The sequence below is a fragment of the Salmo salar genome, chromosome 11 (genome assembly GCF_965601325.2).
Source record: "Salmo salar chromosome 11, fSalSal1, whole genome shotgun sequence".
Taxonomy (NCBI): Eukaryota; Metazoa; Chordata; class Actinopteri; order Salmoniformes; family Salmonidae; genus Salmo; species Salmo salar.
Genome location: NC_138301.1, coordinates 10,242,030 through 10,502,453, shown reverse-complemented (window position 1 = coordinate 10,502,453; position 260,424 = coordinate 10,242,030). Strand labels below are relative to the sequence as shown.

Sequence of the window (260,424 nt, the reverse complement as noted above, 5' to 3'; positions counted from 1 at the left end):
AAAGAACAGGACTAAATCAAATCAAAGTTTCATTAAAGTGCATTTAAACTTTGATTTGATTTAGCCCTATTCTTTAACTTAGATTTTTGGTTGAGATGGAGACGTGAATCCAACATACTGTATGAATTATTCATTGGTAGACAAACTGGAAGAAAAAGCCATGACTAAGACTGGATTCAATCCGTATCGCAGAAGATCCTCGTTAAAATGTAAAGGTAATTTCCAATTAAGCCGACATACTGTATGCAGCCTTTACCGTGAATGCAGTCTCCACGAATGCAGGACCATTGCCTTTAAAATTCAAATGAGCTAAACTCAGCAAAAAAAGAAATGTCCCTTTTTCAGGACCCTGTCTTTCAAAGATAATAGGTAAAAATCAAAATAACTTCACAGATCTTCATTGTAAAGGGTTTAAACACTGTTTCCCATGCTTGTTCAACCATCCATAATCAATTAATGAACATGCACCTGTGGAACGGTCGTTAAGACACTAACAGCTTGCAGACGGTAGGCAATTAAGGTCACAGTTATAAAAACTTAGGACAGTAAAGAGGCCTTTATACTGACTCTGAAAAACACCAAAAGAAAGATGCCCAGGGTCCCTGCTCATCTGCGTGAACGTGCCTTAGGCATGCTGCAAGGAGGCATGAAGACTGCAGATGGGGCCAGGGCAATAAATTGCTAGGTCCGTACAGTGAGACGCCTAAGACAGCGCTACAGGGAGACAGGACAGACAGCGTCCTCGCAGTGGCAGACCACGTGTAACAACACCTGCACAGGATCGGTACATCTGAACATCACACCTGCGGGACAGGTACAGGATGGCAACAACAACTGCCCGAGTTACACCAGGAACGCACAATCCCTCCATCAGTGCTCAGACTGTCCGCAATAGGCTGAAAGAGGCTGGACTGAGGGCTTGTAGGCCTGTTGTAAGGCAGTTCCTCACCAGACATCACCGACAACAACGTTGCCTATGGGCACAAACCCCCCGTCGCTGGACCAGACAGGACTGTCAAAAAGTGCTCTTCACTGACGAGTTGTGGTTTTGTCTCACCAGGGGTCGCGTTTATCGTTGAAGGAATGAGCGTTACACCGAGGCCTGTACTCTGGAGCAGGATCGATTTGGAGGTGGAGGGTCCGTCATGGTCTGGGGCAGTGTGTCACAGCATCATCGGACTGAGCTTGATGTCATTGCAGGCAATCTCAACGCTGTGCGTTACAGGGAAGACATCCTCCTCCCTCATGTGGTACCCTTCCTGCAGGCTCATCCTGACATGACCCTCCAGCATGACAATGCCACCAGCCATACTGCTCGTTCTGTGTGTGATTTCCTGCAAGACAGGAATGCCATGGCCAGCGAAGAGCATGGATCTCAATCCCATTGAGCACGTCTGGGACCTGTTGGATCGGAGGGTGAGGGCTAGGGCCATTCCCCCCAGAAACATGCAGGTGCCTTGGTGGAAGAGTGGGGTAACATCTCACAGCAAGAACTGGCAAATATGGTGCAGTCCATGAGGAGGAGATGCACTGCAGTACTTAATGCAGCTGGTGGCCACACCAGATACTGACTGTTACTTTTGACCCCCATTTGTTCAGGGACACATTATTCCATTTCTGTTAGTCACATGTCTGTGGAACTTGTTCAGTTTATGTCTGTTGTTGAATCTTATTATGTTCCTATAAATATGTACACATGTTAAGTTTGCTGAAAATAAACGCAGTTGACAGTGAGACAACGTTTCTTTTTTTGCTGAGTTTATAATGCAGATCTTCCGCTACACTTCAGCGATACAAATTGAATCCAGCCCATGGCACAGATGGAACTATCCAAGCAGAAAATACATATCCTTCCAATGTTGATATTTGGTTGCCTTGAAAACCAAACACAATTCAATATTACTTTTGTAATAAAGTAAATCATGACGTTAAAGGGATAGTTCACCCAAATTACAAAATGACACATTGGTTTCCTTTCCCAGTAAGCAATCTATGGAAAATGTATGACAGCAATCCATGCTTTGGTTTAGTTTCCCTGGCACTGTTCCCACATGCTAACGTTTTAGCATTTGTGGCACAAATCCAATTCAAGTCATGGGACCGATCTTAGCATTCTTCGCGCATCAATTCCAAATCGTCTGAAACTCTCTCAACTGTATTGTGAAGCTCAACAAAGTCACTTATAGATGATTTGAACATGATGTGTAAAACATGCAAATATAGGTCCCATGACTTGAATTGGTGCCACAAATGTTGAAAGGTGGAAACAGTGCCCACAAAAATGAACCAAAACATGGATTGCTGTCATGCTGTGCCTTGTCCATAGACTGCTTACAGGGAAAGGAAACCAGTGTGTCATTTTGTCATTTGGGTGATCTGTCCCTTTAAGGCTATCTTACAAACTATTATACAACGGGTAGGTGTAATTCTGAATGCTGATTGGTTAAAACCGCATTACAGCCGGTAATGCCCTTGAAGCCAGTGTTTGGAGGATATATTGGCACGGTTTGCCAGCCCTACACTTCGTATCGGGCCTAACAACACCCGTACCAATATATCCTCCAAACACCGGCTTCTTGGGCATTATCACTTAAATGTAACACGCTGAGGCTACGGCTGAGGACACGAACACGTTCAAGAAGTCCACCTACAGCCTCTGCAGAGCCATCAAACATGCAAAAAGACAATATAGGAACAAGGTGGAATCCTAATACACTGGCGCCAATGCATGTGGCAGGGACTACAGTCCATTACGGATTTCAAAGGAAGACCTAAATGTGATCTGCCCAACGATGACTCTCTACCAGACAAACTCAATGCATTTTATGCACGCTTTGACAAATTCAACACAGAGCCGTGCATGAGGGCCCCCGCTGTCCCAGAGGAGTGTGTGATATTAGTCTCAGAGGCAGACGTGGGTATGGCTTTTAATCTGGTCAACACTCGCAAGGCCACGGGTCCGGACGGTATTCCAGGGAACTTTCTCAGAGCATGCTCAGACCAGCTGGCAGGCATCTTCACAGTCATTTTCTGTCAAAGCTCAAGGGAGGACCCAGATGCAGACAGTTTCGAAGTAACAAAAGTTTATAACAAAAACTGGGGGGCAGGCAAATGACAGGTCAAGGGCAGGCAGAGGTCAGTAATCCAGGGTGGTGTCACAAGGTACAGAACGACAGGCAGGCTCAGGGTCAGGGCAGGCAGAATGGTCAAAAACCAGGAAAGATAGAAAACAGGAACTAGAGACAGAAAGGACCACGGGAAAAAAACGCTGGTAGGCTTGATGAAACAACACTAACTGGTAACAGACAAACAGAGAACACAAGTATAAATACACTGGGGATAATGAAGAAGATGGGTGACACCTGGAGGGGGGTGGAGACAAGCACAAAGACAGGTGAAACAGACCAGGGTGTGACAATTTTCAAACTCTAGTTGTCCTAATCTGTAATCCCCACGTCTCAAACTGACCACCATCATTTCTGTTCCCAAGAACTCTAAGGCTACCTACCACAATGACTACGACCCTGTAGCACTCACATCTGTAATCATGAAGTGCTTTGAAAGGCTGGTCATGCCACATATCAACTTCATTATCCAAAACAACCTTGACCCACTCCAATTTTTTTATACCGCCCCAAAAGATCTACAGATGATGCAATCTTAATTGCACTCCACACTTCCATTCCCCCCTGGACTAGAGGAATACCTTCCTGACGGCCTGACCCCAGCTGGTGAGAGTAGGCAACAACACCTCCGCCACGCTGACCCTCAACATGGGGGCCCCCTGGGGTGTGTGCTTAGCCCCCTCCTGTACTCCCTGTTAACCCATGACTGTGTGGCCATGCATGACTCCAACTCCATCATCAAGTTTGCTGACGACACGACGGTGGTAGGCCTGATCACCAAAGGCGATGAGACAGCCTACAGGGAGGAGGTCAGAGATGTGGCAGTAAACGTCAGCAAGACCAAGGAGCTGATCGTGAACAACAGGAAACAGGGGGGGTGCCCACCCCCATCCACAGGACGCAGCGGAGCTTCAAGTTCCTCTGTGTCCACATCACTGAGGACTTAACATGATCCTCTCACACCAACATCGTCGTGAAGAAGGTCCGGCAAGGCCTCTTCTCCCTCAGGAGGCTGAAACATTTTGGCATGGCCTGTCAAATCCTCAGAAACTTTTACAGCTGCACCACCGAGAGCATCCTGACTGGTTGTATCACCGTCTGGTATGGAAACTGCACCGCCCTCGACCTGAAGGCCCTACAGACAGTTGTGGAAAAAGTACCCAATTTTCATACTTAAGTAAAAGTAAAGATACCATAAAATAAAATAAAATGACTCAAGTAAAAGTCACCCAGTAAAATACTACTTGAGTAAAAGTCTAAAAGTATTTGGTTGTAAATGTACTTAAGTATCAAAAGTATAAATCATTTAAAGTTTCTTATTTTTTATTTTATTTTATTTCACCTTTATTTAACCAGGTAGGCTAGTTGAGAAAAAGTTCTCATTTACAACTGCCACCTAGCCAAGATAAAGCAAAGCAGTACGACAGAAACAACAACAGTTACACATGGAATAAACAAGCGTACAGTCAATAACACAATAGAAAAAAGAAAGTCTATATACAGTGTGTGCAAATGGCATGAGGAGGTAAAGCAATAAATAGGCCATGGTAGCAAAGTAATTACAATTTAGCAGATTAACACTGGAGTGATAGATGAGCAGATGATGATGAGCAGATGATGGTGTGTAAGTAGTGATACTGGTGTGCAAAAGAGTAGCAAAGTAAATAAAAACAATATGGGGATGAGGTAGGTAGAATGGGTGGGCTATTTACAGATGGACTATGTACAGCTGCAGCGATCGATAAACTGCTCAGATAGCTGATGTTTAAAGTTAGTGAGGGAAATGTAAGTCTCCAGCTTCAGCGATTTTTGCAATTCGTTCCAGTCACTGGCAGCAGAGAACTGGAAGGAAAGGCGGCCAAAGCAGGTGTTGGCTTTGGGGATGACCAGTGAGATATACCTGCTGGAGCGCGTGCTACGGGTGGGTGTTGTTATGGTGACCAGTGAGCTGAGATAAGGCAGAGCTTTACCTAGCATAGACTTATAGATGACCTGGAGCCAGTGGGTCTGGCGACAAATATGTAGCAAGGGCCAGCCGACTATAGCATACAGGTCGCAGTGGTGGGTGGTATAAGGTGCTTTGGTAACAAAACGGATGGCACTGTGATAGACTGCTAGCTATTTTGTAGATGACATCGCCGAAGTCGATGATCGGTTGGATAGTCAGTTTTACTAGGGTAAGTTTGGCGGCGTGAGTGAAGGAGGCTTTGTTGCGAAATAGAAAGCCGATTCTAGATTTGATTTTGGATTGGAGATGTTTGATATGAGTCTGGAAGGAGAGTTTACAGTCTAGCCAGACACCTAGGTATTTGTAGTTATCCACGTATTCTAGGTCAGAACCGTCCAGAGTAGTGATGCTAGTCGGGCGGGCGGGTGGGTGCGGGCAGCGAACGGTTGAAAAGCATGCATTTGGTTTTGCTAGCGTTTAAGAGCAGTTGGAGGCCACAGAAGGAGTGTTGTATGGCATTGAAGCTTGTTTGGAGGTTAGTTAACACAGTGTCCAAAGAAGGGCCAGGTGTATACAGAATGGTGTTGTCTGCATAGAGGTGGATCAGGGAATCACCCACAGCAATAGCGACATCGTTGATATATACAGAGAAAAGAGTCGGCCCGAGAATTGAACCTTGTGGTACCCCCATAGAGACTGCCAGAGGTCCGGACAACAGGCCCTCCGATTTGACACACTGAACTCTGTCTGCGAAGTAGTTGGTGAACCAGGCGAGGCAGTCATTTGAGAAACCAAGGCTATTGAGTCTGCCGATAAGAATACGGTGATTGACAAAGTCGAAAGCCTTGGCCAGGTCGATGAAGACGGCTGCACAGTACTGTCTTTTATCGATGGAGGTTATGATATCGTTTAGTACCTTGAGCGTGGCTGAGGTGCACCCGTGACCAGCTCGGAAACCGGATTGCACAGCGGAGAAGATACGGGGGGATTCGAAATGGTCAGTGATCTGTTTATTAACTTGGCTTTCAAAGACTTTAGAAAGGCAGGGCAGGCTGGAAATAGGTCTGTAACAGTTTGGGTCTAGAGTGTCACCCCCTTTGAAGAGGGGGATGACCGCGGCAGCTTTCCAATCTTTAGGGATCTCGGACGAAACAAAAGAGAGGTTGAACAGACTGGTAATAGGGTTTGCAACAATTGCGGCAGATAATTTTGGAAAGAGAGGGTCCAGATTCTCTAGCCCAGCTGATTTGTATGGGTCCAGGTTTTGCAGCTCTTTCAGAACATCTGCGATCTGGATTTCGGTGAAGGAGAAGCTGAGGAGGCTCGGGCAAGTAGCTGCGAGGGGTGCGGAGCTGTTGGCCGGGGTTGGGGTAGCCAGGAGGAAAGCATGGCTAGCCGTAGAGAAATGCTTATTGAAATTTCCGATTATCATGGATTTATCGGTGGTGACCGTGTTGCCTAGCCTCAGTGCAGTGGGCAGCTGGGAGGAGGTGCTCTTGTTCTCCATGGACTTTACAGTGTCCCAAAACCTTTTGGAGCAAGAGCTACAGGATGCACATTTCTGTTTGAAAAAGCTAGCCTTTGCTTTCCTGACTGATTGTGTGTATTGGTTCCTGACTTCCCTGAACAATTGCATATCGCGGGGACTATTTGATGCTATTGCAGTCCGCCACAGGATGTTTTTGTGCTGGTCGAGGGCAGTCAGGTCTGGAGTGAACCAAGGGCTATATCTGTTCTTAGTTCTACATTTTTTGAACGGGGCATGCTTATTTAAGATGGAGAGGAAAGCACTTTTAGAGAACGACCAGGCATCCTCTACTGACGGGATGAGGTCAATATCCTTCCAGGATACCTGGGCCAGGTTGATTAGAAAGGCCTACTTGCAAAAGTGTTTTAGGGAGCGTTTGACAGTGATGAGGGGTGGTCGTTTGACCGCGGACCCATAGCGGATGCAGGCAATGAGGCAGTGATCGCTGAGATCCTGATTGAAAACAGCAGAGGTGTATTTGGAGGGCAAGTTGGTCAGGATAATATCTATGAGGGTGCCCATGTTTACAGATTTAGGGTTGTACCTGGTGGTTTCCTTGATAATTAGTGTGAGATTTAGGGCATCTAGCTTAGATTGTAGGACTGCTGGGGTGTTAAGCATATACCAGTTTAGGTCACCTAACAGAACGTACTCTGAAGATAGATGGGGGGAAATCAATTCACATATGGTGTCCAGGGCACAGCTGGGAGCTGAGGGGGGTCTATAACAGGTGGCAACAGTGAGAGACTTATTTCTGGAGAGATTCATTTTTAAAATTAGAAGCTCGAACTGTTTTGGCATAGACCTGGAAAGTATGACAGAACTTTGCAAGCTATCTCTGCAGTAGATTACAACTCCTCCCCCTTTGGCAGTTCTATCTTGACGGAAAATGTTGTAGTTGGGTATGGAAATCTCAACATTTTTGATGGCCTTCCTAAGCCAGGATTCAGACACGGCAAGGACATCAGGGTTGGCGGAGTGTGCTAAAGCAGTGAATAAAACAAACTTAGGGAGGAGGCTTCTAATGTTAACATGCATGAAACCAAGGCTTTTTCGATTACAGAAGTCAACAAATGAGAGTGCCTGGGGACACGCAGGGCCTGGGTTAGCCTCCACATCACCTGAGGAAGAGAGGAGTAGGACGAGGGTACGGCTAAAGGCTAGCAAAACTGGTCGTCTGGTGCGTTGGGGACAGAGAATAAAAGGAGCAGATTTATGGGCGTGGTAGAATAGATTCAGGGCATACTGTGCAGACAGGGGTATGGTGGGGTGCGGGCACAGTGGAGGTAAGCCCAGGCACTGAGTGATGATAAGAGATGTTGCATCTCTGGACATTCTGGTTATACTGGGTGAGGTCACCGCATGTGTGGGAGGTGGGACAAAGGAGGTATCTTTTTTTAAATGTATTTTATTACACCTTTATTTAACCAGGTAGGCAAGTTGAGAACAAGTTCTCATTTACAATTGCAACCTGGCCAAGATAAAGCAAAGCAGTTCGACACATACAACAGAGTTACACATGGAGTAAAACAAACATACAGTCAATAATACAGTAGAAAAATCTAAGGCATGTACAGTGGGGCTAGGGGCTCGGCAGTAAACTAAAACAATGATAATTATCCTAAACAACAGTATACAAGGCATATTGACACACAGATAAATAAAGGTAAACAAAGTGGAGTACTGTGATAAATGAACAGTCCAGGAGGCATCAGCTATGTAGCCAAGTGATCATAGGGTCCAGGGCACAGCAATAGTTGAAACAGGGAAGCAGCTAGGTAGTCGTTACTACGCTAGCACGCGGGAGACACAGCGTTTAAAGTTAGCAGTCCGGGGTAAGTAGAAGCGTCTGCTCTGTCGTCCGGCAAAGGCCGGTTGAAGGCACAGCTGAGAGAATTACGTCTGCGGACCAGTCGTGGTGGTACGGCGGGGCGCGGTGTCGACGAAGGGACCGGGCCTGATGACGAAAGAGGTATTGTAGTTGTGGTAATTTCGTTTGCTAGCCAGGAGATGCGCCTGGCTCAGGGCTAGCTTCGGGGCTGGGTCACTCAGTGGCAGCTAGCTAGCTGTGATGATCAATGGTCCAGGGTTTACGGCAGGAATCTGGCGTTGTCGTGGAGAAAAACAGTCCAAGGCTGGCAGGTATTATCCAGGCTAAAAAAACGGCTGGTACCTGAGCAGAGGGTAAAGGCCGCTAGCAGTGGCTAACAATGACTAAATAGCTAGTAATTTAGCTAATTAGCTGGCTACCTTCTGATGAAAGTTTTGGCTGTAGGGTCTAAAAAAATTGCGGATCCGTGTCACATTGAGTGAGGCGGGTTACCGGAAGGTATATTTAATTTAAAAATGGGAAAAGAGATAGACGAAAAATACAAAAAGTAAATGAGAGGACAACAAACCACATCTGCACTGCTACGCCATCGATTTTCTTTTTTTACAGATAGCCAGTGGCACAGTTCAACACCCAGACATAATTTACAAACAAAGCATTTGTGTTTAGTGAGTCCGCCAGATCAGAGGCAGTAGGGATGACCAGGGATGTTCTCTTGATAAGTGTGTGAATTAGATATTTTTTCCTGTCCTGCTAAGCATTCAGAATGTAACGAGTACTTTTGGGTGTCAGGGAAAATTTAAGGAGTAAAAAGTACATTCTTTTCTTCAGGAATATAGTGGAGAAAAAGTAAAAGTTGTCAAAAATATAAATAATAAAGTAAGGTACAGATACCCCAAAAAACGACTTAAGTAGTACTTAAAAGTATTTTTACTTAAGTACTTTACACCACTGCCTACAGAGGTTGGTGCGGGTTGGCCCAGCCATCCAGAACATAGATGTCAGGCGGTGTCTGAGAAAGGCCCGAAATATTGCCAAAGACTCCATCCACCCAAGACATGGATTGTTCTCCATGCTCCCATTCGGCAGGCGGTATCAGTGCATCAAGGCTCAGACCAACAGACTCCTAAACAGCTTCTATCCCCTGGCCATTAGACTGTTAAATGGCTAACAACTACTGCTCTCCCTCTCCCATAGACTATCCACACTGACTCCATGCTCATCCACAGGCCTCTACCCACTCAGACACACACACACTCACTGTCACTCTTACCCACATATACACACTCACATCCTCACTCACACACTCATTACTGATGCTTGCAAGTTAAGCCTTTCACTGTGCGTGTGACAAATAAAACTTGAAACGTAAAAATTGAATCATTCAAACCTTAAAATGAGTAACACATCCATGGCCACATTTTGAGTTTACTGATGCTAAAGGTCTTCTTATGTAATCATATAAAGCGTGCATGTTCAAGATAGCATGCCGAGATCATCGCAGGTCTGTAGAGATCTTCACAATTGCTGTAATAATCTGTGCAGAATCTCAAACGACATTGCTCACCTGCACCATGTAATCTCAACTGCAATCCAGGTAATTTGGTTCTGCTATTAGATAAAGCACAATGATAACACATTATTCTGTCGTATAAATAAACAAAATATCTGACATTGTATTCCCATTTAAATTTTGCTGTGCTTTTAAATGGTTGAAAATGCAGTGATTAAACATTTGGGTGACAACTTAACCAAAAATGTGACATTGTTTTTCCATTGGAGTTTGGTTATGCTTTTAGATAGTTGAAAGCATAGTGATAACAGATTGGAAATTCAACTAACTTTTGTCTGTCTTTTTGAGTGGGTAAATATAGGTTGTAATCTCATTGATCAATGTCTCAAACAAATATTACCCAATTATCCATGTTAAAATGATGGTGTGCCCAGTGGGACATGCTTTCAATATACCTTATATTCCTCAATTACTCTACTGTTTCCTTTATTTAGTCAGTTACCTCTACTGTTGTACTGTAGTAAACGTTTGGCTTTGATGTCGGATTAAACAGAGCATGCTTTAAACATGGAACTAGTGGGTAAACAAAATATTAATATGACATGCACAGTGGTGGAGTTGGGGGTAGGTCTACCAGAGGAGGCTGGTGGGAGGAGCAATAGGAGGACCGGCTCATTGTAATGACTAGAATGGAATAAATGGAACGGATACGGTTTCCATATGTTTGATGTTTTTGATACTGTTCCATCATTCCATTCCAGCCATTACAATGAGCCAATCCTCCTATAAATCCTCCCACCAGCCTCCACTGAGGTCTACTTTTTAGTCTTTTACTTCATACTGTAGGATTCAGAGGGGATCTTGATTGTATGCGCCACTTATTCATCCTCAATTTCTGAGCGGGTATGTTGAGACCTTTCAACGAATTTCACACACTAATCCAAATCCTCCCTGGTAGCGACTGATGAGGGGTTTCATTGCAACCGACCGAGCGAGAGAAACATTTAGTTTAAGCACCGAGCATAATTATTACACTGACAACTAGAAATATAAAAGCCCGGAAATATACATAGATTGTTGATTTAAACATTCACTCAATTACTAATTTCGGTCGATTTTTTTTTTCAGAATTTTTTTTTTTTACTGACACAATGGTGAACAAGTTGAAGAGAGGTTTCAAAACAAATGTGATGAGCCTTGGGTGTAGGTTCATATGCTTGCTGTGATGTAAATATTATAATGTATGGGATGATGTAAATATTTTCATAACGGTTGTCTACTGCACAAGACACTCAGAACAACAATAATGGATGGAAAGCATTACCTTACTCAACAAGCACTGCATAATCATTTGAACACTTCATAGATAAAAATGTGGAATTGTGCCACTTGGTTCCTGTGGCTCCCATCACTGAATTTAGCAGTATCCTAATCTAAGATGACAATGTTTTAGCAGCGGCCAACCCAATGTAACGCTCAACGTTGACGGGGGAATCTCTGGATGGTCTAACCGTTTTAGGCAGGATCTGTGGGGTTCTATCTGCCAGACAGAGGAAGGAGAGGGGATTGTTTAGGGGGTTAACACACAGCAGCTTGAATACCCTTTTGTTTCTTAGTGAACCAGTGTTCCATTTAGAGCGTCAATGTATGGTTTGACACAAAGGTATACTTTGACAACACAAGAGACACTGTTTGTGTGTTTGATCCATTGAGTGGGTCTGTTAACACATTTGAAACACTCAAGAGACCGGTCAGCATGTGTCCAGAAGGGATTGCTTCCACACCATTTACAGAGGTTACATGAGAGGAGGACAACGCTGCTTTAATTGGTGGGTGGGCTGTCTTCACACGCACACACATTATACTGGAAACTGCAACCAGATATGGAAAAGAAAAAATGAACCTAATTCATGTCTCTTCTTAAAGGACATCGTTTTGTGATTCATGAAATACACCAGGTGCACAATAAAGCTACACATCATTGACGTTGTTGCAGAACATTGTTCATGCACATATTCTCCAACATCAATGCGTTGTAACACACGGATGTACTGATCTAGATAGGAAACACCCCTGCAGTCAACACATCCAATAGATGCAAACGCTGCTGTTTTCACTCCCATTAACAGTTTGTAGCTCCAGTGACTCTAGGGTTACATTAACAGTTTGTAGCTCCAGTGACTCTAGGGTTACATTAACAGTTTGTAGCTCCGGTGACTCTAGGGTTACATTAACAGTCTGTAGTTCCAGTGACTCTAGGGTTACATTAACAGTTTGTAGCTCCAGTGACTCTAGGGTTACATTAACAGTTTGTAGCTCCAGTGACTCTAGGGTTACATTAACAGTTTGTAGCTCCAGTGACTCTAGGGTTACATTAACAGTTTGTAGCTCCAGTGACTCTAGGGTTACATTAACAGTCTGTAGCTCAGGTGACTCTAGGGTTACATTAACAGTTTGTAGCTCCAGTGACTCTAGGGTTACATTAACAGTTTGTAGCTCCAGTGACTCTAGGGTTACATTAACAGTCTGTAGCTCCGGTGACTCTAGGGTTACATTAACAGTCTGTAGCTCCAGTGACTCTAGGGTTACATTAACAGTCTGTAGCTCCAGTGACTCTAGGGTTACATTAACAGTTTGTAGCTCCAGTGACTCTAGGGTTACATTAACAGTTTGTAGCTCCAGTGACTCTAGGGTTACATTAACAGTCTGTAGCTCCAGTGACTCTAGGGTTACATTAACAGTCTGTAGCTCCGGTGACTCTAGGGTTACATTAACAGTTTGTAGCTCCGGTGACTCTAGGGTTACATTAACAGTCTGTAGCTCCGGTGACTCTAGGGTTACATTAACAGTTTGTAGCTCCGGTGACTCTAGGGTTACATTAACAGTTTGTAGCTCCAGTGACTCTAGGGTTACATTAACAGTTTGTAGCTCCAGTGATTCTAGGGTTACATTAACAGTTTGTAGCTCCAGTGACTCTAGGGTTACATTAACAGTCTGTAGCTCCAGTGACTCTAGGGTTACATTAACAGTTTGTAGCTCCAGTGACTCTAGGGTTACATTAACAGTCTTGGCCTCTTAGTATTCCAAGTATGACTATTAATAGATGCAATCATTTTAATATTCTAAGTCTAATTGCAGCATGTTTAGCGAGTAAAGATGACAGAGGTTATCATGATTATTTATTGACCCTTATTTTACCAGGTAAGATGACTGAGAACATATTCTGAGTTACCAGGGGAAGGAAAGGGGATGACTGAGCCAATGGGAGCCATACTTGTCTCAAAATGCTCATCAGCCAATTAAAATGGGTGATTTACTTGCATGTGATAGAACGCTACATTGTTGCTGGTCCCATCAGATAACCTAGCACACGTTAGTCCAATGCTATCCTCAACCAGTTGACAATGATTATTTCCAGAAAACAAAATTCTGCATCAGCCTATCAAAGATCTTAAACTTTATATCCACTAACCAATGGCATTTCTTAAAATAGGTCAACCCTGGCCACCAGAAAGATATTTTAAAGCTACAAATTCAAGGTTTACTTTTGTTCCTTGGTCTGTAACAAAATATTGTGGGCCAATATTGCATTGATGCATCCTTGACTAGGCTACTAGAACTAATGTTAGAAAACCTTTTCATGTTTTGGCATATATATATATTTTTTTTTTCCACCTTTATTTAACCAGGTAGGCTAGTTGAGAACAAGTTCTCATTTACAACTGCGACCTGGCCAAGATAAAGCAAAGCAGTGCGACACAAACAACAACACAGAGTTACACAAGGAAGAATCAAACATAAAGTCAATAATACAATAGAAAAAGTCTATATACAGTGTGTGCAAATGAGGTAGGATAAGGGAGGTAAGGCAATAAATAGGCCATAGTGGCAAAATAATTACAATATAGCAATTAAACACGAGTGATAGATGTGCAGAAGATGAATGTGCAAGAAGAGATACTGGGGTGCAAAGGAGCAAAATAAAAAGAGCAGTTGGAGACCACGGAAGGAGAGTTGTATGGCATTGAAGCTCGTCTGGAGGTTAGTTAACACAGTGTCCAAAGAAGGGCCAGAAGTATACAGAATGGTGTTGTCTGCATAGAGGTGGATCAGAGAATCACCAGCAGCAAGAGCGACATCATTGATGTATACAGAGAAAAGAGTCGGCCCGAGGATTGAACCCTGTGGCACCCCCATTGAGACTGCCAGAGGTCCGGACAACAGGCCCTCCGATTTGACACACTGAACTCTGTCTGAGAAGTAGTTGGTGAACCAGGTGAGGCAGTCATTTGAGAAACCAAGGCTGTTATGACAAAATACCAGGCGAGGCAGTTATTTGAGAAACCAAGGCTGTTATGACAAAATACCATGTGTTTGCCTGTCCGTTTACCACACATTCATATGCTTTGGCAGCAATAAAGATGTAGGAGGATTATACAATATGGAAGTTTACACTCACATGCCAGTTTATTAGGTACACCCATCTAGCATTGGGTCGGACCACCCTTTGCCTCTAGAACAGCCTGCATTCTTCGGGGCATTCTACAAGGTGTTGGAATCATTGGCCACTTTAATAAATGGATCACTAGTCACTTTAAATAATGCCACTTTAATAATGTTTACATATCTTACACTACTCATCTCATATGTTTATACTGTATTTTAAACCATGTATTGCATCTTGCCTATGCCGCTCGGTTATCACTCATCCATATATTTGTATGTCATATTCTTATTCCATCCCTTTAGATTTGTGTGTATTAGGTAGTTGTTGTGGAATTGTTAGATTACTTGTTAGATATTACTGCACTGTTGGAACTAGAAGCACAAGCATTTCGCTACACTCGCATTAACATCTGCTAACCATGTGTATGTGACCAATAACATTTTATTTTATTTTATTTGGAAACGTTTCGAAGGAATCTTGGTCCATGCTGATGCAATGGCATCACGCAGTTGCTGCAGATTGGACGGCGGTACATTCATGCTATGAACATCCCGTTCTATAACATTCCAAAGATGCTACATTATATTGGGTTGAGGTCTGGGGATTGCGCAGGCCACTCAAGTAAACTGAACTCTCTGTCATGTTCCAGGCAATGTTTTTCCACTCCTCCAGTGATAGTGATCGCCTGCCCATTGGAGCCACTTCTTCTTATTTTTAGCTGATAGGAGTGGACACCAGTGTGGTCATCTGCTACAATAGCCCATCCGTGACGAGGATTGACAAGTTGTGCGTTCTGAGATGCTGTTCTGCACACCACTGTTGTACTGTGCCATTATTTGTCTTTTTGTGACCCGCCTGTTAGCTTGCACGATTCTTGCCATCCTCCTTCGACCTCTCTCATCAACAAGCTGCCACTGAGTGGAAGTTATTTTATTTGTTGCACAATGCTCGGTAAACCCTAGACACTAACATGCGTGAAAAGCCCAGGAGGGCGACCGTTTCTGAGCTACTGGATCTGGCACTGACAACCATACCACGCTCAATGTCACTTAGGTCACTCGTTTTGCCGATTCTACTGTTCAATCGAACAGTAACTGAATGCCTGTCTGCCTGATTTATATAGCAAGCCATGACCACGTGTATCACTGTCTGTAGGAGCGATCAATTTTCGTGAACAGGGTGGTGTACCTAATAAACTGTCCGATGTGTGTATATTCGTACATCGTAAAAAAATGGTGGAAGACACTCCTGGTATTGTCAAATATCTGTAATTTACCCTTACTGCTATCACTAATTGGTGGCGCGATCCACTAATGCGGTAAGCCCAGAGATGGCAAGGTACGATGACTGAATTCCCTTTCGGGGAAGGTTTTTATTTGAGGAAAAAAAGCAACACTGTTGGTTCTTGAGTCACATAACAAAGTAGATGATTATAAAAATGCATATAAATAGTTGTACATGTAAGTGTAGCCTACACGTCTATTTAATATATCCTATAGGAGCAACGATTATTTATGTAGTAGTGCCAGGAACTTATGTGTCGTTCTGCAAGAGGGACTCCAACAAGAAGCTCCTCATAAAATGCATTCGTAATCTTCATTAACAAGTTTTTTTCCCCTGAACTTTTCTCTTTACAACACAGTACCACAATTAGTGTTGGCCTAATATGTAGGCCTAGATTTCAATGTTGGCCTTAGCCTACAGTGTGCCACCCTGCCAAGCCTTGTGAAGTGAGTGATCAAGGATATTTCTTTTTATATTTCTTTATACTAAGCCTAAATGCCTGTTTGAGGAAAGAAGCAGGCTTGCTCTTGCTAATTGCTGTATGTAAAACAGGCCTACAGCATAGGCCAAATTAACAGTTGGGGAAAGTTGAGGAGAGAAAGTGCGATGGTGTGATCACTTTGGCCTATTATGATAACATTGTTGCACTGATGCATTGCAAATATGGTAATGAGCGAAGCCCAGTGGTCGGCAGCGGGAGAAGATGGAAAAGAATGTCCGACATTCTGCAAATTTTCTCTTCGATGACACATTTGATCTCAATACAGTTTTCTGTTCCCAAAACTAGAATCTGTCACAGAGTGGGGTAAGTTTTGTAGACTTTACCCTTTGCCAAAGTTTTTAAACTGTGTTATTGCACATGCACAATCCACATAGTAGGCGTTCACTAACGGAAATATGCAAATACATGCTAGAATGCGCCAATAGGATCTCGGTAGCTCGTGCTTGACTCTGCCCACCTCCTTGCTTGTTCTGCCCACTATGATTAATTTGCTCCCATTGGAAACGACAGGCTGTGGTCTATTTGGGTTAGTTATAAAAATCTTTGCCTACAGCGTGCATTAGGATGTGTTGTTCAGTTGATTGACAAGTATACTGTAGAACAATAAACAATCAACTTCCCTCTAGTGTGGATACTCACCAACGAGGGTTCGAGTCCGGACTCGCAATAAACTTCTTAAATAACTAACACTGTTAGTTAATTGCAATACTGCCATCTGTAGGATGGGAACGAGAGTGCTTGACTTTGTTAAGGACACTGTTATGTAAAAGTGTTTGTTCCTGTCCATCTACATCAGGGATCATCAACTAGATTCAGCCATGGGCTGATTTGTTTTTCTTGAGAGGATGGTCGGGGTGCTGGAACATAATTACAAATAATTAGAAGACTGCAAATTGTCCGCAGAAGCCCGAACAGATATAATGTTTGACTAATACCTAATCATTTCAAACCTTGCTTACATTTGTATACGATCACATGTGTCTCTCTGTTATGTGTAGGAATACTTAGAAACAGATTTCTTCAATTAAAATCACTTGGAGCTGATTTCCTGGTGTTTTTACAGTTCCTGGTGTTTTTACATGGAAACTTGGGGGGCCAAATAAAACCAAATTTGGCCGCGGGCCGCCAGTTGTGGAACTTTGATCTATGTCAACATGTTTAATTGGCTGACACAAAACTTGTTCCAGGAAATAATCACTGTCATCTGGTGAGGTTAGCATAGGGTTAAGGTGTGCCAGGTTATCTAATGGGACCAGCTACAATGAAGCGTTCTATCCCGTGCAAGTAAATCATCGAATTTTAATTGGCTGATGCGCATTTTGAGACACTGTTTAATTTATACTGTTTATAATGTTCGTAAGTACAGCCCCAGTATGTTCAAGTGCCCACCTTGCTAATATAAGACACTACACAGTAAATTAAGGATAGTTGAAATCACAGTGTTACATTTTTGGGGGTTACATTTACAATACTTGGAGTTATCCTAAACCTCGAGAGTGATACGCTCCCTGGAGTTAGTGTTGATAACTGGAGTTCATTGGGACAGAGTACTTTTAACTCCATTAAAAGGAACCAGAGACGGGGAGTTAAATATATAGTTATCCACAGATGTGGGAGGGGCCTCATTGTCACATCCCAGCATGCTCTGTTGCAGGTTGATTTTTGAAATGACTGTGTACCTGCACATTCATCTGAGATGCAATGACACATCATATTTCAATTGTCTGCTCATCTAGCACTGACAGTATATAAATGAACAAAATTATACACAGTAGCATCTCATAAAAACCAGTCATAAAAAAATGTTTTTTAAAATGTATATGTTTATTAAGTAGTCTTGCTTGTCTCAGAGCTGTGCAAAATGGTGCTGAAATAGTTGACCACACACGGGTAGGCTATTGCTTGTTGGGGGGATTTTCACACCTACAGTAGCCGGGCTATTAAATTAACCGTTGGATAACAGATCGGCTCTCGGAACTCATTAACATGCGTTACTTTGTGTGTTTCGATTCTCTCGCTCTCTTGACCTCTGAATGCTCGGCTATGAACGCCAACTAACATTTACTCCTAAGGTGCTGACTGGTTGCACCCTCTATAACCACTGTTTATATTATTTGACCCTGCTGGTCATCTATGAATGTTTGAAAAATGATCTAGCCTTTATGGCCATGTACTCTTATAATCTCCAACCCCTGTGCACCTTCATCAGATGAACCGTAACATGTCGTGGACTCGGTAAGATGGACTCACTGATGGGTGAAGATGATGAGCGATCGGCAAAGGCAATCAACATCGCTCTAATCACAGTCAGAAGACAGTTGAAGAAACTTCAGTGGACCTATGGAAAGGCTCTGTAAAACATTTTATATACACTACCATTCAAAAGTTTGGGGTCACTTATAAATGTCCTTGTTTTTAAAAGAGAACTACATTTTTTTTATCCATTAAAATAACATCAAATTGATCAGAAATGTAGACATTGTTGATGTTGTAAATGACTATTGTAGCTGGAAACGGCTCATTTTTGTTATGAAATATCTACATAGGCGTACAGAGGCCGATTATCAGCAACCATCACTCTTGTGTTCCAATGGCATGTTGTGTTAGCTAATCCAAGTTTATAATTTATTATAAAAGGCTAATTGATCATTAGAAAACCCTTTTGCAATTATGTTAGTGTAACAGTGTAGGTTCCGTCCCTCTCTTCGCCCCAACCCGGGCTCGAACCAGGGACCCTTGCACACATCAACAACTGACACCCACGAAGCATCGTTACCCATCGCGCCACAAAAGCCGCGGCCCTTGCAACGCAAGGGGAAACCCTACTTCAAGTCTCAGAGCGAGTGACTTCACTGATTGAAACGCTATTAGTGTGCACCACCGCTAACTAACTAGCCATTTCACATCGGTTACACTCACCCCCCTTTTGACCTCCTCCTTTTTCCGCAGCAACCAATGATCCGGGTCAACAGCATCAATGTAACAGTGTAGGTTCCGTCCCTCTCTTCGCCCCAACCCGGGCTCGAACCAGGGACCCTTGCACACATCAACAACTGACACCCCACGAAGCATCGTTACCCATCACGCCACAAAAGCCACGGCCCTTGCAACGCAAGGGGAAACCCTACTTCAAGTCTCAGAGCGAGTGACGTCACTGATTGAAACGCTATTAGCGCGCACTACCGCTAACTAACTAGCCATTTCACATCGGTTACATTAGCACAGCTGAAAACTGTCGTCCTGATTAAAGAAGCAATAAAACTGGCCTTTAGATGAGTTTAGCATCTGGAGCGTCGGCATTTGTTGGTTCGATTACAGGCTCAAAATGGCCAGAAACAAAGAACTTTCTTCTGAAACTCGTCAGGCTATTCTTGTTCTGAGAAATGATGGCTATTCCATGCAAGAAATTGCCAAGAAACTGAAGATCTCATACACCGCTGTGTACTACTCTCTTCACAGAACAGCGCAAACTGGCTCTAACCAGAATAGAAAGAGGAGTGGGAGTCCCCGGTGCACAACTGAGTACATTAGAGTGTCTAGTTTGAAAAACAGGCACCTCACAAGTCCTCAATTGGCAGCTTCATTAAATAGTACCCGCAAAACACCAGTCTCAACGTCAACAGTGAAGAGGCGACCCCAGGATGCTGGTCTTCTAGGCAGAGTTGCAAAAAAAAAGTATTATCTCAGACTGGCCAATAAAAAGAAAAGATTAAGATGGGCAAAATAACACAGACATTGGACAGAGGAAGATTGGGAAAAAAGTGTTATGGACAAACAAATCTAAGTTTGAGGTGTTCGGATCACAAAGAAGAACATTCGTGAGACGCAGAAAAAATGAAAAGATGCTGGAGGAGTGCTTGACACCATCTGTCAAGCATGGTGGAGGCAATGTGATGTTATGGGGGTGCTTTGGTGGTGGTAAAGTGGGAGATTTGTACAGGGTAAAAGGGATCTTGAAGGAAGGCTATCACTCCATTTTGCAACGCCATGCCATACCCTGGGGACGGCACTTAATTGGATCCAATTTCCTCCTACAACAGGACAATGACCCAAAGCACAGCTCCAAACTATGCAAGAACTATTTAGGAGTGGCCAGCACAGTCACCGGATCTCAACCCTATGGAGCAGTTGTGGGAGTAGCTTGACTGTATGGTACATACTGTAAGAAGTGCCCATCAAGCCAATCCAAATTGTGGGAGGTGCTTCAGGAAGCATGGTGTGAAATCTCTACAGATTACCTCAACAAATTGACAACTAGAATGCCAAAGGTCTGCAAAGCTTTAATTGCTGCAAATGGAGGATTCTTTGACGAAAGCAAAGTTTGAAGGATACAATTATTATTTAAATTAAAAATCATTATTTATAACTTTGTCAATGTCTTGACTATATTTTCTATTCCATTTGCAACTCATTTCATGTATGTTTTCATGGAAAATAAGGACACTTCTAAGTGACCCCAAACTTTTGAACAGCATTGTATGTATGTGTGTGTGTGTATATATATATATATATATATATATATATATATATATATATATATATATATATATATATTTTTCAGAACATTAACCACGTGTGTTCTCTTGTTGTGTACTGTTCTGTAGTTTCGACTCAATGATTCGTCTGACAAACAAATAACTTTGCGTACTGCAGGCCCAGGCATGGATCAAAGCTGGTGAGACATTCAATGACATCAAGAGTTATGCTGGACCCTATGTCAGAGAGGTATTTTTGGGGCCACATCGTGTCTATTGTCCTGCTAATAGCCCTTGTGAAAAACAAGTGTTTGGAAACGTTTTCAAAAGGTGTCCATGCAGGGCCGACAGAGAAGTTCCTTACTTTTTCCCCCTTCCACTTGCCTCTTCCATTTATTCCCATAGTAATTTGTTATGGTTTGCATTGCAAATGAGGGCATAAACTGGGTCAAGACGCCAGCAGAGTAAGTAGACCTTTATGTAGCAAAATAAAGGTTAAATAAAAAGAAATAAAATACATCACTTTTAACAGCACATTACTCAACACTAGTGAGACTGATGTCGCCTACGGTAGGCCTACAGTATATCTACAAATATTTTTTTCATCTCAGTGATTATTTCCTGGAACAAGTTTTGTAGGTCTCCTGACTTAAACCCGATTGAACTTGTTGCAATTAAAATGTAGTTGAAATAAACATCTGTCTGTTAGCCTGGCATGGATTGTGACTCCATCTTGTTCCTCGCCCTCTTCAACTCCACCAATGCCACCTGACTCTCCGCCAATAATAACATTTAGAGGATTGGAGGATTCTAAATGAATATCTAAGGGGCATTTTCGTAAGGGCCAATCTGGTCTGTGAGAATACCGAAGGGGCTAAGGGGCTTTGATATAAGTATAATGCAGGGTTAATAATAATAATAATAATAATTGCTTTGTAAATAAGGATGCGTTATAAAAGGAAAATGACATGCGCAAGAGACGGTGGTATATATTTTTATTTATCACAATTTTCTTTAACCAATTTTGGTCTGCACAACTGACAGACAAGTTCCCTACTTTTTTTTTTTTTTTTTTACTGAAATTGCAACCAACTTTCTATGGCTTGTTTAAAAAATTACGATATTTTGGAGATGATTTTGTTTCAAATAACCGAAAGTGAGCGATTTGTAATCTGAATAAAGGGAAAAAGGCCATTCTTGAAAATGGGGTGAGATATTCTTACTAATTTGTAAATAATACCAGTTTGTTATTTAGAATGATTTATTTCTGTTTTTAGAGGGAGAGAAACCAAAAGCCCACCGTGCCTATTTTTGGGAAAATCGTCAGTCCACATGTCAAGTGAAATTCCCCCATTGTATTTACCTATGTTCTCGCTTAACTTCAAACCACCAACAGTTTTTGTTGTTGTTGCCTGGTGCAGGACTCTAGTACCAGAGGAGAGACTCAGACTGAAAACGCCTCCATTAATTGGCACAGTTTAGACTACCGATAGATCGGCGTTCTAACTCCCCCTTGTGATAGTTTGGTGCAATGACAGAATGCCACCATCTACCACAAACAGTCGCAGTATAAACTCGTAACTTTTAAAGGAAGAACCACTGTACAGTATTTATGCTGCAGTAGTTTGTGTCGGGGGGCTAGGGTCAGTCTGTTATATCTGGAGTATTTCTCCTGTCTTATCCGGTGTCCTGTGTGAATTTAAGTATGCTCTCTCTAATTCTCTTTCTTTCTTTCTCTCTCTCGGAGGACCTGAGCCCTAGGACCATGCCTCAGGACTACCTGGCATGATGACTCCTTGCTGTCCCCAGTCCAACTGGCCGTGCTGCTGCTCCAGTTTCAACTGTTCTGCCTGCGGCTATGGAACCCTGACCCGTTCACCGGACGTGCTACCTGTCCCAGACCTGCTGTTTTCAACTCTCGAGACAGCAGGAGTGGTAAAGATACTCTCAATACTCTCAAACTCTCAGCTATGAAAAGCCAACTGACACTTACTCTTGAGGTGCTGACTTGTTGCACCCTCGACAACTACTGTGATTATTATTATTTGACAATGCTGGTAATTTATGAACATTTGAACATCTCGGCCATGTGCTGTTATAATCTCCACCCGGCACAGCCAGAAGAGGACTGGCCACCCCTCATAGCCTGGTTCCTCTCTAGGTTTCTTCCTAGGTTTTGGCCTTTCTAGGGAGTTTATCCTAGCCACCGTGCTTCTACACCTGCATTGCTTGCTGTTTGGGGTTTTAGGCTGGGCTTCTGTACAGCACTTTGAGATATCAGCTAATGTAAGAAGGGCTATATAAATACATTTGATTTGATTTGGAAAGTAGTCAGACCGCTTGACTTTTTCCACATTTTGCTACGTTACAGCCTTATTCTAAAATGGATTTTAAATCATTTTTCCCCCCTTATCAATCTACACACAATAACCCGCAATGACAAAGCAAAAACAGGTTAAGAAATGTTTGCAAATTTATTAAAATAAAAAAAACAGAAATATCACACTTACATAAGTATTCAGACCATTTTCTCAGTACTTTGTCAGCGATTACAGCTTTGAGACTTATTGGGTATGATGCTACAAGCTTGGCACACCTGTATTTGTGGAGTTTCTCCCATTCTTCTCTGCAGATAATCTCAAACTCTGTCAGGTTGGATGGAGAGCGTCACTGCACAGCTATTTTCAGGTCTCTCCAGAGATGTTCGATCGGGTTCAAGTCTGGGCTCTGGCTGGGCCACTCAAAGAAATTTGGATGTGTGATTAGGGTCATTGTCCTGTTGGAAGGTGAACCTTTGCCCCAGCCTGAGATTCTGAGCGCTCTGGAGCAGGTTTTCATCAAGGATCTCTCTGTACATTGCTCCGTTTATCTTTCCCTCGATCCTGACTTGTCTCCCAGTCCCTGCCGCTGAAAAACATCCCCATAGCATGATGCTGCCACCACCATGCTTCGCGATAGGGATGGCGCCAGGTTTCCTCCAGATGTGACGCTTGGCATTCAGGCCAAAAACTTCCATCTTGGATTCATCAGACCAGACAATCTTGTATCTAATGGTCTGAGTGTCCTTTAGGTGCCTTTTGTCAAAACTCCAAGTGGGCTGTCATATGCCTTTTACTGAGGAGTGGATTCCGTTTGGCCACTCTACCATAAAGGCCTGATTGGTGGGGTGCTGCAGAGATGGTTGTCCTTCTGGTAGGTTTTCCCATCTCGACATAGGAACTCTGGAGCTTTGTCAGAGTGACCATTGGGTTCTTGGTCACCTCCCTGACCAGGGCTCTTCTCCCCTGATTGCTCTGTTTGGCAGGGTGGCCAGCTCTAGGAAGAGTCTTGGTGGTTCCAAACTTCTTAATTTAAAATTATGGAGGCCTTCAATGCTGCAGACACAGCAGGGCTTCAAACTGTAGAACCCAGTTCCTACATTTGAATATAAAAGTGGATTCTATCAAACAAAAATATGCTACATTTTATCTCTGGAACCCTCAGGATGACAAAGCAGAGCAAGATTACTGAATGTAAGTACATTATTTACCTTTAGAGGTGAATGTATCAAACCAGTTGTCGTGATAATCTTTTTTTTATGCACTCTCCTCAAACAATAGCATGGTCTTTTTTCACTGTGATAGCTACTGTAAATTGGACAGTGCAGTTAGATTATCAAGAATTTAAGCTTTCTGCCCATATAAGACATGTCTATGTCCTGGGAAATGTTCTTGTTACTTACGTCATCCTAATCACATTAGCGCATGCTAGCTCAACCGTCCCGCGGGGGGTCACCGATCCCGTAGAGTTTAATAAATGTACAACAAATTCTAAAAACCTGTTTTAGTTTTGTCATTATGGGGTATTGCATGTAGATTGATGAGGATTTAAAAAAAATACATTTTTAGAATAAGTCTGTTACGTAACAAAATGTGGAAAAATGGAAGTGGTCTGAATACTTTCTGAATACAAACTGGGTTTGGTTTGTTATGATGAGAAGACAAGATAATCAGGCTTTGTTACTGAAAATCAAGTATTTGATAAAACTTCTTGGGCACCTGACTTTCAGAGTCGGTGGTGACTAAAACATAATGACATTGATCAAACACAATTCATTCTGTTGAAAAACCAACCAACAGGGTGAATATCTCACCTTTTGTTCAATTAGCTTTTACTCATTATCAAGGGTCACAGCATGATTGAAATGTGCTATAAAAAACAGCAAATTTCCCTCTGTGTTTTAATGGCATCAGGGATCCATGGGGAGAGGAATTTAGAGTCAACAAACATCAGCCATGCATGACACATTAGAGGCTGAATATCAACACTCTTATGAAATATACCTCCATTGTGGATTCACAGTCATTTTGCAATTTGTTCTTAGTAATTAGCTATACCATTGCCGCACTCAGATGTTATTCATAATTATGTGAGTCAAAGGCCTACTATCAATGATGATGGACATGAAGGGGGAGGATGATTACTGTGGGCAAAGCATTATTACGCTCCAATTTTCACCATCCAGGTAAAATGAAGTCATTTCACACAGAAAATATGGCAAATATGCACACAACTTTGGTTTCAGCAGTGAAGTCCCTTTGGGTCTTGAAATTCACACTCTCACATAACCTTTATTATATCCGTGCCACTTCAATACATAATACTGTAATATAAATTCTTAATGTGTGCTCAGTAATACCATAGAGGCTAAATGTCTTTGTTGACCCCCTATTGAATTTTTCATAGGCGCCCATCGTATGGTATATTAAATAGAATTGAATAGACGCAGATGAAAAGCCATGACTTTTTTTTCTCACTCCGGCAAAAGGGCTGATACTTGCTTCAGCAAATCAAAGGATTCTGAGCACTTTCCCCACCCTTCACTCTCTCAATCTGAACACACACTCTTCTACTGATTAATAAAATATCAAAGAAACTCAACTCACAGAAAAAAATCCCACAGGCTTTCTACGGAAAAGGGAGGGAAAAAGGAAACTCCCACATGCAAACACGCTGTTTGATTGGATAATCCCAGGAAACGTACCTGCTCACTATTTCTACGCCTGCTCAAGCAATATGATCCTACTTCTATTTCATGGATCTAACTTCCACATTTTCCTGCATTTCATTTTGAACTGTTATCCAAATCAATCTTGGTATCTGTTTGTGTGTTCGACAAATCAAACAAACCAAAGTATCAATATCGCAGTGTCTTTGCGTCAACATAATGAACTCCAAAAATCTGGTGATCAGTCAACCCCATAAGTGTCATTGTTATGGACATCCACAAATTCTACGTCTCTCCTGGCTTTGATGCGCTCACAGGACAGTCTGCATCCTTTTAGACAGATACTGTAAAGGAATTGGTCTTACGGTCTTATGAGAGATTTGGAAAAACCCCAAGGTGTTTTGTCTGAATAAAAACCGCTGTTGTTCTAACCCCCGAAGGGCCCTCTTATCTACTCATATGACCAGGCAGACCCAATCAAGCGCATTAGCCGCCTATTACAGATGGCATATGCTTCCTAAAAGTCCACCCTGCCATAATTATACCCGTGCAGGACAGCCTCCCGAGAGGAGGATAATCGGCGCTGATGAGATTATACATTCACGTGGGGCATGTTGGGAAAGAGAGGGGATGACGGAGTCATGAAGCAGTTTACTTTTGGAGGAGAGTAGCTGGGTTTTGTGGAACGACTGTACCGCTCCACTGTCTAATGTGGAGTCCTCACAGTTGTTTTTACTAATGACACCTCATTTCATCATTGTTATTTGCACGGTGTATGACTGTTGATCAAAACACAAACTTCTGTACATCTGATAGGGGTTGGTTTGCTTGTTGACATTGATTTTGATACTGATGATAAAAGAGAATGAAGTTGGTTTTCTGCCCTCATACTTAGCGGCCGTCTCTTTGGCTGCATTTACACAGGCAGCCCAATACTGACATTGTGCCACTAACTGGACTTTTGACCAGTCATATCAGATCTTTTGCAGAATCAGATCAGATGTTAGCCCAATTCTGATATTTTGCCCAATTATGGGCAGTCTGTATAAACATAGCCTTTGAGTCAGAAGCTGAAAATAAGTAATGTTATTTTCATAAAACAGTGTGCTGGCAGTTGATTAAACGTAGCATTTTTTGCTGAAACAATATTTACAGTATTGTTTTGATTTGTTACCTCACTTCACCAAAGTGCATGTTTCAGAGAAACATAATTAAATCTCACATGCTGACACAGCTTCTCACATAAAATGGCAACAACAAATGAAAAGCTCTGTAGCTTTTTTCAACCATCTACAGCACATGATCTTAAAAACCAAGGAAAATAACAGGTCTCTGAGGTATTGTCCACTTTTAGACACACACCACCACCAGCATTCCTCTCAGAGGTAAACTATGTTTACCAATCAACTTTGAGTCAAGGTTGCATCAAGTGTTTTGACAGGAAATGTCAAAGTGAGACAAATGAAGCCTGGTCACGGACCGTTGGGCTGAGTGTCCGCTGCTTGAACAGGGTTCATATTATTCTAGAAATGAAACTTCTGAAGTGATATCATTGTAAATTAATGTTGACCGTTTAATGAACAGAGGGAAATGTCCTGACACAGAATGTGAAATATGTTGGTTTACATAGTCTGTACTGTCCATAAATGTGCTAAACAATCATATAATCTGAATTAGCAAACTGGAAGGAATAAAATCATACTCAACAAATTGGTCCCATAGCTACATTATGAGTCCCTTCAAAGGGACAGAATGTGCTGCAATAAATAAATAACAAGTCATTGAGCTCGACAGCAGTGCATCATTGTATCTTGTGTGTAAGAGGTTTAAAAAAGCACACCATCAAAGATATGCCAGACAGTCAGCTTTCCTGGGGCTTTTACTGAACACTCTCTCGCCCCCTCTCCCTCCTACCTACCCCACAACACCTCTCCCTCCCCCATCCGAGGGAAGGGCCACGGTGCTCACGGCAGGGTCAGCTAACCCTGTGTTTATGCTGCCAGGGAAACAGCTTCCTCCCACCTCTAAATTAAAACAGTGTTGGCACCTTCTGAGGGGCGCTTTACCCAGCTCTCTTCCCTCCACATGCTCTCCGTGACTCCCACCTGCCCCTGGGACAGACAGTCAGATGTGGCCTGGCGCTTAGCTAGCATACGAGACAAGCAGTGCCAGTGAAGGTCTTGCTAATTGATTCCTATACACATGGTAGCTTATTATTTTTCTTCACAGAACTTATGGAACAATGTAGTGGCCTTCAGGAATAAATCCACCATGGCATTTTTCTTCATTCAATCTACATTGTAAATGACGGAAGTTTAGAGTCAAGGTTCATTATGGGTGTAACAGCACTGTAATTATCACTGATGAAAAATATCTGTGTAATATTATTTGTCATTGAATTATCTTCACTTGACAAAAACGCTGGTGGGAACTTCATAACTGAAAACCCAAGGACGCACAACATTGTCACTGCAAGTTTGCACATTTTCCCTTGAGGTTAGCCTTTAACTACCTGTGGGTTTCATGAGCAATGGGAGCTGATCACATTGGATCAATGTCTCAACAGTGGAGCTTACTTGTACTCGAGTCTTTCCTGGCAGAGCTAGCCTGAGGGCTTCTAGGTAAATTGAAGGCCTTTCTCCCATACTGTACATCCAAATGAGAAGGCTGCACACAGAGTTGTGATGTTCAAGTTCAAAACTCATGAGCTCCAGACACAAAGTAAAGCTGTCGTAACTGTTATATAATCGCACATGGAGTCGGCCCTCTGTTCATCCATTAGGAGGGAATGGGAGGTTTGGTAGCTTGGCCTAAGGCTCTTAGCTAAGGTAATGAGGGAGTGAGGGACTGCCAGTGGACTACTCACAATGATAGCATTTATGTTTCCTTCATTTGGCTTGATCAATACGTAACAGGTTGTAATGTAATAAATCGCTTCAGATTACAGGGGGGAGAAGGGCATAAAAAAAATGTCATCCTTACTGGCAAAATTCCAAGTTGCAATAGAATTACATGAAGTATGAGGAGGGAGCTCACTGAGCCCAATATTCTTTCTTTACAGGAGTCCAAAGTCATTTTGTAAGAACTAAATTCCATGATGTCTTATCTACTTACTCTGTAATGTGTTTCCCAGGCCTAGCAGTGACCGTTGTGGGCTCATGAGACATCACTGTACATTGAATCCGCAAGTGGTTTCACCCAGAATTTATAGTAAATCTACCACAATCCCTACACGATCAATACGGAGTTAAACGGCCAGTACTGGCTGCGGTCTCGGTGATGACAGTGGGGGTGGGGTGGTTATTGAAGCAGGTTCAGAGATGGGGACAGACACAAACTAAAGACCTTGCTGAAATAATAGCCTCCTCCTACAACCACGCAGCCTATTCTCTGACTTGTACTGGAGGTTTTTGATTTGATACTTTGCACTGATATGTGTTACAAGGCAATCTTCACCCTGTTACATACAGTGCAATCGGAAAGTATTCAGACCACTTGACTTTTCCCACATTTTGTTACGTTACAGCCCTATTCTAAAATTGATTAAATTACATTTTTTCCTGGTCAATCTACACACAATATCCCATAACGACAAAGCGAAAACAGGTTTTACGAATTTTTTTTGCAAATGTATAAAAAATAAAAACAGAAATACCTTATTTACATAAGTATCCAGACCTTTTGCTATGAGACTCGAAATTGAGCTCAGGTGCATCCTGTTTCCATTAATCATCCTTGAGAGGTTTCTACAACTTGATTGGAGTCCACTTGTGGTAAATTCAATTGATTGGACATGATTTGGAAAGGCACACACCTGTCTATATCAGGTCCCACAGTTGACAGTGCATGTCAGAGCAGAAACCAAGCCATGAGGTGGAAGGAATTGTCCGTAGAGCTCCGAGACAGGATTGTGTCTAGGCACAGATCTGGGGAAGGGTACAAAAATTCTACATGATTGAAGGTCCCCAAGAACACAGTGGCCTCCATCATTCTTAAATGGAAGAAGTTTGGAACCATCAAAAGTCTTCCTAGAGCTGGCCGCCTGGCCAAACTGAGCAATCGGGGGAGAAGGCCCTTGGTCAGGGAAGTGACCAACAACCTGATGGCCACTATGGCAGAGCTCCACAGTTCCTCTGTGGAGATGGGAGAACTTTTCAGAAGGACAACCATCTCTGCAGCACTCCACTAATTAGGCCAGATGGAAGCCACTCCTCAGTAAAAGGCACACGACAGCTTCTTGGAGTTTGCCAAAAGGCACCTAAATGACTCTCAGACCATGAGAAACAACATTCTGCGGTCGGATGAAACCAAGATTGAATCTGGAGGAAATCTGGCACCATCTCTACGGTAAAGCATGGTGGTGGCAGCATCATGCTGTGGGGATGTTTTTCAGCAGCAGGGACTGGGAGTCTAGTCAGGATCGAGGGAAAGATGAACGGAGAAAAGTACAGCGAGATACTTGATGAAAACCTGCTCTAGAGCGCTCAGGACCTCAGACTGGGGCAAAGGTTCACCTTCCAACAGGTCAACGACTCTAATCCAAGACAACCCAGGAGTGGCTTCGGGACAAGTCTCTGAACGTCCTTGAGTGGTCCAGCCAGAGCCCGGACTTGAACCCGATCAAACATCTCTGGAGAGACCTGAAAATAGCTGTGCAGTGACGCTCCCCATCTAACCTGACAGAACTTGAGAGGATCTGCAGAGAAGAATGGGAGAAACTCCCCAATTACAGGTGTGCCAAGCTTGTAGCGTCATACCCAAGAAGACTCAAGGCTGTAATTGCCAAAGGTGCTTCAACAAAGCACTGAGGAAATGGTCTGAATACCTATGTAAATGTGATATTTCAGTTTATTTTTCTATATGTTTAAAAAAAACAGTTTTTGCATTGTCATCATGGAGTATTGTGTGTAGATTGATGAGAAAAAAATGAACAATTTAATCCATTTTAGAATAAGGCTATAATGTTACAAAATGTGGAAAAAGTCAAGGGGTCTGAATACCTTCTGAATGCACTGTACATAAATATTTTTTTTATGCAGATGCAGTGTTTATATATAAAATAAAGTATCATGATCGTATACACAACATTAACAAAACTGATACTAGTACCTGCCAACAATCTTCCCTGAATTGATGCTTTTGGGAACGTTTCATTTAAATCACTCTAACCCATGAAACAGTGTGTGTCTGATTTGACACTGACATCCATTTGAAGCTATATGAACATGTTTAACATGCTGAAACAGATTGCAGGTATGAGACTCTTCAACGTGACAGATGGGCATGGCAGCGGAAAAAGCTCTTCGTAAGAGCTACTCCTTGTGAGTGTCCTTCCATAGATATTTCCTCTCAAAAGAGTCCACTTCATCTGGAGATGATGTGTGGACAGTGAAACGAACATGAAATCCATCCTATTGGGCTACTACTGACATTAATCTAGCTAATCACTCCCAAATGTCTGAGAACTAAAAAAGAGGACCTATTTTTTTTGTATGTGTTTACATTTTAGAGTTGAGTGAATCATGTATTTTAACGGTTCCTTGGGTTTTCACCTAGAAAGAACTGTACAGTATGATTACAGTATGGTTGTATGGTGATAATGGTTGCGTGAGGCTAAGAGGTGAGACTTGAATCAATGGGTCATGAGGTGTGCAAATTACCCCCCTTACTGTTTGATGTAGCTCATTAGCCCACAATGCATCTGATAAAAATCACATGATGTAGTTAAAAGACCCCTTCCCTTTTCCAGATGTTTTTGTACTGTGTCCTGAGCTCTGCAACTGGATCCTGGACTTCAGGATCCAACAACACCTCCGCCATGCGGACCTGAATACGGGGGCCCATCAAGGGTGCGTGCTTAGGTCCCCTCTTGTCCTCCCTGTTCACCCACGATTGCGTGGCCACGCACGACTTCAACACCATCATTAAGTTTGCTGACGATACAATGGTGGCAGGCCTGATCATCGACGACAATGAGACAGCCTATAGGGAGGAGGTCATCGACCTGGCAGTGTGGTGCCAGGACAACAATCTCTCCCTCAACATCAGCACGCCCCCATCCACATCAACAGGGCTGTAGTGGAGCGGGTCGAGAGCTTCAAGTTCCTCGGAGTCCACGTCACTAAGGAATGAACATGGTCCACACACCAACACAGTCGTGAAGAAGGCACAACAATGCCTCTTTACCATCAGAAGGCTGAAAAGATTTGGCATGGGCCCTCAGATCCTCAACAAAGTTCTACAACTGCACCATTGAGGAAGGCCTTAAAAATTGTCAAAGACTCCAGCCCCCCAAGTCGTAGACTGTTCTCTCTGCTACCGCACGGTAAGCAGTAGCGATGCACCAAGTCTGTAACAGGACCCTGAACAGCTTCTAACCCAAGCCATAAGACTACTAAATAGTTAACCAAATAGCTACCCAGACTATCTACACTGACCCCCTTTTGCACTAACTCTTATGACTCAACACATACATTGCTGCTTCTGCTTATTATCTATCCTGTTGCCTAGTCACTTTACCCCTACCTATATGTACAGTACATATCTACCTCAATTACCTCATACCCCTGCACATCGACTCTGTATCCATTTCCCATGTACATAGCCAAAGTATCATTACTCATTGTGAATTTATTCTCTCTGCATTATTGGGAAGGGCCCCTAAGTGAGAATTTCACTGTTCGCCTACACCTGTTATTTACGAAGTATGTGACAGATACCGGTTGATTTGATTTGAGAGGACAACGCAGACGAAAACCGGTCTGAGGATGTAGCGATTAAGCTCATTTGGGAGGTGCTACATTTCTCAGACTTTCACTTCCGGTTACCAAAATCAACTACAAAGAAGTTTCGAGTGACACTTTAAAAGATGTATCTTATTCAACACATTATAAACAAATGATTACCGTTCTCATCTCTCCAGGACAAGCCTGTCAGCGGAAAAGGAAACTGAGAAAGATGCTATTTTGATCTAATTGCTCAGAAGTAGGGAGGTAGAGCAATCAGTGCAGGACACAGTTTGTATTTGCGCTGCTTTTTTTGCTGGCTTCCCACAAGGATCACTGGGCCATTAGCTTCCATCGTCCCCCGGTGGTCGACGTTATCTCAAATTGGCCTATTTGAACCGTGACACATCTGACAAACAGAAGAGAAGATGAGAAAACACAGACTCTACGTCAAAACAACTTGTGGTAGGAGAGGAAGGGCTAGCTTTTTGGGAGCAGATCTGATCTATGAACAGATCTTCTGTGAACTGTAATCTGCTTACCACCAAATCAAGTATCTATGACACAAAGAAACAGACCCCATACCACTGGCTACGTTATTAACCATTGGAAAATGCATTGGAGGTAGTTCTACATGCTGGTGATATTCAGAAACCTAAAGCAGTATTGACATCATAGACTAACATGTTACTGTAGAGAAGCTATGCAACAATTAACCTTATCCTCCTAAGCCACAGTATCTCATGATTTCTCTCTACAAACAATATGCCATAGATGTGACCTTTAGAAGGCCTGTTTGAATTTTTAGCTGTCAATCGATATTTGGGTTAATAATCGATATTCTCTATTTTTGCATCCATTTGTCCTCTCACTACATGCGGGGCACACTGGATGTCTTAGTGATAGAGCAAGACGCACAATGGTAATACCTGCACGTAATTGTGGCATTTAGTCTTTTCCGAGAGTTCATATTTTTTCTTGTGTGTGTGTGTTTATTGTGGGTTTGCTGCTGTAGTTCTGAAGGTTGTTTCAAACTAAAAGGTTTCCTCTGTGAATGAAGATGTTCTGCTGCTGTAAGGATGCTGGTTGTTTGACAACTGATAGTACATCCTGTTCATAATTTATTACTCAGGCCTAGTGTTTGTTCAAAAGACAAAATATGTGTTTCAAAAAAGGGAACTGCTGCTACCTCGCTGTCCAGCCAAGTTGCATGAACTGAGGAGCAAACTGAAGTGCAGAGGAAATTCAGCAACTCTTGGAAGACATTGGAAGTTGATAAAAGAGCTTCTTTATTATTAAAACTAAAACCAATGTGTTTCGGCCCTTGGCCTTCATCAGGGTTTTCATGTGCAAGAATTTCCTCTTGCACAAAGAAAAAGATCAAGGGTAGAGAGAGCTTTCACATGATTTAGCACTAGGAGAAGGGAGAGTGAAGAGTGGGGAAAATACAAGCTGCAGAATGAAGAGATGAATTAACTAGAGAGGAAAGCAGTAGAGCCTTGAGTCTGATGCTAGCAGCAAGCAACCAGGAACCAGAGAGATAAGCACTGTGATGACAGGAGAGAATTTAGAGATACCACAGACAGCAGCATTCTGAATGATTGGATAATTGACTCAGTGATTTCAAGAGAAATTATACCGTAAACATATGTGCTTTATCTAACAAACGATTCTTGATGTTGAAAGTGAAATGTTGATGCCGGTTCAGGATCTTTTTTTCCTATCCCAGAAATAACGGAGCAAATTTTACCAGTAGGTTGAAAGAAGGCACAAAATGAACCATTACGTCAACAACCTTAAAATAGCTTGCACTGACAGTGTGAGCCATTTCTTTTAGAAGAATTCGTTTTCTTGCCAATGGTTGTAGTAATGTACTGTAAAAGAACAGTACCAAAGGAGGGGGTATTATCTATAACTAAAATACTGAGATAAACTATCGTCAAACCAGTTCTATCCATGTCCATCGGGTTGGAATGAAAGGTGGTATAAAATAAAAAACCCTGTGAAAGTCCTTGATATGAAGACATGAGTGCCTTGACATTTCCTTCCAAAAAAAATTCAGCCGGGGTCAGTGTGAAAAGGTGAAAAACACTTATCTGAAAGGTCTATGAAGCCTTAACCGAACTTCATAAAGCACGATATTTACTGAACATTTTGATGGTGTTGCAGAAAAGGCCACCAGTATTTCAGTGCCCTTTATACCCTATAACTTTAAATATCTGCCCTTTAGGTCTTATATCTCTACCTTTTACCACTTTCTCCCTCTCCCTCCCTCACCTCCCATGTGTCCTGCACAGAAGAAGAGCCTTTATGGTTCTAGGGGTAGAACCTTTTTCCTAGTGTGTATGTAGCTGTACTGTATATGAAGTGCAAACTAATTATTATAATTATCAGCAATTATGTATATGGTGTCAAACGTTTCATTTAAATGAGAATGAAGTTATCAAGGACTTCTTGTTGCGTTGACCTTTACCTGTTGTATGTGGGACTTTGTAACAGTGGGTATCATAAGTATCCGCCCCCATAAGTATTCGCCCCCTTGCACAAGGTGCACCTGTGTAATGATTATGCTGTTTAATCCGCTTCTTGATATGGCACACCTGTCAGGTGGATGGATTATCTTTGCAAAGGAGAAATGCTCAGTAACAGGGATGTAAACAAATTTGTGCACAAAATAAGATTTTTGTGCATATGGAACATTTCTGGGATCTTTTTTTTTCAGCTCATGAAACATGGGACCAACACTTTGCATGTGTAACCATGCCAGCCCAGGATTTCCACATCGGGCTTAGTTACCGCGAGATCGTCTGAGACCAGTCACCTGGACAGCTGATGAAACTGAGGAGTATAAATAAAGCTCTTTTGTGGGGAAGAACTCATTCTGATTTGCTGGGCATCACTCCCCAGTAATGTTAAATCCATAGTTTAGAGGGGCCTAATTTATTCAATTGACTGAATTCCTTATATATTCCTTATGTATAACTCGTTGAAATTGTTGAAATAAGTAAAATCGGTGACATTTTTGTATGTTGCGTTGATATTTTTGTGTAGTATAGTTGAATCTGTGCTTGAAATTCAATACTTGAATGAGGGACCTTACAGATGTTGTATGTACGGGGGAAAGAGGAAGGGGGAGTCAATCCCTATTATTTCACACAGAGTGAGTCCATGTAATGTATTATGTGATTTGTTAAGCCAAATTCCTGAACTACAGTAATTTAGGTTTGCCTGAACATAGGGGGTGATCACTTTAAGGGAGAAATGATCTACTTGATGCATAAGGTTATTTGACACCCAAAGTTGTACGTTTTACTCAGTGACACGATGTTGTTTTGTGAAAGTTGCGTTGTGAAAAACATGGATATATTGACATGATGCAATTGCTTCAGTGACGCCCTGTCTTCGTTTGCCACTAAAATGGCTAAACTGCATCATTAAATTGTTATCCTTCAAAGTTACGAAACAAAAGGTTACATTCCCAGATGTCTTATTATTTTACAGGACAGAAGCTTATGTTCTCATCCTATAAATCATTCCTTGAATAAATCGTACTTGCATTTATTAGTGAGGAAAAACCCCAAAACGTATTTTATCTGAGAGACTTTGCACAGCCTTCTATACTTTATACATCTCCTAATAGCTGACCATGCCGATTGCCCTGATGCTCATCACCACCATAACATAACACAGGTTTGTAGAACTTGATTGGCTCTAAACACGGGCTGATAAAATAGGAGTTTAATTCCCAATGAATATCCATTAGACATGACTCACTAAAGCAGAATCTGACTGCATGTGTCATATACAATACGTAAATCTGTCATGTCCGAACGCATCGACGCTGGTGAAGATAGATAGATACTAGCTGCGGAAGACTTTTTGCAAGGTCCTTTGCAGACTGGTTTTCATTAGACTGTGCCTCTGATGCATTGCATCGTTATTTGGAGAGGGGAAAAAAAGCCACCCAGCTTAACTGGATCGAGACGGTCTTAAAGGGCCGTGTTCTGTGCCTTCGCAGCTTTAAATCCTCTCTTCTTTCCCTTAAGCACACACAGGTAATGTATTCTCTCCTCCATGTAAGCATATGGCTTATACATAATGGTTTCTGACTGACAATGATAAATATTTTGTAAACGTATAGTGAAAAAAACTAAAATACTAATCAACCCAAGAGGAATTTCTACATGTTGTGCCTCCGGAATGCAATGTTACAAAACCCTATGACAACAAAATAGAACATCTGCTCAAATCTGGTTTTCCGGGAAAATCCAAACGTGGTGTGGATTGGTCAATCAAGAGCCTTTGACACCAGGTTAAAGATAATGAATTATGTATTGATTAATCATAATTTGGTCAGAATTACACTGAAGGAGGTTGACCGCCATGGGGCGTTATGGATGGACACTAACACCCCGGTGTTAAGCCTGTAAGGAATTGGCGTTATGAAGTAATTCACCCAGAAAAGAGAACCATGGCTCAGTTATCTAGGATGGGGAGATTTCCTGCATCACGACACAGGTCAACAAACACATAAAGATACCACATGGATCATGGCGGAGACTATGTGAGATGAGCTAGCTCATGTAGCCTGGAGGACAGTGCCTTTAGTGCCTTTTGTCCATCCATTCTTCAACTACCACTCACCCCTCTATGTCTCAGTCCATTTGCTTTCTCTACCTCCCTCTCCTCCTCCGCTCCTCTCTCTGTGAACCTGCCCTAGAGCTGTCCTGTCATAGGCTATGTGGGTGAGTGGCAGTGTGGTAGATATGCTACATCTACCCAATAAAATCCATTTCCATGGTTATATCCTTGTGTAAATGTTGGAGTTGGCTGGAATCTGAATCCTATAACGTCTCTTTAATGTTCAGTTACTGACAAAGGATAGGTAGTCATATTTCAATACATATTACATTGGCTTACTCTTAATTCCAACCTCTATAATTGTATTTATTCACGTTCCTCCTTTCGCAGTCCCTTGCAACATAATGATGTGCCACAACACTGTCATTTTCCTTTTCTCTCGTGTTTCACACAATGAGATTATATCAAATACACCTTTCATGAGAGAAGGTCCCCTACTCCCCAGCCATTGTGAGACCTACCCACCTGCTATGCTTCACTTCAGTACATAGCAGTAGCGGCTCCTGCGAGGAGGAAGGGGAGGACCATTCCCCTAAGTGAAATTTCATAAAAATAAAAATGGTGAAACATATATACTAAATATATTCATAGGTCACCAAATAATTGATTAAAATACACTGTTTTGCAATGAAGGTCTACAGTAACTTAAACAGCACTGTCTGGGGTCGCACCATGGTGTAGCCAAAGGACAGCTAGCTTCCGTCCTCCTCTGGCTATATTGAGTTCAATACAAAACTTGAATGAACTGACACGTTGTCCATGCAATCATAGAATTAGGATCAGAGAACGAAGTCAGTGTGTTGTATTGGGATTGCGCTACAGAGCATTATTGGTGTTCTATGTGTTGAGACGCTTGGTGACATTGTTGGATAGTTGAGCATTTTGGGGATATTATTCAATTCAAATGACCTTTTTCAAATTACAGGAGACGGAGGAGGTATTTTATCAATTGTTTTCAGAACTTTATTTTTGTGTCCAGTTAGTGCATGTTATTTAAATGTGCCTTGCTAACTTCAGTAGCTAGCTAACTTAGCTACCAGGGAGTGTGCAGTTTTCTCTGCCAGAATGGCCAATGCTGAAGAACCTCTTTCATTCTCTGGGGTACACGGAAAAGGTGTGAATTAAAAGCGAGGGTCGACCTCTGCCTGAGATCAGTTTCATGGAGAAGGATGAAAAGGTGAGGGCCTTCAATACCACCTGGTATCGAAAGTATAGCTGGTTAACAGGGAGCCTTTCACCAAGCCGCCTGTATTGTTGGCTTTGCCTGCTTTTTGGAAAGTCTGAGCCTTGGTTTGAACTGTAGGTTACTAATAAGAGCAGCTGCATACAGCCTATGAACCCTGTCCATCTGGTCAGGGTAAACTAATTGGTAACGTTGTGTATTTATAGTCCATTTGTGTTTCAGGAGAAAATGTGAATGTGATCAAAGTTTGTTTATATTCAAAATTGGGCTGGCTAGGGTGCCTATACGTTTTTAATCAAATTATTAACTGGAATTCATCAATAAACATAGTAGTGATGACAGATGTGTTTAAATGTTTTATAAGGCCTACAGTTTCATAGGCCTGCATGATGCAAACATGCAAACATGCATAAAGCTCAGCTCTGTGAGTTCTACTGTCTATCTGTTGTTGTCTATGTGTCTGGGTAGAGGAAATCCCCCTCCTAATCTAGTCTAAATATCATTTATATGGACAAACGGTAGCTGCAGTCTGACAGGGTTTTCATCCCCCCTGGGCCAGGAGTTTTTTTCAGTAGTTTTTTTAAACCATGTGACTGGTGTATCATAGTCCGGTGGAAAACCTTTTTACAAATGATTAATCACTGTCAAACCTTATATTTTATTTTACCTTTATTTAACTAGGAAAGTCAGATAAGAACAAATTCTTATTTACAATGATGGCCTACCCTGGCCAAACCTGGATGACGCTGGGCTAATTGTGCGCCGCCCTATGGGACTCCCAATCACGTCCGGTTGTGATACAGCCTGGAATCGAACCAGGGTCTGTAGTGACGCCTCTAGCACTGAGATGCAGTGCCTTAGACTGCTGCGCCACTCGGGAGCCCAAAAGGGTATAGGGTTCAGAGTTTTCCTAGTTAGGTTAACAGATAATGAAAAACTCCAGGCCCCAGGAGATAAAAATTGCCCCACCGCTCTGGGACCTATGGTGCCACCAGTCTGCTTGCCGTTGTCAGTTATCATCAGGTATGTGGATGATCAGGGCTTTATTCAGGAACGTTTCTTGGGCTACTTTGATGTGTCAAGTGGGCGAGATGCGCAGTCTGTGTTTGATTTCATACATTTTGAGATGTCGGAGTTTAACATCATAGAGAAACTCATCCAAACCTATGATGGCGCAGCTGTAATGGAATGTATCTGCTATTTATATTTACAGCTAAGTCCCCTCCTGTTCCCTGATTAAGATGTGATGACGACTCCACTCCACTACCATTGTAAACTTTCTCCTGACATGAACTGAACCCACGTCTCATGTGCCCGCTCATCCACTGGCACATTGAATGTTTCCCCTCCACGCACTGTGAGAACCCCTATTCATTTTCTCTCATTACTGTTTGTAGAGTCAATCACTTACGCAATCACATTATAACATCAATGATTTTACGCCTTGCTTGGACAAATTCATTCTTATCTCTTTTGTCTATCTGTGTTGTGTTATTGTTCTGGGTCTTCCCAGTCAAATCTTGTACTGCACTGGTCAAGCCTCTGAACACCTCAACTCATGCCTCATACCCTCATTCAATCACGGCTGTGATCCTTTTCCAACTGTGTAAGTAGCCCTCTCATTCCCACTCCCCATAATATTGTACTATACATGTCTTTATTAAATGCTTTAGGTTAAAATAATTCGTCGTTGATGAAATTTTGAAACACACTTTGTCGTCTCCGTGCGTTCCGCTCCTATGCCGTGGGTCTCCCATCCTCTTAAATTTTAAGTCACCAGCCTCCACTGGTATATAGTATACTACTACCCCAGTTGTTGCACAATAACCTGTATTTCTTCAGCACAAAATTGTATGTAGTAAATGTAATACAGTATTATGATTTGTGCTTTGTGTCCTTTTTTATTATGTACTGTAATTCATACAACAATAAAGCACACTTATTACATCAAAATCACACTACTTGAAGCTAGAGGGAAGATTTACACTAATTTAACAAAGCGATAAAAAAATTAAGATAAGCTTGAATGCATGAGAGAGAGAGAGTGAGTAAGATAACGGCCCTTCCTCTCAATAGACCATTAACAATTAATCTCACCAAAACCTCAGTGTTCTGTGATAGTTCATACATTGGAAAGGTAATGATTCAGCGGGTCATTATGAGATGGCTTTACTCGATCATATTTTGCTGCTCCTAGTTGTGTGAGAACAATGAAAATGAATCCGGAACAATCCCTGACTAGTTCTGGTGCTCAACTTCCCCTGTAGTAGTAAGGGTAGACATTTAGTGGTGTAGCTTTTACAGCATGAATTATTCTACCAGGAACAACGTCGCTGCAGCAAAGCCAGCTGGTGTGCGTGTTTGTTTGTTTGTTTCTAGGACAAACTCCATACCCATTTAAAAGTCCTCATGCGGTTTTCTGTCTTCATGTTTACTCTGATTAAAAAAAATGTGCCCCAATTTAACCAAAAGGGGAGCATTTAGGAGTTGGGACGGGTTGATATTTTTTAGCATCAAGCTTTTTTTTTTGCAACAGTTAATTCATTATGAGGGGATCTGTGGCTAAAAGACAGTCAAGCACGTTGTGGTCTCCATAGTTTTCCTATGAAATTTGGACGTTGGCCTAATTTGTTATTTGCCCATTTGCAGGTTGCATGTGTTACTTGAGCATGTGGTGATGCACGCTTATAAGCTTGAACTCATTCCAGATAAGACACACATCGATAACTAAAGTAGTGCAAGTACCTGGTGTCTTTGCAGACACACCAAGTGAAGAGTTCACCCGAACATCCCCAGGCCCCACTTATGGAGTGGTGGAGTATGGGTAATGGCTTCTTTTTTTTCCCATACCACCTCTGAGGACACCCATCATCCACCCTGCTACCCTCTCTCCTGAACGGTAGGTGCCCTCCTAGAACTGCCTCACCAAATTGGATTAATTAAAAGCATTGCTTTGAAGTGCCAGCCTCTTATTCACAAGAGACATGGCAGGGGGGGCGCGGAGGGGCATGCAGAAATTATAATGGGAGTGGAGAGACTATGGGTGGGGTGATAAGAGGGAGGAAAGAGAGCATCTGTGGAACAGTGGGGGGAGGTGGGAAGGAAGAGGGCAGGGGAGGGAGAAGGAAAACATGAAGAGGGAGTGCAACAGAGAAAGGGGGCAAACAAAGAGCGAGGAAATAAGTGGGAGGAGGACTTTCTCTCTTCTAAAAACGTCTTACTTTTGTGGCAGTATTTCCCCAGAGCGCCTGGCATACAATTAAACACATCGATTCCCCCACTGAAGCCTCTCCTCGGCAAGAACATTGAGCAGCCATTGCAGATGGACCGCAACTCAGAGTTGGACTCCCGGGAGAAAGTTTTGGGGCTGGAAGATGGCTACTGCAACAAGACTGGTGTAACTTGAGCTTCAGCATCTAATTAGTTCCGCCACCTCTCTGACTCAATATCCTGATGATTGCGCTGGATCAGAGGCTAGTCTGTGTAGGTGCTTAAGAGGAAGTATCCATTCACAGAGGAGCATACTGTCGTTATGTAAGTTCTCTGTTCTCTGCCTCCTGCACCTCAGCAACATTCACAGCGGCAAAGGGAGGGATTGTATGGGGAATCAGACTGGTCCTATCCTCAGTCACTTCCAACAGCACTCTCCATGGTCATTTATAAAGTTAAGTGCAATGCTTTCATCAATTTCCCAGGTCTAGTTTCCATCCATTTACACCGTTGTGTAATCCTACCAGTTGATATAGAGGCACGGCTTTGTTTGTTTTCCCGCTACCTCTTTGCACCGGTCTGAATCTTCATCTCTAGCATAAACACATACACCCCTCAGTTGTTCAGGTGGGCCAACACTAGATAAAGCTCGACCTCTTCAAACCCCCAGGGTGTCCATGTGTCAGATCATTGTGGGACCTTTTGGGCAGATCTGATACAGCAGAGCAGCGACTGAGTAATCCAACGATTCGGTGGATTTTATATCTTCCCCTGAGTAGTTATCGAGAAAATATGAATAATTCAGCAGACTAGAAATAGTTATCCTTTTTGGTGAAATATCAAACAAATAAGGATGCAGTTTCATGATAATAAAAAAAAAAAGTCAATTCTCAAGGAGCAAATGATTCTGGAAGACATGAAAACCCCCAAGCAGGAAACAATCCTAATATTTTTTTATTTTGATTGCTCTCGTTATTTTTGCTCAATGCCTTGCTGGCCAAAAGTGAGTCTTTCTGTAGGAGGGGATGTGGGTTGTTTACCGGAAACATTTGCCATGAATAAACCCACATAGCTCCACAAAGATGATCAAAATAAATGGAGGAAGCAAAATATCTGTAGAGAGAATTAGTTCCATCCAATGTTAGCACTTGGTCCAAGCTCTCAAGAGAAGGTCAGTCTTGAAGATCCTGTGCACAGTATTCTGTACTGTGAACATGACCACCCCCAATGACATTGCCTTGTTCAAATTACTGAACACATAATGTTGAGCGATTATAAACAGCTGGCAGGATATATTGCCGTTATGCTATTAATTAATGCATTAATTATACAATAAATTCTCTTGAAATTCTCATACTGTAAAATAGCAAGGAGAGAGACGATGACAAAGTTTCAAACAGGTCATAACAGCTCACCATGTAAGAGAACCACTTCTTACTAGATGGAAGGAAAATGTATGATATTGTCTTTTACCCTTGAGAATAAAAAAAGAAAATGTATCATTTCTTAGCTTTACATTTTTATTTGTTTATGTTCAACATATATTTTCTAGGATCTTTGGTGTTCCAACAGCACTTAGTTGCACATTGACTACTGTAATATACTGCATTTTACCCTTTAAAGTAGATAGAAAACCCTTCAAATCACAATCTCCTACAAAAAACATGCACGCTGAAGACACTTCCTTGTTGAGTTCACGTACACTCAGGAGATCACATATTGATAAGTGTGAGAAAAAGACACTATGGTGAGTCAGCGACAACAGAACAAATACACTCATGACCTTTAGAATTTCCCTGAAAGTATTTGTATAGGAAGCTCATTATCCTCAATTTATAAACACATTTCAGACTTGAATATATTTAAAAAACTCCTAAACAGATTTGATCCAAATTTCAATCATATCCAGAAGGTCACAGACATTTTTATTCTGGTGCACAAACATGTGAATATCACCTGTGTGAACATATGACAGTGTAATGTCTTGACCACACTGATTTTGTGATGATCTGTGAACAGTGTAAAGCATTATAACTAAATACGCTGAGTATGTAATGTGATTACATATTGCCCTTAATTGCACAGAAACTAAAAACAGGGGTAGTCGCAAAACACCCTGGGCTGTGGAGAACTGTAAGTGGAGATTTCTACTCTATATACTGTAGTTCCACTATTTAACTATGGTCTGGATTGAATTTTGAATTGATACACACGCTGCTGATTATTGTATGTTGGTGAACTGAGCAGTGGCGGTTCTAGACCATTTCAACTGGGGGGGCAAGCTGGGGCCAGTTGTACTGTTAGAGGGGCCAGTTACATTAGACATTGTTGACATATTGTTTTCTTCACTGCATTGCAGGCATTAGCAGGCAAAAGACCATGTTCATAATCATCATCGTTGCCACCGTCTAATAACGGATGTAAAAAAAGAATGACAGCAAAAAATTTGTTAGGTACAAATTATTTCATACTCCACATTTAGGGGGGCCACAAGGGGGTCCAAAATTGTTATTTCCCCCTCCAGAACCGCTAGTGGAACTGAGTAATAAAGAGCACAGATAGGTGAAAGCTGAAACAGATGAGATCATCTAACGCAATGCTGTATGAGCATCAAGGTGACCAAATCCAACGCTGCTGTTTCGCTCACTGTTTTTCTCCCACTTCAAGCCCAGCAGGACTGGAGCCCACAGGGATCAGTTGTTCAGTTCTCCTGCTCCAATTCCATTTCTCTCTCCATCTCACCCACCAGTCACCACGAAGCCACTGTAAGCTCCTGCCTTCTGATTACAACACATCCTTTCCATGAACCCTCCTGACCAACAGGACACTAGAATGCAGTCAATCACATCCTCTTCAAATACAATAGAAAACAGGTGAAAGAAAACAGTCAATTCCACACGTTAAAAACCAAAAACAAGAAAAACACGAGATGAAGGTGCTCAAAAATAAATAAAAAAGGGGGGAAACAAAAGAAAACTGTGTCAGCTGTCTGCTCCACTTTCCAAAGGGGAGGGGGGTCTTTTCAGGAGCAGAGAGTCTGACAGATCTGGGTTAGCCTGAACCATTCTGATGCCTGATGGGTCTCTTGGTTTGTCTGTCGCAAACACTTTCCCATTACATCCCTTTCTACTCCTACCGAGATCACTCTGATATTCAGCCCAAGAACTGTAAACGAAACTCCGGTCTTCCTGCTCTTTCCAAGGGTCGATTGTAAACAGATGATTTTTGTATAAAATCAGAATGGTATTGTCCCTCATGGATCATACGCTAACATGAAACACATTAATGCTTGAATAACAAGCATATATTTGTCCAAATCTAATTTCACTCAGAGTCCGACGCTATGAGAGGTAATCTAGTATTTCCCATAACCTTACAGGAGTCATTACAAGCCATAATGGGACCCCTTAATTGAGGACATTAAAATGAAGATCGGCACAGTACAAGTAAGTGGTCAGTCATACAGTATAGGAAAACACTGGGGAGACAATTTCACAATCGGATAAACAATGAACATAATATATTTATCTTTTTGACAATCTTCCTGAAGTTGTTTGTAGTCAGATCAGCATATGAACCGACAAATGGTGCATTGCTCTCCTAGAAGTGATCTGAACAACAGAGATAGACAGTGCTGCTGCAGGGTCACATGACTAATGCAACTCTGGTAAATGTATATGAAAAAAGATTATGATCAACCTTACGTTATTGCTTAAGTTGGCATATCTTCTTCTATAACCAATATCTTTCTAAAACATGAACTCAACAGATACAATCACAATATACTTTTGAGAGAGAGACAGATATAAGCAGTGCAAGTTGGCTGGACCAACAGTGGCTGAGAGACAAAAACCTGCTCATAATGCGTAACTTTTCACATCCAAATATCAAAAAAGTAACCCATTCACCATGGAGCTGCAGTAAGCACTTCCAAATTCATTAATTCAACACAGTTTCCTTCACTGTCAAAACCCACCACCTTGATAGGAAAAACAATAAACAAAATGTATTATTTTTTGCAGATTACTGCTAATGGCCAAACCAGTTTTAAAAAGAATTAAGAACTGACAAATCTGTTTGAAGCACACAAAGTCCATTCAACCTAGAGAGCTTTGCCCCTGTGGTGACTCGGAATGCGATCATCACCCCTGTGCACCTCCAACTGCCTCTCTGTCACAACAACACAACCCTCAAGACACCGGGGCGGCTTGTGGGAGGCAAACTGGCCATTTTAAAGAGAGCCTTCTGGATGCATCTCCTTTTCAAATTCCATTTAGTCTTAGATGACGGGGCTCAACATACCACAGTGGATCTAGAGAAGGAATCCTACTGTATAAAAGACAACCATCACAAGACATGGGGTGACAGTTTGACAGCGTGGAAGAGATGCACTATTGTCAAAATGCTTCACTTCAAATACTTGGCACAGCATTTCGGTGTTTCAAAACAAGTTTGGAAGTTACGAGGCTGCGGATCTAGGGCTCATGATCTACATGCCACTAGTACATGTGTACTGTACCCTGTTATTATTAAATCAACCTTTGAAATACATAAGTCATGCGGTTTGTTTTCTTTTCTGGGTACAGATGAACCATTGTCACACACACATCCGACCGCATACTGTACACCAGATTCAGGCATTACACTGGGGAGGAAAGAGTAATGGTATTATCTGGTAGCAACGGCTTGTAATGCTACTAGGTTTGGCTTAACATATGACAAACTCGAGGATCGGCAATATTTGTCATCAACTATATGGTCGAGCTATTGTGACGCACTAGACAATACTCTATTTGAACTTTACAAGTCAAAACCGTGCAGTTTTATCAGTTAGACAGTATCAATATGTTGAAAAGAAGTCTAAATGAGAAGGAGGTTATGAGATCATAAATAGCAAAGAAAGGAGTCGCGTATTATTTTGTCATTAACAGCGCACAGCGATAATATCGAATATCGCCCATATTTGGAGTAGCATATGGTGGAATTGGTCTCCCGAAATATTGCCCAACCCTAAATTCTACTCTGTAATGTAACGCTGCTCTCCTATGTAGTACAAGAGATTCAAAAGTTATCTTGGGTTAGCTACATCTTTGCGAAACACTAATCAACCATGACGACTATAACGGAAGAATGAAAAGTTTTGTAACCACAAAGGGTCACATAGAACATCCTCTCTCTCTCACACAATAGAATATAATTCATAGACATAAAAAATAAAAATGATACAGAATCATCCAGTTTCACAATCAAACTGTACCAATGTGATTGGTTAATAAAATGTGCTTCTACTCAGCATATCAGCTTCATGCTAATAGTGATCAAGAGTCTTAACACGTTTTGAAGAAAGTTGCAATTTGATCATGGAATTTGGTCCTTGATGGCATTTGAAAACCACCGATCTGAAACCCTGATTGTAAAAGAGTCATTCAGGTCCACCTCCCTCCGATGGAATGGTCAAACCGTAGCTTTGGATTCTTGCACTCAATTGGGCAATGACACAAGTCTCAAATTGAAGTCAGGGCACGCAAAGGAACACCACATCCAAGAAAGAGACCAAGCCTCATCCTAGGTTGAAGATAGGTCTCATCCATCCTACTATTGGATAGAAAACAGTTCATGCAATGGAGGAGTAGGATGAAGTTTTAAGTGCCTCATTTCATTGTTGGGATTGGAAGCCTCCAGAATAAACAGTAGTCAATGTATTAAGGCTAGACGGAGGAGAGTCTTCTAGGTAGAGATCAGATGGGTATGGAAAGCACATGACCATCTATCGACTGTAGGGGTCTCCGTGGTAACTGGCACTGTAGCTGTTGTTGTTGAGAGGGGAGACAACAGGGGACAGGGTTGAAGAAGAGGAGGAGGAAGCAGAGGGCGAGTGTGGATCTAGATCATCGACAAGTCCCACACCCTCAAACGCATCGTCTGTGTCCACAGGGGTCCCATCGGCCCCCTCCTCCACCCCAATGGGCCCCTGAGGGCTGAGATGAGAAGAGACTGTGATGTACTGGGAAGGGAGAGGTGTTACTGTCCTGCTATGGGCCTCAGAGGGCTCTAACAGGAAGGCTGAGCTTTCACCCAGCTGCATGCTCTGGTGGGTCAGAATACGGGAGGTGGGCTCTGTGAACGACAGAGTGCCACGGTGGGGCGGAGAGAGGGACGTCCAACCATCACCACCACCCTGACCCCTGCCCTGGGTGCCTCTGCCCCCACCCTGAGCCTCTGTCCCAGTCTGGGATCCGCGGTGGCTAACGATGACGCTGTTACCGAAGCTGCCCATGGTGGTGCTCTGCTCCCTCTGGACCACGGCCGTCGTACCACCCTCAGGGATCAGCCCGCGGAGCCGAGAAACGGCGTCCTCCCCACTGCCCCGGTCTTGAGATTCCCCTGGGGAGAGGAGGAAAAGACACGGAGAGCTTTGTAACACATACAGTAGAAACCGTTACATTCATTTCCTCAATGTTGGATTCACTTCATTACTGAAGCAAAAACATGTTGATTCGCAATGTCCTACTTGCTCAACATCTTGTTTGCACCTAACTACAACACACACATGAAAAACAAACCATTTCCACTTTTTACACAGATGCATGTCCTCTGCTTGGCGGTTGAGAAACTGCCTCCATAACTGTAACCAGACAGTATAAACTATTTGAGGGAAGGTGGAAGTGGCAGGCATGACGTGATCGAGGTGGGCCTCTTCTCTGTGATTTGGCACGGCGCGGCGATATCTACGCTAGCCGTAGCGCTAGCCCTAATGAAGGCCGCGTTACCTGACAGGGGAAGAATATAGGTATTTACAAGGCTGGCTAATGTCGCAGTGTCCAACTAGCCTGGATAAATCCACTCCTAAAACAGCGTTACCAGTCTGCTCTAGCGTCTAGCCCCTACAGTAATACCACATACTGTAATCATATTAGTTGGGCAGCTGCTGTTGGTGCAGAGTTCAACTTATCCCAATCCCCTATTGAAAGGAAATCAAAGATTATTTTCCGAGCCTAAAAAAAAATATATTAAGCAACATCTCGGAGAAAGTGCAGCCAAATAAATCTTTGAAACTAGACAGCTGTGTACTGTAACATCAGCGGAGTATGAATAGAGTGAGTCATGGTGCAACTCAGTGTTACGCCTATCTGTCAAGCACACATGGTTATTTGGCTTTGCCACAACGTGATTGGCTGTTTACACCCATAAATGTAAAAAAATATATATTCCTCTACAGGCAAAATACTGTATATGAAGATTACTGAGCGAACGTTGACAGCCTAAATGTTTCGCAAGCACACTTAATGTGATGCGGAGAATGAAAATGAGAGAGTGAGTAGGCTGCCTCTAGCGATGCATGGAGAAGCCAGACTGACAGATCAGAGTACTGGGTGTTATCTGTCAGTCACGAACTCTCCCGGGACTCTGCAAAGAAATTCATAATGAAATTTGTGTCAAAAACAAAGCCACAGTCAGAAGCACACAAGTGCAGTACCATAAGGTGGAAACACGGCAACTTTAGCATCCAAAACTTCAGGCATTCAGGATATGAACAAAGTACTTTTTAAAAAGTATTATTGTACTTATGGCTGTCCCTTCTACTGAAAACAGGAGGCATCTGCATTGTTGTTTTTGTCAGGCGCTTAAATTGTTGGGAGTACGAAATGTGTCAATTTGGAAGAGTAAACACAGGCTGTATGTTTTTGTTCTTCATTTGAATTGGGCTCCAAGCAACCATAAAAGTTTATGAACAATGGTATTATACCGTTATCTGCAGAATTACACTGAGTGTGCCAGCAGGACAGTGGCCCTGGCAATGCCATTATTCGTATGGATGGGACTACTACTGTACATTGGAAAAACATTCAAAAGAGCTACTGCTTACAATGTACAATACTATTTTTCGCACTGTGTTTGCTGGCAACAGTTACATCCACTCCAGTTTATGGCTACTGTATTCACTACGCACATTACGATCATTTGTGGTCTATAGATCATATTCACTAGAGTGTAAGAAATGTGTGAGCGTCGACAACTGGGCTGTAATAATCCCAGCTGTAATAAAGCTCTGTTGCCCCTACAAGGGAGAGGCCATTAACGGGTTTAATGAAGGGGAGAATATGAGGGAGGGAGGAAGAGGGAGGCCTCCTCCCTCCGTGTCCTCAACCCCAGAGATAAGGAGACAGTGAGTACTGACAATCATCTCAAACAATGACCAAATGTATTTATCACAGCCAACCCCCCCTGTTGACTGACTGGTCTTGCTAATGATGTGGTGGTAGAACGGTGTTAAGATCATAGATAAAGAACTGAGATGACCTCGTAGATTAGGCACTGCGATGTTTTCTCTGACTCACCTGGAGCTACATTATGTCTCCTATTTGGCAGCTGTTTTGCTCGCAGGCAAAGATTGTCTCGACTTTTAACACTATTTTGTGGCGTATAATGACACCACAAATGCCACTCAAATATGAGATAAGATTCTATTTACACTGAGAATCAGGTGTGAGGAGGAGGACTGGATGGGGTTACCTGGGTTAGCCAAGGTGGTGCTGGCCTCTGTGGAGGCCTCGGCTGACAGAGACGGTGTCGTCTCTGCGCTGCTGCCTGGATGAAGGTCCCTTATGTGCCCAGCAACTTCGGGGAGGAAGGAAATAAAACGCAGCACATGTTGAGACCGTGTTCGCTGGGAGAGAATGTACATTTACCTTTCATTTTGTACGGTTTAGAAAACATGCGTGCCTTGGTGACGCCAACAGAATCTTGTGTTCATCGTGTAAGAGGAAAACTACATCCAGTCAGATTACAACCGTTTGCCCAGGTAAACATTCAAACTCATTCAAACCCCTCCAAAAACAAGCTCATTGTGAAGGGAATTCTTCAAGGTGATCTGCTCCAAAAAAAAGAAATACGCCAAGGAGATGGATATGTACCGTGTATAGTACCCCGTACAATGATATATTTGTCGGAATATAGATTTACTCTGACTGAGAAACCTGTGCTGTGTTTAAACCATATCCCTCAAACATGTTTCCTAAAGAAATGTTTAGTCTCAGTGAGGGGGAGAGGAATCGGATTAGCGCAGTATTTTGTGGCTCCATCTGCGAGGTGGAGAGATGAAAGCCCGCATTGAGCGGCTGCCGACGAGGTGAGCGAATGAGGGTAGTGAAGAAAGAAAAAAAAGCTCAAACGTCTCTCGTATGCAAAACTGGACTAGGGACAGTTCCTCTTATACATGTTCTCTCATACCTCCAAAATCGTGGATTTCTGATTGTGACATCAAAGGTGAATATTGGCGTGACTATTTTCACCTCTAGATCCAATCAAACCAGAGACTGACAAGGCTAGGGGATTCTACTGAAACTCGCATGGCATCAGGGAATTGGATATAAGACCTGCCAGTGGGTGGCATTCTATCTGACTGTTTGACACCACAAGGCCAGCGGCTGTGTGAGTAGCACTCTCAGTGTCAGTCACCTGTCCACCTGCTAACTGAACTGCAGAACATTTTTAGAGTGGAAGTTTTCCCACAGTGTATAGCATTGACGGGTACAAATCCATTTAGGTTTTCCGCCTTAGAAGGGATGACGGGACGTTTACAGTGATGGATCACACCCATTTACCTTAACGACGACGCATCTTGATAAGTAGGTGACAAGACAAGCCTTGGTTGGTTAACCACAAAGAAATAAACAATGTACAGTACAAAAACTGTATGGTTACGTTTCAGGTCTAAGATGATTCTCATTCAAACCATTCAACCATAGTTCAGTGAAAAAGTAAACTGAAGATTTTAAAGATGATTTCTCCCTCACCCCACCCATATACGGTATGACCTGTGTAATTACACGCTTTTCAATATACTGAAAGTTTTCCGGTCGTTAAACTGGAGGGGTTTCTTGACGACCCAGATAGTAAATGGTAAGTCCTGGGGGGCCTCTATTGCTACTGTTGATTAGTCAAATATCCTCAGTCTATTCTCCATTTCCCCATCGAACAGCGGGAGGCGCCATTTAAAATCCTCTTCGGTGGAGTAAGGGAGCGTCTGCTTTATTGCTCAGCCCTGTGTCATCTCCCAAGTGTGGCCCCAAAAATACAGAAGGTGTTGAGGGAACGTTTCCTCCGTACCCACACGGCCTCTTATTGGCACATCAGAGGACCAGCGCTGAGCATTTCCTATAGTCTCTCTGACTCTCCCGCTCTCTCTCTCTCTCTGTGGGATAAATGATCATTTGGCCTAATAATGCAACTCAGGCGCTTTAGCTTCATCACTGTCCTGACAAATTGATTGCGGCTGATTTACCTGCGCGGTGGGCTATTAGGGCTCTCCGAAGTGTGTCGCTGCCTTAATGAAAGCAGGTGGGAAGTGTCACCTTGTGTTTAATACCTCTCCTCTGCACAAAACACAGGGTGTCTGACTGGCTGGAGGGGACTCGACTCAAACGGAATCTTGGCTAAAGTCACTTTGCCGGGTGGGCGGGTGTAACAGAGGTGCTGGTTGACTTCTTTTGGGGATCATTCGGGAATAGGATAAATCGGAACTACTTAACTAAAATGACATATTAGGCCTTACACAAAAGAGAAAGTAAGACCCTGGGCAAGAGTCGTGCCGAGTGTCCTATGAGACAGATATTCTTTGAAGCACAATGGCTCGACTGCCAAGGCATAAATACGGTGTGTAATGACTCTATCATGATAAAATGTGATCATCCTCTCTCACAGTGCTGCTAATCCATTTCAAATGAACACGTCGAGCAATGTTTGAATACAACTTGGTGAACAAGAGTTGGGCCTGAGGAGTGCGCTGTTCAATGCGATGCGCGGAGGCGTGTTCCCAATGCCTGCTCTATCCAACGGCAAATGCTCCATCAGGCATGCACTGGAGAGAGCTGCTAAAGAGTCACTTGAGGCATCACAGCCGTGGAGATGCGGATTAGTCAAACCAGCCAGCCCGCAGTATGTGGATGGATGATTCAGATCCGAATGATACGTAAATGTAATTTCCCTTTGCACCAGGCCCAACGGGCAAACGCAATTGCAAAGTTGCTCATTCGTTGGGACTATTTTGACCTACAGTCAATTTGCACTCACGCCAATAATATTATGATGAATAAATTCAGGTTTAAATCATTAAAAATCTTTTCTTTGTGATGAGTAATATTAGGCATCCTGATAGTGGTGTTTCGTACCTCCATCATTTTGGGGGAAAATTGTCAAATACACAATTTGCATACAATACCTCCATCTACCACTGAAAACTCCTTGGATGATATAGTTCAGATAATATTAGATATTATGAAACCTAACTTCAGGTTTGGGTAAGGAAGTAGGCATCATGTAAGATTCTCTTACAGCGTTTCTTATATAAGAGGGACTCAAGTCTTTTTTTTATGGGAAGGAAAACACTCCACTTCAAGAAATAGGCACATTTCCACTCGAGAGTAGCAGCGTCTGAGCAGTCAACTTTTGAAGGGCGGCGGGTTGGAGTCAAAGCAATCAACCTTAATTACCCTCGAACTCCTGGACACCTGTCAGAGAATCTTCTCATAGCTCAACCTGTATGACGAGGACCATGACAGAATGAACAGACATGGTCAGAACTGGTTCCAAGTGAGGTACAGTTAGTACCCGCCTACATACAGTACAGTGGATCTCTATCCCCCAATAGGGGAGTAGAAACGGAGATAAATGTTAAGTGCCGGATACGATTGGATGAAAGGGGGCCCTTGTTTTATGATGTACAAAACATCGTTTTTTGCTTGAAATACTGTAACTTATTGAAGGCTTGGCGTGAGACCTTGTTTTCGAATTTCTCGCCGGGTGTTTGTTTCAATCATTCATTTGTAATGAGTATAACGGAGGTGTGCTAATGCTCTCGCGACGTAATGCCTCGTGCACAACATTCCAGCTGAGCCGAAATGGACTGTGGTGCTCCGTTTGTGGATATTGACTCTTATGGAATTGAGTCTAAAACCCCTTTAGACAGTACCTTAAGAAGGCCCAGACACACAAAAGTGGACCATGCAGGTCTCATTTTCTCTGCCAGCGCTCACGTTCCCAGATGTGCCACTGGGAAACATAAAGATACAGTAATGGAAATGATATTTCAGTGCCCCAAGAGAGACGTGTTTTGGATGAGACCCAATATCACGACATCTATTTATGTGATCTGTTACTAAGACAGTTAAATGCAGAGATATCGGGTAATTGGTATTGCTATATTACCACTGGGACAACAGACAACTAATGGTCCACTTCACCTGATTTAGGAACCAAGAGCAATTCAGAGGTTATTGTCTTAAAGGGAAATTTCACTTCTTTAAAACATTTTTTTTTACTTCACATTGATTATCTCCAGCACCACCTCAACATATGTGAAAATGGCACCTTTCTGTTTTATAGTAAAAAAAAGATAGGAAGTATAAGTATTTCCAATGACATCATTGATGCGCATCATGTGATTTTATCCAATTATGAGTAGGCATTGCCTACTAATTGGTTGATGATGTCATTGGAAAGACACGGTATCTTCCTCTATCTTTTTTTACCACAAAATATAGAAACACGGCATTTTCACATACAGTATGTTGATGTTGGGGTGGTGCTGAAGATGATGAATAGGAAGTTGAAAATTTGTGAAATGTACCTTTAATTAACTAAACAAGTATTTGCTTCCTGTTGCCAGGTACTGTATGAGCCATTGGTGCATGCCTTTGAGGTCTTTGTTCTGCTCTGTATGGAATGAGGTCAAGGAGGTTGTTAAGACTGATTGCAATTAGGTTAAGTCCTAAATGCCAAATTCGTCAAATGAAAAGGATTCCATAAAAAGTGAATTCAATTATGACGCTACTAATTTGCCAGGTTGTATTTCCTGACAGCAACGAGGAACAAATTCCCCATTAATGAAAAAACGCAGCCGTTGTAGAAATGCACTGAAACAGAACAGCAGAAAGTGTTGTGCAGTAAAATGGAACCTAGTTGTGAATTCAGTGATGGGGTGATCATTACCATCACCGACCATCCAAGAGGGTCGCTAGCTGATATGATTAAAACCAGAATGGTGATTTACACAGTTCACTCGCTCAATTAATGACAAATTGAAAGTTCTTACAATATGCTTGAGGGGAGCGTTGGGCTCTCTGCATATATATTGCATATTGTGACTTACCTGTTAAGACATTACATAGTTGAACAGCTCAGTATTATGAAAACGATATACAGTGCCTTCGGAAAGTATTCAGACCCCTTGACTTTATCCACATTTTGTTAGATTCCAGCCTTATTCTAAAATTGATTAAATTGTTTTTCCCCCTCATCAACCTACACACAATACCCCATATTGACAAAGCAAAAACAAGTTTAGATTTTTCTGCAAATTTATTTAAAATAAAAAACGGAAATATCACATTTACATAAGTATTCAGACCCTTTACTCAATACTTTTTTGAAGCACCTTTGGCAGCGATTACAGCCTCGAGTCTTCTTGGGTATGACGCTACAAGCTTGGCACACCTGTATTTGGGGAGTTTCTCCCATTCTTCTCTGCAGATCCTCTCAAGCTCTGTCAGGTTGGATGGGGAGCGTAACTGCAAAGCTATTTTCAGGTCTCTCCAGAGATGTCCGATCGGGTTCAAGTCCGGGCTCTGGCTGGGCCACTCAAGGACATTCAGAGACTTGTCCCGAAGCCACTCCTGCGTTGTCTTGGCTGTGTGCTTGGGGTAGTTGACCTGTTGGAAGGTGAACCTTCGCCCCAGTCTGAGGTCCTGAGCGCTCTGGAGCAGGCTTTCATCAAGGATCTCTCTCTGTACTTTGCTCCGTTCATCTTTGCCTCCATCCTGACTAGTCTCCCAGTCCCTGCCGCTGAAAAACATCCCCATAGCATGATGCTGCCATCACCATGCTTCACAGTAGGGATGGTGCCAGGTTTCCTCCAGATGTGACACTTGGCATTCATGCCAAAGGTCTTTCCTCAGACCAGAGAATTTTGTTTCTCAGAGTCTTTAGGTGTCTTTTGGCAAACTCCAAGCGGGCTGTCATGTGCCTTTTCCTGAGGAGTGGCTTCCGTCTGGCCACTCTACCATTAAGACCTGATTAGTGGAGTGCTGCAGAGATGGTTGTCCTTCTGGAAGGTTCTCCCATCGCCACAGAGGAACTCGGGAGCTCTGTCAGAGTGACCATCGGGTTCTTGGTCACCTCCCTGACCAAGGCCCTTCTCTCCCGATTGCTCAGTTTGGCCGGGCGAACAGCTCTAGGAAGAGTCTTGGTGGTTCCAAACTTCTTCCATTTAAGAATAATGGAGGCCACTGTGTTCTTGGGGACCTTCAATGCTGCAGAATTGTTTTGGTACCCTTCCCCAGATCTGTGCCTCGACACAACCCTGTCTCTGAGCTCTACGGACAATTCCTTCGACCTCATGGCTTGGTTTTTGCTCTGACATGCACTGTCAACCGTGGGACCTTATACAGACAGGTGTGTGCCTTTCCAAATCATGTCCAATCAATTGAATTTACCACAGGTGGACTCCAATCAAGATGTAGAAACATCTCATGGATAATCAATGGAAACAGGGAGCACTTGAACTACATTTCAAGTCTCATAGCAAAGGGTCTGAATTCTTTTGTAAATAAGGTGTTTCTGTTTCTTCTTTTTATAAAGTAGCAAAACATTTGAAAAACCTGTTTTCACTGTCACTATGGGGTATTGTGTGTAGATTGCTGAGGATTTGTATTTATTTAATCCATTTTAGAATAAGTCTAACGTAACAAAATGTGGAAAAAGTCACAGGGACCAAATACTTTCTAGATCTAATAGACAGGGTCAATGCTGGAGGGACTGGGGGAGAGAGACATGGGTATAGATATAGGTAGACCTTACTGTCTGTTGCTCCGGAGGCCTGGGATGTGCTGGGAACCTGTGGATCTCGGTCGGTCTGTGTTTCGGCATTCTGAAGCTGTAGGACGGGTGTCTGTGTGCCTTGTGATGTCACAACGGGGGTAGGGTGACGGGGCTGGAGACCGATGGCGTTCATAAGTCCCATGTCCCTTTCAGACCTCAAGGGGGCCCTGCTGCTCCTGCAAAACCCAGCCACATGGTCAACGCTGATCCATATGGATGTAAGTGTGTGTATGACACTTGAGTGTTGGCATTGCATTTTGTTGAAACACAACTTACTGTTGTGAGCAAAAGGGGAGAGTCCAATGTCAATACACAGAACTAGTGCTGCCTTTACTTTGACAGACATGTAAGCACAGTTCAGAGAATGCCTGCTAGACAGAAGACTTGCATATCTCCATTGAAGAAAAAAACTCTACTTGCACATCCCCCTTCTCTGAAAGCCACATATACCTTGCCATTGTTCTCACACACACCATCCTCAAAGGCCAACCCCTGCCAATTCTCACCCTGGTCGCTCTCCGTCGTGGCTCTCACCGGTACCACCGCCTCGATTGTTGTTGACAGCAAATACGAGCTCACTGTGCTCAGCGGGGCCGTCTCCGTCTGACTGGGCATCTCTGGAGGGGAGAGACGAAGGAGAGAGAAAGAGATAAAAAGAGAAAGAAACAAAGAAAAGGAAAGAGAGAGGGACATTGTACAATGAGTCAGTACTATCATATCATTAATGTTTCATAATTTGGTCATATTTGTATGTTAAATCAGAGAACTAAAAATGTTCAGTTCCAATGTTCCACTTGTCATGTCAGACCTATACAGCAGGATATGCTAAAGCTTTCAATAAGTTACAGTATTTCAAGCAGAAAAGGATGTTTTGTACGTCATAAAACAAAATGTTTTGCTAGACAGAATGAGCAGTCCATACATTACCAACAAGCAGATCCCTCACAATAGTCCCCAGCATTAAGATGAGAAATCTTTTGTGCTGCTTCATTGCGTCATAGCTCAAAATGACACAACGTTGATTGACGCAGGTTATCAGACCTGGGTGCATCCACAACTATGATTTCATCGGATAAAAATCAATTCAGGGCAAGCACTCCGGCTATCTTCCGCGTAGAATATAAATAAAACGTACATCATTTTACCTTGCAGTGAAACAGTTGATATCGTTTTCATAATACCGCACTGGTCTGAGAATCTGACCAATAAGTGTCTGTTCCACTGATGTTGAGCCATAAAATGACCTCAAGACCTTCAATTCACATTTAAAACATTCCTGTCCAGTAGGATTGGATTAAATCTTTAAACAGAGACAGAATGGTACTGGAGTTCACCTAGAGGCAGTTTTTGGTATTTTAATCCTGCAAAATGATCCAGAATTATTTCTTAAATGGGGGTGGCACTGTACGTTGGCCCAGTAACCAGAAGGTTGCTAGATCGAATCCCCGAACTGACAAGTTAAAAATCTGTCGTTCTGCCCCTGAACATGGCAGCTAACCCAGTCATTGTAAATAAGAATTTGTTCTTAACTGACTTGCCTAGTTAAATAAAGGTTCAATTAAAAAAAAAAAAAATCTATTGTTTTTTAAGTTCATTGTTTTTATCAACGTTTCGTTTTTTTGATAGTTTATCAAGTATAGAACATATGAATTCTTCGCTTTTTAATCATCAACGTTAAATTAGTTAGCTACTTCTCCAACCGCTCCAATCAAATAGCAAATTGTTTGGATTCAAATACCAGCCGAGCTAGATCTTTCTAGATCCTCCACACAGAAGGATTCCTCAGAAGTTTTAAACAGATTAAAACAACCCTGTGTAAGGACCTTAAGAACAGCCTCTCGATACGGGCTCCTACGGAAAACATGGTGATCACGGGCCTGGCCATTTCTGCAGGCTGACCCTCGGGCAAATTACGTCACCCACTCCAAGCCAATACAGTCCATACAGAGAGCAGTGGAACAACCAAAATGTAATGAACGTTTTTACACCAATGCCTTCACACGTCGTGCACTCTACAATCTTCAAGCCTTAACAAGTCTCCTCTTTTGTATGAGTTTATCTCAGAGAATGATTTTGACCTGATCTGCCTCACTGAAAAATGGCACAAAGAGGGGGACTTTGAGCATCTAGATGCGGCAGCTCGTCCTGGATATAAATTAATTGAAAAGGCGCGAGGGGCTGAAGCTCATTGGCTATAACTCTAATTGCTAGGGGGCTGGGCCGCGGTGGGGAAAATGTAGGGGAAAAGGGTGCAGCACAGCTTCCAGAAAAACAGTCCCTTTCAAAAATAAATGGCTAATTTAGTTAAAACAGTAATTCTGCTCATAGATTATGCATGTATGAACTAAACATTCAGCCCTAAATGGGAGGTTAAAATACTTATTAGTCGCCAAAGTTCCAGAGCATGTCTTTAAGTCACACCCAAATAGATTGTGGCATGAGTGTTGGGAGAATGCAAGCCCTCCATAAAGCCTGGTAACATTGAATAGCTAGAGATAGTCAAGCAGTTGGTTTCTGGGAAGACAGCACCATTCAAATGCATCTATCAGCTGTATCTTAGACGGATTAATAAACTGCATCTTATTAGAATAATTAATCAACTGCATCTTATTAGAAGGATTAATAAACTGCATCTTATTAGAAGGATTAATAAACTGCATCTTATTAGAAGGAAACTAGAAGGAAACGAGCAAAATAAGTTTCCATGTTCCATTAATCCTCAACTGCATCTTATTAGAAGGATTAATAAACTGCATCTTATTAGAAAGATTACTAAACTGCATCTTAATAGGATTAATAAACTGCATCTTATTAGAAGGAAATTAGTAAAATAAGTTTCCATGTTCCATTAATCCCCAGCTGCATCTTATTAGAAGGATTAATACGCTGCATCTTATTAGAAGGAAAAGAGTAAAATAAGTTTCCATGTTCCATTAATCCCCAGCTGCATCTTATTAGGGATTAATACGCTGCATCTTATTAGAAGGAAAAGAGTAAAATAAGTTTCCATGTTCCATTAATCCCCAGCTGCATCTTATTAGAAGGATTAATACGCTGCATCGTATTAGAAGGATAAATAAACTGCATCTTATTAGAAGGAAAATAGTAAAATAAGTTTCCATGTTCCATTAATCCCCAGCTGCATCTTATTAGAAGGAAACGAGCAAAATAGTTTTCCATGTTCCATTAATCCCCAGCTGCATCTTTTAGAAGGATAAATAAACTGCATCCATGTTCCATTAATCCCCAGCTGCATCGTATTAGAAGGATTAATAAACTGCATCCATGTTCCATTAATCCCCAGTATCAGTGGACAAGCAGCAGAGTCAGCGAATCAGCAGCCTGTGAGAGACACTGATAAATCATGTACACTTTACGACCCTTCTGCTACAACCGTTAATTAAAATAAGTATGATACAGGGAAATGAAATACTTGATAAGAAACTGAGCAGTGGCTCTTTTTGGGGTAGTTACCATGGATCTAGGAAAACTGCTGGCAGGCTTCAAATTGGGAAGATATAGCACAAAAGTGGATATCTTATATGGACTGTTCTTCTTTCTCATGCCGGGAGGTAGATAAACAGTATGTGTATATTTCCAAAGACCATATTCTGGTGTGTAAACAGTGCAGTTGATGGACTGGTGTGCTGAAAGAAAAAAATGGATGAGAGAAAGGAGAAAGAGGGGATATTCTATTCACTCACTCCCTCAGGCAAAAAATAATATATCTGAGAGACAAATTGAGTGCGTGACACTTAAAATCGCCGGAACGGCAGCCCCTGACATGCTACTGCTTTCAAACCTGTCAAATTGTCTGCTTTACAACAAGCACACCAGGCAGTCGAAGAGACCTGCCCAAATCCCCAGAGGAAGACAATCTATGTCTTCTCTCATTTGCATGAAACCAGGGGGCGGTTATCTTGAGATATAACATTGAGCTCTGCAAATATCACCAGAATGATTCAACATTAGACACATGCATACGTTATGCATGAGTTATTTTGACATAAGCTTGGACGGGCCCAACTCAAACCTGTGTCTCAGCCAGTAATTGGATATGGGCACTGTTTGCTTCTTCATCATTGTCTTGGATAATGTGTAGCACATGAGGTTCATTAGCAAGTACGGTACCACGTCCAGCTGTAGTGAGTGCAGTTTTGCTGGAATCTCCTTTAACACACTTAGAACAAGACTAAGAACTGGAATAGAGACCGTTTGGACAGAGGTGTTTGGGTTTACAACGAGCCAGAGCTGAAGCCTCAACTGTTTTTGCCAATGGTCTTAAAATGCCTCCATAAAAGGGATAATGAGAGCTCTTCCTCAGGGCTCCTTTACCCAGCATTCTCTGGGTGACTGGCCTGTTCTCCTCCAGCTGTTTCAAACTCCGGCAGGCCACTGCTCCACCTCATGACAGTTAGAGGCATTTATGGGATATCAGTGTGTGATGATGATGATGATACACATACAGTACTATTGAGAGAAGGTGCTGGATATCATGAGTGTGCATCTGGTTTACAAGTCCCTACATTTTCTGCTTCAAATGTAAGAAAGCCACTGTGTAAAGTGAGAAGGAGGAGTGGGATAATCAATTTGAGGATAGATTTCCTCAGGTACCTGTACACGTGAAACCCTGGTTCCAGTCGGATAACTAATCAAAGTCCGCATTTAACCTGACGTAGACCCTGTACTAACTAGCAAGGAATTCCTACCTGTACCATTAGAGAATTTGGCCCGTGAAAAGCTTGCATTTTAGACCTCCAGCACACTAGCTGTGAATCTGAAAGGAAGTACACAATCCAAGAAAAGCTGCCAAGAACAGAATACATGGTGGGAGTAGGATCAAACTCTCAGGAGATAAATAAAGAAATAATATCAACAGTATTAGGACCAATAGGGGGAAAGTTATTATTTTATGAGACTACTTCCCAAACAAGGCCACTCTCTCTCTCCTCTCTCTCTCTCTCTCTCTCGTGTCCTGATCTCATTTCAGTTTCATCAGCAACATCACGTACCTGCTCCCGAGCAAAGCTGATTACAGCACAGCATGCTTAATAAAAAAAAAGAAGAAGTCAAATTGCATTATTTTTCATGCTGTTATTCTATATAATAAATCAGAAAGGCTACACCAGGCATGGACAATTGAATTATGGGGCTGAAAAAAAAATCAATCGCACAACAACCACCTCCATCTGCCAGCGAAATTGGGCTGTAAAATACAAAGTGCTACCCAAATCCCCCAAAACCAGGACAATGGAAGACAACGGAATGTGAGATATTTTGGTGAGGGATGACCAATAAGCTGAGAAATCAGATAGACAGAGACGGTGAGGCGTCTGTGCAACAGCTGAGACTGACAGGCTGCTCTTAGAATACAGCTGTTTCGATTAGGCTTTCTAGGATGGTTGGCCTCTGCCCAACTCGTTCCAGTGCCCCTGGTCCCAGTGCCTTCTGTTGCTAAAGAGGTTACTTTGACTACACAATGACCAATTGGCATTTGGTCAAGGTGAAAAGGTGGCTAACAGTACAAACCTATGGACTGTAGTTGAAACAAATATTAATCAAGAGGATGGTCATCATCAAAGAAAGGGCTGATTGAATTACTAATCCCCTAAACAGTCGATCACCCAAAACGGCTGACAATCATTGTTTGCTCTGATTCATGTCAAACTGAACGCAGTGAGACATTGAGAGGCTGTTTTGGCTTGGAGAGAAATCACCAGTAAAACTGAAATGTGGATGAAAAAAAAGTACACTTCTTCGAGAAAACAAGCAGCCTTAAATAGTTTTTCATCCGAGCAGAAAATGAAATATTATGGGTTGTAGGAAAAGAAAAACAAATCATTGATTGAAGATGTCAGGGTTCTCGTGAATACGTACAGAGCGAGGAAACTGCCTCTTCATCTGAGAAGCCTGCCTGTGGGCAAATCAGAAAACATTTCTCTCACGCTGCTTCAGACTGCCAACACATATGAAGTGCCGGATATTAAAATGCAGCTTAAATTGCTGCTTTCTCAGTAGAGAAGATGACGTGTGCATCGTTGCTGATCCATCTCTACTAGGTATCCTAGAGAGAGGGTGTGTGTACAGTAACATGCTGCCTCGCTACTGAGGTAGTACTGCTATTCGAGGTCCGGCCATATACGAGCTCCTGCTGTAAACCCCCTTAGACATGTTTGATCATGTCATTTACACAACACAAAGAGAATACAAACAAATACAGTGGGGGGAAAAAGTATTTGATCCCCTGCTGATTTTGTACGTTTGCCCAGTTACAAAGAAATGATCAGTCTATAATTTTAATGGTAGGTTTATTTGAACAGTGAGAGACAGAATAACAACCAAAAAATCCAGAAAAACGCACATCAAAAATGTTATAAAATGATTTGCATTTTAATGAGGCAAATAAATATTTGACCCCTCTGCAAAACATGACTTAGTACTTGGTGCCAAAACCCTTGTTGGCAATCCCAGAGGTCAGACGTTTCTTGTAGTTGGCCACCAGGTTTGCACACATCTCAGGAGGGAGTTTGTCCCACTCCTCTTTGCAGATCTTCTCCAAGTCATTAAGGTTTCGAGGCTGACGTTTGGCAACTCGAACCTTCAGCTCCCTCCACAGATTTCATATGGGATTAAGTTCTGGAGACTGGCTAGGCCACTTCGGGACCTTAATGTGCTTCTTCTTGAGCCACTCCTTTGTTGCCTTGGCCGTGTGTTTTGGGTCATTGTCATGCTGGAATACCCATCCACGACCTATTTTCAATGCCCTGGCTGAGGGAAGGAGATTCTCACCCAAGATTTGACAGTACATGGCCCCATCAAATGATGCGGTGAAGTTGTCCTGTCCCCTTAGCAGAAAAACACCCCCAAAGCATAATGTTTCCACCTCCATGTTTGATGGTGGAGATGGTGTTCTTGGGGTCATAGGCAGCATTCCTCCTCCTCCAAACACGGCGAGTTGAGTTGATGCCAAAGAGCTCCATTTTGGTCTCATCTGACCACAACACTTTCACCCAGTTGTCCTCTGAATCATTCAGATGTTCATTGGCAAACTTCAGACGGGCATGTATATGCATTCTTGAGCAGGGGGACATTGCGGGCGCTGCAGGATTTCAGTCCTTCACAGCGTAGTGTGTTACCAATTGTTTTCTTGGTGACTATGGTCCCAGCTGCCTTGAGATCATTGACAAGATCCTCCTGTGTAGTTCTGGGCTGATTCCTCATCGTTCTCATGATCATTGCAACTCCACGAGGTGAGATCTTGCATGGAGCCCCAGGCCGATGGATATTGACAGTTCTTTTGTGTTTCTTCCATTTGCGAATAATCGCACCAAATGTTGTCACCTTCTCACCAAGCTGCTTGGCGATGGTCTTGTAGCCCATTCCAGCCTTGTGTAGGTCTACAATCTTGTCCCTGACATCCTTGGAGAGCTCTTTGGTCTTGGCCATGGTGGAGAGTTTGGAATCTGATTGATTGATTGCTTCTGTGGACAGGTGTCTTTTACACAGGTAACAAGCTGTGGTTAGGAGCACTCCCTTTAAGAGTGTGCTCCTAATCTCAGCTCGTTACCTGTATAAAAGACACCTGGGAGCCAGAAATCTTTCTGATTGAGAGGGGGTCAAATACTTATTTCTCTCATTAAAATGCTAATCAATTTATAACATTTTTGACATGCGTTTTTCTTGATATTTTTGTTGTTATTCTGTTTCTCACTGTTCAAATAAACCTAACATTAAAATTATAGACTGATCATTTCTTTGTCAGTGGGCAAACGTACAAAATCAGCAGGGGATCAAATACTTTTTTTCTCCCACTGTACACATCCTGGGATTCTGGTCTTTATTCCCCTCTTTAAATGATCCCTGCTCAACAGTGTAGTAGGAGATGAGCCACTGATTGCAGCACAACTGCTTCTACCATTAGTAAACACACAGGGATATAATAATTGGTCTCCCGAGTGGCGCAGCGGTCTAAGGCACTGCATCTCAGTGCTAGAGGCGTCACTGCAGACACCTTGGTTCGAATCCAGGCGATGTCACAACTGGTTCCATAGGGCGGCGCACAATCGGCCCTGCGTCGTCTGGGTTTGGCTGGTGTAGGCCGTCATTGTAAATAAGAATCTGTTATTAACTGACTTGCCTAGTTAAATAAAGGTTAAATAAATAAAAAAATATATAAAAAAAGAGGCTTTCCCCAATAGGGATGTGGAGTCAATGCTGCAGTGCTGTACAGTATGTGTGCCTGTGAGTGAGGCAGTATGTCCATTGGGAATACTGTTTGTGTTCTTCCTCTTGTGATGTTTGTTTGGTTATGATGCACCTGTGGTGCTCTGCGTGTGTAGGAATGCTGTTACTGAATTTTACAGATCACAATTAGGGCTTCAGGATATAGATGTGGTTGTAACTCTCTCTTGCATGTACAGTGATTCTCTGGGTAAGATTATTGTTGGATCATTAAAATGGCTGACATAAATTAGAGACAATTTTGCTGTTGATGAAATGCAATGTCTTTAGGGATGTTTTCGATATAATTCCCCAAATTTCCTCTTCAAAATCACATAACATTTGTCTAGACTTAACTATTGCTGTTAGTAAACTTTTGGTTTGTTAGTAAGGTTTGTCATTTCTATGTGTAGAAAATACTATTTGGTCATAATGCACATTTTACTGATGTTGGATGATATCTAAGCTATAGTTTTTGTCCCTTGAAGTAACAATGTAGGCCCGGGGGCTAGGGAGAACAAATCATTCTTCCACTAACACCAGGCAATTTATTTCAGACAGCCAGACAGAACGGAGAAAAACATAACTGAGAAACTTCATGAAGCGTGAGTGAGAACAAGCTCCTCCGACTTGACTTAGCTGATGACATCTGGCTGAATAAGACAGTGGGCGCTCCATCGATCCAACTCTCCCTGCCCTGCCTGCCCTGCCTGCCTGCCTGCCCTGCCTGCCGTGGGTGGGGGAGCTGCCGCCTGCCTTCCCGAATGCCAAATGCTTTAAAGCCATGAGCACTGGGACTCTCGGGCCATTACGTAACCACACAAATGAGGGGATTCTTGTCCTCACCAGCAGAAACATAGATTTATCTAAAGCAGGGATAGAAAACACACTAATTGGCTATTCGTTTTTTCACTGTTTCCATACAAATGTAAAACAAATACATGGCATGTAGAGAAACGTGCTATGGGAGAAATCTAGCCACAGGCCACTCCTGATTTAAACATACTGTGGTAGTGAGAGAAGAGGTAGTGAGGACAAACTTAGTTCTCTAAGCCAGGGGTAGATTGCACTGTGCGAGAGGGAAAGCAAGAAAGAGAGAAAGAGAGAAACAGAGGTACTGTACAAAGAGTGTGTAGTGCAGACTTACACAGGTCTGCAGATGACGAGGTCACCCTTGTTGGTACCGTAGGCAAGACCCAGGCCAGGTTCTGGGAGCCAGCGGGCCGAGTTGATGCTGACGTGTCTCCGCTGATCAGCGGCCATGGGGTACACCACATCAAACATTCTCTGAAGGGAATGGGGACATATGGAAAGAAATCAATTACAACCACAGCAAAGAGTACCACTATTGTCCCAATATGATACAACCCCAACATCTTTTCAACAACAACAAAAAAGACAGTCATTTTATTGCATTAGCGCCGTCTTCTAATGAGCTTTATCTTTCACATTAGATTAGCATGTTATCGCATATTCATTAATTTCATGTTAATATATCGGTTATCAATTAACCCGATGATTCAGAACCTAAGACATAATCCGTTACCAGTGTGGGAATAGCAGAACAATGCTGGAACTTTAGTCTGTCTGCTGAAGTGCTGATTTAGTGTTGTAGAGTCTGCCTTGTCAGAAAGTAGAGAGCCGCTCCTTAGCGGTTGGCTGTTCCCGCAATTGAATCAAGTTCAGGAGAGACATTGTTGGAGTGCTCATTTAAGAGCAGTCAACTTGGCTTGTCACGCTACTTCTCAATATGACTAGCCAAAACTGCTGCTATGACAACCATATCAGGTGACAGACACGGGTACTACTTCCTGCCTCTGCGTTGTCTGCCTCTTACCTTATGAAGCGAAGATGAATGACCACATATACCAGTCTGTCTACATCTGCATACAAATTTTACACCACAGACAAAATAGGGAGAAATAACAAAGGAGAGGGGGAAAAAGCGGTTTCATTCATCTCCAAACGTAGGAGCAAGACAGAATAATTGGGGATCTGCATAAGAGCTGTCAGCTCAGAGAGCCTCATTGGACTGTGTACGCTGCCATGACTTGGGCAGTGTGTCAGTTGTGCTCGCAGGGAATGCAAAATGTTCATCGTACAAATTCAGAACACATCTAACACGGTTCCCCTTTTGCAAGAGTCATGTAAGAACAAAAAACAACAAGTTACATACACTACCGTTCAAAAGTTTGGGGTCACTTAGAAATGTCCTTGTTTTTTGTCCATTAAAATCAGATCAAATTGATCAGACATACAGTGTAGACATTGTTAATGTTGTAAATGACAATTGGAGCTTGACCAGTCTCAACGTCAACAGTGAAGAGGCGACTCCGGGATGCTGGCCTTCTAGGCAGAGTTGCAAAGAAAAAGCCCTATCTCAGACTGGCCAATAAAAATAAAATATTAAGATGGGCAAAAGAACACAGACACTGGACGTTGAAGAGCATCCTGGAGTCGCCTCTTCACTGTTGACGTTGAGACTGGTGTTTTGCAGGTACTATTTAATGAAGCTGCCAGTTGAGGACTTGTGAGGTGTCTGTTTCTCAAACTAGACACTCTAATGTACTTGTTCTCTTGCTCAGTTATGCACTGGGGCCTCCCACTCCTCTTTCTATTCTGGTTAGAGCCAGTTTACGCTGTTCTGTGAAGGGAGTAGTACACAGCGTTGTACGAGATCTTCAGTTTCTTGGCAACTTCTCGCATAGCCTTCATTTCTCAGAACAAGAATAGACTGATGAGTTTCAGAAGAAAGGTCTTTGTTTCTGGCCATTTTGAGCCTGTAATCGAACCCACAAATGCCGACGCTCCAGATGCTCAACTTGTCTGAATGGCAGTTTTATTGCTTCTTTAATCAGAACAACAGTTTTCAGCTGTGCTAACATAATTGCAAAAGGGTTTTCTAATGATCAATTAGTCTTTTTAAATGATAAACTTGGATTAGCTAACACAACGTGTCATTGGAACACAGGAGTGATGGTTGCTGATAATGGGCCTCTGCACGCCTATGTAGATATTCCATTAAAAATCATCAATTTCCAGCTACAATAGTCATTTACAACATTAACAATGTCTACACTGTATTTCTGATCAATTTGATGCTATTTTAATGGACAGAAAATCTGTTTGAAAAAACGACCAAAAAACCCCAGCGTTGAACGAGAAACTGAAGATCTCGTACAACGCTGTGTACTACTCCCTTCACAGTTTGAGAAACAGACACCTCCCACCTCAACTGGCAGCTTCAATAAATAGTACCCGCAAAACACCAGTCTCAACGTCAACAAAAAGAAAAGATTAAGATGGGCAAAAGAACACGGGCACTGGACAGAGGAACTATATTAAAAAAAAACAGGTCGCTAGGTGTAGGCAAGACCATAAGCAAATAGGTCAACTGGGATATGACTAAAGAGATAATCAGGGTGATATTTCCACAAATAGACAGGTATTTTCCTTTCCATGGTAGCAAGATCTTATCTATTTTTGCAAACTCTCTATTAAAATTGATTGGAGTGAGATAATTTATTTCTTTCGGGATATGTATACCGAGTATGTCCACATCACCATCAGACCATTTTATTGGTAAACTACACGGTAATGTAAATGTTGTATTTGTTTGTGATCCAACACATAATATAGTACACTTGTTGGTTTTAATCAAGAGAGGATAGAAAAAGTATCTAGATCCTCTATGAGGCTGTAGAGGGATCCAAATTGTGGATTTAAAAAAAAAAACATGAATCAGCGTACAATGACACTTTTGTATTTAAGCCCTGGATTTCTAAACCCTTAATATTATTTTTGGATCTGATTTTAACAGCTAACATTTCAATGGCAATAACAAAATAGATATGCTGATAGTGGACAATGTTGTTTTACTCCTCTAGAAAGTTTAAAACTTTGAGAAGTAGCCATTATTTACTATTTTACACAAAGGGCTACTATACATGATTTTAACCCATTTTATAAAAGATTCTCCAAAATGTAAATATTCCAGGCATTTATAAACTCAGCAAAAAAATAAACGTCCTCTCACTGTCAAATGCTTTTATTTTCAGCAAACTTAACGTGTAAATATTTGTATGAACATAAGATTCAACAACTGAGACATAACCTGAACAAGTTCCACAGACATGTGACTAACAGAAATTGAATAATGTGTCCCTGAACAAAGGGGGGCGGGGTCAAAATCAAAAGTAACAGTCAGTATCTGGTGTGGCCACCAGCTGCATTAAGTACTGCAGTGCATCTCCTCCTCATGGACTGCACCAGATTTGCCAGTTCTTGCTGTGAGATGTTACCCCACTCTTCCACCAAGGCACCTGCAAGTTCCTGGACATTTCTGGGAGGAATGGCCCTAGCCCTCACCCTCCAATCCAACAGGTCCAAGACGTGCTCAATGGGATTGAGATCCGGGCTCTTCACTGGCCATGGCAGAACACTGACATTCCTGTCTTGCAGGAAATCACGCACAGAACGAGCAGTATGGCTGGTGGCATTGTCATGCTGGAGGGTCATGTCAGGATGAGCCTGCAGGAAGAGTACCACATGAGGGAGGAGGACGTCTTCCCTGTAACGCACAGCATTGAGATTGCCTGCAATGACAACAAGCTCAGTCTGATGATGCTGTGACACACCGCCCCAGACCATGACAGACCCTCCACCTCCCAATCGATCCTGCTCCAGAGTTCAGGCCTCGGTGTAACGCTCATTCCTTCGATGATAAACGCAAATCCGACCGTCACCCCTGGCGAGACAAAACCGCGACTCGTCAGTGAAGAGCACTTTTTGCCAGTCCTGTCTGGTCCAGCGACGGTGGGTTTGTGCCCATAGGAAACGTTGTTGCCGGTGATGTCGGGTGAGGACCTGCCTTACAACAGGCCTACAAGCCCTCAGTACAGCCTCTCTCAGCCTATTGCAGACAGTCTGAGCACTGATGGAGGGATTGTGCCTTCCTGGTGTAACTCGGGCAGTTGTTACAATCCTGTACCTGTCCCGCAGGTGTGATGTTCGGATGTACCGATCCTGTGCAGGTGTTGTTACATGTGGTCTGCCACTGTGAGGACGATCAGCTGTCCGTTCTGTCTCCCTGTAGCACTGTCTTAAGCGTCTCACAGTACGGACATTGCAATTTATTGCCCTGGCCACATCTGCAGTCCTCATGCTTCCTTTCAGCATGCCTAAGGCACGTTGACGCAGATGAGCAGGGACCCTGGGCATCTTTCTTTTGGTGTTTTTCAGAGTCAGTAGAAAGACCTCATTAGTGTCCTAAATTTTCATAACTGTGACCTTAATTCCCTACCATCTGTAAGCTTTTAGTGTCTTAACGACCATTCCACAGGTGCGTGTTCATAATTGTTTATGGTTCATTGAACAAGCATAGGAAACAGTGTTTAAACCCTTTACAATGAAGATCTGTGAAGTTATTTGGATTTTTACAAATTATCTTTGAAAGACAGGGTCCTGAAAAAGGGACGTTTCTGTTTTTGCTGAGTTTATATAAACTCCAGTTGTACTTTATCAAAGTCAGCTATGAACACCAGGCCTGGTTTCCCAGATTTTTCATCGCGTTCTATTATTTCAAGTATTTGTATTATATTACCTCCAATGTATTTTCCATGTAAAAAAATGAGGATGAATAATATCCAACAATACCTTTTAAATTCTATGCGCTAAGCATTTTGCAAGAATTGTAAAAGGCCTCCAGTTTTTTTTATGGACTGGATCTTTATATTTACCACTTGGATCCTGTTTCAGTAATAATGAAATCTGACCTTGTTGAGTGTCTGATAATCTACCATGTATATAGGTAGATATATACAGTACAAAAAAAAACAAAAAAACTGCATGAAATGAAATGTATGCATTAACTACTGTAAGTCGCTCTGGATAAGAGCGTCTGCTAAATGACTAAAATGTCAAATGTATAGGAGTGGTTAAAACATGCTAATAATGGTCCTCTGAGTATATCAAAAAAGGTTTGGTATACTTCCACTGGTATGCCATCCAGCCCTGGAGTTTTCCTGGACTTAAAGGCTTTAATTGCGTCAAGAAGTTACTCCTCTGTAATTTGGCCTTCACATGAGTCTTTCTGTACAGCTAGTTAATTTGACATTATTCATATAAAAAACATACATACAATTAGCTTTGGCTTTCAAAATATTGTTTGGTGAATCATGGGTGACTGTCATTTGTAACAAGCTTCAGTAAATTATTTTTGGTAGCATTTCTATGTTGAAGATAAAAAAATATAAAAAAATTGTGCATTTTCCCATATTCCATCCAGTTTGCTTTATTTTTATAATATATTACACTTGATCTTGAATAAGTTCCTCTATTTATTTTTGTTTTTCCTCTAACTTATTCTGACCCTCTAGGGTACAGTTTTTATTGCTATTTATCTGTACTGTTAGTCCTCGTATTTCCTTTGTTAATATGGACTCTTGACCTAAATTGCTTTTGTTTTATAGATGAGTACTGAATTGCATGGCCTCTAAAGGCACATTTAAAAAGTGTCCCATACAATAAGGGGATCTGCTGTACCTATGTTATGTCGGAAAAAGTCAGTTATAAATTCTTCTGTCCTAGTTAAAAACAAGTTATCATCCAATAGGCTTTGATTAAATTTCCAATATCCTCTCCCACATGTAAATTATGTAAGAGTAATATAAATGCCAAACACCTCTTAGTTCACTTCAAAATCAGAGATGGGCTTTCATGCGCCGTGTGGCAGCTTTAAAAACAAAAACAATATTCACAATTTGTTCAATTAGATTTCGCTAATTATGGCTCTCTTCAGACCATGTAACTGTTCAGTTACAAAACTTATGTCACAACAATTTCACCACTGGCAATGTGAGAAGTTGGGAGTTAGAAGAGTTACTGGTGCTGCACTCCCCCAACCCCAAAGTTAAAATGTCACCTCAATTATCATATAGCCTAGTTGCCAGGGCTACAAAAATTGGGAGGGACGGAGAACAGTCTCACAAACAGCAAGAGGCAGAGGGAGAAACAGAAAGTGGCACCCTGGTGTTGTTTACCCAGCCAAGTCATTAAAAGCTGCCCAGGCAGCGGGGTCCTGCTTCCTGCTTTCATCAAGGCCTCTGAGGGCTGGCTCTGGGGTGGCCATGGGACACTGGGCTGTGTTCTGGGTCACTGGGATGTCACAGATGGATCCCTGGTTCCAAGCCCTGCATCATACACACTTTACCCCTCATCCTTCATACACTACCTATCACAACCCCTGTTACATTCTGATACATGTACAGCCAAAACAGAGTCACATATGGAGCCTCCAAACACAGAAAACGTTCAAAGACTCTTCATTACTATTTAAGTGTGGCACATTGTGCGATTGTGTAAACGGTGTGGTACATTCTCTAAATGGTCATCTGGATTATTAAAAAAATGGTTGCCTCAACAACAACAACAAAAACATGTTTCACAGTGCTGTTGATCAACGATCATCAAGACTGTAACAGCAGACAAGTTCCTCTGAAAGAGGAAAGGGAACACACTGTAGTGTGGTCTGCCAAAGGGCCATGAGAGATCACGGGGTCGATTAAAGACTAAATGAGATGTGCATAACCATGATTCTACTTGGGGTCTAGCCACAGAAGTCTCTCAATTACACTAGCTCACTTTGTACTGCTGGAATATAAAATGCTAGAGCCAGCACCTGGAGGCGTGTGAAAATTCTCTGATTGTAAGCCCATTTTCTACCCCCATCTCGTTGGAAAATAAAGATATTTGGTACCTTCAGAATCCAGTTAAAGTAGAGTCAATGCAGGCTCTGCCAGCACTGGGTTGATTGTTTGGGGTTGCTAATCTGGCTGGCCATTGTGAGAGGGCTGGAGCTCCGAGGGTATTATTGAGCTACTGTGCTGCATTGAATTGTAATGTCTGTCTCACGTTCCGGCTCAGTTGGTTAGAGATAATGGGGGTGGGTGGGTGGGGGTGGGGATCTATTGTTCATCCCCCCCCCAAATGATGGAGTTAAAGTAGCTATTTATAAAGAGTCATACTCTTTGCCAGCCAGAAGAAGCTTATCATTTACAATGTTCTTTACCTCCAGATTTGGGAGGTTTCATTTGGTTACCGTCACCCTGAAGATGCTTACAGATGATTTGGTTCTAGGTTCTTGCTGGCATTTTCAAGTTCAATGCAAATCAACCAGAGTCAAGACGCATTGATGAAAGCACAAATAAATGGCATAATACCTTGTTGTTCCTGAAATTCCAAAGGCTTAACGTTGGCCAAACTCACCCTCATGGAAGTCTCTCCACCATGGGGCTGCTGCAGGCGTAACACTTGCGCTACCATGTGGTCTGTGTTGTGATGGAGCAGGATCCGGCGAGAGGCCAAGCCCACCATCACGTAGTGGCCCATTGGGGACAGGCTGACAGAAATGGCATTAGGACCTAGACAAAGAAGAGATGGTTAGGCTACTTTACGTCGAGCATGGACGGGTTTGGCATATAAACTTAAAGCAAATATTGAACACCTTTTGTCATGGTTTTACTTGAGGGCCTAAAAACAGTATTTACAGTCTGACTGAAACACTCAACAGGAACCATTAAATTAAACTGTCCTGCCTTCTCTGATGCCTTAGATGCCTGCTACTGTACAAGCAGGCTAATGCAAGTCATGTTTCATTTCCTAACAAACCAGTGAAGTATTTCTTAAATGAATGGTTTTAATGGTTTTTGACGACAGATGAATGTTTGTTCCCACTTGAGAAACATACGGTAAAACAACCTCTCTCATTAAAGACAACCATTTGGAAACCGATGCTATTATCCAGTTAGGAATCTGGATTATATCCAAAATGGAATGCAACTTGCACCTGCTAAAAATCTAAAAGGTATATTTGTGTACTTGAGTAAGCTATTGCCTAGTCTTAATGATTGGTAAGTGTTGTCCTGCTCGCAAGAGTAGATTAACTGTGAATTACTGTGTTCACAGCTACTTTGGGCCCAGACCTGCTCTAAATAACTTGCTTGGAATTTATGGCTAAGCTAATTAAGTAGGCCTCCCACATTCCCATTCTACTTACCACCAAAAAATGGTTGCTTAGACTAAAGCTTTAATTTGCCTTTTTCAATCTTCATGCTTAATACGGCTTCATTAATAGATTAAAACTTACACAATACTGCTGAAATATATATATATTTTTTTATTTGACCTTTATTTAACTAGGCAAGTCCATTAAGAACAAATTCTTATTTACAATGACGGCCTACCCCAGCCAAACCCCAATCACGGCCGGTTGTGATACAGCCTGGAAACGAACCAAGGTCTGTAGTGACGCCTCTAGCACGGAGACGCAGTGCCTTAGACCACAACGCCACTCGGGAGCTCAAAAGGGGACTTTAAAGATTCAATCTGTAAGATTGATATGACAGCACTAAATGACAGCACAGAATATATATTTCGAAGCACTCCTTAAAGTCCATGTGCCGGGGGGGGGGGGGGAAGAGATATTTTTGGCCTTACTACAATTATATTTCATACATGTATGGTCATGTGAAATTGTCCAATAAGACCCCATTGAGTTGTTTGGCTGCCATATTGGAAAAAAGGCTTCTATGGGGTTAATGCGGAAATTCTGTGATGGCCCAGTATCTACAAATCTTTTTTCTAGTTGTGTGCACAATTTGGTGCCTCTATCACCAAAGTTACAATCCAAAAACATAGCGGCCCCATTACTAGGGATGGGCACGGTTATTTGAATACTCGAAAATCCGAGCGGACGTTAGTCTTCGATTACCTGCGAGGGTGTATTCATTTATTATATATCTGATATTGCAACATACAAGGATATACCAGGGCATTCAACATTTTTATAAAACAAAAGTTTCACAGTTTTTATGAGTGAGCCCCATTAAAAAAAACTTCCGGTAGACTAGGCTACACACTTTTCAAGCATGTAACTTACTGTCGTCAATCAAAGCAGCACTACAGTCTGAGGCTCCATGCGTAGAAAGTAAAGTGGGAGATTTCTAATCAATGCAAAATGGAATTACAATTACAGAATTAAGGTGGCTAAATGAGAAGGGGTAGGCTACAATGATTAACCGTTGTTTAATATGGAGTTGTTGTAGACAAGGACGGAGATCGCGGCAAAATAGCATAAATGATCCTTGCTAGCTTATTCAAATAGATGTGATGCAGTCAAGACAGACACTACCAGATGAGGCGATAGATAACCTATCACAGCAACAAGTTTATCTAATTTGTGCGAGTCGGTTTGGCTACTTTCTTCCTCTCTCCCCCTCCGTGTCAGACACACCGGCCCCTGTTTTGGGCCCCTGGCTCATGGACTATTTATGGGCCACCGTGTTACTTTAGAACAGGGGTGTCAAACTCATTCCATGAAGGGCCTAGTGTCTACTGGTTGTTTTTTTCTTTCCTTTCCATTTCAATCAAGTACAAGGGAGGAGAAAAAACCCGCAGATACTCGGCCCTTCGTAGAATGAGTTTGACACATGTGCATAATAGAGACAATGACTCACCGAATCTCTTGGAGTAGAGCATCTCTCCCAGGTTGTGAGGCGCCAGAGAGTAGATAGCCAGGATGCCCTCGTCTGGGAAGCCCCGCTGGCTGCTGGGTATGAACACAGCCAGGAGCTGCCCGTCTGCAGAGATGTCACAGCTGGCGTCATTGTAGATCTTGCAGTTCTGCACCAGCACATTGACAGAGGCTGCAGTGGAGGAGACAGACAGATGTGAGCGTTCAGTTTCACACATCTCCCACTGTGTACATGTCTGGTGCACATCAACTATACAAAAGAGGGCATGCTGTAAAACAGGTGAATGTCTCAGAAGTTTGAAGGGAGAATGCAAGGAGAAGAAAGGTTGACATCAGCATTCAATCATATTTTGTTGCTCTCAGACAGCGGGGATAAATGTTGGTTAACAATACTGGTCATATTATTCACACTCAAGTAAGCCCTTAACTAGTCCATATTGCATTGACATAGTAAATTGCTTAAAAAAAAAGAAAGTATAGTTCCCATTTCCAATAAACTTCCAGACGGCATTGCTAAGAAAACAAATGCTAATTTCAGTCTGTTCAAAAATATTTCCCGAAAGTTAGACTTGAAATAGGCATTGAATATTTATTTTGGCATTGATCTTAATGTTACATTCCAACATCCGGCATCATCCCTTCCCGTCTCCCTAGAGGAGGCAACAATCCAAAACATGATTAAGTCATTTCTCAAAGAAGGCTGAGAGCGGCGGCTATATTAACACATAACTCCCCTCCAAGTGTTGAGATACTGTAAGGAGAAGGGAAGTGATACCGTTAATGACTATACTGGCAACCTGATGTATTGATGGAAATAGGCTAAATAAAATGCATTCCATTTTTAGAGGGGAAACTATCCGCAAGCACATTGGCAATGTCGTGCAATTTAGATTGTATCAGCCATTCAACATCAACAAGAAAAAACAGCTCTCCTAAAAGCTAAGGGTCCCAAATAAGAGTAGAAAACGGTTAGTGTTTCTTTTACAAAGAAAGGGTACCCTTACGGCAAGCTGTGTCAAAGCGTACAAATTGGTCACATACAGCAGGCAGTAGAGGGATATCATCAGTTAGCTGTTAGCAGACCACGCTCCAGTTCCTCTAGCTGGTTATTCCCTGCCTACACCTTGGTTGAGGGAGCAGAGCTCTCCTTCCAATAACCTAGCCCAAGAATGTCTGTCATGGAACCAATACCAGTGGTCTACTTGGGTCCAGTGAGGACCATGGTGATGGCTGGTGAGGGATGTGGTGAGGGAGGGGTGGACAGCATGCATAGTGTATGGCCAATACACGGGGTGATCACAGCTGCTTGTGGAGAAGATTGAAGCTGGGCCATGATAATTAAGTAAAGCAGTGAAGTAGTAGCAATGTAGGGCCGGGGCCTTGGGGGACAGACCCTGTGTTTTCCTCTGTGACAGCGTTATGAGCTCAATCCATCTAGCACAGCTAAATGGACAGAGTGGGCATGCCATGCCTGCCTAGTGAAGCAGCAACTTGAGTACGTCCATTTGTGCTTTCACAAACAAACACACGTAACTTGTATAGGGTACACTGTATGCAATGTATGAGTAACAGAGAGTTGAGCACAGTTGTCAATTAAAATGTTGAGAAATTCACTAGCCTCCAGATAACATTTGTCTACACGGTTCTAGATTTCAGTTATCTCCTGTGGCTCCGTATAAATTACAACATGTAGACTAGATTTATTAAAAACCACTTCAAAAACAACTGCCAAAAAGCAGTACAATTCCCATGACTTAGACTGCTCAAGCATGAAATTGTTTTAGCAACAACAATATCAACAACAGCTAAATACATTATTGTAAGTGGAGTAACCATATTACTGTAGCAAGACACCATTATTACATTTTCCCTTACTGTTAAGTAGCCTTTTTAAAATGAATGGCTGGCCTTTCTGAAAAACAACAATCTTAAGCAACAATAATCAAAATGATTTGTGTTGCGTAAGATGTATTTACTTGTCTCGTACACAGAATGTGGGATAAGTGGATGATTGTCGAAATGAAAAGGGATACTTTTCATTGTCACGCAATACGCCTTCACATTCAAATGCAAAACTAATACATTTTATTTACTGCGAAATTAAACCTCAAAGCCTCTCAGCAATAAAATTGGCCCAGCTTCCTGCCATGGCTGCCAACATACTGTGATTTGCATTTTAAGAGAACAGTCTCTACTATGCCACTGGGATGAGATGTGGCAAACATCCATAGGACGGATGGCTTTGTCTGGTGAGGGAACGTGGCATTGTTTCGTAAACTGTTCTAGGCTTAGTGAATATTATAGCTGCCCTGGGTTTTTAAAAAAGGCACTCTCTTGAGCCATATCCTGTCATCGATCAAATCGACATCGCTCGATACCATTTCAAACACTCTCCTTACTCAACTCCCAGACAGGTTTGATTAAAATCTCATTTTCGTTGAGGACAGAGGATGCCCCTCCTCTGCCAGCTTCCTCTTGCTCCCTCACCCTCTCTCCAAACATTATCTGGCAGTTTTTCGCACAACAAATTAGCTTTCCCCTTCAGCCACTCACAGGCGGGATATTCTGCCAGTAATGGTGCAAAGCTCTGACTAAGTCGGGATGAGAGGAGAGCAACTTTTGTGCCCCCACCCTTATGTTTCCTAATCTAGGACAGTTCTGGGAGGAGAAGATGGGAGCTTCCTGGCCATTCAGTATAGTTTTTTTGAGGATGCTGGCTTGTGATCTCTACTCCCCCAGCAGGCATACAGTTGAAGTCGGAAGTTTACATACACCTTAGCCAAATACATTTAAACTCAGTTTTTCACAATTCCTGACATGTCATCCAAGTAAAAATTCCCTGTTTTAGGTCAGTTAGGATCACCACTTTATTTTAAGAAAGTGAAATGTCAGAATAATAGTAGAGAGAATTATTTATTTCAGCTTTTATTTCTTTCATCACATTCCCAGTGGGTCAGAAGTTTAAATACACTCAATTAGTATTTGGCAGCAGTGCCTTTAAATTGTTTAACTTGGGTCAAACGGTTTGGGTAGCCTTCCACAAGTTTCCTACAATAAGTTGGGTGAATTCTGGCCCATTCATCCTGACAGAGCTGGTGTAACTGAGTCAGGTTTGTAGGCCTCCTTGTTCGCACACGCTTTTTCAGTTCTGCCCACAAATGTTCCACATGATTGAGGTCAGGGCTTTCTGATGGTCACTCCAATACCTTAACTTTTGTTGTCCTTAGGCCATTTTGCCACAACTTTGGAAGTATGCTTCGGGTCATTGTCCATTTGGAAGACCCATTTGCGACCAAGCTTTAACTTCCACATATTTTTCCCACATATTTTTCCTTCCTCATGTTGTCATCTATTTTGTGAAGTGCACCAGTCCCTCCTGCAGCAAAAGCACCCCCACAACATGATGCTGCCACCCCCGTGCTTCATCAGACCAGAGGACATTCCTCCAAAAAGTACGATCTTTGTCCCCATTGTGCAGTTGCAAACCGTTGTCTGGCTTTTTTTATGGCAGTTTTGGAGCAGTGGCTTCTTCCTTGCTGAGCGGCCTTTCATGTTGTCAATATAGGACTCATTTTACTGTGGATATAGATACTTTTGTACCCATTTCCTCCAGCATCTTCACAAGGTCCTTTGCTGTTGTTCTGGGATTGATTTGCACTTTCTCACCAAAGTACGTTCATCTCTAGGAGATGTCTCCTTGCTGAGTGGTATGACTGCTGCGTGGTCCTATGGTGTTTATACTTGCATACTATTGTTTGTACAGATGAACGTGGTACCTTCAGGCATTTGGAAATTGCTCCCAAGGATAAACCAGACTTGTGGAGGTCTACAATTTTATTTCTGAGGTCTTGGCTGATTTCTTTTGATTTTCCCATGATGTCAAGCAAAGAGGCACTGAGTTTGAAGGTAGGCCTTGTAATACATCCACAGGTACACCTCCAATTGACTCAAAATGATGTCAATTAGCCTATCAAAAGCTTCTAAAGCCATGACATCATTTTCTGGAATGTTCCAAGCTGTTTAAAGGCACAGTCAACTTAGTGTATGTAAACATCTGACCCACTGGAATTGTGATACAGTGAGTTATAAGTGAAATAATCTGTCTGTAAACAATTGTTGTAAAAATGACTTGTGTCATGCACAAAGTAGATGTCCTAACCGACTTGCCAAAACTATAGTTTGTTAACAAGAAATTTGTGGAGTGGTTGAAAAACGAGTTTTAATGACTCCAACTTAACGGTAACCTTCCAACTTCAACTGTATATACATGGGTTGGATTTGCAAAAGACAGCAGACAATGTGTGTCACAGAACAAATACGTCAAGCAAGGTCAAAAAGTAGCAGACAGATTTAAACTGAAAACAACAAAGTTATAACACTGCATGAAAAGCATGTCTGGTACCAACTTTGTTATAGAAATGGCAATGGAATAAAATATGGCACTTAAGCTGTAACAGTGAAGAGACGTGCCACCTCTTCCATCCCAAATGTCATTAATACGGGGAAAATAACTAAATCGAAGGATGGGCAATGTAATCCCTTCCTTGGGAGTTTACTATCCCACTTCCTCCATGCCCCCACCGCTCTACAAGACATCTGAGGACACATTGGTTTTACACTTTTTGTAAGAATATGTATGGCTAGCTTTCCACGAGTGCTATTGATGTGAATGGACTGTTCCAACAACCAATTAAATTTAGCAAGAGAAGAGAGAGTGGGGCCTTTGAAAATGTTTCACGATATCAGCATGGTTCCACACTTATGCAATCTGCTTGTAACCACCAATTACTCTCCAAGAATGAAAATACTTCTTAGCATGTGAACTAGGTCTGTGACGATAGCAGTATTGCAATATTTTTTCAAGGGCAAAAATGAAAACATGAAGCAGACCAAACTCTTTGGTCCTTTAAAAACCTGCTGTATGTAAAATATTGTGTCCTAATAGCTTGGGAAAATGACTCAATGACAACATTAGGGCTGTTTTCCTAAAGAAGTTAAATTCACTTAGTGTTTTTTTCCTTGCCAAGATACTAGAGTGTTGCGATACTGGTATTGCCCCGGCAGGGTTTCTGTTAGCCGGTAAATGCCGTCTTTTGGCCGATAAAATAAATTAAATAAATACATTTGTTGCTGGGCGGAAGAAAAAAAATACATTACAAAATGATGCTTTTTATTCATTGATGGAAATACTACTCGATGTGCTCCAACTTCAAAGGCAAATATACTTCATAGGCTAATAAAGCCACAGCCTGCTTGGAAATTTGTGTTGGGTGTGTGTGTGAGGTTCTGTGTGAGGTTCTCATAAGGGACTTCAGCTAAGTGTACTCAGACTGAGCTAAATTGGCAAAGATTTTGTTGATTATCCCCGTTTCCAGTGTGCCCGCCGAGATGGGATTCTTTCTCCAAAACAGAGTAAAGACGGCCTCAAGATCACGCCTTCTTGAGGACAAAGTAACGAGGCTGATATGCATCACAAGCTGCTGCAAGGAGTAGGACAGCGTTGACTTCCCAACGGCAGCGGCTCACTTTGAGCAGGCCAAGGTCCGCCGCAAACTCAGGTAAAGAGGCAAATGATTGTGTTCGTCAGGCCCTGTCCTAGCAGTTTTGCTGCCCAAGGCAAGATCAACATATGCCGCCCTGTGTCATGAATAGTATAAAGATTTGGAATGGATTGACAGACTAGAGTAATGATATGCACAATTGGTGCATTTCAGTGGAGCTTATTCAGTAGCACTTGGAAATAAAACATTGTTGCCAACTATTCACATTGGAGAGTTACAATGTTGCAATCCCCAGACAGCCAACTGCCTATAGTAGGAAACAGAGTTGTTGCCAATAAGCCACGTATATCACACATTACATCAGTCAAGACCCCACGATAGCTCAAATTACAATAAAACATAAAAACGTTATAACATCATTCAGTAGAACTGTAAAAACAGTGAGATATAATTTAAGCTTTGGAAACAAGCTCTTTCATAAATGCATAGAGCGGGACTCATTTCACTGGAGCGTTGTAAAATACGATATTTCTCAATTAATGAATCAGCCGTAACGAATATAGTTTATTTACGTATCGAATTTGATTGTCCAACATAAGTTTTATAATTTGCTCATTTTGCGTCCGCCTAGAGTGTCCTCAATCCACTGCTGTGGTGCCGAATCGCAGCGGGCAACAATTTAAAAGATTTTACTGAGTTACAGTTCATATGAAGAAATCAGTTAATTGAAATAAATTAAATTTGGACACACTTCCAAATTCTCTAAAACGATGTTGAGGTGGCTTATGGTAAAGAAATGAACATTCAATTCTATGGCAACAGCTCTGGTGGACGTTCCTGCAGTCAGCCTGCTAATTGCACGCTCCCTAAAACTTGAGACATCTGTGGCATTGTGTTGTGTGACAAAACTGCACATTTTAAGGTGGCCTTTTATTGTCCCCAGCACAAGGTGCACCTGTGTAATGATCATGCTGTTTAATCGGCTTCTTGATATGCGACACCTGTCAGGTGGATGGATTATCTTGGCAAAGGAGAAATGCTCACTAACAGGGATGTAAACAAATTTGAGCACAAAATTTGAGCGAAAATACGCTTTTTGTGCATATGGAACATTTCTGGGATATTTTATTTCAGCTCATGAAACATGGGACCAACACTTTACATGTTGCGTTTATATTTTTGTTCAGTGTAGTGAATCTTAACCCTAAACCGTTTCCTAACCTGCTACGACAAGTCAAATCTGACGTTAATTTGACTAAAGCTGGATCTCTTCTAGCCACGACCGGCTGGCCCTGGTGTTCGTAGACAGCCATTTTATTTCTGTTATTAGGCCTGGGTTGTATTTGAGAGGCCTAGATTGCAATTGAAAAAAGCTGTGTTTTGTTATTTATTAATTCAAATGTTCATACAAATAGCCTATAGGCCAGGTCATTCGCAAATTATATTAGACAAATATTATATTTTGAAGATGTATTTCATTACTGTGTAGGTGACTTGTTCTTCTAGGCCAAATGTTTTTTTCTTTTCTAAATAATATTCAATTATGATTTACAGCAGGGATGAAGATGCAAAGGGCAATGTTTTGCTTTTCAATAAAAACCTGTCATGTTGGTATAAGAACATTGTTCTACTTTATTTTATTACAACTTTACAGGCAAATTTCTATTCTGTTAAAATGAATTACAATAATCTACATGTGATTTGGAGCACAGTGGGTGGACGCCCTAATGCGTTACACACCCAACGCATATGGACATCCGGTAAATTAGAATCCTGCCGGTCACGTTGTCCAGCGCCAAATTCTCCTGACGCAAACCCTGATGCGCATGCCTATCCATCTAACACTAATGACCCCTGCTGCTGCAGATGTACTAGTGGACGGGTCAAAACAGCAGAGACCGCAAAGAAAGTGGGATTCATAATAAGACGTCAAAATAAATTAGGATGACCTAGGAGAGCCTATAAGTTGTTCCATCACTGCTAATATAGAGAACCAATAGCCTACCTAAGCGCTTTTCTAAACCAAATTATTGTCTGCCCTAGAAGATAAAGATTCAGGATAATGACTCAATTAAGCAGCAACACACACACACACACACACAGACGTTCAACTTAACTAACATCCCACACTGTTGTGTAATTGCACAACTCTTTCTTTGCAATATGTCTCGCTGAATATGTGCATCAGCCAGTCTGCATTTGGCAAGAGCTTTGAGATGAAGATGGGGAGAGCCATATGCATTGACTGTGATTGTATTTCAGACCCTCTGCTTTAATCATTGCTGAGAAGCTCCACACACACACAGCACACACACACACACACACACACACACACACGCACACACACACACACACACAAACACACCGGTTAACGCATCTCTTCCTCTTTCCCAAACAGCTGTTACAGTTCATTGTTAATGGCACCACCCACATCAATTATATATGAGCAGCATTCCGGAGAGTCTGTCTGTCGAGCTTAGTGGAGAGCCATACACACCACATTGAGTTCACAACTTACTCTCACAGAGAGGAGGAACAGGGAACATCTGCTGTACTAGCGTTCTGAAATGAAGTTCTTATCAGGAGGCAAAGTTATCATTATTGCTTTTAAATGATTTACATTCATTCCGGTGATTTACCTAGTCTTTTTTCCATAATATAAGTGTTGAGCTTTTGTTACAAATGCATAGGTCAGATTAATTCAATATTGTTTTAATTGTACACATTTTAACTCTTGACTTCAGTTCAGGGCATCCCTGTTTGAATTCTATAACACATCAGTATTAAAAATAACTTTTCAGATTAGATGTCAATACCATAGTGCCCTATAAGCTCGTTACAGGGCTCATGGCCCTGGGTCTGAACTCCTCCCTATGCAACTGGATCCTGGATTTCCCGACGGGCCTGATTTACAACAATGACGTGACAGCTTACAGGGAGGAGGTAGGTACTCTGACGACGTTGTGCCCATGCTTGACACGCCCTCAACCTCATCAATGGGGCCACTGTGGAGACGGTCAGTAACTTCCCATTTCTCGGCGTACACATCTCAGAGAAGCTGAAATGGTCTAACCAAACGGACACCGTGGTGAAGGAACGACAGCGACTCTTCAACCCATGCATGTGTAGAAATTCGGTCTGTCCCTGAGGGCCCTCACAGGGTTCTACAAGAGCACGATCGAGAGCATACCGTAGGGCTGCATCACAGTCTGGAATGGCAACTACACTGCCGCGGATCGCAAGGCTCTTCAGAGGGTGATATGTGCAGCCGAACACATCATTGGGTGCACACTGCTTGCCCTACAGGAAACCTACAACACCAGGTTTCACAGGAAGGTCAAGAAGATCATCAAGGATCCCAGCCACGCCCTGCTCTCCCTGCTTCAATCCCTCAGACAACGCAGAAGCGGCATGGCAAAAACTGGAAGATTGGCAAATAGTTTCTATCTCAGACCATCAGGCCGCAGAATAGCCACCACTAGTCAGCTACCTGCTCTCCCCTCACCCCTGCTAGTCCCCCTATGGATACCCCCCCACTTCCCCTACAGACATTTCTAAAATCACATTGCTGGGATTGGGTGAGTCACATCTCACCAACCTGAGGTATATTGTTGGGCAAAAAAACGAAAAATAAGGGCAGGGTTCCCCAACTGGCGGCTCGTGGGTGATTTTATATGGTCCCCCAAGTTTTTGAGCAAAAATAAATATACTTTATTTTCCCTTTTTTTTGGACATAAGACTGTAAAAACACCAGCAAATCAGCTCCAAGTGATTTTAATTTAGGAAATCTGTTCCAAAGTATTCCCACACATAATAAAGAGAGATACAGTGCCTTCAGAAAATGTTCACACCTTGATGTTTTCCACATTTTGTTGTGTTACAGGCCTTCACATCAAACCCCATAATAAAGTGGAATTACGTTTTTTTTAAATGTTACAAATTAAAAATGAAAAGCTGAATTGTCTTGAGTCAATAAGTATTCAACCCTTTTGTTATGGCAAGCCTAAATAAATTCAGCAGTAAACATTTGCAAGGACACTGTGACAATAATCATTTTTAACATGATTTTTGAATGATTACCTCATCTCTGTACCCCACACATACAATTATCTGTAAGGCCCCTCAGTCGAGCAGTGAAATACAAACACAGATTCAACCACAAAGGCAAGTGAGGTTTTCCAGTGCCTCGCAATCAATCTATTGGTAGATTACATTTTTTTTGGTTTTATTATGTATATCCCTTTGAGCATGGTGAAGTTAATAATTACACTTTGGATGGTGTATCAATACACCCAGTCACTATAAAGATACAGGTGTCCTTCCTAACTCAGTTGTCAGAGAGGAAAGAAAAAGCTCAGGGATTTCACCATTAGGCCAATAGTGACTTTAAAACAGTTACAGAGTTTAATGGCTGTGACAGGAGAAAAGTGAGGATGGATCAACAACATTGTAGTTACTCCACAATACTAACCTAATTGACAGAGTGAAAAGAAGGAAGCATGTAAATAACACAAATACTCCAAAACGTGCATCCTGTTTGCAACAAGGCACTAAAGTAATACTGTAAAAGATGTGGCAAAGAAATTCACTTTTTGTCCAGAATACTAAGTGTTATGTTTGGGGAAAATCCAATACAACACATTACTGAGTACCACTCTAGATATTTTCAAGCATAGTGTTGGCTGCATCATGTTATGAGTTAAGCACGGGCAAAATCCTAGTGGAAAACCTGGTTCAGTCTGCTTTCCACCAGACACTGGAAGATGAATTCACCTTTCAGCAGGTCAATAACCTAAAACACAAGGCCAAATTTACACTGGAGTTGCTTACCAAGAAGAACATGTTCCTGAGTGGCCTCGTTATAGTTTTGACTTAAATCTATTTGAAAATCTATGGCAAGAACTGAAAATGTTCTTGTCTACCAATGATCAACAACCAATCTGACAGAGCTTGAAGATTTTGGGCAAATTTCCACAATCCAGGTGTGGAAAGCTCTTAGAGATTTACCCAGAAAGACTCACAGCTGTAATCACTGCCAAAGGTGTTTCTATAAAGTACTGACTCAGTGGTGTGAATACTTATGTAAATTAGATATTTCTGTACTTCATTTTCAATACATTTGCAAGCATTTCTAAAAACATGTTTTCACTTTGTCATTATGGGGTATTATGTGTAGTTGGGTGATAATTAAAAATAATATTTAATCGATTTTGAATTCAAGTTGTAACAACGACATTTGGAATAAGTGAAGGGGTATGAATACTTTCTAAAGGCTCTGTATATGTGATCGTGTAAGCAAGGTTTGAAATGATTATTATTTAGTGAAATATCATATCTGTTTGGGCTTCTTGCGGTCAATTTGCAGTCAACAAATTATTTGCAGTCTACAAATTATGTTCTGATTATCTGCTCAAGAAAAATAATTTGTTGATAAACCCTGGTCGGTCTAGGGAATACCATAGGCTTCCGCTTCCTATATTCTGGGATAAGTTTCCTGTTTCTTCAATTCTTATTTGATTACCCCCAAATGAACAATCTTTGGACAATTAGCATGGGGACCAAACACTCAAAAGTTACAGACCTTCGGTACGTACAGAGGTGAATTAGAAGTGAAATCCTCTATAAAAGTCATGGCTTAGTTTGAGGATAATGTTCTTCCCCAATGTCTATTGTAGGTAATGGGTATAATGATGCGCTGAACCGCTAGGAGTACACTACAGTAACTGCCGCTGGCTTCGGCAACAAAAGAAAATACTTAAAATAGACACGGTTACATAACATATTACAACCTTTAAAATAATAGCTTGTCAACAAAACCCTCAAACACAGAATGTTAAAGAAAACGAAACCCAGAAAAGGTGCTTGATTGGGCACTGAATGCATTAGAGCAGAATAACTCAGTGAGTTTTATATTTAGAGGTGGTGTTCTGAGCAGCGGGCCTCTGCTCTCTGTCTTTGACCTGATGTCAGGAATAACCTGGCCTGAAGCAGAGTAATAACCAGACCATGACACTATGTGAGCCTGATGATAAACAGAGCCACTGAATCTCCCATACCCTTAAGTATGGGACAAAAGTAGAATGCACTCAGCATGGTCCTGCAGGGATAGTACTGTGAAATGAACCCAACCATTAAGACCAGTGACGGGCAAGATGGACAGAGAGAGAAAGCATTACAGAATAGCAGTCAGTGCTGGGCTTGGATCTGAAACAATCCCCACAGAGGAATGAAAGATGGAAAGAAAGGTTGGGCATATCTTTATGAGTAGGCCTAAGTTTCTTGTTCCACCCCAACAAATTGACCATCCCAACCAATCGACAACTTCAACAATGTCGGTCCACTCACAGTTGCTGATTTCAGGTAGGTCGTACTTGGTGAAGTCCCACCACTGGAGGCGGTAGGTAGTGTTGGCGATGTTACTAGCCACAGCTGACTGACCGTCACCAATAACCGCACCTAGGAGAAGAAAACAGAGAAACAAAAAAAATGCACAAATCACTTGTCATGACTGTCCTGTGAGGATCCAAATAGGTCAGCACAGCTTTTGCAATGGATGACTTCAACCAGACCCTCTCTCACCCACAGCGGGGGGGGGGGGGGGAGGAGGAGGGAACTGGTGGGGGGTTGACAGTTCACACCCTGTTGAAAATCAAGGAGAGAGAACATTCCTCTCCAAATTCACACAGGAATGTTCCTTTGTCTACACAGACAGTTTCCTTCCGAAACGAATACATTCTAAAGCGAATACTGGAACAATATTTCTAACATAGAATGTGGGGAATGGTCAGAGACGATCTAAAGAATAATAATGTCATATGGGTTGTTATTTTGTGATGTCATAAAAAAAAATGTTATAAAGGAACTACTGTAACTTGAAATCTCCATCCTCTACATTGTGTATGAAATATGGAATATGATGAAAGTATTTTTGTAAAGATATGGATTTGACTTTAGGAGGCAGCAGAGATCTGTTTTTTCTATAAACTTTGCACAGTAAGTAGCCACAGCCAGTGAGGTCAGAGAGCGTGTCAGCTTGACGGAACCGTCCCTTTCAACCAGAGTGTATAAAAGGATTGGTAAAGAAATTAACATTTAGACCAGAAAGGCGTCGAGCTGCAGCTCACGTCCAAAGTGGTTCGAACTCTGAAATCTCAAAACGAGGTAGAGACGATAACGTCACCTCCCGAACAATGATTAGCTGTCCTAAGTAAAGTATCTACAAAAGCGAATTTAAGTGGGACCATTCTACTACTTTTCAAAGCGTCGTATTCTACTACAATCATCAACCTTGAGAACCATCGACATGGCTGGCTAGACTATCTTCAAATAAGCAGCTTTAGGAGCGAATGGAAGGGGAATCAACTCTGTAGTTCTGTTCAGGACTACACGACGGACAAAGACATTTACACGTAAATACATTCATGATTTCTTACTCCAAACAGGTGGCGGTTCGTCTGCAAAGTTTGTGATTACTGTGAGAGTAGTTCTAAATGTACCAAAGTATTATGTCTCTGTCCCTCTCTCTCTCGCCCTCTCCATGTCAGTCTGCTAGGGACCTTTGTCTAATGTATTATGTGTGTATGTTTATCCTGTGTTATCATTTAGTTAGCTAGTAAATAAATAGTTTAACCAATTTGTGTAGTACTGAATCATAAGTAAGGCTGGGGTTTTTGCAGATGCAGGAGGCTATGACTATTCAGAATGATGATATGATACAAGGTTATGATTAATATGTTGACTGTTTTATGGATGTGATAGGTAAAGTCCTTTAGAGTTATATTCTGGAGATGGTAACTCTTTAAACAACCGCTCTCGTGGTGCCCCAAATTCCTAATGAGTTAATTGTTTAATGATTCATTTAAATCAGGTAACAATGAAACATAGTTAGTTGATTAGATAAATAACAATCATCAGATAAATGCAAGTAAAGCCACGACACATTTCTATAATACCTATATTAGGTTATGGGAAAAAAGTGTTTTCTATTTTACAGTTTTGGAATTCTGTCAAGCCTTTTTTGAGCTGTCATCCAACAATAGGGAAAACCGCAGTGGTCCAGTACCAGGGTTTTTCCTGTCTGCTCAGTCATCATTCTCAGTAAACAACATACTATCGACCAGAAGTGTAAATGCTTCTGGTCGAGTAAATGAAAAATAAAAAAATAAACGTTTCTTATGTTGACGCTCGCTCATGAACAAACCAGTGGTTTTGTTTTCCTGGAGTGTTATGTTAATAGGATGCCATTAACGTGGCTGATGAGAATGGAATCCTGACAAGGTGCACATATGTCAGTGTAGGACTAATGTCAAATCAAAAAGGTATTGGTGAAAAACTACAGTGCACAAAAACCATTTAATAACCATCAAAGGTAGATACTGGTGTCTGTATGCTGTTATAGCAAAAAGGGAAATCTAGAACATATATTATTCATAAGAATGTCTAAACCTACGAGGCAAAGAACTGCTCTAAAATTCTGTAAAATGTGTGAAAAGAAATGCATTAATACTGCAATATCGCCAATTGAAAGGTCCTAATGAATAATGAGGTATAGGCCTAAATCATAAATGAATTTACTGGTTCTGATTTGATGTCAGAACAAACTTCCACCAGTCAGTACATAGTAAATGTCTGTAGTAACTGCACCAGAGGCAGAAACATCAATAGTAACTGCCCATCAGCTACAGTAAATGCCTCAAGTAATTACATACACTTGACACATTTTCTGTCTGTGACAGTATGTGTGCATGTCACTCCGGGAGTCTAGGACACTTACAAACAGCAACCGCAATTATTTTTTCACAGTTAATTTGAAATGGAGATAAAGGCCTCAGGCTTGTGAGACAAAAACAAGTTGTTGTACTGACTTGACAGCAAAATAAACTATGATAAAGACAAGAGGCAATGGCTGTTTATACTGAGTGTTTCATCTACTTTCAAGGTGTTTAAAAAGCAAAGTAGATTAAAAACCGATCGAGTTTGCCATAATTAGCTATGCTTACATGACACAATTTTATCAAAAATTACAGAAACTGCAGTGTGACGATTAAGTGCTTAATGTTTTTATCTGCCGCACCATGGTAACGGGCTAAACCTCTTTCAAGGCTGCACTTTTCCTTCTTACAGGAATACATCAAGTTTGCTTATTTTTATTCAACTAGTCAGGTTAGAACAAATTCTTATTATCAATGATGGCCTAGGAACAGTGTGTTGACTGCCTTGTTGAGGGGCAAAACAACTGATTTTTTTACCTTGTCACCTCGTGGATTCGAACTTGCAACCTTTCGGTTACTAGTCCAACGCTCTAACCACTAGGCTACCTGCCGCGAATACATATGGTACGCTGTCTGCCCTCTGCTCTTAGTTAAGTCATTACGAGAACATTGTTTATAACTTAAGTTCCTTTTTTTTATCCAAGATCACTGAAGTGTTGGAGCAAATGACATGTAGAGGGGCACTTGACAAGTGTTGCATTCATTTCTGACAGACCCATCATGACTCATGTCAGAGGGGGGGTGAGAGGAGGCCTAGACTCATGTAGGCTTAGTACATAGTCAGCTGCATATGTGGGGAAACCATCAGCAATGAAAATGACTGGGAAGTTATCTGCCCTTATGCTCTATTCCCCCCATTTCGTTTTGTATTAAAAAAAAATTGAATTAGCCATCGTCTTACAGTATTTCCATGCATCATTGCCTGCAATGCCCAAAAACCTGATGGCAGAGGTTCAGGAAAATAGAGTGAATTACCTATTCTCTGAGGAAGAGGGGCGCTATAACTAAAGATACCATCTGTAGTGCACTGGCTCCTCTTGACTGATTGAAACAGAGTGGAAGGGCAGTAGATCTTTAAAGAGTGGATTTCACAAGTACTAGGCCTATACACCGGAAATACAAAGTACACGTTTTATGAGAAATGTAAAATTTGAAAGCAGACACCGGTCAATAAACTAAACATTTCTAATAATTTCATGGTTTAGAAATGTTTTATGATGATTCATCTTTGGAAAATCACGCTTGTCAGAATGATATGTGGCAAACAAACTACAGAATCTAGACTAGCACCATAGTTAGCCAGTCAATGACTAAGAGCAGTTGAAGCCCAGGCTGTTATTCGAAAAGCCTCAGCCATTTTCACACCCTCATCGGATCAAGTTACGGATTACTAGGGAATCAAACTGGAGAGTGAGAAGGATTGGAGAGTTGAACTGGATAGAAAGGAAGTGTTTGGGACAGTGTGAGAAGAAGAGTAGCAAGAATGCCTGGAGATGTTATAGGGTATGGGGACAATGGAAAAAAATAAGGGAGTTGGCGAACAAGGGACGGAGCGAGCGTAAGTGGTAGTATTTGATGCATATTACTCATAAGCTGCATTTTACTTCCCCCTGGTCTCTCAGTCCAGATTTAAAACCAGATACATTTTCACAGCTCCCCCTTAAAATTGGTCAAGGAGGGGGTCAGAGGAGTCACTGGTTCCAACCCCATGGCCACGCAGACTACACCACTGTCACATGGCACCAAGGATGCGAGAGAGAGGACCCTCATTCTCTCACATAGGAGATCTGCTCATAATTGTACCACATGGTGGGTTTGGAGATTGACCACAACTCACAGACTCACTGCGCTCATACATAAAAAGAGAGAGGACTGATAGCGCTCCAGTATATTTACACCAGCGGGAGAAGACCCATGTTATAGTCACACTATAATACACAGAGGAGCAGCCATATGAGGATCAAGCACCCGGTGTCATATTGCGTCATGCAAATGCAACCACTGGCCTTCTAGGAGTCTCTGTAAATTCGGAGAAAAACTACTACATGAGCGCATATTCAAAAACACACACATTTTATTCCGCTCTATTAGGAGACTAAGATCGAACTAGACAGAATAAGGACAGTCATTTTCCAACATCACTTAGACATTTCTCTGCTGGGGTTGTTTGCACTTTAAAAAGGAGAGGGAGTCACAAGTCTCAGAGAAAGACGCTTGTTGCTTTTTCCCACAGCCATTTTTATACCAGTTGAATGGCTGCTACTGCTGGTATTTGGTTCACATAGGGAGGTCTGAAACATCTGAATAATGGCCCCTTCCTGGCCACTCATATCCCCACATGGGTTGACCTCCCATAAACCAGATAACCTCTACTGCACATCTTGTTCTGTACATAAAATGGACATTTCTCCAGCAAGATTGCTTGCTAGGTGCTTATGGCTTTCTATGTCAGGATACAGCTAGTGGTGTTTGTTTATGGCTGAGCTACAAATGTTCAGTAGCTGCTTCAAGCTACCCAGTGTGAGCGCATCTGATCAACAGAAGGCAGAGAAATGGGATGCAGCTCTTACAATACATACGAAAAGAAAGTAAATCACAGCGGGTACACTAACATATGAAAAACATAATGCAGTGCTGCAGCAGCATGGAAGCATGTAAAGTGGAGCTATAGAATTTAAGGTGTGACAACTGCCCAATAGCAGAGTAGGGAGTAATCACCCATCTTATCAAAGTTACATGAAATCACAGCGGATTTGGTTGCTGTGGTTACATCAACAGTGCATTGAGGCATGACTGATGAAATTTAGAGAGGAGAAAAGATACAAGACAGTGGTAATGGCCAAGATGATTTGTTGAATATAAAATAATTCACATAATGTTTATCTGGATTAAAAAACTTGAAATAAAACTGGGGAATATTTATGACAGCCCTAATACAAGAGCAATGCTAATCTCATTTGCCACACTATGAAATAACGCAAGGAATGCAACAAGAGGGGGCATTATAGAAATGGAATCAGACTGACAATCAGTCTGTGTTCTGACAGTTTAAACAGTTTACATTTTGCCAGTAGAAAGTCAATCCCTTCTCACTTCAACCGCATACCTTTAGTCTGCCACAACTGACAGAATCCGAAAGAAAGTGATGTCAAAACTAGCCCAATGTGGTTTAGATCTGAAGAGTACTGCAAAGTGTGTGCATGATTGATTCAGTGTTTGAGAACATGTCTAAAAGAGTAGGTCTATACCCATTTCTTATGCTGAAAGTCCATAGAGGCTGTAACTGGCCTGCAAAGGGTTGTGCTTTCAGGCTCAACCAAGTACACATTTTGAAGGTACCATAAACAATGATTGAGTTGGAGGCGTGCATGGCCACGCAGTCGTGGGTGAACAGGGAGTACAGGAGGGGGTTGAGCACGCACCCTTGTGAGGGTCAGCGAAGTGGAGATGGTGTTTCCTACCTTCACCACCTGGGGGTGGCCCGTTAGAAAGAAAGATGCATGAATTATGCAGAGGCCATAATAACTGGACAGGGAAGAACTTTTGGGCAGATCAGGTGTAGCTTTTAGAGTCCAACTACTGCTTGAGCGTTCTTAAATTTAAAGTGTTGACTGAGCCAGCATTACTTGCGTTTTGCAAATCAACAAACCATTAATCTACTAGAAAAAACGGATCATCTGCCATTCACCACACTGCCAGTGTGTTTTACTCAAAAGCGGAAGTGAGCCTAAAGCACAGCAGAGTGATCACCAATGCCTTCCTTAAACCCATTTTGAATTTCCAAGAGCAGAGGAGATGGAGCCTCTGTAGAGTGAATTTTTCAAAAGGCTATTGTGTATGGTTATGTTATCTCTGAACAATAACCTAATATAATAGACACACTCTATTCTAACCACCGGGCCTCTGACGACGCTTAGCACTTACTTACTTCATAAAAAAACACTTAATGGAATAAGTAGGTAGGTTTTTATCGTTTGGTGATGAGAAAGCTGCTGTCAGCTGTCCGACACAGCTCTCAGGAAAGTATTACAAAACCCAAATGCATATCCTTTGGGAATTTCCAGGCAAGACTTTAAAGAGCCCATAACAGTATGAAGCACTGGTGTGTTCCTGCCATAGACTCCATAAACGTCCCTCCTCCATAAGACCTAGGAGGGAGGAGAAAGATCTTCAAGTAATGGCCACCATTACTGGCTCCACAGCCACAGGTCAACACTACCCCCTAGCTGGGCCTAGACAACATACACAATACACCATAGCCTCTAAAGCAAGGGTATTCAACCGGGGGTCCAGAGACCCACAGGTACTGCAGCGGGTTCGAGAAATATATACAGTCGGAAGTTTACATACACCTTAGCCAAATACATTTAAACTCAGTTTTTCACAATTCATCCTAGTACAAATTCCCTGTCTTATGTCAGTTAGGATCACCACTTTATTTCAAGAATGTGAAATGTCAGAATAATAGTAGAGAGAATGATTTATTTCAGCTTTTATTTCTTTCATCACATTCCCAGTGGGTCAGAAGTTTACATACACTGAATTAGTATTTGGTAGCATTGGCATTACAGTGTTAAACTTGGGTCAAACACTTCGGGTAGCCTTTCACAAGCTTCCCACAATAAGTTGAGTGAATTTTGGCCCATTCCTCCTGACAGAGCTGGTGTAACTGAGTCAGGTATGTAGTAGGCCTCCTTGCTCGCACACGCTTTTTCAGTTCTGCCCACAAATTTTCTACATGATTGAGGTCAGGGCTTTGTGACGGCCCACTCCAATACCTTAACTTTGTTGTCCTTAAGCCATTTTGCCACAACTTTGGAAGTATGCTTGGGGTCATTGTCCATTTGGAAGACCCATTTGCGACCAAGCTTTAACTTCCTGACTGATGTCTTCCTGACTGGCCTCCCGAGTGGTGCAGAGGTCTAAGGCACTGCATCACAGTGCTAGAGGCGTTACTACAGACCCGGGTTCATTCCAGGGCTGTGCCACAACCGGCTGTGGCACAGCCCAGGACGGTGCACAATTGGCCCAGCGTCGTCCAGGTTAGGGGAGGGTTTGACCGGGGGGGCTTTACTTGGCTCAATGCACCCTAGCGACACCTTGTGGCGAGCCGGGTGCCTGCAGGCTGACCCCGGTCGCCAGTTGAACGGTGTTTCCTCCCACACATTGGTGCGGCTGGCTTCCGGGTTAAGCTGGCAGGTGTTAAGGAGCACGGTTAGGCGGGTCATGTTTCAAGGGACGCATGACTCCACCTTCGCTTCTCCCAAGCCTGTTGGGGAGTTGCAGCGATGAGACAAGATCGAAATTGAGGAGAAAAAGGGGGGTAAAATACAAACAAACAAAAATAAATAATATGGTTGATTACTTCTCCTTGCTATTAACCTGATAAGACGATAACATTTGTTTTGTGCTAACATATTATGGGGGTCCCTTGGTCGCCGGTTTGCCTGGGCGGGTGTCCCTGGGCAAAAAAAGCTTAAGGACCCCTGCTCTAAAAACTCTTGCTTTATTGCATCATGATGAAACATTGAGAATAAATGATACAGTCTAATAATATTGCAGATTAATTAGGGCTATTTTTTAGAGGGTACAACTTCTTTACGTGTTTAGTGTAATAATGCAGGCCCTGTGCACATAGAATTCAGCTGGGTACACTTCCTGGGATATGACACACTGCACAACGGAAAATCTGTTGCCCGTCTGCCAATGGAGAAATGAGTCCAAAAGCAGGAAACTGCCTAAATCCCTAATGTATTGAGCTTAATGCTGACAGCTGGAAACTTCCCCTTTTCATTGGTGAGTGCACATAACAAGCATTCAGTGGTGACAACCGGGCAGCAGACAGCATGCCGTCAGTTACCAGTCAGCATTTAGGCTAGTAACAGCCCGATCTGCAGTCTGATCACAGAAAAGAACATTCAGATATTCTAACATTGTTATCACACAGTTACATAACCCTCCGATCGTAGTCGGAACATCATTATCAGACAACCACAGCACAACTTCAACGTACACAACCAACCGACAGACAAATTCAGCAAAACCAAAGAGCATTGACAGGAGTTGAATAAAAATGGTATTGTAATGGGAAACAAGACAACATAGAACAAGCAGAATGCCGCAGTAAGCATTTCATACTTTCTATATCCGCTGAAAGTTACCCAAACAGGAAACGTAAAGAAAGGAGGAAAATAGCAGGAGTGGGGAAGCAATCAGCCATACTGGAGATCTCTGCTCAACATCCTGACAATCCAGTCCACTCTTATAAGAGCGGGTTCAACAGTTGCACCTACAGTTGAAGTCGGAAGTTTACATACACCTTAGCCAAATACATTTAAACTCAGTTTTTTACAATTCCTGACATTTAATCCTAGTAAAAATTCCCTGTCTTAGGTCAGTTAGGATCACCACTTTATTTTAAGAATGTGAAATGTCAGAATAATAGCTGAGAGAATGATTTATTTCAGCTTTTATTTCTTTCACCACATTCCCAGTGGGTCAGAAGTTTACATACACTATTTGGCAGCATTGCCTTTAAATTGTTTAACGTTTCGGGTAGCCTATCACAAGCTTCCCACAATAAGTTGGGTGAATTTTGGCCCATTCCTCTTGACAGAGCTGGTGTAATTGAGTCAGGTTTGTAGGCCTCCTTGCTCGCACATGCCTTTTCAGTTCTGCCCACATATCTTCTATCGGATTGAGGTCAGGGCTTGGTGATGGCAATTCCAATACCTTGTCTTTGTTGACCTTAAGCCATTTTGACACCACTTTGGAAGTATGCTTTGGGGTCATTGTCCATTTGGAAGACCCATTTGCGACCAAGCTTTAACTTCCTGACTGATGTCATGAGATGTTGCTTCAATATATCCACAAACCTTTCCTGCCTCATGATGCCATCTATTTTGTGAAGTGCACCGGTCCCTCCTGCAGCAAAGCATCCCCACAACATGATGCTGTCACCCATGTCCTTCACGGTTGGGATGGTGTTCTTCGACTTACAAGCCTCCTGCTTTTCCTCCAAACATAACGATGATCATTATGGCCAAACAGTTCTATTTTTGTTTTATCAGACCAGAGGACATTTCTCCAAAAAGTACGATCTTTGTCCCCATGTGCAGTTGCAAAACGTAGAATGGCTTTTTTTATGGCGGTTTTGGAGCAGTGGCTTCTTCCTTGCTGAGCGGCCTCTCAGTTTATGTTGATATAGGACTCGTTTTACTGTGGATATAGATACTTTTGTACCTGTTTCCTCCAGCATCTTCACAAGGTCCTTTGCTGTTGTTCTGGGATCGATTTGCACTTTTCGCACCAAAGTACGTTCATCTCTAGGAGACAGAACGCGTCTCCTTCCTGAGCGGTATGACAAATGCATGGTCCCATGGTGTTAATACTTGCGTACTATTGTTTGTACAGATGAACGTGGTAACCTCAGGCGTTTGGAAATTTCTCCCAAGGATGAACCAGACATGTGGAGGTCTACAATTTGTTTTCTGAGGTCTTGGCTGAATTCTTTAGATTTGCCCAATATGTCAAGCAAAGAGGCACTGAGTTTGAAGGTAGGCCTTGAAATACATCCACAGGTACACCTCCAATAGACTCAAATGATGTCAATTAGCCTATCAGAAGCTTCTAAAGCCAAGACATCATTTTCTGGAATTTTCCTAGCTGTTTAAAGGCACAGTCAACTTAGTGTATGTAAACTTCTGACCCACTGGAATTGTGATAGTGAATTATAAGTGAAATAATCTGTCTGTAAACAATCGTTGGAAAAATTACTTGTGTCATGCACAAGGTAGATGTCCTAACCGACTTGCCTCAACTATAGTTTGTGGAGTGGTTGAAAAACGAGTTTTAATGACTCCAACCTAAGTGTATGTAAACTTCCGACTTCAACTGTATTAATGACAGGCATGATGTTGGCAGGCACTAAAACCACTCGACTTTTCTGTCTGAGTGTCCATCAACCACAGCATCAAACGCCTCCAAGAGAGCTCCCATACTGGAGATAAAAGGTTGTCGCCCTCCCATCTATAAAGAGAGACTACTGCATGACTGAGTCTGGTACCGCTAAGATATTCTAATACAGCCACTCATGCACTCAGTATCCCCAACCGGGACGCTTTGATTCAAACCATTTACAGTAACTAATCTTGTCTTTGTTATTTTGAAGAGCAAATACATTTGAAAAATGCAAATGGAAAAAACTCAATTTTACATGAAATTGTAAACAGTTTGGTTTACTCTTCACTAATGCATTTCAACAGGAAACTTCTAAGGCTTGGGTTTTCCATTGGGCTTTGGGGGATAGCCTATACACACAGATTTCTGGAGGGCTAACAAAATGCAGGCATTGCATATTCAACAGCTTTCCCAATACAAAATACATGGAGATGACTGTCAGACTTATCTTGGTTTGACAGCGCCTGAGCCAACTGGGTGATGGAGTACTTTGAACAGGGATGGGCAACTTAGGATGGGCAACTTAGGATGGGGATTGGGGGGGGGGGGGGGGCACAAAAAATCTTAACTCCCGATGAGGGGCCGCAGTGGTTCGTGGGTCTACATACCAACATCCATACAGCAAAACGTGCAATTCTACACATTTTGACATGGGGCGGAGATAAGATTTGGTTTTGTTTAGAATATGATATCTGAGTGAGAGTGACCAACAAAATCTATGGGGGCCCCCCCAGTCGGTAATTTGACCAATATTACTCGAAGTTTAGACAGCTGGCCGCTAGACTAACTTATCAATAAATATAAAAAGATGTAGCTGAACATGGGCTTATTGAGTGAATATCAGTGACTGACATGCGAAAACCTGCTGGAAATTGGAAATTGCACATTGTGTATTCTACTATTTTAACTCTCAACCGTGGCGGTGATGAATTCATCCGCGGGCCTACAAAAAGGGTGGGGGGGAGTTCGCCAGTTTCCCATCCCTGACTTGACATAGGGTATTCAATTGCACAGCTAAAGAAAATAACTTGAGCAGAAAAACAATTGAAGCAGTGATCAGGAAGAGATGTTGGAAATGAGGAAGCGGTACACTGTACACACATCAGTTTGGGACTTTCTCATGTACATCTTTAACATGTATAATGCTGTTCTCAACCCTCCCACTTGTAATCAGTGTGAGCGGCTCATGTGAGCGGCTGCTGCAAATTCCAAGGTACATGAGAATAAATTATATGACTTATTCAAAGGGTGAACCTTAAAAGGAGGGAATTGCTTTCTTCTATACATCAGCAAGGAAGTAGCTCCTTATACGAGTTAAGCTCAAGAGATTTACTTTGGAGGAGAGGTGGATTTAGGATGGAGTGACTGAAGAGAAAAAAAAGCATAGGGATAAGCTGGAAAGACAACAATGGAGGGTTGGAGGAGAGAGAAGAGGGGTGAAGTAGACACAGTGTGGGGGTGAAGAGAAGGCAAACCGAGTGAGAGAAAGTGACTGATCAGACCGAAGGTGAATGAGGTTATAGAGGACTGAAGCAGGGCAAAGTGACAAGAGAGTGACAAGCCCCTCTTTTCACAGTATGTCAGAGAGCTGGAGCGTCACATAATAAAATACACCTGGCATATCCTCTCTCCACTTGGCTGCACGTGTGATTTCCCTGAAGGTCATATTTTTATGTTTGGCGGCAGTCCCAAGACAAAGCCCAAGTGGGGGAAAAGGAACATCGGGCCCTTGCTGTTCAACTTCTGGGAAAGAGCTAACATGACCGACGGACTGTCTTAGAGCTAGCTGCCTTAATTAATTAAGACTTCCTGTCTCACTGATACAGCATGCCTCCAGGTACTCTCACTGCCACATCTGAACACGCACTTACAGACTGATACTAAATATTGAATTAAAACAGTATGGATTAAAGCACAAACCATTCTATATTGCATCATACACATGCCAACTGTTTTCTATTCTACTGCATTTTAGTCAATGCCACTCCAACATTGCTCGTCCTAATATTTATATATTTCGTAATTCCACGATTTTACGTGTGTATTGTTCTGAATTGTTAGATAATACTGCAGTGTTGGAGCTAGGAACACACGCATTTCGCTACACCCACAATAACATCTGCTAAATATGTGTACGTGACCAATAAAATTGGATTTGACTTAGATGCCATTGGCCCTGTCGCAAACTCATCCATAAAACAAAATCTCACATTATCGCAAAATGTAAGATTATACTGCAAAGTATCTGAGCAATGGGACCTGGCAAAGAAACAACAAATCCAGAATGTTTTTAGTCAACTTCACAAGTGGAATGACCCTTTACTGAAGAAAAAAAAGAAGCAGAGTGAAAAAAGGATAATGCACGACAAGATTAGCTTACGTGTGATTTAAAACACTAGGTCCTCGATGGTTTTGAACTGCTCCCTTTACGATACGTTCTGTTTTGACATGAAACCCTTACTTTGCCATGGATTTATCGAAAGGGAAGAAACCTTCACACAATAGGTGAAAGAGATCCTAAAAAAAACTAGAGGCACTGAAATAGCAGCCACTGAAATAGAAGAGTACAGATCTGAAGTACTGTGTGTTATGCATTAAAAGCTGTACGGTTGAGGGTCTTTATGTAAGGGTGTCATCAGTTCCAGCAATTTCCATGTTGCTGGCATATTTGTGAACTGATATACAGTTCACAGATGCCTCGACCAACATGTCAATGCACAGACGGGTGAAAAGCTGACATCTGCCACCAGCGCAGTCAAAAGTAGAAAACCCCAGAGGGGGACAAGGGAGATAGAGCAGAAATAAAAGTAGCTTCTCTATAGTCATGCAATACAGTACTTGCTACTTGGTGTGTTCTTGATTAATATCATATAAGTCTCTGGCATGGAACATATTTTATTTTTCATTTGTACATTTTTTTAGGGGTGGATCAGCTTAATATTGCAGAAAGAATATTGTTTCCATCAATGTAATTGTCTGCATCACTTCCAATCCCCCATATATTTTTTGGGTAAATATATATATATATAATATCTCCATACATGCATGCATACATATACACATATATACATACACATACCTATATAGACATACATACGTTTTTTAAAGAATATACCTTTATTATTCCATTCAAACCCTACCACCCAATTGGAGTAAACTAATAAACACTTCGGCTTTTACCTTCAATTTATTAATCTTATACACATTTTACAGACCCAGTCTATTTTACAATAGTTATTTTTTGTTTGTGTTTTAGTCCTTCCTCTATTTCCGATGTCCATCCAGTTTGATTTCGATTTGTAACTATGCTATTTCACAACATTTCTGAACCTATATACATTTTACAGACCCCGTATGTTTTACATTGGTTATCTTGTTATTGGTCCAACCCTTCAGCTCCATTCAACCCCTCCCATCTGTCTCTCAACACCATTCATTTCGGATTTCTATTTGCCATATATTTTTCAACTGTGCTGTGATGCTTCACAAAACAATTGAACCTTTCTATTCTCATAGCTTCTACAGATTGTAAATTAAAAATACACATTTTTGCTAAAATAATTACTATATTATTGATTGATTGACTATGGCTTTTCAAATCACCCAGTATTGCTATCTGCAGCGTTAGTTTTAGGCAAATGTTGCAATTCTTCAGCCATTCCTGGACCTGTGACCAAAAACGAGCTACATATGGACAATACCAAAATAAATGATCTAATGACTCTGCCTCCTTACAGCAGAATCTGCAGAGCTGGGAAGATTGTTTTTTTGAGCAGTATATACTGGGCGGATACAAAGGGAACACTTAAACAACACATCCTAGATCTGAATGAAATAAATAATCTTATTAAATACTTTTTTCTTTGCATAGTTGAATGTGCTGACAACAAAATCACACAAAAATAATCAATGGAAATCCAATTTATCAACCCATGGAGGTCTGGATTTGGAGTCACACTCAAAATTAAAGTGGAAAACCACACTACAGGCTGATCCAACTTTGATGTAATGTCCTTAAAACAAGTCAAAATGAGGCTCAGTAGTGTGTGTGGCCTCCACGTGCCTGTATGACCTCCCTACAACGCCTGGGCATGCTCCTGATGAGGTGGCAGATGGTCTCCTGAGGGATCTTCTCCCAGACCTGGACTAAAGCATCCGCCAACTCCTGGATAGTCTGTGGTGGATGGAGCGAGACATGATGTCCCAGATGTGCTCAATTGGATTCAGGTCTGGGGAACGGGCGGGCCAGTCCATAGCATCAATACCTTCCTCTTGCAGGAACTGCTGACACACTCCAGCCACATGAGGTTTAGCATTGTCTTGCATTAGGAGGAACCCAGGGCCAACCGCACCAGCATATGGTCTCACAAGGGGTCTGAGGATCTAATCTCGGTACCTAATGGCAGTCAGGCTACCTCTGGCGAGCACATGGAGGGCTGTGCGGCCCCCCAAAGAAATGCCACCCCACACCATGACTGACCCACCGCCAAACCGGTCATGCTGGAGGATGTTGCAGGCAGCAGAACGTTCTCCACGGCATCTCCAGACTCTGTCACGTCTGTCACTTGCTCAGTGTGAACCTGCTTTCATCTGTGAAGAGCACAGGGTGCCAGTGGCGAATTGGCCAATCTTGGTGTTCTCTGGCAAATGCCAAACGTCCTGCACGGTGTTGGGCTGTAAGCACAACCCCCACCTGTGGACGTCGGGCCCTCATACCACCCTCATGGAGTCTGTTTCTGACCATTTGAGCAGACACATGCACATTTGTGGCCTGCACGAGGTCATTTTGCAGGGCTCTGGCAGTGCTTCTCCTGCTCCTCCTTGCACAAAGGCGGAGGTCGCGGTCCTGCTGCTGGGTTGTTGCCCTCCTACGGCCTCCTCCACGTCTCCTGATGTACTGGCTTGTCTCCTGGTAGCGCCTCCATGCTCTGGACACTACGCTGACAGACACAGCAAACCTTCTTGTCACAGCTCGCATTGATGTGCCATCCTGGATGAGCTGCACTACCTGAGCCACTTGTGTGGGTTGTAGACTCCGTCTCATGCTACCACTAGAGTGAAAGCACCGCCAGCATTCAAAAGTGACCAAAACATCAGCCAGGAAGCATAGGAACTGAGAAGTGGTCTGTGGTCCCCACCTGCAGAACCACTCCTTTATTGGGGGTGTCTTGCTAATTGCCTATAATTTCCACCTGTTGTCTATTCCATTTGCACAACAGCATGTGAAATGTATTGTCAATCAGTGTTGCTTCCTAAGTGGACAGTTTGATTTCACAGAAGTGTGATTGACTTGGAGTTACATTGTGTTGTTTAAGTGTTCCCTTTATTTTTTTGAGCAGTGTATATAAAATTCTATTGGTTGCAAGAATTTTGTATAGTAATTTAAATTGAAAAATTCTAAGTTTTGAATCCGGCGTTGTTTTGCGTATCAATTCATAAACCATGTGCCATGGAATGGGTACATCGAAAATCTCTTCCCAACTATTTTGCAATTTATATGGCACAGCTGTCAGTTTTTTGGTCCTTAAATGAAATTGGTATATGTTTTTATTTATCACACTTTTCTTTAACCATTTATGTTCTTTAATACAGGGCCGACATACAAGTTCCTTACTTTTTTCCCCTTCTACTTGCCTCTTCCATTTTTGTGGTAATGCTGCAATTAATTGGTTGTAATTTTGGGTAGAGCAGACATTTCCATATGTCTGTGTTAGCTGCATGTGTGACATAACTCCACCAGTCCTATTTATAATATCATTCACAAAAATTATACCTGTTTTAATCATTTCTTCTAAAAATAGTTTTTTTTATCAATTACTAAATTTGAATTTAACCACAATATTTGTTGTATTATTTGTTCTGTCTTTTCAGGTGGATTAAACTGAAATTGCAACCAACTTTCTAAGGCTTGTTTAAAAAATAAAGATATTTTGGAGATTATTTCCTTTTCAAACAACCGAAAGTGGGCAGGTGTAATCTGAATAAAGGGGAAAAGGCCCTTCTTGAACATAGGATGAGACATTCGTACCAATTTACTAGAAAACCAGTTTGGATTTAAGTATAACTTTGGTATGACTGATGCCTTTAGTGAGAGGTCTAATGCTTTAATATTTAATCATTTCTGCCCTCCGAATTTATATTCGTTATATAAATAGGCCCTTTTAATTTTATCTGGCTTGCCGTTCCAAATAAAATGTAATATTTTTTGTTGATATAATTTAAAACATATGGTGTTAATAAAATAAAGAAAGTTGGACAAAGATAGGAGATGGTACTAAGTTCAGTTAATGTCTTTAGATAGAAATATGGATTAATAATGTATGATTTACTGGTACAATGAAAATAGTGGGGAACTGAGCCAAAATATTCTGAACAACCATTGTCTGTGTTCTATCAGATCATTTCCATGTTGTGTGCTGCCTGAACCAACAACCCTCTCTGTCCACTCCATTATTGTCCTTCTCCACAGTCATTCTGCACTTGGATTGGTAATTGCAGTGGGTTCACTCTGGGTTACAGAGTGAGCAGATAATATCACCCTGTCAGTTCCCTTCTCTCCTGACCTTTGGGGTGACAATGAGATGTCATCGCAGGTCACCTTCTCCATTAACAAATTCTCTTTCTGCTCAGACACTGATTGGCCGCCAAGATGAGAAGGGACATAGCCTCGACCCCGGTTTGGCTGCTCAACTGTGTCTTAAACGTTGAATGACGTGTGCACTGTACCTCATGCCTTTATGCAAGTTGAAATTAAAATGCACTTTTTGGATCACAAAAATTAACAGTGAACCCCTAAAAGACAAAACCCTTCCATTGAAAAAAAGATAACTGCCAGTTATATAAATGCGCAGCAGCATTATTTGTTTTTGGAATGATTAAAGATTTGCATTTCTGCCTCTTACATAAAGGCTCATATACATATACAAGCCTATGGTCATTACTGTCCTCTGCTGGTGAAAAAGCCAGTTCTCAATTTTCACTACATGTACACAGCAAAAACAAAAGAAGACGAGGCCATCTGTGAACGAGCTATGCTGAACGGCTGTGAAAGGCCATTTCAACTTAAACACTGTGTGCTGCTGTGGCATTTCAAGAGCAACATTACAAACCATCACCAACACAGGCGGCATAGCAATCAGCGTAGGAAGCAAATGGAGGGCTGGGCGGAGAACACATCTCTCCTGACTCAACAGGCATAAAACCTGATGTGATTTCTCTGTTTATTAACTAGACGTCTCTCACACACACACACACACACACACACACACACACACACACACACACACACACACACACACACACACACACACACACACACACACACACACACACACACACACACACACACACACGCACACACGCAGGAACTTTTCATTCAAGTTGAAAGGTAACACTAATTGTAAAACATTTGGTATGCGTAAGAGGTTTCAGCGGTGGGCAAGACACACACAATGACAGTGATACAGTACAATGAGAAACAACACCGTGCAGCCACAGCAGCACTCTCCTCTAATGTCTCACTGTGACTATCGGTCATTGTCAGCCAACGGAAGCAAAAGGTGAGTGGGACTATTTGGCTTGGTTTGACATGAGCTGTGAACGTGTTCTACCTTTGGGTATGAGGAGTCAGAAACCATTCACAATGCAGAAGCATGCTTGAGACGGGACTTCAGAGAAACTCACATTCTGACACACGAATCATGTCGGGGGGGGGGGGGGATAGTTTGATAAGTTTGCTCTTTGTGGGCGTTCCAGCATGTTTGCAAGAGTGTGGGCGGCAGGGGAAAAAAAAAGAGATGTTCTGAAGCGCTCTCGTCGACGAATTCCTTATCTGCAACGTCCACATCAATAACACTGGAGCATGTGGATTTTGCTCCAAAAGCGTGGGTGGAGAGCACAGGGCAGTCATCACGCAGAGGCCCTCTTCGCAAACACTTACCTGTGCTGCTGCACTAATACTCATGAGTGGCTGAACTGCTCATCCATCCGAAAATGGTACGTTGTGTGGGCAGCCAGGTCCTAAAGCACCAACGTGATCTGAAATATTACTGGAATGCCAGTAGCAGCCTAGTTTCCAAAACAGAAACACAAGATGAAAACACGAGGGATAACTCTGCCTACCTGCTAGGACCCTGTTGACAGAGGAATGGGTGGCCAGGCCAGGCTGGCCCCTCTCATGGTGGAAGATGCCAGGATATGGTAGATACTCAGGCAGTAGGAACCTCCTTGAAGAGAGAGAGAAGCGTCACATTATATAGAAATCACACAACAACTGACAGAGTTCACTCACCCCATAATTTAAGATATGAGAAAATTGGAGACCATCTCTGTCGCGTAATAGGGGACTACAAAGCACAGGCAAGTTTTTATAAAAGCCTTACCCGACTCTACATTGTTGCACAAACTGATGAGGGTAGCCTAGTGGTTAGAGAGTTGGACGAGTAACCGAAAGGTTGCAAGATCAAATCCCCCGAGCTGACAAGGTAAAAATCTGTCGTTCTGCCCCTGGCTGTGTGACTGGTACTAGTAACCCACTGTTACTAGGCCGTCATTGAAAATAAGAATTTGTTCTTAACTGACTCGCCTAGTTAAATAAAGGTAAAATAAAAAATAAATAGAATTGTGCTATATGATTGTGCTAATGCTCACCACTGGTTTTGGGTAGAATGATTCAAATCAAACTTTAGCAAAAGTTGGAGAATATGTAAAACATTTCCTGTATACTAATCCTCGGGACACAGAGTCCCGTTATGTCATTGGCTGCTCATATCATTGGCCAAAAAACAAACATTGGAATATAAAGAGCCAATAAGTATAATGTATTCAGAGTCCAGGAGTACACATGAGTTTGGATAGGTTGACTATTTTTTGTTTTTCTGTTTCTTTTCTTTTTTTAGTTATGTATTTACAGTATCTATTGTATGCTGTGTGATGCTGTTTTGTTATTGTATGGATGGCTGTTGTTTTTGGTTGTTTTCTCTGCATTGTGTGTATTCCATCAGGGAAACCAATGGAATCGCTTTAACGTGTTATCCCTTGGGGTTGTACTCCGTGCATCTTTTTCCCAATAAATCAATCAATCATATCAGGGCCACCCACCGGGGAACAAATCTGCCAAGTGAGGGGGCAGACATACGAGCGTGGCGCGGAGCCCTGTGTCTGGCGCGATCACCGTTATCCCTGTGAAGACAGACAGACGGACAGAGAGGGAGATAACAGACAAACACATACAAAGAAAAATGTAAATCCTCTTAACTGAGAGACCGTAGCTGGACTCACTATATAGTGCAGGCTCACTTAAAAGTTTGATGTTAGCCTAACTTATTATTGGCTTGAGCTTGAGACCCAGACCAAAGGGAGGACGTTGCAGTACTGCTTGTGATCATCCAGCAGCCTCAAAAAACCAAGCAGCCAAACAGAAACTCCAGAGAAGATTCGCAAAAGTTTGAAAACGCTGCATTGCATAAAGATGGTTATTTACGGTAAAGATGGTTATTTATGGCTCCAATGTTTCTCCATTTACAGGTTTGAAAAACTGCTAGTAAGTGGGCCCCTTTTCACAACACAGTATAATCTAGTCTGGACACATTCAAAGGAGAAAAAACAAAGGCAAAATATTTCCAGGCCAAGGGGACACAGTATAGAATCGAACGGTAGCTCGTTCAGGTCCCTGAGCAGACTAGGTGAAAAATCTGCCGACGTGCCCTTGAGCAAGGTACGTAACCCTAATTGCTCCTGTTAGTCGCTCTGGATAAGAGCATCTGCTAAAATGGCTCAAATGTAAATATCTGACCTCGCAAAGGAAGACTGTGCCATTACAGGAACATTGGTTCCTGTCATTTATTCGCTGACCCCTGGAGGAATTAAATATGCATCATCTTTCCATCAGAGCAGAGTATCAGCTGAGAGGACGCGGCTTCTTTGTGATCCACTGGACGTTTCACATTCAGAATTTGCTTTACACTTCTTGAAAACTGAGACAATGTGAAGGACGCGAGAGAGAGGAAATCCGACGAACGCGGGAGCCTCTGAAAGTATTCTAATCGGAAAGCAGGCGGAAATAGACATGCTTTCATAAATATACCCTCAGCAATGAATTTCTAAGTCGGGCAGTCAGGTCGGCGGAATAATTCATGAACCAAATCGGTGAGGTCATATTTTGGCTTTGAAGATGCCCCATCTCACATCAGTCACCCAGAACTGCATTTTAATACCGGCTAAATGTTGTTTGCTCCGACTGCAATGATATTCTGTGGCTGACTGGCCGTATAACTTCATTCTATGTATGACGCTCAAGTCTAAAGTAAACCTATTTTGCTGGTCATGTTATAAATGTCCAGTAATAATGCAATAGTTCTTGGTCTAGGAGGACTTCATAAACTTGCAAACAGACTAGGGATGAAACGGTTACCGGTTTCACGATAAACCACGGTAAAATTCCCGACGGTTGATATTACCGTTTCAAATGTTTATTATCATTAAAACCGTGTTTGATTACCGCGGTTTGAAAAACTCACGGTAAATACTGTCCAGCATCAACCAAAGTTAGCAACAGTCTGACGCAGGCGCAGCATGCAACGTGGGTTTTTCTGTGTTTGAAAACATGGCGGAAGGCAGTGACGGCGCTCGGGAGATTTTTCAGCCTTCTAAGCGGACCAAATCTGAAGTGTGGTTGTATTTTGGGTTTTGCAAGAGTGTTGGGGGTAACTTAATCGAAGATGGTCACCCTGTCTGCAGAACATGCATCAGAGCTGCTTCACCTTGCCAGGGTTGCCAGGAAGCTTTTGTGCATCCCAGCAACCAGAGTGCCATCAGTGAGTGTTCAGTGCCAGCGGGCACATCGTCTCCCCACGCAGATCACTACTTAAACCGGACAAAGTAAATATGCTGACATTTTTACATTTCATTCCAGTGAACAAAGATGCATCCATACAGGATGTTAGGCCAGCAGCACCTGATTTCTTTATGAAGGAGAGAACGGACATACAGGATGTTAGGCCAGCAGCACCTGATTTCTTTATGAAGGAGAGAACGGACATACAGGATGTTAGGCCAGCAGCACCTGATTTCTTTATGAAGGAGAGAACGGACATACAGGATGTTAGGCCAGCAGCACCTGATTTCTTTATGAAGGAGAGAACGGACATACAGGATGTTAGGCCAGCAGCACCTGATTTCTTTATGAAGGAGAGAACGGACATACAGGATGTTAGGCCAGCAGCACCTGATTTCTTTATGAAGGAGAGAACGGACATACAGGATGTTAGGCCAGCAGCACCTGATTTCTTTATGAAGGAGAGAACGGACATACAGGATGTTAGGCCAGCAGCACCTGATTTCTTTATGAAGGAGAGAACGGACATTATCAGTGTTGTTCATTTTATTTGTTTACATATTTTGTGTTATTTTAATGTCAACACCTGCACATTGGATTTGTTTCCATATGGTTGTATTGTTCTTACATGCAAATTGCTTTACTTGTTTTGCTTTTAAGTGCACATTTGATTTACTAACTTAAGGTTGTGTTCATTAAAACCTGCACTATGGGAAACTAACTCTCATGGCCACATGGTGCCATCTTTAATGTTAATGTTATTATTTTAATGTTGATGCACACAAATGCATAGTGCAGCTAATTTTATTAGTTGTTTGTTGGTTTTCAATATAAAACTTGGTGAAATGATTTCAGTGTTTGTATCAGTACTTTCTGAACATTTCCAGCACATTTTAACAATACCGCGATAATACTGATACCCGTGATAATTTTGGTCACTATAATCGTGATATGACATTTTTATACCGTTTCATCTCTAAAACAGACTACAAACAAAATGGGGACAAGGTGCACCCGTAAGTAAGTTGAAGAAATGTCCAGCCTCATTCTTCGCAAGCGTAGAAAACTAACTCATTTAGATGAATCCACAATTCCTTTAGGAAAGGAGATGAGAAGAAAGGAGAGCAAAGAAACGGCCTAGCGATAGCTGCGTTCTGTGGAAACAGGCCACAGTGTCATCGGAGGTGTCATTATTAAACCTCTCTCTCAGATCAGCATGTTACGAAATAGGTCGAGGGTTTGGAAGAGAATTAGGATACAGCTCTACAATGATTTCTTCAGTACACCCCTTTAAAATACCAAGCGTTGTCATTCTGTGCAGTTCTCAAGGGGAGCATCATCCTGATTCATCTATAGTCTGAGCCTGCTGCTGTGTATGTTTTCACAGCACTGTAATCTAGGTTTACTTTCACTGTTTGCTGGTTCCATTACAGTGAGTGAATTCTTAACATCATTCCAAAAGCGCCATAGGGTTTTTCTGTTTAAAGAAAAAGTGAAAATCTGTCCTCAGTTATTCTGCACGTTAAAATATTTGATTTTGTGAAAATCAAACAAAACACTTATCAATAGTGTGTATTGTGTTAAGAATCCTGCTCCAGAAAGACCCCGCTCAGACAGGGCTGGTCGCACCAGTGCAATAGAAAAAATTATCTTATAAAGCCAGCCGCGGTGCTTTATTGAGGAAAATAGACTGTTGCTATATACATAGCTCCAGACTTCTCCTAATTTTTTAGATCAATCAAGACCCATTTGCCTACGTGGCCTAATTCATTTGGGGCTAATTCACCACCTCAGGAAGTGGAAATCAAAACACATTAGCTATATAGCTAACTGTAAATATTGCTCACAGTTAGCCGTGGAATTGCTCAATCTAACTGTAGATTGAATGTCCTAAAAACTTTCCAGTGGTACTAGCACGGACAACAAAATGGCCAACGTGCACGAGGCTCCGCATCCCAAAGACTTACTGTACCGCAAACTTCGTTTTTTAAAAAGGTGCCAATCGCTCATTACTGAGAGTTGAGAAACGTCATACCCCCAGAAATCTAAGACCCCATACGATTAATTGCACTCACTATGGCTGCAAAGTTTTCTGATCCACACCAGTCATAAAACACTTGGCAAGCAGAAGCCTAAATCTAGAATGGGGGATAAGGGGATGTTGTCTTGTTATAATTCCCTGAATCCCACCAGGTTCAATAATGAACGAGAGGGTGGCAGCACATGTCTAATCTTGTCTGAAGAGAACAGACACTGTCTCGCACTGATGTGGAGGTGACGCCACGCCATGCAATGACCCAGTTCTAACTAGCAACACTGGACCGTTTACATGCTCCAGGAAAATGTCCCAGCTGGTTTCATGAAACTCTGAATCCATCCCAAAGGACAATAAAAGGCATTCTAAAATAGTTGATAGAGTGACGAATAACTTAGTTGTTCATTCTGACAAACAGTTGTTATCACTATAAATAATATGTCCTTAATTGCCGGAGAGGAATAGCACCAGGGGAATTCCTTTGACCTCATTCAGCCAATGATGCTACAGTAAAAAGTCTGCAGAGGCCTGAGAAGACTGATGACCTCAAATAAGTCCTGGGAGCATAGAGTGTTCCAAACCACTGACCCTGGAGTATCATGGTCCTGCAAGCAACACCATCACCCTGCACCTTTTTTTTTTATAGCCAGGCCAGAGGCAATTAACATTTACATATTGAAAGAATAAAACCTAATCAATTAGAAAAATACATCACAAATTCAACCTTTGAGAGCCATGCATCAGGCATTCGATATGCAAGTTATTTTGGTAGGAGTGTTTTTCTGCTGCTGCTTTGTTAGACAGTCATTATGCATTCCAGATCATACAGAGGGTGTGTGGAGGCATAATGGAGGGAATTCATTTCTCTCACCCATTGGCAATGGTGCCTCCCCTCTGGGGACAGAAAAGCTCAGCATTTTGTTATGGTATGGTTTCATGCAAATAATTCCATTAATGGTGCTTCTTGTGGAATAAATCCCAAAGCTCTTGACAATTATAGGATGCTTTATCATAATGTGTTCTGTAAATGTCTTCATAAACAAGTGTCAAGGGATACGAAAGGCATTGGATGCTGTAGGTTGAAGACGACTCACTCAAACTCCTCAAATTCCACCTCGTTGTTCTCAATGGAGGGGGAAGAGTTGCTTCCTGGGCTATCCGAGGTGGATGAGAGAGGCCGCAGTCGGCTCTGGTAGCGCAGTGATCGTTGGCGAATGCTGTCCCGCCGAGATAAGTACTGAATCATCCGCTGGGCGTAATATGCAGCAGGTGACAACCTGTGAACACAGCAAGGACACACAACTAAAATCAATGGTGATCAGATAACCCAGGAGGAATAGACCACAATAGAAATCTGTCTGACTTTATTGTGCTATCCCAGTCACGTTTTTTTGTTGTTGTATGTACTGTGTAGATGTGTATTCTTTTTTAAATGAGAAATAAAAACAAGCAAACCAGGCAGAAAGCAGTGCTAATACCAGAAAAACCTGAACAAACCCAAGACCATGTATTGTCAGAGCCCACAAATGGTAAAGATGGAGCAGGCTTCTTCTTCTTAAAAAAAGAAGAAGTAAATGTCCCTCTCTTTCATGCTTCAACTCTCAAGGCCATAGTTACAATGTGGTTCAATTACTGACTGATCCAAGTGGATAAGCCTTGAGCTGCACTCCGGTACCACAGCACTAAACCTACACAGGGAGGACAGGGAGGGCAGCTCAGAAGCTAACTGAACACAGAGTGCTCCCCATGTAAACAGAGCTGAATAAACAGTAAGCTGAGATCCAGTGAGTTACACCACATTGGAAGACTATAGACCAGGGATGGGAAACCGATGGCCTACTTACCCTCTGAATTGCACATATATAATCCATGTCTCAAGGCTTAAAAATAATAATATTTAACCCGTCTCCTCCCCTTCATCTATACTGATTAAAGTGGATTTAACAAGTGACATCAAGTGACTCACCTGGTCAGTCTATGACATGTTCGTAATGTTTTGTACACTCAGTGTATATGTCTGCAATTAAAGCATTCTGGACATTTTTTTTATACAATGAACAAAAATATATAAATGCAACATGTAAAGTGTTGGTCCCATGTTTCATGAGCTGAAATAAAAGATCCCATACATTTTCCATACACACAAAAAGCTTATTTCTCTCAAATTTTGTGCCCAATTTTTTTTACATCCCTGTTAGTGAGCATTTCTCCTTTGCCAAGACAATCCATCCACCTACTGGGGACAAAAGGCCACTCTAAAATGTGCAGTTTTGTCACACAACAATGCCACAGACATCTCATGTTTTGAGGGAGTGTGCAATTGGCATGTTGACTGCATGAATGTCCACCAGAGCTGTTGCTGGAGAATTTAATGTTAACATTCATTTCTCTACCATATGCTACCGCCAACATTGTTTTAGAGAATTTGGCAGTACATCGAACCGGCCTCACAACCGCAGACCACATGTAACCACGCCAGCCAGGGACCTTTCACCTGCAGAATCATCACCCGGACAGCTAATGAAACTGTGGGTTTTGCGCAACCAAACAATTTCTGCACAAACTGTCAGAAACCGTCTCAGGGAAGCTCATCTGCGTGCCCGTCGTCCTCACCAGGGCCTTGACCAGACTGCAGTTCGGCGTCATAAGCGACTTCAGTGGGCAAATGTTCACCTTCGATGGCCACTGCCATGCTGGAGTGTGCTCGATGGGTGAATCCCGGTTTCAACTGTATCAGGCAGATGGCAGAATGGCGTTGTGTTGGTGAGCGGTTTGCTGATGTCAACGTTGTGAACAGGAACAGAGTGCCCCATGTTGGTGGTGGGGTTATGGTATGGGCAGGCATAAGCTATGGACAATGAACATAATTGTATTTTATCCTTGGCAATTTAAAATGCACAGAGATACCATGATGATATTCTGAGGCCCATTGTTGTGCCATTCATCTGCCGCCATCACCTCATGTTTCAGCATAATGCCCGGTCACATGTCGCAAGGATCTGTACAGAATTCCTGGAAGCTGAAAATGACCTAGTTCTTCCATGGCATGTTTGGGATGCTCTGGATCGACGTGTACGACCATGGCTTCTGGTTGAGGTATGTCACTGTGTGGATGATGTCATCGATGCACTTATTGATGAAGCCACTGACTTTGTGCTGCTGTGCGTTTTGTTGCCAATATTACTTTGCTACCTGACAACTTCACGGTTTTTACTTTTTGATTACCGTTAATATTTTTAGTTTTTCCCTCACTCAACTTTTTTCATTCAACTTTTTCCCCGGGGTGCTGGACATGGTTCGTCAGGACTTCCAACAGCCGAAGCTCAGTAACATTAACATGATGCCTTCTAATTGCAGTCGTTGTACTCATAATATACAGGAGAACGATCGCCTTACGGTAGGGATAGCTGTGCTGCAAGCCCAGCTTCAGACGCAATCGTTAGGCAAGGGCAATTTCAGTGTAGGAAAGGATGAAACAGCATCTGTGCCACCAGTAAGTACAGATAGTAACGTTAGTATAAACCCCCTCGCACGGTCCCCGCAGCCGGACAACTTTCTCATGGCTTCCGGATGGAAATGCTGTAGGAATGCTCAATCGGTGTCGCTCATTCAGCCGACAGAAACTTTCAAATCGGTTCTCCCCATTAAGCGAGTCGGAGTCAGAGGCCGAGACTTCTCTGGTCTCTACTCCTCCCGTTATGGGGTCTGAGACGCCGAAGCCTCCCACCATTAGCTCTGACAAATTGAAAACCCTAGTCATTGGTGACTCCATTACCCACAATATTAGACTTAAAACGAATCATCCAGCGATCATACACTGTTTACCAGGGGGCAGGGCTACCGACGTTAAGGCTAATCTGAAGATGGTGCTGGCTAAAGCTAAAACTGGCGAGTGTAGAGTGTATAGAGATATTGTTATCCACGTCGGCACCAACGATGTTAGGATGAAACAGTCAGAGGTCACCAAGCGCAACATAGCTTCAGCGTGTAAATCAGCTAGAAAGATGTGTCGGCATCGATTAATTGTCTCTGGCCCCCTCCCAGTTAGGGGGAGTGATGAGCTCTACAGCAGAGTCTCACAACTCAATCGCTGGTTGAAAACTGTTTTCTGCCCCTCCCAAAAGATAGAATTTGTAGATAATTGGCCCTCTTTCTGGGACTCACCCACAACAGGACCAAGCCTGGCCTGCAGAGGAGTGACGGACTCCATCCTAGCTGGAGGGGTGCTCTCATCTTATCTACGAACATAGAGAGGGTTCTAACTCCTCTAGCTCCACAATGAAATAGGGTGCAGGCCAGGCAGCAGGCTGTTAGCCAGCCTGCCAGCTTAGTGGAGTCTGCCACTAGCACAGTCAGTGTAGTCAGCTCAACTATCCCCATTGAGACTGTGTCTGTGCCTCGATCTAGGTTGGGCAAAACTAAACATGGTGGTGTTCGCTTTAGCAATCTCACAAGAACAAAGACCTCCTCGTTTCCTGCCATTATTGACAGAGATTGTGATACCTCACATCTCAAAATAGGGCTACTTAATGTTAGATCCCTCACTTCAAAGGCAGTTATAGTCAATGAACTAATCACTGATCATAATCTTGATGTGATTGGCCTGACTGAAACATGGCTTAAGCCTGATGAATTTACTCTGTTAAATGAGGCCTCACCTCCTGGTTACACTAGTGACCATATCCCCCACGCATCCCGCAAAGGCGGAGGTGTTGCTAACATTTACGATAGCAAATTTCAATTTACAAAAAAAACAAAAAAACAACGTTTTCGTCTTTTGAGCTTCTAGTCATGAACTCTATGCAGACTACTCAATCACTTTTTATAGCTACTGTTTACAGGCCTCCTGGGCCATATACAGCGTTCCTCACTGAGTTCCCTGAATTCCTATCGGACCTTGTAGTCATCGCAGATAATATTCTAATTTTTGGTGACTTTAATATTCACATGGAAAAGTCCACAGACCCACTCCAAAAGGCTTTCGGAGCCATCATCGACTCAGTGGGTTTTGTCCAACATGTCTCTGGACCTACTCACTGCCACAGTCATACTCTGGATCTAGTTCTGTCCCATGGAATAAATGTTGTGGATCTTAATGTTTTTCCTCATAATCCTGGACTATCGGACCACCATTTTATTACGTTTGCAATCGCAACAAATAATCTGCTCAGACCCCAACCAAGGAGCATTAAAAGTCGTGCTATAAATTCTCAGACAACCCAAAGATTCCTTGATGCCCTTCCAGACGCCCTCTGCCTGCCCAAGGACGTCAGAGGACAAAAATCAGTTAACCACCTAACTGAGGAACTCAATTTAACCTTGCGCAATACCCTAGATGCAGTTGCACCCCTAAAAACATTTGTCATAAGAAACTAGCTCTCTGCATTGGCGAAAATCTGATATCAACTTTGGAGGGGACAATTACATGAAATTTTCTCAAGAGCAATTCCTGAGGGGGACACCAAAAGTAGTGCTGTAAAACATAGCCTACATTGTAATATGGTAAATGTATATTGAGGAACCAAAGAAATAAGGTGTTTGCCATACTCCTAACTACCGGTACCCAAAACTACACAACTAATCACAACAGCAATACCATTGCCTTTAACAAATCTTAGTTCAGTCACCAGTTTAAGTTGAGAGTGGGGGTATCCATGGCATTTTCCAATTATGTTCCTATTTTACAAGTAAAAAAAATTGAGAACCTTTCATAATGTTGCCAAACAAAGACTCAACAAACTTACCTGAGACTCCCTGTCTCTGCCAGTCTGTCCCTGCATATCTGTCCCAACTCTGCTGTCTGTGTGCCATCTGTTGCCTGCTCTGCCTAATGACATCATTGTGAAACATTTCCATTAGAATTTCATTTCTTTCTTATGAACATTTTATCAACTAGTCTTTCAGATATTAGGCTACTAGGGTTCTTACTTTGCGTTTTGGTGTATTGAAAAATACACTGATGTCCGTCTTTTATTTTTCTGCCATTTTCTACCTGGCTGGCTGGCTGGCTACACACACACACACACACACACAGTGTGTAGGTTATTTACAGTAGGAGATGGGCTTCTATCATCTTCAATCATTCTATTTGGGCTTCGATCTAAAAGGTAGCTAGCAAATGTGAAACGGATTAAAATGACAAGAGTTGACAGCTGTATGAGTTCACCATTTACACAACATATGCTGCAACCTTTTGTAATTTTAATAGTTTGTTTCATATTGGCTGGCTTCCAACAATAGCTGAATTTGCAAAGCTAGTGAGCACCAATTCAGTTTCAGTGGTGTTTGCTATAATCATTGCTACCCAGGTTAAATAAAGGTGAAATAAAATAAATAAATAAAAGTTCACTTGCGACAATTTAGCTTTTGCAACGAGACCATTAAATATATTTAAGACAATGGTAGAAGAGAGTGTAGTTCTGTTCAGTTTGGATTTCAGTTTATCGCTAACCTTATCACAGGGACTTTGAAGCACTAACTTACATCATCTGCATGCTGATTCCATCTTTGACGACGCCACATAAATGGAATAGGTACTAGCTAGCTTAATAGTTAATATTTGCGTGCTAGCTCTGCATATTCAGCTTTTGTGTGTGAGCGATTGACTGGATTAACCTCACGTCAGTTACGTGCATTAAGTGCCTTTCAGACAGTAGATATGACCTCTCTGTTAGCTAGCAAGCTAAGGAACTGGCAGTGGATCAAACCATTGTGAGGCAAAGGGTGGGGGGGTTGCAATCTTTTGAAACTTAAAAACGCGCTATTAAGTGTCTATAATCAGCACAATTGCTTTCATTGCGTATTATTAATATTATTTAAATTACATAGTTATGTTTCAGTGATATATTGGGGGGGACGAATCACATTTTTCCCAGGATGGGGGGGGGTCGTGTCCCCCCGTCCCCCCTGGTATTTCCGCCCCTGGCTCCCAGGTATACAGAAAATACACGAGCTCTGAAGCAAGCTTCCAGAAAATTGGAACGGAAATGGCGCCACACCAAACTGGAAGTCTTCCGACTAGCTTCGAAAGACAGTACCGTGCAGTATCGAAGAGCCCTCACTGCTGCTCGATCATCCTATTTTTACAACTTAATTAAGGAAAATAAAAACAATCCGAAAATTATTTTTGATACTGTTGCAAAGCTAACTAAAAAGCAGCATTCCCCAAGAGAGGATGGCTTTCACTTCAGCAGTAATGAATTCATTAACTTCTTTGAGGAAAAGATAATGATCATTACAAAGTAAATTACGGACTCCTCTTTAAATCGGCGTATTCCTCCAAAGCTCCGTTGTCCTGAGTCTGTACAACTCTGCCAGGACCTAGGATCAAGGGAGACACTAAAGTGTTTTAGTACTATATCTCTTGACACAATGATGAAAATAATCATGTCCTCTAAACCGTCAAGCTGCATACTGGACCCTATCCCAACTAAACTACTGAAAGAGCTGCTTCCTCTGCTTGGCCCTCCTATTTTGAACATAATAAACGGCTCTCTATCCACCGGATGTGTACCAAACTCACTAAAAGTGGCAGTAATAAAGCCTCTCTTGAAAAAGCCAAATCTTGACCCAGAAATTATAAAAACTATCGGCCTATATCGAATCTTCCATTCCTCTCAAAAAAAATTGAAAAAGCTGTTGCGCAGCAACTCACTGCCTTCCTGAAGACAAACAATGTATACAAAATGCTTCAGTCTGGTTTTAGACCCCATCATAGCACTGAGACTGCACTTGTGAAGGTGGTAAATGACCTTTTAATGACGTCAGACCGAGGCTCTGCATCTGTCCTCGTGCTCCTAGATCTTTGTGCTGCTTTTGATACCATCGATCACCACATACTTTTGGAGAGATTGGAAACCCAATTTGGTCTACATGGACAAGTTCTGGCCTGGTTTAGATCTTATCTGTCGGAAAGATATCAGTTTGTCTCTGTGAATGGTTTGTCCTCTGACAAATCAACTGTAAATTTCGGTGTTCCTCAAGGTTCCGTTTTAGGACCACTATTGTTTTCACTATATATTTTACCTCTTGGGGATGTCATTCGAAAACATAATGTTAAATTTCACTGCTATGCGGATGACACACAGCTGTACATTTCAATGAAACATGGTGAAGCCCCAAAATTGCCCTCGCTAGAAGCCTGTGTTTAAGACATAAGGAAGTGGATGGCTGCAAACTTTCTACTTTTAAACTCGGACAAAACAAAGATGCTTGTTCTAGGTCCCAAGAAACAAAGAGATCTTCTGTTGAATCTGACAATTAATCTGGATGGTTGTACAGTCGTCTCAAATAAAACTGTGAAGGACCTCGGCTTTACTCTGGACCCTGATCTCTCTTTTGAAGAACATATTAAGACTGTTTCAAGGACAGCTTTTTTCCATCTACGTAACATTGCAAAAATCAGAAACCATCTGTCCAAAAATTATGCAGAAAAATGAATCCATGCTTTTGTTACTTCTAGGTTGGACTTCTGCAATGCTCTACTTTCCGGCTACCCGGATAAAGCACTAAATAAACTTCAGTTAGTGCTAAACACGGCTGCTAGAATCCTGACTAGAACCAAAAAATTTGATCGTATTACTCCAGTGCTAGCCTCCCTACACTGGCTTCCTGTTAAGGCAAGAGCTGATTTCAAGGTTTTACTGCTAACCTACAAAGCATTACATGGGCTTTCTCCTACCTATCTTTACGATTTGGTCCTGCCATACATACCTACACGTACGCTACGGTCACAAGACGCAGGCCTCCTAATTGTCCCTAGAATTTCTAAGCAAACAGCTGGAGGCAGGGCTTTCTCCTATAGAGCTCCATTTTTATGGAATGGTCTACCTACCCATGTGAGAGACACAGACTCAGTCTCAACCTTTAAGTCTTTACTGAAGACTCATCTCTTCAGTAGGTCCTACGATTAAGTGTAGTCTGGCCCAGGGGTGTGAAGGTGAACGGAAAGGCTGGAGCAACGAACCGCCCTTCCTGTCTCCGCCTGGCCGGTTCCCCTTTCTCCACTGGGATTCTCTGCCTCTAACCCTATTACAGGGGCTGAGTCACTGGCTTACTGGTGTTCTTCCATGCCGTCCCTGGGAGGGGTGCGTCACTTGAGTGGGTTGAGTCACTGACGTGGTCTTCCTGTCTGGGTTGGCGCCACTCCCTTGGGTTGTGCCGTGGCGGAGATCTTTGTGGGCTATACTCGGCCTTGTCTCAGGATGGTAAGTTGGTGGTTGGAGATATCCCTCCAGTGGTGTGGGGGCTGTGCTTTGGCAAAGTGGGTGGGGTTATATCCTGCCTGTTTGGCCCTGTCTGGGGGTTTCATCGGATGGGGCCACAGTGTCTCCTGACCCCTCCTGTCTCAGCCTCCAGTATTTATGCTGCAGTAGTTTATGTGTCGGGGGGCTAGGGTCAGTCTGTTACATCTGGAGTATTTCTCTTGTCTTATCCGGTGTCCTGTGTGAATTTAAATATGCTCTCTCTAATTCTCTCTTTCTTTCTCTCTCTCGGAGGACCTGAGCCCTAGGACCATGCCTCAGGACAACCTGGCATGATGTCTCCTTGCTGTCCCCAGTCCACCTGGCCTTGCTGCTGCTCCAGTTTCAACTGTTCTGCCTGCGGCTATGGAACCCTGACCTGTTCACCGGACATGCTACCGGTCCCAGACCTGCTGTCCCAGACCTGCTGGAACCCTGACCTGTTCACCGGACGTGCTACCTGTCCCGGACCTGCTGTCCCAGACCTGCTGCAAGCCTGACCTGTTCACCGGACATGCTACCTGTTCCAGACCTGCTGTTTTCAACTCTCTAGAGACAGCAGGAGCGGTAGAGATACTCTCAAAGATCGGCTATGAAAAAGCCAACTGACACTTACTCTTGAGTTGCTGACTTGTTGCACCCTCGACAACTACTATGATTATTATTATTTGACCATGCTGGTCATTTATGAACATTTGAACATCTTGGCCATGTGCTGTTATAATCTCCACCCGGCACAGCCAGAAGAGGACTGGCCACCCCTCATAGCCTGGTTCCTCTCTAGGTTTCTTCCTAGGTTTTGGCCTTTCTAGGGAGTTTTTCCTAGCCACCGTGCTTCTACACCTGCATTGCTTGCTGTTTGGGGTTTTAGGCTGGGTTTCTGTACAGCACTTTGAGATATCAATATTTAATAAATTTGATTTGATTTGTTCCAGTTCCAGACAATATCCAGCAACTTTGCATAGCCATTGAAGAAGAGCGGGCCAACATTCCACAGGCCACAATCAGCAGCCTGATCAACTCTATGCGAAGGAGATGTGTCGCGCTGCATAAGGCAAATGGTGGTCACACCAGATACTGACTGGTTTTCTGACCCATGCCCGTACCTTTTTTTAATTAAGGTATACAGATGCATGTATGTATTCCCAGTCATGTGAAATCCATAGATTAGGGCCTACTGAATGTATTTAAATTGACTGATTTTCATATATGAACTGTAAAATCTCAAATCTGTAAATACTAAACTATAAGCTGAGAACATTGTGTAGAAATTGTTTTAGAATGAAAACTTGTATGGTATATCTACAGCCTAGTCACAGTACCCACTAAGAGGAAAATGGATGTTAGATACTGTAAATAGCCTAAACTGTGCTAGGGCCACAGACTAGAGTATTTAGATTGAAACCAATGTGTTGATTTGAGTAAACAAAGCTCAAGAGTCAGTAGAGGTGAAGGAAGACACATAGCTAAATCAGTAAAGTAAATATGTTAGTTTGTGCTGCTGACAGCAGACAAGGTGGTCTGGGACAGTCAATGTTGACACTCCACAAACATAAATAGATAAATCCATCCAAATGACATAACTAGGAGAAGATTAGGGTTTAGCGTTTTTCAAAACCAAGACCCATCCATGCAATTATCACAAGTCAAGTTGTGTGCATACCTCAGTCTAGCCTTCCCATTGATTGTTTTACAAGGGCTCAAGGAGCTTGCAATACTCTGATATTAAGATCATGTTCTTTGAAGTTATAGTGTAGCCTGCTATGCAATCCCTGCATAGCTGTTCGTGTCACAAATGAGTTTATCTGCCTGCACAATTACTTGAATAGCTGGAAAAACCTGAGTAACATTAATCAAAAAGTTATTGCATGGACATTCAATCATCTAACCAATATGCCCAGAACGTCAGCAATTGGAATACAGTGCAAAATACTGGATTGGAAACTAAAACAAGTACGGGGAAATAAATCAACACCTGGCAAGTATTAAATGTGATCCTAAATTGACTCTACTAATGAGTTTGCCACATCTGCCATCAATTCCACTGAAGCTTTATGAATCTGACGTGACAGGGGTCAACCCTTCTCACAATGGCCAAAATAAAAGGAGGCAGGTTCCATTACAGGACAACATCTTTTGATAACTGGATATCCTAGAAACAAAATCCAAAATCTCAACTCTGGAGTTTAGAATGCACTGGGAAGAGAAGGTAGGAGGGTGCATCGTGTTCTTTTCTATGGAGGGTCCAGCACACCAGAGGTGAGAAGGAACAGCAGTGGACATGAATACCTATGAGGCCTGCCCACGAGGGAACGCTATCAAAGACACCGTCAAGCTCTGACACAGGTTAACAGCAGAGATGATCAGATTATGGACACTATCTACTCTTAATGTAGTTCTTTCCTGGCTGCAAGCTATACAGGAAAATTACAAATGACAAGGCACCTACAAAGTTCCACTAGCTTTCTCACAATGTTCAATGGAAATTATTTTAGTAATTCCCTAGAAAAGGCTTTCTAGGAACTGGCCATATAAAGACCCATTTTCACCTCAGATACTCAAATCAAATCTAATTTTATTTGTCACATGCGCCGAATACAACAGGTATAGATCTTATTGTGAAATGCTTACTTAACTCTATTTTCTTAAAATTGCTTTGTTGGTTAAGAAAATATTTAATAAATAAACTACAGTTAAAAAACTACAAAAAATAAAATAACATTAATGGGGGGTACCGGTACCAAGTCAATGTGCGGGGGTACAGGTTAGTCAAGGTAATTTGTACATGTAGGTAGGGGTAAAGTGACTATGCATAGATAATAAACAGCGAGTAGCAGCATAGTAGCAGTGATCTGGGGACCCATACCAAATCTGTCTCCTGAGGAGGAAAAGGGGTTGTCGTGCCCTCTTCATGACTTTCTTGGTGTGTTTGGTGATGTGGACACCAAGGAACTTGAAACTCTCGACCTGCTCCACTACAGCCCCGTCGATGAGAATGGCCGCGTGTTCGGCCCTCCTTTTCCTGTAGTCCACGATCAGCTCCTTTGCCTTGCTCACGTTGAGGGAAAGGTTGTGGTCCTGGCACCACACTCTGACCACCTCCCTATAGGCTGTCTCATCATTGTCGGTGATCATGTCTACCACCGTTGCGTCGTCAGCAAACTTAATGTTGGAGTTGTGCTTGGCCATGCAGTCGTGGGTGAACAGGGAGTACAGGAGGGGACTAAGCACACACCCCTGATGGGCCCCCGTGTTGAGGATCAGCGTGGCAGATGTGTTCTTGCCTACCCTTACCACCTGGGGGCGGCCCTTCCAGGATCCAGTTGCACAGGGAGGGCTTTAGTCCCAGGGTCCTTAGCTTAGTTATGAGCATTGTGGGCACTATGGTGCTGAATGCTGAGCTGTAGTCAATGAACAGCATTCTCACATAGGTGTTCCTTTTGTCCAGGTGGGAAAGAGCAGTGTGGAGTGCGATTGAGATTACGTCATCTGTGGATCTGTTTCAACGGTATGCGAATTGGAGTTGGTCTAGTGTTTCCGGGATGATGGTGTTGATGTGAGCCATGACTAACCTTTCAAAGCATTTCATGGCTACCGACGTGAGTGCTACGGGGCCATAGCCATTTAGGCAGGTTTCCTACACTTTCTTGGGCACAGGGACTATGGTGGTCTGCTTGAAACATGTAGGTAATTACAGACCCGGTCAGGGAGAGGTTGAAAATGTCAGTGAAGACACTTGCCAGTTGGTCCGCGCATGCAAGAACATGTCTTGGTAATCAGTCTGGCCCTGTGGCCTTGTGAATGTTTTGACCTGATTAAAGATCTTGCTCATATTGGCTACAGAGAGCGTGATCACACAGTTGTCTGGAACAGCTAGCGCTCTCATGCATGCTTCAGTGTTGCTTGCCTCGAAGCAAGCATAAAAAAAGCATTTAGCCCATCTGGTAGGCTCGCGTCACTGGACAGTTCGCGGCTGGGTTTTCCTTTGTATTCCCTAATAGTTTGCAAGCCCTACCATATCCAACGAGTGTCAGAGCCGTTGTAGTTGATTCAATCTTAGTCCTGTATTGACGCTTTGCCTGTTTGATGGTTTGTCTGAGGGCATAGCGGGATTTCTTATAAGCGTCCGGATTATTGTCCCGCTCCTTGAAAGCAGCAGCTCTAGCCTTTAGCTTGGTGCGGATGTTGCCTGTAATCCATGGCTTGTGGTTGGGATATGTACGTACGGTCACTGTGGGGACGATGTCAGCGATGCACTTATTGATAAATCCCGGAACATATTCCAGTCTGTGCTAGCAAAACAGTCCTGTAGCATTGCACCTGCTTCATCTGACCACTTCCGTATTGAGCGAGTCACTGGTACTTCCTGCTTTAGTTTTAGCTTGTAAGCAGCAATCAGGAGGATAGAATTATGGTCAGATCTTCCAAATGGAGGGAGAGGGAGAACTTTATATGCTTCTCTTTGTGTAGAGTAAAGGTGTCTAGAGTTTTTTTCCCTCTGGTTGCACATTTAACTTCTTTGGGATAGGGGGCAGTATTTTCACGGCCGGATAAAAAACGTACCCATTTAATCTGGTTACTACTCCTGCCCAGAAACTAGAATATGCATATAATTAGTAGATTTGGATAGAAAACACTAAAGTTTCTAAAACTGTTTGAATGGTGCCTGTGAGTATAACAGAACTAATATGGCAGGCCAAAACCTGAGAAGATTCCATGCAGGAAGTGCCCTGTCTGAAAATTTGTTGTCCTTCTGTTGCATCTCTATCGAAAATACAGCATCTGTGCTGTAACGTGACATTTTCTAAGGCTTCCATTGGCTCTCTAAAGCCGCCAGAAAGTGGAATGGGGTGTCTGCTGTCTCTGGGCAAAGTATAGGAGCAGAGTTTGTAAGTGCTCAGCCTGGGGACAGTGAGACTGGAGATGCGCAGTCACGAGAACTCGCCATGTTTTTCTTTCTCTCTTTGAATGAATACAACGTTGCCCGGTTGGAATATTATCGCTATTTTACGAGAAAAACGCATAAAAATTGATTTTAAACAGCGTTTGACATGCGTCTAAGTACGGTAATGGAATATTTTGACATTCTTTGTCACGAAATGCGCTCGCGCGTTACCCTTCGGATAGTGACCTGAACGCACAAACAAAACGGAGGTATTTGGATATAACTATGGATTATTTGGAACCAAAACAACATTTGTTGTTGAAGTAGAAGTCCTGGGAGTGCATTCTGACAAAGAACAGCAAAGGTAATCCACTTTTTCTAATAGTAATTCTGAGTTTAGGTGACCTCGAAGTTGGCGGATGTCAAAATAGCTAGCCGTGATGGCCGAGCTATGTACTCAGAATATTGCAAAATGTGCTTTCGCCGAAAAGCTATTTTAAAATCGGACATAGCGATTGCATAAAGGAGTTCTGTATCTATAATTCTTAAAATAATTGTTATGTATTTTGTCAACGTTTATCATGAGTAATTTAGTAAATTCACCGGAAGTTTTCGGTGTGTATGCTAGTTCTGAACATCACATGCTAATGTAAAAAGCTGTTTTTTGATATAAATATCAACTTGATTGAACAAAACATGCATGTATTGTATAACATAATGTCCTAGGAGTGTCATCTGATGAAGATCAAAGGTTAGTGCTGCATTTAGCTGTGGTTTGGGTTTATGTGACATGTGCTTGCTTGGAAAATGGTTGTGTGATTATTTGTGTCTATGTACTCTTAACATAATCTAATGTTTTGCTTTCGCTGTAAAGCCTTTTTGAAATCGGACAATGTGGTTAGATTAACGAGAGTCTTATCTTTAAAATGGTGTAAAATAGTTGATTGTTTCAGAAAATTGAATTGTGGTATTTTAGTTGGTTTTGTATTTTGCGCCGTGCGATGCCATTGGCTGTTGGGTAGGGGTTCCGCAGGCGGAACGTCTGTCCTCAACAGGTTAACATGCTGGTAGAAATTAGGTAAAAGGATTTAAGTTTGCCTGCAATAGGAGTGCCGCTTATGGATGAGTATTTTCTTGTTTGCTTATGGCCTTATATAGTTCGTTGAGTGCGGTCTTAGTTCCAGCATCGGTTTGTGGTGGTAAATAGACGGCTACGAATAATATAGATGAGAACTCTCTTGGTAGATAGTGTGGTCTACAGCTTATCATGCGGTACTCAGTCTCGAGGTATTGCTCGCCTGAGGCAATCTTAATAATAATCACGCACCAGCTGTTATTGACAAATAGACACACACCCCTCGTCTTACCGGATGTAGCTGTTCTGTCCTGCCGATGCACGGAAAACCCAGCCAGCTGTATATTATCCGTGTCATCTTTCAGCCATGACTCGGTGAAACATAAGATTACAGTTTAATGTCCCGTTGGTAGGATAGTCTCGAACGGAACTCATGCAGTTTATTATCCAGTGATTGCACATTGGCCAATAGAAGGGATGGTAGAGGCGGGTTACCCACTCGTCGCCGAATTCTCACAAGGCACCCTGATCTCCACCCCCTGTATTTCCTTATTTTCTTAATGCGAATGAAGGGGATTTGGGACTTATCTGGGAGCAGCATTATATCCTTCGCATCACACTCATTAAATGAAAAATCTTCATTCAGTTCAAGGTGAGTAATCGCTGTTCTGATATACAGATGCTCTTTTCGGTCATAAGAGCCGGGAGCAGCAACATTATGTACAAAATAAGTTGCAAACAAAGCGAAAAAACACAATTGGTTAAGAGCCAGTAAAACGGCAGCAATCCCCTCCGGCACAATTCTGGTTTTTCAGCGGTATCGATGCATTGTATTGGATGCTTGCCAGCATGTAAGAAAATGTTCATGGTCAGAACATATAGGAAATGTTTTCAAGTGGGAACTATATGCAACTGTTACTCTTGCCGATAGGCCTAGGCTACTTCTTACTCTTGAATGTTTGATGATATTAAAAATGGAAGAGGAACTAGATTTGGATTTTAAAATTAGAAAACCTTTAACGGATCCTTACATTCAGTCTACATGCCTTTTAACTTTTGGGAAATTCTGATTGTTGGTTGAAGAACTCTACTGAGAAATGTGGTTGTTTTTTTATGATTGTATTTTCTATTTTCTATGCTCCTGTGATTGTGTAAGTGTTTGTCATGCACGTTGGTTTTAATGGGACTCCGCCCTTTCCTAAATAAAGTTCTAAATAAATAAACGTAAGGGAGAGAATAACGAGGTGGGAAGGAAGTGTCGGTGCTATCCTCACCACTAGAAAGGGTATTAAGCCTTCAATATCAAAGGTCAAAGAAAATGACAATTGAGAGTGAGGAGCCAATTGTCAAGTGTCCACTCTCTCCCAAAAGTTGGTTGTACTGATCATTATGTCCCTGCTCTGGGTCACACATTGATTTTCAATATTGCACCTTGGTTCCTAAGCAGAGCAGCTCTGTCCCTAGATGAATGTGTTTTTGTTGAGAGGACTTGGCCTTACTCTCAACCTCACAAGATTACCACCTCGGTGCTCTGCTGGCAGTCAATCCCAGAAACTAAAATGAGAATCTCCAGGCTCAGCGCAATTCATCACTCTTCAGCAAGACAGTGTTAGAAAGGTAGGAAACAGATAGATGGTGATAACGTCACCACTTCCCTCAGAGGTCCAGGAAACATGTTGTCTAGACCTGCAATGTATAAAAATATATTACCATGAAAAGACCGTGTTCTATTTCCATTTACAGTGCAATCATAAAGTATTCAGACCCTTTGACTTGTTCCACATTTTGTTTCGTTACAGCCTTATTCTAAAATGAATGAAAAAAAAAAAACATTTTAAATCCTCATAAATTCACACACAATACCCCATAATGACAAAGTGAAATTTATTCAAACTAAAAACAGAAATACCTTATTTACATAAGTACTCAGACCCTGTCCTATGAGACATGAAATTGAGCTCATGTGCATCCTGTTTCCATTCATCATCCTTGAGATGTTTCAACAACTTGATTGGAGTCCACCTGTGGTAAATTCAATTGATTGGACATGATTTGGAAAGGCACACAAATCAAATTTTATTGGTCACATACACATGGTTAGCAGATGTTATTGCGAGTGTAGTGAAATGCTTGTGCTTCTAGTTCCCGACAGTGCAGAAAAATAAAAATATCTAACAAGTACTATCTAACAATTCCACAACAGATACCTAATACACACAAATCTAAGTAAAGGAATAAGAATATATAAATAAAAGTATATGGATGAACAATGACAGAGCGGCATACGCTAAGATGCAATAGATATGTATATACTGCATTCTATACTATGAGATGAGTACTACAAGATATGTAAACATTATTAAAGTGGCATTATTAAAGTGACTAGTGATCCATTTATTAAAGTGGCCAATGATTTAAAGTCTGTATGTAGGCAGTAGCCTCTCTGTGTTAGTGATGGCTTTTTAACAGTCTGATGGCCTTGAGATAGCTGTTTTTCAGTCTCTCGGTCCCAGCTTTGATGCACCTGACTGACCTCGCCTTCTGGATGGTAGCGGAGTGAACAGGCAATGGCTCGAGTGGTTGCTGTCCTTGATGATCTTCCTGTGATATCGGGTGCTGCAGGTGTCCTGGAGGGTAGGTAGTTTGCCCCCAGTGATCCGTTGTGCAGAGCCCTGGAGAGCCCTGCAGTTGTGGGCTGTGCAATTGTCATACCAGGCAGTGATACAGCCCGACAGGATGCTCTCAATTGTGCATCTGTAAAAGTTTGTGAGGGTTTTAGGTGACAAGCCAAATTTCTTCAGCCTCCTGAGGATGAAGAGGCGGTGTTGCGCCTTCTTCACCACGCTGTCTGTGTGGGTGGACCATTTCAGTTTGTCAGTGATATGTACTCCGAGGAACTTAAAACTTCCCACCTTCTCTACTGCTGTCCCGTCGATGTGGATAGGGGGGTGCTCCCTCTGCTGTTTCTACGATCATCTCCTTTGTTTTGTTGACGTTGAGTGAGAGGTTATTTTTCTGACATCACACTCCGAGAGCCCTCACCTCCTCGTTGTTGTGTCGTCGGCAAACTTGATGATTGAGTTTGAGGTGTGCTTGGGTGAACAGGGAGTACAGCAGGTGGCCCCAGTGTTGAGGATCAGCGAAGTGTAGATGTTGTTTCCTACCTTCACCATCAGGAAGTTCTGGACCCAATTGCACAGGGCAGGGTTGAGACCCAGGGCCTCAAGCTTAATGATGAGCTTGGAGGGTACTATAGTGTTGAATGCTGAGCTGTACTCAATGAACAGCATTCTTTTTTTTAAACCCTTTTCCTCCCCAATATCGTGGTATCCAATTGTTAGTAGTTACTGTCTTGTCTCATCGCTGAAACTCCCGTACGGACTCGGGAGAGGCGAAGATCGAGAGCCATGCGTCCTCTGAAACACAACCCAACCAAGCCGCACTGCTTCTTAACCTGTCTGGGAACGTGGGACCCTTGCGTCAACAGCCAGTGGAATCGCGTCGCGCGAAATACAAAACCTCATAAATGCTATAACTTCAATTTCTCAAACATATGACTATTTTACACCATTTTATAGATACACCTCTCCTGAATCGAACCACGTTGTCCGATTCAAAAAGGCTTTACAGCAAAAGAAAAACATTAGATTATGTTAGGAGAGTACCCTGCCAAAAAAAAACGTCACTGCCATTTTCAAAGCAACTAGCATGCATCACAAATACCCAAAACACAGCTAAATGCAGCACTAACCTTTGACAATCTTCATCAGATGACACTCCTAGGACATCATGTTACACAATACATGCATTTTTTGTTCGATAAAGTTCATATTTATATATAAAAACAGCATTTTACATCGGCGTGTGACGTTCAGAAAATATTTTTCCTCAATTGCTTCCGGTGAATCAGCGCTACAATTTACAAAATTACTATTCGAAAACATTGTTCAAATTTAATATTGTCATTCAAAGAATTATAGATTAACATCTCGTGAATGCAACCGCATTGCCAGATTTAAAAATAACTTTACTGGGAAATCACACTTTGCAATAAACGACATGGTATGCTCAGAAAAATAGGCTAGGCGATACATGTTAGCGCCATCTTGGAACCATCTAAAATCAAATATACTATTGTAAATATTCCCTTACCTTTGATTATCTTCATCAGAAGGCACTTCCAGGCATCCCAGATCCACAACAAATGTAGTTTTGTTCGAAAAAGTTAATAATTTATGTCCCAATAGTTCCTTCTTGTTAGCGCATTCCGAAGGCTACTCATAATGTACTGAAGCGCGCGGGACTTGTCGTCATGAATGTGCAAAAAATATATATTTACGTTCGTTCAAACATGTCAAACGTTGTATAACATAAATCTTTAGGGCCTTTTTCAACCAGAGCTTCAATAATATTCAAGGCATTGTCTTACTAAACGTTTCGGAACAAAATGGTTCCCATGGGCGCCCGCGTCATAGTAGTAATGGCCCTCCCCCTGTGACCAACTTCCCAAGCCTCTCTTTGGGTCAGTTTCTACCATAGAAGACTCAAACCACTTTGTAAAGACTGTTGACATCTAGTGGAAGCCTTAGGAAGTGCTAAATGATTATTAAGTCCCTTTCAATGGCAAAGGTTTGAAGTGATTCCACACATCAGATTTCCATTTCCTGTTAGGATTTGTCTCAGGGTTTTGACTGCCATATGAGTTCTGTTATACTCACAGACACCATTCAAACAGTTTTAGAAACTTTAGGGTGTTTTCTATCCAAATATAATTATAATTATATGCATATGCATATTCTAGTTACTGGGCAGGAGTAGTAACCAGATTAAATCGGGTACATATTTTATCCGGCCGTGCAAATACTGCCCCCTATCCCCAACAGGTTAACAGCGCACATCCAACCCGGAAGCCAGCCACACCAATGTGTCAGAGGAAACACCGTACACCTAGTGACCTGGTCAGCCTGCACTGCGCCCGGCCCGCCACAGGAGTCGCTAGTGCGCGATGAGACAAGGATATCCCTGCCAGCCAAGGCCTCCCTAACCCGGACGACGCTAGGCCAGATGGGCCTCCCGGTCGCGGCCGGCTGCGACAGAGCCTGGGCTCGAACCCAGAGTCTCTGGTGGCACAGCTAGCTAGACCTTAGACCACTGCGCCACCGGGAGGCCCCCATGAACAGCATTCTTACATAGGTATTCCTCTTGTCCAGAAGGGATAGGGCAGTGTGCAGTGTGATGGCGATTGCTGGCCGCCCGACCAACCTGAGCAGTAGGGGTAGAAGGGCCTTGGTCAGGGAGGTGACCAAGAACCCGAAGGTCACTGACAGAGCTCCAGAGTTCCTCTGTGGAGATTGCAGAACCTTCCAGAAGGACAACCATCTCTGCAGCACTCCACCAATCAGGCCTTTATGGTAGAGTGGCCAGACGGAAGCCACTCCTCAGTAAAAGGCACACGACAGCTCGCTTGGAGTTTGTCAAATGGCCCCTAAAGGACTCTGACCATGAGAAACAAGATTCTCTGGTCTGATAAAACCAAGATTGAACGCTTTGGCCTGAATGCCAAGCGTCACGTCTGGAGGAAACCTGGCACCATCCCTACGGTGAAGCATGGTAGTGGCAGCATCATGCTGTGGGGATGTTTTTCAGTGGACAGGACTGGGAGACTAGTCAGGATTGAGGGAAAGATGAACGGAGCAAAGTACAGAGAGATCCTTGATGAAAACCTGCTCCAGAGCGCTCAGGACCTCAGACTGGGCGAAGGTTCACCTTCCAACAGGACAACAACCCTAAGCACACAGCCAAGTAACCCAGGAGTGGCTTCGGGCTAAGTCTCTGAATATCCTTGAACCCGATCGAACACCTTTGGAGAGACCTGAAAAAAGCTGTGCAAAAAGCTATGCAACGCTCCCAATCCAACCTGACAGAGCTTGAGAGGATCTGCAGAGAAGAATGGGAAAAACTCCCCAAATACAGGTGTGCCAAGCTTGTAGCTTCATACCCAAGAAGAGTCAAGGCTGTAATCGCTGCCAAAGATGCTTCAACAAAGTACCGAGTAAAGGGTTTGAATACTTATGCAAATGTCATATTTCAGATTTATAGTTTTAATACATTTGCAAAAATGTCTAAAAACCTATTTTTGCTTTGTCATTATAGGGTATTGTGTGTAGATTAATGAGTTAAAAAAAACAATTATCAATTTTAGAAGAAGGCTATATTGCAACGAAATGTAGAAAAACGACGACCATGTCCAATTCCATTTATAGCAGTGATAATGTATTTCAAAGTACTGCATGCATTAGAATAAGTCAATATATGCCACACAGCTGGACTACTGGCAGATGTTGAGGGCAGTGACCTTTGACAATACTTAATGTGAGCATCAGGTGCTTGAGGCGATACTGTCTAGTTCGTCTTACAGTATATAATGTTCAATGCTATCACATACTGTTGCCCAAGAACCACACAGAGACAAGTGTGTACCGGTTGGTGAAATGGTAGTCTTGCGTAGCCATTCCTCCAAAAACGTTGTCACACCTTCTTTGGAGGTCTGAAGAATCTTGTATTAGCCGAAACAGTTTGAATGGTCCGCTGGCTTCCAGCAGCTACATTTTTGTTTCATGTTACATTCCCAGAACCCTCCCCCACATGACTGTTGAAGGAGTGCTGCGTCTTAAGCTCCGCCCAAGCAAGGCATTTGATTGGTTTGACGTGTTGTGAGGCGTCAGATTTAGACCAGGTCTCCATCCCCTTTTAGCTAATTTAGGCCAGACTTCACCAGGCTTCCGGATTAGGGAAGCCTAGTTCTCTACGAGGCTAGTGAAATTATGTTTACAGTGGAAACACTTGCCATTTGTTTGCTGGCTTGTCTGCACCTGTTCGAGCACTACACCGAGGTCCGAAGGGCCGAACTGAAAATGTGTCATACTTCCTTGCCATCAAAATTTGCCATAAATTGTGATCTATCCATTGTTTTTGAAATTGTCGATACACACTGTCTCCCTTATGTGTTTGGTGATTGTTAGACAGAGTGAAGAGACTGTATAAATGTAGGTCCAATATAATTTCTGCACAGTTTCGATTTGGTTTTAGCCATCTTATTTTATTTACTTATTTTTACTCAAACCACCCGAGGGAAAATCAACTGTATGTTTGACACCCCTGTGTTTGAACAACCAATGTGTTTGATTTATTGAAGTGGCTATTTATTGTTGGTTCTTGTAATGAATGCTACATGCTAATCTAGTATGCTTGGTTGATTTTTATAAATTTTTTCTCACGAATTACATATTACAAGTAAATCATCAATAGCCCTGACTACTTGCCACAAAACTCACCTGGCAGGATCTGGATAAATGGGATGGTCCCGGGAGCCAGATATGTCATACCGAGACTGCGACATAAGAGATGACTCCAAAAGTCTCCTATGAAAGAGAAACAGAGCAAAAGGGATGGTTAGATGTGCATTTCCACTAAGGAAAACACCACCAACAAAGTTTTTGTACATGTTGTTGTTTAATGATCAGCCCAAATCATTTCCATATTCATTATCACCAACTAGTCTAAACCGCTTTCCAGTGAAAAAAAGGAGCCATTTTTGTGACTGACGCAACCAAACAATGTTTCTCTCCTATCTCGCTAATTTTCTGAGGTATAATTAAGAGAATGGATACCTCCACAATTAACACAAGCACACCATAGAGACCCTACATATCAGGTGCTTCCTTTTGGGTGACAACCAATGGATACGAATGTCTCCTAGCTCTTTTTAATTCTTAATAATAGTTAACCCACTGTTCCTAGGTCGTCATTGTAAATAATAATTTGTTCTTAACCGACTTGCCTGGATAAATAAAATTAAAAATGTAATTGAAAAAATAACCACCAGTGTCCAGGGACAAGTGATTTGGAGGTTAGATTTAGGATGGGAGTCAATGCACTACAGCCCAATCTATTATACTTGATAATGCCAATAAAACATGTGACAACGCTCTGAACCTTTATCAAGACCCAGTATTCCCACACTAGGAATGTTGCCAGATGATGCAAAGACCATGAAAAATGGCTACATTTCAATTCACGACATGCATTCAGCGGTCTAGCTCTTATTTTTTGGATGAAACTGGATGTTTCAGAGAAAGATTGGATTTAGGTTATGTTTTTCAGGCCATTCATCTGAAACGTTTGAAATAGAGTCAGATTCCTGACAAAACTAACATTTTGAAGTTAGCATGGTGTTAAAGGTGAATATAGAGAAGCTCAGGGACGTGTGTGTGGCAAAGGAGAGACACGACGTGACAATTTCAAATATTGAATTTGACATTTTTGGGACCCATAAGACAAAGACAAAAAGCAACTCCAAAATAGACAGTCTATTAATCCAAATATGGAAGGGCGGCAATAATTAATTGTTGGATTCAAAACTTGTTTTAAAACAGCACATATGCAGTGCAGACTATTTCAAGTGATTGGCCAGCCCGCTAGCCCAACATTGTCAACATTGAAATCATTTAGAATAATTTACAGTGTGGCTGACATGTTAATGAGACTGAACATGCAGTTCCCATCCTCCTGCTTTAATCCTTACCCCAAAGTCACAAAACAACGTGCTCATTACTGTGAGGACTACAATGGCCAAATTACTGGAATAACTCAAAGCATTCCCTTCCTTGAAATTCACATTTATCTACATCTTCGCCAGCCTGCTCATTGGAGCATAGTCCTTTTAACCACAATCTCAATCCTTAAAAAGTATCATTAAAGTTCTAAGGGACATTCATTTGCTCATTATCGACAGCACATCAAGTAAAAAAATTATAGTGATGTGAAATGTCACAGCCCTGTGTAACAACCCATTAAATTTGGTCCAGTCTTTTTCTGATCCAGGACTTGAATGCCATTTCTATAGATGATGGTGAGACAACTAATAAAACAATGGCCTTTATACTTCAGTTGCTTTAAGTTAAGCAAAAAAAATCCCTAAATATTTAATTGTTAGATTAGAACTTTTAGAAAATGGATACATCAACTGCTCTAGTCATTTAGGCTCAAAACAAGTCAGAAAATGTCTAAGAATACAGTAGCCAACACCTCTCCTTGAAAAAGCAATTACTGCAATAAATAATACAGCCTAGGCCTATTCATTTTGTTAAATCACTTTTAAATCTGCTATATCAGTGCTTTCCCAAATGAGGTGACTTCAGAATGTGGACACAAAAGAAAGAACCCATTAAACCCTTAGAGCAAGCCATTGTGCCCAGCTTGGCTAGACAACACAAAGTAGCCTGAAGCTCTAATATCATTATTATAGTCACATAATACCTTGAACATATTACATTTAGGGTGAACTGCAACTGTGAGTCTATGAGATAGACTGGAATCTAAAAGAGATGTGAACAAAACTTCAGTTTGGTAATTTGCTTTCCAGACACTTCTTGACAGCCTACAGATTAGACCCAATGCTTTGGCCTCGTGTCAGACAAAGTAGAGCAGCACCCTCGGGCTACTGGAGAGCTCTCCATGCAACAAGCCCCAGCATTAGGCTAGATAATGAGAGGTTGGGCAGGAAGGGTAACTTCACATTGTTAAAGTTCACAACCCTGCCCTTGAAACAGAGGCTAATTGCAGCCTTCCAGGGCACAGGGGATGGATTGGGATTGAAGCAAGACGGAAAATGAGAGAGGGAAAAAAAACTGTGACCGTGTGTGTTTTCAATGACTAACAAAATGTTATGCAAATATTCGGATATTTAACTTTTTCCATTTCAGTTTTTACGAGAATAGGCATTACTTTCTTGCCTGGCTAACCAAACTCTTTGCTCCAGCCAAACGCTATGCCTGGATCTGTCTGGATCTGAGTACCTCCCGATGATTTATAGAATGAAAATCCATTCTCGACCATCTGATTGGTCCCAGAAACTGATGGGTTGGGCCAGAGCCAGAGGCTTTAAGTGGGTAAAGTGGCATTTTGAAAATGTGTAATTGTCTTTGATACACGGATTGGTTTTAGATTATCCAATCGCTGATGACTTTGTTTTGTACAACACCACTCATTTTGACGTCAGCACAAACGACTTCATTGATGGCAGTCTCAGACTGAACTATGTAGCGAACAATAGGGCAGCGGAAGAATTCAGTTTGAGTCGTCAGGCAAATTACCTTCTAAGCCTATGTAAAATAGATGTCATACTTTTGTACTGAGCTGCCACTGCTCAATCAGACATGTTGTGCAGAGCGCATCATATCCTCCTACTTTGTGGGAATAAAATTCACAGCAAATACCTATGCTAATTCCCTAACTAATCCTAATAGGCTAGCCTATGTCTAAGTATGCCTATTCTAGAAACTAGTAAGTTGTCAATGGTAGTTGCCACAGGAGAGGCAGAGCTGTCATGGCAATCGTCTCTAAATATCTAGTCAGTACCATACTGCCACCAAGTGGAACACTGAGGAGCAACATGGAGACAGCCCATCTTCCACAGGTCCATCACAAATTAGCTTGTCTCCGCCCTTTGATTGGAAGGTTGGGAATTCGATCCCTGGCCAAGTCATACCAAAGACTCTAAACATGGGACCCGATGCGTCTCTGCTTGGAACTCAGCATTAATGAGATTGGGGGATAATTCTGCGTTCAATACAACTCTGAAATGTCTTACTTGGAAAGATGTAGAAAGATGAGGCCGAATTCCCCACTTGGAAAGTATTAGAATCAGCCAATAGAAAGCTCTTTTGTAGGCTTTTTGAATGCTATTCATAAAAGCCATCCAACAGAAGTAAATTCATCCACAAACATATAATTATATACACACTACCGTTCAAACGTTTGGGGTCACTTAGAAATGTCCTTGTTTTTGAAAGAAAATTACATTTTTTGTCCATTAAAATAACATCACATTGATCAGAAATACAGTGTAGACATTGTTAATGTTGTACATGACTATTGTAGCTGGAAACGGCTGATTTTTTATGGAATATCTACATAGGCGTACAGAGGCCCATTATCAGCAACCATCACTCCTGTGTTCCAATGGCACGTTGTGTTAGCTAATCCAAGTTTATCATTTTAAAAGGCTAATTGATCATTAGAAAACCCTTTTGCAATTATGTTAGCACAGCTGAAAACTGTTGTTCTGATTAAAGAAGCAATAAAACGGGCCTTCTTTAGACTAGTTGAGTATCTGGAGCATCAGCATTTGTGGGTTCGATTACAGGCTCAAAATGGCCAGAAACAAAGACCTTTCATCTGAAACTCGTCAGTCTATTCTTGTTCTGAGAAATGAAGGCTATTCCATGCGAGAAATTGCCAAGAAACTGAAGATCTCGTACAACGCTGTGTACTACTACCTTCACAGAACAGCGCAAACTGGCTCTAACCAGAGTAGAAAGAGGAGTGGGAGGCCCCAGTGCACAACTGAGCAAGAGAACAAGTATATTAGTGTCTAATTTGAGAAACAGACACCTCACAAGTCCTCAACTGGCAGCTTCATTAAATAGTACCCGCAAAACACCAGTCTTCAACGTCAACAGTGAAGAGGTGACTCCGGGATACTGGCCTTCTAGGCAGAGTTGCAAAGAAAAAGCCATATCTCAGACTGACCAATAAAAATAAAAGATTACGACGGGCAAAAGAACACAGACACTGGACAGAAAGATGGCTTTTTTCTTTGCAACCCCATACATCAATACCTGCATGTATTTTCTTTCGACTGGATTGGTCGTGAAGACAAGCTCAGGAAGTTCGAAGCCTAATCATTCCACTGACTGTAGCCATTGGGGCAGTTGACAGACAGTCAGGCCAAGTAAGGCCCACTACAGTCGAGGCAAAGCAAACTGCCAAGGAAGGCATTACAAAACCCTCCAGAAGACACATCTACCAAGCAGCTAATGAGCAAGAAGGGGAAGCCATGGAGGCCGAGCATCGTCTCAAAACTGAATGAAATGTATACTTTAATTGGGATAGGAAAGGGGGTCCAACTGAATGTATTCAACTGAAATGTGTCTTCCGCATTTAACCCCTCTGAATCAGAGAGGTGCAGGGGGCTGCCTTAATCGGCATTCACGTCTTCTGCGCCCGGGGAACAGTGGGTTAGCTGCCTTACTCAGGGGCAGAACGACACATTTTTACCTCGTCAGCTAGGGGATTTGATCCAGCAACCTTCCAGTTACTGGCCCAACGCTCTAACCACTAGGCTACCTGCCGCCCCTTTGTCAGAGATCCTTACCAAAAAATAGCCCTAATGACTGCACAAGTTTGTAAAATGCCTTTTATCAACTTCGAATGAAGCACAAAAAGCAAGATATGCAAAGTTTGACTGTATGATTACACTAATGTCACAAGCATGGGGTGACTTGGGGTTATGTGTAGGTGTTGTGGTAGGGCAGACTTATAAGACGTGTCGAATTTTGCATCTCACCTCCATCTATAACTGCCTCAAAGTCAGAGTTCAGCCATCATGCTACTTCCAGTATATTGGAAAAAGCTATGCATCGATTATGTTTTTCATTTAACCTCTATGGGCTAGGTGGGACGCTTGCAGGCCACTTCCTGCTTGAAATCTTCTCAGGTTTTGGCCTGCCATAGGAGTTCTGTTATACTCACAGACACCATTCAAACAGTTTTAGAAACTTTAGGGTGTTTTCTATCCAAAGCCAATAATTATATGCATATTCTAGTTACTGGGCAGGAGTAGTAACCAGATTAAATCGGGTACGTTTTTTATCCAGCCGTGCAAATACTGCCCCCTATCCCCAACAGGTTAACAAATTGCACAAAATATAGATAAACAAGACCTTAACACCCAATTCTCTCACCTTCTCAGGTAATCGTCATCAGGGCTTTCGTCAGGCATTTCTTGGTTTAAGGCCTCTTGTGGTACATTCACCGCTGGACTTGGACTGGCAGACTGTCTGTAAACCCTCTCCCACTGGCCTGTCTCCTGATTATACACCAACCCTACTGCCTGTTCTCTCTGCGGGCTGGGGGTTCCCCGGTGAGGGAAGGCTGTGTCCCCTCCAGGTTCATCAGCACTGGGCTGTATCTGTGCTAACTGTCTTCTGTCAGAGGACTGGGGATCCTGTAGCACAGTCTGCCTCATGTTGTGAAAGGCAGGGTTGGGGCTTGGATGCTGCCATGAGGTGCTCCCCTCTTGTGATGGGGTCTGGCCGGTGCGCTCCCAGCGCTGTGTACCTTGATTAAATGTGAACAGGTTGTGGCAGACTCTGCAGCGGTTCATATGGCCGCGGGAGGGACCAGAACCACCATCAATGCTGTGGGGGGGCTGATAATGAGGCATGACAGGCCGCTCAGAGTCTATGTTATTATTGAGCATCTCCCGTGTCTGTTGCTCTTGGCTGCTCTCTCTACCAGCGCCACCTGACTGCTCCATTTCCTGCATGCGATCATACTCCATGAAGTAGCGATTCAAGTTGCACTGCAGCACGTTACGGATAGAGGTGGGGCTGTTGCTCCCTCCCTCCCCAAGAGAGTGGTGTCCACTACTAGTGCTGGGTCCATCTACAGAGCTGTTTCCACTGGTGTGGGGGCTCATAACTGCTGGGGGAAAGCTTCCTCCCTCTGTGGCAGAGGTGTAGACAGGCGACTGATAAGAGCAATCCTGCTGTCTCAGCACAGACAGCAGGCTGACAGACGATGCACTAGTCCTGGGTGGAGATACCCCAATACTCCCACTACGCTCAGGCCGCATGTTGAGCATGCTACCCATCCAGTCTGCCCCCGCCAGTCGCCCAGAACACTCCCGGCCTGGCTGCTGGTGGCCTGAAGATGGAGTGCGTAAAGAGTGTCCTCTAGCACCGCTGTACACACTGCTGAAGGCAGAGGGACGGTGTGAGGAGCGAGGCTCAGAGGGCTGCCGGGGCTCAGTGCGAGCAGAGGAGAAGGTGGAGGCATAGGACTGGGTCTCCAGGCTCTCCGGGTCAGAGGGGTCCTCTCCAGATGGTGAAGGGGCTTGGATGGCAGAGCACCGACTGCAGAAGCAAACCATACCAAGGTGTTGCACACAACCCTGGTAGGGAGGTCGGGAGCGATTACGCAGGGCGGAATAACGTCCAGAGGAAAGACTAGGAGAGTCAGCAGCACTATTGACAGCGGGTGCAGGAGGATGCTGTTCCTCAGACTGTGAGCCTGAGTTCCTCGATGACAGGATGTGCAGGAAGTTGTGGAGAATGGGGGTACGGCGGACCGGTTGGGACTGTAGGAAGGATCGATGGCGAAAGTGGGGCATCTCCATGCTATCCATGGGGACCTCAGAGTCATCATCACTCTGCTGAAAAGCACACAACGGGAACAAAATGTTCTTGATATGACGTAACTGACCTAATGTAAAGTATATAACGTAAAGTATTAGACAGAGTCTCACCTGTTGGTTAGAGGGATTCACTATAGCGGTCAACAGGTAATGACCCAGTGGGTCAAACCTCACCAGTCTGCAACAGAGCATTCACATGTGTCATCTCCATTTTGCTTTAAATACAGTTTGAGAATATCTGACTCGGTTTTCAAATTCAGAAATTTCAGCAAAGTTTCAACAAGTCAACTAATCGAACACTGTGGAAATGACAGGGAGATGAGGAAAGTGGAGCTTTTCGTCAGACCTGACTCTCTCTGTCTCGCTGGCAGTCTTGACCAGGGCAAATGGCTCCCTCCTACTCCAGTCCCAGAAGTGAACCTCATTGTTTGTTGCTATGAGAAGGAGCTGGGCAGTAGGGTGAAACGCCAGGGAGGCAATGGCCACATTGCTCTCAGTGAACCAGCTCTCACTGCCACCCTGGGCATCAGATGGGCCACACAATGTTCAAAAGAAGATGATTAGTGTCAATATTATGCACAAAAACCCAGAATGTCATATCATCCAACTACTTTTAAGAGAGTTCAAGGAAATCGATTGGTAAAAAGTAAAACTTGTGATGATGCAAGAGAGGACATGGTCACTTACACCAGTGCCACACACAGAGATAGTTAGAGATCTCTAGTTGGATATGTTGGATTCGGGGTAAACTTTGAACATTGTTATACTCATAAGCATAAAGGAGTGGAAGAGACTGGTTTTTATGTCAGAGGTTAATGGTTCTCTGTAGAAAGACAGATGGCTTTGGAATGTGTTGGGTGGACGGGAGGTGGTCACATGATTGCTATAGGGGAAGCGGATGGACATCTGTGGATTAGTCGAAGGAGGGGTTGAGGTCAGGTCAGATCCCCTGAAGGGAGAAATTATGGCTTATTATCCTATTATCCTCTTCCTGTCAAACCATAAAAGGTCAGGATTGGAGAAGAGGCGTGCCTAAAGTGGAGTATACAGTCATGGGCAAAAGTTTTGAGAATGACACAAATATTAATTTCCACAAAGTTTGCTGCTTCAGTGTCTTTAGATATTTTTGTCAGATGTTACTATGGAATACTGAAGTATAATTACAAGCATTTCATAAGTGTCAAAGGCTTTTCTTGACAATTACATGAAGTTGATGCAAAGAGTCAATATTTGCAGTGTTGACCCTTCTTTTTCAAGACCTTTGCAATCCGCCCTGGCATGCTGTCAATTAACTTCTGGGCCACATCCTGACTGATGGCAGCCCATTCTTGCATAATCAATGCTTGGAGTTTGTCAGAATTTGTGGGTTTTTGTTTGTCCACCCGCCTCTTGAGGATTGACCACAAGTTCTCAATGGGTTCTCAATGGGATTAAGGTCTGGGGAGTTTCCTGGCCATGGACCCAAAATATCGATGTTTTGTTCCCCGAGCCACTTAGTTATCACTTTTGCCTTATGGCAAGGTGCTCCATCATGCTGGAAAAGGAATTGTTCCTCACCAAACTGTTCCTGGATGGTTGGGAGAAGTTGCTCTCAGAGGATGTGTTGGTACCATTCTTTATTCATGGCTGTGTTCTTAGGCAAAATTGTGAGTGAGCCCACTCCCTTGGCTGAGAAGCAACCCCACACATGAATGGTCTCAGGATGCTTTACTGTTGGCATGACACAGGACTGATGGTAGAGCTCACCTTGTCTTCTCCGGACAAGCTTTTCTCCGGATGCCCCAAACAATTGGAAAGGGGATTCATCAGAGAAAATGACTTTACCCCAGTCCTCAGCAGTCCAATCCCTATACCTTTTGCAGAATATCAGTCTGTCCCTGATGTTTTTTCTGGAGAGAAGTGGCTTCTTTGCTGCCCTTCTTGACACCAGGCCATCCTCCAAAAGTCTTCACCTCACTGTGCATGCAGATGCACTCACACCTGCCTGCTGCGATTCCTGAGCAAGCTCTGTACTGGTGGTGCCCCGATCCCGCAGCTGAATCAACTTTAGGAGACGGTCCTGGTGCTTGCTGGACTTTCTTGGGCGCCCTGAAGCCTTCTTCACAACAATTGAACCGCTCTCCTTGAAGTTCTTGATGATCCGATAAATGGTTGATTTAGGTGCAATCTTACTGGCAAAAATATCCTTGCCTGTGAAGCCCTTTTTGTGCAAAGCAATGATGACGGCACGTGTTTCCTTGCAGGTAACAATGTTTGACAGAGGAAGAACAATGATTCCAAGCACCACCCTCCTTTTGAAGCTTCCGGTCTGTTATTCGAACTCAATCAGCATGACAGAGTGATCTCCAGCCTTGTCCTCGTCAACACTCACACCTGTGTTAACGAGAGAATCACTGACATGATGTCAGCTGGTCCTTTTGTGGCAGGACTGAAATGCAGTGGAAATGTTTTTGGGGGGATTCAGTTCATTTGCATGGCAAAGAGGGACTTTGCAAATAATTGCAATGCATCTGATCACTGTTCATAACATTCTGGAGTATATGCAAATTGCTATCATACAAACTGGCTTTGTGAAAATTAATATTTGTGTCATTCTCAAAACTTTTGGCCACGACTGTATATACTGGTAGTGGTGGAAACATGTCTTTGTCTGAATACAGCTGTGTCGACCCTTTGGAAAGAATTAAACTTGGTTAAGCTTCTCTAGTGTCCATGAGTTATTTACTCTGAAAAATTAGGACCTCACAGATGGCGCTGCAATCAGAGTTCACCATGATTTGTAGTCAAACCAAAGAGTCCAGATCAGTGGAGCAGAGCTGTCAACAAACAAGGTAGGCAAATTCCTATAACTGATTCCACTCATTTTGACATCTTGGGGAGATGTGAATTGTAGGCTGAACATTATAGGACATGGACTGAGAGAGCCTGAGTTTAATTCGGTAGGCCCATTGTGTAACGACTGGTCGTAGCTTTATGGTAGTTTGTAAGTCCCGGAAGGTAAACTCGTACAGGCTGGTACCTGTAGGGTAAGTCCTAGGGGGTAAATTCCTGCTAGTACTAACCAATAGGTTGGTTCCTGCTAGTACTATAAAGTAAATGGTAAACTCCTAGTAGGTTGGTTCCTGCTAGTACTATAAAGTAAATGGTAAATTCCTAGTAGGTTGGTTCCTGCTAGTACTATAAAGTAAATGGTAAACTCCTAGTAGGTTGGTTCCTGCTAGTACTATAAAGTAAATGGTAAATCCCTAGTAGGTTGGTTCCTGCTAGTACTATAAAGTAAATGGTAAATCCCTAGTAGGTTGGTTCCTGCTAGTACTATAAAGTAAATGGTAAATTCCTAGTAGGTTGGTTCCTGCTAGTACTATAAAGTAAATGGTAAATTCCTAGTAGGTTGGTTCCTGCTAGTACTATAAAGTAAATGGTAAATTCCTAGTAGGTTGGTTCCTGCTAGTATTATAAAGTATAGGGTAAGTCCCAGAAGGTAAACTCCAGCACGCTAGTGCCTGTAGGGTAAGTCCTAGGGGGTAAATTCTGGTTGGGATAGTTAATGTGACTACTATAAGAATAGGGTGAGTCCCGGAAGGTAAGCCCGTGCAGGCTGGAACCTGCGAAGGGTAAGTCCTAGGGGGTAAATTCTTGGTGGGGTTGGTTCCCTGCTAAACCTGTAATGAGAGGATGGAAGCCCAGTCACAGTGGCTGTGAGAGCGCAGGGTGTGAGTGTGTGTGTGAAAAAGAGGTTCGTTTTGTGCCCTGTTGGGGTGGTGAGCCATGGCAGATTATGTGGAAATAGGAAGACAAGTGTGAATAATTTTGGCAATATCTGTTATCAATAATAGGGATATTGGAGGCAATACGGGAAAAAGCCATTAAATCATCCGTATTCTCCAGTAATACATTCGCAGACGCTATAGTATCGTTCTAATACAAGGTATTAAGTGCCGTGACCGATTAATTATTATCCGGGGAAGTGGGTAGTGCTACCTTGGAAAAGAGTTAATAGAAGGTGTGTATTATAGACGGGAGTGAAGAAATCCAAGACACACTGAACCCCGTCAGGAGAGGTTAGCGAATAATAACTATTGATATGGCGACAAATGGCCCTGATTCTCCCTGTAATGTGGAGCTAGAAGATTTTAATAAAGCCATGGAGGCGCTGAAAGAAGCGCACCAGCATTCTACCAATTCGGCTCGAATATGGGAAAAAGTTTGCAAACTGGATAAAATTGGGCAACATTTCCCTGCTGACGAAGAATTCAAATCAAATAAAGAATTCAGGGAGGCAATTATGACTTGGCACAATGACATAAAACCAGAATCAAAAGCTCAATATATCAGCGTGTTGATGTCAGCATTCTATCAACAATAAACCACGATAAATCCGGAATGAGTACCAGTACACTGCCACAGAAAGACTGGGAACGGGAGTGTATTGATGGAATTTGCACTTCTGCTTTGATGGCAAGTTTGAACCCTGTGGTCAAAACGGTAATTGTGGAGGTAGTGGATTTAATTCAAGAGGATGTTTTGAGAGTGGAATACAACTCCGCTCACTTCGCGGATGTGCGAGGGGTTAATAGGGCCATAGGGAAAATCACTAACTATAGTTTCAGTGGCCAAGGTAAGACAAAGAAATGTAGCGAAAAAACATCAAAGCTTAAGGAGAAAGCTCCCTGTTTTAGATGTGGGACTATCAGACATTGGAAGAATGAGTGTAAGGTGATACTGGTACCTGCTGCATTCGAAGGAAATGCCGTTATACAAGCGTTTGCATCTTTTTCAAAAGAGCAACAACAAATCGTCTTGAGATTAGCAGGAGAGGAAATGTCACATATCCGTGTATAGCCTAGGTCCGATCGGTAAGTGGTTCATAGAGATTACAGTTTCTACGTGAAGGAAGACGTATGAGATCACGTCTGACCTAACTTTTTAGTAAAGGCTAGGGATGAAATAACGCGGAGTCCTTACGATGAGAAATTGGCTAAATTTGCCACATAAAAAATATTTTGGGTTGAAGAATCTAGGCAAAATGCCAGGGGAATGGATTCTAAAGGTAACACATTTAAATTATATGGCCAAACACTCTCTGGAAAGTCAGAAATCCTTGGGGGTTTTTTTTATCTCATGAGACATTTTATGTGGTTTTAGTTTGAAATAGATGCACGTTTTATGTCGTCTTACTCTGAAATAGATTTCTAGAATATACAAAAGGGTGGAGGGGTAACAAGGAATTAGCAAAGGAGTTACTAAACCTAAAACTAAACACCAGTCTATTCACATTGTACCATTACGTTATGAGGTTATTATTATTTCCGTAGGGTGTTATAAAGAGTTGTAATTCTAAGTTGATTAGTTATTCGAATTAGTTTATTTTTTATTTAACATGTTGTTTTAGAATCATGTGTTCGACGGGGAAAATTACCAGTTCCCTGGGGTCCTGGTTTTTGGGTAAATATACAGAGGTGCTGTGTTCAGTCTGCATATAGAAGGGAAAATATATGTTAATAAGGGATGACAGTTACTTCAAATGGATTGTGATATATGTATTGCTGATTTCATTTTGTGTTTTTGTTTCGATACAAATTTCACCAGATTGGGATACTGGAGTGTGGGATTCTGCGAGGGGTTAGGGTGCTAACTTCATGATCTGGAAACTCTTCCGAGAGGTCGCCAGTAGAATAAGGGAGTATGGACTAATTTTGAAAATGGTTTTAGCACTAACAGTATGTTGGTATGCTCTTTGACATTTGTCATAGATATAATGTTATTAAGAAAAGGTTAGTGTAATAAGTTGTCATATAGTCAATGCTTGTCTGGACTTCCTGGAACAGTTTGTGCTTTTTATGAGGTCATCATGGAAGGTGACGTCAGATCATGTCTTAATACATGGTATGAATAATTTCACCACAAACAGTGTGTGTGAACCTCAAAACCCTCCCTAACTAACTGGCTGAAGAAAGAGCGACTAAGGCGTGCAATTCGACAGTGGCGTTTTATTAACACTTCTGAGTCCGAGCCATAAACCGGAGTGCTGAGAACGGCTCAAGTGAGAGATTTGTGTACGTGGGAGAAACTGACGTATCCATTTGGATATTGAAATCACGACATTATCAAGGGCCATCAAATGGGACAGGAAAGAGTTACATGTGCCATTGGGAAGTGCCGGGAGAAGGACAGGAAGGGGGGGGGTGTAATGATAGAGTATCATTCTCAGAGACTGTATATTGTTACAGAAGATAGCTCATAGGAGAGGGAGGACAGTTAACTGTACACAATATGGGGATTTAATTTAACATTACACATACCCAGATCATGGTGAGAGTAGAAGAGATAGTGGTGGCATTTCAGACACTATGGTAAACTTTCAAGAAACCTGTGACTCAAAGTTTTGTTAGGTTGGATATTCTTCCCAACTCATTAATCTTTTTCCCAATTTCTAACAGCCGGCGAACACTTGACAGATTAGTTGAAGGAGGTTATAAACATGGGCCATGTTAGTAGAAGCAGGGGTTAGCATTGTTGGGATATCAGTTAATGAGGACTCGTGCCACATGGATTGGTAACTGGGAGACCGATGGGAGTACAGGGGAGGCTGTTATTCAAATGTCACAAATTGGTGATCTTGCCATAAGAGGAGAGTTTATGTTGTCAGGAATTGTGTAGCATTATGTATATCCTCAGGTGAAAGCAGAGATTACCAAGGGCACGGGCTGAATTCTGGAGATTGAGTGTACATCAAGATACACCAGGCGGGGGTGTTGGGACAGCGTTGGTCTGGTTCACACACACACTACTCCTTACAGCACCTGCAGCGGTAAAGATCGTCATGTCTCTCCTTGGTGGGTGCATTGTTCTCACGTGAAGTGAGGTCAAGCTGCATAATGGGTGAGCTTGAAGACATCATGACAGAGGAAGCGGAGCGAAAGAGAGAGAAAGACTAGATTCCACTGTAGACATGCAGATGGGTTGGGTCTGGGAGCTACTTTAAACATCATAGTTGAGTAGGCGTTAGCTGCTTTATTGGTTAATGCATCATATGAAAGAGGTTAGATGTTCGGGTAATTGTTCTTTAAACAACATGTTGAAGTCAAAGATGTGAAAGCATATACAGTGCTGAGTTACCTTAAGAGGATGTAGGGGGGTGGCAATGGAGGAGATGGGGAACAAAGTGAAAATGACATGACTTGGGAACACCTCTCGGAACCTGGGGCCGAAAGGGGAAGACTGGGCGAAAGCATGGAGGCTTTTTAGGGCTTTTATTTTTGTGGAATCCAGCAGAAAAGTATCCTGGAGACATAGAGTTAGGTGAAGAGAGAGTGGGAATTTTAATGGTCTCAGACTTTGGTTTTCATGCATATATAATTATGCATAGTTTATCACATTGTTAATACTGTTATGTTTTGTGTCTTTTTGTTGCTTTCCAAGTCTTATGATGTCACTCTCTTAGGAACAAGAGGGAGAGAGTGGAGAAACAAAAAGCGCTCCCGCTGACATGGAACAAGACAGCAGATTCAGCTGGAATGTCATTTTGTTGTGTGATGAGAGATGGAAATAAAATTGTGTATGGTGTGATCATAGGACAGAGGCTATAAGTCTCTGAGTTTGTAAACCTCACGGTGAATGTTTTGCTATCATTGTTTGTTCATTTTATAATTTATTTTTTATTTTTAATTAATATCATTGTCCATTTAAAAGTAATTTCCAAGTTTATGTAAATTGAACATTAGGAAGCTATTGTTCAATAGGAGGGACTGTTGGATTCAGGGTAAACTTTGAACATTGTTATACTCATAAGCATAAAGGAGTGGAAGAGACTGGTTTTTATGTCAGAGGTTAATGGTTCTCTAGAAAAACAGATGGCTTTGGAATGTGTTGGGTGGATGGGAGGTGGTCACAGGATTGCTATAGGGGAAGCGGATGGACATCTGTGGATTAGGCGAAGGAGGGGTTGAGGTCAGGTCCCCTGAAGGGAGAAATCATGGTTTACTATCCTATTACCCTCTTCCTGTCGAACCATAAGATGTAAGGATTGGAGAGGAGGCGTGCCTAAAGTGGAGTGTATATACTTGTAGTGGTGGAAACATGCCTTTGTCTGAATACAGCTGTGTCGACCCTTTGGGAAGAATAAAGTTGGTTAAGCTTCTCTAGTGTCCGTGAGTTATTTACTCAGAAAAATTAGAACCTAACAGATATAACCCATTTTTGCATGGACACTGCCATAGAGCCCCACAGTGGAGCTGTCATTGTACCCATAAAACCTAGCAGTCATGCAGGGAAATGGTTCCTATAGTTTTCCACCATTCATTTTTCCCATAGGGGATTTTAGAAACACTTAAAAGGGCTAAGTTTCGTGTGTGACGTTTAGTGTGACGTTTTGATAACCATGTAAATTTCTCTCAGACAAGGTAATATTGTTACTACGGCTCCATTTACGTTCAGATTCGAAAATGTTAATTTGTATCAAAGAACAGTGGCTTGCGATAGTATTCACCCCCCTTGGCATTTTTCTTATTTTGATGCCTTACAAGCTGGAATTCAAATATATATTTTTTGGGGCGGGGGGGGGGTTGTATCATTTGATATACACAACATGCCTACCACTTTGAAGATGCAAAATATTTTTTCTTGTGAAACAAACAAGAAATAAGACCAAAAAAATGAAAACTTGAGTGTGCATAACTATTCACCCCCCCCGCAAAGTCAATACTTTGTAGAGCCACCTTTTGCAGAAATTACAGCTGCAAGTCTCTTGGGGTATGCCTCTATAAGCTTGGCACATCTAGCCACTGGGATTTTTGCCCATTCTTCAAGGCAAAACTGCTCCAGCTCCTTCAAGTTGGATGGGTTCCACTGGTGTACAGCAATCTTAAGTCACACCACAGATTCTCAATTGGATTGAGGTCTGGGCCATTCCAAGACATTGAAATATTTCCCCTTAAACCACTCGAGTGTTGCTTTAGCAGTATGCTTAGGGTCATTGTCCTGCTGGAAGGTGAACCCCAGTCCCAGTCTCAAATCTCCGGAAGACTGAAACAGGTTTCTCCTCAAGAACTTCCCTGTATTTAGCGCAATCCATCATTACTTCAATTCTGACCAGTTTCCCAGTCCCTGCCGATGGAAAAACATCCCCACAGCATGATGCTGCCACCACCATGCTTCACTGTGGGGATGGTGTTCTCGGAGTGATGAGAGGTGTTGGGTTTGCACCAGATATAGCGTTTTCCTTGATGGACAAAAAGCTACATTTTAGTCTCATCTAACCAAAGTACCTTCTATATGTTTGTGGAGTCTCCCACATGCCTTTTGGTGAATACCAAACGTGTTTGCTTATTTTTTTCTTTAAGCAATGGCTTTTTTCTGGCCACTCTTCCGTAAAACCCAGCTCTGTGGAGTGTACGGCTTAAAGTGGTCCTATGGACAGATACTCCAATCTCCGCTGTGGAGCTTTGCAGCTCCTTCACGGTTATCTTTGGTCTTTGTTGCCTCTCTGATTAATGCCCTCCTTGCCTGGTCCGTGAGTTTTGGTGGGCGGGCCTCTCTTGGCAGGTTTGTTGTGGTGCCATATTCTTTCCATTTTTTAACAATGGATTTAATGGTGCTCTGTGGGATGTTCAAAGTTTCTGATATTTTTTTATAACCCAACCCTGATCTGTACTTCTCCACAACTTTGTCCCTGACCTGTTTGGAGAGTTCCTTGGTCTTCATGGTGCCGCTTGCTTGGTGGTGCCCCTTGCTTTGTGGTGTTGCAGACTGGGGCCTTCCAGAACAGGTATATATATACTGAGATCATGTCACACTTAAATAAAGTCCACCGGTGTGCAATCAAACTAATTATGTGACTTCTGAAGGTAATTGGTTGCACCAGATCTTTAGGGCTTCATAGCAAAGGGGGTGAATATATTCATGCACCACTTTTCCATTTGATATTTTTTAGAACTTTTTGAGACAAGTAAAAACCCTTTTTATTTTTTATTTTTTTTGTTTAAATCGCTTCACCAATTTGGACTATTTTGTGTATGTCCATTACATGAAATCCAAATAAAAATCTATTTAAATTAAATTGTAATGCAACAAAATAGGAAAAACACCAAGGGGGATGAATACTTTTGCAAGGCACTGTAGACATCATGCAACACTACAAATCCCTGCAAGCTCCTGCACATTATCTCTAGCTGATACTTTTGCTAACAGGTATTATGACAACTTAAAACTTGCACAAGACAGTTCTCAGAATTGTAAATTTAAAGAAATGTTGCCAATTTATTCATTACTACATGTTTAATTTCACCTTTATGTATCTAGGCAAGTCAGTAAAGAACAAATTCTTATTTACAATGACGGCCTACCAAAAGGTCTCCTGCGGGACGGGGGCTGGGATAAAAAAATATATATATAGGATAAAACACACATCACGACAAGAGAAACAAGAGAACATTACACAAAGAGAGACCTAAGACAACATCATAGCAAGGCAGCAACACATGACAACACAGCATGGTAGCAACACAACACGACAACATGGTGGCAGCACAAAACATGGTACAAATATTATTGGGCACAGACAACAGCACAAAGGGCTGGAAGGTAGAGACAATAATACATCACGCAAAGCAGCCACAACTGTCAGTAAGAGTGTCCATCATTGAGTCTTCGAATTAAGAGATTGAGATAAAACTGTCCAGTTTGAATGTTTGTTGCAGTTCGTTCCAGTCGCTAGCTGCAGCGAACTGAAAAGAGGAGTGACCCATGGATGTGTGTGCTTTGGGGACCTTTAACAGAATGTGACTGGCAGAACGGGTGTTGTATGTGGAGGATGAGGGCTGCAGTAGATATCTCAGATATGGGGGAGTGAGGCCTAAGAGGGTTTTATAAATAAGCATCAACTAGAGAGAGACAACTCAAAGGCGAAATCCATTAATGCCAAGATAATGGAATTCATTGTGCTACTTGCTATAGGCGTCAAGACTGACATTTGGACCAGCAGTGTCAGCCCCATGAGCATGCTGAGTCTGATAGCACAGTAGGTCGATGAGGATTTCGTACTGAGGAAAGCTGTATTGCATGCTCAATAATGTGCTGGTTCTCATACCGCTGCTGCCATTTCAATGGTATTTGAGAACATGTTTGAAACTTGGAAACATGAACACACTCCTAGCACCATTCGAACAACTGACTCGAGAAATAAGCTCATCAACTGCGTCTGCAGCAGACGTTATACCCTCTGTCATGGCATTGAAATGCCTGCTCAACAAAACTGCCAATTAGAGTGTGGGGTTAAAACTTGCAAAAGTACACGAGACTGTGAACAAGCGACTCTGAGCCTCTTTACTGTGTCGCCACCATGCTCGATGCTAGGTACAAGGACCGCTACTTCGATGCAGACAAGAAACAGGGTTTACGTGAAATGTTACATACACAGCTGGACAAGATGGAAAAGGACACAGTGACAGTGCGCACCGAGGAAGAGAGGCCACGGACAGAGCTGCTTGACATGTATGATGAAATCCTTGTTGAGAATGAAACGAATAAACAAATGAACAACGAAACAGCACAGCATGTAAGTGAAAGAAATAGGTTTAGATTATGTTTTACTGGTAATGGGGACATACGTAAATGACAACAAAATAACTTTTTGGTCGGTGGTGTGTGTGTGTAACCTTTATTTAACTAGGCAAGTCAGTTAAGAACAAATTCTTATTTACAATGACGGCCTACCCTGGCCAAACCTGGACGACGCTGGGCCAATTGTGCGCTGCCCTATGGATCTTCCAATCACGGCCGGATGTGATACAGCCTGGATTCGAACCAGGACTGTAGTGACGCGTCTTGCACTGAGATGTAGTGCCTTAGACTGCTGTGTCCCTAACTATTTAACTGTACTAGAATGTTTAAAAGGCAGCTAAAATGTAAAATGTCGGTATCAATTTTTTTGGCAAGGAAAATACTGGACATCGGTATGGCCAAAAATGTCATATCGGTGCATCCCTAGCATCAACGGGTATACAGAGATGACCAGTTTACAGATGAGTATAGAGTGCAGTGACGTGTCCTATAAGGAGCATTGGTGGCAAATCTGATGGCCGACTGGCAAAGAACATCTAGCCGCTCGAGAGCACCCTTACCTGCCGATATATAAATTAATGTCTCCGTAATCTAGCATGGGTAGGATGGTCATCTGAATCAAGGTTAGTTTGGCAGCTGGGGTGAACGAGGAGTGATTACGATAGAAGAAACCAAGTCTAGATTTAACATTTAGCTAACATTATATAGCTAATCCAGAGATTCTTACCTTTGCCTCGATTCGGCAGTCTAGACCAGATCATCATGGCATTTGTGGTTCTGTATGATAGCCACATTAGCAGCTAATTAGCATTACATTTTGGGGGATAAACACAGGTGAATATATTGATAACTCACTTTGTCCTAGAGAGATTTACATGGTTATCAAAACATCACACCAGGGTAAGCCTACACGAAACACATCCCTTATTTTAAGTGTAGGAAAAATGAAATGGTGAAAAAGCTATTGGAACCATTTCCCTGTTTAACCTCTAGGTTTTATGGGTATTATGACTCATACTGTGGTACGCTATAAAGGGCTGTCACCATTTAAAAGTAGTCAACCGGGTGGGGATTCATATGGGTTGAGAGGGACCAGCCAATGATCAGAGCATTGGCTTCTTCTTCAAATTGGGTTACCTTGTAAATGGCTTTAAGCTGTATCACTGCCATCTTGTGGCCACAATAAATGAATGACAAGATTTGGTTCAGGACTCCGGCACTGCAGGTGGCGGTAAAACACCAATATAAGCTGTATGCATTTTTCTAACACAAAAAATAAGAAAATTGACTACTTCAAAATGGAGATGGCCTCAACTGCGCTGCCCGTGCTCTTACAGATGCCATAATGGGACAGATAAAAAGGGAGAATCTCAATTGGTTTTGCTCAACTCTCCTTTGTCCTGCTTTTGAAAAAGTTCAAAGGTAATCGAGGTCCAGAGGCGAGGAAACAAATTAGCTTGTATGAAATGAGACTCCACTCCATAAGGCAAATTACATTTACAGGGGTGGAATCCCAAAATAAATGTGTAAAGTGATAAAAACATATATAGCTAGTTGTGTAAGACATTTTATAGATGAAATAAGTGCTGTATTCTTATTAAATGTGTGCATGCTTTTCTCCAAGAAAACAGCTGATTTAAAGGGGGTGTGGCGGATTTTAAAACACTTCAGCGCTAGCCACTGAGTGGAATACTCTTGTGCATCAAGGAAGTGAGCATAAGTCCTCCGTTCACCTACTAATTAACTGACACCGTCCTCAACCACTTATCGGTTTCCAGGTCACGGAGGAGTCATCTAATTAAGTCTATGGTAGCACATGTAGTCCCTGGGGTTCCTTTGCATGAGAAGATGACAGCCACTCACATGCAGGTCCCAGATGCGAACCTCTCCATCCAGACATCCCGAAGCCACCAAACCAGGGATGGTAGGGTGAAAGGTCAGACACCAAGGAGTGCGGCGATGGCCAACCAGAGAGTGAACACACTTCCCTGTCTTAATCTCGGTGATATAAATGTTATGGTTGACATGAGTGGAGGCAATTAAGGTCCTATATGAAAGGAAAACATTAACAGTTACCATACAATCTTCCAGTCTTGGTGTCTTTCTACCTCCTCCAAACACATTTTTTTATAGGATGTCATTCTGACCTGTCCGGGCTAAAAGCCAACAGGAAGGTAGAACGAGGGCTGTCCGGCAACTCCACTTTCTGTGGAAAATAAAATAAAAAGAGCACATAAAAAAAGTCACCACTCATCTCAGTTAAACTTGATACATTGCACGATTTCCACGATTGCCATCCATGCCTCACCAAGGATGCTCCTTACCTGACTCTGCCATTTCATCCTCCGGGTCTTCTCTTCAACAAGCTGCTGCAGGAGGCGCTGGGAGCCAAGGCCACGGGCCCCACGCTCCCGGGCAGATAAGATCCGCACTGAATTCTTTGGGTAGACAGTCATCTCAAAGATCAGGCCTTCCTCCCTCTCCTTCACACTGGTGTTTGTTGGTCTCAGTCACCAAAGGGTCTAAGCAAAGGCCATATGAAAGTGTGTGTGGCCAGCTTGTAGTCTAAAGGGGAGTCTAGCTTGTAATCTACACCTTCACCTTGCCATAGCATGATGAAATCCAACTGTTGATGACAGAACCATGTTTGTAACTAACTAGCTAAAAACAATTATTAGTTACCTAATCACTGCAGTTCTCATTTGTTAACAGTCCTGAGGAGCTGATGACAATGTTGCCATTGGTGGCATGAATAATGAAAACCTGTTCGTTTTACAGAATTACAACATAACGTTAATGACCAAACAACTGGTGGTGTGGGTTCTGCCAGAAAAACTTTAACACAGAGAAACAACGAAAACAGGCTGTCATGAAACTTAAAAATCTAGTTAAACTACCGGTCTCCTAACTCCAGATTGTAAAACCAGATAATGCGATTTAACCCAACAAATGTGGTTCATTATACTGGTGGAGGACGAAGATAGCATCGCCAATAACAGGTTCAAGTTATTAGGCGTTTTGTACAGCCAGGCCTGTAACTACCAGTATAATATTTGGTTAAATCACATTGTGTTACAATCTGTAGCTACCCGTCTCCCAATAAACTAGCAAGCTAACATGCCTGCGTTTGTCCAACTCAAGAGCTAGCGTTGTGAACCGTTACAATCTGTAACTACCCATCTCCTAATAAACTAGCGAGCTAACATGCCAGCGTTTGTCCAACTCCAGTAAGAGCTAGCGTTGACAACCAACCCAAACAAGGCATTTGGCCAAACTAGATAACGTTAGCGATATATTCCACCACGTCCCTACCTTTTCCCACTGCTACGGTTGGATGTTCTTGACGACTTAACTAGTTACATATATTAGACTTTTACTAGCACCTGAAACTGTCTCGTATATTTATGTTTTATTTTCTCCGGTGTTTTTATATTGTGTTGACCGACTGTGGTTAGCAAACTAGCAGCGTAGCTAGGCTAGCTATTAGCCTGTGTTCTCCAAAACATTAGCCAGCTGGCCAGATCAGACCTGCCACAGCACATCAGGCATTACTAGTTGAACACAGGAACCTAGGTGGGCGTCAAACAGGGAGCTTTTTTTTCAGTGCAATAAATAGCTAGTTTACAAAGGGTCACTTTTGCTTTAAAGTAAGCAATGTATTGTTCATCTACATTTATCGCTATTTTCCTAAAACAATTATTATCTGCCTCACCATTCAGCTGTCACGAGATTTGAGCACTACATGTATCAGGGCATTGCATGCATAGGCCTATAGGCTTAGGTGTCTACTGAATGATATTAATGTTTTAATAAAAATAAATATTGCTTATATAAAGGAAGAGAAGCTTAGGCCTAACCCCAGACAGATAGAAATATGCCGGTGGCATCCTACAACACTGACATGCATTTCTTTCATGTCAGATGGCTACTGTGTCTGCTATACAGATGTACAGGAGGCTAATTAGTTCATTTTCTATCATAATATTTTGTATAAAGATAAGCAATGTATTGTACGATTATAGGAGTAACTCTGGTAGGCCTGAAAGTCTTACTCATCTCAAATCAAACTTTATTTGTCACATGCCCCCGAATACAACAAGTGTAGACCTTACTGTGAAATGCTTAATTACAAGCCCTTAATCAACAGAGCAGTTCAAGAAGAGTTAAGAAAATATTTACCAAATAAACTAAAGTAAAAAATTATGAAAAGTAACACAATAACATAACAATAATGAGGCTATATACAGGGGGTACCGGTACCGAGTCAGTGTGCTTGGGTACGGGTTAGAGGTCATTTGTACATGTAGGTAGGGGTGAAGTGACTATGCATAGATAATAAACAGCAAGTAGCAGTGTACAAAACAAATGTGGGGGGGGGGGTCAATGCAGGGACGCCACCAGGGATTTTGGGCCCCATGAAAATATATCACATTGGGCCCCACCACAACAGGCCACACCAAACCTGCGCAATTGCTGTAACCACACACCTCCAGAACCCAATCGACCCATTAAAAGCTTTAAATAACTCTACCTTTGCAGGCTTGCAACTCCCTTGTAGTCCAATATTTACTGTACGATATTTACTGACAGTGGGCTGTGAAAATATAACACTGTGCAGACATGCATGCAACGGAATTCACTATTTGATGCAAGACTGATGTAACAGTGTAGGTTCCGTCCCTCTCTTCGCCCCAACCTGGGCTCGAACCAGGGACCCTTGCACACATCAACAATTGACACCCACGAAGCATCGTTACCCATCGCGCCACAAAAGCCACGGCCCTTGCAACGCAAGGGGAAACCCTACTTTAAGTCTCAGAGCGAGTGACGTCACTGATTGAAACGCTATTAGCGCGCACTACCGCTAACTAACTAGCCATTTCACATCGGTTACACTGATACCCTCTATAAGAAATGTGCTAAAGGCCATCTTTTACAGTCTAAATGTAATTTTAATGGTCAAATTCTTGAATGGAACATTTTCTTAACAATAATGAATAACTTAAAATAAATATAACTTAAATATACATTAACCTCTTCAATTAAAATACATTAACAAGATGGCGTAGCAGTCGGACGTGTGTTTTGTCTTGTCCCGTGTAAATATCGTTTTTCCTCGTTTTTTTCGTATATATTTTGTATATATTTTAATATCACTTTCCATCTACGGAAACAATATACTCTCCTGCAACCCACCTCACCCAATGTGGTACAGATCTGCTATTTTTTTTATACTTAAGAACCGGAACCCCCATCAAAAGCTAGCCAGCCAACAGGCTACTAGCTAGTAGTCAGTTAGCCATTGCTAGGCCCATCTGCTAGGCCCATCTCCAGGCAAGCCGAAGAGGCCCATCAGCCACTCCTTGGGCTACAATACCTGGACCCCCGCCGACCCATCACGACTGGACTACCGACGTAATTCCGCCCAAGGATTTTTTTCAACTGACTCCTCCGTCGCGACGTCCCCTGAATGCCCACCCGCTAGCCTGCTATCCACGGCCCGCTAGCTTAAGAGGCCCATCGGACAAATTCTTTGGCCACTATACCTATTTTGCCAATTGGCCTGGTTTACCACACTAAGCCCTGCTGATCCATACTCTGAACCGGAACCCCCCAACAGAAGCTAGCCAGCTAATTAGCTACTAGCTAGTAGTCAGCTAGCCACTGCTAGCGGTCATCAGCTAACTTTAGCACGGACAACTCACACCAGCCTGCACAGTGCGACCCAAACTAGAGCAAATCGGACTTATTTTCCCCATATCTCGTGATTCCTACCGCAAGCTCTGAAACTTTTTTTTTCTCACCTGGATCATCGCAGCTAGCTAGCTGCTATCCAAGTGGCCACTCCTGACTAACGTCTCTGTCCCGAAACAAGATTGAGCTAGTCTTGCCAGGCCCATTAGCTCGCCTGCTAGCCGCGGCCCGCTAGCTGTCTAGAGCACATCGGACTGTTAGCTTAAGAGGCCCATCGGACAAATTCTTTGGCGACTATACCTATTTTGCCAATTGGCCTGATTTACCACACGGAGCCCTGCTGATCCGTCTGCTGACGTCACAGCACGAGGGGCCACAACAGACTTTCTTCCGTCCCTCAAAGGCCCTTCTGCTAGCTTGCTAGCCCTGGCCTGCTAGCTGCCTGAAGCCACTCACTGGACTCCTATGATCACTTGGCATGCCTCTCCCTAACGTCAATATGCCTTGTCCATTGCTGTTTTGGTTACTAATTATTGCTTTATTTCACTGTAGAGCCTCTGGCCCTGCTCAATACGCCTTAGTTAACACTTTAGTTCCAACTCCCACACATGCGGTGACATCACCTGGTTTAAATGATATTTTTAGAGACAATATCTCTTTCATTATCACTCTATGCACAGGTTTACCCCCACTGTATTCACATCCTACCATACCTTTGTCTGTACATTATGCCTTAAATCTATTCTACCGTGCCCAGAAATCTGCTCCTTTTACTCTCTGTTCTGAACGTACTAGACGGACAGTTCTTTTAGCCTTTAGCCGTACCCTTAGCCGACTCCTCATCTGTTCCTCTGGTGATGTGGAGGTTAATCCAGGCCCTGCAGTGCCTAGCTCCACTCCCATTCCCCAGGCGCTCTAATTTGTTGACTTCTGTAACCGTAAAAGCCTTGGTTTCATTCATGTTAACATTAGAAGCCTCCTCCCTAAGTTTGTTCTATTCACTGCCCTAGCATACTCTGCCAACTCAGATGTCCTAGCCGTGTCTGAATCCTGGCTTAGGAAAACCACCAAAAACCCTGAAATTTCCATCCCTAACTATAACATTTTCCGCCAAGATAGAACTGCCAAAGGGGGTGGAGTTGCAATCTACTGCAAGGATAGCCTGCAGAGTTCTGTCTTACTACCCAGGTCTGTGCCCAAACAATTCGAGCTTCTACTTTAAAAAAATCCACCTTTCCAGAAACACGTCTCTTACCATTGCCGCTTGCTATAGACCACCTTCTGCCCCCAGCTGTGCCCTGGACACCATATGCGAATTGATTGCCCCCAATCTATCTTCAGATGGTGACCTAAACTGGGACATGCTTAACACCCCGGCCATTCTACAATCTAAGCTTGATGCTCTCAATCTCACACAAATTATCAATGAACCCACCAGGTACAACCCCAAATCCGTAAACACGGGCACCCTCATAGATATCATCCTAACCAACCTGCCCTCCAAATACACCTCTGCTGTCTTCAACCAGGATCTCAGCGATCACTGCCTTATTGCTCATTGCATCAAGCGACCACCCCTCATCACTGTCAAACGCTCCCTAAAACACTTCAGCAAGCAGGCCTTTCTAATCAACCTGGCCCGGGTGTCCTGGAATGATATTGACCTCATTCCATCAGTAGAGGATGCCTGGTTATTCTATAAAAGTGCTTTTCTCACCATCTTAAATAAGCGTGCCCCATTCAAAAAGTGTAGAACCAGGAACAGATATAGCCCTTGGTTCACTCCAGACCTGACTGCCCTTGACCAGCACAATAATATCCTGTGGCATACTGCATTAGCATCGAATAGCCCCCGCGATATGCAACTTTTAAGGGAAGTTAGGAACTGATAAGGGAATTTATATGTTTAAAGGAATGACTAAAGGATTCCACCCTGAAATCATATAATTGTATGAAATGTGTTAGTAGTCATAATTCCATAATATGTGTTAGTAGCCTGAAATCATTGTGTTGCTGTGTAGTGGTGTGAGATTTGAGAGAACAAAGGACAACAGGAAAGAGGGTCCTTACAAGGTCCCTCTTATCTGGGGAGGAAAGGAACAGCGAAGAAACTGCCAAGGCTGGTAGAATAGTGATAAACGAGGAATGTGGACCGTGGGGAAAGATACAGCCCACCTACTGTGTGTGTGTGGGTGGGTGGGAGTGAGAGTGAGAGTTATAAATTGTCTGTGTTTACATTTTTGACTTTAGAGCTCTCATGAATAAACTACAACGAACCTTTTGCAGAATCTGAGTCTTTGCCTAATTCTTATTAACCCTAGCTTTACAACGTAGGGGGAATTGGTCAAAGCTATAGTGATTGTTATCATCATTGGGATTGAAAATTCTCGTGACAGGAACCAATATACACAGGCAGTTAGGAAAGCTAAGGCTAGCTTTTTCAAACAGAAATTTGTATCCTGTAGAACTAACTCCAAAAAGTTCTGGGACACTGTAAAGTCCATGGAGAATAAGAGCACCTCCTCCCAGCTGCCCACTGCACTGAGGCTAGGAAACACTGTCACCACCGATAAATCCGCGATAATTGAGGATTTCAATAAGCATTTTTCTACGGCTGGCCATGCTTTCCACCTGGCTACCCCTACCCCGGTCAACAGCCCTGCACCCCTCACTGCAAATTGCCCAAGCCTCCCCCATTTCTCCTTCACCCAAATCCAGATAGCTGATGTTCTGAAAGAGCTGGAAAATATGGACCCCTACAAATCAGCAGGGCTAGACAATCTGGACCCTCTCTTCCTAAAATGATCCGCCGAAATTGTTGCAACCCCTATTACTAGCTTGTTCAACCTCTCTTTCGTATCATCTGAGATTGGAAAGCTGCCGCGGTCATCCCCCTCTTCAAAGGGGGTGACACTCTAGACCCAAACTGCTACAGACCTACATCTATCCTACCCTGCCTTTCTAAGGTCTTCGAAAGCCAAGTTAACAAACAGATCACCGACCATTTCGAATCACACCGTACCTTCTCCGCTATGCAATCTGGTTTCCGAGCTGATCATGGGTGCACCTCAGCCAAGCTCAAGGTCCTAAACGACATCATAACCTCCATCGATAAGAGACAATACTGTGCAGCTGTATTCATCGACCTGGCCAAGACTTTCGACTCTGTCAATCACCACATTCTTATCGGTAGACTCAACAGCCTTGATTTCTCAAATGACTGCCTCGCCTGGTTCACCAACTACTTCTCTGACAGAGTTCAGTGTGTCAAATCGGAGGGCCTGTTAAAGTCCCTGGCCACTAGGAGCGCCGCTTCTGGGTGAACATTTTCTTGTTTGCTTATGGCCTTATATAGTTGGTTGATTGCGGTCTTAGTGCCAGCATCGGTCTACGGTGGTAAATAGATGGCTACGAGTAATATAGATGAGAACTCTCTTGGTAGATAGTGTGGTCTACAGCTTATCATAAGGTATTCTACCTTAGGCGAGCAATACTTCGAGACTTCTTTAATATTAGACATTGCGCACCAGCTGTTACTGACAAAAAGACACACACCAGCACCCCTTGTCTTACCAGACGTAGCTTCTCTGTTCTGCCAGTGCATTGAAAATCCCTCCAGCTCAATATTATCGGTGAAACATAAGATATTACAGTTCTTAATGTCCTGTTGGTAGGATAATCGTAATCGTAGGTCATAAATGTTTATTTTCCTGTGATTGCATGTTAGCAAGTAGAATTGATGGCAGTGGGAGTTTACTCGCTCGCCTACGGATTCTCAAAAGGCAGCCCGATTTGCATCCTCTTTTCCTCCGTCTTTTCTTCACGCAAAATAACGGGGATCTGGGCCTGTTCCTGGGAGAGCGGTATATCTTTCTCGTCAGACTCGTTAAAGGAAAAAGATTCTTCTAGTTTGTGGTGAGTAATCCCAGTTCCGATGTCCAGAAGTTATTTTCGGCCATAAGAGACGGTAGCAGAAATATTATGTACAAAATAAGTTACAAAATAAGTTACAAACAACAACAAAAAAATGAACAAAATAGCACAATTGGTTACGGGCATGTAAAACGTCAGCCATCCTCTTCGGCGCCATCTTAACATATAGTCAAGTTCAACTGTCAGAGTCAGTTGGACCGCTGGGGCTCTCTTTCAATTCAGTTTAATTCAAAGGGCTTTATTGGCATGGTAAACAATGTTTACATTGCCAAAGCAAATTAAATAAACAAGAAACAAAAGACAATTAAACAAGTGGAAAAAACAATAAAAATAACAGTAAACATCACAAAAAAGAATATAGACATTTCAAGTATTGTATTATTGGCTATGCACAGTGTTGTAACAATGTGCAAGTAGTTGAAGTATGAAAGGTAAAGTAAATAAACAGATAAATATCTCTATCTCTCTCCCAATCTCTATGTATTTCTCCCTCTAGTTCTCTCTCTCTCTCTCTCTCTCTCTCTCTCTCTCTCTCTCAATGTTCAATTTAATAGGCTTTATTGGCATGGGAAACATATGTTTACATTGCCAAAGCAAGTGCACTAGATAATAAACAAAAGTGAAATAAACAATAAAAAATTATCAGTAAACATTACACTTACAAAAGTTCCAAAAGAATAAAGACCTTTCAAATGTCATATTATGTCTACATACAGTGTTGTAATGATGTGCAAATTGTTAAAGTGCAAAATGGAAAATAAATAAACATAAATATAGGTTGTATTTACAATGGTGTTTGTTCTTCACTGGTTGCCCTTTTCTTGTGGCAACAGGTCACAAATCTTCCTGCTGTGATTGCACACTGTTGTATTTCACCCAATAGATATGGGAGTTCATCAAAAGTGTATTTGTTTTCGAATTCTTTGTGGGTCTGTGTAATCTGAGGGAAATATGTGTCTCTAATATGGTTATACATTTGGCAGGAGGTTGGGAAGTGCAGCTCAGTTTCCACCTCATTTTGTGGGCAGTGTGCACATAGCCTGTCTTCTCTTGAGAGCCAGGTCTGACAGGTCTGACTTTTCTGGATTTTGATAATTAGCGGGTATCGGCCTAATTCTGCTCTGCATGCATTATTTGGTGTTTTACGGTGTACACAGAGGATATTTTTGCTGAATTTTGCATGCAGAATCTCAATTTGATGTTTGTCCCATTTTGTGAATTCTTGGTTGGTGAGCGGGCCCCAGACCGCAATCGGTTCTATAACTGATTCAAGTACTTTTTTGCCAGATCCTAATTGGTATGTCAAATTTTATGTTCCTTTTGATGGCATAGAAGGCCCTTCTTGCCTTGTCTCTCAGATCGTTCACATCTTTGTGGAAGTTACCTGTGGCGCTGATGTTTAGGCCGAGGTATGTATAGTTTTTTGTGTGCTCTATTGCAACGGTGTCTAGATTGAATTTGTATTTGTGGTCCTGGTAACTGGACCTTTTTTGGAATACCATTATTTTTGTCTTACTGAGATTTACTGTCAGGGCCCAGGTCTGGCAGAATCTGTGCAGAAGATCTAGGTGCTGCTGTAGGCCCTCCTTGGTTGGGTAGAGAAGCACCAGATCATCAGCAATTTGTTGATATATATGTTGGAGAGGGTTTGGCTTAAACTGCATCCGTGTCTCACCCCCCGGCCCTGTGGAAAGAAATGTGTCTGTTTTTTGCCCATTTTAACTGCACACTTGTTGTTTGTGTACATGGCTTTTCTGTCATGTATTTTCCCCCCAACACCACTTTCCATCGATTTGTATAGTAGGCCCTCATGCCAAATTGAGTCGATGTCACGTCCTGACCAGTATAAGGGGTTATTTGTTATTGCAGTTTGGTCAGGATGTGGCAGGGGGTGTTTGTTTTATGTGGTTCGGGGTTTGTTGGGCTATGTACTTATGTAAGAGGGGTGTTTGTTTTATGTGTTCAGAGGTTTTTTGGTCTATGTTCTATGTTAGTGCATTTCTATGTTCAGTCTAGTCTATCTATTTCTATGTTTAGTTCATTGGATTGACCTTCAATTGGAGACAGCTGTTTCTCGTTCCCTCTGATTGAAGGTCCTATGTATAGGGGTGTTTTTGTAATGGGATTTGTGGGTAGTTGTCTCCTGTTTTGTGTCTGTGCACACGGCATGCCAGTTTCGTGGCGGTTGGTTTTCCTTCTTTTGATTTAATAAAGAAGATGAGTATACACGTTCCCGCTGCACCTTGGTCTAATCCTTACGATACCCGTTACAGTCGAAAGCTTTTTTTGAAATCAACAAAGCATGAGAAGACTTTGCCTTTGTTTGTTTGTCAATTATGGTGTGCAGGGTTAATAAGTGGTCTGTCGTATGGTAATTGGTAAAAAGCCCATTTGACATTTGCTCAGTGCCTTGTTTTTGCTGAGGAAATGTACGAGTCTGCTGTTAATGATAATGCAGAGGATTTTCCCAAGGTTTCTGGAGACGCATATCCCATGGTAGTTATTGGGGTCAAATTTTTCTCCGCTTTTGTGGATTGGGGTAACCAGTCCTTGGTTCCAAATATTGGGGAATATGCCAGAGCTGAGGATGTTAAAGAGTTTAAAGTATAGCCAATTGGAATTTGTGGTCTGTATATTTTACCATTTCATTGAGGATAACATCAACCCCACAGGCCTTTTTGGGTTGGAGGATTTGTATTTTGTCCTGTAGTTCATTCAATGTACTTGGAGAATCCAGTGGGTTCTGGTAGTCTTTAATAGTGGATTCTAAGATTTGTATTTGATCATGTATATGTTTTTGCTGTTTGTTCTTTGTTATAGAGCAAAAAAGATTGGAGAAGTGGTTTATTAATACATCTCCGCTTTGGATAGATAACTCTTCATGTTTGTTTAGTTTTTCAATTTTCCCAGAAGTGGTTAAATTCAATGGATTCTTCAGTTTCATTGAGCTGATTTCTGACGTGCTGTTTCTTCTTTTTCCATAATGTATATCTGTATTGTTTTAGTGATTCACCGTAGTGAAGGCATAGGCTCAGGTTTTCTGTGTCTCTATGTTATGGTTGGATAAGTTTCTCAATTTCTTTCTTAGGTTTTTGCATTTTTCATCAAACCATTTGTCATTGTTGTTAATTTTCTTAGGCTGTCTGCTTGATTTTTTTTTATTTGATAGGGAAGCTGAAAGGTCAAATATACTGTTTAGGTTTTCTACTGCCAAGTTTATACCTTCACTAATACAGTGAAACATTTTGTTCAGGAAATTGTCTAGAAGTGATTGAATGTTGTTTTTTGGTAGATTTCCACACTACCTTCCATCTATAGCATTTCTTAATATTATTCAATTCCTTTGGCTTTGATGCCTCTTGATTGAGCAAAGCTCTGTTCAAGGAGTGTGATTTTTCTGTGATCTGATAAGGGTGTCAGTGTGCTGACTGTGAACGCTCTAAGAGACTCTGGGTTGAGGTCAGTGATAAAGTAGTCGACAGTACTACTACCAAGAAATGAGCTATAGGTGTACCTACCATAGGAGTCCCCTCGACGCCTACCATTGACTATGTACATACCCAGCGTCCGACAGAGCTGCAGGAGTTGTGATCCGTTTTTGTTGGTTATGTTGTCATAGTTGTGTCTAGGGGGGCATATGGGGGAAGGAATGCTGTCACCTCCAGGCAGGTGTTTGTCCCTATGTGTGCTGAGGGTGTCAGGTTCTTGTCCAGTTCTGCCATTCAGGTCGCCACAGACTAGTACATGTCCCTGGGCCTGGAAATGGTTGATCTCCCCCTCTAGGATGGAGAAGCTGTCATCGTTAAAACATGGGGTTTCTACTGGGGGGATGAGGGCGTGTTTCTCTGTTGAGATTATTTCCTTACTAATTTCTAGCCAGATGTAAAATGTTCCTGTTTTCACTCATTTAATGGAGTGGGTTAGGTCTGCTCTATACCAAATTAGCATACCCCCTGAGTCTCTTCCCTGTTTCACACCTGGTAGTTTGGTGGATGGGACTACCAGCTCTCTGTAACCTAGATGGCAACCAGTGGGTCCGTCTCCTTTATACCATGTTTCTTGTAGGATGACAATGTCTGTATTTCCAATTTCTTTGATAAAGTCTGGGTTCCTGCTCTTTAGGCCAAAGGCAGATGACCTCAGACCTTGTTATATTCCAGGATGAGATAGTAAAAGCTTTGTTTTCCATAGTGTCTAGTGTTGTTTTTGTGTGGTTTAGGCCCGGACCATCACAGTAGCTGTGAACAGAGCATGTTGAGCATCTGATACATACCTCTTAAGTCGCAGGATGGGGATTGGGGGGGGGGGGGGGTGTAATAGTGGGTGTTAGGCCTGTTGCTCTGCTCACGGCCTGGGCATATGTCATGTTGAGGTCCTTGCCGCAGGGGTGGGAGCATGGGGTAGGCAGAAGGGGCATAGGTCTGATATGGGGGGACCTATATAGTGTGGCCAGGGTTTTCTTGGGGTGGTCTTAGCTGGTTGGGGTGTGGCTGGTTATTGCTGTGGTCTAGGTGTAGGGCCTCTTGGCGTGGGTTATCTCGGTACAGGTCCTTCACGAGGGGGTCTTGCAGGTCTGGGAGGGTGTCTCACTGGTCTGGGCAGGGTGTCCGTTGCTCTGTTGCTCCTGTGTGAGGTCCTGGGGCTACGGTTGAGGGTGAGGTCCGTCACGGTCCTGGCAAAAGTTGGGATTGCTGCCTTGTAGAGGTGGACCTGGTCATAAAGGCTGTTCAAGTCCAGGGTGGAGTGGTGGGCCAGGTAGAGTCTTTTTCTCTCTTTCTCTTTTTTTCTCTCTTTCTCTCCAAAGGGCTTTATTGGCATGGGAAACAGATGTTTACATTGCCAAAGAAAGTGAAACAAAAGAGAAATAAACAATTAAAAATGAACAGTAAACATTACACATCATTGAGTGGGGAAGGTGTTTACATTTTAATTTGTTTCTGTATTTTTCAGTAGAAAGCCCTTTTTCTGGTTTTGAACATTGAAAATAATAGTTCCACGACAGACATTATCATTGGGGTGGCAGGTAGCCTAGTGGTTAGAGCGTTGGGCCAGTAACCAAAAGGTTGCTGGATAGAATCCCCGAGCTGACAAGGTAAAAATCTCTTGTACTGCCCCTGAGCAAGGTAGTTAACCCACTGAATGCATTCCGGGCACCGAAGATGTGGATGCCGATTATGGCACCTGTCTGATTTAGAGGGGTTGGGTTAAATACGGAAGACACATTTCAGCAGAATTCATTCAGTTGTACAACTGACTAGGTATCCCCTTTTCCAATACTGTTGAGGTCAGGGCTCTGTGCAGGCCAATCAAGTTCTTCCACCGATCTCAACAAACTTTTGTAATTTCTGTATAGACCTCGCTTTGTGCACACACAGAATCATCTAGAATGTCATTGTATGCTGTAGCGTTAAGATTTCCCTTCACTGGAACTAAGGGGCCTAGCCCAAACCATGAAAAACAGCCCCAGACCATTATTCCTCCTCAACCATCTACCAGCCCATCTACCAATGCACAGATGTGTTTGAAGAGCCTATTTTGTTTTCAAAATCCTCAGACCCCTGATGGGGAGCAGCCTGGGGAACAGTGCCATCTATGGAATGAAAATTAAACTATTATTCCAGATATTAAAATGTCAATTATGAATTGCTTTTCAATGTATTTATATGTAACATTATTGTTGAATAAACATTTTGATGCCCCCTTATTAAAATATTTACATTTTTGAACTGATTGTATCTTTTATTTCTATTACCCACCTTGGCAGAGTACCTATTTACAAATAACCACTAGAACTCTACAATAAGCAGGTACTGGTACTGGTACCCCGTGTATATAGCCAAGTTATCGTTACTCATTGTGTATTTATTCCTCTTGTTATTTTACTTTATTTTAGTACATTTTTCTTTCAGCATTTTCGGGAAGGGTCGTAAGTAATCATTTCACTGTTAGTCCACACCTGTTGTTTAAAACAAATATTCAAAGCCTCAAAACCTAGTTAAATAGCATGAAAAGGGGAGAGTAGGATCAGAGAAACAGAACGCATCTTGAATCACTGGACAAGTCCATGAGGTAGGATCTTTGTCCATAGCAGAGAGGTATTTGGGTGTGTGACTTGACATCAGAAGAGTTACAGGGTGTGTTATGTGGTGATGTCCCATCCCTTCAGGTTGTTGGCATGAGGTAGGAATAAATACATTTAACCCTCCTGCTGGGTTCCGGTCTAACTGGACTGAAGTTTTCTCTCTGAAAAATGTAGTTCATTTAATCTGATTGTCCTGTGTCCACACAGGGCATCTGAACACACAAAATACATTTTGATGATTTTCATTACATTTTGTGTGTTTTATTTAACTTTTGTACACCTGTGGTGTTCCCGGTCAAAAATAACCGGTCATTAGAAATTAATGGGTGAGACTACAATTAGTGTATAAAATTGAGTTCAGGCACATGCCCATTCATCAGATGGACACACTTCCTCTCCCAGACCCCCACATGCATGTGTGTTTGATCTCTCTCTCACTCACACACACACACACACACACACACACACACACACACACACACACACACACACACACACACACACACACACACACACACACACACACACACACACACACACACACACACACACACACACACACACACACACACACACACACACACACACACACACACCTACCTACCTCACTCCCCTTCTTGGCTTCCATGGCAACCCCCACGGGAATCTTTCCCAAACGGGAACCACACCTGTTGGCATTCTCACATACAATCACAACATTGTTTCAATAACATATAGAACTTTTCTGGTAGCTCTGGTATATAAAGCTTTTTTGAGGCCTTGCTGACAATTCATTCTGTGGCAGCACAATGACCAAACAATATACTGTATGTGAGGCTCTTGATCATATCTTTGATCGTGACACTGGTGAGGAGGAGAGTGTCCTTGTCAAACTTTGACACAAAGTAGTCTGTGATAAATAGCACAATATGTTTCATCTGAGTATTTGTTATAGTCAAAATAATCCATACATTATGCTTTTTCTTACTCAAAAATGAGTTGTATGAGCTCAGGTCAATGAGGCCTACAAGCCATAAATAGAAAATAGAAGTTCAAAATGTGTAATGTTCACAAGAACTTAAGTTGATAAAAAAGATCTCACACAACATTAGGTGATAATATATGCATTATTATGGATTTATAATCAGCTATAAAGGGCGGTCATTTTGGACCGGGAACACAGAATTAGTTAACATGAAAAGAACACAACAGGAGGGTTAAATAGTGGAGTAGGGTGGTGTATATTCATTTTATAATAATAAAAACATGTTTTGTGAGTGTAGTGTTAAATGGTAGGGTATTTGTTTATTGATTTATTTCAAGCAAAGTATAAGAGAGTTGTACTCCAGTCTAGTAGATGGCGGTAATGCAACATATTGGATGCCAACCGCCGTTAAACCTCATCGAAGAAGAAGAAGTTTACAAATATACTTTGAAGGTTGTATTATATAGATACTGTGTTCAAGTAACCAGACGTTGATGATGGACTCCACGGTATTGCTTCTATTGACAATGTTCGCTGTTTTAGGTAAAGTTGTTGGAGACAGGAGACTGACATTTGTAACTGTGGTGAGTATGCTGTTAGCTAGAAAAAAATCGCTCTAGCTGGAGACTTATATTTCCCTCACTAACTTTTAACATCAGTTATCTGAGCAGCTTGCCGATCGCTGCAGCTGTACATAGTCCATCTGTAAATAGCCCATCCAACCTACCTACCACATCCCCATATTGTTTTTATTTACTTTTCTGCTCTTTTACACACCTGTATTTCTACTTGCACATCACCATCTGCTTATCTATCACTCCAGTGTTCATTTGCTAAATTGTAATTACTTCGCTACTACGGCATATGTATTGCCATACCTCCTCATGCCATTTGCACACACTGTATATAGACTTAATTATTTTTTGTATGTTATTTAACATACGCGTGTTTATTCCATGTGTAACTCTGTTGTTTGTGTCGCACTGATTTGCTTTATCTTGGCCAGGTCACAGTTGTAAATGAGAACTTGTTCTCAACTGGCTTACCTGGTTAAATAAAGGTAAAATGAAAACATGGCTGACTTGTTTAGCTTAAGTTCGCCAGCTGGCGTTAACTTGTGTGTGTGTGTGTGTGTGTGTGTGTGTGTGTGTTAACTAGCGGTGTGTCTTGTTCGTTTAACGTTAACTGGCTAGATACGCAGTCGTCTCTGACGGTCATTCTTCTCTTTGCCAGTTGCCTTATTGTGTAACATTAAAGTTAGCTACTTACTAACTCGTTAACTACCTAACATAACTAGCTGGAATATGTAATGTTACCAAAGGAGGAACTAACGTTAGCTAGCAACATTGTTTTGCTATAGGCTAGCCTTCGCACTGGTAAACAATATCGAGTCTGGACAGTTAGTGCTGTGTAACTTTTTACCTAGATAACAGTGAAACCGTATTAGCTTAAAGTTGCCTGTTTTAGGGCTGTACAAGCTAGTATGTGACCCCAATGACTATTTCACGTAACGTTAACTAGCTCACTAAGGTCACAAATAAGAAGAAACAAATTATTGGATGAACAGCAACGCTGGATTGTTGCTATGTTGACTTTGTTCTAGTAAGTGTGGCTATGTTAATGCAAGACAAAATACACATTGATTGAGTTTAGCCTAATTGTGGTGTAGGATCCTGCTTGTGCTGGAATTGGAAAAGCTAGTCCAACCAGTTTGTCACTTGCCTAGAATATCATGTTTGGGATTTATTTTACCTAGCTCTACCGCCATGGTGACCGATCCCCAGTCAAAGCCTACCCTACTGATCGCTACCAGGAGAGCTCTTGGCCACAGGGCTTTGGACAGCTCTCGCAGGTAAATTAAAAAAAATCATCAAAGACTGAATAACACTAGCCAGAAATCCAGAACCTGTTTTGCTAACATTCAACTCCTTGTACTCAGCGTCATGCGAAAGCAATGTTTAGCATGACACTGAGTGGAATGATACCTCAAACAAACTGGTACCCAAGCTAGAGTAAGTGTTGAGGAAGAATCCTGATACACTGACGGGTGTGGTTCTTGCTGTACTAATAGCACACCGTTTCTGGGATCTCTACAGGAAGGAATGAGGCAGCACTTTGAGCTGGGACAGATGCTGCGGAAACGCTATCGGGGTTTTCTAAATGACACTTATGACCGACATGAGGTAATTTATGGTTTAGTTCCTTGTTGAAACTATGATGGTACTATGTCTCACACACTCATTTCAATTAGAAATGCAAATTGGATCGTGTGTATCGCCCAGGTTAAAATCTCTCTGGGATATGTGGGACGCTAGCGTCCCACCTCAACAACAGCCAGTGAAATGGCAGGGCGCCAAATTCAAAACAACAGAAATCTCATAATTAAAATTCCTCAAACATAAAGTATTATCCACCATTTTAAAGCTTAACTTCTTGTTAATCCAGCCACAGTGTCTGATTTCAAAAAGGCTTTACGGCGAAAGCATACCATATGATTATGTTAGGTCAGCGACCTAGTCACAAAAAAACATACAGCCATTTTCCAGCCAAAGAGGAGTCACAAAAAGCAGAAAGAGATTAAATTAATCACTAACCTTTGATTATCTTCATCAGATGGCACTCATAGGACTTCATGTTACACAATGCATGTATGTTTTGTTCGATAAAGTTCATATTTATATCCAAAAATCTCAGTTTACATTGGCGCGTTAGGTTCAATAATGTTTTGTCTCCAAAACATCCAGTGATTTTGCAGGGAGCCACATCAATTTACAGAAATACTCATCATAAACGTTGATATAAGATACACTTCTCCTTAATGCAACCGCTGTGTCAGATTTCAAAAAAGCTTTACGGCAAAAGCACACCATGCGATAAGCTGAGTACAGCGCTCAGACACCAAAACAAGCCATACAGATACCTGCCATGTTGGAGTCAACAAAAGTCAGAAATAGCATTATAAATATTCACAAAAATGCACTAGGCTTCTGAGTGGCGCAGCGGTCTAAGGCACTGCATCTCATTGCAAGAGGTGTCACTAGAGTCCCTGGTTCGAATCCAGGCTGTATCACATCCGGCCGTGATTGGGAGGCCCATAGGGCGGCACACAATTGGCCCAGCGTCGCCCGGGTTTGGCCGAGGTAGGCCGTCATTGTAAATAACAATTTGTTCTGAACTTACTTGCCTAGTTAAATAAAGGTTAAAGAAGAAAAATCTACGGAAAACCAGCTCAAGGCTGTAGCCACTGAACTGCAAAAGGAAGTATCTTGTTTCAATGATAACCACTACCCCTCCTATTGTTCTTTGTCTAGATTTCTGTGAGGAGCACAGACTATGACCGGACCTTGATGAGTGCAGAGGCCAACCTGGCAGGATTGTACCCTCCCAATGGGTCACAGGTCTTCAACCCATCACTGGAGTGGCAGCCTATTCCTGTTCACACTGTGCCCCGGGATGAGGAGAGGGTGAGCAGGGTGATGAGGTCTTGGGTGATATCCAAAGATGGACAGCAGCCACAAAATAAAGAAATTCTGAATATGATTCTGTTTTAAATAATAAGTTATTGGCTACCTCCATACTAATGTACGCATCTAAAATGTTTTATCTATTTCAGCTTTTGTCGTTTCCCATTCCGGGTTGCCCTCGTTATAAAATCCTCATGAATGAGACTAAACGCACAGAAAAGTACCTCAACATGACATTTCTATACAAAGTAAGTGGCACTGCAGTCACTGGAATTAAGGTGATGACTGGCTAATGAGGCTAGAGACTTATTCTTATGAAATGTGATTACCTTATCGTTAACTGTCTGCTATGGTTTGAGTTTTCACAATTCATCTTTAGATTCATCATGCCCCTAACCACGCTTGACCTAAAGTCATGAAATTCTGAACATAGGTGCCTCTCCTCACAAGGATCAAGTTTGCCTCAGGGACCCATAAGGTCCGCCATGGTGGATTTTCCACCATTTAGAATATTTAGATAAACGCTAAAAACGCTACTCTTCTGGCACCGAATGACCGATCTACACAAGACTTGATATGTGGCATCTATGGACAAAGGTCTCTCAATGCAATGCTTTCCAGACTAGTACCTAAAACAACATGGCCACTATTGACCAGTAAATATTCACATGGACATGGTCTGGCTCATAAATGCATATACAGTGCATTCGGAAAGTGTTCAGACCCATTGACTTTGTCCACATTTTGTTACCTTATAGCCTTATTCTAAAACGGATGGGAAAAAAAAAAATAATCCTCAACAATCTCCACACAATACTCCATAATGAAAAGTGCATTATTTTATTTTTTTGCAAATGTTATTCAAAATAAACACCATATTTACATAACTATTCAGACCCTTTGCTATGAGACTCGAAATTGAGCTGAGATGTATCCTGTTTCCATTGATCATCATTGAGATGTTTCTACAACTTGATTGGAGTCCACCTGTGGTAAATTCAATTGATTGGACATGATTTTAAAAAGGCACACACCGGTCTATATAAGGTCCCACAGTTGACAGTGCAAAAACCAAGCCATGAGGTCAAAAGACTTGTCTGTAGCGCTCCGAGACAGGATTGGCACAGATCTGGGGAAGGGTACCAAAACATTTAAGGTCCCAAAGAACACAGTGGCTTCCATTATTCTAAAATGGAAATGGTTGGGAACCACCGCCATCATTCTTAAATGGAATTAGTTTGGAACCACCAAGACTCTTCCTAGAGCTGGCCGCCCGGCCAAACTGAGCAGTTGGAGGAGAAGGGCCTTGGTCAGGGTGGTGACCAAGAACCTGATGGTTACTGACAAGAGTTCCTCAGTGGAAATGGGAGAACCTTTTCAGAAGGGCAACCATCTCTGCAGTACTCCACCAATCAGGCCTTTATGTTAGAGTGGGGAGACGGAAGCAACTCCTCAGTAAAAGGCACATGACATCCCTCTTGGAGTTTGCCAAAAGGCACCTAAAGGACTCTGACTATGAGAGAAACAAGATTCTCTGGTCTGATTAAAGCAAGATTGAACTCTTGGCCTGAATGCCAAGCGTCACGTCTGGAGGAAACCTGGCACCATCCCTACGTTGAAGCATGGTGATGGCAGCATCATGCTGTGTGGACGTTTTTCAGCGGCAGGGACTGGAAGACTAGTCAGGATCGAGGCAAAGTACAGAGAGAGCCTTGACGAAAACCTTCTCCAGAGCGTTCAGGGCTTCAGACTGGGACGAAGGTTCACCTTCCAACAGTACAACGACCCCAAGCACACAGCCAAGACAACGCAGGAGTGGCTTCGGGACAAGTCTCTGTCCTTGAGTGGCCCAGCCAGAGCCCGGACTTTAACCCGATCGGACATCTCTGAAGAGACCTGAAAATAGCTGTGCAGCGATGCTCCCCATCCAACCTGACAGAGCTTGAGAGGATCTGCAGAGGAGAATGGGAGAATCTCTCCAAATACAGGTGTGCCACGCTTGTAGCGTCATAATCGCTGCCTAAGGTGCTTCAACAATGTTCTGAGTAAAGGGTCTGATTACTTATGTAAATGTGATATTTCAGTTTTAATAAAATTAGCTAACATTTAAAAAAAAAAAGTTTTGCTTTGGCATTATGGGTATTGAGTGTAGATTGATTAGGGGGAAAAACTACTTCAGAAATTTTAGAATAAGGCTGTAATGTAACAAAATGTGGAAAAAGTCAAGGGGTCTGAACTTTATGAATGCACTGTAAATCAGTGAAGGATATGTGTTCTAACAATTTATTACACGTTGCAAACACTGTCAAGACTCAAGATGTACAAGAACATATCGACCTCACGGTGGTGCTGATCTGTTTGACTCAGAGTGATCATTTGGCACACATGCTCAGGGATATGAATCTAGCTAACCCACGTGATATCTCAGATACCACTGGCCCGATATTGACGAAACTTGGATGAATGATGCGTCTTGCCTTAGAGATCATCATTTACAAAATGGCACTGATTGGCCTAGGGGGGCGCAGCATCATTTGTGGGGGACAACATGTTTGCTGTTGCATTGTTTCTACCTTGTTTTGAATTTCTTCTCCATCACTTGCCAACCACACATGTTGAGCTGTCAAAGCTGTTTGTCGACACAGCTTTTTGACAGCTAATCTTAACTTTGAATGCCCCTTGTCTAGATTATCATTCTTTGATCCTTTCCTTTTAAAGGATCTAATAGCGACGGTACGGGAGAAAACTGGTCTGAAGAACACCACCATTGAGACTGTTTGGAGTGTCCATGACACCCTGTTCTGTGAGGTAAGCAGCTTATTACCTATAATAAACTCAGCAAAAAAAGAAACGTCCTCTCACTGTCAACTGCGTTTATTTTCAGCGAACATGCATAAGATTCAACAACTGAGACAAACTGAACAAGTTCCACAGACATGTGACTAACAGACATGGAATAATGTGTCCCTGAACAAAGGGGGGGGTCAAATGTAACAGTCACAAGCTGTATTAAGTACTGCAGTGCATCTCCTCATGGACAGCACCAGATTTGCTAGTTCTTGCTGTGAGATGTTACTCCACTCTTCCACCAAGGCACCTGCAAGTTCCCGGACATTTCTGGGGGGGAATGGCCCTAGCCCTCACCCTCCGATCCAACAGGTCCCAGACGTGCTCAATTGGATTGAGATCCGGGCTCTTCGCTGGCCATGGCAGAACACTGAAATCACGCACAGAACGAGCAGTATGGCTGGTGGCATTGTCATGCTGGAGGGTCATGTCAGGATGAGCCTGCAGGAAGGGTACCACATGAGGGAGGAGGATGTCTTCCCTGTAACGCACAGCATTGATTGCCTGCAATGACGACAAGCTCAGTCCGATGATGCTGTGACACACCGCCCCCAGACCATGACGGACCCTCCACCTCCCATCGATCCCGCTCCAGAGTACAGGCCTCGGTGTAACGCTCATTCCTTCGATGTTAAACGCGAATCTGACCATCACCCCTGGTGAGACAAAACTGCAACTCGTCAGTGAAGAGCACTTTTTGCCAGTCCTGTCTGATCCAGCGACGGTGGGTTTGTGCCCATAGGCGACGTTGTTGCCGGTAATGTCTGGTGAGGACCTGCCTTACAACAGGCCTACAAGCCCTCAGTCCAGCCTCTCTCAGCCTATTGCAGACAGTCTGAGCACTGATGGAGGGATTGTGCGGCCCTGGTGTAACTCGGGCAGTTGTTGCCATCCTGTACCTGTCCCGCAGGTGTGATGTTCAGATGTGCATGTGTTGATACACATGGTCTGCCACTGCGAGGACGATCAGCTGTCCGTCCTGTCTCCTTGTAGCACTGTCTTAAGCGTCTCACAGTACGGACATTGCAATTTATTGCCCTGGCCACATCTGCAGTCCTCATGCCTCCTTGCAGCGTGCCTGAGGCACATTCACGCAGATGAGCAGGGACCCTGGGCATCTTTCTTTTGGTGTTTTTCAGAGTCAGTAGGCCTCTTTAAGTTTTCAGAACTGTGACCTTAATTGCCTACCGTCTGTAAGCTGTTAGTGTCTTAACTGTTTCACAGGTGCATGTTCATTAATTGTTTATGGTTCATTGAACAAGCATGGGAAACAGTGTTTTAAACCCTTTACAATGAAGATCTGTGAAGTTAATTGGATTTCTACAAATGTATCTTTGAAAGACAGGGTCCTGAGTTTAGCTATAATTCCTTATAGTTGTATCACTTTGCTTACTATCAATGTAGAATATATTGCGAAACATTACAGAATTTCCACCGTACAGTTTGCCATAAATCATGCAGACTGAGTTAAACTTTTAAGTTAGGATGTGAAATGTTCCTACAGCCAATGTTTTAGCTAGTGAGGAACCACAGTGGTTTATGGAAGTGAAAGCAGAACTGTGAGCCTGTGGCTACTCAGCCTTGTGACTGTGGCTACTCAGCCTTGTGACTGTTGCGACGTGAGGGAAGTCATGCTTCAGTCTCCTCTGGTCAGCTGAAATCAACCTGTCACGTATAAACATTTTGTGAAGGGCTGGGGAGACACAAAGGCAGCAGTGTGGTCATTGATTGTCTCCAGACAGATCAAAACGATTCATTTGTATATCACGAAACTTGTTAAATCACGAAATGTTGCCTATACCTACTTTCATTCCATTGGTGGTTATTGTTAACCTTGTTTTATTGGATGTTCTACACTGTAATTGTAGCAATATACTATTTTACTTTAGAGACAGATAAAAGCATGTAGATTGAATGGTATTATTATCTTACTAATATTGTTGTGTAGTTTCACCTTGATTCAGTGTCATGAGCATATTGAAGGTTTTCATTCACCACCCATGTCATTTCAGGCAAGGCACAACATGACCGCTCCTGACTGGGTGACCCCTGAGATCATGGATGATCTGAGGAAGCTCAAGGACTTTGGCTATGAAATCCTGTTTGAGGTCTACAAGCGTCAGGAGAAAAGCCGTCTCCAAGGAGGTAATGCCAACTGTCAGAATGGGAAGGGCAGAAACGTGTTTCAGCTTAGCTATCTACATTTCCTTTTGTATGTGCTATTTAGTGATGGCCAAGGCTGCGGAGCCGTAGGTAACTGTCCCGTCCCACCTCCCTGGTTTCCTTTTCCCCACACCTGGGCCCAGTTTAAATTATTATTATTATTATTTTTTTTAAGTTCCATCTGGATTTCACCTGTCGGATAGGTTTAAATGTATAGAAATAGAACAGATGAATCACTGACTTGAATGGAGACTCCTGTTCTATTTTAATGTGTTATTCCTATCCGATTAGCCGAAATCCGGATAACTTTAAAAAAATAAATGGGCCCTGAAGATTCCGAATCACGTCTGCGCATGTTTCGTCACCACTACTTTACCCGCAAATATTTGTGGTCACTCTCCCTTTATTTTTCTCACTGGCAATCGTGAAATTATAATTATTCAGGTTTTACTGGTGAAACGTCCAAGCAGCATCTGCATACCAACCATTTGATCTCAATCAGTTTCATGGGGATAAGCATTTAGATCTTCTTGTCTTGAAGTAGCCTACAGTGAGCACATTTTTGAGCATATTGTTTTAACAAATTAGCATGTTTCAGTCAAAGCACACATTTTGTCTTGTGGTGTGCGCTGTTGAGTTTTGGCCACATGAGAGAAATGTGACCGTTCGCACAATGAGGTGGTGTTTGTCTTACAGTAACATTACATTAAATTGTTATGTAGAATACTATCATTATGCGCTCTTGCAGAGTTTGATTCAGCTTTGATCTTACTTTAGTAGACAAGCACCATTCGCCAGAGAAGCCTGTGCTCTACAACTAGAGCCGCCACTCTGTTTAGTTATTGCATTTCTTCATATGGTCCTCAAATAAATGAAAGTGATTAGAGATTTGAATATGCATTCATCCATCTTTGGCTTATAGTACGCTCATCTCAAACGATTAAACTACTTTGCACATCATCGAGATGAAGACTAGGCCCACAACCACCATTGAAGTCAGCTGATGTTTTATGTAATGGCAATGGCACTGAAGGAATGAGAAGGGATGGTAAATCTTCTCAAATTGTCTACTTGACTGCTAACTATAGGCTTTTACTACACCATCAAATAGGTGTCCTCTTGGGTAGCATTGTAAATAACATCTCGGAGTCTGCACTTCCCGACTCTAATCGCCGTCTGAAGATGATGATGCTCTCTGCGGTAAGCGTTTTAAATCTTGTGTATGATCTCCTTTTTACGTAGATGCCTTGAGCTGTTTGCTGCAAATTGTTCATCTAATGCAGGGATGGGCAACTGGCGGCCCCCATTTTTGTAGGCCTGCGGACCAATTTCAATTTTTTTGGGGGGGGGGGCTCAGAAGGTCTCAACATACTAGAATAATAAAATGCACAAGGTAGAATTTTGAAATTTGGTTGTACATCAGTCACTCAATTAGCCCATGTCAGCACATTTTTGGGGGGATTGAAAGTTAGTCTAGCGGCCAGTTATCTAAACTTGTAGTAATCATGGACAAATTACTGTCCAGGTGGGGCCATTGCTCATCAGTTATCATATTAACAACTGCAAACGTTTTCTCTCTCCCTTGTGGCAAAATGTGTCGAAAACGTAAAACGGCCACATTTTCTCTACGCCCCGTGGCAGAATGTGCCGAATGTATGAGTCTTTTGTGTTATTTTTCAGCATGACACCACCATTGTGGCTTTGCAGTCGAGTTTGAGTATCTTCAATGGAAAGCAGCCGCCCTATGCCTCCTGCCACATATTTGAACTCTATCAGGAAGACAACGGGTAGGTTGTACTGTGATGGAATAAGACCCTTGTTAATAGCTATTCCAAACTTTGTGTAGTTTATATTATACTGTGTTGTCTTGTGAACTGGCTCAGATAAGCAACATTTGGTCAAATAATAAAATGTATACAGTACCAGTCAAGTTTGAACACCTACTCATTCAAGGGTTTTCCTTTATTTTTACTATTTTCTACATTGTAGAATAATAGTGACGACATCACAACTATGAAATAACACATATGGAGTCATATAGTAACCAAAAGTTGTACTACTACTACTGGTGGTTTCTTTGCAGCAATTCGACCATGAAGGCCTGATTTCAGTCTCCTCTGAACAGTTGATGTTGAGATGTGTCTGTTACTTGAACTCTGAAGTAGAGGTCGACCGATTAATCGTAATGGCCGATTGATTAGGGACGATTTCATAACAATCGGTATTTTTGGACGCCGATTTGGCTTCTTTATTTATAAAAAAAAAAAAAAAAAAATGTAGACCTTTATTTAACTAGGCAAGTCAGTTAAGAACACATTCTTATTTTCAATGACGGCCTAGGAACGGTGGGTTAATTGCCTTGTTCAGGGGCAGAACGACCTTACTTGACCTTGTCAGCTCGGGGATTCAATCTTGCAACCTTACGGTTAACTAGTCCAACGCTCTAACCACCTGCTTTACATTGCACTCCACGAGGAGCCTGCCTGTTACGCGAATGCAGTAAGAAGCCGAGGTAAGTTGCTAGCTAGCATGAAACTTCCCTTATAAAAAAAACAATCAATCAATCAATCATAATCACTAGTTAACTACACATGGTTGATGATATTACTAGTTTATCTAGCCTGTCCTGCGTTGCATATAAATCGCTTAGGTACACGTTGCTCCAACCATAAACATCAATGCCTTTCTTAAAATCAATGCACAAGTGTATATATTTTTAAACCTGCATAATTAGTTAATATTGCCTGCTAACATCAATTTCTTTTAACTAGGGAAAATGTGTCACTTCTCTTGCAAATAGAGTCAGGGTATATGCAGCAGTTTGGGCCGCCTGGCTCGTTGCGAACTGTGAAGACTATTTCTTCCTAACAAAGACAGCCGACTTCGCCAAACGGGGGATGATTTAACAAAAGCGCAATTGTTGCACGACGGTACCTAACCATAAACATCAATGCCTTTCTTAAAATCAATACACAGAAGTATATTTTTAAACCTGCATATTTAGCTAAAAGAAATCCAGGTTAGCAGGCAATATTAACCAGGTGAAATTGTCATTTTGCGTTCATTGCACGCAGAGTCAGGGTATATGCAACAGTTGGGCCGCCTGGGTCGTTGCGAACTAATTTGCCAGAATTTTACGTAATTATGAAATAACATTGAAGGTTGTGCAATGTAACAGGAATATTTAGACTTATGATGCCACCCGTTAGATAAAATACGGAACGGTTCTGTATTTCACTGACAGGAAAAACGTTTTGTTTTCGAGATGATAGTTTCCGGATTCGGCCATATTAATGACCTAAGGCTCGTATTTCTGTGTTATTATGTTATAATTAAGTCTATGATTTGATAGAGCAGTCTGAGCGATGGTAGGCAGCAGCAGGCTTGTAAGCGTTCATTCAAACAACACTTTCGTGCGTTTGCCAGCAGCCCTTCGCAATTCTTCAAGCCTTGCGCTGTTTGTGACTTCAAGATTAGGCTGGTGTAACCGATGTGAAATGGCTAGCTAGTTAGCCAGGTGCGCGCTAATAGCGTTTCAAACGTCACTCGCTCTGAGACTTGGAGTAGTTTTTCCCCTTGCTCTACATGGTTAACGCTGCTTCGAGGGTGGCTGTTGTCGATGTGTTCCTGGTTCGAGGCCAGGTAGGAGCGAGGAGAGGGACAGAAGCTATACTGTTATACTGGCAATACTAAAGTGCCTATAAGAACATCCAATAGTCAAAGGTATATGAAATACAAATCGTATAGAGAGAAAGTCCTATAATAACTACAACCTAAAACATCTTACCTGGGAATATTGAAGACTCATGTTAAAAGGAACCACCAGCTTTCATATGTTCTCATGTTCTGAGCAAGGAACTTAAACGTTAGCTTTTTGACATGGCACAGATTGCACTTTTACTTCTCCAACACTTTGTCTTTGCATTATTTAAACCAAATTGAACATGTTTCATTATTTATTTGAGGCTAAATTGATTTTATTGATGTATTAAGTTAAAATAAGTGTTCATTCAGTATTGTTGTAATTGTCATTATTACAAATGTATCAATAAAAACTATTGGCCGATTTTTTTTATTTTTTATTTATTATATATTTTTTTTAAATATTTTTTAAATTTTTTATTTGTTCTTATTTTTTATTTTTTTTTAAATCTTTTTATTTTGATTATTTTTTTTATTTTTTTTTTTAATCGGTATCGACTTTTTTGGTCCTCCAATAATCGGTATCGGTGTTGAAAAATCATAATCGGTCGACCTCTACTCTGAAGCATTTATTTGGGCTGCAGTTTCTGAAGCTGGAAACTCTAATGAACATATCCTCTGTAGCAGTGGTAACTCTGGGTCTTCTTGATGGTTTTTGTGACTGCACTTGAAGAACATTTCTTAGTGTCTTAAAGTAATGATGGACTGTTGTTTCTCTTTGCTTATTTGAGCTGTTCTTGCCATAATATGGACTTAGCCCTATTTGGTAAAATACCTTCTGTATACCACCCCTACCTTGGCACAACACAACTAATTGGCTCAAATGCATTAAGAAGGAAAGAAATGAACTTTTTAACAAGGTACACCTGTTCATTGAAATGCATTCCAGGTGACTAACTCGAAGCTGGTTGAGAAAATGCCAAGTGTGCAAAGCTGTCATCAAGGAAAAGGGTGGCTACTTTGAAGAATCTCATATTTTATTAAACTTTTTTGGGGGGGGTTACTACATGATTCCATATGGGTTATTTCATAGTTTTGATGTCTTCACCATTATTCTACAACGTAGAAAATAGTAAAAATAAATACCTTGAATGAGTAGGTGTGTCTGTACTTTTGACTGGTACTTTATATCTGATTTGAGATCTGCTCTCAGTCTAATATAGGAAGTCTATCCCATCTAGATCATTCACAGTGGCCATGTTTTATCGCAATGACACCACAAGAGCGCCTTACCAACTGGCTATACCTAGCTGTGACCTCTTCTGCCCCCTGGAGGACTTTGTGCGCCTCACCAAACCATCCATCCCAGAGGATTGGGAGAAGGAGTGCATGGTTGAGCCTCCTACAAAGGACACAAGTATGATGGGAGTAAAATGGGCTGTTTGATAATAAGAGCCTTGAAGCAATAGAATGTGTTGAATAAGGGTCATTCCACTTTAAAGGGATACGTCGGGATTTTGCCAGAGGCCGTTTATCTAGTCCTCCAGTGTCAGATGAACTCGTGGCTACCATTTTTATGTCTCTGTGTGTATTTTGAAGGAAGTTGCAAACTCGCATTACCCATAGACTTCGTCATTGCGCTAACGCTAGTTAGCATTGGCTTGCGAAACTACCTCGTACTTCCTTCATACTGGACACAGATGCATAAAAATGGTATCCATGAGTTCACCTGACTCCGGGGAAGTAGATAAAGGGCCTCATTGCCAAAATCCCAAGGTATCCCTTTAATTAAAATGGTGCAAAGAAAGAGGATTTTGAAACCTACCGTCTCATTGTTCTGAAACGGTTTCTGTAATTAGAAACGGATAAGATAAGCATTCATTCAACATTTTGTTGAAATGTAATTTGATCTCTGAGAAATTACCCTAATTAATTGCACTTAAATTGAATTTTATTTTTTTCTATTGATAGGGTTCATATGTTCTATATAGTACCTCGCATCCAATTTGGACCAAACTTCTTCCTACCAATGAGTAAGATATTCAAAACAATTGTCAAAAGCCACCTATAGACCCACTCCACACCAATACCACCCCAACAACAGAATACATTTTTCTTTGAGATGTATTAATGCAGGGGTTCCCAAACATTTTAGCTCAGGCCCCCTTCTAGCATTGGGGAACATCCCGCGAACCCCCCCCCCCCCCCCCGTGCATGTGAGCGCCACGTCTATTTCTATGGGCATAAGCACTGTTCATGACCCACTGTTTACACCCCTCTTGTTGGTGGAGAGAAAAAGCTTATTTCCTGAAATTCTACACATTTTGTCATGTCTGTGTATTCATGTGATATTTGAGTGACTCAAACATCACTACAAAATCTATGGGCTAAAACACCAAGCTAAAAAGCATTAGCGGACATGAGCTAGTTGATCTGGATATTTCTGACAAGTTAAAAATGGCACTCTAAGGTATGAAATGACTAACATGACAAGAGGAACTGATAATGCACTACCCTATTTCGAAATTGCACCATGTGCATTCTACTATTACAACTTTCAAGAGTAAGTTGAAAGCTGCACTGAGTTCCTGGTAATACCAGTATGTATGTATGATGGGACATAAAACAAAACTTCAATAACTAATTTACCTGTATGGGGAAGTACATCACCAAATTCACTGGGATTACATAGAATGATAAAACAATACTGAAGCTGCAGTTCAATACTATTTTGGGGGGGGGGGGGTTCTCATGTTTTACACATTGGTAGGAAGACTTTCGGACCAAATCGTGTGTTGGGTACGATATTTATTAAATATATATGAATCCTATAAATTAAAATGGCCAATTTTGGGTGCAATTAGCTGAATTTTTCAGAGATCAAATTATATTTCAACAAAATCAAGTTGCAGGAATGCTTATCTTATGTTTCTAACTGCAGAAACTACTTCAGAACAATCTGAGATGGTGGGTGTCATGGCTTGCTGAAATGACATGGAACGACTAATAATGTGTGTTTGACATATCTACTGTGTCTTTCTCTGGTCCCATCATCAGGGGTGGTCATCGGACTAGCAGTTTGTGGCTGTTTGCTCTTCCTCCTTATCGTCCTTCTGCTCGCTGTGCTTTGTCGGCAACGTGATCCCTCCAACGGCTACAGTCACGTTCACAATGAGATTGAATCTTGACAAAAGTACAAACTCCACCGTAGGCAGGATTCATGGGAGAGTGAAGATGTTGTTTGAATGCCTCCCAGCTCTGCCCTCTGGTGGGGGATGCAGGAAAAGGGAACACTAGACTCCTTTTAGTGCAACTTTTTACATTTTTTTAAATTATTTTTTTTCCTTCAAAGGACTGTGGCCTTTCACCAAAAATGCACAGAAACTTAGTGAGGAGGACAAAGGTTATCTAGTCTTCTAGTGAACTGTTGTCATGGTAAGTATTCCTAAGCTTGTGAATGAAGTTGGCTACTGCATTCGGACAAAATTGGCTTTTTTTAAAAAATGTTTTCAAATACTACTTGTACTCATGGGTCCAAGTCACCTGACCAGCGTTCTTACAAAATGTGGACCACTGGATGCTTCATGCTTGTTTGATTCTCCCCTTGGAGAATAATGATCATTGTGACACTGAACCCGAAGACTGCTTGTGCTTCATTCTCTCCAAGGAACAGATTTTGGCCGACTGTACTGAGCATTCTTCTAGCAAGTCATTTGATAAAGAATGCTATTTATTTCCTCTGGTGGTGATTGTCATGGTACTTGGAGAAGCCTTCACATCATGGTAGTCTTGGTAAAGAATGTCCAATGACTACCCTTGTATATGGCACACTCTTTAGTTTGTCCATTTTCATCTCACTCGATTTTACATGAAAAGAAATTCAAAGTTTATAATTTCAACTGCTCCTTGGTAATGTGACCGACTGACCTCAAACTACTTTCAGAATGTCCACGGACTGGCGGAGACAGGTGCCACGAGGCATACAGTGTGGTAATGCGGCCGATCCCGGAAAAGCTGGCAGGAGCCCTGGAATGGGTTCGCCACGAGCGAGGGGCCCAAGCCCTGGAAAGCGTTGCTGTTTCCGCGCCGTCCAGTGAGCTCTCCCTGGCTTTTGAAAGTCCGGGGGAGAGGGTGTAAATCTCACGCCGGGCCATATTACTTTACTATATCCGCAGCACGTCTCCAAGGTGAACAGCCTCTGGCATGTTATAACAATGTAGGTAAGAAAAGTTGTCAAAAAAGATCCGTAACTTTGGGATAAGGATTGGCTCTAAGGGCTGGGTCGGTCGAGCTGGGGTGCAAAGTGGGGCTGGACTCGAACCGCGGCTGGGGGAGCAGTCCCTCCGTCACCCTCCTCTCACCACCATTTCATTGTGTGGCCCATCTCGCGGTCTCTTGTGCGTGGTCTCGCAAGGGTCTGCGTGCGGGGATCCGTTGGGGTGGTGTCCGTCGGCGGACCGGTGGGGGGGGGTTGGGTCCGGCGATTGGTGGCGGCAACTCTGGACGCGCGCCGGGCCCTTCTCGCGGATCTCTCCAACTATGGCGCTCGCCTGCCCCACGCATTGTAGGTGGGGAGGTCTCCTCTACGCTCACTAGACTTGAGTCGGAGACTAGACCCAATGGCCCAGCAGTGATGGGGCATTGCATGGATCTGGCTCATGCCCTACAAAGTGGGGAGCGGTATCTCCAGCTTGTCTGGGGAGGGAGGCCTATGTCTGTAGGTAGTACAATCCACGCCCAGGGATTTGTACGTAGCAGAGCAGCTCACTCGCGGCAATCTATTGAAAGTCAGCCCTTGATCCAAGCTTTTGTCGGGGACGGAAGGCGTCTTCCTCCACCATCCTCCTTTACTTAAGGGTTAACAGGTGCATGCAGAAGGGCCAGACAGTGTGAGAGAGCCCAGGCAGGTGGGTAGAAAGCATCATTGGGCTCTGGATAGGTGGTGGTCGCCCATCCGCCCGGGCCCGTCCTCTGGTGGGACTGTGAGTCAGGGTGGGACTCGCTGTGGAAGGGGGGCTGGGGGCAGCACTCAGGCTGTGGCGGTTGGGTTGGGGACTGAGCAGGAAAAAGCAGGCGGGTCACCAGGTGCACAGAGCTTGTTTCAGGTTACCAGGTGCACAAGGAGAACGCCAAGGTGGGGAGCAGTCCGAGTCCAAGCAGGGGCGGCCGGACGGGGGGCTGGGGGCAGCACTCAGGCCATGTATGTTGGCGTGGGGACTGAGCAGGAAAAAGCGGGCGGGTCACCAGGAGCACAGAGCCTGTTTTGAATTACCACGTGCACAGAGCCTGTTTCGACAGTGGGACTGTAGACGTCTTAGTAATTCCAGGGAGTAAGCTATACTCTAAGGCCAAGGGAAATGGATGTTGACTGGGTAGGGAGAGTAGGTGTGGAGGCCTGGAGGTATGCAGTTCCAGGGAGTAAGCTATACACACTAAGGCCCAGGGAGAGGGCGGGCAGGGAGTATAGGCCTAGAGACCAGGAGTCAAGAGGTCACCAGGTCAATAGGGGGGCCTGCCTGGAGGTCAGGAAGGCCCAAGTGAATAGGTGTGTGAGTGACACTGTCCTTCAGGGGTGCAGAGCAGGCAACTTAATGTAAAATCGTGTGAGATGAAAATGGACAAACTGAAGGGTGTGCAATGTGTAGGCCCACTGAGTGTACATTCTGAACCTTGTTTGAAGTCAGGTCACATGACCAAGGAGCTACTGAAATTCAAATGTAAAAAAAGTTTGTACATTGTTTACGCTCCCTAACTAATTCAACTAGGAATACAAATGCTGCTTACACATGTTTATTAGCTTTGCAAAGTGAATTAATGTCCAAATCGTGAGAATAAGACCTGTGCTGAAACACAATAAAAACAATGAATAAAAGTCCAATGTTGGTAGTGACTGCCCATTACTACTTAACCATTATTTATTCATATTACTTTACTATAATTTGAATCGCTCCGCACTACCTGTAATTTAATTTGCATGTGTTCAACCCATTGTGTTTTCATGGGCAATGAGTAATTCTAGTGCCTATTGTTTAACCAGACATCTGGTTCAAGTTGTCCAACTGGTTTGTGCAGACATCATGGGCCCAATAGTCTCCATTTTATCACATCGCTACAGTCGAACTGTAAAGCATTTTTTATTTTTTTTTATGCGTGACGGACTGGAGAGTAATTCTTATCTGTAATATTTTGTGTTAAATCATGAGCAATTGGTTTCACCGTAGTGCTTGAATTATTGCAACAGTCCTTTGAGATTGTTTGCCTTGACGTTTGCAATGCTGTTTAACATAAAATCATTAATGTCCTGATATGCTGGAAATCAGTTGTAAGAATTTTTTGCACTGGGAATTCGCAATACTGGGAATTCGCAATACTTTATTTGATTTGAGTCACTGTTTGCATGTGGATTGCTTAAACTGCATTTTGAGTGTCTTATCAATAATGTTGTCTTATTGCACATTTTTAATAAGTTGTTCCGTTCTTAAAATGATTTGGGTTAATACTTGTTCCGAAAGCTAGGGGGATGTACAGGTAACTGCCTCAATGTGTCTTTGCATACTGACCCAAGTTGAGCCCAAGTAAATGGAACGTACAGTAATTCCCTTTTTATCCACTTCTCTCTATGCGTAATCTGACCTTGAATTTAAACATGAGAAGCTGGGGCCAGTTGTACTGTTAGAGGGGCCAGTTACGTTAGATGTTATTGTTATATCGTTTTCTTCACTGCATTGCAGGCAAAAGACCATGTTCATAATCATCATCGTTGCCACTGTCTAATAACAGATGTAAAAAAAGAACGATAGCAAAAAATGTGTTACGTAAAAATGATTTCATACTCCACATTTAGGGGGACCACAAGGGGGTCCAAAATTGTTGTCACAGGGGCACTGGCAACCCCCCCCAGAACTGTTATTGTCAAAGAAATGAAAGTGTGACAGATTTGACAACAGATACGCTGTATTCTGATCTTGACTTATTTCCCCCCATCATTCCACCACCTTTACGAGCAATTAATAAGGTCGAGCAACCTGCCGGTTCCAAGTGAAACATCTTTCTCTTTTCCAATGGAATTAACACAATTCTCCATGCACTGTAATTTACACATTGATAAGAGCTACGTAAATGAGTAAACTATTTGGGGAAGGGGATTGTAAATCTAAATGACAATTGTTTTAGATCTATTTTACCTGGAGATAAATGTGACACCAGTCATATGGCAGCAAAGTCAGGCATATTAACATAATGTATCACCTTTTCCACAGTGAAGTTTATGAAATGCTGGCTTTATAACCTTTTCAGGGATGAAATTTGGAGAGCCAAGCTGTAGACTTCGTAGCCATGCGCAAATTACCGTATAGCGCCAAACCTAGAGTTGATTTATGATTATTAGGGTAGATTTATAGGACTACTGTTCAACCCCTATTGTACACTTTTCTCACCTTCCAATATTTCATCGATGTATCAACTGAATATGGCAACTTTCAGGATGAATCAAACCACTGTATTGTTGATCCTCCCATATATTTTGTGCATAAAAGCTCTCCAAACCGTTTTTTTTAATTCCTAAATACTTTCCTAACCCTAAATAATATACAATATCAGATTTAAAGCTACCAATTGGTGGTAAAAATGTTCACTATATTTTAGTGAGTCTGTCAAGAACATTAAGGTAAGGTAAATTTACAATAAGTGAGACACTTTTTGCATTTCCAAATTCTTTTTCGACATCTATCCAACATATTAGCTCAACACGTGATACATTTCTAAAATCCTCAAGATGTTTCCTAATGTCACTGATTTACCATGTGCTTTGTGGGGTGGGCTTCCTGTTTGAAGCTTGCTCTACATCATGTCAATGAAGTGATGTAATTTTGATCATGTGGTTTCTCTGCAGGGGCTTAGTACCAATAGTAATGATTTTCTCTTGTCAGAACAATAAATAAATCCGCCAATATTAAGCTGTCCCAGTTTATGTCCCACTCTTTCTGAATCCACACTACACCAAATTTTAAATGTGCTGAAAACCCTATTGAATGAGCTTTTTGAGAATATCTGACCAGCAAGTGGGAGGGTTTTCACCAGTTGAATTTAACTTGCCTAGTTAAAGGTTACATAAAAAAAAAATGAAATGTAATCAACTCATGCAAGGGAACCACACTTGCAAACATTTTTGTCATGTTCTGAGTTTTCCGGACAAATTGGGCTTTTTGAAAACGATGTCGAGGGTGAAACTATTGGCCGTGGGTTGCAGGTTTTTGGCCTATTTCTAAATTGCACGTCGTCCGCCCTGGCATTTCTCTTAAAAATATAGATATATTTCATTGTGACCTGCTGCTGACTGTCTGGCAGTGACACAGGCTGTTGCTGAGTTAGTGAGAGGGCCAGAGGGTGGGGTGTGTGTGTTTTGTTGATGGAGAGGGCCAGAGGGTGGGGTGTGTGTTTTGTTGATGGGGAGGGCCAGAGGGTGGGGGGTGTGTGTGTGTTTGTTGATGGGGAGGGCCAGAGGGTGGGGGGTGTGTGTCTGAATTTTGTTGATGGGGAGGGCCAGAGGGTGGGGGGTGTGTGTCTGAATTTTGTTGATGGGGAGGGCCAGAGGGTGTGTGGTCTGAATTTTGTTGATGGGGAGGGCCAGAGGGTGGGGGGGTGTGTCTGAATTTTGTTGATGGGGAGGGCCAGAGGGTGGGGGGTGTGTGCTGAATTTTGTTGATGGGGAGGGCCAGAGGGTGGGGGGTGTGTCTGAATTTTGTTGATGGGGAGGGCCAGAGGGTGGGGGGTGTGTCTGAATTTTGTTGATGGGGAGGGCCAGAGGGTGGGGGGTGTGTCTGTATTTTGTTGATGGGGAGGGCCAGAGGGTGGGGGGTGTGTCTGTATTTTGTTGATGGGGAGGGCCAGAGGGTGGGGGGTGTGTCTGTATTTTGTTGATGGGGAGGGCCAGAGGGTGGGGTGTGTGTCTGTATTTTGTTGATGGGGAGGGCCAGAGGGTGGGGTGTGTGTGTTTTGTTGATGGGGAGGGCCAGAGGGTGGGGTGTGTGTCTGTATTTTGTTGATGGGGAGGGCCAGAGGGTGGGGTGTGTGTGTTTTGTTGATGGGGAGGGCCAGAGGGTGGGGTGTGTGTGTTTTGTTGATGGGGAGGGCCAGAGGGTGGGGTGTGTGTGTTTTGTTGATGGGGAGGGCGGGGTGTGTGTCTGTATTTTGTTGATGGGGAGGGCCAGAGGGTGGGGGGTGTGTCTGTATTTTGTTGATGGAGAGAGCCAGAGGGTGGGGTGTGTGTGTGTTTTGTTGATGGGGAGGGCCAGAGGGTGGGGTGTGTGTGTGTTTTGTTGATGGGGAGGGCCAGAGGGTGGGGTGTGTGTGTGTTTTGTTGATGGGGAGGGCCAGAGGGTGGGGTGTGTGTGTGTTTTTGTTGATGGGGAGGGCCAGAGGGTGGGGGGTGTGTGTCTGAATTTTGTTGATGGGGAGGGCCAGAGGGTGGGGGGTGTGTCTGAATTTTGTTGATGGGGAGGGCCAGAGGGTGGGGGGTGTGTGTGTTTTGTTGATGGGGAGGGCCAGAGGGTGGGGTGTGTGTGTGTTTTGTTGATGGGGAGGGCCAGAGGGTGGGGGGTGTGTGTTTTGTTGATGGGGAGGGCCAGAGGGTGGGGTGTGTGTGTTTTGTTGATGGGGAGGGCCAGAGGGTGGGGGGTGTGTGTTTTGTTGATGGGGAGGGCCAGAGGGTGGGGTGTGTGTGTGTTTTGTTGATGGGGAGGGCCAGAGGGTGGGGTGTGTGTTTTGTTGATGGGGAGGGCCAGAGGGTGGAGGGTGTGTCTGTATTTTGTTGATGGGGAGGGCCAGAGGGTGGGGGGTGTGTGTCTGAATTTTGTTGATGGGGAGGGCCAGAGGGTGGGGGTGTGTGTCTGAATTTTGTTGATGGGGAGGGCCAGAGGGTGTGTGTCTGAATTTTGTTGATGGGGAGGGCCAGAGGGTGGGGGGTGTGTCTGAATTTTGTTGATGGGGAGGGCCAGAGGGTGGGGGGTGTGTCTGAATTTTGTTGATGGGGAGGGCCAGAGGGTGGGGGGTGTGTCTGTATTTTGTTGATGGGGAGGGCCAGAGGGTGGGGGGTGTGTCTGTATTTTGTTGATGGGGAGGGCCAGAGGGTGGGGGGTGTGTGTTTTGTTGATGGGGAGGGCCAGAGGGTGGGGTGTGTGTGTTTTGTTGATGGGGAGGGCGGGGTGTGTGTCTGTATTTTGTTGATGGGGAGGGCCAGAGGGTGGGGGGTGTGTCTGTATTTTGTTGATGGGGAGGGCCAGAGGGTGGGGTGTGTGTCTGTATTTTGTTGATGGGGAGGGCCAGAGGGTGGGGTGTGTGTGTTTTGTTGATGGGGAGGGCGGGGTGTGTGTCTGTATTTTGTTGATGGGGAGGGCCAGAGGGTGGGGGGTGTGTCTGTATTTTGTTGATGGGGAGGGCCAGAGGGTGGGGTGTGTGTCTGTATTTTGTTGATGGAGAGAGCCAGAGGGTGGGGTGTGTGTGTGTTTTGTTGATGGGGAGGGCCAGAGGGTGTGTGTCTGAATTTTGTTGATGGGGAGGGCCAGAGGGTGTGTGTCTGAATTTTGTTGATGGGGAGGGCCAGAGGGTGGGGGGTGTGTCTGAATTTTGTTGATGGGGAGGGCCAGAGGGTGGGGGGTGTGTCTGAATTTTGTTGATGGGGAGGGCCAGAGGGTGGGGGGTGTGTCTGTATTTTGTTGATGGGGAGGGCCAGAGGGTGGGGGGGTGTGTCTGTATTTTGTTGATGGGGAGGGCCAGAGGGTGGGGGGTGTGTGTTTTGTTGATGGGGAGGGCCAGAGGGTGGGGTGTGTGTGTTTTGTTGATGGGGAGGGCGGGGTGTGTGTCTGTATTTTGTTGATGGGGAGGGCCAGAGGGTGGGGGGTGTGTCTGTATTTTGTTGATGGGGAGGGCCAGAGGGTGGGGTGTGTGTCTGTATTTTGTTGATGGAGAGAGCCAGAGGGTGGGGTGTCTGTGTTTTGTTGATGGAGAGAGCCAGAGGGTGGGGTGTGTGTGTCTGTGTTTTGTTGATGGGGAGGGCCAGAGGGTGGGGTGTGTGTCTGTATTTTGTTGATGGGGAGGGCCAGAGGGTGGGGTGTGTGTCTGTATTTTGTTGATGGGGAGGGCCAGAGGGTGGGGGGTGTGTGTCTGTATTTTGTTGATGGAGAGAGCCAGAGGGTGGGGTGTCTGTGTTTTGTTGATGGGAATGGCCAGAGGGTGGGGTGTGTGTTGAGGGAACATTAGTTATTGGCTGAGTCACGTAAGCCAGAGGGGAGAGAGAGCAGCACAACTTTTTACCAGTTGTAAGTAGGCTATTTAGATTGTCATTATGGAGACACTTATTTCCAACCCCTTTTCCATAAAACATAATAATACGCAAGAACTAATGCACATCAATAAATGATGGAGACAAAGCACTGGAAAACGACTTGGCGCACTAGAGCGCATTACGTAAATTCGCTCGGTGGTTTAAACTGCATTCTACTGTTGACTGCTTAGAGAATACGGTATCAAGCGAAGGGCTTTATGCATGCTCAGTTCTTTGGTGTTGGGGGCAGTCCGAGTTGAAATTTGAAATGGTAGTTATGGAACTCTCTCGTGTGGTTCTTTTGAATGGAGAAAAGTCCTCAATTAAACTGACATTAGGCTAAATGTGGAGAACTATACATTTGCCTCTGTTGGCCATCAAGTAGACTATTAATGTATATGCCATTGTAGGTTACCATTTGATAAAATACATATGTTGAAATGTTTATCACTGGAGTCATTGCAAATCAATTTGTGCCACTTGTGTAGCCTACCAGCAGTTGACAAACCAATTTCATTTTACATCTTGCATAAGCTACTGTAGACTATCTGAAATGACATGTAGGCCTATTGGCTACCTGCCTTTAGCTAAGCAAACTATGGCAAAATTGAATTTAGTCTGTAGCCTATTGAAATGACAAGTCAATCTCGCAAAAGGGCCATTTAAAACGGTATGTAGTCTTAACATCTGGCACATAACAGCACAGTTGCCATAAAATAGCCTAACATTAGTTTTTGTTCATCCTAGTGTTTCTTGCTCAGAGATTTCGAGATCCTCTGCCCAACTTTCATCACTCAAACTCTCCTGTCAGATTTATCAATAGTTATGCACATGCCAAAGGGGATTTATTTGCATTTATAAACCTGGTTCGAGCCCTGAATGCTGATTGGCTGAAAGCCGGGATATATCAGGCCATATACCACAGGTACGGCAAAATATTACTTTTTACTGTTCTAATTCCAGTGGTAACCAGTTTATGATAGCAATAAGGCACCCCAGGGATTTGTGGTATATGGACAATATACCACGGCTAACGGCTGTATCCAAGCACTATGTGTTGCATCTTGCTTAAGAACAGCCCTTAGCCGTGGTACTTAGCCCGGAACTCCAATTTGAGCAGCAGCAGCTGAAAAATGAGCTCCTACAAATATTGAAATTTACATGGTTTTTAGAGTGAAGTACATCGGAAAAAAGCTAAAGAAAACTGCAAGACTGAATAGGAGAAAAAACAAGCAACAAACAAAGAAGATAGGCTTTTGAAAAATAACTATTTTTCATAAAATTGTAGTTATCTTAGCTAGCTGCATTGTTTACCAGTTGCTAAGCAGTTGCTAGGGACTCTTTTGGAAGAAGCTAGCTAGCTAACGAAGAACAACAAAGAATATCTAGTTAACAGAAGAAAAGAAAGAGAAAATCAGGACAGAAGAAAAAGGATATCAAAGTGAAACAGTTCTCTAAAGACACGAGACAATAATACAAGAAACAACACTTCTGTAGCTTGTCAACTATGTGTCTGTCTATCCCTGTTCTCTCCTCTCTGCACGGGCCATACAAACGCTTCACACCGCGTGGCCGCTGCCACTCTAACCTGGTGGTCCCAGCGCGCATGACCCACGTGGAGTTCCAGGTCTCCGGCAGCCTCTGGAACTGCCGGTCTGCAGCCAACAAGGCGGAGTTCATCTCAGCCTATGCTACCCTCCAGTCCCTAGACTTCCTGGCGCTGACGGAAACATGGATTACCACAGATAACACTGCTACTCCTACTGCTCTCTCTTCGTCTGCCCACGTGTTCTCGCATACCCCTAGAGCATCGAGCCAGCGGGGTGGTGGCACTGGAATCCTCATCTCTCCCAAGTGGACATTCTCTCTTTCTCCCCTGACCCATCTGTCTATCTCCTCATTTGAATTCCATGCTGTCACAGTTACCAGCCCTTTCAAGCTTAACATCCTTATCATTTATCGCCCTCCAGGTTCTCTTGGAGAGTTCATCAATGAGCTTGACGCCTTGATAAGTTCCTTTCCTGAGGATGGCTCACCTCTCACAGTTCTGGGTGACTTTAACCTCCCCACGTCTACCTTTGACTCATTCCTCTCTGCCTCCCTCTTTCCACTCCTCTCCTCTTTTGACCTCACCCTCTCACCTTCCCCCCCTACTCACAAGGCAGGCAATACGCTTGACCTCATCTTTACTAGATGCTGTTCTTCCACTAATCTCATTGCAACTCCCCTCCAAATCTCCGACCACTACCTTGTATCCTTTTCCCTCTTGCTCTCATCCAACACTTCTCACTCTGCCCCTACTCGGATGGTATTGCGCCGTCCCAACCTTCGCTCTCTCTCTCCCGCTACTCTCTCCTCTTCCATCCTATCATCTCTTCCCTCTGCTCAAACCTTCTCCAACCTATCTCCTGATTCTGCCTCCTCAACCCTCCTCTCCTCCCTTTCTGCATCCTTTGATTTTCTCTGTCCCCTATCCTCCAGGCCGGCTCGGTCCTCCCCTCCTGCTCCGTGGCTCGACGACTCACTACGAGCTCACAGAACAAGGCTCCGGGCAGCCGAGCGGAAATGGAGGAAAACTCGCCTCCCTGCGGACCTGGCATCCTTTCACTCCCTCCTCTCTACATTCTCCTCTTCTGTCTCTGCTGCTAAAGCCACTTTCTACCACTCTAAATTCCAAGCATCTGCCTCTAACCCTAGGAAGCTCTTTGCTACCTTCTCCTCCCTCCTGAATCCTCCCCCCCCCCCCCCCCCCCTCCCTCTCTGCGGATGACTTCGTCAACCATTTTGAAAAGAAGGTTGACGATATCCGATCCTCGTTTGCTAAGTCAAACGACACCGCTGGTCCTGCTCACACTGCCCTACCCTGTGCTTTGACCTCTTTCTCCCCTCTCTCTCCAGATGAAATCTCGCGTCTTGTGACGGCCGGCCGCCCAACAACCTGCCCACTTGACCCTATCCCCTCCTCTCTTCTCCAGACCATTTCCGGAGACCTTCTCCCCTTCCTCACCTCGCTCATCAACTCATCCTTGACCGCTGGCTACGTCCCTTCCGTCTTCAAGAGAGCGAGAGTTGCACCCCTTCTGAAAAAACCAACACTCGATCCCTCCGATGTCAACAACTACAGACCAGTATCCCTTCTTTCTTTTCTCTCCAAAACTCTTGAACGTGCCGTCCTTGGCCAGCTCTCCTGCTATCTCTCTCAGAATGACCTTCTTGATCCTAATCAGTCAGGTTTCAAGACTGGGCATTCAACTGAGACTGCTCTTCTCTGTGTCACGGAGGCTCTCCGCACTGCTAAAGCTAACTCTCTCTCCTCTGCTCTCATCCTTCTAGACCTATCTGCTGCCTTTGATACTGTGAACCATCAGATCCTCCTCTCCACCCTCTCCGAGTTGGGCATCTCCGGCGCGGCCCACGCTTGGATTGCGTCCTACCTGACAGGTCGCTCCTACCAGGTGGCGTGGCGAGAATCTGTCTCCGCACCATGCGCTCTCACCACTGGTGTCCCCCAGGGCTCTGTTCTAGGCCCTCTCCTATTCTCGCTATACACCAAGTCACTTGGCTCTGTCATATCCTCACATGGTCTCTCCTATCATTGCTATGCAGACGACACACAATTAATCTTCTCCTTTCCCCCTTCTGATAACCAGGCGGCGAATCGCATCTCTGCATGTCTGTCAGACATATCAGTGTGGATGACGGATCACCAGCTCAAGCTGAACCTCGGCAAGACGGAGCTGCTCTTCTTCCCGGGGAAGGACTGCCCGTTCCATGATCTCGCCATCACGGTTGACAACTCCCTTGTGTCCTCCTCCCAGAGTGCTAAGAACCTTGGCGTGATCCTGGACAACACCCTGTCGTTCTCCACTAACATCAAGGCGGTGACCCGATCCTGTAGGTTCATGCTCTACAACATTCGCAGAGTACGACCCTGCCTCACACAGGAAGCGGCGCAGGTCCTAATCCAGGCACTTGTCATCTCCCGTCTGGATTACTGCAACTCGCTGTTGGCTGGGCTCCCTGCCTGTGCCATCAAACCCCTACAACTCATCCAGAACGCCGCAGCCCGTCTGGTGTTCAACCTTCCCAAGTTCTCTCATGTCACCCCGTTCCTCCGCTCTCTCCACTGGCTTCCAGTTGAAGCTCGCATCTGCTACAAGACCATGGTGATTGCCTACGGAGCTGTGAAGGGAACGGCACCTCCATACCTTCAGGCTCTGATCAGGCCCTACACCCAAACAAGGGCACTGCGTTCATCCACCTCTGGCCTGCTGGCCCCCCTACCTCTGAGGAAGCACAGTTCCCGCTCAGCCCAGTCAAAACTGTTCGCTGCTCTGGCACCCCAATGGTGGAACAAGCTCCCTCACGACGCCAGGACAGCGGAGTCAATCACCACCTTCCGGAGACACCTGAAACCCCACCTCTTTAAGGAATACCTAGGATAGGATAAAGTAATCCTTCTAACCCCCCCCCCCCCCCCTTAAAAGATTTAGATGCAGTATTGTAAAGTGGTTGTTCCACTGGATATCATAAGGTGAATGCACCAATTTGTAAGTCGCTCTGGATAAGAGCGTCTGCTAAATGACTTAAATGTAAATGTAATGTAATGTATTTTGGCCATATACCATAACCCTTGTGCCTTATGATGTAATAAAGGAGTTTGAATATGTGGTAAGAGAAAATATAATTTGCCCTTATTAAACCCATCAATGGATGTAGATTCAACTCATTTGACTGCTATGATTAACAATGTCATAGCTTGCAATAATTATTATTTTAAGGGATGCTCAAATTTAGCTTCTAATGTCCTTACAAGTTACTATGATATTCCTCTTAGTTGGCTTGATAATGTTATGGAAAAAGGGTTTGTGTGTGTATATACTTAAGTAGTTTTTTGTGGTATCTGTACTTTTATATTTTTGACAACTTTTATTCCACTACATTCCTAAAGAAAATGTACTTTTTACTCCTTACATTGTCCCTGACACCCAAAAATACATTCTGAATGCTTAGCAGGACAGGAAAATTGTCTAATTCACACACTTATCAAGAGAACATCCCTGGTCATCCCTACTGCCTCTTATCTGGCAGAATCACTAAACACAAATGCTTAGTTTGTGAATTTTGTCTGAGTGTTGAACTGTGCCACTGGCTATCCGTAAATTCAATAAAATGTTAAATAAAATCGTGTTGTCTGGTTTAAGACATTAAATGATTTATATTTTTACTTTTGATACTTAATTACATTTAAAACCAAATACTTTTTTTAGTATTTTACTGGGTGACTTCATCTCAGGCGCTGCTCCAGACAAGTATACTAAAATACTGGTTCGAGGAGTTAGCAAAGTAACTTTGGTCGGCTGTGAGTTCAACTGGTCATACGAAAGTAGGCTCACCTTTTTGACAGGTACATTTCTATGGCAATGAATCCTTCAGAACTAACCAGAGGGGTATCCTACGAAGCAATCTAGATCTACTCAGGGTTTTCTAAAGCTAACCAGCTTCAGTTAGCTTCACATTCCAACTCAGGCTTCATCCGGACTACGACTGGATATTGCTCATCCGCCTGCCGCTAACTAGCAGGCTTGTATGTCGCACATGGCTAGTTGAACACCGAACTCATCATTTTGACACAATGCTGAAACGTCAATCCATGGGCAAGTCTGTGCCGAAATCAAAATGAAAGAACAATTATCGTGCAAATTCAGCAGGCTATGGTGTGAAATAGGATTTCAGAAGTGACGTCTTTATTTTATTACTTATCGTTAATGCCGTCTTTGGTGTGCTTATCAATGCACAAGCAAATGTTTTTCCCCCACGCACAGAACGAGCGGTATGGCTGGTGGCATTGTCATGCTGGAGGGTCATGTCAGGATGAGTCTGCAGGAAAGGTACCACATGAGGGAAGAGGATGTCTTCCCTGCAACGTAAAGTGTTGAGATTGCCAGCAATGACAACAAGCTCAGTCCGATGATGCTGTGACACACCGTCCCAAACCATGACGGACCCTCCACCTCCAAATCGATCATGCTCCAGAGTAAAGGCCTTGGTGTAATGCTCATTCCTTCTACGATAAATGTGAATCCGACCATCACCCCTGGTGAGACAAAACCGCGACTCGTCAGTGAAGAGCACTTTTTGCCAGTCCTGTCTGGTCCAGTGACGGTGGGTTTGTGCCCATAGGCGATGTTGTTGCTGGTGATGTCTGCTGAGGACCTGCCTGGCCTACAACAGGCCTACAAGCCCTCAGTCCAGCCTTTTGTTACGTTACAGCCTTCTTCTAAAATGGATTTTAAATAATCCTCATCAATCTACACACAATACCACATAAGGACAAAGCGAAAACAGATTTGCAAATGTATTACAATTTTTAAAACCAATATTCAGACCCTTTGCTGTGAGACTTGAAATGGAGCTCATGTGCATCCTGTTTCCATTGATCATCCTTGATGTTTCTACAACTTGATTGGAGTCCACCTGTGGTAAATTCAATTGATTGGACATGATTTGGAAAGGCTCACACCTGTCTATATAAAGTCACACAGTTGACAGTGCCTGTCATGGCAAAAGCCAAGCCATGAGGTCAAAGGAATTGTGCGTAGAACTCCGGGACAGGATTATGTCGAGGCACAGGTCTGGGGAAGGGTACCAAAACATGTCTGAAAGCATTGAAGGTCCCCAAGAACACAGTGGCCTCCATCATTCTTAAATGGAAGAAGTTTGGAACCACCAAAACTCTTCCTAGAGCTGGCCGCCCAGCCAAACTGAGCAAACGGGGGCCTTGGTAAGGGAGGTGACCAAGAACCCGATGGTCACTCTGACAGAGCTCCAGAGTTTCTCTGTGGAGATGGGAGAACCTTCCAGCAGGACAACCATCTCTGCAGCACTCCACCAATCAGGCCTTTATGATAGAGTGGCCAGACGGAAGCCATTTCTCAGTAAAAGGCACATGACATCCCACATGGAGTTTGCCTAAAGGCACCTAAAGGACTCTGACCATGAGAAACAAGATTTTCTGGTCTGATTAAACCAAGATTGAGCTCTATGGCCTGAATGCCAAGCGTCACGTCTGGAGGAAACCTGGCACCATCTCTACGGTGAAGCATGGTGGTGGGAGCATCATGCCGTGGGGATGTTTTTCAGCGGCAGGGACTGGGAGACTAGTCAGGATCGATGGAAAGATGAATGGGTCAAAGTACAGCGAGATCCTTGATTAAAAACCTGCTCCAGAGCGCTCAGGACCTCAGACTGGGGTGATGGTTCACCTTCCAACAGGACAATGACCCTAAGCACACAGCCAAGTCCTTGAGTGGCCCAGCCACAGCCCAGACTTTAACCCGATGGAACACCTCTGGAGAGACCTGAAAACAGCTGTACAGTGATGCTCCCCATCCAATCTGACAGAGCTTGAGAAGAATTGCATAAATGAATGGGAGAAACTCCCCAAATACAGGTTTGCCAAGCTTGTAGCGCCATACCCACGAAGATTCAAGGCTGTAATCGCTGCCAAATGTGCTTCAACAAAGTACTGAGTAAAGGGTCTGAATAGTTATGTAATTGTGATATTTGTTTATTTTTTATATATTTGCAAAAAAAAATCTAAAAACCAGTTTTTGCTTTGTCATTATGGGGTATTGTGTGTAGATTGATAGGGGGGTGGGGGTCAACTTAATCCATTTTAGAATAAGGCTGTAACGTAACAAAATGTGGAAAAAGTAGGTAGAACATAATACCAGCAGGCTTCGGACCACGTAGTGTAAGAGTTGAGTACCCCTGATCTAAAGGATATATTCGAGGTCCAATAATGTGTTCCCTTTGTAAAGCACAGCGAATAATGCAGGCGCCAATGTCAAGTGGATTTTCCAAGAAGGGACAGGCCATAGTGACAAACATGAATCTGATTGGCGGAGAAGTCCAGTATTTATTCACCAGGACAGGCTGAGATCAAATTAACCTAGTAGGTATGTTTGCTTCAGAAAATGCGTTGCTATGGTTTCTGATCAGGCTCCCTTTCAAGCTCTCTTTCTGGAACCGGAAATTCTGAGTTTGCACAAATTCTGGTTTGACAGATCTCGCTAAATCACTAATCTGGCTTTCTGGAATACCCCTCTGGTGATTTAGATGGGCATGACATATGGTTTACATCGTTTTCATGCTCATTCAACCATTTAGTGACCACTCGTAGACTGGGGCATTGTCATTCTGGAAGAGACCACTCCCATCAGGATATAAATTATTCACCACAGGTTGAAGGTGACTGAGTTACAGTATTTGACCTGATGGTTTTGAGCGCTAAATGGTTGCCATTTAAATAGTTGTTAAAAGGAATTAACCACAATGGGTTTTGTCTTTCTTTATATACAGTACCAGTCAAACGTTTGGACACCTACTGTAATTTCCGGACTATTAAGCGCACCTGAATATAATTTTTTTATTTATTTTGAACATAAATAAGCCGCACATGTCTATAAGCCGCAGGTGCCCACCGGTACATTGAAACAAATGAACTTTACAAAGGCTTTAACGAAACACGGCTTGTAACAAAAATAAATAGGCTTTAACGAAACACGGCTTGTAACAAAAAATACAAAATTTGCAGTAAGCTTTAGTTGTCTTTTTGCACTGAGTCAATTCCTCACGCTGCTGTTTCCAACGTCTTATCATCGACTCATTAAGACCAAGCTCCCGTGCAGCAGCTCTATTTCCTTTTCCAACAGTCAGATCAATCGCCTTCAACTTGAAAGCTGCATCATATGCATTTCTCCGTGTCTTTGCCATGATGAGGGTGACAAAATAACTACCGTAATCAGAATGATGGGAAGTTTGAGAGCGCTCGATTTATTCTAAACAGTAAACAAAAAAGTTGTTTGACCGTAACCCGTTCGGCAATTTCATTGGTCTAATGAAAGCTTCATGCCGCCAAAAAACTGAGCACGTCACAGAATGTGTTTTTTTGGAGAAGAAAAAATTGAAAGCGGGAAAAATCCATATATTAGCCGCGTCATTGTTTAAGCCGCGAGGTTCAAAGCCTGGGAAAAAAGTTGCGGCTTATAGTCCGGAATTTACGGTACTCATTCAAGGGTTTTTCTCCATTTTTATTATTTTCAACATTGTAGAATAATAGTGAAGACATCAAAACATTGAAATAACACATATGGAATCAAGTAGTAACCAAAAAAGTTATATTTTATATTTGAGATTCTTCAAAGTAGCCACCCTTTGCCTTGATGACAGCTTTGCACACACTTGGCATTCTCTCAACCAGTTTCACCAGGAATGCTTTCCCAACAGTCTTGAAGGAGTTCCCACATATGCTGAGCACTTGTTGGCTGCTTTTCCTTCACTCTGCGGTCCAACTTATCCCAAACCATCTCTATTGGGATGAGGTTGGGTGATTGTGGAAGCCAGGTCATCTGATGCAGCACTCCATCACTCTCTTTCTTGGTCAAATAGCCCTTGCACAGCCTGGAGGTGTGTTGGGTCATTGTCCTGTTGAAAAACAAATGACAGTCTCACTAAGCGCAAACCAGATGGGATGGCGTATCGCTGCAGAATGCTGTGGTAGCCATGCTGGTTAAGCGTGCCTTGAATTCTCAATTCTAAATCACAGACAGTGTCACCAGCAAAGCACCATCACACCTCCTCCTCCATGCTTCACGGTGGGAACCACACATGCGGAGATCATCCGTTCACCTACTCTTCATCTCACAGACACAGCGGTTGGAAAAATCTCAAATTTGGACTCGTCAGACCAAAGGACAGATTTCCACTGGTCTAATATCCATTGCTCGTGTTTCTTGACCCAAGCAAGTTTCTTATTATTATTGGTGTACTTCAGTAGTGGTTTCTTTGCAGCAAAGTCGACCATGAAGGCCTGATTCACGCAGTCTCCTCTGAACAGTTGATGTTGAGATGTGTCTGTTACTTGAACTCTGTGAAGCATTTATTTGGGCTGCAATTTCTGAGACTGGTAACTGTAATGAACTAATCGTCTGCAGCAGAGCTACAGTTGAAGTCGGGAGTTTACATACACCTTAGCCAAATACATTTACCATCAGTTTTTCACAATTCCTGACGTTTAATCCTAGTAAAAATTCCCTGTCTTACGTCAGTTAGGATCACCACTTTATTTTAAGAATGTGAAATGTCAGAATAATAGTAGAGTGATTTCTTTCATCACATTCCCAGTGGGTCAGAAGTTTACATACACTCAATTGGAATTTGGTAGCATTGCCTTTATATTGAATAACTTGGTTCAAACGTTTTGGATAGCCTTCCACAAGCGTCCCACAGGAAGTTGGTTGAATTTTGGCTCATTCCTCCTGACAGAGCTGGTGTAACTGATGTAACCGAGTCAGGTTTGAAGGCCTCCTTGCTCGCACCCGCTTTTTCAGTTCTGCCTACACATTTTCTATAGGATTGAGGTCAGGGCTTTGTGATGGCCACTCCATTACCTTGACTTTGTTGTCCTTAAGCCATTTTGCCACATCTTTGGAACTATACTTGGGGTCATTGTCCATTTGGAAGAACCATTTGCGACCAAGCTTTAACTTCCTGAATGATGTCTTGAGATGTTGCTTCAATATATCCACATAATTGTCCTTCCTCATGATGCCATCTATTTTGTGAAGTGCACCAGTCCCTCCTGCAGCAAAGTGCCCCCACAAGATGATGCTGCCACCCCTGTGCTTCATGGTTGGGATGGTGTTCTTCAACTTGCAAGCTTCCCCCTTTTCCTTCAAACATAACAATGGTCATTATGGCCAAACAGTTCTATTTTTGTTTCATCAGACCAGAGGACATTTCTCCAAAAAGTACGATCTTTGTCCCCATGTGCAGTTGCAAACCGTAGTCTGGCTTTTTTATGGCGGTTATGGAGCAGTGGCTTCTTCCTTGCTGAGCGGCCTTTCAGGTTATGTCGATATAGGACTCGTTTTACTGTGGATATAGATACTTTTGTACCTGTTTCCTCCAGCATCTTCACAAGGTCCTTTGCTGTTGTTCTGGGATTGATTTGCACTTTTCGCACCAAAGTACATTCCTCTCTAGGAGACAGAACGCATCTCCTTCCTGAGAGGCTGCGTGGTCCCATGGTGTTTCTACTTGCGTACTATTGTTTGTACAGATGAACGTGGTACCTTCAGGCGTTTGTAAATTGCTCCCAAGGATGAACCAGACTTGTGGAGGTCTACAATTTTTGGCTGATTTCTTTTGATTTTCCCATGTCAAGCAAAGAGGCACTGAGTTTGAAGGTAGGCCTTGAAATACATCCACAGGTACACATCCAATTGACTCAAATGATGTCAATTAGCCTATCAGAAGCTTCTAAAGCCATGACATCATTTTTGGGGATTCTCCAAGCTGTTTAAAGGCACAGTCAACTTAGTGTATGTAAACTTCTGACCAACTGGAATTGTGATACAGTGAGTTATAAGTGACATAATCTGTCTGTAAATAATCGTTGGAAAAATTACTTGTGTCATGCACAAAGTAGATGTCCTAACCGACTTGCCAAAACTATAGTTTGTTAACAAGAAATTTGTGGAGTGGTTGAAAAACGAGTTTCAATGACTCCAACCTAAGTGTATGTAAACCTCCGACTTCAACTGTAACTCTGGGTCTTCCTTTCCTGTGGCAGTCCTCATTAGAGCCAGTTTCATCATAGCGCTTGATGGTTTTTGCGACTGCACATGAAGAAACTTTCAAAGTTCTTAATTTTCTGTATCAACTGACCTTCATGTCTTAAAGTAATAATGGACTGTAGTTTCTCTTTGCTTATTTGAGCTGTTCTTGCCATAGCCCTATTTGGTAAAAGACCAAGTCCATACTATCTTCTTAATACCACCCCTACCTTGTCACAACACAACTGATTGGCTCAAACACACTAAGAAGGAATGAAGCTGGTTGAGAGAATGCCAAGTGTGCAAAGCTGTCATCAAGGCAAAGGGTGGCTACTTAGAATCTCAAATATAAAATATGTTTAGATTGTTTTGGTAACTACATTAATCCATGTGTTACTTCATAGTTTTGATGTCTTCACTATTATTCTACAATGTAGAAAATAGTAAAAAATAAAGAAAACCCTTGAATGAGTAGGTGTGTCCAAACTTTTGACTGGTACCATATATACTGAACAAAAATATAAATGCAGCGATTTTTTTCGAGTTACAGATCATATAAGGAAATCAGTGAATTTAAATAAATTCATTACGCCTTAATCAACCCCACCCACTGGGGAGCCAGGCCCAGCCAATCAGAATTAGTTTTTCCCCACAAAAGGGCTTTATTACAGACAGAAATACTCCTCAGTTTCATCAGGTTTCCGGGTGGCTGGCCTCAGACGATCCCTCAGGTGAAGAAGCCGAATGTCGAGGCCCTGGGCTGGCGTGGTCACATGTGGTCTGCGGTTGTGAGGCTGGTTAGAGGTACTGACAAATTCTCTAAAACGACGTTGGAGGCAGCTTATGGTCGAGAAATAAACATTCAACAGCTCTGGTGAACATTCCTGCAGTCAGCATGTCAATTGCACGCTCCTTAAAAACTAGAGACATCTAACTGCACATTTTAAAGCGGCCTTTTATTGTCCCAGTACAAGGTGCACCTGTGTAATAATCATGCTGTTTTAATCAGCTTCTACATATGTGACACCTGTCAAGTGGATGGATTATCTTGGCAAAGGAGAAATGTTCACGAACAGGGATGTAAACACATTTGTGTTAAATCATTTGAGCGAAATAAGCATTTTGTGCGTATGGAACATTTCTGGGATCTTTTATTTCAGCTCATTAAACATGGGACCAACACTTTACATGTTGTGTTTATATTTTTGTTCAGTATTTTAAAAAAAAACGTAATAGGGCGGGGTGATGTGTTCCAGGGAACATCACAAAACAGTCCAGCTTTCTTCTCATAGAACAACCCCTGTTGTGGTTTCCTCTTTTTCTTCATTGGCCTTCAGTTGCTCGGGGTCCTTGAAGGTCCACTCAACCATGTATCTCTCCTATAACTTCTCAGATCCATTTGATAGAAGTTATTCTTTCTGAGAAGTTATATGAGAGACACATGGTTGATTGTGCCTTTAATGTCCTCCAGCAACTGTGAGCTATAGTAGGTAAACCAGTAAGCAGATCGGTCAGATTGAGAGGTGTGGGAGTGGTGTTTCTAGAATAGTCTCTCTGCTCTAACATTATCACTACAGCCAAAGATCTGCATGTAATACCTTAATGAGTCCTCAAAGTCCCTCAGGGTGAATTAAGCATGATGTCAGAAGAGAAGAACATACTGCAGCACACTCTTCAGCAGATTTCCAAAAGATTGAGGTCAAATAATAGGTATACTGTATGTAGCCTACAGTTTAGGTCAATATCATCCATTTGTTTTTCCTTACTCATTGATCACATCCAACCTCAAATCATCTCACACTATTTGCTGTGGTCTGTTGAAGATTATTGTATTGAAAAAAGTATTGTCATTTGGCTACAGTAGGCTACTTTCAACAGAAACCAGACAAAATAATAATATTGTGTGATTTACCTGATGGCCTAGAGATGGTGCTGTTCACAAGTAATTGAATAAGGTAGTTGACCGAGCAACAAGTGTTTGGCATAAATCAATAAAATATATGTATTCCACAGACACTTATGTTATGTCAAGTAGACTTGTAGCATATGTGTTGAGTGACAGTTAATGAAAAAGGTTTGATTCACATGGCCTGACCATAATTATCACTGTGAGCTACAGACTCGTCTCTAGTCAGTAAAGGGTTAACGCATGTAATTGGATGAATGGATATTGTGGTTCGCCACCGCGTCTAATTACACAGCGTTGGAGACCTCTCCAGAACAACCGGGAGGATTGCTTTTGGTACCTACGTGCCCGCCGGATAGCACAAGGTTTGGGGCTTCTGTTGTACTGTTTCTGACTAAAGTACATTTAACCAATTTACCGCTGATTATATTAGGCCTACCTCGTCAATTTGAAGGGGCAGGATATCGAATAATTATAACTTCGTTGCAATGGCAGAGTGGTATCTACGATGGCCTTCGCTTTCTTCGGGAAGGTTCTTGAGCGAAATTGTTGATGCACTCTCGGTTATGAAGAGAATAATACTGTTTGCATCTCTCGCCTATTTGGTTTGATCAAGGGATTGCTTTGGGAATTTTCGCTCCGGAGTTGGTAAACTTCTCGACCGCCGAGTGACGAAGGATTTGAAGCTGCAACAGGTAGGTCGCAAACTGGCTAGAAACAAAGTAGACATGTTCTATTCTATTATGGTCGCCAAATTGTTACAGTTTTGTTACAATTTCGACTCGTGTTTACGTTTGTTCCATTGTTGCCGTGAACAGAAGTTACATTGTGTCGATAATGACCTAGAGATATCACCCAGGCTAGGCTAAACCATAGGCGCAACTACGACTCCATGAATGTAAGATCAAACATACATCGTGAATTGTGTTGATGGGTGACTTTCTCATGGTACATTATTACATTGTTTTATTCACATGTGATTTTAAATAGTCTTCGATGTGTATTTGGGAGGGGGGGGACAAGGCCGTGGAACAATCCATTTATCCTTGGGCTAGTGTAGTCCACTCCTCTTCAATGGATAAACTATTATGCTACTGCTATTCGACAGTAAGCTATGTTGGCAAGCATTCACTATTTGACTGTTTGTAAAACTGTAAAGTGAAATTGGGATTAATAAACGTTGTAGGTCAACTGACAGACAAAGTATTTGCTCCATCTTTTTCAATAGATCAACAATATGGCAATTAGATGTATTGTTGAGCAGAACTGCCAATATCCATAGGGTAAGTTACACAGGATAAGTTGAGGAACCTCCTATTGAATATGCATTTTTCTGTTGCAATATGAGAACAACCCCACCCTTTTTATCCTGGGACCCCCAGCCATTCTTTGAGGACTGGTTTGGGTAACACTGGCCTGGGCATGGCACAGTATGTTAATGTATGACACATCACCTTGAGACAATGCCCTTGCCTAACTTTATGGCACACTGCATTAGACCCTGTGTGTCTAATGTAGCCCGTTGTGGTCTCACACTTGCTGCCAAGCTTTCTCATTACTTAAATAACCCTTCCTGCTGTTCTATCTTGAGCCAGGAAAGCTGGCATTGAGAATATCCTGCACCATGAGAACTGTGGTTTAGAAATGAGAGATTCAGGCCATCTGCAAGTAGCTAAAATAAGGCTGAAACGGCCTTTCCTTTGCCTTGTTTTGTGTAGGCCAGTATTAACTGTACTTTTATTTATTTATTTAACTGAGCAAGTCAGTTAAGAACAAATTCTTATTTACAATGGCGGCCTACCCCTGCCAAACCCGGGCAACGCTGGGCCAATTGTGCGCCACCCTATTGGACTTCCAATCACAGCCGGTTGTGATACAGCCTGGAATCAAACCAGGTTCTGTAGTGACGCCTCTAGCACTGAGCAATGCCTTACACGGAACCCAAACCGGCTGCACGCGCACGCCATCGTGCATACATTTATTTTGTCCCCCCCACACCGAACGTGATCATGACACGCAGGTTAAAATATAAAAACAAACTCTGAACCAATTATATTAATTTGGGGACAGGTCGAAAAGCATTAAACATATGGCAAGCTAGCTAGCTTGCACTTGCTAGCTAATTTGGCCTATTTAGCTAGCTTGCTGTTGCTAGCTAATTTGTCCTGGGATATAAACATTGAGTTATTTTACCTGAAATGCACAAGGTCCTCTACTCACCAATTAATCCACACATAAAATGGTCAACCGAATCATTTCTAGTCATCTCTCCTCCTTCCAGGATTTTTCTTCTCTTGACTTTATATTGCGATCAGCAACTTTCATAAATTAGGTGCATTTCCGCCACTGACCTCATTCGTCTTTCAGTCACCCACGTGGGTATAACCAATGAGGAGATGGCACGTGGGTACCTGCTTCTATAAACCAATGAGGAGATGGGAGAGGCAGGACTTGCAACACGATCTGCATCAGAAATAGAACTGACTTCTATTTTAGCCCTTGACAACGCAGACGATCGTTGCCGCAATAATTGAATAATATAGATTTTGGGAATTTATTTTGCAACGCTCGTGCACGTGACGCGAATATTGTAGTCAGCCTGTTAGACGCTGCGCCCCTCGGGAGCCGCTGTCCATTGATAGTTGACATTGCTTTTAACTCCTTCCTACACTTTTAGATTATTCCCGCTTACAGTCCTTGAAACTAAAGTACAGAGATATTCAAAGCCAGTCGTTGAGGGCCTCAGTACTGCTGCTTTTCTTTTTTTCATTGTTGTAGGCAACCTGTTTTGATTATGGACACCTCAGAGATTTTAGCACAGAGCAGACGACTGTATGCTTTTAAAAAAAAATTTATTCCTTTGTTCTAAGTAGTTATTGGACAATGGTTGTGGAACAAACACGTCTTTGTTTCACATTACCAACACTGGGATTTGAGGCTCACTTGGCCCTCTAGGGTAGGGTACATGGAGCTGTGCTGTGGCCAAACAGTGGATCCTTTTACTGGGGTAAGTGCTCCATGGAAGATTTGCAGCAGTGCAAACCATTGGGCTTGAATTCGGGATGTCGCACTAGAATTGAAGTGGCATTTTAGTTATATTCTTGCGTGTGCAACTGACCAGCCACTAAAATGTTCTTTAATCTTTCAAACAATTAATCTAATAAGAGTTTGAGATTCACCTCAGGAACTGTGTTAACAACATTAATTTGTAAACATTCCTGTATCAGTTGGTGACAGTGGAGAACACTTTGCACCACTGTCCTATCCAGAGTTTTACAAAAATCTGTCCTGGCCCCCCCCCCCCCGGGTGCATATTTGGTTTTTAGCCTTAGCACTACATAGCTGATTACAAATAATCAAAGCTTGGTAATGAGTTGGCTATTTGAATTGGCTGTATAGTGCTAGGACAAAAACCAAAACATTTGGGTAAACTGCTATCCAGATCCATTAGCCTGCCAGTTTATGTAATTAAGCTTTGTCACTCATTGAAATAATCCATGACTTCAGTTGTCAGTGACTGACATGCCTGATCACTGAAGTCGTGCTTCAGTGGAGGGCCCTCTGGGTCTGTTCATTCTAAGGGATGGGCTTGTTCAACTAATTTACTCCATTTCTGATGGGCTACCTAGAACCGTGGGTTTGGTTTAGTATTAGCATCCTTGAGTGCAAACCAGTTTGAGTGGTTGGATCCCAGTTTGCGTGCCCCAAACATGTCTATCAACTCAAAGTAACTTGCAATAAATGTATGGATATCTGGAATGCTTTAATTTAGGTAGAGGAAATGCAGTTTGTTGACAGGGAGGATGTCTCGGTTCTGTTAAGTGGCTGTATGCTACAGCAAGTGAGAGAAGCGTGATTAATGTTAGCCTGATGTAGCGAAGCAATATCTAATATGCCTTGGGGGGGAGATGTCACCCGCTTTCAGTTTCTTTGGTCGTGTCTACACTTGACACTTACATGCACCTTCTGCTATCAGAATTCAAAGATCACATTGAAAAGACTGGTCTAGATGCACAATTTGCTTTGTGGTCTGATTGTGTTCAGATCTGGCTGACCACTTCAGGAGTTGGTCTGGGATGCGTTGTTTGCGGATTTCTCCTCAGTCTGGACGGAATCAGGCTACCAAAAGCTAATACAGTGGGCGATGTCATCAGCACTCCTCCCACAAGTCTCCAGGAAACTCGAGTTTTGGGACCGAGAGGCACCTTTCGTTACGTATTTTGCGGAAATACGTTCCTAGCGTCTGAGGAACGCGTTTGCTGGCTTTATGCTATTCGGCTAGCTAATATTTAGAAAAACATATTTTTGGGGGGGCTAGAGTTATGCTAACCTGTTTGCAATCCCTTTTAGCGTTGCTTGCTGGCTAGCTACAGAGGTTAGGGAAAGGGGGATACTTAGTCAGTTGTCCAATTGAATGTATTCAACTGAAATGTGTCTTCCGCATATAACCCAACCCATCTGAATCAGAGAGGTTAGCTGGCTAGGTAGCTACAGTAGTTACTACTGCCATCAGTTATTCAAATAATTTGTTCCAACCCCTAGTTGAAATTCAGAATGTTTAGTGTTCACCTGTATTTGTTTGATTTACAACTGCAAAGGACAATATTTTTTTATTAAATGTAAGATTTTTCACTTGCGTACAAAAAGGCCTGGACTAAATTATTCAATAAATATATTTGAAAGCAAGTGATTCTCGTTCGTATAATTTCTCACCTAAGGTAAAAATAGCCATTCGACCAGTTAAAAAAAAAAGGGAACCGAACTTCTGCTCCATTTTATTTGACTTCATCTGTAAGTAACCTTGTCTAAGCCCCCCCCCCCGCCCAGGGTTGGTAACTTAACATTGGGGCTGAAGTTCCAACATTTTGAATGATGTTCAAATGGATTCCTTCTCTTTATTTGATTCTTAGCAGGTTATTTTAGATGTGTTCATGACCTTCCATAGTTTGAGGGTCTCTTCCCAAGACCACCACACTGAGTAGTTTTCCAGCACACCCATGACTGGTTATCCAATACTTCTGTGTGTGGCATTTCACTCTCTAATTCAGAATCTGCCACCTTTTTGGAGCCAGGACTTATTATAACCATCTGACTACCAGCCTCAGTCATATTCTGACCGTGAGTGGTTCTTCTCCACTGCTCATGCTGTGCTCCTCTATACTCCATTTCTCCCTGTCACACACTTCTTCTTTCTTCCAGTACCACAGAGAAAGCTGAGTTCCTCGACAGGGATCTCATCTTTGACCTCATCCCATCTCATTTAAGTTAATCTTGGGTAAGTCCTCTTTGGGTTCCATTCCTATGCAATTTGTGGATAATGCATTTTTTTGTTAACATTTTTTTTTGCTCTGACTGAATTTTTAGATTGGGTGGTTTGTCTGACCTTTGGGGATATTGCTATGAGGTTTCTGTCGTCATCTCCCTCAGTCTTCCTCTCTACCATACTAGAGGTTGACCTATTTTCTTGTCTTTTAAAAAAAAAAAAAGTTCTTTTTTTCATTTTTTTAATAAATATTTGTTTATTTTTGAATAAAAAATTCCGATACCGATAATTGGAGGACCAAAGAAAGCCAATATGTTGGTGCAACGATTGTGCTTTTTTTGCGAATGTTGTTGTTAAATCGTCACCCATTTGGGGAAGTAGGCTGTGATTCGATGATAAATGAACAGGCACCGCATTGATTATATGCAACGCAGGACAAGCTAGTTAAACTAGTAATATCATCAACCATGTGTAGTTAACTAGTGATTATGTGAGGATTTACTGTTTATTATAAGATAAGTTTAATGCTTGCTAGCAATCCTCGTGGATTGCAATATAATCGGCCATAATCGCCATCCAAAAATGCTGATTACCGATTGTTAAGAAAACTTGAAATCGGCCCAAATTAATCGTCCATGCCGATTAATCGGTCGACTTCTATACCATAATTCACATAAGAATGCCTGGCCTCTAATCTGATAATTAGAATGTGTGAAGTCTTTCTCTGCAAAAAAGGTGTTACTCAGTCACTATCGATAGCAATCAATCATTAATATTATCTGGTGAGTTCTTACATGCCATACATTTTAATTCTTCCGTACTATGCAGCACTAGTGTTTGCTTTGCTGTGTAGCAACGCAACTGTTTGCTTTGTGAAATTCTGTGGGAGTATCACCTTGTGTTCAGTGCACGACTGCTCTATATTTAGGAGTTGCACAGTGCATTCGGATAGTATTCAGACCCCTTTTCCACATTTTGTTACGTTACAGCTCTCGTGTCTTTGGCATCATTAAAGTGAAGACTGTTTATCAAATCGATATCAATTCTCTGTAATAATAATTACGTGATTACACTAATCATGGAAATGTAATTAACTAGGAAGTCGGGGCACCAAGGAAAATCTTCAGATTTCTAAGTTATAATTTTCCTAATAACTCTTGAGATATTTTAATATCTGATCAATTAGTCGTCTAATTAATTATTCTTTACCTCACGTTAGTGTCATTCCAAACGTCATAAATTGTTGGTTATCTGCACGAACCCAGCCTTTACTATGAATCATCCATACACCAATTGTCTTAGTAAATAAATGATTAACTAAATAATCACAGAAATGCGTTAACAAACACAGTAGATATGGTTACAAGGAAATGATAGGGGAGGTTCCCTAGTGGGCTAAGATGATATGACTGCTTGGTGGACAAAGGGAATTGGGTGTGGGCGGGAAAGACAAAAGGAGTCACTTCACAGTTCATAATTATATTAATTGATATGCTAATCCTTTGCACATGAACGCTCACTCATTTGGGAATAATTGCAATCAATATATATTTACGCCCAGTGTGTCGTTGTGATCTCTGTTGGAATCATCAGTCCTTCTGTTGGAGAGTCAGTTTATCGTCTCTCTCTGCTTCCCTGAAGATCAAAGTCTTTCATGGTTAGAATGGATACTTCAGTGTACCATTCAGATATGTTCTCATAGAATAGATGTTTCGGAGGTTGTCGGCATTTGCAATCCCAGGTTTACATAATTTCTAGCTGCGGACTAGTAATTAGCAGTGGCAGTTCTAGACCATTTCAACTGGGGGGGCCAAGCTGGGGCCAGTTGTACTTTTAGAGGGGCCAGTTACATTAGACGTTATTGTTGTCATATTGTTTTCTTCACTGCATTGCAGGCATTAGCAGGCAAAAGACCATGTTCATAATCATTAGTGTTCCGCGTTGCCACTGTCGAATAACGGATGTAAAAAAAAAAAGAACGATAGCAAAAATTTGTTGTGTAAATTATTTCATACTCCACATTTAGGGGGGCCACAAGGGGGTCCAAAATTGTTGTCACGGGGCACTGCCCCCTCCCCAGAACCACCCCTGGTAATTAGTATCTAAAACTTGCTCTTATTCTGTAGGGATCGATAGTCTCAGTTGAACCATTTCCAGCCGTGTAGCCAATGCTCCACGTGGTATGGTTAGGAATTCAATAACTATTCGCAATCACAGCTCACGCTTTGGGTTTGCTTAGTCTTGGTACTCAAACCTGTGCCACCTCAGCTTACACAGAGGTATGCGTGGTCTGAAGAGGATTTCCTCAGGAGGGGTTTTTATTCGTAGCAATAAAAAAAGTGGGTCAATGACGCCAGATCATGTCTGTGCTCACGGGGGTGGGCCAATGACTTTGTTCATGTGAAAGAATTGTATTCTTTCACATTAAAAGTTCAAGTTTAAAGGTTTAACATTACATCATTTCACACAGTTTCATCTTTACTCATTCATTTTATACAAGAATTGGATGCAAACCCCATAATTGATAAATGTAGATATTCAGAGAGACAGTTATATGTTTCCTGTCCTCTCTGAGGTCACCAAATGAAACACACTCGTCATACCCGTCCCTCAAGTGTCCACGGACCATTCCCACCTTCTCACAAGTGGGCATTTTGTATCAAATTCCCATTTTGGGGATATAGGAGTTCGCCTTGTGAAATCCTTTGTTCTCTGTGTGTCTCTTTCTGCATGACCAGGGGAGAGAGTCTCCTCCAGGAATGTACAACCTGAGAAAACAGAACCTGGGTGTAGGAGAGAGGTGGATGCCACGATCTATACCCAGAAAGGGCTGCCACATGACAGTCTTGTTCTAAAATGTATTAAATAACACATTTTCCTCATCAATCTACACACAATACCCCATAATGACAAAGCGAAGAAAAAAAAAAATTGGTGACATCTTTGCTAATTTATTTAAAATAATAAATTACCGTAATTTCCGGACTATTAAGCGCACCTGAATATAAGCCACACCCACTGAATTAAAAAAATATATATTATTTTGAACATAAATAAGCCGCACATGTCTAAGCTGCAGGTGCCTACCGGTACATTGAAACAAATGAACTTTACACAGGCTTTAACGAAACACGGCTTGTAACAAAAATAAATAGGCTTTAACGAAACACGGCTTGTAACAAAAAATGGCAGTAAGCTTTAGTTGTCTTTTTGCACTGAGTCAATTCCTCACGCTGCTGTTTCCAACGTCTTATCATCGACTCATTAAGACCAAGCTCCCGTGCAGAAGCTCTATTTCCTTTTCCTACAGCCAGATCAATCGCCTTCAACTTGAAAGCTGCATCATATGCATTTCTCCGTGTCTTTGCCATGATGAGGGTGACAAAATGACTATATTAGCCGCGTCATTGTTTAAGCCGCAAGGTTCAAAGCGTGGGAAAAAAGTAGCGGCTTATAGTCCGGAAATTACGGTACCTTATTTCCGTAAGTATTCAGACACTTTGCTATGAGACTTGAAATTGAGCTCAGGTGCCTCCGGTTTCCGTTGATCATCCTTGGGATGTTTCTACAACTTGATTGGAGTCCACCTGTGGTAAATTCAATTGATTGGACATGGAAAGGCACACACCTGTCTATATGAAGTCACACAGTTGACAGTGCCTGTCATAGCAAAAGCCATGAGGTCGAAGGTGTTGTCCGTAAAGCTCTGAGACAGGATTGTGTTGAGGCATTTAAGGCCCCCAAGAACACAGTGGCCTCCATCATTCTTAAATGGAAGAAGTTTGGAACCACCAAGACTCTTCCTAGAGCTGGCTGCCTGGCCAAACTGAGCAATTGGGGGAGAAGGGCCTTGTTCAGGGAGGTGACCAAGAACCCGATGGTCACTCTGACAGAGCTCATCTGTTGAATTGGTAGAACCTTCCAGAAGGACAACCATCTCTGCAACACTCCACCAATCAGGCCCTTATGGTAGACTCACTAGACAGAAGCCACTCCTCAGTCAAAGGCACCTAAAGAAACAAGATTCTCTGGTCTAATGAAACCAAGATTGAATGCTTTGGCCTGAATGCCAAGCGTCACGTCTGGAGGAAACCTGGCACCATACCTACGGTGAAGCATGGTGGTGGCAGCATGATGCTTTTGGGATGTTTTTCAGCGGCAGGGACTGGGAGACTAGTCAGGGTCGAGGCAAAGATGAACGGAGCAAAGTACAGAGAGAGATCCTTGATGAAAACCTGCTCCAGAGCGTTCAGGACCTCAGACTGGGGCGACGGTTCACCTTCCAACAGGACAATGACCTTAAGCACACAGCCAAGACAACCCAGAAGTGGCTTTGGGACAAGTCTCTGAATGTCCATGAGTGGCCCAGCCAGAGCCCGGATTTGAACCCGATCTAACATCTCTGGAGAGACCTGTAAATAGCTGTGCAGCAATGCTCCACGTCGCTGCCAAAGGTACGTTTTATAAAGTACTGAGTAAAGGGTCTGAATACTTTTTTTTTTTTTATAAACTTAAAAAATATTATTTATTTGCTTAGTCATTATGGGGTATTGTGTGTAGATTTGAGGGGGGAAACATGTATTTAATACATTTTAGAAATTGGCTATAACGTAACAATGTGGAAAAGTCAAGATGTCTGAATACTTTCTGACTGCACTGTTGCAGAAATCCGACAAGGAAATTATTTGCAGAACATTCTATGCTTGCTCAGACTTTGAACTGCGTTTTCAGTGAAAATAATAGCTACACATGCTGCTCGTATACATTTAATCAGATTGACTGCAAGTTTCCAGTGTGGCTTATGAGCTCTTGGCTTCTTGTTAATCTGACCCAATTTTGGAAGAAAACATGAGCCTGTGTTCATTCTCTTACTCTGTCAGCATGAGTAACATTTCGAGAAGAGCCATTTTCAGTACTCTACAAGTACAGTAGAACTTACACTCTCCAGGTAGTGTTTCTTTCTCTAGATTTGGTCATTTTCTTAATTAATCTAGCTGGAATGTTTGTCTAAGCGATGTAAGTAAACCAGTTCCATATGGTACGTGTTCTCAAATCAACATCTAAGGGTAGGGGGGAGGGGTGAAAGCACCCATAATGGGTTTTGAATGTGCTGCTATTTGGTATCCAGTTTACCTCCTATGCCCACAAATACTTGTTTCCAGCTCTGACTTGAGACGACTAGTGCCCTTTTCCATGACGGGTTCGACCCAAATCCCTCTGTTAAACAGGACCTGCTGTCTTCTGTCAGCCATGCCCCTGCTGAGGATTTAAACAGAGATTTAAACAGACAAATTCCAGTTCTGCTAAGTGATCTGGATGAACTGCCTAAACAAAGTTGGTGACCGGTGGAACGTAAACATCCTCTGACACAGGGATGTTGTCCAAACTAGGCAAGTCGGTTAAGAACAAATTCTTATTTACAATGACTCCCTACCCCGTGCCAAACCTGGACGATGCTCGGCCAACTGTGCGCCGCCCTATGGGACTCTCTATCGCGGCCGGATGTGTTACAGCCTGGATTCGAACCAGGGACTGTAGTGACGCCTCTCGCACTGAGATGCAGTGCCTTAGACCGCTGCACCACTCGGGAGCACATGGTCTGCTGCCTACAGGGCCTGTGTGGAAGTTTGTTGCTCACTTATGTTCTTTCAAGTGTCAGGGGTCCTCCTTAATGCTTGTCATATACTTTGTTTTCCACAGCATTTAGGAAAACTCTTTATGGTCCTCAATATAGAAAGGTTGCTTTCAAGATTTTTGTTACACAATATAAATTGAATAGAAAAGGAAGTCTGGCAAGGAATTTCATTTTATTCATTCCACCTGCTATTTTTGAGTATTGTTTTTCAACATTACTTTTTTAAATGTAATTTATAGGGTCAAGAAATGCTAAAGATTGAGCATGTTATCTCTGAGTAAAGGCTACATGCAAATAGACCCAGATACCAGTGTGTGATTCTGCAGCCTGTCATGTTTACAGACTTAATCTTTTGTAGTATGAATAATTTGTACTCTATAGGTGGCTGCTCTGCTTTCTGCTCTTACCCTTGTGATTTCAATATACACCCCCCGCTAAAGGACACTATAATATCCCTAGATTCCGTAAATGTATGGCATCTGCAGAAAAACATTTCATATTAGTATCTATTGAATCTGAGCCTTTGGCCCCTCCAGGCACTGAATTTGTATCAGTGTGTTGAATCCAATGTGACCTAGATTACTCAAGCTGCTGAAATGTCTTATTTATGCCATCAGCTGGTTATTGAATGGAGATTATTGGTGGTTGACTCACTTGACCCCTCCTTACGAGCTGCTTGTTTTCCATCATTGTTCAGGGGTTATATTACTTGACCCCGGGCCTCAATCACTGTTGTCGTGCTGCATCCCCACACCACCCAACTCTTCCACTCTGAGATGGGTCCGAGATATTGACTTTTCAATTAGCAGGCCTTGCTGAAGTGAGCCTCTCATTTTCCTGTTTTGGCGTATTGGTGGGAAATGCCTCTCCTGCTAGCATACATTCCACAGCACCACCCCTCTCCTTGCCAGCAGGAAGTTCAAGGATATTGAATGTCTAAACTGCAGAACTCACCAAGGGTATTCTAAGGAAATTGCGATTGTAACATTCTAACATTAGCTAGGTTTCCATCCAATTGGGACACATTTCCATGTGAATTATTCTAGAATCCACATAAAGAAAATGTTTTTTCCAGCCAGTGGTATATTTACACCAAATGGACTTGTTGAAGATTAAAGTCAGTGTGTGAAGTGCACACAATGTACTCTTAAGCTTATGTTTTCATGTACCGAATAAAAAATCTGAATAATATGTACCGAATAAAAAATCTTGGCACCTGCGTTCTAGCTTGCAGATACAGTGCAGGTTGGCTAGTCTACGGATTTGATTTTTATGGATAAGAATATTTTTACTTGTCAAGCATTGGTCATGTCACCAGAATAAGAGCCTCAATATTTATTGGAAAGCAGCTCATCAAGCTCATCACCGTGTGCTTTCACTGCCATGTATTTGTTAAGGATCTCCATTAGTTCCTGCCAAGGCAGCAGCTACTCCTTGCTGGGGTCCAGCAACATTAAGGCAGTTGTAACGTTTTTAAATGTTACAATACAGTCACAGCACATTAAGTATACCCTCAGGCTCCTACTCTACTACCACATATCTACAACACAAAATCCATGTTTACGTGTATGTTATTGTGTGTGCATGTGTCTGTTTGAAGCAACAGTCCCCGCTGTTCCATAAGGTGTATTTTTATCTGCCTTTTTAAATCTAATTTTACTGCTGGGGTTACTTGATTTACTGCATGAGTTACTTGATGTGGAATAGAGTTCCATGTAGTCATGGCTCTATGTAGTGCTGTGTGCCTCCCATAGTCTGTTCTGGACTTGGGGACTGTGAAGAGACCTCTTGTAGCATGTCTTGTGGGGTATGCATGGGTGGTTGAGCTGTGTGCCAGTAGTTCAAACAGACAGCTCGGCGCAATCAACATGTCAATACCTCACAAATACAAGTAGTGACGAAGTCAGTCTCCCCTCCACTTTGAGCCAGGAGAGATTGTCATGCATACTATTGTTAGCTCTGTGTACATCCAAGGGCTAGCCGTGCAGTCCAGTTCTGAGCCAATTGCATTTTTCCTTAGTCCCTCTTTGTGGCACCTGACCATGACAGAACAGTAGTCCAGGTGCAACAACTAGGACCTGCCCTGATTGTAGAGCAGCGCTTTATTATGGTGAGGTGCATTTATTTAATCTCTTAATAAACTTCATGGTTTCCTGAGTCATAGTGGGAGAACCAAACACCATATCAACGCTTGACTCAAAATGTATTTCGATATGATGGCTATTATATCAATATTTGCACATAAAGGTGTTTCCACTGCCATTTCTGGCATAATTAATATAACATTTGTTTTATTCCTGTTCCTTATTTTCTCATTTAACTGCAAGATGTAAATATTGTGCTTTTATTGTTCCTGGATGCTGTTGCCATAGTGATAACCAAAAGATACCTACATTTACATTTAAGTCATTTAGCAGACGCTCTTATCCAGAGCGACTTACAAAATGGTGCATTCACCTTATGATATCCAGTGGAACAACCACTTTACAATAGTGCATCTAAATCTTTTAAGGGGGGGGGGGGGGGGGTTAGAAGGATTACTTTATCCTATCCTAGGTATTCCTGAAAGAGGTGGGGTTTCAGGTGTCTCCAGAAGGTGGTGATTGACTCCGCTGTCCTGGCGTCGTGAGGAAGCTTGGTCCACCATTGGGGTGCCAGAGCAGCGAACAGTTTTGACTGGGCTGAGCGGGAACTGTGCTTCCTCAGAGGTAGGGGGGCCAGCAGGCCAGTGGTGGATGAACGCAGTGCCCTTGTTTGGGTGTAGGGCCTGATCAGAGCCTGAAGGTATGGAGGTGCCGTTCCCTTCACAGCTCCGTAGGCAATCACCATGGTCTTGTAGCGGATGCGAGCTTCAACTGGAAGCCAGTGGAGAGAGCGGAGGAGCGGGGTGACGTGATTCGGCCTTGATAAAATTACACCAAGACTTCCGGTTTCCTTCAGCTGTCGTGATTTTCTTCTACGTACGATATGACTTGAATAAAACTGGATGGAATTGTGGTTGTCTATCATATTTGTAGGTCCATTACCGATATAAATTCTCAGAATAATGGTGTAGCCCATGTACAGTACATGACCTGCTCGTCGAACATCTCATTCCAATATCATGGGCATTAATATGGAGTTGGTCCCCCCCCTTTTCTGCTACAACAGCCTCCACTCTGCTGGGAAGCCTTTCCGCTAGTTGCTGGAACATTGCTGTGGGGACTTGCTTCCATTCAGCCACGAGCATTAGTGAGATCGGGCACTGATGTTGGGCGACTAGGCCTGGCTCGCAGTCGGCGTTCCAGTTCCTCCCAAAGGTGTTCGATGGGATTGAGGTCAGGGCTTTGTGTGCAGGCCAGTCGAGTTCTTCCACACCAATCTCGACAAACCATTTCTGAATGGACCTCTCTTTGTTAATGTGGACATTGTCATGCAGAAACAAGAGTGGGCACAGAATCATCTAGAATGCCCTTGTATACTGCATCGGGCCTAACCCGAACCATGAAAAATGGCCCCAGACCAATATTCCTCCACCAAACTTCACAGTTGGCACTATGCATGTAGCTTTCTCCTGGCATCCGCCTAACACAGATCCGTCCGTCAGACTGCCAGATGGTGAAGCGTGAATCATTACTCCAGAGAACACGTTTCATGAAGCTTCCGACGAACAGCTATTGTGCTGATGTTGTTCCCAGAGGCAGATTGGAAATGAGTGTTGCAACTGAGGACGGACAGCGGGTCCCGTTCTGTGAGCTTGTGTGGCCTACCACTTCATGGCTGAGCCTTTTGCGCCTAGACGTTTCCACTTCACAATAACAGTACTTAGTTGACCGGGGCAGCTCTAGCAGAGCAGAAATTTGACCAACTGACAAAAATATAAACGCAACATGCAACAATTTTAAAATGTTTTACAGAGTTGCAGTTCATATAAGGGAATCAGTCAATTGAAATCAATTTAATTAGGCCCTAATCTATGGATTTCGCATGACTGGGAATACAGATATGCATCTGGTCACAGATGCCTTTCAAAAAAAGGTAGGGTCATGGATCAGAAAATCAGTTAGTATGTGGTGTAACCACCATTTTGCCCCATGCATTGCGACGTTAAGTGTTGGTTTCATGAGCTGAAATAAAAGATCCCAGAAATGTTCCATAAGCACAAGAAGCTTAATTCTCTCATGTTGTGCAGAAATTTGTTTACATCCCTGTTAGTGAGCATTTTCTCCTTTCCCAGATAATTCATTCACCTGACCAGGTGTGGCATATCAAGAAGCTGATTTTAAACCGCATTGCACAGGTGCTCCTTGTGCTGGGAACAATGAGGCCAGTCTAAAATGTGCAGTTGTCACACAACACAATGCCACAGATTGTTTAGTGTTGCGTTTTATATTTTTGTTCGGCGTTTGTGGCCAAATCCTTTTGCAAAGTTACTTTTTATTCATTTTTCATTTCAATTGTGGGTTTTCAGACTTGATAGGGAGGCGGCTGGTGTGTTTAGCGGTGCAAAGTCACACCGTATAGCTTTGGTAATGAATGTCCCCAGAATCCCCAGTCTTTCTTCCAAGTTGTTGTCTGCCAAAGGAAGCAGTTCGACCTTGGCACCACTAGCTAATACAATCAGGAACGGGACCAGGAAGTGGATGTATAGGGAAGTGTGAACTCTGTACACGGTTCATTTTTTTTGAGGTGGGAATTTTAAAAATGTATCTAGATTGACTTTTTTTTTTTTTTTTTAATTCAATATTAAATTATTTGGTCAATTGACCATGCAACAAGTGTTACTTTCAAGCATATGCGAGTACAAGAGCTCAAGGAATGTGGATGTGTCAGAGTTTTCGCTCTTGAAAAACACATCAGCAACTTTGGTTGGCATTAGATAAGACCTGCTATTAATATGGCTGACTAAGTGTGGTGGTAACCTCAATGACTGGGCATAATTTATCTATCTCATGCAACCCCGGCCTGGCTAAAACTAGTCTGCCTCGGCTCAATCCTCTGACAGAGACAGACACTCAGAGGTGAGACCTGCTCCTTTCTCTCCCCTCACCCTACGGGATTACTGGATTACACCTTTAGGGTAGACTCATTAGCTCTGTGAGGAGAAGCTATGGGGCCTTCTCTACAGACTAAGGATGTGGCTTAATGCCAGTGGACTGCTTCATCAGAAAATACATGAAGGTTAGCAGGGTTAGGGTGAAAAGAAGGGGGGAAACGAGAAATTCTGCCCAGCCACTGCTCTGGTATTAACCATATGGATGCTTGCCAAGTAGGGCAGCAATTTACTTTTCCCTTGTGATGACATAGTAGTTGCTGCTGTTGGCAATTTTCCTGCATTTCTCTAGAATTTGACTCCCAGAAGTTTGAGTGGTTTGCACATAACTATGTCCGTCGACAGTCTTTTACATGTTCTCTCCTCGGGTTGTAACAGATAGCCGCCATCATTCTGTGCTGTAAAGGCGACCCCGAGATGTCTTCCAATGGAGACCTGCGAGACGCCGGGAGCTGCGAAAGCTTCTGGGAGGTAAGCTCGACAACTTCAACCTACACCCTCAGGGCTGCCAACCCTGTGGAGCTGAACCAATCTAAGTGTGGAAGTAGGACTACCACGGGACTGCCCCCTCAGGCAGCCTTCCATCGTTTGCATGGGCAACACACATAATGAGTCCCTGCTGATTATACATTTCCATGCCCTGGCTAGAGGTTCCTCCCCCCATTTAGCTCCTCTTTTGCCCCACCTCATCAAGTTATTACTTGCTCTGAGGGAAACCTAGCAGCAGTAGTCACTCTATGCAGTGCTCTATGCATTAAAGGGTCCAGTGGTTGATTATGTGATGTAATATGTCTCTCAATTCAAGGGGCTTTATTGGCATGGGAAACATATGTTAACATTGCCAAAGCAAGTGAGGTAGATGATAAACAAAAATTAACAGTAAACATTTAACATACAGAAGTTTCAAAAGAATAAAGACATTACAAATGTCATATCTATATATACAGTGTTGTAACGATGTACAAATCTCTCTCTGGCCTGTGGCATTCCCATTTAACCAGCAAACTAATCCGTCTGATTTTTGTGTGCTATGTTGACAGGTACAAACTTGTTAAAATTTCATCTCATTTTAAATGGCTTCATAGATATGTACTACATATCCTCTGCAGCAGTCAACAAAATAAGCCGAGGCATTGACATCTGTTTAAGTCTGACATTTACTGCAACCCAAGGCCACTCTGGATGACTGTCCAGATGTTCATGTGCTCTCTGTATTCAGAGGTCAACTTTGGCTTGTCAAATTTTCCCAGTCTTCTCTCTAACTGGTACATTTTTCTAAACCACAAGTCAATGGCCATATTTCCACAACTTTCTCCCTATTTAGCAGATCTTTCTTACTCAAGTATATGTCCATTTTTATTTAGCCGGGGCACTACAAGAGGACGGTGAAGCGTATCGACGATGGACACAAGCTGTGCAACGAGCTAGTCAGCTGCTTCGCGGAGCGGGCCAAGATTGAGAAGGGCTATTCCCAGCAGCTGAGTGACTGGGCCAAGAAGTGGAGGGGCGTGGTGGAGAAAGGTGAGTTGGCCTGGTAGTGGGGGGACTTTTTAGTAAAAAAAATAAATGTTTTTACCCCATTTTCCTTGACACCCAAAAGTAGTTATATTGTGAATGCTTTGCAGGACAGGAAAAGTCCAATTCACTTATCAACAGAACATCCCTACAGCCTCTGGTCTGGCGGACTCACTAAACACACATGCTTCGTTTGTATATGATGTCTGAATGTTTGAGTGAGCCCCTGGTTTTCTGTAAATAAATAAAAAAACAAGATGGTTGTGCCATCTGGTTTGCTTAATATAAGGAATTTGATATTTTTACTTTTGATACTTAAGTATATTTTAAACCAAATACTTTTAGACTTTTACTAAAGTACAATTTTACTGGGTGACTTTTACTTGAGTCACCTTAATAGAAAATATCTTTACTTTGAATTTTTTTGGTTACTACGTGATTTGTGTTATTTAATAGTTTTGATGTCCTAACTATTATTTTACAATGTAGAAAATAGTAAAAAATAAAGAAAAAAACCTTGAATGAGTAGGTGTTCTAAAACTTTTGACCAGTAGTGTAGGTAATTTTACTGGTTGGATAATGACTTGATTCTCATTGAATGACTTGGAGCCATGTGTTATTGGAGTGAAACGTGTCCGTTAACCCTGTGGCTTCTCTCCACCTGAAGGGCCTCAGTATGGCACCCTGGAGAAGGCGTGGCATGCCTTCATGAATGCAGCTGATAGGCTGAGTGAGATCCACATGGAGCTGAAGGAGCACCTGGCTGTGGAGGATAGCGACAAGGTCCGTAACTGGCAGAAAGATGCCTTCCACAAGCAGATGATCGGAGGGTTCCGGGAGACAAAGGATGCAGAGGAAGGTTTCCGCAAGGCACAAAAACCCTGGGTTCGGAAACTGAAAGACGTGAGTGTTGCTCTACTCAATTTGCTTTTTTTAACCAGTTTAATCTTCATACATAATCAACCCTGAATGACCAATAATAGATTAGTTGTACCTATTGTGTTTTGATCTGGTATTTTATTAGGATCCCCATCAGCTGTTGCGAAAGCAGAAGCTACTCTTCCTGGGGTCCACACCAAATATGACATAATACAGAACATTAATGTTGCTTGTCCCGTGTGGCTCAGTTGATAGAACATGGATCTTGCAATGGCAGAGTTGTGGGTTCGATTCCCACAGGAGACCAGTATGAAAAATGTATGCACTCTGCATAAGAGCATCAGCTAAATGACTGAAAATGTAAAAAATAAAATTAAAAAATGAATTGACAAGAACATTCTCATCCATTTTAAAATGGCACACAGCCTACATACTTTTGTGTGTGTGTGTATATATAGTGTATGTGGACACCTGTTGAAATTAGTACATTTGGCTATTTCGTCCAAACCCAGGTGTATAAAATCGAGCACACAGCCATGCAATCTCCATAGACAAACATTGGCAGTAGAATGGCCTTACTGAAGAGCTCATTGACTTTCAACATGGTACTGTCATAGGATGCCACCTTTCCAACAAGTCAGTTTGTCAATTGTTTGCCCTGCCAGAGTTGCCCCGGTCAACTGTAAGTGCTGTTATTGTGAAGTGGAAATGGCTCAGCCGCGAAGAGGCAGGCCCCACAAGCTCACGGAACGGGACAGCCGAGTGCTGCAGCACGTAAAAATGGTCTGTCCTCGGTTGCAACACTCACTACCGAGTTCCAATCTACCTCTCGAAGCAACATCAGCACAATAACTGTTTATCGGGAGCTTCATGAAATGGGTTTCCATGGCCGAGCAGCTTGTGATCACCATGCGCAATGCCAGGTGTCGGCTGGAGTTGTGTAAAACTCACTGCCATTGGACTCTGGAGCAGTGGAAATGCGTTCTCTGGAGTGATGAATCACGCTTTACCATCTGGCAGTCCGACGGATGAATCTGAGTTTGACGGATGCCAGGAGAACGCTACCTGCCCCAATGCAGAGTGCCAACTGTATCGTTTAATGGAGGAGGAATAATGGTCTAGGGCTGTTTTTCATGGTTTGGGCTAGGCCCCTTAGTTCCAGTGAAGGGAAATCTTAACGCTACAGCATACAGTGACATTCTAGACGATTCTGTGCCCAAAGGCCCTTTCCTGTTTCAGCATGACAATGGCCCCATGTACAAAGCAAGGTCCATACAGAAATGGTTTGTCGAGATTGGTGTCAGGGCTCTGGCCTGCACAGAGCCCTGACATCAACTCCATTGAACACCTTTGGGATGAATCGGAACGCCGACTGCGAGTCAGGCCAATTCGCTCAACATCAGTGCCCGGCCTCACTAATGCTCTTGTGGCTAAATGGAAGCAAGTCCCCGCTGCAATGTTCCAACATCTAGTGGAAAACCTTCTCAGCAGAGTGGAGGCTGTTGTAGCAGCAAATGGGGGACCAACTCCATATTAAGACACATGATTTAGAATGAGATGTTTGACAAGCAGGTGTCCATATACTTTTGGTCATGTAAGTGTATCAATACATTCACATAAACTATCTAGGTCAAATAGGGGAGAGGCGTTGTGCCGTGAGGTGTTGCTTTATCTGTTTTCTGAAACCAGGATTGCCGTTCATTTACGCGATGGGAGTTCCATGCAATAATGGCCCTATATAATACTGTACGCTTAGAATTTGTGTGTCAGAGCTGTGTGTTAGTTGAATATGCAAACAATTAGGAATTTTCAACACTGACTGCGTGACTTCTTTCTATAAACAGGCTTGCCTCAACTCTTAGCCAAGAGACTATATTTATATTATCCCTCTGATTACAATGAAGAGCAAGACGTCTCACTCTGTTCTGGGCCAGCTGCAGCTTAACTAAGGCTTTCTTTGCAGCACTTGAACACGACTGGACAATAATCAGCGTAAGACAAAACTAGAGCCTGCAGGACTTGCTTTTTGGAGTGTGGTGTGAAAAGCATTTTTATTTATTATTTTTATTATTGACAGACCTTGCCCCATCTTTACAACCATAGAATCTATATGTTTTGACAATGACCGTTTGCCATCTGAGGTAACACCAAGTAATTTGGTCTCCTCGATTTTTGTTCAACAGCCACACCATTAATTAGCAGATTCAGCTGAGGTCTAGAGCCTAGGGAATGACTTGTACCAAATACAGTGGATGTGTGGTTGGTGGTGATAGTAAACAGAGGAATTCCTCTGTCCAAGGTGGAGTCGTCTAAGAAGAGTTACCAGCAGGCCCGTAAAGAGGAGAAGACTGCTTTGACTCGCGAGACCCATGCCAAGGCTGACCCCACCAAGTCACAGGAAGAGGTCCGCAAATTTACAGACCGTGTTGAGAAATGCAACCAGGAAGCAGAGAAGGTACTGAAACTCCACATATGTGAACAATAAGTGTTCAGCTTGGTAGTCTTATCAGGTTCCATAACATTTATTTTAGTCAAGAGACTTGAGGTCATTTTTTATTTTTTTTCTTACATGCGGTACTTTAGCTGGAATCCTGAACCTTTTTTTTAATTCTACTGTTAACCCATGAACACAAGTAACAAGCCAACCTCTTGAGCATTCAATATGTTATTTGTACCAGCCTTATAGGTCCAGCTAATGGGACCGTCCAGTCTATATAGCGGCTGTGTCAGTGGAATTGGTTCAGTGCCGTTACAAAGCTTTGTTTTAGTTGGTGTGCTGTCTAGAGGCAGACTGTCGTCTAGTGTGAAATTGTGGGTGGGGAAGCACATACCGACGTGCCTTTTTTTAAAAACATAACTGTTTGGCATGATGAGGCTTGTCAGGTGGCAGCCTTGCAGTGACAAGCAGAAAGACTGGGAGCTGTTTTTTTTTGACTGGCTGTCTCTGTAGAGGCTGTTGTTAGTCTTCCACCATGTCTAAACTATAATGAGATATAGGAAGTGCACCATAAGGTCCCATTGAAGTGGAGTTGGCAATCAAAGCTTTCCTACAAGCAGAGTTCCACCTAATTTAAAATGTAGGGATAGTTTGTAATATATACAGTATATCCTGAAACACTGGATTTGTCGGTTTACTTGCCCACAGCTAATCTCTTGAGTCTACACCCCATAACGGATCTCTGTTTGCTCAGGGACTCTTTCTCTGATTACCAACATGCCCGAACAACATTAGCTACACCAAAGCCAAGTGCTTCCTGGCATCTGAAAGGAATTCTTTCAAATGGTATAACAGGATAAAATATATAAATGTATATGGCTAATGCGTTTTTACCAATTTCTCCCATTTTTGGGGGGGGTTTTGCATGTTAAGATGGCGACGCTGTGATCTGTGTCTGAAGCCAGATGTATAGTTGGCTGTGTGTCTGGTTTTTAACTGCAGGCAAAGGAGCGCTACGAGAAGGCTTTGGAGGAGCTGAATCGCTGTAACCCACGCTACATGGAGGACATGGAGCAGGTGTTTGAGATCACCCAGGAGGCCGAGAAGAACAGGCTGTGCTTCTTCAAGGAGGTCCTGCTGGACATTCACAAACATTTGGACCTCTCCAGCAAGGATGGGTATGACAATCACACCTTCTGCTGACTAGTACCTCTACCCTTGTAGTCAACTGTGAAATATCTTGAGTGAGGTCATCATTTTATTTTTTATTTTTTTCTGGACACGTCTATTTATATTTAACAAACGTATCTTGGTTCACAAAAATATTTCTTCAAAATCAATCTTCCTCATCTTGAGTTTGGCGCTGGACATTCTTTGCCGCTTTCAGGTATGAGACATTAGTCATGTTTTACAGTTGCATAAATTGCACAAGATTGAACAGTAAACTTTGAACATGGGAATCTAATTGTGCAACTATTTCGTAGAATTAGCCTACGTTTCTGTTCAACAGTATGTGTACACAAGGAGGGAATGTTCTACTGCTGGTCTTGTCCATTAACTACCAGTCTTTCATAACAGGTCCTTACTCTATTTAGACAAGGGCCAGGTGACCATGGAACTGTTGATGGTTGGTCTGGCCTTCCGGCTGAGCAAATATTCACTGGAATTTAGCCACATTCTTATAGCTTGGTATTACCAGAGATTGAGGCGAACCTAGTAAATTTAGGGTTGATCTATGGGTTTGACTGGATAAAGTCCACCAATCCCACAACAAAAACACCCTCAGTCACACATTACAATAAAAATGTTACTGTGATTTCAGTTTCATTTGTGGAGCTCAGCATAATCCTCCCCCCTTTTTTTAATTTTTTTATATTTTTTAAATGGTACAAAGTGTTTTTTTTAAATGTTCCTATAATTAAATGTTTTTGGAAACGTGTGCCCTCATTTGTTCCACATACCCCTGTTATCCTGTATATTTATACCCAAGATGTTCACATTAGATAATTGCGCTTTGCATCCGCACACGTGTTGAACCATCTGAATGTGACAAATACATTTGATTTGATTTTTGATTTGCTCACTGACCACAGTATTGTGTTAAGTGTGGGTAATGTGACTCCAGTGATGAACAGAGGAATTTGTCCCTTAGATTCAAGGTCCTGTACCGTGACCTGGGCCAGACCATCACTGCAGCCAATGACAGCGAAGACCTGAGGTGGTGGAGAAACACCCATGGACCTGGCATGAGCATGAACTGGCCACAGTTTGAGGTAAAGAACATTGTCTGTCTAACCTTTTTTTGTAAACAAATTGTCTATTGACTTTGAGCGACCGTGAGTTACGATACAAATTGCGTACTGTAAGCTTATAATAAATATGTTGCCTGCGTTTACTGATTTATCTAATAGTATATATGAAACCCAAATTATCTGGTAAAGAGATGTTGTAAAAGGTGTTCACTGTTCATATAAATAAGAAATCTTCCCCATAGAGCCGTATTGAGCTCTTGCTTGAACTGTTGGTAAATTCCAAATTGGGGTGACGCTGAATGGGCCCTTGTGTGACGTGTGGACCTGAGTTGGTTCTGGAATGCTGTAGTGCGTTCTCAGAGCTAAAGCCTGCTCTGACCACCCCACACACTGCCCAAGGTTCCTAAAAACTGGCCATTTAAAACTGCTCCTCGGTCACCACCTTCATTCTACTGCACATGCAGGAGGCAATTCTTTTTCTTCTATTTTGTGGAAAATTCCAGCTACTGTGAACCAAAAAAATCCTCTACTTCATAATGATTAATTTAAAGCTGGCGATAGCTGGCTGGCACGCAGGATCATGTTGATCTGGAAACCGGCATTGGTTTACAGTCCCAGGCAAAGCCACTGTGACGCTTGTGGAGAGTGAGAATGAGGCAGCTCTCCTCTGTCGCCTTAGGAATCTTTTGGCATTCCCACTGGTTTCCCCAGACACAGGGGCCCCTTTGTCCTGGCTGGGGAGCAGCATAGCTCTCTGTAGTGGATCCAGAACTAGGCACAAGGCTTCAAAAGCACTCTGGTTATTTAGTATCATCCCAAAGATGATGCATCAACATGTGACTGGCGAAACTGTATCTTCAGTTGACTGTTTTATTTTTTATTTTTTTTCTCTCCACTTTTCATTTGTATGGCGATTTGGTTTAGATTACAGGTCTGTGAGGTGGCTGTTCTTTTGTGGTGTTTGGGTGTGGTTTTGACTGCGTTGATAAAATAAAAACACACTAGGCCAGATGAATACAATAGATATTTCACTCGGTGGTGTTCAATATAAACTATACTGTTTAGAAGAAGCCTCTGTATGTGTGAGAAAATGATATGTTACCAGCTGGTGATGGATAGAAAACATAAAATAGTTCCATCCTTTTTAAAGTCTCATATATATATATAAACATTTGTCCAGGAATGGTCCCCTGAGTCAAACCGCTCCATCTCCAACCAGAAGGCGAGGAACAGCCGGGCGGAGGACGTGGTCACCCTGACCAACATTGTCCCTTCAAGCGAGGAGGCACCCCAGACCCCTCAAGAGACCACCAGGTAACTCTGTGACCTGCACATGACCTATCCGCCCTGCTCTCCCTGCACCGTCACTGTAGCTTCTGTACCAAATGAGTTGTTCAAATGTAGAGCTAGAGATTACTCTTTGTCCGACCACACCACTATTGATGAATTGTCTTCTCAGCTTTCGGACAGGTACTAAACAATGTCAGTGTGTGTCTTTCCTCTTCTATAATACAATAGTTGCCTTGTGAATGGAGCAGGAAAGACTGGGAATAATAGTTGGGGAGTACAGTATCTTGTTATTCTGACTCACTGTTCCCACGGGACAATGGATGTTTGAGGAGTACTTTATTTTTCATTTGTAATAAAGAATTAACATTGGTACTTGAGGCCAAGTTTTTTTCTAATAACATAAACAAAAGGATGACATTGTTATTCTTATGTTAACTTCCTGTTGGTTAGCTCCAAAGACGTATACCTCTAAGGTGTTTAAACTCCAATTATTCCAGCTTTTTCCAAAAACTGTTTGGCTTCTGCTGCTGTATTTGTCTTGTGTTCTTAACTCCATGGGGGACCACGGTTACTAACTTCCTGTATCCTCAGAGAGCTGCGGCCTCTAATTAGTGTTTGTACTCGTGCTGAGTCAGAGGCATTGTGTCTGTGCCTGTTTTCATGCGTTTTGAATTTAACCTCTGTATTCAATTAAACATGCATACACCAGTCACAGTAGATGTTCATGCGGTTTCGCTCTAACTTGGCGTGTGAGCACGGAGATCAAATGAAGGCATATTGATTTAATGTGTCACCTTTCATAGAACTTGTTGGTGGGGAAAACCTGTGGTCGCTACCACCCTCTGTTGGTTAAAGTTATTGCTACAGTGATATGAGAATACATGGCCCTGCGTCACAAGACATTTTGTTTGATTTCTGGTTGCAGCCTCCATGTATAGTTTGGAAGATAAAATGACACGTTCGTTGTTCTCTTCATACCATCCTTGTAGGACTACACAAAGTAATAGATTTGTTTTGCTTTTTTTGCCATGGTATACTAACCTTCTGCCCTTTTTTTCCCCTTTCTTGTCAACAGAGGGGTTAAAGACTACTCATCAGACTGGTCTGACGAAGACCTCCCCAAAAAGGTCATCGCTGCTAATGGGTTAGAGAAGGAAGAGGAGAAGGTAGAAGGTGTACGAGTTAGAGCGTTGTATGATTACACTGGGCAGGAGGCGGATGAGCTGAGCTTTAAAGCAGGTATTAATCCCTACTAATGCTTATTAATGTTACTGGACATCAACACACACACACACACACACACACACACGAGGACTAATGTCTGCATGGCAGCCACAGCTCACTTTGTCCTGCTAAACTAATGGCGTGGATATTCATTCACCATTTGTGGGAAGAAAAAAATTATAATTTGGTCAGAACATGGTGAAAATGTAAGGACAAACAACAGTGGGAGAATTAATACAAGTGTGATTTACACAACATGAGCATCAGATCTGAAGACACTGCAGCAATATAATTTGTATCCTACCACTTACCAGATGTTTTTTCTGTTTTGTTTAATGTATTGTCTAGGATCAGCCTTGGTTCCCTTTGCTCTGATTTATTTCCTAATATGATTTCATTTTGATATCATTTTCATAGAATATCCTGTTTGAAACGTTATTGTATTTATAGCTTTGGTTGAAGATACTCATCCTAATTCTGGATGTTTAACATTCAAAATGGATGTGTACATAATAAGAATGCAATAAATGGTGTGTCAAGCAAAATGATTATCATTTTTAAACTCCTACAACTCCTCAACACTGCAAGTAACTGTTGCAATTGATAGTCATGACGATTATGGTTTTTGAAATGTGTATGAATTACCTTGAACTGAACCACGTCATTTGTCGAGACTTCACTAAATTCACTTCTTTACCCTAGATGATTCCTGCCAGCTAAAAGGCACAGGGTAACGTTGTCCGTTATTTTGATTAGCAGTTAATTCCCATGATCACGACGACCCCAGGGGGACCCCTTTGTTATGCTAGTGAAAATAAAGCTGTCGTTAAGGCAGTGCTTGGTCCCTCTGATTGGTGGGGTCACACTCAAGTCTTCTCCCCCCCCCAGTGGAGTTTAACCAGTCTGAGCCCCCATTAGAGCCCAGTCTAACTGCGAGCTAATGTCCTTATCTGGGGCGATCTCCTAGATTAGTAGATGTCTACACAGAGGGGGGGTCGTGTACCCTTGGATTTGGAGAGGATATTGGATAATAGGAGTTGAAGTGTCCATGTAGAGATCTTAGTAGACCTTACTTTAACTTTGATCTGCACTGTGGCCTTGCTTTTGGTCTACTTTGATTCCAGTCTTGAGGGATCACAAAAGGCCAAATGATTTGAGACAGGGCAGGGGTTAACAATCCTTTGGAGAAGGAATAAGCCCTCACACGATAAGCTTTTGCTTTCTAGAAGAGCACCTCAGACGAAACTAAGAGGTGATATAGTCAATAATTAAGTAATTTCATTTGGATATGGCGAGAACATGACGTACACAGGTAATTGTTGCGGCCTTGTGGTGGTCTCTAACAAACTGAGATTCAGAAGTCCAGTCCATTACATGAATATGGATGAATTATGGTGCATGTAATTGCACTGAGAAGATGTTTCACACTCCCAACAGGTGGTGTCAGTGGAATATTCCAGATATGCATGGGACTGGAAGAAACAGTGTGTTATTATTAAGCCTGTTCCCCTGTGCTTTCTGCTCTCTCATCACTCAGGTGAAGAGCTAATGAAGATGGGTGAGGAGGACGAACAGGGCTGGTGCAAAGGACAGCTGGCCAACGGAGATGTGGGCCTTTACCCTGCTAACTACGTCCAGGTCGTCACATCCTGATGACCCGCCCCCTTCCTGGGCAAAGAAATGCAGCCAATGGTACCACAGAGTACAGATATCATGAGAATTACTGACAGCAACACCAGCGCTGACAGTCCCCCAGAAGACTGGATGTGCTTGTTGTATTTGACGAGACAGCTGTTGCTCTTAATTTCAAGAATAATGAAACAGGAATACAGTCCAAATTTAAAACTGTTTCCTTAACTACTAGAGGATTAATAATGAGAATGGAGGTCATTATCCCATGGACTTTATCCTCTGTTTGTGAGAGACATAACCAGTACAGTGCCTTTTTGAAAAGGATGCCAGGGAAGGATGTTTGGAGAGCTCTCCTCTGCCATGTGACTGGCAGCACTCGGCAGTGGTTTAGGCTGGGTGACGATCTGAGCGACCCCTGGAGGACAGGATAGTACACAGCAAGTTAACTGATCACGAGAGGGTGCCTCTGCAAGGATGCAGAAACGATCTCACACTTCCGTTGTGCATCAACTTTTGACGTTTCACTAGCTTTCACTCAAAGCACAATTCACTTCAAGTATTTATTAAGATGAGATGGTATGCACAGTTTTTCACCTGTTACTTGCGGTTTCTTTACAATATGTTGTGTACTTCACATGTTCATTTTCCCTAATGTTTAGTATGTAAAAGTACGTAGATACACATAATATTGATAAGGGTATGTTTGGGACAGTTAGTAGATTAAGGTTACAATGCATTCAAACCCACATTGGTTTGATGTGCTTGCTTTTTTTCTTTTCTTCATTCAAATAGCCATACTTGAGATAAGGGATATGAGAGTAATTCCATATCGCAAATTTTTACCTGCAGTTAGACTTTTATTAGCATTTTAATTTATTTTTCTTGTTTAAATCATTTTAATTATAATTTTTTGCATATGAACTAAACCAACTAAACCAGGGAGAGTAAGACTTGTATAAGTTGATTTAAACCTGTGGGGAAAAAGTGAGATGCAGGTGTGTACAGCTATGAGACTGTTTTTGAGGGCAATGTAAACATGTCTGTCTGTCTCCACTGCTCTGCGCTCACTGTGAACATGGTTTTACATGAAACTACTAACAAGCAACAAGCTAATCTATGTACAATTCTGAAATAAAACATTTAAATCAGATCCCAATCCACCAGCTGAATTATTTTCACTTTTTAATCAAGTATTATTGTCGAATGGATTCTTATGCTTGGAAATGAGTTGTGAACCACACAACCATCTGTCTGGAGTTGAATATAAAAAGTGAAATGAAATAAATATCACATTTTTCTCATTACACATCTTACTGAAGGATACTTTTTAAGACTTATGTCTAGACATTCATTGGTGAACCATGCCCTGTGAGAAACCGAATGGTGATTTACTATAAACCAGTGAACAAACAAGCCATTAAAATTACTCCAGTGTTTGTCACATGGGCATAAAAATATTGGAACTTCCTGGATATTAGTCTGCACATTTGTAGTAGGTACTAAATCTACATTTGCACTGATAACATGACCTTGAAGCCCTGGCATTCCCAGGAGTAGTGTACAGAACCATTTATATAGAATACATTTCCTTCAATGTAGTGCCTGAGTTGCTTTGCAATAACATTGGACTTGTGTGTTCGTTTGAACCAAAACACAATGAAAACATAGACAGTGTTTACAGTAATGATGGTTGTTTGTAAACGAATTGTGAAATCATTTTATTTTTAAGGGATGTATGTAGTGAAGTTGATGTTTGAATGTTAGTTTAAAAACTTGAATATAAATGCAAAAATAGTGTGAAAAGCATTAACTGTAAACCATCGTTTTCATACATGCACTGAGTATACATAACGGCAACACCTGTTCTTTCCATGACATAGAGGGACTAGGTGAATCCAAGGGAAAGATATGATCCCTTATTGATGTCACTTACTGATGTTAAATCCACTCAGTGTTGATGAAGGGAAGGAGACTGGTTAAAGAAGGATTTTTAAGCCTTGAGACAATTGAGACCTGGATTGTGTATGTGTGCCATTGAGGGTGAATGGGCAAGACAATGTTTGATTTTGAATGAGGTATGGTATTAAGTGCCAGGTGCACCGGTTTGTGTCAAACCCAACAGCATTGCAGTTGTTTTCACGCTCAACAGTTTCTCATGTGTATCAAGAATGGTCCACCACGCAAAGGACATCCAGCCAACTTGATACAACTGTGGGAAGCATTGGAGTCCACATGGGCCAGCATCCCTGTGGACCGCTTTCCACCCCATGTAGAGTCCATATCCCGACGAATTGAGGCTCTTCTGAGGGCAAAGGAAGGTATTCCTAATGTTTGGTGTACATGGCAGTTTAGAGAAAGGATGTTTTGGGGGGGGTGCATGTCTGCAGACTATTTTGGATGCACGTGTTCAAGTCTGAGATGAGTGTTGTTGATTATAAAGTGTCAGGCAATTCAAAATGATTTATATCAAAATCATCAATCAGGATTTATTTCTGGTTTTTCTATGTTTATTCCACGACCAAAACATTCATTGATATTTTATTTGGTGAAATAACAATTTATATTAAATTAACTCTTGATTATGGCGTTGACAAATGTGTGATAACCCCAGAGACCTGGGTCAAATACATTTATTTGAGGTGCTCTTAATTTAGCTTGGAGTTTGCAATTTTGGTACTATTCCATTGGATCTATTCTTCAGGGCAAATATTTGTCAGACAAAGACAGATATTTTAAAGTATTTGACAATTGCATTTGACCCAGGTTTGGCTAAATAGTATGGGGGGCTGAGGCCTAAGAGGGTTTTAGTATCAACCAGTGGGTCTTGCGACGGGTACACAGAGATGACCAGTTTACAGTGGAGTATAGAATGCAGTGATGTGTCCTATAAGGAGCATTGGTGGCAAATCTACCCACTTGAGAGCACCCTTACCTGCCGATCTATAAATTATGTCTCCGTAATCTAGCATGGGTAGGATGGTCATCTGAATCAGGGTTAGTTTGGCAGCTGGGGTGAAAGAGGAGCGATTACGATAGAGGAAACCAAGTCTAGATTTAACTTTTGCCTGCAGCTTTGATATTTGCTGAGAGAAGGACAGTGTACCGTCTAGCCATACTCCCAAGTACTTGTATGAGGTAACTACCTCAAGCGCTAAACCCACAGAGGTAGTAATCACACCTGTGGGGAGAGGGGCATTCTTCTTATCAAACCACATGACCTTTGTTTTGGAGGTTTTCAGAACAAGGATAAGGGTAGAGAAAGCTTGTCGGACACTAAAGCTTTGTTGAGCATTTAACTCAAAATCCGGGGAGGAGCCAGCTGAGTATGACTGTATCATCTGCATATAAATGGATGAGAGAGCTTCCTACTGCCTGAGCTATGTTCTTGATGTAAATTAAGAAGAGTGTGGGGCCTAGGATCGAGCCTTGGGGTACTCCCTTGGTGACAGGCAGTGGCTGAGACAGCAGATGTTCTGACTTTATACACTGCACTCTTTGAGAGAGGTAGTTAGCAAACCAGGCCAAAGACCCCTCAGAGACACCAATACTCCTTAGCCAGCCCACAAGAATGGTCTACTGTATCAAAAACTTTGGCAAAGTCAATAAAAATAGCAGCACAATATTGTTTAGAATCAAGGGCAATGGTGACATCCTTGAGGACCTTTAAGGTTGCAGTCCACAACCTGAGTAGAAACCAGATCGCATACCAGAGACAATACTTTTTTATTCATTATTATTTTACCCCTTTTAGTTCCCAATTTCATGGTATCCTATTGTCCCATCGCTGTAACTCCCGTACAGACTCGAGAGATGTGAAGGTTGAGAGCCATGCGTCCTCCGAAACACAACCCAGCCAAGCTGCATTGCTTCTTGACACAACGCCCGCTTAACCCGGAAGCCAGCCGCACCAATGTGTCGGAGAAAACACCGTACACCTGGCAACCATGTCAGCGTGGATTGCGCCCAGCCCACCACAGGAGTCGCTAGTGCGCGATGGGACAAGAACATCTCTGCCGGTCAAACCCTCCCCTAACCCGGACGATGCTGGGCAAAATTGTGCACCGCCCCATTGGTCTCCTGGTTACGGCCGGTTGCGACAGAGCCTGGACTCGAACCAGGATCTCTAGTGACACAGCTAGCACTGCGATGCAGTGCCTTAGACCACTGCGACACGCAAGAGGCCCTGCCAGAGAGAATACTATAGACATCAAGAAAGCCAGTCAGTTGATTATAGACAAGTTTTTCCCAACACTTTTGATAAACAGGGCAAAATAGAAATGGACCTATAATATTTAGGATCAGCTTGATCTCCCCCTTTAAATAAAGGACGGCTGCCTTCCAAGCAATGGGACCCACCCCAGAAAGGAGAAAAAGGTTGAAAAGGTCAGCGATAGGCTTGGCGACGATAGGGGCACCATCCTTAAAGAAGAAACGGTCTAAACCATCTCACCCAGATGTTTTTTTGGGGGTCAAGTTTCAGGAGCTCCTTTAGCACCTTGGACTCAGTGGCTGCCTGTGTAACAGTATAGCTTCCGTCCCTCTCCTCGCCCCTACCTGGTCTCGAACCAGGGACCCTCTGCACACATCTACAACTGCCTCCCATGAAGCATCGTTACCCATCGCTCCACAAAAGCCGCGGCCTTTGCAGAGCAAGGGGAACAACTACTTCAAGGTCTCAGGCCGAGTGACGTCACCATTGAAATGCTATTAGCGCGCACCCTGCTAACTAGCTTGCCATTTCACATCGGTTACACTCACCCCCCTTTTGACCTCCTCCTTTTCCACAGCAACCAGTGATCCGGGTCAACAGCGTCAATGTAACAGTATAGCTTCCGTCCCTCTCCTCGCCCCTACCTGGGCTCGAATCAGGGACCCTCCTGCACACATCTACAACTGCCTCCCACGAAGCATCGTTACCCATCGCTCCACAAAAGCCGCGGCCCTTGCAGAGCAAGGGGAACAACTACTTCAAGGTCTCAGAGCGAGTGACGTCACCGATTGAAACGCTATTAGCGCCCAGCCCGCTAACTAGCTAGCCATTTCACATCGGTTACACCTGTAGGGAGAAATTTTGTAGCGGGGCAGGGGAAAAAGAGGGAAAAGCATCGGGGATAGTAGCATTAGAAGGGGTGGGAGATGAGTAAACGTTGGACGGGCAAGGACGCACGGCTGAGTCAAATAAGTATCCTAACTTAATGAAGTGGTGGTTAAAACCTGTTGGGGCTAGGGGGCAGTATTTGCACGGCCGGATAAAAAACGTACCCGATTTAAACTGGTTACTACTCTTGCCCAGAAATGAGAATATGCATGTAATTAGTAGATTTGGATATAAAACACTCTAAAGTTTCTAAAGCTGTTTGAATGGTGTCTGTGAGTATAACAGAACTCATATGGCAGACCAAAACCTGAGAAGATTCCAAACAGGAAGTGCCCTGTCTGACAATTTGTTATCCTTCTGTTGCATCTTTATCGAAAATACAGCATCTCTGCTGTAACGTGACATTTTCTAAGGCTTCCATTGGCTCTCAGAAGGCGCCAGAAAGTGGAATGACGTGTCTCTGGGCGAAGAACAGCAGGAGATTTTGTGAGTGGTCAGGCTGGGAATAGTGACACTGGAGATGCGTGTTCATGAGAATTCTCAATTTTTTTCTTTCAGCCTTTGAATGAATACAACGTCGCCCGGTTGGAATATTATCGCTATTTTACGAGAAAAATAGCATAAAAATTGATTTTAAACAGCGTTTGACATGCTTCGAAGTACGGTAATGGAATATTTGGATTTTTTTTGTCACGAAATGCGCTCGCGCGTCACCCTTCCGATAGTAACTTGAACGCACGAACAAAACCGAGGTATTTGGATATAACTATGGATTATTTGGAACCAAAACAACATTTGTTGTTGAAGTAGAAGTCCTGGGAGTGCATTCTGACGAAGAACAGCAAAGGTAATCCAATTTTTCTTATAGTAAATCTGAGTTTGGTGAGGGACAAACTTGGTGGGTGTCAAATTAGCTAGCCGTGATGGCCAGGCTATGTACTCAGAATATTGCAAAATGTGCTTTCACCGAAAACGTATTTTAAAATCTGACACCACGATTGCATAAAGGAGTTCTGTATCTATAATTCTTAAAATAATTGTTATGTATTTTGTGAACGTTAATCATGAGTAATTTAGTCAATTCACCGGAAGTTTGCAGTGGGTATGCTAGTTCTGAACATCACATGCTAATGTAAAAAGCTGGTTTTTGATATAAATATGAACTTGATTGAACAAAACATGCATGTATTGTATAACATAATGTCCTAGGAGTGTCATCTGATGAAGATCATCAAAGGTTAGTGCTGCATTTAGCTGTGGTTTTGGTTTTTGTGACATATATGCTTGCTTTGAAAATGGCTGTGTGATTATTTTTGGCAGGGTATTCTCCTGACATAATCTAATGTTTTGCTTTCGTTGTAAAGCCTTTTTGAAATCGGACAATGTGGTTAGATTAACGAGAGTCTTGTCTTTAAAATTGTGTAAAATAGTCATATGTTTGAGAAATTGAAGTTATAGCATTTTTGAGGTATTTGTATTTCGCGCCACGCGATTCCACTGGCTGTTGGCTAGGTGGGACGCAAGCGTCCCACCTAGCCCAGGGAGGTTAAAGAGCTCAGCCATGTGCTTCTTGTCAGTAACAACCATATCATCAACATTAAGGGACATGGGCAGCTGTGAGGAGCAGGATTTATTCTCCAGGTCTTTAACAGTTTTCCAGAACTTCTTGGGGTTAGACCCACAGAGAGAACTGTTCCTTAAAGTAACTAACTTTGGCCTTCTGGATAGCCTGAGTGCACTAATTTCTAATTTGCCTGAACGAGAGCCAGTCAGCCTGAGTATGCGTGTGCCAAGCCTTTCGCCAAATGCAATTCTTGAGGTGGAGTAACTTTGCAAGATCACGGTCGAACCAGGGGCTGAACCTGTTTTTAATTCTCAATTTCTTTATGGGGGGCGTGTTTGTTAACAATACCACTAAAAATATCAAAAAAGAAGGTCCAAGTGTCTTCGACAGAGGGGATCAAGCTGATTCTATACCATTTTACAGAGGCCAGTTCATGAAGGAAGGCTTGCTCATTAGATTTTTTAGCAAGTGTCTATGACAAATCAGGACAGTTTGTTTCACTGAGAAGCCATTACGAACACAGGCTGTAGTGAAACAAATATTATGACTGCTTCCATTGCCATAGTAAATAAATTGCATGTGTTATTTTATTGGTTGTAATGATGTATTATCTTGTTTTTGCAGGCTTTGGATGAGGTGACAACTGGAAATGAGGACATATACACCACAGGTAGGCCATAAATCATATTTTCTTGTTATGAGAAGATAAGCCAAGATAACATGTGAAATATTAATTCAACCTGCCACATGATCCAGTTATTCTAAGATGATTAATCTAGATTGCCTTTAATGTTTTGTCTTCGTTAAAGATACATTTGACAGTGATCTTGACGTCTCCGACGTAATTGAGGCAGCGGACGAAAACTTAGGTAAGATCTTACTTTAAGAATGTGTATACAATCTATTGGATCTTGTGTACTCTGTGCTGTCCAATGCACAGAAATATGTTTTCATTCTAATTAATATTTCTGTGGTCCAATAATGACACAAGGTGAAACCATGGCAATGAACTCTGGATTGATGTATTTACCATTATTTCCTACCATGGGCATTGACAGAAATGATCCACTCATCCTATTTGGAGACATTGCTATGGAAACTGGGATTCGGAATGCTTCCCCATGCACTGCTAGAGATTGCAAGTGGCCCAAAAGCAGGAATGGGGTTGTGCCTGTGTATATCTCCTCTTCATATAGTAAGTGTATTTTTTTATTAATATTGTATAGTGACTATTCACACCTAACTTTTCATTATGATTGCTGTCTAATTTCAAGGGTCCTAAATTCAGTGCTGTGAACATCGTCTTATTCTTTCTTTGCCGCTTTAGAGTAGCGAGATATCCTCATAAAAGGACTGATCTCCTTCCACCTGTCTACCTACATCCAATTGGTGTGGTGGAAGCAGGATCAAGATTATTTGTATTTACACCCTGGAAATGGCTATGTTACAAGCAGACATTCAAATGAAAAGGGAATTCATATAATGCAACTGAGTCCCAGTCTTTTTCTTTCCTAACACAAGACTGATAATATAGATAACAGACTGTCTTGTGTGCTTAGCTTCTGTCTCTAAGGTGCTGGTCATATTTGGGACGTCGAGGTGGTCAGCAGGTGATCTCCTTACAGCAACGTGGCCATGTCCATCATGGTACAGTCCAGCATGAAGTCCTGCATGCTCTGGGCTTCCACCATGAGCAGAACCGCAGTGACAGGGACAATAATGTCACCATCGTTACAGAGAGCATCAGCGATGGTAAGAGACCTCCACTTTCATTTTGTTTTAGAGGTTGCTAATGTGTTTGTATTGTCAGACTGGCAAAACAAATGTCTTAATTGCTGTGAAAAGGAAGGAACACAACTTCACAAAGTTGGAAAACAATAACTTGATGACTCCATATGACTACACCTCTGTGATGCACTATGGAAGGTCAGTTTCTAGGACTATTTGTCTTTCGCTAAAATAAACGTTCAATCTCACACCTACAGGTATGCTACAATTGTACATATACTGTGCAATGATATGTCTTTCAGGCAGTGACGGATTTAGGTATAGGCCACATGGGCAGCCGCCAGGGGCGGCATCTTGCCGGGGGCAGCACGGGGCACCCGCACAAATAAAATCTGAATGATGACATTTTCACCATCGTTTTTCTATCACTCATGTGCACGTCACAACAATGATATCATGTCACCGTGTGGGTCTGTGGGTCAATTAACCTTGTCGGAGTGGGCGTCCTGATTCTCGTTTCTGAGCTAGGCAGGCTACTGGCTGGGAAGGTCTCCCACTCAGAGGTACGAGATGGGGAGGGGGCCGGTGGGTAGGTTGACCTCAGGTCTCCCCACTGGAAGTCCGAGGTAGGGGGAGCAGGGGAGTCTACCAAATAGCGCACCTCTAACTTTGTACAGTACTAATGCAATTAGTAAAATCAGTCACACTACGAGATGCTACCAAATAAACCACAATTTATTCATAATACTGTAAATATACAGTTTCACAAACATATTGTGGCATTTTTTTCTGGTTTGTGCGCAATGGTTAAGAATAATATAAAACCAGTCTGCACACCACCAAGGTGAATTGGTTTAGTCTTGACTCTTGGTTGACAGTGTTGGGGAATGGGTAATGTATTGATGCTCGAGTGCCAAATCAACACAAATTTGTTTCTATTTGTCTTTATTACTTCTTTTTGATATTTATGAGTCTTATTTTTGTATATCATTTTATAGTTTTAAATGTTATGATTATTTATTTGTGTTGTTCCAGATGTCTGAATAAAAATGACAGTTGGTGCAGAATGGTGCTTTTTGGGGGGTTCGCCCAGGGAGCCATACAAGCTAGAACAGCCACTGCTCTCAGGTATGCATTCTCAAAAAATGATGGTAAACTGCCAACCATCATTCCAAAGCCAGACTCTAATGTTCAAATCGGTAGGGCTCGACAGATGAGTCGCCTGGACATCGTGTATTTGGCTTGATTTTACTATATCTTAAAATAGAATATAAAAGTTATCTTTCAATTAGGGATGCACGATATATCGGTGAACATATCGGAATCGGACGATATTAGCTAAAAATGCCAACATCGTTATCTGCCCGATGTGTAGTTTAACACCGTTGTTAAAAACCGATGTCAAAGCTACCATGCATACCTATATAACTTAGATACAAGACTACCGACGCCACGTAAAATGTTGTGCTACACGTGCAACACAGCGTTCCTAATCTAGCCCACAATGTCTGCTGTGTGGATCGAGCAGTCAACAAGTCGAGCAGTCATTTGAAAGAGTAAGAACATTTCAGCAAGACAACTCAAAGGCGAAATCCATTAAAACCAAGATAATGGATTTCATTGCCCTTGACAATCAACCGTTCTCTGTCGTGGGTGGTGTTGGCTTTCGCCGACTGGTCGAGCACCAGTACACACTACCAAGTGCGCTATTTACAGATGTTGCCCTACAGGAGTTACACAGTAATAGCATCACTGCTATTAGCTTCACGACATACATACTATGGAACGCAGTTTGGGTCTTTGCGTGTCAAAAAAGATACAGTAGCACTGTCAAAGCTGGACAAAAAAGTCTGCAAACCAGCAAACACCGCCCACGAACGATGTGTCTACAATACCGGGTTGGTAATAAAGCATGATTTGTTCAACCACAACTTCTGGGCTAGCTAGCTTTAGCTTTGTACCTAGCTAGCACCAATACAACCAGCCTGAAAACAATGACCAGTAGAAACTGCAGTCATTGTCATTATTCTTAGCAATGATTTAGGAATTCTTGTGAGTAGGTATTAGCTAGGTCGCCACTTGTTGTTTGCCTATTGAAATTGAACTTTAGTTCATGAAAATAAATAGCTAGCCAGCTACTTAACCGTGTTGCCCAAAGCTAACATTATAAGCAGCCAGCTAGCTTCATCTGGCTAGTGACGCTCGACCAGACCGGGCTATGTGCTGTGACACTAGCCACAATAAGGATTAGGCACAATAGTGGAATTTGTGGTTTGCTTTCAAAATAAAAGTATGTCATTGACAGTGATGCAAATGAATACAAATAGTAGAATTATGCAAATAGTACAATTGACTTAATATTGGTGTCTGATAAATCTAATTGCAGAGTGGACTAAGATGGAATCAGTGATCATTTTATTACATTTTGCACAAGGAGGATTTTTAAAGATATATTTAAGTGTCACAAAACCGTTAGAATCAGAGGACTCAAAAAATACTCTGTAAAACAGTTTAGGGAGGAAGTGGGTAAAATTGACTGGTCACCTGTGCTAGATAGTGTAGGGGTAGACAGTGCCGGGAAGCCTTTAAATGTAGATTCCTTGATGTGGTGAATGTGATGGCTCCCATTATACGGGTCAGGGTAAAGCAGAGATCTAGCCCTTGGTTTAATCATGAGATTCTAGAATCTATCCAAGCAAGGAATAAGGCCTTTAAAAAATTTAAGAACTCTCAAGAACAGCCTGATTTTGTCCTATATAAATGTCACAGAAATGAATCACAGAGGAGGATGGATGAAGCTAAGAGGGGTTACTTTGCTGAGAAAATAATTGAAAACAAAAATTACCCTAAAAAGCTTTGAAAATCATTTAAGGAACTAGGCTGTAGTAGTACTACCAAAAACAAACAAAACAGAATTGTACTGAACATCAGGGGGGAGATGCTATATGAAAAAGCAGAGGTTGACAATTAATTATACTCTTTTTTTAACAAGCTGGTTAGCAAGCTGCCCACCAGTTCTGGTTTGTATGGAAGCAACCAAGTCAAGAAGTAGTATGTACAGTTAGGGGTTCAGCCAAACTCTTTTTCTTTTGCAAAGGTAGCAACAGCCGAAATAGTCAGTATGCTAGCAGAGCTTAAATGCTCCAAAGCCACAGGCCTGGATAATGTTCCTGCAAGGTTTCTAATAGATTCTGCTGAGCAAATTGGCCGTTGTATTACGCATATCGCTAATCTCTCTCTTGAACAAGGCACCTTTCCCAGGGACATGAAACAAGCTAAAGTTCTACCTCTGTATAAGAAGGAAGAAGGGGATAAAGTCTGACCCTGGGAATTATAGGCCTGTATCTATCCTCTGTGTAACATCAAAGATCCTGGAGAGAATTATACATGAGCAAATGTATGAATATGTTAACAAAATGTATGATTTTCAGTCAGGTTTTAGAAAAACATACTCCACTGATTCATGTCAACTTTACTTGACTGACTTCATCAGGAAAGAGATTGATGAGGGAAATCTGTGTGGAATGGTCCTGCTTCACCTACAGAAGGACTTTGATTCAGTTAACCACTGTCTCCTAATCTCCAAACTGGAGGCACTGGTGTTAAGAAGTATCCCTCTAGGCTGGGTAAAGTCCTATTTATCAGGAAGGGAGCAAGTAGTAGAGGTTAATGGTTCACTGTCTCAGGCAAAACCAATGAGTTGTGGCATTCCACAGGGGAGTGTGCTTGGGCCTCTGCTGTTTTTATTGTTTATTAACAATATGAAAGATGCTTGTTCTTGCCGTCTTTTTCTTTATGCGGCTGACTCTACACTTCTGGTGTCTCACAAAAGTAAAACTATGTTGGAGAGCATACTTAGCACAGAGCTTACTAACATTAGAAAATGGCTTGGAGATAATAAGCTATCTCTGCACTTAGGAAAAACTGAAGCAATTATTTTTGGATCCAGACCTAAATTGTGTAGGTCGTCTGAAATCAGAGTGGAGTTAGGGGGTGAGGTGCTGACTAAAACCTACTAAAACCTCTGTTAGCTACTTGGGATGTATCCTTGATGGAAGCTTGGGAGGTGTGAGCATGGCCAATAAGGTGCTAGGGAAGATTAATGCCAGGACTACGTTTTTGGCTAGAAAGTCCAAGCTGCTTGATAAGGACTCCATGAAAGTGCTAGCTACTGCCTTCATTCAATGCCTTTTTGACTATGCTAGTACTTCCTGGTTTGGGGGCTTATTTAAACTTATGAAGGGGAAGCTCCAGATAGCCCAGAATAAGCTGATCAGGGTAGTATGAAGGTGAATCCACGTACTCACATAGGCAGGAGCTGCTTTCAGGAACTAAACTGGCTGCCTGTTGAAGCTAGGGTGTCCCAGATTAGACTAGGTTTGGTTTACAGGAGTATTTATGGTCCTGCTCCCAGAAATCTAAGTGATTACTTTCCTCGTGTTAGGGATGCACACAATCACAGCACCAGATCAGGTGTTGCTGATGTGTGCTTATACAGGTTCAGGGGTAATGCTGGGAAAGGTACTTTCTTGTAAACTGGAGCCTCAGAATGGAATGAGTTGCCTCTGCCTATAAAAACAACGTCCTCTCTGGACAGCTTTAAAAATAAAGTAAAAATATGTTTGATGTCCTCTGTGCCCATATGAATAACCCCTATGATGTAACTGGAATGATGAGGTAGATGTTCTTCTTTTATGTTTTTCTTTTATTATTTCACTGCCATACTGTGTTCGATCTTGTCTAGCCCTCTTGTCTCAAGAGGACCACAATGGAAATAAGTCCCAGACTTTGTGTTATCCTCAATGATTTTATTCATGTACATGTATGGCTTTTAAGTTGTATGTGTTTTTTTTTTTAAATGGTCTAATTAATAAACTAAACTAAACTATGCCATACTTTAATTTTGAAGGCTAACCGCAAAATCCACTATTGTTGCTAATCCTAACTGTGGCTAGCTTCACATAGATGGGTCAGACCAACATTAATAAAAGAAGAACTGTTTTACAAATTAGGGTTATTTTAGATGACACCTAGCTATATAGTTAGCTAACTATAGCTACTGAAACAGATTGTCATTTTGTTATGTTTTTGGGGAAGAACATTGTTTGCATCCATGAGCTAGCTAGCTTTTTTTTATGACCAGCAATGTAGGCGCGCGAGACAACTTTACCAGCATCATAGCATACGTATCGATGAATCGTTGTGACATGAAATACGAGTGATAGTGTAATCAATGTGTAATAACTATGTAAAAAAGGAATGAATGCGTTAAATTATTATGTGACATGAAGTCATATTCAGGTCCTGATTAGTCAACAAGCTTATTTGACACGTCAAATAGTGGTATTTGACATGCAAAGACCCAAACGGCGTTCCATAGAAATCCTGGTTGAGAATGAAACGACTGAACAAATTAACAACGAAACAGCACAGCAAGTAAGTGAAATAAATAGATTTTGTTGATGTTTTACTGTTAATGGGGACATATGTAAATGTTAACAAAATAACCTTTTGGTCAGTGTGGTGTGTGTGTAACCTTTATTTATCTAGGCAAGTCAGTTAAGAACAAACTCCCAATCACGGCCGGATGTAATACAGCCTGGGTTCGAACCAGGGACTGTAGTGATGCCTCTTGCACTGAGATGCCGTGCCTTAGACCGCTGCGTCCATGTGTGTGTGTTAACTATTTAACTGTACTAGAATGCTTAAAAGGCAGATAAAATGTTACATATAGGTTATCGGTATCGTTTTTTGGGGGGGCAAGGAAATGATCAGATATCAGTAGCGGCCAAAAATGTAATATCACTGCATCACTACTTTCAATCATGCATTTCATAACTTGAGAATAAATTATTGCTTTTGTCAACTCTGCTGATGTGTGCCCTTTTGTTTTTTGTATTTTCACCCCAGTAGGATAAATACATTAGAAGACTACATCAGAGATTTCAACCAACAACTATTCGAAATAAAATCAAATACCAGCTAATCAATTAGCTTCTGAACGAGGTCAAATTCACTTGGCACAATACTCTTCCCAGTCATTGCGTTATGTTGTGTTGTGGATGCTTCACCATCCAATTTGTTTTTGTGTCATGTTGACACTGTTATTGTGGATACTATTTTGGGTGATTGTAAGACATTCAGTAATCATTGTTTTATTGGGTTGGTTGTATGGCTAATGTTAATGTGATTTCATATCCCATGTTTCCCCCATTTATTAGAATTCGGAATCTTTACTATTACTGTACTGTATCTAGCTGCATTCATATTTGCTCAAAAAAAGTTCACTGTATATACGCCATATACTCTGTATTCCTTCCACTAGGTGGCATCTGAATCTCATGTACAGTATATACATTATTTATTTAATGTCTTAAAACCAACTGTTTCCATTACCGTATAGAATTCCTTACCATTTGGACAGATTTTGTGGCTTCCCCTACACCTCCAATCAAACTAGTGACTTTTCTACTAAAAGATAAGCACAATAAGTAAGGTAATATAGTGAATGCATACCACACACACACAAATGAGTGTCAGACATGAATAAACCAAACATACAAAAAATATATATAATCCGTACATCCAAGCATCCAGAAATATAGTGAAAACGGTCTGCCTCATCTTCCAAGAGTTGAAACCTTTCCGTAGGTTTCCTGGTACGTCGCACTGTTGGGATCTGTCAGTGACTCGCTGGTGCCATCATCAACCTGATAATTGGTCTCACATTCGGTGATGGGTTAGTGGGAGGCAGCAAAAAAAAGAAGGGGGAAACGAGTCAAGTACTGTACCCATACAGAACTATTTAGACCCAGAAGAACGGACAGTAAAAAGAAAACATTGCACCAAATACAATTGTCACTTTTTTTATGTGCAGCATCTACAGTGGGGGGAAAAAGTATTTGATCCCCTGCTGATTTTGTATGTTTGCCCACTGACAAAGAAATGATCAGTCTATAATTTTAGTGTTAGGTTTATTTGAACTGTGAGAGACAGAATAACAACAAAAATATTGAGAAAAACGCATGTCAAAAATGTTATAAATTGATTTGCATTTTAATAAGGGAAATAAGTATTTGACCCCCTCTCAATCAGAAAGATTTCTGGCTCCCAGGTGTCTTTTATACAGGTAACGAGCTGAGATTAGGAGCACACTCTTAAAGGGAGTGCTCCTAACCGCAGCTTGTTACCTGTATAAAAGACACCTGTCCACAGAAGCAATCAATCAATCCGATTCCAAACTCTCCACCATGGCCAAGACCAAAGAGCTCTCCAAGGATGTCAGGGACAAGATTGTAGATCTACACAAGGCTGGAATGGGCTACAAGACCATCGCCAAGCAGCTTTGTGAGAAGGTGACAACATTTGGTGCGATTATTCGCAAATGGAAGAAACACAAAAGAACTGTCAATATCCCTCGGCCTGGGGCTCAATGCAAGATCTCACCTCGTGGAGTTGCAATGATCATGAGAACGGTGAGGAATCAGCCCAGAACTACACGGGAGGATCTTGTCAATGATCTCAAGGCAGCTGGGACCATAGTCACCAAGAAAACAATTGGTAACACACTACGCCGTGAAGGACTGAAATCCTGCAGCGCCCGCAAGGTCCCCCTGCTCAAGAATACATACAGTGGGGCAAAAAAGTATTTAGTCAGCCACCAATTGTGCAAGTTCTCCCACTTAAAAAGATGAGAGAGGCCTGTATTTTTCATCATAGGTACACGTCAACTATGACAGACAAAATGAGAAAATAAATCCAGAAAATCACATTGTAGGATTTTTTAGGAATTTATTTGCAAATTATGGTGGAAAATAAGTATTTGGTCACCTACAAACAAGCAAGATTTCTGGCTCTCACAGACCTGTAACTTCTTCTTTAAGAGGCTCCTCTGTCCTCCACTCGTTAACTGTATTAATGGCACCTGTTTGAACTTGTTATCAGTATAAAAGACACCTGTCCACAACCTCAAACAGTCACACTCCAAACTCCACTATGGCCAAGACCAAAGAGCTGTCAAAGGACACCAGAAACAAAATTGTAGACCTGCACCAGGCTGGGAAGACTGAATCTGCAATAGGTAAGCAGCTTGGTTTGAAGAAATCAACTGTGGGAGCAATTATTAGGAAATGGAAGACATACAAGACCACTGATAATCTCCCTCGATCTGGGGCTCCACGCAAGATCTCACCCCGTGGGGTCAAAATGATCACAAGAACGTTGAGCAAAAATCCCAGAAGCACACGGGGGGACCTAGTGAATGACCTGCAGAGATCTGGGACCAAAGTAACAAAGCCTACCACCAGTAACACACTACGCCGCCAGGGACTCAAATCCTGCAGTGTCCCCCTGCTTAAGCCAGTACATGTCCAGGCCCGTCTGAAGTTTGCTAGAGAGCATTTGGATGATCCAGAAGAGGATTGGGAGAATGTCATATGGTCAGATGAAACCAAAATATAACTTTTTGGTAAAAACTCAACTTGTCGTGTTTGGAGGACAAAGAATGCTGAGTTGCATCTAAAGTTCACCATACCTACTGTGAAGCATGGGGGTGGAAACATCATGCTTTGGGGCTGTTTTTCTGCAAAGGGACCAGGACGACTGATCCGTGTAAAGGAAAGAATGAATGGGGCCATGTATCGTGAGATTTTGAGTGAAAACCTCCTTCCATCAGCAAGGGCATTGAAGATGAAACGTGGCTGGGTCTTTCAGCATGACAATGATCCCAAACACAACGCCCGGGCAACGAAGGAGTGGCTTCGTAAGAAGCATTTCAAGGTCCTGGAGTGGCCTAGCCAGTCTCCAGATCTCAACCCCATAGATAATCTTTGGAGGGAGTTGAAAGTCCGTGTTGCCCAGCGACAGCCCCAAAACATCACTGCTCTAGAGGAGATCTGCATGGAGGAATGGGCCAAAATACCAGCGACAGTGTGTGAAAACCTTGTGAAGACTTACAGAAAACGTTTGACCTGTGTCATTGCCAACAAAGGGTGTATAACTAAGTATTGAGATAAACTTTTGTTATTGACCAAATACTTATTTTCCACAATAATTTGCAAATAAATTCATTAAAAATCCTACAATGTGATTTTCTGGATTTTTTTTCTTCTCATTTTGTCTGTCATAGTTGAAGTGAACCTATGATGAAACTTACAGGCCTCTCTCATCTTTTTAAGTGGGAGAACTTGCACAATTGGTGGCTGACTAAATACTTTTTTGCCCCACTGTATACATGCCCATCTGAAGTTTGCCAATGATCATTTGAATGATTCAGAGGACAACTGGGTGAAAGTGTTGTGGTCAGATGAGACCAAAATGGAGCTCTTTGGCATCAACTCAACTCGCCGTGTTTGGAGGAGGAGGAATGCTGCTTATGACCCCAAGAACACCATCTCCACCGTCAAACATGGAGGTGGAAACATTATGCTTTGGGGGTGTTTTTCTGCTAAGGGGACAGGACAACTTCACCGCATCATTTGATGGGGCCATGTACTGTCAAATCTTGGGTGAGAACCTCCTTCCCTCAGCCAGGGCATTGAAAATGGGTCGTGGATGGGTATTCCAGCAGGACAATGACCCAAAACACACGGCCAAGGCAACAAAGGAGTGGTTAAAGAAGAAGCACATTAAGGCCTATCCAGTCTCCAGACCTTAATCCCATAGAAAATCTGTGGAGGGAGCTGAAGGTTCGAGTTGCCAAACGTCAGCCTCGAAACCTTAATGACTTGGAGAAGATCTGCAAAGAGGAGTGGGACAAAATCCTTCCTGAGATGTGTGCAAACCTGGTGGCCAACTACAAGAAACGTCTGACCTCTGTGATTGCCAACAAGGGTTTTGCCACCAAGTACTAAGTCATGTTTTGCAGAGGGGTCAAATACTTATTTCCCTCATTAAAATACAATTTTTGTTGTTATTCTGTCACTCACTGTTCATTTAAACCTACCATTAAAATTATAGACTGATCATTTCTTTGTCAGTGGGCAAACGTACAAAATCAGCAGGGGATCAAATACTTTTTCCCCCCACTGTACAAGTTAGCTATTTTTAGAGAAAGGAATGCGAACGTTCAGTAGATTGGACCCAAAATGTGACGATATTGTAAAATGATGGCAAATTAAATGTGGTTGTGTTACTGCTGTAAGCCGTGGCAGGATGCTTTGGAGTGAGTGCTGAGCTTAGCAAGCCTGGAGGAGTTAGACAGCGCACGGTCCCAATTTACTTTCAGCCTCAACACCACCTGCTCGGCTCCGACTGTGAGCTGGAGAGGAGGGGTGTCTGGCACAGGGATTGAAAAGTGGTTCAAAGCACAACAGAATGCTCATCCATTGAACTGATAAGATAACTTTAATCATCCCTCCCTTGCGCAATCTCTCTCTCCTCTCCCTCCTGCTGCTCTTGTTTTACTTGAGTTAAATGACTTGACACACCAGCAAATACATTTTATATGAGCCTTTCACTCCATACTCTGCCATTTTTTTTTTTTTCATGCTTTGTATTAATTTGAGGTACAGTCATGTACAAACATCAACAAAAACTCCCCTGCAGAGCTGGAGATTATATTTTGGACGCACATGTTTGCTTGTCAACTCTTGCAAACATTCTGTAACCTAAGTACTGTTAATACACACACCAAATGGCTCCAAGGGTCTAATAAACTGGCCTGTATTTTTCCTCTAATTATTTACTGTATACGGAAACTAGTTGAATTTATGTTATTTATGATGATGACAGACTGCAGACTCCCAACATTAGGCTTATAAAGGAAGAGCATAGAAGGATGTGTGGGGATAGAGTATTTTGAAACCCCTATAGGTCTCATGATAAATTATTAATGTACAAACTTCCCATGTGATCAATGGCAGCTTAAGTTTGCCTATGCCAGTCATAAATATGCAATTAAATCCATTATCTAACCAGGAGGACTTAGGTTGTGAGATGATTACAGATGGGCAATGGAGGAGAAAGTCACAACCAAATAGCGGTTTCAAATGACATTAAAATAAAATGCCGTAATCACTTTCATTTGTCAAGTGGCATACATATTTAACATTCAGTACATTTTTTGGTCTGCACAAATTATTCAGTTAATTTATTTATTACAATTAGGTATTCTTTCTAGTTATTTGCCATTTAAATTACAGCCATCAGGTTTTACAAAAGCTGTTGACCTAACTCCATGTGCACCGGAATAGCCTTGGATCCTCCCTATGTGCCACTGACCTGCATGAGTGTCAAAACCCCATGGAGAGCCAATGGCACAACACACATACACATGAATAATTCAGAAGTTGCATATTTTGGCATTTGACGATATTGGATGTCGAATGGGTACCGTATGCTAGGCCAACTAGAGAGGGCTCTCTTAGTGACAGTAGAGCTTGCCAGCTTGTAGCCCTAAAAAACAGAAATTAGTCACTGGTTCATTCAGCCATTCCAATGGGGGAAAGAATAAGGTTGTGGAATAAATGCAGAAAAATTGTCTGAGGTTAACACAGGCTTAGGAGATCTTATACTTTAATGAATATAAATTACATAAATGCTTTAAAATTCAGAAAAAGTGACATTAACTGATGAAGATGATCTATTAGAACAAAACGTATAAGATCTCCTAAGCCTGTGTTTACCATAGATCTTATTTTCAAAAACTCAATTTCCCTATTGGCTTTGTCCAACGAGCCGTGGCGGAGTTTGTGCCTACAAAAAGACACCATTACTAATTGTTCTCTTTCGCTTCCTAAATTTTCTTTAGAGAAAACAATGCAAATCACTCTTTGAATAAATAATGTAGATAATCATGGTTATAGAAAATGCCAGATTTATCTCCCACCAAACAAAAACCTTTCTTATGAAATACTGTATAGACATGTTTTTTTTTTTACATAGTGCACCAGATAGGAATGGGGAGTTGTGATGAGGAGCACAATGAGGTTGTGTAGGGACCCCATCTACCCCAACCCCCTTTTCTCCACACTTCATGAGTTTACAGTGTTGAACATCAGATGAGGAGGGGTCTGTGACAGGGAACATGGTCCCTCTCAGAGTGTGTGGGAGTGGGGAGTGAGAATGAGGATGGCTGGTTGGTCTCTTAGCAACAGCACGTTAAGAGAGAAGAGAGAATGCCGAGGAAAACGATGCTCCAGAGTGCTTTAGCGAGCTTCCACATAGTACATTTTATGAAAGGTGGATATCCATGGAATGATACCTTACTACAGTAAATAGAAAAGGCTATTTATTTCTCATCCCTTGAGAATCAGTAAAGTAGGCTGCTTTTGAAAGCAATTGCCTACATGATACTAATAATATGCTAACCATATTTGAGCTAAATGTTCTTGATGGCTTGCTTGCTTGCAGTTTATTAGGTACACCACACCATTGACAAAAATGAATCGCTCTTACAGAGTCACGTAGCCATGGCTTGCTATATGAAGCAGGCAGACAGGCATCGAGGCATTCAGTTACTGTTCGATTGAACATTAGAATGGGCAAAACGAGTGACCTAAGCGGCTTTGAGTGTGGTATGATTGTCGTTGCCAGATCCAGTATCTCAGAAACGGCCGCCCTTCTGGGCTTTTCAAATGCGACAGTGTGTAGGGTTTACCGAGAGTGGTGCGACAAACAAAAAACATCCAGTCAGCGGCATTCCTGATGTCGAAAACAGCTCGTTGATGACGGAGGTCGAAGGAGAATGGCAAGAATCGTGCAAGCTAACAGGCAGGCCACAAACTGAAAAATAACGGTGCAGTACAACAGTGGTGTGCGGAAAGGCATCTTGGAACGCACAATTCGTCGATCCTTGTCACAGATGGGCTAATGCAGCAGACGACCACACCAGGTTCCAAACCTATCAGCTAAAAACAAGAAGAAGCAGATCACCAACACTGGACATTTGAGGAGTGGAAAAATATTGCCTGGTTGGATGAATCCCGGTTCCTGTTGAGTCATGCTGATGAGTCATGATTTGGCGTAAGCAGCATGAGTCCATGGACCCATCCTGCCTGGTGTCAACGGTACAGGCTGGTGGCGGTGGTGTACTAGTGTGGGGAATAATTTCCTGGCACACATTCGGTCCCTTGATACCAACTGAGCAACGATTGAACGCCACCGCGTATCTGAACACGGTTGCTGATCAGGTGCATCCCTTCATGGCAAAGGGGGTTCCGACACAGTACTGAGTGTATTTGCCATGGTTTGAAGTCTAACTACAATTCCAGAATGTCTCACCAATCATTGTTTTCTTTCTGTTTTATACCCCCAGTAGGCTATATTGTACTTAATGACCATAACAAACTCTAGTTTTGAATGAAATGTATTTGGAACTGCAGTTGGGGACTATTTTCTCTCCCTCCACTCACTGTATTCTCTTTGTAGCCCACTTTCACCATAGTAGTTCCAGTTCCAATACCTTCCTCTATTTCTGTATCACTTTCCGCCAGACCTCTACATTATGTCCCTCCACCACCGGGGTGAAAATGGGCTGGAAGAAATCTCCCAAGTATTGGGTCAGTCTTGCCAGTCTACTGGCTTTTTTACACCAAGGATAAGAGAAGGAGGGAGGGATGGTTGAAGAGAAGTGGTTAGTGTATTAGAACCTCAGCTGTACTGTCTCTCAACAAAAAAATATCCACTGGGAGTATTTATCCCATGCAAGGCCCTTGAGTGTGATTTTACAAATTATTATAATTTATTAGGAGTGGTATTATAATTTACCAAATATCTTTTGACCCTATTTCAACATTTAATTGAATATGTTCTAGTTTTGTTTCAAAGGACCCTTGATAATTTGCTGAAATTTTTTCATTCATCACTTTATCTTTATACATTATTTTCTGGACGCAGTGAAAACAAGCTCACCACAGATTATTAGTGCAAAAAATAAAACCCTAAATGAAATAAAAACGGAACCTCCGTATATCTCTATTGAGTTACACAAGGATGAGAAGGAATAAATGTGGCTGTAGATGGGTTGGCAGCTGTCTGCCACAGTACAGAGAGAATCTATAATTGGGCACCAAGGAGAAGGGAATTGTCTGCAGCGCTTACATTTTTATGATTATGCAGTCTGAAAATATTGCCACCTTAATATTCCTTGGTAACCTCTACAATACTGTAGTCATAAGTGTGCTGTAAGATAATAACATTCAAGTGAAACCACATCCTCTGTAGATACAGTAAGCAATGGCACATTGCAGCCTTTCTATTAAGCAAAATAGGATTGTCTACCAAAGATCCTTTTCTATAAATATCCTTTTGTGGAACAATAACTGATTCCTCAGAGGACTGAGAGAAATTTGACACCCCACATTTCTCCCTCCCACAAAACTCAGTAGCCTGTAGATAAGCAGAGAGAATCAATCACACTTGTCTTGGGGATAATCTTGAGAGGGAGACACTTAGCTGGTACGGTCACTTTATTTCCTGGTTCGTGCCAATCCAATTGAGAACTCTGTCATTTCTGTCTTTCTCTGTCTGAATAAGTCAGACTCCTGATTAAGGCAGATAAAATCACACAAACTCTTTTAGTATTCTACTTATAAGGCAAGACAGCAAGGTGCAAAGCAAACATTCACAAACAGGTTCAAAGGCTCCTTGTTTTATTCTTAGGTACATTGAAACCAGGCTTCCCACAGCGCTACTTTCCTTCATCTACTTGCTCTGTCCTCATATTTAGCCTCACATTGAAGTGTTGTACCATTTTCTTTTCAGGACAATCAAGGGCTACAAGTAGAACACAAAACAATTTGACATAAACAACTGCATTTATGAGTTTTATTGACATAAAAAAAAATGCATTCATAAGAATGCTGTAAGTACAGAAATTGTTGTGATCGTCATAGAGGTGTGTGTTCGTGAGAGTCTCAGCTTTTCATAGATGGGTCATTATAATTTGTAGCTCAAACCACTCTGACTTTTCAGACATTTTTGTGAGGAGACCGTTTTCGGGATCCACCCTTGTCTATCAGGCGCTGAGCCTGGTTGGTATCGGCGGATGTAGAATAAGTAGATGAGTCCAGAGTAACAGCCCAACAGTCTGTACCAAATCTTTTTAAGATGGTCATACCAAAGATCACATAGCTATTTGATTTTGAATTTTACGACCCCTTTAGAATATAAAAATTGTATATACTGCCATTAGCCAATAGAAACCCATTGAATAACAGATTCATACATGGGAAAACAAAGTAAAAAAATAAATCAAGAGGAAGTTTATTTTAAAGTGTCTGTCCTATGTCTGAGAGGTACTGTATAAGAAAGATCAGGAAATTATAATTCATTTTTTTACCCATATTTAACCCCTTTTTTGGGGGGCACTAAACGAATTCCATATATACAGTACAGTATTTATATTAACAAAAAAATGTTGGTACCTGGCTACCTTCAGACGAGTCTCGTGAGGCTTGTGGGCACCCTAAAGCAAAACTTGAATGTATTCGTGAGAGCCTCATCTTTCCATAGAGGGGTCATATTAGTGTGTAGTCCAAATTGTTTGGATGCTACAGACAGAAATTGTCAGATCGGCGGTGCAGACTTCAGACGAGTCCCGTGAGCTTGTTGGGTCGTGGAGTCTCATCTTTCCATAGAGTGGACATATTCTAGGCCAAACCGTTCAGATCCTACAGATGTTTTCGTGAGAAGACTGATTTTCGGGATGTCTCATGCAGTGGCGACCCATCATATAGGGCAGAGCCCCACCTAATTTAAGACCCACCTGTTTAGCAATTATTTTTTAACAAAAATAATACTTTGCCTGTTTTACATGTTATTTTGCCATTCATTCAAGTTACATATCAGTTTGCAAACAATGTAAAAAAAAATACATTCCTTAAGTTAATAACGCCGCATACAAACATTCTCTTGAGTAAGGCAGCTCCAAAATGCCGGTGTTTCAGCCTGGCTCAGTGCTTTCTGTGGTGGAGGGGCAGCCAGCAAAAGCACAAAGCTTTGGTAATCAAATCAAACTTTACCGGTACCGAGTCAACGTGCGGGGGTACAGGTTAGTCGAGGTAATTTGTATACAGTCGTGGCCAAAAGTTTTGAGAATGACACAAATATTAATTTTCACAAAGTTTGCTGCTTCTGTGTCTTTAGATATTTTTGTCAGATGTTACTATGGAATACTGAAGTATAATCACAAGCATTTCATAAGTGTCAAAGGCTTTTATTGACAATTACATGAAGTTGATACAAAGAGTCAATATTTGCAGTGTTGACCCTTCTTTTTCAAGACCTCTGCAATCCGTCCTAGCATGCTGTCAATTAACTTCTGGGCAACATCCTGACTGATGGCAGCCCATTCTTGCATAATCAGTGCTTGGAGTTTGTCAGAATTTGTGGGTTTTTGTTTGTTCACCCGCCTCTTGAGGATTGACCACAAGTTCTCAATGGGATTAAGGTCTGGGGAGTTTCCTGGCCATGGACCCAAAATATTGATGTTTTGTTCCCCGAGCCACTTAGTTATCACTTTTGCCTTATGGCAAGGTGCTCCATCATGCTGGAAAGGCATTGTTCGTCACCAAACTGTTCCTGGATGGTTGGGAGAAGTTGCTCTCGGAGGATGTGTTGGTACAAGTCTTTATTCATGGCTGTGTTCTTCGGCCTTGTCCTCGTCAACACTCACACCTGTGTTAAAACCTGTTAGGGACAGACGTTCCGCCTCACCAATATCCAATAGTATAGCGTGGCGCGAAATACAAATACCTAGAAAATGCTATAACTTCAATTTCTCAAACGTATGACTATTTTACACCATTTTAAAGACAAGACTCTCCTTTATCTAACCACATTGTCCGATTTCAAAAAGGCTTTACAGCGAAAGCAAAACATTAGATTATGTCAGGAGAGTACCCTCCCAAAAATAATCACAAAGCCATTTTCAAAGCAAGCATATATGTCACAAAAACTAAAACCACAGCTAAATGCAGCACTAACCTTTGATGATCTTCATCAGATGACACTCCTAGGACATTATGTTATACAATACATGCATGTTTTGTTCAATCAAGTTCATATTTATATCAAAAACCAGCTTTTTACATTAGCATGTGATGTTCAGAACTAGCATACCCACCGCAAACTTCCGGTGATTTTATTAAATTACTCACGATAAATGTTGACAAAAAACATAACAATTATTTTAAGAATTATAGATACAGAACTCCTTTATGCAATCGCGGTGTCAGATTTTAAAATAAATAGCTTTTCGGTGAAAGCACATTTTGCAATATTCTGAGTACATAGCCTGGCCATCATGGCTAGCTAATTTGGAGGGCGAGTTAGTTAGGATGACATCTATGAGGGTGCTCGTGTTAATGGATTTGGGGTTGTACCTGGTAGGTTCATTGATCATTTGTGTGAGATTGACGGCATCAAGCATAGATTGTAGGATGGCCGGGGTGTTAAGCATGTCCCAGTTTAGGTCACCTAGTAGCACGAGCTCAGAAGATAGATGGGGGGCAATCAATTCATATATGGTATCGAGGGCACAGCTGGGGGCAGAGGGAGGTCTATAGCAAGCGACAACAGTGAGAGACTTGTTTCTGGCAAGGTGAATTTTTAGAAGTAGAAGCTCGAATTGTTTGGGTACAGACTTGGATAGTAATACAGAACTCTGAAGGCTATTTTTGCAGTAGATTGCAACACCGCCCCCTTTGTCAGTTCTATCTTGGTGGAAAATGTTATAGTTAGCGATTTCAGGGTTTTTGGTGGTTTTCCTAAGGCAGGATTCAGACACGGCTAAGACATCCGGGTTGGCAGAGTGTGCTAAAGCAGTGAGTAAAACAAACTTAGGGAGTAGGCTTCTAATGTTAACATGCATGAAACCAAAGCTTTTACGGTTACAGAAGTCAACAAATGAGAGCACCTGGGGAGTGGGAGTGGAGCTAGGCACTGCAGGACCTGGATTAACCTCTACATCAGCAGAGGAACAGAGGAGAAGTAGGATAAGGGTAGAGCTAAAGGCTATACGAACTGGCCATCTTGTTTGAGATGGCCAGTTCAGAATTTCACATTGAGCTAGCTAAATAAGGCAGTTGGTAGCTAGTGTTTCTATATGGATATAGAAAAGGTATAACGTTTTACTCTCTGTTCGGAACAGAGAGTAAAAGGAGCAGGTTTCTGGGCACGATAGCATAGATTCAAGGCATAGTGTACAGACAAAGGTAAGGTAGGATGTGAGTACATTGGAGGTAAACCTAGGCATTGAGTAATGATGAGAGAGATATAGTCTCTAGAGACGTTTAAACCAGGTGATGTCATCGCATATGTAGAAGGTTTAACAACATGGTTGGTTAAGGCATATTGAGCAGGGCTAGAGGCTCTACAGTGAAATAAGACAGTAATCACTAACCAGGACAGTAATGGACGAGGCATATTGATATTAGAGAGAGGCATGCGTAGCCAAGTGAACATATGGGTCCAGTGAGTGGTTGGGCTGACTGGGGACACGGCGATTCAGACAGTTAGCAGGCCATTGCTAACAAGCTAACAGTTAGTAGGCCGGGGCTAAACAAGCTAGCAGTTAGCAGACCGGGGCTGGCAAGCTAGCAGTTAGCAGACTGGGTTAGCAAGCAAACAGTTAGCAGACCGGGGCTAGCAGTTAGCATATCGGGGCAAGCAAGCTAGCAGTTAGCCTTTGGGGGACGTCACGATGGGGTTAAGTCTGTTTTTGCTTCTTTGTGCGGTGGCGTTGATACGATGGTGGTAGACTAGTTGTGGAATTAGTAGGGTTCCAAGTAGCTCTATGTAGCTAGCAGGTCGCGGTTAGCAGAATGGGCCTTCAGCGGACGTCGCGCCTGAGGGGCCTGTTGGAATCCTCAGGCAGATTATGTCGGTATTCCAGTCGTAGAGGATCGGCGGGGTTCCGTGCCCCGTACCGGCAGTAGAAGGGGTCCGGATATTGTTGCCCAGGAGTGGGCTTCGGTGGTAGCACAGGAGCCCTGGCCGGGCTAGCTTCAGGCTAATTGGTGCTTGCTCCGGGATGGAAACGCTAGCCAGGAGTAGTCACCCGGGATTGCGGTTAGCTAGTTACGAAGATCCAGATGAAAATGTTCAGAGTTTGCGGTGGGAATCTGGGGATATGGAGAAAAAATATATATGTTCTGGTTTGAGTCGCATTGTTTGAACTGTCGAGAGCTTTCCGAGCTAAAGGTTAGCTGATGACCGCTAGTAGTGGTTTGCTGACTGATAGCTGGTAGGTAGTTAGCTGGCTAGCTTCAGTTGAGGGATTCCAGATCTGAAGTAAATAGAAATACTTTAGAAAAAAAAAACAGATCCACGCCACATTGGGTGAGGCGGGTTGCAGGAGAGTATTTTGAAGTTGAGGTTTAGGAAAATATTTTTAAAAGATATGCAAAGAAAAAGATGTAAAAAGATATATACAAGGGACACAACAGGACAAAGACGTCTGACTGCTATGCCATCTTGGAAGAGAGATGAGGTGGTAAATTCAGTGTCCTTCATTAGGCACCAGCTGCGACCAATGGGTGGGTGTTTTAGAAACCTGTTGAGCCCACTACGTAGTGCCAGGTATCTACTTATGCTGTACTGCTCCCTCCTAAGCAATAAGGCACCTCAGGTATTTGTGGTATATGGGTAATATACCACGGCTAAGGGCTGTGTCCAGGCCATCCTCGATGCGTGATGTGTCGTGCCTAAGAACAGCCCTTAGCCGTGGTATATTGGCCATACACCACACCCCCTCGTTGCCTTATTGCTTAAGTAAGCTATTAGTAGCCCATATCTTACCCTAAGAATTTGGTCCCTCTCCACCTCAGAACTTGACCTAATGTTCTGACTTGGTGGTGCACATGCAGCCTATATCCTGTTTTAGAGAAATGTCATCATCGAATATTATAAGAGCTTTCATTGTCTGCTTATATGCCCCCGTTCTTTATCCTACAGTTCTGACTAGGCGTACAGGGAGAATACATTAAGAACGCCCCATGTTCCGAATTCTGTTGCTGTCCATTTTAAAAGTGCTGAAGAAATAGGCATATCAACTACATCTGTCTTAGCTCGCGCTCATTAATGCCTTAATCGAAATTACAGCCTGCCTCTTATCCACTCATTGTTCCCTTATGCCATAGTTTGTACACC

The 260,424-nt window shown here is 42.5% G+C and overlaps 3 protein-coding genes and 1 pseudogene across 10 annotated transcripts; 3 read left to right on the top strand and 1 right to left on the bottom strand.

Moving 5' to 3' along the window:
* Window positions 1-42,898: 42,898 nt before the first annotated feature.
* Window positions 42,899-154,820, bottom strand: LOC106561945 (activating molecule in BECN1-regulated autophagy protein 1A). Of its 3 annotated transcripts, none has more exons than XM_082957734.1 (19): window positions 154,461-154,820; window positions 153,473-153,670; window positions 153,296-153,354; window positions 153,012-153,195; window positions 139,936-140,108; window positions 139,701-139,767; window positions 138,136-139,604; window positions 132,664-132,750; window positions 111,222-111,404; window positions 106,358-106,438; window positions 105,380-105,483; window positions 86,874-86,984; window positions 75,011-75,199; window positions 72,762-72,916; window positions 65,644-65,783; window positions 56,783-56,893; window positions 56,256-56,452; window positions 49,914-50,018; window positions 42,899-47,783 (listed from the first exon to the last, which is right to left on the bottom strand). In XM_082957734.1, exons 2-19 carry the CDS (start codon window positions 153,602-153,604, stop codon window positions 47,167-47,169), a joined length of 4,164 nt encoding a protein of 1,387 aa, XP_082813860.1. In that variant the 5' UTR covers window positions 153,605-153,670; window positions 154,461-154,820; the 3' UTR covers window positions 42,899-47,166. The 3 variants fall into 3 exon arrangements, with proteins under 3 accessions (XP_082813860.1, XP_013981878.1, XP_045544978.1); XM_014126403.3 differs by having other exon boundaries at window positions 138,136-139,607; window positions 154,461-154,818; XM_045689022.2 differs by having other exon boundaries at window positions 138,136-139,607; window positions 153,473-154,819.
* A 13,416-nt stretch (window positions 154,821-168,236) lies between these two features.
* LOC106561944 (lysosomal acid phosphatase) lies at window positions 168,237-185,815 on the top strand. Of its 2 annotated transcripts, none has more exons than XM_014126401.3 (11): window positions 168,237-168,405; window positions 169,578-169,673; window positions 169,918-170,004; window positions 171,133-171,285; window positions 171,435-171,533; window positions 174,004-174,093; window positions 176,145-176,277; window positions 177,407-177,495; window positions 177,976-178,082; window positions 181,179-181,354; window positions 182,995-185,815. In XM_014126401.3, exons 1-11 carry the CDS (start codon window positions 168,316-168,318, stop codon window positions 183,123-183,125), a joined length of 1,251 nt encoding a protein of 416 aa, XP_013981876.1. In that variant the 5' UTR covers window positions 168,237-168,315; the 3' UTR covers window positions 183,126-185,815. The 2 variants fall into 2 exon arrangements, with proteins under 2 accessions (XP_013981876.1, XP_013981877.1); XM_014126402.3 differs by lacking the exon at window positions 168,237-168,405 and adding an exon at window positions 169,005-169,423.
* A 19,162-nt stretch (window positions 185,816-204,977) lies between these two features.
* On the top strand, window positions 204,978-233,093 carry LOC106561943 (protein kinase C and casein kinase II substrate protein 3). 5 transcript variants are annotated; one of them, XM_045689018.2, is made up of 12 exons: window positions 204,984-205,149; window positions 205,401-205,479; window positions 209,984-210,059; window positions 221,093-221,185; window positions 222,079-222,235; window positions 222,897-223,132; window positions 225,408-225,563; window positions 226,548-226,723; window positions 227,698-227,818; window positions 228,978-229,111; window positions 230,163-230,326; window positions 231,849-233,093. In XM_045689018.2, the coding sequence occupies exons 4-12, from the start codon at window positions 221,132-221,134 to the stop codon at window positions 231,962-231,964; spliced, it is 1,314 nt and encodes a 437-aa protein (XP_045544974.1). In that variant the 5' UTR covers window positions 204,984-205,149; window positions 205,401-205,479; window positions 209,984-210,059; window positions 221,093-221,131; the 3' UTR covers window positions 231,965-233,093. The 5 variants fall into 5 exon arrangements, with proteins under 5 accessions (XP_045544977.1, XP_045544976.1, XP_045544975.1 ...); XM_045689021.2 differs by having other exon boundaries at window positions 204,978-205,479; window positions 230,163-230,253; XM_045689020.2 differs by lacking the exon at window positions 209,984-210,059 and having other exon boundaries at window positions 204,983-205,149.
* Window positions 233,094-239,649: 6,556 nt separating this feature from the next.
* LOC123725231 (high choriolytic enzyme 2-like) lies at window positions 239,650-240,642 on the top strand (annotated as a pseudogene).
* The last annotated feature ends 19,782 nt before the right edge of the window (window positions 240,643-260,424 follow it).

Bases quoted from the DNA above. Each gene is read 5' to 3' on its own strand.
- LOC106561944 (XM_014126401.3), top strand. From the start codon at position 168,316: ATGATGGACTCCACGGTATTGCTTCTATTGACAATGTTCGCTGTTTTA. The intron at 169,674-169,917 runs GTAAATTAAAAA...GGATCTCTACAG, and splicing joins GCTTTGGACAGCTCTCGCAG to GAAGGAATGAGGCAGCACTT. The intron at 178,083-181,178 runs GTAGGTTGTACT...TATCCCATCTAG, and splicing joins CTCTATCAGGAAGACAACGG to ATCATTCACAGTGGCCATGT.
- LOC106561943 (XM_045689020.2), top strand. From the start codon at position 221,132: ATGTCTTCCAATGGAGACCTGCGAGACGCCGGGAGCTGCGAAAGCTTC. The intron at 221,186-222,078 runs GTAAGCTCGACA...ATTTTTATTTAG, and splicing joins GCTGCGAAAGCTTCTGGGAG to CCGGGGCACTACAAGAGGAC. The intron at 225,564-226,547 runs GTACTGAAACTC...TTTTAACTGCAG, and splicing joins GCAACCAGGAAGCAGAGAAG to GCAAAGGAGCGCTACGAGAA.
- LOC106561945 (XM_045689022.2), bottom strand. From the start codon at position 153,604: ATGACTGTCTACCCAAAGAATTCAGTGCGGATCTTATCTGCCCGGGAG. The intron at 140,109-153,011 runs GTGAGTGGCTGT...TCTGATGCCCAG, and splicing joins TTCGCATCTGGGACCTGCAT to GGTGGCAGTGAGAGCTGGTT. The intron at 75,200-86,873 runs GTGAGTGGACCG...CCTCCACTGCAG, and splicing joins CCTACCTGAAATCAGCAACT to CCTCTGTCAATGTGCTGGTG.